Genomic DNA, 237,331 nt, shown 5'->3' with positions numbered 1-237,331 from the left:
TTTGGACCTGGGAGCCCCAGGATGAAAGGGAGACGGCGGTGCCCTGCAGGACAAGCGGGCACTGAACGCTGCCCAGGGGAAAGCCGGGCGCGCATTGCGTTGCAGCGCGGCGAACGCTGCTAGGAGCCCGCGGGCAGGGCGTGGGGAGGACACAGCGCCCCCTCCCGGCCGGCCGAGCCCTCTGGGCAGCGGTGGGCCTCCCCGCCAGACCCCGGGGCCGTCTTCTGAATTGGCTTCGGAGCTCCCCATCCCAGGAAGCAACTCCCAGCCCTTCCAGATGAACAGAACTTTTGACTTCCTCTTCACTCTTCCTCTCTCCTACCAGAGCTGAAAAGGGAGAAACTGGGAGGTAGAGAAATCTTCACTCCACCCGCAGAGCCTAGGCCGCCTGGCCAATGCAGCCCCTATTGGGTACACCAGAGCACCTGGGGCGGCGGGCAGTCGGCTTTGAAATTAAACTGAACCCACCTGCCCTGCACCCTGTGCCCTGCCGTGCCCACCCTACTCCTCCCTCCTGCCCTCTTCTCAGCACACTGGGCAAGAGCCAGCGTGTTCATGGGTCCACTGGCCTTCATTTGGAGCTGGAGTTATTTTAGAAGATCGTAAGATCCAACACACACAGTTTACTGGTGAGAAAATGGAGGCACACAGAGGGTAAGCCTAGTCCTCCTTCACCTCATTCCCAGCTCACAGTGCCTGGAGGGCTGGGCCCTAAAGAGGCCTGGGACACTGAAGTGGGGAGGGGCATTGCCCAGGAAGCCAGCTGCTCACATGGCTTATCCACACACCTGGCACTTTCCAGGTGAAGCACACAGTCCCGAGTCTTGCAAAACCCCCATTAGGTTAGTGCTCTGGAGCTGGCTGTGCCGAGTTGGGCCCTGACTTGCCCCAGCCAACCCCAGAAGGGATGGACATGCTAAGCAGATGGACAACTAACTGTTACCAACAACAGTTAAGTACGGGGCAGTCTGATGTGCAGGTTCTGGAGTCAGATGGCCTGAGTTTGAATCTTGGCTTTTCCACTTACAAGCTGTATAAACTTGGAGAGTTGTTTAACAATGCCTCAATTTTCTCATCTATAAAATCGGGGTAGAAACGCTACTTCTGAGGGTGGTTGGGGAGTTTGAAGGAGTTGGTATTTGTAAAGAGCTTGGAACAGAGCCTGGCACATAGTGAGAGCTTAATGAGGGTTAGCTGTAGTCACCAATACTATCATCATCATCATCATCACGATGGAGTGGATTGGATGCTCAAGTGTGAGGGGCGGCTTGGTCCCACCCTCTAGGCAGTTCTTTGTGGGGAGCAGAATTCTTGATCAGAAATTCACCAGCAGCAGTAGGCTGTGGAATCAGAGGAGAGGAAGCCGGTTGGTCCTCTGGTAGCTTTGCCCAGGCCCACCCAAGGCCTCGCTCCCTCCCTGGTCCCACCTTGGAGCACACTCTCTAAGGACTAGACGGCTCCAGCTTCTGTGTTTCTCTCTGCTTAATAAACACCATCAAATTTTGCCTCTCTGAGCCCCATTATCCTCCCCTTGACATGATCTTTAAATATGCTAATGCCATTGATTGGACTGCAATCAAGTCTTGCTCTTCCTGACTTTTTTGCCCAGGAGTCAGACCTTCTCGCTTTCTGAAGTAGCGTCTACAGATAGCTCATTTCATCCTGTCTGTGTTGATTTCACTGACTTAACCTCCACCCCACCACATCCCGCTGACGGACAGGTCGGGGGAGGAGGCTTCTGCCTAATTCCTCGACCTACTTATTTATAGTTTTGGCCTTGGCAGCCTCAGGGGGGTTATGAAAGTTTGGCGTTTAACATTCCTTCTGTAAAAAGGTTCAATATCCCCTTTCATTTGTCCTGAAACTACTTCCTTTCACCTTCAAGGGCCTGGCTCTCATCTGCTGGGCTTGGTGAAGATGTTAGTGTCTGCCCTGTCCCTCCCTCCTACACCCTTCCTTCCCTCAGCCCCAGCCAGAGCAGCCTCTGCACACCCTCCTCAGGATAGGCTCCTACTCCATTCCAGCATTCTTTTCCCAGCATGGCCTTTTCCAAACTCTCTTCTCATCCCATCCCTCCCTTGCCTTCTCACCCCTTCCTGTCCAGCCAGCAGCAGAATCAGCTTTCATTCATTTAATCTGCCAGATTTGGAAGACAGGAGAAATGTAAGGATTCCAAACAGGAATAAAAGACAATCACATGTCCTTCCCAACAGTAGGAGAGACAGATTTGATGTAATGATGGGTGAGACCCAGGGAGGCAGGGCTGAATAGCACCTCCTGCCTGTGGGGTTCCACTGGCTTAACCATCCCCGGGAGGTTGCTGGTCTGGAACCATACTTCTCAGACAACTGTGGCAAAGAACTGGTTCTGTATTTTAAAATTTCTAATCTGTCACAGGCCAATGCGATTGCAAAACACTGCGGGAATGAATTATTAGAAAAATGCAATAAAAGGCCAGATGTGGTGGCTCATTGCCTGTAATCCCAGTACTTTGGGAGGCCAAGGCAGGTGGATCACTTGAGGTCAGGAGTTTGAGACTAGCCTGGCCAACATGGTGAAACCCTATCCCTACTAAAAATACAAAAATTAGCCGCGCGTGGTGGCACGAGCCTGTAATCCCAGCTACTTGGGAGGCTGAGGCAGGAGAATCGCTGGAACCTGGGAGGAGGAGGTTGCAGTGAACCCAGATCCTGCCACAGCACTCCAGCCTGGGCAACAGAGTGAGACTCAGTCAAAAAAAAAAAAAGAAAAAAAGAAAGAAAGAAAGAAAAAAAGACAAAATGAAAGCCCTGTTTTAAACACTGGCACATCAAATGGACATAAAACTATTCTGTCTAATGGCTTAAAAATGTCAAAATGTAGCTAGGTGCAGTGGCTCACACCTGTAATCCCAGCACTTTGGGAGGCTGAGGCGGGTGGATCACCTGAAGTCAGGAGTTTGAAACCAGCCACCGCACCTGGCCCAACCTCACCAGACTCCCCTCACGCGGTTGCCTCTTGTGTGCCTCTGCCTTGGAATGCCCCTCCCCATTATGCCTTCTTCAAGGCTCAGGACAAACATCACCTCCTGCATAGAGCTTTCCAGAACCCGAGAAGTTAGCATGAATGTTTCTGTTGAGTCCCTTGACTCTCTGCAAGTGATGTGGCTGAGGCATGAGCTGTGGATCAAAGTGCTTGGGTCACCACCTCTGCCCTACCACTGCTCTCTAGGACCTTGGGGAGTTGCTTAACTTCAATAAGCCTTAGTTCCCCCTGAAAAATAGGATGATAGCAATAGTTGTGGAGATTAAATATGAGCCTTGGGTCGGGTGCCATGGCTCACGCCTATAATCCCAGCACTTTGGGAGGCCCAGGCAGGCAGATCACCTGATGTTGGGAGTTCGAGACCAGCCTGACCAACATGGAGAAACCCCATCTTTACTAAAAATATAAAATTAGCCGGGCATGGTGGCGCATGCCTGTAATCCCAGCTACTTGGGAGGCTGAGGCAGGAGAATCGCTTGAACCCAGGAGGCGTAGGTTGCAGTGCGCTGAGATCACGCCATTGCACACCAGCCTGGGTGACAAGAGCAAAACTCTCACTCCAAAAAAAAAAAAAAGTCTAAATGCTTATGCTCAATTTCTGCACTTACCAGGTCATAAACTGGCAACACAGTTTGCAGACAGGTGCCAGTCTGTAGATCATGCTTGGAGTAGCACTGGTCTGGAATGTTTGTGAAGCATGAGGCTAGGAAAGTGGCCTCTTTAAAATCCCATGAACATTGGGGGATATTGTATTAATTACTCCATTCATCTGTGCATTCATTCAACAAACATTTAATGAGGAGCAACTAGGTACCAGTCACTGTTGGACACTGAAGCTAATAAAGATAAATATAACAGGGTCCTGGCCCTCAAGATGTTCACAGGCTGGAATGGGAAGCAGCCACTTTGATAAATAATTAAGAGCTAGTGAAATTAGGTCAACAATAGACCAGGCACTGCGGGTGTGGAGGCAGGAATATTAATTCTGCCTGAGACCAGTGGGGAAGACTCTACCAAGGAGGTGATGCTTGTGCTGGGGTTTGGAGGCAGAGGCAGGTGTTTAATCCCATGTGGCCAACCGGCATTTGATAGAGGAATTAAAATACGTAAAGTGCTTAGCGCAGTGCCTAGCACATAGTAAATGCTTCAAATGTTTGCTATTCTTATTATTCAATATTATGAATGATCGTCATTGTCATTGTTACTATTCACCTAGATCTGCCTGGCACTGTGCTTAGTTTGGCATGGGGTTGTGGAGGTCACAATAGGTAATTCAGTTGGGGAAAGAGGTGATATGGCTTTGAGCTCACCCCCTTTGTCAGAGGAAAGATTTTTCTGGAAGAGGTGGGTTGGGAGCTGGGTATTGAAGGAAGTGGGTATGGACATGTGAGAGAGGGAGGGTCTCACATGTCCTCAAGAGGGAGGGTCTCCTCAAGGCGGGAGGGTCGCTTAGAGACAGAGCCCAAGGAACAAGTATAGGGCAGGGGAGGGGGCTGGTCGGCTGGGAACAGGAGATGGGATGAGGCTGGGGGGTTGCAGGGGAGGGGCTGTGGGTTTTCCAGGCCTTTGGATAAGGGGTGTGATGTTCTTCATTCTCTCACTTAGAACAACAGATAATAATAATAATTAAGATTTGTCTTGCAATTTGCACTATGTAGCTCCTTCACAAACATTTTCCCATTTAATTCTTTTAATAACTCCATGAAGGAGGTATTAACAGCCTCAGTTTACCGATGAGAAGGCTGAGTTCAGAGGTCAGTACCTCTGAGCCCAAGGTCACACAGCTGGCTTCTGCACAGACAGGATCGGATCCTCACGTCCCCAACTCCCACTCCAGATATTTTCCAGTGTACCATGGAGAGGTGACCTGAGCCTAGCCCTCTGGCGAGCTGGGGTATCACCTATAGGAGGCTCCAGCTCCAGGAAAATGATGCTCTGGGGTTAGTCTTCCCTTTTTGCTTTCCCCAGTGGATGGGCTAAAGGGGGGAGTGGAGACAAGCCATGGGACAGAGGTTGGCAGTGACAACAGGTGAGGGCCACAGAGGGCTCCTCCTCCTCCCTCCAAGTCTGACTCTGTACCACTCAAGGGCAAGAGAACTTACCCTGGGCACAATTACCATATTTTGCATTTATTAAGTGTGGCCAAGAGGGCCATTGAAGTTTGTTGCTTTTTTTTTTTTTTAAGAACACTTTTTGGCTGGGTGTAGTGGCTTATACCTGTAATCCCAGCACTTTGGGCGGCCAAGGCAGGCGGATCATGAGGTCCAGAGATTGAGACCATCCTGGCTAACATGGTGAAACCCCGTCTCTACTAAAAATACAAAAAATTAGCTGGGTGTGGTGGCGGGCGCCTGTAGTCCCAGCTACTTGGGAGGCTGAGGCAGGAGAATGGCGTGAACCCGGGAGGCGGAGGCTGCAGTGAGCTGAGATTGTGCCACTGCACTCCAGCCTGGGTGACAGAGCAAGACACTGTCTCAAAAAACAAACAAACGAGAAAACAAAAAAACACTTTTTAAAGGTGAATTTGAAATAAGAAGAGTTGGGCGAATGAGAAGGCGTCTTGGAAGTGAAAACACATCATAGATGTCAGCCAGAAGATCAGCGTGGAAAGGACCTGCACACATCCACTTATCTTTACAGAGAAGTTGCATCCCTCCAGCCCAGACCAGTGGCTCTCTCCAGGGGGGACGTTTCACAATATCCAAAGACATTTTGGGTTGTCATAACTGAAGGAGTGCTACTGGCATTTGGTGGGTAGAGGCTGTGGTCCAGCTAAACATCCTGCAGTGCACAAGACAGCCCTCACGACACAGAATTATCTGGCCCAAAATATCCACGTGCTGAGGTTGAGGAATCCTGGCCTTGTCAACAGTGTGGCACCACGGACAGCAGAAATGCGGCTCCTCCGTGAGGTTGTGATCCAGACCCATCCTGTCTGAAGAGGCTAGGGTCCACCACTCTGCATTTCCTGAACTCCATCATTTCTGGAGCACTGGGGCCATGGGAAGGCACTGGGGTGATAGCCATGGTGGAGCATCAGCTGGTAGACAGGCAAGCCAGGACTTGAGACTCTGGGCTTTCAGTGTGGATGTTCCTCACCCTCCCCTCCCCTCATCTCTACTATAGGTATAGGTTGTCCCTTTTTTCCCTCTTCATAAAATCCCACTTTAGAGCTAGAAACGGCTTTGGTAGAAACCAGCTGCTCTAATAGATGAGGTACTATTTTTCCATTTTACAGATAGGTATATTGAAATCTAGAGGTTAAATACACAAGGTATGTGCTTAGCTGATTCCAAGTGCTTCAAGCTCCCAGAGGGCAGAGACTGCTTTCCAGTCGTCACTGCAGTCCCAGCCTCTGGCAAAGTCATATCTCAGCAGATGCCAAACGAAATGTTTTTGGTTAATGGTCATTTTTACCAGCGGCTTAGGCCCCAGGCTCCTGCCTCCAGGGCAGCGCACTCTCTGAGCACCATCCTCTTCTGAGTCCTGCTCACTACAGTGAGGCACCCCCCTTTTCTGGGGTTCAAGGCCACCCAGTGCTGGATGGGAACAGCCCCACACCCAACCCCGGTCAGGCAGCTGCAGCCTCCTGGTGGGAAGACGCAGCGGCAGCCTCACCCAGCCCTTCACTCCTTCCCTCCTCTCCTTTTCCCTCTGGCCTTACAAAGGGCTCAGGGCAGGACAAATCTCCCCTCCAGGCTCTTGGGAGTGTCTTCACTGCCCCCGAGGAAGCCCATGCAAATGGCCACCCTGACCTTCAGTGGCCACTTCTAACTCCCAGAGCAAGACAAAGAGAGACCAAAGAGACATATCAACCAGCCGCAATATGTTATGTGGACATTTGGACTCTGACTCTTTTAACAGATTTTAAAAACAACCAAAAACCTATAAACAGACAATTGGAAATATGAACTCTGCTTAGATATTTGATGATTTCAGGAATGGTTGTTAATTTTTAAAGGTGTAATGATGACATTGTGGTTATATATTTAAAATAAGTCATTATCTTTTAGAGATACAGACTGAAATATTTATAGATGAAATGACATGATGTCCAGAATTCGCTGAATACTATGGGAAAGGAGGAAGCAGGTGAGGATATTGATGAAATAAGATTGGCTGTGAGTTGTTAATTGTGGAATCCAAGTGATGGGTACATGGGGAGTTTATAACATTTTGCCTATTTTTATATGCATTTAAAAATCTTACAGCCTGTGGGAGCTGCCTGGGACCACTCAGGGAGCACGCAGACCATGGTGTCCAAACCGTTTTCTGTGGAACCCAAGATTCCAAAAAGATGCCTTAGGACTGGTGCTGAAGGTTGGGTGCAGGGAGGGGGTGGTGAAGGGGAGCCCAGGGAGGGGGCTGTGGGGTGCACTTCTGTTTCAACCAGTTTTATATAGTGGGGTTCTGTAGGAGATCTCAATTTGGGAGAAAGGTTCTGCTCAGAAGAGGAAGCAATTTTCCAAAGACCATGTGTGTGGGGGCAGCGCAGAGCCGAGCCCAGGCTCCCAGCTCTCAGCCTCCCTGGCTCTGTACCACATTGCCTTCCCAGGGCATGGCTGCTGCCCCAGGGCCCCTGTCAGACTCAGTGGACCTGCAGTCTAAGTCTGGTGAGCCACAGCAGGATGGGGCTGGGCCACCTGGGGCTCTGCCCTAGGTGGCTGAGGGCATCTGCCTCCCTTGGGCCACCCGTTGCTCAATTTTCACAGCCAGGCCTGTGGCTCAGAGCCAGCTTTGGCATTGCTGCCTGCCATCTGGCCAGGCCCCAGTGGCTCAGCTGGATGGGGGCCAGCACCTTCCAGGCATGCCTGAGCCAGGGAAGTGCTGACCAGGGATCAGCCCACTGGCTACACAGCAGCAGCTCATTCCAGAAGAGGAAGGCCTCATGCCCACCCCTTCCCGAGTCCCTCCTTCATGAGAGGACTGGTCTGAGCCTGGCTAGATGGTTCTGTTCCCCTGGGGTTGGGGCAAGGGGGTGATAATGGCTCAGGTTATGGTTCCCACCTGCAGACCAGCTGCAAGAGGAGCACAGAGGGCTCCTAAGTCATGTGGCGAGGAGGGGAGGGAAAGGAGGTGTTACCTGGGAGACGGGGATTCATTAGCTGCATACAGCCTGGTAGAACTCATGAGGACACAGAGGGAGGATGGGCATCAGTCCATGGTGAAGGAAGTAGGTGGCTATGCTGAGGATCTCCCATTCCCCTCCACATCCACCCTTCACCCTCCCCATCTGCTCTGTGCTCAGGGCTGTCTAAGGTCTCCGTCACCTTCCCACTCTGGCTGGGCTCAGCCAATAGGAAGCCCAGGCTGGAGCAAGGAGGGTGAGGTTGGGTACTTATCCCTCCAACTCTCTCCCTGTGGGTTGGCCATGGGCTGGCTGTGTCCCTTGACTGAGGTCCTTGCGGCTCCCGTGGCAGCCTCTCTCCATGGCTCTTCTACCGGGTGTGGTAACCCCTCCCTCCCCTTTTTCTTTTGGACCTAACAATGGTCACAGCTGAGTTCCCACTGGCCTCAAGATGTTGCATGTCCCCTTGAGGTCTCCCCACCTTGTGCACATATTTGTAAATAGTCCCTGTAACAAGACCTTCTCAAATTATCCAGATACTAGTGGGCTTGGGCCATCGCTTCCCGCTAAGACCTTGGCGACTGCAGGCTGCTTGGGAGCTGAGTTTGCAAATGCTAGTGCATGATGAGGCTTTCCTTGCCTGTGATTCCAGCAAACTGGAGGGATGGGGAGGCCACCCCAGGGGGCCTGATGGGACAGTCCCAAGGCAAGGGGGTGAAGGTAGGATGGGAGTCACCCCAAATAAATTAGCATAGATCCCCGTGGAGGAAATGCAGGTGGAGGACTTATTGATAGGGGTGTCACAGAGGAGACCTGGGAGTCTCCCCTCACGGGAAGGATGCTGTTATGGGGTGAAAGAGGCAGGAGGCAGAGAGGCTCAAGGAAGAAAAGCAGCAAAGGTGAAGCTCTGGCCATGCCTCTCCAGCCGTGCCAACTATACAGAGGGGGAGTGGTGTGGTGCAGACTCCAGAGGTGCGTCCACGCAGGCTGCAGAAGGAACATGTTCTCTGGAGCTTAACAGCACTGGGGGCCCTGAGCCTCTGGCTGCTGTATTCCTACGGTGACTCTCCCTGGCTGGAACAGAACCTCTGTCCACCCCTCCTTCCCAGCCTTGCTCCGGGTCCTCCTGCTGGGAGTCAGAGTGAATCCTGTGCACTCCCAAGCCCCCTGCTCTGGGGCTTTTCCTCAAGCTCTGCCTGGAGTACCCTTCCTTCCTTCTCTTCTGGATTGTCACACACTCCAGGCCCCCCACTCTCATGCATCAGCTCCCACCTTTTTTAGGGTTGTATCCCCAAATCTGCCTGCCAGACCTGACCCAGCCATCCCCTTGCTGTGTGGCCTTGGGCACATCATGTCTTCTGGATCTCGGTTTCCTGGTCTGTGAAATAGCAGTGGTGCTGAGAGGTAATTAGGGGACCTCTCCTGTCCCTTTCAGACTTGGATGAATCCACAGACCTAAGTCCTTTGTCCTACTAATAAAAGATGAAAGACGCATGCTTCTCTCATTCATCTTTGTGTTCTCCACAGCACCCTGTAGAGGGCCCCACCAGAAGGACTGGATGGATGGTAAATCTTTCTAGAGTGACCAGGGGCCATTCATTCCTTGGCCCTAATGTGTCCAGAGCTTTTTCCTTCCAGTGGGTTTGTGGTGTCGCTGACTTCAAGAATGAAGCTGTGGACCTTCGCGGTGAGTGTTACAGCTCTTAATGGTGGCACAGACCCAAAAATAGTGAGCAGCAGCAAGATTTATCGTGAAGAGCGGAAGAGTGAAAGAAGGAAGCTTCCACAGCGTGGAAGGAGACCCGAGCTGGTTGCCACTACTGGCTGGTGGGGGGGAGGGATTGGGGGCAGGGGGGAGGTGACCAGCTTTTATTCCCTTATTTGTCCCCACCCATGTCCTGCTGATTGGTCCATTTTACAGAATGCCGATTGGTCCATTTTACAAACCTCTAGCTAGCTACATAGCACTGATTGGTGCATTTTTACAGAGCATGGATTGGTACATTTTACAAACCTCTAGCTAGCTACAGAGCACCGATTGGTGCATTTTTACAGAGCACTGATTGGTGCATTTTACAAACCTCTTATAAGACAGAAAAGTTCTCCAAGTCCCCATTAGAATTAGGAAGTCCAGCTGGCTTCACCTCTCACTAAGTTGATAAAAATATCCCCTGGGAACCTGACATCATTTCTTCCTATTTCCTGGCATGTTCTCATTTATAACCTGGTCTCCTGAGTGGACTGCCCCTGAGAGGTACATCCAGGACTAGCAATAATAGTTACCCTTTAAACGAGAGACTGCCCCACAGTTACCTCTGGGGTGGGAGCCTGGAAGGAATAAAAGGTGTTCATTTTATTCCCTTTGGATTTTTTTTATACCACACGTTATTATTGTAATATGAAAGAGTCTCTTTAGAAAAAAAGTTATACACAAAGACTGATAATTTGGGTTGCTTCCAAAGAGGGGAACTGGGTAGCTAATGATTGAGGCAGGGTGAGGACCAGGGAGGAGACTCACTGGTCAACTTATGTCCTTTGGTACCTCTGGAATTTGTACCATGCACATTCATCATCTACCAAGAAAATAAATGTGGGCTGGGCGTGGTGGCTCATGCCTGTAGTCCCAGCACTTTGGGAAGCTGAGGCGGGCAGATCACTTGAACACAGGAGTTTCAGACCAGCCTGGGCAATATGGTAAGCCTCTGTCTTAAAAAAAAAAAAAAAATAGTATCCAGTCATGGGGGTGCACATCTGTGGTCCCAGCTACTTGGGAGGCTGAGGTCAGAGGATTGCTTGAGCCTGAGAGATCAAGGCTGCAGTGAGCCAAGATCATGCCACTGCACTCCAGCCTGGGTGACAGAGTGAGACCCTGTCTCAAAATGGTAAATAAATAAAAATAAATAAATAAATGCAAATTTATGAACTCACCAGCTTGTGTATAGTCCTTCTATAGAGATGAAGCACTTTGACACATAATAGCTCACTTTATCCTCCTCATGCCCCTAGGTAAGTGCTATGATTAATCCTATTTTCAGATGAGGAAACTGAAGCTCATAGAAGATGAAAGGTTTGCCCAGAGTTTCCTAGTTGGTGTGATGTGGCATTGAGGCTCACACTCTGGATTTCTGATCCTGAAGCAGGCTGCTGATAAGGTTTAGCTTGTCAAATATATTTCCATTAAAAAAAATGAATTGACATTTTGATGTACGACTCAGTCTTTGGAAGGTTTGTTTATTGTGAGTCGAATTCCCATTAAAGGCAACTGAAACAACAGAGCTCCCCATGCTGCAAAGCTGAGGCCCAGACACGGGGCTGAGGAGGCCCCACCAAACCACATATATGAGGGGCCTCCTCAGCCACCCGTCCCATCTCAACTCCTCACCTGGACTCGAGGCTCCTCAACTTCTTTGGAAATTTTGCCTTAAACCTCACTCCCTCTAGGAAGCCTTCACCAGTGCCTCCTGTGGGCCTCTCCCTTGCTCAAAGCAAGGTCTAAAGCCCGTTTTCTCTGCTACATTCTCAACAGTCTTGTTCACAGCTACACTCCTGCACACCTCACACTGGGCCCGGCACACAGCAGGAGCTTAATGGATACTCACCAAATGAATGAGTAAACCAATGGCCAGGACTCTGCTCCTGCCAGGCTACCCTGCTTGTCTCCTTTCTCTGTGATCTGTGCCAATCACACCCCTTATTGGGAAGCAGAGGGGCGGCCACAGGGGATGGCTTAGCACCCCCAGCCCCTGAGGAGTCCGTGCCTGCCAGCTCCATCCGAGGATGGGTGTGGGGAACCAGCTGCCAGTCTCATTAACAGATGAGTGTCCTGAGCTCTGATGGGTGGAAGGGGGGAGTGTCGCAGGAAGGAGGGGGCTGTAGAGGCCTCAAGTGGCTCCTTGGCCATCTCTGAGCAGCGCAGACTCTGATATTAAGCAGAGCTGTGTGGAAATTACTCATTTCTGCATCTCCGCCGCCCCTCATTTCTCTGTGCTCATCAGCACATTGCCTCGCCGACCTCCCCTGCCACTTCTCAGAGGAAGACAGGAGGAGCTGGGGGGAGACTGAGTTCCATCCTCTTTGGAGCTTGTTCAGATTTTCAATGAGCTGCAGACCCCCTCATATCCCGTCATATCCTGCCACCCGCTGTCACCATCACAGCCACCCTGACCACCTTCCTTCCCCAAAACGTCCCCTCCCTGCTGATCGATCTCCACCTCTCTTCCAGCCTCCCTTCCTCCCTGTCTCTGCCCCTCCCCCTCAGCTCAGCAGCAGGATTTCTGCTCCACTGTGAATTGCAGAATTCCTAAGCCCTGGGAAAGCCCAGCCCCACTAATGAGCTAAAGCTGACCTTGTCTCCAGGCCGCAGCAGCTGAATGTATTAACCCCTCACTCCAGCAGAGACCTCATTGACTTCCAACCACTTTTGCATCATTGTGCAGTCAGTCCAATTGAGCCGTTTATTGGGCACCTACTATAGACAAGGCCCTTGGGGCAGGGTTGGGGGTGCTGGGGACAAGGTCCTTTCACTTGTGGAGCTGCAACCTTGCAGGAATAGCTATAGCATCAGCGGCTCTGTGACAGAGGAAAGGTTGCTGCTGTGAATCAAGGACACTGGACTCTGGTCCGAGTCTGGCCACCAACTGGCTGCATGACCTTGATCCAGTCCCTTCCTCCCTCTGGACCTTGGTACTTCTATCTGCAAATAAGGGGTGGAACTTGTTCAGTATTTTCCAAACTGCAGTTTGCAACCCATTACAGGATGGGGAGATAAATTTAGTGTCAGAACCAAAATTCAAAGAAAGAAAAAAACTTTAAGCAACTGCATCAGAGCACGGCACACAATAGAGGTAAGTATTACACAAAGAAACTTACTGGGCTGACACGGTGGCTCATGCCCGCAACCCCAGAGCAGTTTGGGAGGTCGAGGTGGGCAGATCGCTTGAGCTCAGGAGTTCAAGACCAGCCTGGGTAATGTTGTGAAATCCCATCTCTGAAAAAATATAAAAATTAGCCAGTTGTGGTGGTGCATGCCTGTAGTCCAAGCTACTTGAGAGGCTGAGGCAGGAGGATCGCTTGAGTTCAGGAGATTGAGGCTGCAGTGAGTTGAGATTGTGCCACTGCACTCCAGCCTGGGTGACAGAGTGAGGCCCTGTCTCAAAAACAAACAAACAAACAAACAAAAAAAAAAAAAAAACTTCTTTTGGCTGCACATCTCTGTGTACATGTTTCCACAGGTACCTGCATATATGTGTACGTGTGTCTATTTGTGTCTATGGTTGAGTGTGGACTATATGTATATGCACATGTGTTTTATGCACTTGTGTGTCTCTGTGTGTGTGTGTGTGTGTGCTGGGTCACAACAGAGTGGATTTCTTACGATGAGTCACAGTCAAAATATCTTGGGAAACGCTGTTGTACCTGGTCCCTAAGATTCTTCTAGTTCCAAAACTACATCGTTTCAAATGCTGTTAGAAGAGGGACACTGAGGGGCTCATTCTAGCCACGAGATAGGGAAAACTTCATTAAAGAGTTGGTGGCACTTGTACTTTCTTTTTTTTCTTTTTTCTTTCTTTTTTTTTTTTTGAGACGGAGTCTTGCTCTGTCGCCCAGGCTGGAGGACAGTGGCGCCATCTCGGCTCACTGCAAGCTCCACCTACTGGGTTCACGCCATTCTCCTGCCTCAGCCTCCGGAGTAGCTGGGACTACAGGCACCCGCCACCACACCTGGCTAATTTTTTGTATTTTTAGTAGAGATGGGGTTTCACCGTGTTAGCCAGGATGGTCTCAATCTCCTGACCTTGCGATCCGCCTGCCTCGGCCTCCCAGAGTGCTGAGATTACAGGTGTGAGCCACTGCACCCGGTCCATTTGTACTTTAAAAGATGAGCAGGATTTCTACCAACATAGAAATGTAGGGGACAGAGGGGAGAGAGACAGAGGGGAGAAGGGGCAACAGCATTCCAGGTGGAGGCACCATTGTGAGCAAAGGCCGGGAGGTGGGACTGTGCTCCATCTGTTTGGGGAACAGTGAGGAGTCCTAGGACCCCAGGACAGGGGATGACGTTCTGAGATTGGAAAGCTGGGCTGGGGCCACGTCCTGTGGCGGCCCATGGCTTCCACTTGGGGGATTTCCACAGGGATGGTGGGAAGCCAGGTAAGGCTTTTGATATCCCAACAGCCCCAGGAGGAACCCCAGACTCCATGCTTCCCCCTGTCTTCCAGGAAAGGACTTCTAGACTAAGGAATGACTGATGGACAAGACTTCATGAACCACCTGTTTCATAGGGGTGGTGGGTGATTTATTACTGGCAAGTGGTTCTAAGGCAGAGGGTCTGACATAGGGCTGGGCTGCTTCTCTGTACGTGCTGACCACGCTCTGCGAGGGGGGTTGCACACCCACGTGTCAGCATTTCAGAGACTTTGACGCATGTGAGCATACTTGGGACAGAGTACTTGCCATTGTGAGGCTCACCATGCCTGAGGATCTAGACGGAAACAGATCAACTTATTGAATCCTTCGTTTGCAGATGAGGAAGCCGAAATCCAGAGATGTGACTGGCCCAAGGAGTCATGGGTGAGAACTTATTCCTCAGGCCATTAGATTCCCTAATGCTGCACCTTCGGGCCCCTTTGTGCTGCTGCTGGACGGGTGGGGATGCGAGAGGGTGCTGAAGAGGTGGTATTGGGAGGCCTCAGGAGGTGGCTGCCTACTCAAAAAGCCTTACTTGCTTTAAAACAGCTCAGGCCGGCTCCCGTCCCCCACAGAAGACCCCCACTCCCTACCCTGTGGGCAATTCCTTGACAGTCACATTAGTGAAGGCTGGGTTAACCCTTGATGCTCTGCCCTCCAGCACCAGGGCAGGACCTGGACACCAGGGTCATTCCCTCCCTGGCACCTATGGAGACTGGATGCTGAGGAGAGAAAGGTGAAGCCACAGCCAACTATTTTTAGTTCAAGAATTGGTTGCCAGGAACACTGAGCCAACTCCCTGCTGTATATTAGGGATGCAACAGCAGTGGTGTTGTTTGCAGGGTCTAATTGTGGGGATTTATTGTAACATGCAACTTGTCAGCCACTGCTCTGCCTAGGGCCCAGTCTCCTTGTCATCGGAATCTGAGCTATTTCCCAACTCCCTGGGTGCAGGGGAAGGAAATGGGGCAGAGAAGGAGCAGGAGTGTGCCCAGGGATCCTGGACAGCTCACAGCTGACCTTGCACCAAGAGTCGCTCTGCCCAGGAGGGGGCAGAGAGGAGAAAAGTGATGAGACTGGATTGGAAGCAAAGAGAGAGGGCCTGGGGCTGCCCATTGTTGGGCCCACAGGACTCAACCTTGACTTTCCTTGGGGCTTCAGATCTGGAAGAGGCTCAGTGGGAACAAGCTGAGAGCTTTTTCTCTTGTGCATGACAGTAGCATAGGAGGGCACCGGCCTGGGTAACAGCGGAGAGTTTTCAGTTAGATGGAAGGAGGACCTCCTTGACTTGAGGGTGGTCCTCCTTCCACCCTCAAGTCAAGGGTGGCAAGGAGGGGACAGTGTCTGGTCTCAGCAGTGGCAGTGGTCATCCTTCTGCCAAGGGAGGGGGAGAGATATGCAGACACCTAGCAAAGCCTACTATGTGCTGGGCACACCGTGCAGCACCCCGATGCAACCTTATTTAATCCTTTGCAAAGGGGGCCTCTGTCCCCATTGCATAGATGAGGAAACTGAGGCTTGGGTAGGTATTCACCTAAGGTCTCACAGCAGTAAGGAGGCTACAGCTGGGATTTTAACCCGAATGTGTCCAACTTCAGAGCTCTGCTCACCAACCATTATTGACTAGGACCCCAGGAACTGGAAGGAGGGGTCATCTTTCCCCTTGTTCCTGCATGCCTGGAATTCTGGGACAAAAAGACATTCAGCCAGCCAGCCAACAAACGCGCCAGGTACTGCGCCAGGCCCCTGGAATATAGGTACCCACCCAGGAAGAGCTGATGTGAAAAGGTCATTTCTTCCAGCCTCCTGCCTCATCTCCTCCTCTCCAAAAACCGTGGTCTGCATTTCAAATCACTCGAGAAAGGAAGGGCTGCAACTGTCCTTCTTCCCTTAAATAGTCAGGACTATTTAAGAAGCTTCTGATGTCTCAGGTAGGGGATAGGGGAAGGACGGCTTGGACTCTCAGCATCTTGGGGGAAGGCTGGACTCAGGCCTACTTTCCTTATTTAGAAACCCTGGAGTAATGATGCAGAACCACCTTATGGGAGTGGTAAATGAGAAAGAGAAGGTTGAATGCCGCCAGCCATGGGTTCAACTTTCCCAAGACAAGCTAAAATTGGACTGATCATTATAGCAGGCACCCAGGTATATGATTATTCTTCATAATTTTTTTGAGTTGTATAGACTACATTTTAAATAGATAATGCAAACTTGCACATGATGCAAAAATCAAAAGGTGCATAGGAAATATCCTGAAAATCTCCCTCCCTTCCCTACTCCCAGCCACCTAATTCCTCTCTCCACAGGCTCCAAGGTTATCAGTTTCTTGGTAGATTTGCAGAGATCGTCGATCCAATAAATAAGCAATTACGGCTATATATTCTTTTTGTTTTATACAAACGTGCTCTTCTATACCTTGCTTTTTTACCCACTTAGCAATTTATCTTGGAGATTGTTCCAAATCAGTCCATAAAGAGTAGCCCCCTCCATTCCTTTTTAATGATTGCATAATATTCTGCCAGTTGAATGAACCCTGATCTGCCGAACTCATCCCCAGCAATGGGCATTTAGGTGTTTTCAATCTTTGGCTCTTAAAAGTAGTGCTGCCATAAATAACCTCATTCATAGATCATATGGCATATGAAAGGTTATATTTATGGCATAAATTCCCAGAAGTGGAGCTGCTGGCCCGTGAACACGTACATTTATAATTTTGATACTTATTGCTGAATCTTTCTCCAAATAGATTGCACCAATTTATACTGTCTTGAGTTTCCCCAGAAGCAGGACCTGTGAAAAAGATTCAAGGGCAGGTTGTTTATTTGGGAGGTAATCCCAGGAGGTCCCAGTAGGGAGGTGGGGAAGGGGGGCAGGGGAGGGAGGAAAGCCTGATGACTGGACCTTAATCCCATTGAGGAGCTCAGGGAGGCATGTGGGACCCCCAGCTCAGAGTCATCTCAGTGGAGGGCACGAGGGTAGGGCACTGGTGACATCTGCCATCCCCTCCTCTAGAAACATAGGGATCCCTGTTGCCCCACACCTTCACATTGGGAAAATCTGATCATCCTTCCCCTCACACCCCTCCCTGGGCCCCATCTCACCCCAGTGCATGGACAGCCTGTGAAGGGGGCTGCCCACCCCACGGCCCCGCCCCAGGCTGGCACCGATCACTCTGCCCCTGCAGGGTCCCTCCTAGCTGCTAAGCCCTGGGGAAGGTAGAGAGGCACATCTAGGGTCACAAGACCCTAAACGCCCTAAAAGGAAACTACCTGTGGCACAACCTTTGTGCCCGTCACCACCCACCCTCCAGGCATCACACAAAACATGCCCCCTCCAGAATTGTTTAACTGATCGAATATAAGATTCCGCCCTTGTCCCCCAGAAGCCACACCCTGCATGTGAACTCCATGTAGAGACAAGGCCACACTCACTGGGGGCACAGACATAGATGCTAGGAACCAACCCAGGCTGGGGCGAAGGCTCTGCAGGTGGGCAGAAGCAGGTCTAGGGGTGGTGTTGGCCCTCGGGGCCCCAGGACCCTCTTCCAGCTCCCTACATCTGCTTTCCCCACCCTGTCCCCACCAGGTTGGTTCAGAGCTCCAGGCTCCCCCTCCCCCAAGGCCCATGAGGAAGACTTGGGAGAAGTGGGTCCTTTAGGGGTCAGCCCTGGCCTCCTTGCTGACTAGGTTCTCTGTGGCCTCCTCTCATCTTTAAGATGCTATCCCTCCACCTACCTTATTTAACTGAGGGCTACTGTCCTCACTAGGGAACTAGCAGTCAGCTTATTTAACTGAGGGCTACTGCCCTCACTAGGGCACTAGCAGTCCGCTTACTGTCCTCACTAGGGCACTAGCAGTCAGAGACACAGAAGAATAAGAGAAAGCACAATCCTCTATGCAACTAGGCTCAGGGCAGGACCCTAGTTAGGGCCTATTAGCCCTTAAAGCAAACCTGCAGCTGCCAGTAACATAAATGTGGTGTTAATGTAGGAACAGAAATGGCCACCCTGACATCTGCTTAACCAAGGTGAGGTATTAGCTACAGTTTATCCCCACCTGAGTCCTTTCTTTACTTGACTGTTAACAGAAATGCTGAGAGAAAACCCAGCAATTGTGGCAGCCAGCTCAGGGTCAGGGAGCTGGAACCTAGGCTGGCACACACCACTGCCAAGCTTCGCTGGTGAACCCTGGGGCCAGGCCTGGTGGCTGCCTAGGTCTTAGTTTACTTCTTTATAAAATAAAGATCTTGGACTAATTCAGCTGATAAATGTGTTTTGAGGACCTATTACATGCCAGATGCTAGGGAAACAGTTGAGCAGCACATAATTCCTGCCCTCAAAGAGTTTTCTGTCTGGCGGGGATGGGCACAACCAGCCAACTCCATGTGAAGGAAACAGAATAAAGTGGTGTATAAGGGTCATGGAGGCACAGATAAAGATACTGGTTAATTTTCCCTGGGGGAAAAGTAGGGAAACACCACTCAGTGCCAAGGGCATTTGAAGTGGGCTTCAAAGGGTGAGTAGGAGTTTTCAAGAGAGACCTCAATGACCCTTTCAATCTTCCAGTGTGAATATTCTATTCTCTAGTCCACAGCAACATTTTTAAACTGCACTGTACAAAACTTTAGTATCTTCAAGATGCAAAGTAAGTGCTCTTAATTAAAAAAAGAAAAAGTTACATGATGGTAGAGGTTTGGGAAGCAGTGAGTCAAAATCAAATAGGTGTCCTTGCTGCAGGACTCCTCAGAGCGGCTCTTACCTGGAAGCCCCATCTCCCCTCAAGGGAGAGCAGAGCTGGACAGGAAGAGGAGCCCAGACCGGGAGAACACAGACTACCTCCACCTTTTCTCCCTCCCTCCCCCTTCCCTCTTCCTTCCTTTCCTCCCTGTCTTCTTTCCCTCCATTTAGCCATATACCCATCCATCCATCCATCCATCCATCCATCCATCTATCCATCCATCCATCATCTGTTACTACAAAGGGCCTTGAGTCCCTCCTCTGTACCAGTCACTGTATAATTAACAAGATGTCTGTTGCTAATGAAAGATTCCTCTCGGCCAGGCGTGGTGGCTCACGCCTGTAATCCTAACACTTTGGGAGGCCAAGGTGGGAGGATCACTTGAGCCCAGGAGTTGGAGACCAGCCTGGGCAACATAGTGAGAACTTGTCTCTTGAAAGAAAAAAAAAAAAAGATTTTTTCCTTTCCTTCCTGCCCCCATGATTTCTTTCTTTCTTCTCCCTTTATTCATTCCTTCTCCCCCTCACCTTCTCTAACTTTCTGGTCCCTGTCTCTCATTGGCATGCTCTGAGTGCTCATTACATCCAAATTCCAGCTCTGTCCCTCCTAAGGGGACTCGGCACAAGGAATTTCATGGGGAGCTTGATGCCCACTGCACTTGGTACACCAAGGAGAGCAGACAGGGGTAGGCTGCTCTGTTCTGAGGATAAGCCTTCTGGCAATTCAGTGCTCAGAAAGATGGAATGAAGGAGCAGGGACACAGGTGGACCCCGAGAAGGAAGTTAAACACCACCATGTGCTTACTATGTGCCAAGCACAGATTAGGCCTGCTGCGTATACCAGGTAATTTCCTTGGTCCCAAAATGCAGGGAAAGGAGTGTTATTGTCTAGATTATTACCTATGAGGAATCTGAGGCTCAGAGAGGTTACGCAATGGGTCCAAGGTCACACAGGAATGAATGGAGACCAGAGGCTATTGACCCCAAGTGCCTGCTTCTTGGAGGAGTGACACTGATGTAGTGATGGAGGGAGGCGGCAATGGGCTGGCCTGCTGGGGAGGCCCTTGACCTGAGGCCAAAGACAAGAGTGAGTCTATAGGCGGCTGGTCTGGCTGGGTCTGGGGCTAGCCGCCAGGATGGAGCACAGAGCCGAGACGGGAGGTGGGAAGGGGCTGCTGAACAAAGCTGCTGGCAAGAGGAGCAGGGAGGCTGGCTTCCCAGAAGTGGCTCATCAGATGCCCACGGACAAACGCTTCTGGCTAAGGGAGTGGAAGGAACACCTGGGAAAAGGCACCGAGACTGTGCATTGAAAGCTTATCTGCTTTATCTGCTGCAGGTTATGTTGTGTGTATTGATTTTCTCTTAATAAAATCCATTCCGATTTTTTTAAAAAAAGAATAATGACAATGGATGCCTGTGGAGACAGGAACCTGGGCAGAAATTGTTTAGTATTGGGCACAGCCCCTGGGAGGAAGGGGCGGCCCCTCCCCCCGGGGGGAGGAGGGCACTGTGGGTGGGTGAGCAGGCATGAAAAAGACACAGGGGCCAGAAAGGCAGAGCGGAGGTCTTCAGACTTCAGTCTCTGCCACTCCTTCGCTCCCATGAGCCCCCCTGAGTGGGAGCAGAGGCTTCTTCCCTCGGCCATGCCTCTGCTGGGATGTCTGCATGGACTCCAGGCTTCCCTTGGGTTACCCACCTTCCCCTGCCTGGTGCTGGGGCCTTTCCTTCACTGCCTGGCAGCTATTAGACCTGGGGAAGCCACATCACCTGTCTGATGCTTACCTTTCTAGCAAACCGGGATAATACCACTTTGTGGATGCCTTTGCCTACTCCATAGGAAGTTGTGATAACAGTTTAATTTAAAAAAAAAGAAAAAAGCATTTTGCAGAATCTAAGTCTCCCCCAGAGGCAAGGGAGGAGGACGAAAGGCCGTTGATACCCACCACTTTGCAGAACAGGCCTTCTCCCCAGTCAGATGCCCCCTCACTCACACGTGCCTCCTCCCTCTCCTTCGCACTGGTCCTCATCCTACCCACGTTCTGTTCTGGAAACAGGGTTGGAATTGGCAAGGTGGGACAGTGCCCTAGAGGGGCTGGCTAGTTTCTCTCTGGCCACCTGTCTGTAAATCAAGTAGCTACCACCACAGAGCCTGAGCCAGGGGAGAGTCGATTCTTCAGGAACAGGTAACTGAACTGTGACAATTTACCCATTGCTATTCTTAAACAGATTTTTTTTTTCTCATAAAGCAGAGACTTGTTAAAATAATGATACAAACACTGATCTAACTCCTCTCTTTTGCCCATTAAATTTAAGACAAGGTCTCATTGGAAGTGAGATTTAATGTAACCCAGATCTCTGAGTACAGATGGGGACCTTCCATCCAATAAAAACTGTTATAAATCGCTGCTTAACTCAATTCTGGCTTTTCCCTCAGCCTCTCTGGAAATCCTTTAGTTGTCAAAATTCATGGTTCTGGACCTATCCATAAACATTTGCAAACCATTTGCAATTTTTCTTTTTTAAAGGCCTTTTTGCAGACCTCTCCCCTGCCATGCCGACGGAGCCATTGACTTCTAATGATGTAGGCAGGACCTCACCTGCCTCCTCTGCACCTTGCTGATTCTTTCTTCCCAGGAAGAATTTGGCCTTTTAAAAAAAAATAAATAAATAATCATGTATCTGAAAGATCCATCATCCCAGGTATAGTCTCCTTTTAATCAAGAACACTCTCAGGTCCGTGTGATGGCTTCCTGTAAACAAGGCCCAAACCGCTTGTGCGGGGATGGACTGTTCTGCTTTGCCAGGTCTCTCGCACCACACTTTTTCTTTTTGAGACAGAGTCTCACTCTGTCACCGAGGCTGAAGTGCAGTGGTGTAATCTCGGCTCACTGCAACGTCCGCCTCCTGGGTTCAAGTGATTCTCCTGCCTCAGCCTCCTGAGTAGGTGGGACTACAAGTGCGTGCTACCATGCCTGGCTAATTTTTGTATTTTTAGTAGAGATGGGGTTTTGCCATGTTGTCCAGGCTGGTCTCGAACTCCCGGCCTCAGGTGATCCACCCGCCTTGGCCTCCCAAAGTGCTGAGATTATAGGCGTGAGCCACCGCCGGCCCAGCCTCACCAGACTACCCTCACGCCGTTGCCTCTTGTGTGCCTCTGCCCTGGAATGCCCCTCCCCATCATGCCTTCTTCAAGGCTCAGAAAAACATCACTTCCTGCACAGAGCTTTCCAGAACTTGACAACTTAGCATGAATTTCCTGTTGCGTCCCTTGACACTCTGCCAGTGATGTGGCCGAGGCATGAGCTGGTGCGGTGGCTCACACTTGTAATCCCAGCACTTTGGGAGGCCCAGGCAGACGGATCACCCGAGGTTGGGAGTTCGAGACCAGCCTGACCAACATGGGGAAACCCCATCTCTACTAAAAATACAAAATTAGCTGGGTGTGGTGGCACATGCCTGAAATCCCAGCTACTTGGGAGGCTGAGGCAGGAGAATTGCTTGAATCCAGGAGACGGAGGTTGTAGTGAGCCAAGATTGCGCCATTGCACTCCAGCCTGGGCAACAAGAGTGAAACTCCGTCACAAAAAAATAAAAATAAAGGCTGGGCACAGTGGCTCACACCTGTAATCCCAGCACTTTGGGAGGCTGAGGTGGGCAGATCACAAGGTCAGGAGATTGAGACCATCTGGCTAACATGGTGAAGTCCCGTCTCTACTAAAAATATAAAGAAAATTAGCTGGGTGTGGTAGCGGGCTCCTGTAGTCCCAGCTACTCACGAGGCTGAGGCAGGAGAACTGCTTGAACCTCGGAGGCGGAGCTTGCAGTGAGCAGAGATCGCGCCACTGTACTCCAGCCTGGGTGACAGAGTGAGACTCCATCTCAAAAAATAACATAACGTAACGTAACGTAACGTAACGTAACGTAACATAACATAACATAACATAACATAAAAATAAATATGAGCCATGTAATCAGCCTGATGGATGCCAAGGGCTGCCCATATGTCAGCTAATTGCAATGGCCCTGGCTATAGATATTTGTCTACCTGTGTTTCTCCCACTAGACCCTGAGCCCCTCAAAGACATGGGCCATGCCTCATTCATCTTGCAGCACAGCATCCATCAGGACAGCTCAGGGCCAACCTTAGCCATACAGCCTTCTTTGAATGTTCCAACCCTCCTGGTCCTTTCTGTTTCTCGAAACCCCAGTAGCATTCATTCTACCCCTCTGTATTCATTAGGATTATGTTTAGGTACACATAATAGAAAATCAAAATAGTGTGGCTTGAAGGAGATCACAGTTTGTTTCTCTTTCATGCGTCCCAGCAGGTAATTAAGAGATAATAGGGTGTGTCAACTTTAGGATCTCACATCTTATTGCTCTGCCAAGTGTGACTCCAACTTCATGATCCAAAAAGGCAGCACCCATGCTCCTGGCAGCCAATGGAGGAATAGACAGACACTGTCGCTTAAGGAAGGTTCTGGAGGCTTTCACAGGACCTTACCACTTACAGCCATTGGTCAGAACTTAGCCATATGGCCATACCTACCTGCAAAGGATGTTGGGAAATGTAGTGTCTAATCTGGGCAGCCATGTACTCAGCTAAAAGGGGAAAGCTGGGTACAGTGGCTCATGCCTGCAATCCCAGCTACTTCGGGGCTGAGGCAGGAGGATTGCTTGAGGCCAGGAGTTTGAGATCAGCCTGGGTAACATAGCAATCTCTAAAAATAAGTAAGTAAAAAGGGGGGAGAATGAATACTGGGGAACTACCAATGTCTACCATCCCCACACAATTTAACACTTAGTTTTCCTCTTCCTTTTTAAACAATTTTTAAAAATTTATTAGGATAACACACAATTTACCATCTTAACCATTTTCAAGCGTATAGTTCAGTAGCATCAAGTACATTCACATTGTTGTGCAACCACCTCCAGAACGCTTTGTATTTTTTTGAAATAGGGTCTTACTCCACTGCCCAGGCTGCAGCCTTGACCTCCTAGGCTCAAGCAATCCTTCCACCTCAGCCTCCCAAGTAGCTGGGACTATAGGCACAAGCCACCACGCCCAACCAATTTTTGTTGTTTTTGTTTGTTTGTTTTTTGAGACAGAGTCTTGCTCTGTCACCCAGGCTGGAGTGCAGTGGCGTGGTCTTGGCTCACTGTAACCTCCTCCTCCTGGGTTCAAGCGATTCTCCTGCCTCAGCCTCCCTAGTAGCTGGGATTACAGGCGGGTGCCACCACACCCAGCTATTTTTTTGTATTTTTAGTAGAAATGGGGTTTCACCATGTTGTCCAGGCTGGTCTCGAACTCCTGACCGTAGGTGATCCGCCCACCTCGGCCTCCCAAAGTGCTGGGATTACAGGCTTTTTTTGTATTTTTTGTAGACGCAGGGTTTTACCATGTTGCCCAGGCTGGTCTCAAACTCCTGAACTCAAGCAATCCTCTCACCTTGGTCTCCCAAAGTGCTAGGATTACATGAATGAGCCACCTCGCCCAGCCTCCAGAAAGCATTTTATCTTGCAAGACTGAAACTCTACACCCTATGCAAATAACTCCCCGTTCCCCCCTCCCCCAACCTCTGGCACCCACCATTCTACTTCTTTCTTTATGAATATGAGTACTCTAGGTACCTCATCTAAGTGGAATCATACAGTATTTGTCTTTTGTATTTGTCTTTAGCATAACGTCCTCAAGGTTCACCCAGGTTGTTGCGGGTGTTAAGAATTAATTTCACATAGTCCCGGGAGTGATTTCTGCTGTTCCCTGACATTGGAATTGCCTTCCTACTAGAATTAAAGATCTTCACTCATTTGACAAAATTGCGTTGAAGGATTAATATGTACCAACTGGAATGCCAGGTGCTGGGATGGAGGCTTGGGGCAAAGGCAACGTGTCATGCTCCTCTCTCCCCTATAACACCTTTCCAGGGTGGTATCGGTTCATATTGTTGCTTCATAAATATTTATTCAATGATTGGAAAGTCATGCTAGTCTACGATCTCGGTGGTTCTTCAGTGTTTTACATTGGGGACACTCAACCAGGGACCCCACAGATGATCTAACTCACTTTTTCTCATGCCTTCTACCTGGCTGGCTTTCAACTTTAGACCTCCTGTCTCTAGTCCCCTCCCATGTTGCCTGAAAGCCCTTTCACTCGTCTGTTCTCCACTGCAAGGAGAGAGGCCAGACTTCGCGTCTGCTGTCCACTGGGGCAGAGGAAGGGTCAGAGAGGCAGACGTGCCCTTTGGGGAGACCTCCCTCCCCCAGCCCATCTCCTCTCTCTGCCTTCTACTCTCAAAAGATGAGTGTATACTTCCAGGAGGTAGATTCTACTCTCAAAAGATGAGTGTAGACTTCCAGGAGGTAAATGTACCTGGCCTTGTACCCAAAAACATCTGGCCCTGTATCTGAATCCCATGAGGGAAGCTGTTAAAATAGAAACAAAGAAACAAAAACAGGGAAAACAAGATTCCTGGCCTTACTTCAAACCTATGGAATCAAAATTTCTGAGATGAGGGACCAGAAATCTGTTTTTTTTTTTTTTTTTTTTTTTTTGAGATGGGGTCTCGCTCTGTCACCCAGGCTGGAGTGCAGCGGTGCGATCTCAGCTCACTACAAGCTCTGCCTCCCGGGTTCACGCCATTCTCCTGCCTCAGCCTCCCAAGTAGCTGGGACTACAGGCACCCGCCACCACGCCCGGCTAATTTTTTTGTATTTTTAGTAGAGACGGGGTTTCACCGTGTTAGCCAGGATGGAAATCTTACTTTCCAAACAGTTCCCCTGCTGATTCCACTGCAGTCAGCCCGACACCGGGAACCACTAGAATACGGAGGAAGGAGTCTGTGGACCTGAACAGCCCTAGCTCTAACGTCAATTCCAGCACTTGTTTGCTGTGAAACCTTGGCCAAGTTACTTAACCTCTCCGAGCCTCATACCAATACCTGCCTTATAATGTGGTAGTGAGAATTACATAAAATGATGCATAGAAACTTTTTAGCACAGTGTCTGGCATGCCCAGACCCTAATAAATAGGGAGCTGATGTTGCAGTTATTATATCAATAATAATTATTATTACATCAATATTAATATCAGTAATTACATCAATAATTATTATTACATCAAAAATATCAATAATTGTTACATCAATAATTATCATATCAATAATAATTTATGTAAATATATATAGATATAATTTTATATATTATTATAGCAATAATAATAATTATTATTATTACTCAAACGCCTGAAACAGCCCACTCTGAGGACTGTAGTTCTGATGGTTCTGGTGCTGCTATCAGGCAAGGCCCTTAGAGTGTCTCAAGTTGGAAGCCAGCTAGATAAAAGACAGCAATGAGGCTATTTGCTAGATGCTGGGCTCAGTGATAGTTAAAGGTCCAGGGAGACCAGGGAGATGAAAGAAAGGGACTCGCCATGTTAGTGCCATTACCCCACCGCAGCAACATCTGCCACAAGCGCTTACCCTGAGTACTCCAGCCACCGCCAACCAGTAGCTGTCTGCAGCAGCAGCAGAGGTTGACAGAAACTTCAGCGCAGGGAAGTCGTATGGAGGAGTCCCTCTGGGCTGGAGCAGGGTCCAGCTGGCACTGCCCCAGAGCCCTGCTCCTGGCTGGGAGGGAGAGGAAGTCAGTCCCTGGAGCAATGTCCAAAGTGATGGCAAGAAGGAAAGCCATGCTGGGCTTAAGAGATATTCCACGCGGTCTTAGGTCTCAGCGCCAATGTTGCCTCCTCTGGGCTGAGTTCCGGGCTTCCCTGCACATTCCACTTCCACGGCAGCACTGGCCTTTCTGCTCTGATAGTTCCCTGGTCTGCCATCACCACTGGAGGACAGTGACTTAACCAACCTCCGCTAGCACCACTTCACGCTCGATCTTATACACCTGCTTCACTGGCCTCCTTTCAGTTCCTCAAACCTACGGAGCTGTTGCCGGCCCTGGGGCCTTTGCACTTGCTGTGCTCTCTCCTGGTTCCTGGCTCTTTCTCTTTACTCTTCAGGTCCTAGAGAGCCCTGCCTGCATTGCCCCTGTCCAAAGGAAGCCGCCCAACTGCTCTTCATCACAGCATCCTGTGTATTTCCTTCATAGCGCCTTCACAATCCAGAACCATCTTGCTTATTTATCTATTTACCTGCTTATTGTCTGTCTCCCATGGAGAGGAACGTGTGAGCTCTATAGAGGTAGGAATATCTGTCCTGTTCATCTCAGTGCCTGGTGTGGAGCAGGAGCTCGATGCCTCCTGTTGAACAATTTGATTTTCTAGTCATCTCAGTCCTTGGCCTGGCATGGTGCCAGGAACCTAAGAGCTGCCTAAAAATGTTTATTAAATGAAGAAATGATACCATCAGCCATTCCTGCTTGGATCACTACCAGGAATCTTCTTTTTCTTTTCTTTTCTTTCTTTTTTTTGAGACTGAGTCTTGCTCTGTTGCCCAGGCTGGAGTACAGTGGCACAATCTCGGCTCACTGCAAGCTCCACCTCCTGGGTTCACACCATTCTCCTGCCTCAGCCTCCCAAGTAGCTGGGAGTACAGGCACCTGCCACCATGCCTGGCTAATTTTTTGTATTTTTAGTAGAGACAGGGTTTTACCGTTTTAGCCAGGATGGTCTCAATCTCCTGACCTCGTGATCTGCCTGCCTTGGCCTCCCAAAGTGCTGGGATTACAGGTGTGAGCCACCGCGCCTGGCCCAGGAATCTTCTTAGAGTGATCCTAGAGCTAGAAATCCATCTGTTCAACAATATGTATGGAACTACTCTATGCCAGGCCCTGAGCTAGGCTCAGAGGATGCAGCAGATATCAGGACTGAAACAGAGTCCATTCATGGTCTACATTACAGAGGCGAGGAGGTCAGGTGGAGAGAGGGATTTTTGGGGAGGTGAGTGTAGACACTCTCAACACCTTCTTTTCCTCCCATCCTTTCCCTGAATTCAGAGATGGTCCCCATGCCATCATCCTCCCGGGTTGTGTTTGTGGGTTTGCTGGCAGGGGGTTGAATGTTGGACGAGAAGTCGGAGGAAATTGCTCTTTGCTGGCAGATCAAAGCCGTGAAGCTCAGAAACAAAGCCTCTCCCCTCTCCCCATCCCTGTCCCTCTGCTTCCACCCACCGACAGCCCAGACAGCCTGCAATCAGGCACCTTCATTATGAAGACTGATGTTACCAGACAGGGATCTGAGCAAGCTTTTGCTGTGTCTGATTTTGACGGTAGTAATTTAGAGCTCTTGGTAACCAGATCAACACAGCTCCGTTACTCCCCACCAATCACCAGGTTGCAGCAAAAGGTTTCTGAGAGGGCCTGGAATTCATTGGTCCTGGGGACCTGGGATTGCCAGCTGAATGAGATGGCCAGAGCCCAGGAGTGGGCTCCCCAGCCAATATGGGCACATGGAGAAGCAGACCCAGAAATGAGGCCAGGTCCAGGGTGGCAGGGAGGCTGGGGAGGCAGTGTGGGACAAGTCCACAAGTGGTGAATGCTTATTGGTATAAGAAGGCAGGGAGCCTGGGAACTGCCCAAACACGGATGCTGGCCATGGAGATGGCGAGGAACCAGAAAGAGCTTCCAGAGACCCTCCGGCCCTGGAGGGTGGGGGACTCTAAGACACAGCCTCCAAAATACGAATTTCAGAGTCTGCTGATTGGCCTGATCCCCCAGATCTCTGAGACATAACCAATCCCACAAACGCCCACTTGAGGCAACTCAAATCTGCTCTCAAATTGGGGTTCTGGAAAGGAGGCACGAGGGAGCTTTTCCTCTAAATTCCAGGGCCACCCCATTCCTGTCAGTCGGGACCTCAGCCGTGGGAGTTAGTGATGCCCATGGTCCTGGGGTCCTCTTCGGTTCCCTTCTTGACCCCAAGCAGCCCCTGGAGTCTGGGAGGGGGCCTCTCTCTCTGCCTGGAAAATCAGCCCCAGGCCCTGAAGTGCCAGAGCTAGGAGGGGCCTTGAGCTCTGTGGTCCAACTCCCTCATTAACAGAGAGAAACTGAGGTCTGGAGAAGCCAGAGACCTGCCCAGGGGTGGGTGCTGGAATCTAATCTCATCCCATGGTTCTTTCTATTTGACATGCTGCCCAGCATGGAGGAGGCACTCTGTATATACAGGTTGAAAAACTGTATGACCCAATGGATGAATGGATACATGGCTGGGTGGCTGGGTGGCTGGGCAGATGGTGGATGGATAGGCTGCCTCCTATCTTTAGAAGAGGAGCAAGTACCTCCTCCTGATTTCCTGTGGTGTGGTTAGCTCTGCAGACCATACCTTGGAAATTTATGAATAAACAAAATGATTAGATGCCACCCAGAAGTGTATAACACACTACACAGCGGCGACCAAACTGGCTTTAGGAACAGGAAACTCTGCCAGACCAATTTAATTTTCTCTCCCGTGATAGAATGATGGGCCTTATCAGTGAGGGATGGGAAGGCAGCTGTCATCGATCTTGATTTCAGGGCGGCTGTGGTTTCTGTCCTACATGACATTCTCATCAACTTGCCAAGGAAACACTGTCTGTTCCAGCCTCCCTTGGGGATGAATGACTGGCCCCAAGGCTTTATGCCCGAGGCCCTGTCCCCATGTCAACTCCCCATTGGCACCCGGCTCCCATTCAGATGCTGCCTGTGCACACCTGGTCCAGCAAGGGCTGGCCCGAGTGTGCTCACACGCAGAGAACAGGATAATGTCTGGATGCAGATGTGTACACATGAGCATGTGGATAGAGACAGGCGTGCACATGACACACAAATACACACATGTATTTGCAAATACGTGTGTGTTATACCAAGGTCAGCACCCAGGTATCAGCCATACATGAGCCCAAGGCAGCTGCGATTGAGCCTGAGGAAGTGGCGGAGGTGGGAAAGGGTTAGCCAGGGACGGCGCAGGGCTGAATTGTTGATCGAGTGCAGATCCACGCTCTAAAGAAGTGCCGTCCGATAGAAACAGAACTCCAGCCGTGTATATAATTTTAAATTTTCTAGTAGCCACATTGAAAAGTAAACAGAAAACAGATGAAATTAATTTTAAGATATATTTTTGCTCATTGTATTAGCTCAATAGATCCTAAATATGATCGTTTCAACATGTAATCAATAAAAATTATTAATGAGAATGTTATTCTTTTTTTTTTTTGCTTTCTTTTATACATATGGCAACCATGGGGGCGCTAATTCACACACAAGGATTTCACTGGATAAGCTAGATCTGCAGTTAGATTTTGTTAAATTTACAGTCGAAAAGGTAGGTTCACATACCCAAGTTGTTCCAAACATATTTAAAAGGGTTTTTGTTTTTGTTGTTTGAGACAGGTTCTTGCTCTATCACCCAGGCTAGAGTGCAGTGGCAAAATCATGGCTCACTGCAGACTCAAACTCCTGGTCTCAAGCGATCCTCCCACCTCAGCCTCCCAAGTAGCTGGGACTACATGCGTGCACCACCATGCCTGGCTCATTTTTTTATTTTTTGTAGGAATGAGATCATGCTATGTTGTCCAGGCTGGTCTCAAACTCCTGGCCTCAAGCAATCCTCCCACCTTTTAGGCTACCACACCCAGCCTAAAAGTTTTTCAATAACCGAATTGATTATCAGTTTTAAAATCTAGGTTAATGCAAATCAAATTAAAAGTGTAGTTCCCCAGTGGCACCAGCCCCATTCCCAGTGTCCCCAGCCACAGGCGGCAGCTGGCTCCCACAGTGGGCAGCGGGTCGGCAGCCTTGAGGGGAAGGGGGGAAGAGAAAGGGTCAAATGGGTGTGGGGGTGGTAGGAGGCTGGGCTTAGGGGAGGTGGGGGCGGGCGATGGGTGGAGTGGAAGGGGAAGGAGGGGAATGAGGGCCCTGCAGAGCTGGAAGCTGCAGGGTTTCCCGATGGCTGCTCCAGGAGCAAAAGGGGGTGGCAAAGAGGCAGAGAGGATGCTGAGGCTGGATGAGCTATTGTTAGCCTCCTGTGGGTATCTCCAGCCCCCAGGACACAGCCCAAAGCCCCTTACCTCTCCAGGAGGAATTCTAGGGCTGCCTATGAGCTTGGCCAGGCTCTGCCCACCTCCTTCGCCACAACTCTTCCCACCTCAGTCCCTACCCACAGGTCCCCCTATCTCCACCTGCCATGTGGGCAAGGTATTGCTGCCCCAGCTCCACTAGAGGGTTGGCTGCCCACACCTGGATGGGCCCTGGTGACTTCAGCACCCTCGGCAGAAATAGGGAATGACAGGGAATTGCCTTGGGGGTGGGTTTAGAGCAGGTTCTGGTTTGAGATGTGCTGGATTTGGGGGGCCTGTGGGAGGTTCTGAGGAGAGTCCAGCAGGTGGCTGGAAACGCTGGACCTGAGTTCTGGAAGAGAGGCATGAGGGAGCTCTTCCATGGAGGAAGGCACACAGCCATGAGCACACACGGCTCACTCCTTCCCCCATCCATGCGCACACGGCTCACTCCTTCCCCTGTGCAGCCACTTCCTTGCCCCGGCCAGTCTCCCCACACCTGCCCCAGAGGTGGTTACCCAGAATCTTTGTCCCGTCCCGGGGTTCCCCTAGTTCCCCCCAAACCTCAGCAGCAAATCTGCTCTCAAATTGGGGTTCAAAGGGGAAGTGCCCAGGCATTGGGATTGGTCCCAGGGATGGGAGTGTCAGCACTTAGGGAGGCCATGGTGGAGGAGTCTGGGGCCAGAGAGGGCAGGTGTGGTCTCAAGGAGAAAGGGTTGGGTCAACAGAGTCCCTGGCCCTGATATGTCCCCTCACCCAGTTCTGGTTATCTGTGGATGTATGTATGGCACACATAACCCCAATCTCAGTGCCTTAAAACAATACTTTGCTTTTATCATGTCTCACGATTCTGTGGATCAGGAACCTGGACAAGGCACAGAGGGAATGGCTCCTCTCTGCCCCTGGATATTTATGGCTGAAGCTCAGATGGCTCAAATGGCTGGGAACAGGAATGGGGGGCCAGACAGGTCTCCACCCTCTTCCCCCTACAGTCTCTCCTCGTGGCCACCTTGGGCTTCCTCACTGCATGGAGGTCTCTGGGTGCCAAGAGTCTCTAGAGTTCCAGGCAGAAGCTGCAAGGTTCTTAGGACGTTGCCTTAGAAATCCTGAACATCGCTTCCGCCACATTTTATAGGTTGAGCAAATCACTAGGGAGAAGCCCTGATTCAAGCAGAGGGGAGGCACAGATTCCACCCCTCAACAGGAGGAGTGACAAGTGACACTGAAAAGGAGAGAACGGAAGGCAGCCATGCTGGGATCACGCCACCCCCCGCCAGCTGCCACTCACCTGAGGGCAGCAGCTGTGTGTTTTACCCCCTCTCCCATGTTAGTCAACCTGACAACCTTCCTGTCACTGTCACTGCCTTCTGCATGGAGGCCGCAGCCTCAGTAACACGTCAGAATGCTTGTCTCACCTACTTAGCTGGAAATGTAAACCCTTCAAGGTCGAGACGGTCTCTTTCACACCTTGCTGTCCTGGCTTTGACATTTTGGGTGTTTTGTTTCCTGAATCAGCGCTCCTCGACTGGTCTCATTGGTCTTCTGCACCAGATACCCCCAGCTCCTCAACACATCCTTATTGAGTATCCTGGTCCCTGGCCCTCTGGAGTGGAAAGAGGTCTTAGCACCTCACCACCAGAGCCCAGGTGCTGGCCCAGATGGAGGTGGAGGATGGAGAGGAGCATACCCCAGGGGCTGTGGCCATGGCAGGCCTTGGAGCCCTCGGTGCTGGTGGCCACCTGGATTTATGCCTCTCTTGGGGATATGTGCCCTATTTGTCTACCCGGCCCCCACCGCTGCATTTCAGTGTTGTCCTGGCCTTACAATGCAAACTGTGTTAGAGGATTACACTGTTTCTGGGAGAAAATTTAAAAGAAAAGATAAACAGCAAAAAACAGGGAGGGGACTCATAGTACCTTTAAATAAACTACTTTGTCAAAATATTTCTAAATAATGATGACTAGGATAAATCTACATTCAAGTCCTTGCACAGAAATCCAGGCAGTGGTGTGCTGAGAAGGCGAGGCATCCCAATGTATTCTTGCCCCCGGCGGAATGCCACAGAACAATGAGGCTGGGCGGTGCAGAGCACAAACTGTTGATGGAAAAGACGATTTCTGCTCAGGAGGGCAGGGGCTTGCCTCTATCTGGGTCCTTTTCATTGCTCTACAAAGAATCCTTTCTTCCTCCCAGGCCGCACTAAGTAATAACAACTGGGGACTTTTCTCACGCCAACTTCTGAGCCGCTTCAAGTGTCATCTGGTTACCCATAAAATTCATACCTGGAATAGTGTCTTTGACCTTGGGCAAGTGTGCGTGTTGCCTGGCTCTTTCGCGGGATTCTGGGAGAGATCTCTTGGAGAGACGATGTTGAAATGTTGGCGGGTCATGTGTATACTGTGGATTTTGTAGAGTACATAGTTTTTCCTTTTGGCCACTATTAGACTGGGGAAACCATGTGTTTCTTAGAAGGAGGAGCACAGGCCCTCTCCCTCCGCATTCCCGGGCACGCTGGCCCGGCTTCTCCAGCGTTTCCCTGCACTACAGGGAGTGCCGTGTCCTGTGGGTGCTACTGTACCTGGGTCTCCACCCACCAGTCTTCCATCCCTGCAGGTCTTGGGTCCCTGGAATAATTTGCCTTGTTCCCCTCTGGGTTTCTGTGTTCATCTGAGCATGTTTTGCTGCCCTAGCTTTGATAATTTGAGGACTTTGCCTCCAGAATAGGTGCTCTTCACCTGGTACCGGTGGCCTTTGGCCACCCAGTCCCTGAATGTCACTGTGTCTTACTGAGTGGGACAGTGGCAAGGGCCCAGCCGGCTTGGGAATGGGGGCTTGATCTGAATTCAGTCTCCACCACTCACTAGCTATGGGATCCAGGCAGGGTATTCAAGAAGCCTGGGCTTCTGTCTGCTCATCTCTAAAAAGGGGCTCATAAAACCCTCCTTACAGGGTTGGTGTGAGGATGATGATGCTTGCATGCCAATGGTCTGGCCCTCTGAAAGTGTCCAATAAATGACAGCTCTTGTTCCTCCCCTCACCTTTACTGCTGAAGGCGGCAGTGGGCAGTCACTCCACACACCCTAACTATTAACTGTCTGGCCCAGGCCTCTGGAAACAAGCGCAACCCAAAGAGGCTAATTGAGAGGGGTGAGGGAGAAGTGATCTAGCCATCATGGAACCCCTATGTCTGGGTATTTTGCTGGGAGCTCCAGTTATCTCATTTAATCCTCAAAGATCCCTAAGAGAGAGGCACTACTACTATGATCATTTCAAAAAAAGAGGGACTTGGGGCTCACGGCAGAAGGTAGGTGTAGACGTAGACGGCTGTAGAGCTGGGATCCAAACCCAAGACTGGAACTGGGACCAAGGTGAAGGTTGGGTTTCAAAGAACTAAGAAGATAACAGGTGACTGGATACAGAATCTACCAACCCCCAGAAATACCCTCCATCTGGAAACAGGATTGAGGTAGGCGGATCCTACAGATGTAAGCAGATTGGCCCCCACTGTAGGGTGGGGCAGGGAGGCAGGCAGGCCTCTGGAGGCCTGTGGGGTCTATGGCACTGTGGCCGGCACAAGTTCTACACATAAGGACTTGTTTACCCACCTGCTCTCTCTGCACAGTCTCTCAGAGCAGGGGCATCTGTGCCAGGAGGCAGGAGCAGGAAGCAGTATGGGGCCAATGGAGAGAGGTCCTTCAGCCTCCGGGACAGCACACCATGGCCCGTTCAGTCCTTGCCTGCTAGCTGCTTCCCAGTTCCCTGTCCTTCTCCCTTCCATCCTGCAGATATCTCCCCAGCTTCTCTTCTCTCACCAACTCTCTGTACTTCTGACATTATTCCCTCCCTCCTCCCACTGGGATCTGAGGCCCAGAGAAGTGCCTCACTGGTCCGGGCACACAGCGAGTCTACTGCCTGGACCTGCTTTCGGACATGCTGAGATTCCGTCCCCTGCCCCGTGTCCTAGCTGGGCTGCTGCCTCATCCTCCCCCAGAGGCAAGATGGCACAGCCCCTTCAATGACAATGTCTGTCCTCCCATTACCAGGAACAGCCTCACTGACTGGCTGTCATAGAACTTTTGCAGCCTCAGGGGAACATGAGCTATCTCCCATCTCCCCAAGCTGTGAAACTGAAATACAGAAATAAAAGCCTTTCCTCAGGGGCCCTTCATCTCTTGGCAAATCGTGGTTAAGGAGCGCTCTTCCCTTGTCACAACTGCCCGGCTCAGGTTTAAAGCTGAGGGCACAGCAGACAAAGAGGGTAGGACGGGCACAGACCAAGCCACCATGGTGCCTGCTGAGTCCTGCAGTTCCGGCCTGACCCATGATAGGGGTAGGGAGGCAGGCAGGCCTTCAGAGGCCTGCGGGGTCTACGGCACTGTGGTTGGCACAAGTTCTATACATTAAGACTTGTTAACCCACCTGCCAGCTCAGCATAGGGCTCCTGGGCTAGGGGCACCCATGCTAAGAGGCTGGATTGAGAGATGGTGGCAGAGAGAATGAAACGTAACAGAGGGATAAACACTGGGCTTTAACATCAGGTGATACTCTCCCCGTCAATTATCCCGGTGGAGCTAGGGGATGGAGAGGACAGCTGCTGCAGCCTCGGCTCCCTTAGAGAGCAGACCCCAAGCCCTGGCTGTCCCACCCCACCATCCCATGACTGGGCCAGCTGCTCTCAGGAGTCCCCTGGGAGTTCCCAAGCGAGCACCCAGGCCTCTTGCTTTGAGATTAGGCATTCCACTGTTTGCATTTGCTCTTAAGAAGGAAGTCACATCCAGAGACCCGTCTCTGGTGCTGAGTAACTCCCAGACTTGATGAGAGTCATTCGTCGCTCTCATTAACAGGGAGAGGCTGCCCAGTCTTATGCAGCTGCATGTGATGAACAGGGCTGGGCACAACCACCCCAAACCGTGGACCGGGAGCTTCTCACAGGGCTGGAGGAGAAGCTCCAGGAGAAGTCTTGGAGTTTGAAGAGGCAAGACTTTCAGCTGGACGAGTCCCATCCAGTCCTGCTCTTAGCTAGCACCTGCTCTTAGAGGATATGTAAGGAGCCAATGTAACTGAAGAGTTAACACTGAGCTTTGGTATCAAGTGACTTTGGGTTCAAATCCTGGCTCTGCTACTTCCTATAGGTAACCTGACTTTTCTGAGCTGCTTCATCCTTATCGGTATGGAGGTAAGAGTAAGAGCAGTTTCACAGTTTCCATGCAGATCAAGTGAGGTCAAGCTGTAAAGCCTCCGGTGCACAGGCCATCAGTGCACAAAACTGGGCATTTATTACTGAGATGTTGCACAGGGCAGAGCACAGCGTGTGTTGGACAAATTTGCCTCATGAGGGTGAGAAAATTCTGGGCTGAGGCTTCTCAACAACCAGGGTAGCTTCTCCCTCCTTCATCGTCCTAGGGAAGACCCCCAGGGCATCTTTGGAATTCGGAGACACCTCATCTCCCAGCAGATAAAACACAGGACTTGCACTTGGGAACTCAGGCCCCCAACAGACTCCCCCAGCAGTAGCAGAGGCAGGCCCCTCACATGCCCAGGGCAGGACCCAGAGACACGGACAGACGCTCCTTGGAGGAGCTGGAAACTGTCGGGTTCCTCTCACACAGACTCTGCAATGACGTCTGGAGCAGATGGCAGGGGCGGATGTTCCTGGCTGGGTTGACAGAGCCTCATTTGCCTGGAAATTCCCCCAGTTCCGGGGGATCCCTTCCAGATGTTCCCACCCACAGCCTGGCTGAGGAGGAACAGTGGGGAGCTAAGAAGCCAGGGCTGGAAAGCTGAGCCAGCCTTCTCCATAGAAAGGCAGGCAGCCACCCAGGAGACCAGTCCAGAGTCCCCAGTGTCCTCAATACCCAGCCACCTCCACCAACACCTCCCTAGGGTTCCATATTAGAGAGCCATTCCTTCGAACATGTCATTGCTATCTCAAGAGGGATAACACATAAAACCCCTTGCCACTCAAACTATGGCCTAGCAACATTAGGCATCATTTGTTGGAATCTCAGGCCCATCCCTGATCTCCTGGATGAGAATGTGCATTTTAACAAGATGCCCAAGTGATCCCATATGCACCTCTAGGTTGGAGAAGTGCTGCATTAAGCTGCTATTGTCCACTCACTTTCTGAAATGCAAGCTCCACAAGGATATGGATTCTTTGTTTTGTTTACTATATCACACCCAAAGAGTCCCTTAAACAGAACTCATTAAATGCTTTTTGAGGCCAGGTGTGGTGGCTCATGCCTATAATCCCAGCACTTTGGAAAACCAAGGTGGGAGGAGTGGTTGAGGCCAAAAGTTTGAGACCAGCCTGGTGAACAGTTCCTACAAAAAATTTTTAAAAATTAGCTGGGCGTGGCAACACTTGCCTCTAGTTTCAGCTACTTGGGAGGCCGAGGCAGGAGGATTGGTTGAGCTTAGGAGTTGGAGGCTGCAGTGACCTATGATCATGCCACTTCACTCCAGCCTGGGTGACTAAGACCCTGTCTCTAAGGAAAAAAAAAAAAAAGCTTTTTGAATAAAATGAATTATTTAGATTATTTAGGGCTTAGTTTCCCACAGCACAGACAGGCAGGTACACAGCATAGGTAAGTTTTTTTTTTTGTTTTTTTTGTTGTTGTTGTTGTTTCGGTTTTGGATTTTTTTGGAGACGGAGTCTCTGTCACCCAGGCTGGAGTGCAGCGGCACAATCTTGGCTCAGTGCAACCTCCACCTCCCAGGTTTAAGCAGTTCTCCTGCCTCAGCCTCCCAAGTAGCTGAGATTACAGGTGCCTGCCACCACGCCAGGCTAATTTTTGTATTTTTAGTAGTGACGGGGTTTTGCCATGTTGGCCAGGCTGGTCTTGAACTCCTGATCTCAGGTGATCTGCCCACCTCAGCCTCCCAAAGTGCTGGGATTACACGTGTGAGCCACCATACCCGGCCAGCATAGGTAAGTGGAAGGAGAAGAAATTAGAATGGGTCATCCCAGGGTCCAAGGCACTCCCAGGATGAGAGGTAGGAAAGGAGGAGAAGGGCAAGGAAAGAAGAAGTGTGGTGGCCCCAAATCAGCTGTATAATGAATGACTCCCAGCACTAGAAGTGCAAGGGGCACGTGGGAGGAAATAGGACAAACCCCTTCTCCTAGATATCCTCTTCCTCTGTCTCCACCTTCATCAGGACTCTCTGGAGCCCTGTCCCTAGTGGCCCCTCTTACGACCCCTCAGAACCCCGATGCCTGCCAAGATCCTGAGTACACTTCAAGCTTCTCCTGGGAAGGCACGTTCAGCGGCTGTACCCTCTGCCTCCCCATGAGGAGCTCTGGTTGATGTGGGAGGGTCCTTGGAGGCGACAGGCCCCAGCACTGACCCTGGCCCATTTCCGAGCACATGGGCTTCTTCCCACCCCACTCCCAGCAGAGCTTTCGGGCCAGGCAGGCTAGCTTTCTCTGAGGCTCAGGTCACCTGGGGCTACAGATGATCCCTCCACAGTTGTGCCCCAGCCTCAGCCCAGGAGCTCAGCAGGAGAATCACCCAGTGATTGGCAAGCTGAGCCCTCTATTTGCAGTGGGGAAAGCTGAGGCCCAGGGCGATGAAACCACATGGCCAAGTTCACACAGCTGGAATGGCAGGAATGCATGCCCAGGTCCCTGCTTCTTGGATGGGTGCACTCTCTGGCTCACCTTTGGATAGCTTAGGTGTTCCTCCTCTGGGTACCCTAGCATCTAGAGCCTGACAATGAGTAGGTGCTCAGTTATTGTGGAATGAATGAAAGAGAAGCAAAGAACCCCACTGGGAGCCAAGAGAATGACAATGGCAGTAAAGGCCACTGTTTGTCTGTGCTCAGCACTTTACACAGGCTGTTTCTTTGAAGACTTACAACAACCCTCTGGGAGAGGCACTGTTATCATTCCCGACTACATATAAAGAAACCAAAGCTCTCAGCGATTAAGACATGAACCTCAATCATGCCTGAGCTGGGATTTCAACACGTTTCTGCCTAGAACTCTAAAGCCCCAGTCCTCATCAGGATGCCGTGCCGCTTTCTTGTTGGCGAACTCTTTTCTTTGAAAGAGGCCACTGCAGCCCAGATGGCTCTGGCAGAGGCTCTGAGCTGGATGAGTTTGTAATTCACTTTGATGACAAGCAGAATGTGTCCCCACTGGCTCACCAAGGAGCCTGGGATATCAAGGAATTCTTCTTTCTGAATCCCACTCCTCACCTGGGATGCCCCAAATCCTCCCTATTCGTTCTCAGTGGTGGCTTCCATTTAAATCGAAGCTCTTCTGCAGGACCTCGCTGACCCTTCGATCTGAAATAGCACCCCACCCACCCCACTCTCTCCATCCCCCCTGCCGCTTCATCCTTCTCAGCACAAAGCATCACCTGACAATATCGTGCAGCTGTGTTTGCATTTTAACTGTCTCCTCACTTGGATGGGACCTCCATGCAGGCAAGTACATCGGCTCCTTTACTGCTCTGTCCTCAGGGCCTGGCATGTAGCGAGTGCTCATTACACACTGCCTGCATGAATGAACCCTCAGAGCCTAACACATAAAATTGCACTTTTCTAAATCAGCACCCCTGTGTAGTAATCCCGTGAAAGATGGGCCTCTAGGAATTTGCTAATAAAGTAAAGGGCCAGTATCTGCCAGATGCTGACTTTCTTCTTCTTCCTCTTTTTTTTTTTGAGACAGAGTCTCACTTTGTTGCCCAGGCTGGAGTGCAATGATGCAATCTCAGCTCACTGCAACCTCCGCCTCCGGGCTCAAGTGATTCTCCAGCTTCAGCCTCCCTAGTAGCTTAGATTCCAGGTGTGCACCACCACACCCAGCTAATTTTTGTATTTTTTGTGGTGACAGGGTTTCACCATGTTGGCCAGGCTGGTTTCAAACTCCTGACCTCAGGTTATCCACCCACCTCGGCCTCCCAAAGTGCTAGGATTACAGTCATGAGCTACCATGCCTGGGCCAGAGGTTGACTTTCAATAAATCACAGTGGGGCCAGGCATGGTGGCTCACACCTGTAATCCCAACACTTTGGGAGGCCAAGGCAGAAGGAGCACTTGAGCCCAAGAGTTCAAGACCAGCCTAGGCTCCGTCTCTACAAAAAGTCAAAAATTAGCTGGGCGTGGTGGCACACACCTGTGGTCTCAGCTACCTGGGAGGCTGAGGTGGGAGGATCTCTTGAGCCCAGGAGGTTGAGGCTGCAGTGAGCCATGACTGTGCCACTGCACTTCTGCCTGGGTGGCAGAGTGAGAACCTGTCTCAAAATACAAATAAATAAAGTTTAAAAAATAAATAAATCACAGCAGATCCATGTGCTCACACATTGAATGTGTACTGAGCACCTCCTTGTGCCAGGAAGTGTGTTAGACTCTGGGCATATTTCCGTGAACAAGTCATGCCCCCGCCCCAACACACCACCCAAAGAGTTTATTTTAGTGGAGGAGATGGACATTCAATAATCCCCCCAAATAGATATTGTTTCTGCATTGTGCTAGTGCTGGAGCTGATCAGGGGCCTGGTAGGAAGGGGACAGGTTTGAGGCTTGCCCCCTGACAAGGACACTGGCACTGAATGGCACTCACGTGTGTCTTCCTGAGTGGCAGTAAAGGGGCCAGGGCAGCAGCTGGCATGCCCAGAGCTGTGTTCACCCCAGAGTGTGGGTTTGGCAGAGGAGCAACATCCCTCATGCCAGCTGCAGAGAGAGAGGCTTGGTAAGTGCTGGGAGAAAGCTTTTCTCCAGGAAAGGCTGACCCCCACAGGGTTGCAGGGTCTGGGGCTCTGCCTCACAGCATTAGGGGGTCTCACAAGTTACCTACAGGAACCTCACTCCACCCTCAGTCTGGGCTCCAGGAGCCCGCTTCTCTAGCTGGAAAACAAGATATGTAACAAGATCTGCTTCCCTACAGGCACTGAGAGTATTAGACAGATCTGAGGGGCCGAGCTCTGTGCCTGGCTGCCAGGAGTGACCTGTGTGGGTCTCTAAATGCAGGAGTGGTGGAGATTCCTGGGATGTGCAGTGGGCAGAGGTCACAGTGCAGTGAAGGGCCAATGCAAGGGCATATTAAAGGGACTGGGGTTGTTCCACCTGGAGAGCAGATGGTTCTCAATGTGCCTCAGTTTCTGAGTCTGTAAAATGGGTCACCAACCAGCTGTTTTCACACAAAGGGCAGGAGAAGAAGTGGACTTTAACTAATGAGAAAGATTTGCAGTCAGATAAGAGGAGAAATTTCTTAAACCTCAGAGAAAATAAATGCCGGGTGATATGGGTTGGCTGTGTCCCCACCCAAATCTCATCTTGAATTGTAACTCCCACAATTCCCACGTGTCATGGGAGGAACCCGGTGGGAGGTGATTGAATTATGGGGGCGGGTCTTTCCTGTGCTGTTCTCATGATAGTGAATGACTCTCATGAGATCTGATGGTTTTAAAACATGGGAGTTTGCCTGCATAAGCTCACTCTGTTTGTCTGCCACCATCCACGTAAGATGTGACTTGCTCCTCCTTGCCTTCCACAATGATTGTGAGGCTTCCCCAGCCACATAGAACTGTAAGTCCAATTAAACCTCTTTCTTTTGTAAATTGCCCAGTCTCGGGTATTTCTTTATCAGCAGCATGAAAGCAGACTAATACACTGGGTACACTGGGATAAACCAATGAGAGGAACAGGTGGAATTCCTTGGAAACAGAATTATAAAGCTGGAAGGAAAGTCATACCTCACCCCCTCCCTTAAATTTTAGAAGTGAGACTCTTAAGGGGACAGTGACCTGCCTTGGTAAGCAGGTGGTTAGTAGCAGAGAACCCAGAACTCCTGACTCTAGATCCATCTTTACCCTCTACCTTTCCCCATTATATTATCCTAGGAAAGAAACCAAAGCTCACAGAAAGGATATCTAACATCAGCCAAGATTATCGAACATTATATGCCAGGAAATGTCCTCAGCTTCTCCATAGTTTTAGGGTTAATCTTCCAAGCAATCCTATGAAGAGGGCACCTTATCTTAATAAGGAAACTGAGGCACAGAGAAGCTAAGCAACAAACTCATGGTCATTCAGCTCCTCAGGGACAGAGGGAGGATTTGCACCCTGGCCTTCTGAGTTATCTGCTGGCTCTGCAGCCTCTCCAGTCCTTAGTTCCCACCCTAGAGGGGACAAATCAGAGCTTTTCAACCTGTCTGGAACTGTTAGTCATCATGACCTCCATGGTTCAGCTTGACTGCACTAAAAGATCCTGATGGCTTCCAAAATGACAGCTATTTCCCTTTGCAGAGCTTTGCGCACTTTCTCCCACACCTTAACAGGACTCCCCTAGAGGATAGTTTCAGGCAGGACCAGCCTCATGGGAATGCCACCTGTGCAGTCAGGCAGAGCCACATGCTTAGAAGGAGTCTGCCTTTGGCCTAATGCATTCTTAATATTTCTTGAACAAGTGCCCTGCATTTTTATGTGCACTGGGCTCTGCAAATTATGTAGCCCATCCTGATTTCAAAGTTAGCAACCTTCACCTGAAGGGGGTGGCGGTGGTGGTGCTACTGCACTAGAAGAATGGACACCCAAGGTCTTCTTGGCAGCAGGGCACCTTGGGATGATGGGGATGCCACCTGCTTCTTCCCATTCCACTTTCCCCAGACAGAGGTGCGAGGTGAGCTTGGAGCAGGGCAGCGTTCTCATATTCACTTTCTCTCTCTCTCTCTCTCCCTCCTTCTCCCATCTCCCCGTCTCCCCGTCTCTCCTTCCTGCAGGCTGTAGATGAACCAGACAAGGCCAGGTGGAGGTGACGCTCCTTCTGGGCCCAGAGTTGAAGACCTACCCTTAGGTTTCCTTGACAGCCTTAGTTTCTTTCTGACTCTGCTGGGCTTGCAACCAAAGGCAGCCCATCTGGCTGTGCCAGGGGTAAGAAAAGACATGATTTAGCGCCATAACAATTTTAACATCAGGCAAAACAGATGCCATGTGAGAGAGACTCAAGGTAGAACAGTACATGGCAGATTAAAGAAAGGACCTAATTAGATCTCAAACATACAACCTTGAGTTTAAAAAAGGCGTTTTGCTGTGTGATATGTAACTGTGCCACCTTCTGTGTAAAACAAGCCACACATACACACACACGTGCTGACACACAATATATATTTCCCATGAGCCCACGCATATATGTGAAAAAAAATTTTTAAGTGTGAAAGGATCACACCAAATTCATATAGTACCTGTTGCCTCTGAAACTGAGGTGGGTTGTCAGAGGGAAGATTATCTGTGACCATCTAACAATTTATAAAAGATAATCACTCGAGTGGTTTTCAAAGTGCTCCAACTGTGGGGCAAGGGAGGGTTGTCCATCCATCCCTTCCTCCCTGGGGTTCTGGTAGCGCCTAGCCCCAATGGATTGCACAGCATGCTGCAGTTGATGGAGTACCATCGCCTCCCTTGTCTTAGGTGATGCCCAGAGCAATGCCTTGTGGGGGTAGGGCAGGTATAATTATTATTCCCATTTTACAGAGGAGGCAACAGAGTCAGAAAGGTTGAGTGACTTGCTCACACACGCAAAGCCAGTAAGCAGCAGATGGGGACTCTTTTGTCCTCCAAGCTGAGTCAGACACAGAGGGGGTGGAATGGCCGGGGCCCAAGTGCTATTTATTCCCCATGGCTATTTAGGGTTTGCAGGATATGTTTTCCCTCTAGGCAGATATAGTTTCTCCTAGACCCACTTTGAGCCTCCAAACAGACAAGGGATGTGCTAACCCTTCTCCTGAACCACAAAGGTGATGCCCTCTCTACCTGCCTTATGGTGCTGGGAGACACACTCAAACAGCAGCAGCCAAAGTAGAGACTTCTTTTCCTCTGATACCAGTCCAGCTCGCTGCCTGCCCAGACTAAAGCTTCAGTTTCCCTTGCAAGAAGAATCCCAGCCTGCCGCATCCTCTTTTCCTGATTGGTTCTCCCTCTCTGGCTCCTCTTCCTCCTTTCAGGCCACTGAGTGGCTCCTCCTCTCACCTTCCTGGCCACTGATTGGCTCCCTTTCTCAGGTTCCTCCCCCCATCTTTCTGACCACTGATTGGCTCCCCTTCTCTGGCTCCTCCCACCTTCCTGGACCTGCCTTTCTGTCTTCCACCAGAGGTTGCCCTAGGCTGCTGGACTTGGTGAACTTTTAGGTAAGTGGGTCTGGAGATATCAGTGACACACTGGCCATATAAAAACCGGCTGGAGCCCGTTACACAGCCAGAAGCCAGGACCCCAGGCCCACAGATGCTGATTCAATAGGTTTGTGGTGGAGCCCAGGGATCTGTAGTTTATAAAAACAAGTCCCAGGTAATGCTGACATTCAATGCAATTGAGAAATCACCCATCTAGTCCAAACCTTTAAGTCAAAAACAGGCAAACCCAGGCCTTAATTACTTGTCCAAGGCCACATAGCTAATCAACTGAAACTGAATATTGGGCAGCTCCTGGTCCCCACATGACACCTCTCCCCACCCCGCAGATACACACACACACCTCACGCACCTCCTCCAGATTTGACTGGCTCAGCTTCTGTCCTGAGGCCTGACTAAGATCTGGTCTCTTTACTTCTAGGCCACAGGACCCAAAGTCCAGGCCAGAGCAGTTCCTGTGGAACAGGAGCAGGACAGCAATTTCTTGGTGAAAGGTGTTACACCGCAGGGGCTAAGGCCTGGCATTATTCTGCTGCCTGGGTGGAGCCCAGGTCACACACCAAGCAGTGATGAAACCTGAGCTGCCCCTCCCTGTTCCCAGCTGTCCCAGGAGGCCCCAGGGGCCTGGTCCCACAGCCACTCTCCCCAAGATTCAGGTGTCACATAACTGGGCCCCAAGCCAGGCCTCTGGTTCTCAGGCAACTCTCCCCCTCCCTGGGGCCTGCAGGAATCTCAAGAGATTGCAGTTTCCTCTGTTAGAAATGGCTGGAAACCTTAGGAGGGCAGAGGGAGGGTGCTGAGGCAGCAGGACCCCCTCCTGGGCCCCAAGTGATCCTTTCCCACTACCAACGAGCCCTGAGCAGACGAAGTGTTCCAGGTCCTGCCACTGTGGACTGCTGCCACTTGGACCCTTCACTGCCAACCCTGTGCCCCCACTACTCCTTCTGCCTTGGCCCTTGTCCTGATTCTGCTCAACACACTTGTCACACCTTCCCAAAAACTGCAGTTCTGAAGTTCGTAGTGTGCAGGGGAATTATGAGAGCCAGCCCTTCCACTTCTGGAAAATTGCTACTGTGACTATACCCACTCTTCTCTGGCACTCAGGAAGGGGAGACAGCAGAGATAGAAAGAAGGGCTCTGAAAGTCTGAGGTACAATATCAAGTACCAGCTGAACAAAGCTGGAACTCGCACACATTGCTTGGTAATGCAAAATGACACACAGTTTTGAAAACAATTTGGCAGTTTCTTATAAAGTTAAACATGTACTCACCATACAAATTAGCAATGCTACTCATAGGTATTTGAGTAGCATTTCGTTTCCCAAGGGAAACGAAAACCATGTACATGCAAAGACCTGTTTGTGAATGTTTATACAGACTTCGTTTATAATCACCAAAAACAGGGAACTCCCCAAATGTCCTTCAGCTGGTAAATGGATAAATAAACTGGTACATCCATACAATGTATAAATGGCTGCTCAGTTTGTTTATCCATTTACCAGTTGTCCACCACATTAACATGATTATATCAATTGATGCTGAAAAGTCAACACCCATTAAACAACGATTCAATACTCATCCATTATAAAATTCAAAGAAAAATTGGAATAGAACTTTCTAAACTTGATAAAAAGCATCAACAAGAACCCTACAGCTAACATTATACTTAATGGTGAAAGACTGAATGCTTTCGCCTTAGATGAAAACAAAGCAAAAATGTCTGCTGTCACCACTTTTATATGACATAGTGCTGTGAAAGTTTTAGCCAGTGCAATAAGGCAAGAAATTAAAAGGCATACAGATTAAAAAGGAAGAAATAAAAACTGTTCCTATTTGAAAATAACCTGATTGCTTTTGTAGAAGTTCCCAAGGGATATACAAAATATTAGTACTAGTAAGTGAATTCAGCAAGGTCACAGAATACGAGATAAACATACAAAAATCTGTTGTATTCCTATGTACTAGAAATGAACACCTGGATATCAAAATTAAAAATACAATACCATGTGCAACTACAAAAAGAAAAAGAAGAGATACTTAAGTGTAAATCTACAGGATTTGTATGCTGAAAACTACAAAAAGAAGATGAAACAAGTCAAAGAACAGCTAAATAAATGGAGAGATGTACTATGTTCATGGATTGAAATATTCAACATAGTAAAGATGTTGACTTACTCCGCAAAAGGATATATGAGTTTAATGCAATCCCTTTTAAAATCTTGCAAAAATTTTTGTAGCTATACACAATATTACTCTAAAATTTATGTGGAAAGACAAAGGAACTAGAATAGCTATCTTAGTCTGTTTTGTGTTGCTATAAAGAAATACTAGAGGCTGGGTAATTTTTAAAGAAAAATGGTTTATTTGGCTCATGATTCTCATGGCTACAAGTTCAAGATTAGGCATCTGCATCTGACGAGGGCCTCAGGCTACTTCTGCTCATAGCAGAAGGCAAAAGGGAGCCAGAGTGTGCAGAGATGGCATTGTGAGAGAGAGGAGGAAAAGGAGGGTGTGCTAGGCTCTTTTAACAACCAGCTCTCACAGGAATTAATTGAATGAGAACTCACTCGCTCCAGAGAAGGCCATTAATCTATTCATGAGAGATCCACCCCTATGACCAAAACACCCATTAGGCCCCACCTCCAACATTGAGAATTAAATTTCAACATGAGATTTAGATGAGACAAACATCCAAACCATAGGAATAGCAATTTTGGGAAAAAAAAAGAATAAATTGGGAGGAATCAGTCCATCTCATATCAAGCTACAGTAATCACTGTATAGCTACAGTAAGACTGAATGTTATTGGCATACAAGATACAAGATAACTTACAAGACTGTATGTTATTGGCAGAGAGATATACATCAATGGAACAGAATGGAGAAACCAGAAATAGACCCACACAAATATGCCCAACTAATTTTTGACAAACGTACAAAACTAATTCAATGGAGGAAAATAGCCTTTTCAACAAATGGTGCTAAAAAAAAAAAAGCCTCTAAGTCTTACACCTTATACTAAAATTAACTCAAAATGGATCATTAACTTAAATGTAGAACATAAAACTATAAAACTTCTGAAAAAACAGGAGGAAGTCTTCAGGATGTAGGTCTATGCAAAGAGTTCTTAGGTTCAACACCCAAAGCATCACCCATAAAAGGAAAAATTAATAAATTGGACTTCATCACAAAAGCTTCTGTTTTGTGAAAGGCCCATTAAAAAGCATTAAAAAGATGAAAAAAAGCTACATACTGGGAAAAATATTTGCAAACCATATATCCAACAAAGAACTAGTATGTAGAATATATAAAGAACACTCAAAACTCAGCAGTCAGAAAACGAACAATCCAATTAGAAAATAGGTAAGAGACATAAAGACATATTTCACCAAAGAAGACATCATATGGCAAATAGCACATAAAAAGATGCTCATTGTTCATCATTAAGGGAATGCAAGTTACAATCACAATGAGAATCACTATGTACCTATCAGGATGGCTAACATAAAACAGTGATAATACTAAATGCTGACAAGGATTCAGAGAAACTGAGTCATTCATACATTGCTGGTGGGAATGTAAAATGGTACAGGCACCGTGGAAAACAGTTTGGCAGTTTCTTTCAAAAACTAAACATACAACTACTGTACAACCCAGCAATTGTACTTCTGGGCATTTATCCCAGAGAAATGAAGACTTGTATATAAATGTTTATAGATGCTTTATTTATTTGTATTAGCCCCAGACTGAAAATGATCCACTTGTCCTTCAACACAGAAATGATTAAATAAACTGGGGTATATCCTACCATGATCTAATACTCAGTGACACTGTTAGGCTTTGTGTCCCCATCCAAATTTCATCTTAAATTGTAATCCCGAGGTATTGAGGAAGAGAACTGGTAGGAGGTGATTGGATCACAGGGACAGTTTCCCTTATGCTTCTCTCACGATAGTGAGTTCTCACGAGATCTAATGGTTTTATAAGACAGTTTTCCCTGCACTTGCTCACTGTCTCTCACCTGCTGCCGTGTAATATGTGCCTGCTTCCCCTTCTGCCACAATTGTAAGTTTCCTGAGGCCTCCCCAGCCATGTGGAACTGTGAGTCAATTAAACCTCATTTGTTTATAAATTACCCAGTCTCAGGTAGTAGCTTTATAGCAGTGTGAGAATGGATTAATACACTCAGAAAGAACTACTGATACACAAAACGACCTGGATGAATCTCCAGAGAATTATGCTGAGTGAGAAAAGCCAATCCCCCAAAGTTACATATGATTCCATTTATATAACATTCTGGAAATGACAACATTATGGAAATGGATAACAGATCAGTGGTTGCGATCAGTTAAGGAGAAGATAGGGATGGGAGGGAAGTAGATATGGCTATAAAAGGGCAACATGAAGATCCTCATGGTGATAGAAACGTTCTGTATCCTGACTGTGTTAACATCAATATCTTGGTTGTAATATTATAGTTTGCAAGTTGCTACCATGGGAAACTGAGTAGAGGATTCCCCAATTATCTCAAAATTTAAAATTTTAGGTAAGAAAATTTAAACTTTGAAGAGAGAAAAAAGATAAAACGCTGCTGCTTCTCCAAGATAAAATAAGAATGGCCATGGCTTCCCGACAATCACCTGGACTTACCTGAAACAGACTCATTGAATCAGGAGAATTGGCTTCCATGTTCTACAGCCTCTCTTCCTCCCTCCAACACGAGTAAGCCCTCTGTAGTCTCTCCTCCTTTCCCCTACCAAAATGTAAAAAAGCTGATAAAGCACTAATACTAATCATAAATAATTGTTCAGACAGTGAGTGTATACTCACAAAGGGATGTGCATTTTAATGGGAACAAGTCATAGTAAGCTAAAAAATGAACCACCAATACTGAAATTGCTGATACAGCAGGCAGAGGTAGGAAGACACTTAAGATGGCTGGAAAAGGAAGAACTTCCTTGAACTCTGAAAACCCATCAGGCCTGCAGGCTGGGTTGATTCATCAGGCCAGCTGTGCCCAATAGGTAGAGTGGAGAGATTTAAGCACCAGGGTAGGGGACAGGAAATGGCAGAATGAAGATATCAGTAGTGTAGTGCTCCAGGATTGGATGGGAATGATTAGAAAGAAAGAGAATTGAGATTTGAAAGGTAAAAGATATTTATTCATTTGCCTAGGACGTGTCACCGCTTTAAAAATTAATTAAATTTGTTAGAGATGACATCTCACTATGTTGCTGTATTAGTCTGTTTTCATACTGCTATAAAGAACTGCCCAAGACTGGGTAATTTATAAAGGAAAGAGGTTTAATTGACTCACGGTTCTGCACAGCTGGGGAAGCCTTGGCAAACTTACAATCATGGTGGAAGGTGAAGGAGAAGCAAGGCACCTTCTTCACAAGGCAGCAGGAAGGAGAAGTGCCAAAGCGAAGTGGGAAGAGGCCCTTATAAAACCATCAGATCTTGTGAGAGCTCACTCACTATCACGAGAACAGCATGGGGGAATTGCCCCCACGATTCAATTATCTCCACCTGGTCTCTCTCTCGACATGTGGGGATTATGGAGATTATAATTCAAGATGAGATTTGGGTGGGGACACAAAGCCTAACCATATCAGTTGCCCGGGCCAGTCATGAAATTTCACCACTGTTTTCTGCAAAGCACTGTACATTCCTATTCTAGTTAGGTGATCTGAATGTAAAGTGGCCATTTTGGAACAATTATTGGCCTGGGTGTGATCACCTGATCCAGCCCTGACCAATCATAGTACCTTTCTACCTCTGAGTTTCAGTAATTGGTTGAGAAGGTGATGGGTAATTCAAGCCTAGCCAATTGGAGTCTTCTCCTATTGGTTGGTTGGTTGGTTGTAACTGGAATTGGAGTTTTGTCTACTGTGATGAGACTGAGAGTATTAGGCCTTGGACCAGCAGCACGGGAGAAGCTATCTAAGCAGGGAGCTGACACCTAGAGAACCAGGCAGTAGGAGGGAGGCCTGGTGGCCCCAGAGTCTCTGGTTTAAGTCATTCCTGAGGCTGGCTGCATTCTTGTCCAGCCAGTGGTTTGGATACTGGAGTCAATAAGTAATCCCCATACTCCCCTTTCCCAGAAGCCCGAGCAAAGCTGGCTCTGTACGCAGGATGAGGGGAGGCTTGTGTGTGTGTGTGCGCTGTGGGTTCCTGAACAGAAAGTTCTACCCCATCTGATGAGCCCTGGCAAAAAAGTCATCAGAGATGGTACTGAGGCTCTGAAAGCCTACGTGCTGGGGAAGAAGATCCCAAGGAAGCAATAAAGTAGGAACCATCTTTTCACTTATGGAGCACCTGAGCTGCACTGGATAGCACACTCCAGTGTAAATGTTATTAGTCCATTTTTCAGAGGAGAAAACTGAGGCTCACACAAGTAAAGTCAGTTGTTCGAGGTAACATGGTAGTAAGAGGCAGGCTTGGTATGGGACCCAGTCATTTCTTACTTCCAAGCTAGTTTCTTTCTAGTTGGCCACCCTATTCTCCAGGAGCCTCCCATTCTCTTAGCAAGGCACAGCTGCTTATTTAAAGATTACTCAAAGCTTTTGACCAGCTCAGACATCGCAGGACTCTGAATCTCATAACCACAGGGGTCCTGGGAGGCAAGTGCCAATCCAATGAGCCTTAGAGGCTACTATTTAGAGCCAGATATGAGACGGTGTCCATGCTGAATATGAGACCCTGGGAAATTACTTAACCTCCCTGAACCTCAGTTTCCCTATTTCCATCTGAGTTAATAATAGTAACTGCCTCCTATGGTTGTTGGTGAGACAATGAATGAAAGGTGCTTAGCATATATGAGCAGCCTCTGGTCCTTATGAAAGAGAAACCCAGAGTCCCCTGTCTCCAAGTCAGCCCTCAGATGTCCCTAATCCCCCAGCCTCTGACCTTCTCCCTCCTCCCAATTTCAGCCCCGGCCAGGCCATTCCTGTCTAAACTTTTCCAAATGTCACTCTTTTTTTTTCTTTTTTCTTTTTTATGCTTTTTGTCTTTATCTAGGTGACATTTTTCTTTCCTTCCACAGGGATTGTTATAAGAACAGGAGTGAAAATAACAACAGAGTCTCTGGCCAGGCCCCTCCTGAACAGTGGGAGGATATTTCGGCCTAGAGACAGCCACAGAGAGTCCCAAGGGGGTGGGGGTCAGGGGAGGGATTGAGCTAAGGGAATGCTGGGGCAATTCTACAGCTAGGTCAAAGGGCAGGCCTCCCTCTCCAGAAAGGACTCCACTGACATAATCTCAAGTATGATGAGTCAATAAAATCCAGCTCTGGAATTCTTGGCAAAGCTGAAGCCTTCCCTGTCCACATGAGACTGTGTTGGGTGGCTCAGTTTGGTCAGTCCTGATCATCTCCCATCTGGGTGGAGAGACCAAGAGGCAGAGCTGGCAGCGACAGACCCCCCCCCCACAGCCAGGCTCTCCCAGGGCTCCAGGCCCCTCAACCTTGCGTGGCTGTGCTTGGTGAACTCACTCGTCTTCACAGGGGTGTGAGGACTGTCTTCATCTCAGAATCCTCCACAGAGGCCGGTACCTGTGAGACATCAATTAGAGCCTCAGTAAGGATTGAATCAAGTGACAGAAAACCCTGCTGTCTGGAAAAAGGAAGAGGAGGACCTTCTGAGAGGAGATATGAGTCACTGGCAGAAGACTCCATTCACAAACATGACTCCCCATTGTCTGCCTCACACACAGTGCCCTCTCCCATTCTCCAGGAACTGGCCATCCTCAACCATGGGTCCCAGCTAAAACCCCGGGGCTTAGCTCACTGGACCAAAGAGCATCTGACTGAAGCTTGCCAGTCAGATTCTTTTCTCCTAGGAATGTGAACTTTTAACCTGAGACACATAGCAGGTGAGAGGCATAAATGGTGACCCCTGGAAGGAAGGTCCATGGGCACAGGGTGAAACCACCTTTACAAAAAGTGCATCAGCGAGAGAAATCTAAGCTAACTGACTCCAACTTCACAAGCTAACTGCCTTTGTTAACTTTAAAACAGAGATGATAACAATCCCTTCCCAAAACTAACCCCCTTCTTGCTTGATGACCAAAACTGCCTTTGTAAGGCTGCGTATGGCGGCTCACGCCTGTAATCCCAGCACTTTGGGAGGCCGAGGCAGATGGATTACTTGAGGTCAGGAGTTCCAGACTAGCCTGGCCAACATGGTGAAACCTTGTCTCTGCTAAAAATACAAAAATTAGCTGGACATGGTGGTGCATGCCTGTAATTCTAGCTACTCCAGAGGCTGAGGCAGAAGAATCACTTGAACCCAGGAGGCAGAAGTTGTAGTGAGCCGAGATAGTGCCACTGCACTCTAGCCTGGGCAACAGAGCAAAACGTCATCTCAAAAAACAAAACAAAACAAAACTGCCTTTGTAAGACTAATGAAAGTCCACAAGATTAGGATCATAGGAGAGGCCTGAATTCTGCTAAGATGCAGGTGTAGCTAAATGATAACCAGCCATTGTTCCCTAGCTTGAATTTCTGTGATCATTTACTGCTCCAGAGATCACAATATTTGTAAATTCCCCAATTGCTCTGATAGATGACATCACTATTGTAAAAATGAAAGATTGGTCTTTGAGATATTTTTCGGACTTTTGCATTCTAGTAACAGACTGACTTCACCTGGGCCCATAACTCATACCAAGGAACTAATCCAACTGCTTCTGTGACTTCCACCCAGGAACTGACTCAACACAAGAAGACAGTTTCAACCCTCTGTAATTTCATCCCTGGCCCAACCAATCAGCATCCCCCATTCCCTAGCCCCTTGACTGCCAAACTATCTTTGAAAAACCCTAACCTTTGAGCTTTTGGGGAGGCTGATTTGAGTAATAAACTCCCATCCTTCCACTTAACTAGCCCTGTGATTATTAAACTCTTTCTCTACTGTGGTACTGCTGTCTCAGTGGATTGGTTTTATCTGTACAGTGAGCAAACAAGAGCACCATGGTTTCCAGAGATGCTTCTGTTGCTCTTCCTCCCAAGGCCTATGTTGTTAGCTAAAAGCCATAGTCTCTCCCTGATATAGTTTGAATATATGTCCCTGCCAAATCTCATGTTGAATTGTAATTTCCAATGTTGAAGGTGGGGTCTGGTGAGAGGTATTTGGGTCACAGGGGCAGATTGCTCATGGCCTGGTATTGTCCTTGTGATAGTGAGTGAGTGCTCATTAGATCTGGTTGTTTGAATGTGTGGCACACCCTACAATCCACTCTCTCTCTCTTGCTCCTGCTTTTCCCCTATGATGTGCCTACTTCTGCTTTGCTTTCTGCCATGAATGAAAGTTCCCTGAGGCCTCCCCAGAAGCTGAACAGATGCTGGGGCTATGTTTGTACAGCCAGAAGAACCACAAGTCAACCAAACCTCTTTTCTTTATAAATTACTCAGCCTCAGGTATTTATTTATAGCAACACAAAGAATGGCCTAATACACTCTCCAGTTCATCCCCTCTTGTGGCTTGAGCTGGCTAAAGTTTATCTGTGTTGCTTTCAAGCAAAAGAACCTTAACTTTCATTCCCATGGACCCTTCAGAGGCCAGCCTGTAGCCCAGTGTGATACAGATGTGCCTCTGTCATCCAGATGTGAGAACAGGGTGGTAGCTAGAGGTAATTAGGGTCCCATGAACCATGGGCTGTGTGCTTCTTTCTACAATCCCAGGGAGCTTGAAAGAAGGGACATTCCAGCCATGGGCCTTCTGGAGGAAGTGAGCTCAGAGGAAAGAGCGCTAGATTGGAAGTTGGGAAGCCCAAGTCCTAGGCTTAATTCAACCCCTGACTTGCTGTGTGACCTGGGATTCTTCTCACTGTCTATCTGGGCCTCTTGTTCTTTTATCCTTTCTAAGTCTCCTCTCCAGTGGGTTCTTGGGCACCTCTTTTCCTGTCCCAGTCTTCCCTTCAAACTTGTCCCTCTCTTCCCTTCCATTCTGCCCCAGTGTGCACACACACATGCACACACACATGCACACTCACAAATGTGCTCTGTCTCTTCTGTCTCCTTCCTTCCTTCCTTCCTTTCCCTCCTTCCTTCCTTCCTTCCTTCTCATAAGATGCCTTAAATTAGATGCATCATTTTGGTGTTTGGTGAGAAGCCAGGGGCTGTATCAGTCAGGGTGGGTGAGGTTGGGCTGCAGTAACAAGCAGCCCCCAAATTTCAATGGGTTTCTGACTCATGCCACCTGCCCATGATAAGTCCACCAGCTTTTACTCATCCTTACCCCAAGGCCTGGAATGACAGAGTAGCCACCCCCAGGCAAATTGCCAGTTGGTTGGCCAACGGACTGTCATGACAGCAGGAAAGAGGAACATGGCTGATCCAGAAACAACAGTGTGAGCGCAATCATTTATTTGGGAGGTGCAGGAAACACTGGTATCAAGTAGAAAAGTGCAACTGGGAAGGGAAAGCAGCTAATACAAGATGCATATGAAGCCAGCTACCTCTGTGGGTGAATGAACTTAATCCCGTGGGATACCCCAGGGAAAGAGTGAGGAGCACATACTGCAGAGTGATCCCACCTGCAGCATGGAGTGAGGGAGCCTGGGTATTTGTGTCTCAACTCCCCAGAGTCACTGACTGAGAGCTGATGAAGGTGATAATGTGTAATTCCCCTGCACTTCTGGCTGGTAGTGCATGTAGGCTGAGCTGTCTTTTTTGGGCCTGGAGAAATCCCTCAGGCACAGAGATGCAGACACTGGCAGGTAGAATTCAGCAGGGAGGGTCCAAGGGACACTGACAGAATCAGCCTCAAAGGTGAATCAGGCACTGGCTTTTCAACCTTCCACCCAGAAGTGACATGTACCACTTCCACTCACATCATTTGTTAAAGCAAGTCACATGGGCAGGCAGAACTTCAAAAGCATGGAGGATGCAATCCTACCGTGTACCTAGATGGAGATGCAACCAGAATGCTTGTGCTTGGTCCACGGACAAGCACAAGGACCCAATCCACTTGCACACTGCAGACATAGAAAGCAACTGGACTGCACCTGCCAGGAAACATCAACACTCCTGCCACTGCCCACATTTGGTCTCCTGCTGGAACTGCTTCCAGCTCCTCCCTTCCCCCACCTCTCCACATTGGCTTTCCTCCTGCTGTTTTCTCCCACTCTCTTCTCAGCAACAGTCACTTCCAATTGGCCCTTGGCCCTCCCAACACACAAGTCCTAGGGGAATTCCTCAGCTCCTCCTGGCCACCTCTCAGTCATAATAACTGAAAACATTGTGAGGAGAAAATTGCATAGGCATCCACTCTTTATTCTTCTTCTCCTCACCCCCATGTGAGGGGAACTATCATCAGTTTGACAGATGAGGTAACTGAGGCACAGAGAAAGTGACTATGCAACTGTGTATCACTTTCTCTGTGCCTCAGTTTCCTCATCTGTGTGTCATGCAGTGAAACACCTGAGCAGGATCATGGATACACTTGAGCTCAAGGATACATGGATCATAGTAGACCTGGGAGTGGAAAGTCAGGTCTCCTGGCTCCTAGCCCAGCGCTCACCCTTTCCCCACATGTGGCTTTTCTGGGGTCAAGTCCTGATTCCACCTACATCCTAGGGCCACCAGCACTACCTCACTTCACCATTCTAACTGCCAAGCACTAATTTCACAACTCCATGCCTTCGCATGTGCCGTCCCCTCCTCCTTCAATGCCCTCCATCTCCAACAACCAGAGGGCACCCCAGAAGCTGTCCATCTCCCTCCAGGCCACAGGTGCAGGCGCCCCTGGGTCCTCTCCCTGCAGGCTGGATGTGCCAGCAGATGAATTCCCTCCACTTGTGACTACAGCCACTCCAATGCCAATTCCATGGCTCATCACCCCAATGCTGGGAACGCTCCCCTCCTCTTGGTCGGCCCACTCCACTAGTTCAATTACCTGCCCCGGTGAAGTTCCACGTGGCTGTCAACCTCAGCAGCTGGCAGCCAGCCCCAAGCTCCACAGCTGGCTCAGCCCCACTCCCTCTCTTGGGAGGGCAGCAACAAGAACCTTCCTGCTTAAACCACCCTCCTGGGCTCTGGTGCAGGCAGCCCATGGACACTAGCCTGGGCTTTCTTGTGGAGCTATCCCTACATAGGACAGAATCTGCAGTTCCCAGACATCTGTTGTGCCAGGATGTTCCACACTAACCTGCATTATCCCCTTTTGTCTTCAGCATACAACACTCAACTTACAGAGGAGAAAAAGGAGAGAGAAATGGATAAAGATGCAGAGAAAACAGTGATCATTGATCCACTCAGAGAATATTTATTGAGGACTTACTATGTGCCAGTCACTCTTCTAGACACCAGGATAGACAGACACAGGGAGGAGCTATATAATAAATATTTTAACAAAGACATATTTCTGATAGACTGGTAAGTCATTGATAACTGCTCTGGAGAAAAATAGCACAGGGAAGGTGATGCCTGGTGAGGGTGGGCCTGCCTAAAAGGGGAGTCGGGGCTTCTCCCTCTGAGGAGATAAAATTTGACCAGAAATCTGGCAAAACTGAGAAAAAACATCATGTAAAGCTTTGTGGAAGAGCATTCCAGGAGGAGGGAACACGGCCTGGCCAAGGCACTAGATGGGAATGAGCTTGGAGTCTGAGGAGCTACGAGAAGGTGGTGTGGTGGAGCACAGTGAGGGAGAGGGTGAGCAGGCACGGGTTTGGACTGAGGTTGACTGATGTAGGGCCTCGTGTTAGGATAAGCCAGCTGCTGTAATAAAAAAAAAAAAAACCCCAAGTTTCAGTGACGTGACACAATAAAGAATCAATTTTTGCTTGTGTAGTAGTTCAGTTAGTGTTGTCACAAGACAGGTACAGGAGTTCTGTTTCGCATACTTGGGGATCCAGGCATCTTCCCACTGTGTGACTCTGCCATTTCCTCACGGTCCTCACTGGATGTCCATCCAGCTGGCATGTGGGGAAAGTGTGGAGAAGGCACACTGCTCTCAACCACTTCGACCCGGGTTAACACATGTCACCTCCACTCACACTCCATTGACAAGAATAAGGCATAAGTCTCCGCATCCACCATCACCCCACCCATGCAAAGAAGCAGAGAAATGTGGCACAGCAGGGAGCCTGGGACAAAGAGGAGAATGTAGAGTTTGGTGAGCACTGGCTGCCTCTGCTGTAGGCCTGGAAGGCTTTGAGGAGGCACTTGGATTTTATTCTAGAAGTGATGAGAAGCTGTTGGAAAGTTGAGACCAGAGGAGTGAAATGATTTGGTTGGTGTTTTAGAGTCTCCACGGGCTGCCGGGGAGGAAAGGCTAGGAGTGGTGGTTGGAGTAAAGCATCGCCCAATGTTTCTCAGCTAGTTCAGTGGTACAGTTGGAATTTGAACTTGGCCTGTCTGGCTCTAGAGCCCTTGGGCTTCACCCCTGTGTCTGCTGCCTCTTGGAGTGTGATGTACAGATGTCAGCTCTTTCCTGGACAATTGCAGTAATCGGCCTTCCAACCCATCTTGTGGCATCCTGGAGAGGACTGGGCATGGTAGGTAGAGGACAGATGTATTAGTCCATTTTCACACGGCTATAAAGAAATATCCAAGACGAGGTAATTTACAAAGGAAAGAGGTTTAATTGACTCACAGTTCCACACGGCTGGGGAGGCCTCAGGAAACTTACAATCATGGCGAAAGGGGAAGGGGAAGCAAAGACCTTCACACGGTGGCAAGAGAGAGAAGAAAGCACATGTAGGAGTGACTGTCAAACACTTATAAAACCATATGATCTCCTGAGAACTCACCTTTTTTAAGGAATTAATGCCCTTATAAAAGAGGCCCAAGGGAGCTTGTTCCCTTCTTCCACCATTCCACCATGCAAAACCAGCAAGAAGGTGCCATCTATGAGGCGGAGAGTGAGACCTTACCAGGCACCGAATCTGCTGCCACCTTGATCTTGAACTTCCCAGCTTCTAGAACTGTGAGCAATAAATTTCTGTTGTTTATAAGCTACCCAGTCTAAGGTATTTTTGTACAGCAGCATGAATGGACTAAGATAAGCCCTAAGACAGCGGGTATGCCTCCATGGACACCTAAACTAGGGGTCAACAGAGCCACACCACAGAAGGAATCTGGATCCCTGTTCTTCTGTGTGAGTGAAGTCACCCACTGACTTGAAATATCCACCTGATTAGAGGAAAGAGAATTCAACTTCTATCTTCTGAGTTTTTGTTAGGTGGTTTGTGACAACAGCCTGGCTTATACTAACTAATACACCAAGGAAAATCCCCAGCTGATTACTGAGAGGGAGTCAGATGCGAAACTCTACAACACACTGGCATGAACCAAAATCCATGCAGGATAAGGGGTCTGTCACAGGTGATGTAATAGAAGTGTCATTGTCACCTGTGTTACGCTGCTGCAGGGTTACAGTTTTTCCTAATTTGGTTTTTTCCTTTTTATTTTTTCATGAGGCAGTTTTCACTCTGTCACCCAGGCTGGAGTGCAGTGGCACAATCATGGCTTACTGCAGCCTGGAACTCCCAGGCTCAAGCAATTCTCCCACTTCAACCTCCTGAACAGCTGGGACCACATGTGCACGCCACCACGCCTGGCTGATTTTTAAATTTTGTTGTAGAGGTGGGGTCTCACATGCTGCCCAGGCTGGTCTTGAACTCCTGGGTTCAAGCGATCCTCCTGCCTCCGCCTCCCAAAGGGCTGGGATTACAGGTGTGAGCCACCACGCCTGGCTGGCTTTTTCTTTTTTAAATACTATTTCAACACATATAGAACTTGGACTTTTATTTCATGACTTACATCACGGCTTTCATGTACTTGTGACCATTCTCACGTTTCTAATGTCGTGAAGTGTTGTATTTTTCCCTCTGAGGCACTTTGAAAGCAAGTGCTTTTACTGGGGGCTCCACCGCTACACGGACGATGGAGGGCAGCGCTGGGCCAGGAAGAGCCCAGCTGGGCCAGCCTGGTGGTGAGGAGTGTTTTGCTCGCCTGGCTGCTTCCATCTCTGGGCTGTCTCCCCCTGCTGGACAGTGGCCTCAGGCTGGGTCCCAGGGAGACTGTCTAAAGCCACTTTCCTTCTAAAGATGAGCTGTGTGTGAAGTGCCAGGAGAGTAGACTGTCAGCCCCACCCCATGAAGACCTGCTGAGCAGAAGGCACAGGAGTGGCCCCCCTGGGGAGGCCTGAGAGTGCTTCATACAAATCATGCCAACTCCATCTGTGGGAAAAGACTTTGGAGGGTCTCACCCCGTCTCCACTGTGGTGCTGGGGACGGTGACAAGGGCCTTATAGCCCTTTCACAAAAGCAAAGCAAGTCAGAGCCAGAAGGGCCTTCAGACACTCCTCAATCCAACCTTCTCCATCTACAGAATGGAAATTGAGGCCAAGAGCAGGGAAGGAACTTCCAGATAGAGCTTAAGTCTCGGGTCCCCGGCAAGAACATTTTCTGCTAAAGCTGGCCAGCTCCCTACAGAGTTGTATAGGCAGCTTCATTTCCACAGCCCATTTTGTATTAAAAAAGCAAACCACAAACAACATTCCATCCGCTCTAACTGAAAATAAACACAGGCCCTCAAGATGCTGGCCCCTGAGCTCATTAAAAGCAAGGTTTCCTGACTCTCTGGAAGGAAGACGACTTCCACACCCTGGTGGGATACTGAATGTGCCCTGTGGTACACAGGAGGAGACCCAGACTAGGTGACAGACCAATGGCTAGAAGCCAATGACCTGGATTCTGGTGTTAAATAAAATGTATGGGAGGGCACTGATTTGGACTAAGCTCCTGCACTAGGCTCTAATAGCTCAACCCAAAATGGAGTCACTCATGCTAAGGTTACATGACCAAACCGAAACCTAAGTTGTTTACTTATGAGATCTGACCTTCCAAGAAATCAGGAGAGAGATGGTAGCCAAATCCCCAAACAGGCCAGTTTTAGTTGGCTGAAGAAGAAAGTCTCCTCTGCATTAACCCTTACGAGGAAAGCAACCTGAAGTAACCTAATGTTAACCAATCTTCTTTTTTGTACTATGCTGTTTTCTTGTTCCTGCTCAAGTTACCATACAAAAACCAACTGTCCTTGGCCAGGTGCAGTGGCTCATGCCTGTAATCCCGGCACGTTGAGAAGCCAAGGCAGGAAGATTGCTTGAAGCCAGGAGTTTGAGACTAGCCTAGGTAATGTAGTGAGACCCTGGCTCTACAAAAGAAAAAAAGTTAAAATTGGCTGGGCATGGTGATGTGCGCCTATAGTCTCAGCTACTCAGGAGGCTGAGGTGGGAGGATCACCTGAGCCCAGGAGTTCGAGGCTGCTGTAGTGAGGCATAATTGTGCCACTGCACTTCATCCTGGGTGACAGAGTGAGGCCCTGTCTCAAAACAAAGCAAAACAACAACAACAACAAATCTCAAACAACTGTTCTGCCAATGGGGTGGAGCACCTTTCTAGACATTTCCTAGACGGAATACTGCCTGATTCATAAATCCCTAATAAAAGTCAATTAGATGACAGTGTCATTGGGCCTTATTATTAAACTTACTAAACTCAGCTTGTTGAAATTTGGTTCTTTGACGCAGGTCACACCTATAACTTCGTGTGGCTGTGGGACCCTCGGGTGCCCTTTCTGAGCTTTGAAATTTCAGGGAGAAATTTCAGAGGGAATTGGATTTGGTGATATTCCATGATTCTAATTGCAGAGGAAGGAAACGTTTTTAGGCCAATAGGGCAGGCAAAGCAGGATCCTGTTTCCCGGTCAGCCCAGCCCAGAAGACAGCAGAGAGAAGGAGCCAGCTTGAGCGGGGGCACAGGGAAGAGGTCATCCCAGCCACCCTGTACGGGGGCTCTGAAGCCGGGCACTGCAGCAGAGAAAACCTGTGGCACAGGGTCCGTTTGCGGAGCACGTGGGCCTGCTGGGTCTGGGAGTGTCTTCCCACAGGGGTGTCTTCCTGGTGTGAGAAGTCATTTGCCAGGGGCTCTAGCTGGAAGCGAGTGAAGCTCTTGACAGAGAACCCGCAGGCCCATTTTTGCCCTTGCACTCATCATCCACCCTTTCTTGCAACCCTGACAAGGCTGAATGTGGCCCAAACTCGGGCTCCTGCAGGCCTAGCTTCCTTCTGCAGTGCCAGCATCGCCCCCATCCTGGGCATCCCCTGACTCTGTGCCCACTGTTCCCAGGGCTGAGCTCCCTGCCACTTTCTTTGGTCTGGAGAATTACAGCTCCTAATGAAACACAGCCACAACACCCCTGTGCCAGGATATGCTTCTGTTGTAGCCCAGGATGTAAAACTACTTCATACACTCTCAAAATTAGCTTCCGACTCCTCTCCATGAGTAAATGCACAGCAGTCTATTCAAAACCCCACACTGTGGTTTCCTGGGAGGTAGGGACCATTTGTAACCAGAAGGAACAGGAGACTGCACCTCTGGTGGCCAGCCTGAGAAGACAGTTGGAGTTTCTGGCTTTCATTCCATTTCTGTCTGTCTTCCACTCAGCCAGGGCAGCTTGCTGACTGAAGTCCTATGCGCATGACTCAGAGGCAGACTGACTCCCTCTAACCACAGCTTCCATCAGTTCCAGGCCACCCCCAACCTGCCTAGGCTCAAGCCTTCCAGCTGGCCTCCACCTCCTCTCCCACCCACCATTTTCCAATCTCCGCAAGGAACCCTCCCTGCAGCCTTGATTTCTGATGCTTCATCTCTCTCTGTCTCTTCTCCCCCAGAGTGTCTTCAGTCCTTTCTGCCAGGAAGCCTCTTCTTCCTTGCTTCAAAATTCTCTTCCACCTCTCCTTTTTCTCTTGCTTCTTCTTCCCCTCTCTGCCTTTTCCACCGAAGCCCTCCTTGATTAAGCAGGAGAGAAAGGAGAACATTCCTGAGCCACCTGTAACTGTGCAGCATGACATCATTCTTTCTGCTAGACTCTGCATACCAGGACCAGAGGAGGCAGGTGGCATCCCCTGCTCACCCACACCAGCTGTACCGGTTCTTCCTTTTTGGAATTAGTAAAGCCCATTCTAAAGTTTATAGAGAAAAATAACCAAGCAAGAATAGGCATATTCTAAAAAAGAATAGTGAGGGGGCCCAGACCTACCAGATATTTAAAACAGTATAAAGAAATGGCAATTAAAACAACACGAGTAGATAGATCAATGGAACAGAAAAAAAAAGTATAGAATGAAACCAGAAAGAAACACCAATCTGGCATGTGGTAGAGATTGTGTTTCAAATCACTGGGGATGCGATGGATTACGTATTTTAAAAACTGAACAACTCAGTAGTTATCTGGAAAACAAAGTTGCTCTAAAAAAAGCCTCTCTTTACCCAAAAACTAGAGCAAATGCAATCTCATTTGCATGCCCCAAAGAATTTTTATGGGGCTGAATTTCGTAACTAATTGGCATTAAAGAAAAAATACTTGAAAACATACGAAGCACTTGCCCAAACATTGTACCTTATCTAAATCTCAGATGCTTTAAAGTCTTAAATATATAAATGAGTCATAAAAATACTACCGAGAGATTTTAAAAATTAAATGGAGATGGAAAGACCTTTAAAAAATAGGGTACAAAACCTAGAAGGCACAAAGAAAAAGTTGACAAATTTGACTACATAAAAGTCATATTTCCTCCAGGGGAAAAATATCATAAGCAAACAACAAACTGGCATCTCTTTGAACAGGGAAAGGGTTTAGTTTTATATATATATATATATATATATATATATATATATAAAGATTGCTCCAGAGCCATAAGAACAGTTCACAGTGTGGTATGGTGGCTCATGCCTATAATCCTAGCACTTTGGGAGGCCAAGGTGGGTGGATTGCTTGAGCCTAGGAGTCTGAGACCAGCCTGGGCAACATGGCAAAACCCTGTCTCTACAAAAAATACAAAAATTAGCCAGGTTTGGTGGCACTGCCTGTAGTCCCAGCTACTCAGGAGGCTGAGGTGGGAGGATTGCTTGAGCCTGGGAGGCAGAGGTTGCAGTGTGCTGAGATCATGCCACTGCACTCCAGCCTGGGCAATAGAGTGAGACCCTGTCTTAAAAAAAAAAAAAAGGAAAAACCTCACAAGAAGCAAAGAAGAAGAAGAAGAAGGATGCAGAGGAGGAGGAGAAGGAAGAGGAGAATGAGGAGGAGGAGAAGGAGAAGAAGAAGAGTTCACAAAGAAGAACTAGTGGTTTTTAAACAGATGAAAAAACGTTCAACCTCACTCACAAAAGAAATGCAAATTATGCTACAAGGGGATAGTGTTTTTTCACCTGTCAAATCAGCAAAGTAACATATCCTCATACATTGCTGGTGAGAGTGTAAATTAGTACAATCTCTGAAGAAGGTAAGTTGGCTCTATCAGAATTAAACATGTATATGCCCTCTGACCCAGAAATTCTCCTCCTAGTTATTTATCCCACAGATTAAATGTAAAAGGGTGTATATGCAGGGCTGTTGTATTGAAGCATCTCTTGAAAAACAAGATAAATGGCTAAGGGAGGAATTGACTAAATGAATTATCTGTAAAATAGAATACAAGCAACTGTTTAAAAACTGTGGCTACTAGGCTAGGTGCAATGGCTTACGCCTGTAATTCCAGCACTTTGGGAGGCCGAGGTGGACAGATCGCTTGAGCTCAGGAGTTTGAAACCAACCTGAGCAACATGGCAAAACCCCATCTCTACCAAAAAAAAAAATATATATATATATATATATATACACATATATATATATATATATACACATATATATATATATATACATACATATATATATATATATACACATATATATATATATATATATACATATATATATATATACAAAAATTAGCTGGGTGTGGTGGCTCATGCCTGTAGTCCCAGCTACTCAGGAAACTGAAGCAGGAGGATCGTGTGAGCCCAGGAGGCGGAGATTGCAGTGAGCCGATATCGCGCCATTGCACTCCAGCCTGGGCAACAGGGTGAGACCCTGTCTCTAAATAAATAAATAAATAAAAACTGTTGCAACTCTCTCTGTGTGCTGAAAGATCTTCAGGATAAGTGAAAAAATCAAGGAGCCAAAAAAAAAAAAAAACAAACAAAAACCCACAGAGTATATGCATGGTGTGTAACTGTGTTACCTGTTCCAGGAAAATAAAAGTAATTTTCACACATATGCATTTATCGACACAGGCTGTCTCTGAAAGGATCTGTGAGAAAGTGGAACGGTGGCTAATGTGGGGTGGGGCTGTGTGTCTGGAAAGAAAAGGACACTTTCCACAGGATACCCTTTTGTAGGTTTTAGATTTTGTTCTAACAAATGAAATCATTTAAAAGCAACAAAACCCAGTTCTTCCTGCAGTCTCCCTGAGCTTTCCTGGCACGGTGGATCCTCATTTCTTGTTGATTCTTTGCTGCTGGCCTCATTTCAAAGCCCACTCTGATGATCCATCCCCACCAATCTCGAAAAAAAACCGGCCAGGCGCAGTGGCCTATAATTTCAGCACTTCGGGAGGCCGAGGCGGGCAGATCACTTGAGGTCAGGAGTTCGAGACCAGCCTGGCCAACATGGTAAAACCCCATCTCTACTAAAAATACAAAAATTAGCCAGGTGTGGTGGCTCTTGCCTGTAGTCTCAGCTACTTGGGAGGCTGAGGCAGGAGAATCGCTTGAACCTGGGAAGCTGAGGTTGCAGTGAGCTGAGATCACGCTACTGCTCTCCAGCCTGGGCGACAGAGTGAGACTCCTTCTAAAAACAAACAAACAAAACAAACAAACAAACAAAGCATGCATTTCCCATGGAGGGAGTTCCTGGAACCCTCCTGGGCTTCACCACTACCCTCTGGAAGAGACCCCCTCCAACATCCCCTGGCGGGTAGATGAAGCCACAGCCACTGAAACAAATGAGACAGTTAAGCTGCCCCCTCCTCCCACCCCACCCCCCAGCAACTTCCATACATCCGGCTGTTTCAAAGAGCAGACAAGGCCAAGGCCAGGACAATCCCTCAGATCAGATTCCTTGGTGTGTGTGTGAATGTTAGTGTGTGTGTGTATGCTCACACCCGTGTGTGTGGAGGCAGGTCTGGGGGCAAAAGGAGAAGGAAATCCACCCACATCAGCATGCATTTTCCCAGCTGACAAGAGCCACATCACTAGTAGAAAATGGGAACAGGTCCCATGGAGCTTATGATTGTCCCGAGGCATCTGGCAAGATTCCTGTTTGGCTTGGAAAGTCATTCCTCCTTCCCATCGGCATTCCCTAATCCCTTGCTGGGACCACCTAGCTCAGGCTGGGGTGCAGCGTGCCACTCAAGGGAGGGGAGCACACAAAGGCAAGCCGCATGGTCCTCACTTGGAAGAGCAGCCTACAGGAACTGCGGGGGAGCTGAGAGACCAGGCTGATGGTTCCCAAACATTAAAAATACAGGTTCCCAGGGCCCATCCCATCCACTGAAGCAGAGCCTCCAGAAAGTGGGGTCAAGGATTCAGCATTTTAAATATTTTTCCAGATGATGCTGATGTAGCCTATCCAAGAGGTGCTGTCTGGGGTCTTGAACCAGGGAAAGCCACTTATGGGCAGGTAGGGAAACTGAGTCCCATAGAAAAGAAGTGATTCACCAAGGTCACCCAGAGAACTAGAAAAGAGCTGGCAGAGTGTCACCCACAGTCAAGCCTGTGCTGCAGGATGGCCGAACACAGACCAAAAGCCCCACAGAAGTGCCCAGGATTGATGGGCTGGTGTTTCAGCAGAGTAGGAGGCAGCCTGGGTGGTGTTGGGGTGACTGAGGGACCCCCAACTCCAAAACCTTAAGGGGAGAAGAAAGAGGAGTTCACATTTCTTGAGCATCTACTATGTGCCACATATACATTGCTACACAATGGTGCTGTGTTGCTTTGCACCCAGCGTTCACATAATCCTTACCACAGGTAGGCATCATTCATACCCACTGTGCAGACAAGGGAACTCAGGCTGCAAAGGCCTAAAGTCAGTGAAGCTCAGAGCAGGTCGCCAACCCTGAGGTGTGTGGCTCTGATCCCAGTCTTTTCACAGCTTCACTGCTTTCCCCAAGGCCTCAGTCCACTCTCTGCCACTCACTTAAGGCAGCAGGCACGAGACGGTGCTATAGGCTGAATGTTTGTTCTCTCCAAATCTCATATTGAAATGCAATCCCCAGTGTTGGAGGTGGGGCCTGCTGAGAGGTGTTTGGGTCATGGGAGTGGATCCCTCATGAATGTCTTGGTGCTGTCCTTGTGATGGTGACTGAGTTCTCTCAAGATCTGGTTGTTTAAAAGTGTGTGGCATCTCCCCTGCCCCTTGCCCCTGCTCTGGCTATGTAATATGCCAGCTGCCCCTTTGCCTTCTGCCATGATTGGAAGCTTCCTGAGGCCTCCCAGAAGCTGAGCAGATGCCGGCACCATCCTTCCTGTACAGCCCGTGGAACCATGAGCCAATTAAGCCTCTTTTCTCTATAGATTAACCAGCCCCAGGTATTTCGTTTTTTACTTTTTTCCCTATTTCTTTTTCTTTTTTTAAACTTTGTTGTTTGGGGTTTTTTGTTTGTTTTTTTTTCAGGTATTTCTTTATGGAAATGCAAGAATGTCCTAACACAGATAGGGCTCCGTGGTGGACATCCAGGCAGGCATTTATCTCTTCATTTGCAGAGTGTCTTCCTATGGTCGTGAGCACACAAAGCTGGGCTCGGTGCCTCTTATTTGCCGTGTGACCTTGGGCAAGTTACTTAACTTCCCCAGTCTGTGTTTCCTCACTTGTAACAGGGGATAAGATCAGCTATTCCACAGGGTCACTGGGAGAAGTCATCTTATCAAAATATAATGATGTCTAATATTTACTGGGTTCTTCATATGCGCCAGTCACTGCACCGATCACTCTACAAGCATTTCTTCCTTTAGTCCCCATGACAGCCCTGCCAGCTGGTGCTGTGAGAGCCCTGGTTTACTGATGAGTTTCCTAACTGAGACTTAGAGAGATTAGGTCACGTGTTCAGGGTCACACAGCCAGAGACCAGACCCAAAATCAGAACTGGTATGCTTTTTCTTTTTTTTTTCTTAATTTATATTTCTAATAGATAAATAAAGAGTGTACGCATTTACTTCATAAAATATGTTGTTTGAAATATGTATACAATGTGGAATGGCTAAATTAAGCTAATCAACATATGCATTACTTTACATACTTATCCTTTTTTGTGGTAAGAACACTCAAAATCTACTTTCAGCAATTTTCAAGAATGCAATACATGGTTATTAACTATAATCACCGAGTGGTACAATACATCTCTTGAATTTATTCCTCGTATCTACAGAAATTTTGTATTCTTTGACGAATATCTCCCCAACCTCTCTGCACCTGGCCCCCGCCCCTGGCCAGTCCCTGGTAACAACTATTCGACTCTCTACTTCTATGAGTTTAGCTTTTTTTGATTCCACATATAAGTGTGATCATGCAGTATTTTCTTTCTGTGCCTGGTTTATTTCACTTAACATAACGTTTATCCATGTTGTTGCCAATGACACGATTTCCTTCTTTTAAAAGGCTGTACAATGTTCCAGTGTGTCTATAAGGCACATTTTCTTTATCCATTCATTCACGGATAGATGTTTGGGTTGATTCCATATCTTGGCTATTGTGAACAGTGCTTCAATAAATATGGTAGTGTAAATACCTCTGCAATACTAATTTGATTTCCTTTGGATATACCCAGTAGTGGGGTTGCTGGGTAATATGAGAGTTCTATTTTTAATTTTTTGAGGAACTTCCATACTGTTTTACATAATGGCTGTACTAATTTACATTCCCACCAACAGTTTACCTGAGTTCACTTTTCTCCACACCCTCTCCAGCACTTGTTATCTTTCATCTTTTTGATAATAGCCATTCTAACAGGTGTGAGGTGATATCTCACAGCAGTTTTCATTTGCATTTCCCTGATGATTAGTGATGTTGAGAGCATTTTTGCATGTACTTTTTGGCCATTTGTACATCTTCTCTCTCTCTCTTTTTTTTTTTTAACTGGGTCTCTCTCTGTCACCCAGGCTGGAGTACGGTGTTGCTAACAGAGCTCACTGCAGCCTTGATCTCCCAGGTTCAAGCAATCTTCCCACCTCAGACTTCCAAGTAGCTGGGACCACAGTCGAATACCACCATGCCTGGCTACTTTTTTTTTTTTTTTCAGAGATGGGGGTCTCATCATGTTGCCCAGACTGGTCTCAAACTCCTGAGCTCAAGCAATCCTCCAGCCTTGGCCTCCCAAAATGCTGGGATTACAAGCACGAGCTGCCACGCCTTGCCCGTCTTCTTTTCAGAACTGGTGCTCTTCACCACCACATGTAGAACTGCCATTAAGTGCCTCACTGAGTGCTCAGCCGGTCCTAACTATTACTCATATTACTATCCTGCCACTGTCCTCAGAGCAGAGAGCAAAGTCTGAGGCAAGAGGATATAGTCAAGGGCTCAGAGGTGAGGAGTACATGTCCTGGCCCCAGGAGACTGAAGCAGGAGGTCACTGTGGCCTAGTTATTGGCAAGAAAAATACAAGATTGGTGCTTGGAAAAAAAATTTTAAAAAAGGTGTGGTCCCTGCTTTCACCAAATACTCTTCCTGCCTTGTTTTGCCCTGATTTGGTGGGATTCTATTTCTAATTCCACTGTGAAGACTAATCAAGTGGCTTAGGTGAGAGCCTGGCCACATTTTAACCACCAGGTGTGGACAGGCTGGCTCGGCCTGTCTCGGGTAATGCAAGCAAGTGTGAAACTGGCAGAAGTCTGAGAAATCCAGGCTGTCCCTAACTGCTGCACACTCTTCAATTAAGGTGCAGGGCTGTAGGTTGAAGGAGCACATGACACGGTGGAGGCAGGCGAGTAAACAGGATCTTTAATTAATTTGCGATTTGGTCCTCTGTTACTGATATCAGCTGTTGGGTGTTTAGCTTGTGACGAATGCACTTCTGGAGAGGAGCTTTGTCCTAAAGGAGACTCCTGAGTGGAGTGGGGGCCTTGGGAAGGCTGTTTGGAGAAGCTGTGCCTTGCATGTGGCCATGGAAGACAGGAGGGGCTGGCAGAGAAGAAAGGACGGAGAAAATTATTACAGCACTGACTGTGCTCCAGGTGCATTCTCGTTCAGGACTCTGGGTCTCCCCTGAGATAGGTATGATGCTCCTCATTTTGCAGAGGAAGGAACTAAGGCTGAGAGTCATCTCCAAATCTGGCCCAAGGTCACAGGGTGGAATAAACAGCAGAGACAAAATTAAAAAGATGTGATTGTTGAGTATATCCCATGTCTGCCATGTATATTACCATTCCTGTGCTCGCCTTAATACTTCGGAAAACCCTGCAGCAGAGATGTGCTTATTTTACAGAAGAAGAAACTGAGATCCAGGCAGTTGAAGTGGCTGGGAAGTAATTGATCTCACAACAAAATTCACTCTCTTTCCGCAGTCCCTATGAGTCTCAGATTGCAAGGAGTCCATGAATCTGAGGGGTAAGCAGCAGTGAGGGAATAAACACTACCCCTTTTATGTTCATATACTGCTTTTCAAATATTTGTAAACTGTTGTTCTGTTGGATAAAATATACATTAAAGCATAATCAATTTTAAAGGGTAACTGATTCATAGTTGCTTATTCTCACTGTGCTCCTCCCCACACCTAGTCCCAATCAATGGCTACAAAAATATAGCCACTGAACCTTAGGGGGCAGAGACAACATTTGATGCTATAAATGGGCTTTCACAATGGAAGAAGTTGGAGAGCTTGTTCTGCTCTCCTTGCGGGGAGCATGTCTGGCAGGGAAGCAGGTACCCTTCAAAGGGCATGAATTTGACAACAAAGTGCCTGGATAAGCGGCCAGGAGGTGCTTTTCCAACAGGGCATGGAGGTGGTGGGGAGGGGAGGGTGTGCTGACTTTTCTGTGACGATGCCTTATGACAAACAACTCTACATCTCAGTGTCTTACACCAATGAGCTCATGAGCCTGCAGGTTGGCTGTGGTGACTGCTCCTGGCTTGGCCCCATGGGTGTCTCATCCCAGATCCAGGTGTGAGGAACAGTGACTTCCTTGGGGCACAGCCTCTTCTCAGAGTGCAGGACTGGAGCCCAAGAACCCCAGCTTTCCACGTGAACTCACTCAAGGCCTCTGCTTGGAGGAGCCCTTAGTCATATGCCTGCCCTCCACATTCCATCAGCCCAAGCCAAGGTCTGTAGGATCATCAGGCAGTCCACTCAAGCTGCCCAGTGAGGAGGGGACAGTAAATATTTGCTGAACAATAACACAGTTGAGCACAGAGGGTGATCCTGCCTACAGCCCCCTGGGCAGAAAGGCCTGGAGGACCAGCTGCTCTAAAGGGGCAGGTCCCAATAGGCAGAATTTAAAGACCACAGTAGTCTTAGACTTCAACACCCCTGGCCATTGCCCAGCAGGCATCTAGCATAAACGCCCTTTGGGACCCTTTGCGGAATGCGATTCTGCACCCACTCTGCCCAGGGCACATCCCTTTTGAGTTATGGTGGCTTCTGGCTTAAAGCCTCAGGACAGTTGACCCAGCCCCAGTCCAATGCTCTCCCACCTCCCCGGCCATCCCCCTGCCCATCTCAGGGGATGGCTCCCCTGCTGGCTTGTAAAACATTCATTTCCCCTAATTCAAATATTTTCACCCTTTAGAAAACTTGTTAATATTGGATTTTAAGAAGCATTATAATATATCACTCTCTGCTCTGGCTAAAGCAGTATTTCATAAATTATTGATTTCTGCTGGTGGGAGATAAGGGTTCTCTTTCTTGAACAGTAGGCATTGCCCTGGCTGGGATCTTAGAAGGGATGACAAGTTGTGCAGTGGTGCAGAAAGAGCATCGTCACCCACCCCAGGCAAAGGAAGGAAGAAACAGGGCCACCAACCAATGGGGTTCCAATTCCTGGCTTTCTTTACTGTGGTTTAGGCCCCTGATATGGTGAAGTGGGAAGAGCAATAGGCCTGGCAGAATCCCTGCTCTGCCTCTGGCCGGCTGTGTGACCCTGGGCCAACTGCTTGGCCTCCCCAAGTTGCAGTCTCTGTGCCTGTAAATAGAAGAGTACTGCCTGCAGCACAGTGCCGTTGGGAGGTAAGGAATGAATGAGATGATCCCTGAAGAGGTCACTGTCCTCCTCAGGTACTAATCAGTGGTCATTTTCTTCCTTCTTCCTCTGGCTTTAGGTTCCATCAGAACAGTGGGCCCTGCACTGCAGCCACCACATTCAGACTGAAATCAGTGCTGGTCTGGGCCTAGGGCAAGAAGAATTCCCAGCCTGAGCTCAGCAGGGAGGCCCTCTGTGCTGCCTAGAGGCCCCCACAGGGCAATCCAGCAGTGCCCCTGAGCCTGGCTTGTCCACCTAGAGGTAGAAATGACCTTGATCAGGGGTCTCAGTGGTGCCAGAGCTGCAGTGCTCAGTGCTCTGGTGGGAGCTGGCGCAGTCTGTCTTCCCCGTGCCAGGTTCCACTCCAGCCTGCCATTCCCAGGGGATCTATTAGCATCTCAAGACCCAAGTAAGGCTTGGTAAAGCAGGCTCCCTGTGTGGCAGTATTCACTGGAGACGCAGAGAAAGGGAGGTGGAGATTTGGAGAAAGCCAGCTCAGAGATCCAGGGAAAAGGGCTGGGGAGCGCTCAGAGCATGATCTGCCCAAGTCCACTGGAGGAAACAGGCATTTGACTTGCTTTCCCAGCTACCATCTGCTGGGAAAGGTGCGGCAGGTAGAGTGAGGGGCCACAGTGACCCCTGATCAGTGAGGGGCATGGAGGCTGGACACCCAGGCTTGCCCAGCTCTGCCTCCTGCCTCAGTGGATGAGACCAGACCTCAGGGTACACTCAGATGCCCAGGATCCTGGCATCTTAGCACCTCAGTGAGGAACCCAGGAAAGCTAAAGATTCTCAAGACAGTGACCCAGGTGCCCTGTAGGTCATTCATTCCCAAACACTGAGTGCAAAGGCTTTGGAATTTGTTATATAAATTAGAACAGAGGCAAGGGTATCCCTGCAAGGCAATTCTCAGGGTTCTCTGTTCTGATGATCTTTCTGGAAAAGGAATAAGGGTTTGCATTACAAACCCTTATTTGCAGGACCTATAGGGGTCCTGGAAGTGGCCCGGGCCCATGGAAAGGGCTAACATGTACCCACTGTGGTTAGGAAAAGCGATCTGGAAGTCACTGATCTGTTCCAAAGTTCACACTCGAGTGAAGAAACCCAGAAAAGATAAAAGGTTTGGACAAAATCACACAGCAGGTTAGGGTGGAGCCTGGACCAGAAGCCCAGACCCCAATCCAATTCCTTTTCTGCTTCCTCATTCTCTCTGTACTCACTTAGTCACTGTGGGTCTCACTCTTCCCTTCTGTACAATGGGGATGATCACACATTCCTTCCCACTCTCAAGGTGGGAGCTCTCCACAGGAAGCAGACAAAGCAGGGTGAGATCAAGCAGGATCGCAGCTGTGCCCTTGCCTTGAGGCTGGGATGATCACCAGGCCCTGCAGCTCAATCCTGAGTCCTCCCTGGAGACTGGGAAAAGCCCAGCCGCACTCAGCCTGCTATTTGTCCAGCTTAACCTGCACATCTTCCTTGTAGAGCAGCAGAACCCTGATAAAAAAACATTTCATTGAGATTTATTCTCCCCAGATCCCTGGGCTGGCTTTTATTTGGTCCACCTGCCAATCAGGAAATGCACACTTTGGCAGTGGCCACGGTGAAGTTGTAAGGCTCCTCTGCCACCACGCCCCCTCTCCTTCCAAGGGGAACCCAGCCAGAGTTCCCTGCCAGCCTGTGCCCTTGAGCCCATCTCTTAGGAGTTTGCATTTTAAAAGAGGAAACTGAGTGGGGGAAATGGCTGTTTCCAAAGGAACAGATGGCTCCTGGCAGAATATGAGGCTCTGGGACCCTGCAAGGAGGCAGGGGGTGCATCCACCCAGGTGGGCAGCCACTCACTCTCTGATGCATGAGACCTCCCCGACTGCCACTGGCCACCTTGGCTCTGGTGTACTTTGCAACACTATGGTACCAACTTCACAGCCAAAGCTGCTTCTCATAGTTCTTGCCTGGGTAAAGAGCCAAGAGACCTGAATTCCACGCTGACCTTGACTATGTGATTTGGGGCAAAATACTCCTCTTCTCTACACTTCTGTTTCCTCATCTCTCAGATTTGACCTGATGGTGGTTAAAGACTTCTTGCCCCAAAGGCAAATGGCTGTGCATGTCTACAAGGATCTTTATGTGCCCAGGAAAGACCTGACGGGGTGTGTGATGTTTGTCCTGTTGACCAACTGGAAAGCAAGGCATGAAAAATTACCAGAAATAAGTGGCAATACAAGACGACCCTACAAAGGCCATCTATCACCAGACAGTTTACACGAAGGGTCAGGGAAGCTGAAAATAACCAGGAAGAGACATAAGAATGACAGGAAGAGAGGAGGGGAGATGGAAGGGCTGGAGTGATCAAGGCAGTACCCCGGCAGGAGATGGGGCAGAGCTGAGCTTGGAAGGATGGATAGGATTTGAATCAATGGAAATGAGTTGGCCAGGGAGAGGACATGGGCAGAAGTAGGCACTGGTGAGTGGGTGAGTCGGGCTGGAGTGAAGAGACCACAAAGATAAAGCTTATAAGATGACAGCAAGAATGAGGGGGGAAAAGAGAAAAAGAAATTTAAAAAAATAATAAGATACAGCTTAAAGTTCAGGCAGGGTCACTGTGGAAACAGCCCTTTTATTTTTCTCCCTGAATCCACCCTGGGAGCCCTGGTCTGCAGGATGGTCTTAGGACTTGTGCCTAAGTCCTAGCCATTTGGCCTTCCCTGCCCAACTGCCTTCCTAGATCAATACTCCTTTCTCCTGGCACTGAAGAGGGAAGCCCTCCTGTCATGTACCATGTGACTTTGTCCCCTCTAGGCTACAGGAGATGGATGAGAGGTGAGCAAGTGACTCTCCCATCCATAGGCTGATTCAAGGGCATTAGAAATGCTTTCTCTTTTGAGAACATTGAGACACATAGAAATCCATAGTCAGGAATGAAGACTGAAACCAAACAGGGGGAAAAGACAGTGGCCGCTAAGTTGGACCTTACGAAAAGTGAGTAGGCTGACGGGGCCCAGGAGAAGGGCTCCCTGCTCATCCAGCTCCAGCCTCCAAAAGCCCATTCCACGGCCTTGAGGCTGCCTGTTTGTCACCTTTGCCAATCAGCAACACTCCTTCACTCAAGGCAGCGCAGTGGGTCGCAGTTCCCTGTAACAAGCACGGCTTGAGCAGACTATAGCTCACACCCGGGCAACTAGCCTGAGAATTGTGGCCACGAAAGGCAGAAGCTTCCCTAGTCCCTGGTGCCTCTGAATTAGCATCAGAACAATCTCCACAGAAGCCCTGCCTGTCTCCCACCCCAAACTCCTTGTTCCTCTGGGCCTTTGCCAGTGCGGTTCCCTGCATATCTAGAGCCCATCCCAAGACGCACTTCCTCCACAAAACCTTCTCTACTAACCCCAACCCCATCTGATCACACTGCAACTCAGGGTCAGCCCATACACCACAGTGGAGTCAGGATGAAGGCCATGCAGGCAACTCTTTATAATTTACAAAGTGATGATACTTCCATTACCCAGAGGATGCAGAGTGGGCTGGCTTATCTCCACTTTGCTGCTGGAGAGGGCCAGGGCTGGGGCTTGCACCCAGCTCCCCTGAATCCCAGTCTGAGCCTTTCTTTGTCCACTCCATCCTCTGCAGTGGGTAACCCCTGCCTGGGCATATAATCTTTCCTACTAGCACTCAGAATATTCTTGGTCAATTCACTAAATCTTCAACTAAGATTAATGGGAACCTTCTTTGTGCCAGGCACTGTTCTAGGGATTGAAGATACTGCAATGAACAAAACAGACTGAATGCCTATCCTCATGAAGCCTGCATTCTAATAGGAGGAGGTATAAAATAAACATAGTAAATGAGTAACAGTATATTAGTTGGTGAGAAGGCATATGGGGAAAAAACAAGGCAGGAAAGGAAGACGGGAAATGCTGTGGGTAGGGTGGCATTTTAAATACTGTGGTCAGGGAAGCCTCATCAAAAATGTGACATCTGAACAAAGATCTAAAGGAAGTGAGGACACTGGCCATGCAGGTGTATGGGGAGGAGCCTTCCACGTGAAGGGAAGGGGGAGAGCATGTGCAAAGGCCCTGAGGCAGGTGGCTGCCAGTGTCATGAGGCTTGTGGCAGCGTTCCCCTGCTCTTCTTTCTTGTGTAGCCTGGACCACTTTACTCTCCTGCTCCTAACAAGCTGCTGGCCAAAGAAGGAAGGCAGCAGCCCTTAGCATCTAGGATACTGTCCCTCTTCCCATATTCCAAAAAGAGAGACCTATGCAGAGCATCACAATGTTCAGTGACTAAGTCAGATGCTTAAGAGCCCTTCCCTATGGCAGACTCTGTTCTGAAACTCAGATCAGGACACTGGTCCCAGCTCCATGCTCCTCTGATGGATGTGGACCCAGTAGCTGGGACACTGGCTGAGGATTCCTTGAGGCCTCTGTTCACCACCCTCCCTGGCAAAGAAGGACTAAAGGGGTCAAGATACAAGGAGGCACCAAAGAATGCAGAAGAGACAAGTTCAGGAAGACTACCCCATACGTATTGGTTACCCAGAGAGAACCTGAAAACAGCAGCACCATTGGGCCAACATGGCATCAGTAAGCACCAGCTGGGCCTGCTCCAAGTCCCCTGAGTTTCCACATTCCCTTGGGCAGGTAAAAATTTGCAAACCCCTTGTGTTCACCCACATTGTATTCCCTTCACTGAGTCATACTCTCCCTGTCATCTGCTCCCACTCACAGTGACTCACTTATGTCAACAGGCCCAACATACTTTCCCCACCCTTCCTGCAGGTCCCAAGACTGGCCCCTGATGCAGATGGGGCAGCAGCGGTAAATCCCAGGTTTGGCTCCTGTGTTGCTGCAGGTGGAGGGGGAGCCAGTGGGAGACTGGAAGGGGAGCTCTTGGAGGCCCTGAAGGCAAATGCTTGTGGATTTCTACTAAAAGCAACTATCACATTTGGAAAGTAGGGCAGAAAATGGGACTGGAGGCAAGAGTGAGAGATGACTGGCCCTGAGTGGCTGGGGCAGTCCTGCTGCACATTCAAAGGTGGCTGAACCTCCAAGAAGCATTCCAGACTCTTCTCCAGATACCCCTCCCAGCATTTCCGCTCCTGTCCCAAGTCGTGCCAGATGTGAGAGAATATTCAGGGATGTGTGGAGCATGTGGGTCCACTGGGACAGCAATTGAGAATAACAAAATCGATGGACTGAAAAGAAAAACATCCATTTCTCTTCCCCAACCCAATATTTACCAAGCATGTAAGCTTCATTCTCCTTTGTCCTCACAGGGAAGCAATCACGCAGCCTGACAGTCACTGGAGCCTCGGCTTGAGTTACCAATGATTAGTAATGTGGATTTCATACTCTTGACCAAATTAAAATAAATTTGGACCAAGCCAGAATGGCTCAAATGAAACTCCGTATCCATTGCATTTCCCACGCATGTTCACACACTTACACAAACTTATGTCTGAGTCCTACATTCTCCCCAAGTTTGGGAGTCCCAGGACAAACACCCAGCCCACAGAGACCCGGCATCAGGATCAACGTCCTTCTTGTTCCTATTGCAGAAAATAGACTCCAGCATGCAAGGCCCTCATCATTTGCCCACCCCACAATCCTGCATCTCGCCAAATGCATCTCACTCTCTTCCCGCAGCCCGCTGGAGCCCACTGGAACTCTCCCGCTCCCCAAATACAAGTGACTTGCCAATTACTGCTTCTGTCTTTAGAAGGTATGCCTCTGTCTTCTCCCTATATCTCTACAGATCCTCATTCAATGCCTGTTCTGATAGCTTCTCTGAGAAACCTTCTTGGGTAATCTTTACCACCCACTGAATTGAGGTTTATGTCTTTTTCCCACACCCTTCCCTGTGTGCCAGCCTCCTCCTGGGATCACCCAGTTTTTTCCTGAAGGCTTTGAAATGAGGGATTTGTCTGGAAGAGTGAAAATTGACTCTTTCTTCTCTCTCTTTTTTTATCTTCCCAAGGTGGTGAGGCTGTGGAGCAGGACATGCCCTCTGCCCTTCCTCTTGGTAGTTAGAAGAAATTAAAGCAGAGCTCAAAAGAGAGGCTGGCTCTAGTGAAGGTCTCAGGAGAGATAAGTGAAGGGTTCCTATAGGATCCATGTTTTCTACCCCAGTTCCATAGGTAGGAAATCAAATGGAATAGAGAGCAACAGTCCCAGAGGAGAGGAAAAAAAGAAGTGTTCTCATGGACACAGAATTCCCTGAGTATTGGCTCTCAGGGAGGTAAGACTTCAGGAAGTGGGGTGGATGGATAGGGTACATATTTATCTAAGGTAAAGAAGGACTCATCCCACTCCTTCTGATTCAGAGACTGTTAGGATGAATCAGCAGAAACCCTGTTTGATCATCCAGTCAGCTCCTCTTGTTTTAAAGGAGAAACTGAGGTCAATAGATGTGTGATCTGCCCCTCAGACATCAGGTTGGTCAGGGATCAGGGTATTTGTCTTATGAATATTAATTTTTCCAATTCCAAAGATAGACCTAAAGCAGTTCCTTTTGTCTGTGAATGAGAAGACCTCCACAAAGATACGGAGGCTGGATGAAGATGCACGTAAGCTCTTTCCTCCTGAGACCCAGTGGGGGAGGCAAGGGAAGCTCCCTAGCTAAAGAGGGAGCTCAAAGTTGCAGCCTTTCCTCATGCAAGGCAAGGGAGGGCACCTGCTGGGAGCAGAGCAGGGAGGCCATGCGTTGTCTCTGCATACTAAGATCCTCACAATGCTGAGGGCAGAGCAGCGCCTGGGGAGGGAGCGCACTCCCATCAGCAGTGGGTGTGGCAGACACGCTGCTGTGTACATGTCCCAGGGCCTCAGGCTGCCCTGGAAAGTGAGGCTCTGGAGACTCTTGCTTATAGGGTCAGCACTGTGTGACTATGACAAGCAAGGGTTGAGAGACCGTGGCCATATGGCCTGGAGCTGGGGCACCCAGACAAAAATGACTCACCAATCCTTTTTTAAAGACATAACTAAAAGCCAATGGTATGCTTACATTTCAAACATAGCATTAGCACCTAAATTTAAACTGCTGCACTGCTGCATTTAGATAAACTAGTTTTATATCCAAGACCTTTAGGTTTTAAATACTGCAGGGAATGGTATGGTGACTAAAGAAAGAGCATTTCATTACAAAGTGGTTTTTTCTTCAAAGGGCCTAGAGCCTAAAATGGGGTTTGCCTCAAGGTCCCCTTTATCAAGGCAGCCAGAACTCTCCTATGTGCAGTTTTCTGAGACCCATCATTATTTGGACTGCTCAGAATTATTCCTGTGTGTTCTCATGTAGGTGTTTTATTGTGTCCAACTTGCCTAAAGGACCTTTTATGGCAGGAACTGGGATCCCATGTCCTTTGGGCTCCTCACAATGTACAGCTGAGCGCTGAGCCTCAGGTGGAAGGTCAGCAAGTAATCACAGTATTCCTGGGATTGTTTTTTCAGAACCATGGACAGAACCCCTTCTTCCCAGGCTGTTTTCTATTTTGTGTCTCTCCTTCCTGATTTCCTTTAAGACAAAGTCTCCAGTGCCTCACTGAGGATTCAGCTCTGCTCAAGTCTGCCTGTTTCCTGGGGATACTGGACTGGAAGCCAGAAGCCAAACTATGCCAGGTGGGAGTAAAGATGCAGAACCCTGGAAAGGAGGTGACCTAACAGCATTTCCTGCTGTTATTAGAATAAGAGGACCATCTCAGTCATGTGCCCCAGTCATAGTCACAATCCCCAACTCCTTTTAGAGCTCCAGATCCCCCTCTAAACACTACACAGTCAGTCTGAGGTCACAGGGCTTATAGGCCAGCAGAGCACCTGACCATCTGGGGCAGTGCTGAGGTAAAGCCTGGGACAGGCTGGGCTGGGGAGACCCCTGGCATGGCAGAAGACAGATGTGATGAAGAATGTGTCTGGATTATAAATGAGTGGGGAGTCAAAGGCTGAGGGTTGGGAGGGAAACATCAGTCATCAGGGTCAAGGAGAGCCTGCAAGGCCCTGGTCAGGGGGTAGGGCAAGAGGCTGGCAGCTGAGGCCTCAGGGACAATTCAGAGAAGATTCAAAGAGGGTGAAGTGATTGATAGGTTCAGAACAAAGGCTGCAAATAATACCATGGAGGTAGGAGCTTTCCCTTGTTGATGTTGGCTGTGAGATGGAGACAGATCACCTCTTTAAAGGTAGGGTGTGAGGACAGGTTGCCATTGGGACATAACACATGGCAGAAGCAAGACAGAATTTTCCACAGGCAATAATCCTGCACCCACTAAAGGTCAGATAGGGTCACTCCAGAGCTGGAATTAGTAATTCGGCACTCCAGGATAATTTCAGACATCTAGTTGGTCACTCCATGTGTGCACTCCAAAACACACAATGATTCCACTAAATTCATTGCCTCTCCTCCTCCTTCCACACTCTGCCCACTCTTTGAGGCCCACTTGGAATCTTTCATCACCCAGGACGTCTTCTAGGGCTAGAGTTAACATAGGTGCCAAACACTCGTTTGCTGAATGGATGAACGGCTCCTGCCGATCATTGGATCTGGTGAGTCTCAATTTTTTGTGTGTGCTGCCTTGGGTTGGGTTTCCTGGGAAACAGACTCTGAAATGGATATTTTCATGCAGGAAATTTATTGAGGTTGCTTTTGGCATCAACAACTTGGGGTGGGGAGTGGGGAGGAGAGGGAAGGGGGTGTGGAGGAGAGGGAAGGAAATGGGATTAGGCAGAGAGAGAAGCTGAGCTGGGATGAAGGGTCCCAGCCAAGCCTACAGGGAGTTCTGGAGCTAGGATGGCCTTCTAAGTTGTCCTGTCCTGAAGCAAAAGGAATGGGTATTTACACCCCCACATCCACAGTTTGATGCAGGCTGCCCCAAGGAAGTGACCTTGGCTCTCCTTGGCTGAGGCAATTCCTAGAGAGGGACCTAGCTGAGAGACATCATCTATCAATACTCCTAGCTGCAACTGGAGAAGTGAGGACCTCAATCCTGAAGGAGGGACCAGGTTGACATTCTACAGCATCCACTACATGTACCAAGAGACTTGGATGAAATTGGGAGAAGGGCAACTATCAGAATTCCTGTAGGGAGTATATTTTTAAAAGTTGTCCAAAATGGTTCTATTGCATCTCCTTTTCCCCAATCCGCAGATTATTATGACTAGGAATTGCAGATCTACTCTAACCTCCTCCAAGATAGAGAGTTATTTGCCCAAGGGACACACAGTAGGCAAGTAGCTAGTTTGACTGGAGCCCCCACATTTGTGGGCTGATCTCCATTGCAGAGGGAGCCATATATCCCAAGCAAGCACCCATACCTCACCGGCTATCATATCCCCTGTAACAAACAAAGAGGCTAGCACACACCTAACCCCGAGAGGTTGTAAGTGTGTTGGGGGGTGGGGGGAGGTGAGTGTGTCAACAAATGCATGCTGAATTGAATTGGTTTCTTTAAAAGCAGTTATCATGTATAGACATGCCCTTTGTGCTGTGTATACATGACTTAACCTGATGAGCAAATCCTCTGATTCTTAATTAACCTTTTCATTTGAACCTCTTGACCAAACAGCAAATGGAGGCTGGTGAATTGGAAATGACAGCTTCACCTCCCCCCATGTCCCGACCTGGCCCAGCCACCTAGGCTGGTAATTACCTTTGCCAAAGCTGGGAACTTTTTACAGGCTGATGAACAAATAATCTCCCACTAATAGCTGTGATAACCACAGAGCCCAGTTCTCTTCTCGTCTCTTTCCTGATTACCTTCTGTGAAGCCGGGGAGCAGGTTGTGACAATATTTCTAATATTTCCCTCCCTCTCTCTCAGCCTCTCTCTCCCTCTCCTTTAATAAAAAAGAGACCATGAAGACTGGGAAGCAGGATAAGGGGCAGTGAGGAGGGAGAGGCGTTTGCCTGCAGAAGCCTCTCCCCACAGGAAAAGCCAGGTGCTCTGACCATGCCCTTTAGCAGACCTGCTGAACAGCTGATATTCCTGGAACATGCTCCTCGGTGGATGTCAAAGCAATTTGGAAGGCTGGTTCTTGGCCCATAGTCACATGGGGGTGGTGGGGAAGTGTTAGCACAGTCTTCAGCCTCCAGGGCTCAACAGAACTGAGCAAGGATCAGCAGGGAAGAAAGGGAAAATGGATGGAACAAAGAAAGGGAGAGGAAGAGGACGATGGGCAAGGATACAGGAGAGGAAGCAAAAGACTAGGTCCAGGGCATCTAGGGGGTCTGGGCCCAGAAAGGAGGTCCTGACAATGGCCTGGGTCCCTGCACTTCCCCTTGAGATGGCTCATTGCTTCTGCCTGGACCACCTCCCTGTACCCACCCACCTCAAAATGTAATGGTAATGGCAGAATCCCTTTCAGAGTGCTTACTTTGGGCCAGGCCTGAACTATAGCTCATGTGAGCCTCATGCAACCCGAGGAGGTGGGCACCATTCTTCACATGTTATAGGTGAAGGGGCTAAAGCATAGAGAGTTAAGAAACTCATCTACGGTTCACACACAGCGAGATGGAGACAGGCTTTGGAGCCAGACAGTCGGACTCCGGAATCCAGCCCTTAATCACTCTGCCAAATTCTACCTTCCCCTTGAGCTCTGAGTACCTTTCCTGTGTGTACTTGATGTAGCAGAAACAGCACTGGATTTGAATCCCAGCTCCGCCTTCTCCCAGCTGTAGAACCCTGAGTAAGTTAACCAGTGCTGAGTTCTCTCATTTATGAAATGAGCATAAGCATGTCTGTCCTGCTTATTTTACAGAACAGGTGCGGGGATGGAGGGAGATAGTATTTGTCAAGGCCATTTGTCAGCTCCAGAGGACCCTGTACACATCAATTGGCATCCTCTTCCCTCTTCCCTTCCACATTATGAGCTCTCACAAGGACCATGATGGTCCACCTTGTTTGTCCAAGCCCCTCTCACATGTGGTGGGTGCTCACAAATTGTATGTTTCTGTTGAGCAAATGAAATAGAGGGACCAGGCTGGGCGCAGTGGCTTATGCCTGTAATCTTAGCACTTTGGGAGGCCAAGGTGGGCGGATCACCTGAGGTCAGGATTTCAAGACCAGCCTGGCCAAAATGGTGAAACCCTGTCTCTATGAAAAATAAAAAAAAAATAAAAAAAAAAAAGCTGGGTATGGTAGTGCATGCCTGTAGTCTCAGCTACTCAGGAGGCTGAGGCAGGAGAATTGCTTGAACCCAGGAGGCAGAGGTTGCAGTGAGCTGAGATCACACCATTGCTTTCCAGCCTGGGCTATAGAGTGAAACTCTGTCTCAAAAAAAAAAAAAGAAAAGAAAAAAAGAGGAGAGGAGAGGAGAGGAAAGAGAGGAAGAGAGGAATCAAATCTCCTCGCTTTCTTCCTCCCCCTTCTTCTTCCCCTTTCCTTCTCTTGTCCCCTCTCCTTCCTCTCTTCCCCTATATCTTCCTTCCTCTTCCTCCTCATTCTTTTCCCCATACCCAGTCCCCCTCCACTGCTTCCCAGGACTCACGCTCTAATGGAAAGACATCTGGCCCTCTCTTTCCAATCCTTCCCACACTCTACTTGGAGATAAAGTTTCCAAAACCACAACTGAGACCATGTCACATATGCTTAGAATCCTTCGATGGTTCCCTGCACTTACAGGAGAAGGTCAGAGCTTCTCAGTCCCGCACTAAAGCCTCTGCCATCTGCCTCCACCTCTCTTTCCTGGCCTCATTTCTCATGACTTCTTTCTGGAATCGTCCAGTCCTCACCTGCCTTTCCACCATCATCAGTCTCTTTACCTGTAAAGACTTCATTGGTAGTGGGTTAGTTGTGCCTGACACATAGTTAGAAGTCAATAAATGGAATATATTTAAGAGGACATTCACCAGGGGCTTGCCCTGTTGTTTTAGAATATCCTCTGAGGTCCCAAGGCTGAGAACTTCAGGTGTGAATTGCCCACACACTGTGAAGGGAGATGCCAGACCATCCAGTTGGGACTTGCTGAGAATGGTCCCTCACTGGTTCTGCATCCCCTGCCCCATTACACCTTAGCCCACGCCAAAGAGAAGGCTAGAGGTTCATCGAGGTGATTAGAGGGAGGTGGGGATTTTTAGACTTCTCAGCTAGTAGTGAGGCCTGGGATGACCCAGGGCCTCCCCATCTCCATCTCCCCAAGCTAACTGTGGGTGTTCCACTGGCCGGATGCCGTCATGGAGCTGGAATGAGAGATATAGGGAAGAACCTGACCTGCAACCCGCAGAGCTGGGAGAACACAGAAACTAGGGCCCAAACAGTCACCTCCCAAAGAGTCTCAAGTCAAGAGAACTGCAGCAGCCTGTGTCTGCAGCTGAGAGAAAGAGAGTACTGAGCAGGAAACAATCCTCACTTGTAGAGTTTAGTGCAGCAAAGATACAAGTCTCTCCAAGGACTGGGAGATGCAGGGGAAGGTGGATGGGCTTGAGCTGCATTGAGGGACCCACTCAGGAAGACCTGAGGACCACCTCCTGGGAAGTGGCAGCCCTGGCAGAAGAAGGCTGTGTGGGTGACATATTGAAGGAAGGGGAAGAGGAGGGGGAGGAGGGGAGGAGCTTCTGAGGAGTCACAAAGTCATCAAGGGGTGGTGCATCACCCAAGGTGGTAGGGTACCCAACTGGTTATAGTATTATTTTAATTAGTATCTTTTCCAGCATTAAAACCTGAAACCTCCTCTACAAGAGTAGTCTAGACTAGACTAGTTTGCCCACTATCTCCCTCCAGACCTCCAACTCATTTCCTCAAGCCATGCTGTCTCACTCTCTTAATAAAGCCTTCCCTGACTTTGTCTTTCTATGAACTTGTTACCTATGATAGCCATAGCTAGTTGCTTATCCCAGGGTTGATTATCCTCCTCTTTAAAAACAGAACCTTGTAGTTTTACCTGGGCACATGGCCACCCACAATAAAGACTGGTTTTCACAGTCTCTTTTGTTGCTAAGTATAGCAAATTAGATATAAGGAGCAGTATTTGGAGCCAGCTTCCAGTACATTTTTGTGAAAGGCTCCTAGCATATGTCCTTTAGCCCTTTCTTCTTTGTTCCTTCCTCCTTTCACATGCCTGGAATGCAGGTGTAATGGCTGGAGGTCAAGCAGCCATTTTGGCCTATGAGATGTCTTTGTTGAATGGGAGTTACATGCAAGGATAATGGAGCAAAGGAGAAGGACCCTGGGTTCCTGACACTGTGGGGATGCTCTCCACCTTCTGGACTGCATACCTCCACTTCAAATGAGAGCATCCCTTTCCTTCCCCTCCCCTCCCCTCCCCCTCCCCTCCCTCCCTCTCTCTCTCCCTCTCCCTCTTTCTCGCTTTCTTTCTTTTTTGAGACAGAGTCTCACTCTGTCACCCAGGCTGGAGTGCAGTGGCACAATTATAAGCTCACTGTGGCCTTGAACTCCTGGATTCAGGCCATCTTCCTGCCTCAGCCTACTGAGTAGCTGGGACCACAGGTGTGCACTACCATGCCTGGCTATTTTTAAAATTTTTAAAAATAGTGACAAGGTCTCACTTTATTGCCCAGGCTAAGAGTTATACTTTTGTCTTGGTTAGACAATTTTTACTTTGGGCTTCCTGTAGGAAGCAGCCAAATCCAATTCTAAGGGGTACACGGCCTAAATCACTCACAGGCTAACACAGGTGAGAGTACCTGGCATAGGGAGTCCTATATGACAGTGTGTCAATCTCTTTTCTCTCTTAACACCTCTGACATCATAGCTTTATACAGTCTTTATATTGTGAGTCAACTATTCATAGGCATGTGTAACCTCAACTCTCTAAATATAGCTCCTATTATGTAGTGCTTTTCAAAATGACTTTACTCCTGAGCTTATTTAATCAGGCAAAGGATGCATTATTTTCCCCATTTACAGATGTGGCTCTGCAGGCTCTTCAGGGACTGAAGTAGGCTTGGTATCCAAGTCTTCTGGCTCTAGGTCTGCTGCTGTTTCCCCTACATTACACCCGCAGCAGCTACAGCAAAGCTTCTTCATTCATTTATCTTTGTGTCCTTTCTATTGCAACTGGTATGAAGCTATGCGTACAGTAGGTGTTCAATAGATACATTATATAATGCTCCAGAAAGCTAAGCAATTCATCCAAGTTAGTTTCCAAAAGATATCTAGACCAGGGGTTGGCCAATTATGGCCATCAGACAAATCTGACCCATAGTCTGTTTTCTGTATAGCCCTCCAGCTAAGAATTTTTTTAATTTTTTTTTTTTGCATTTTTAAATGGTTCTGGAAGAAGAGGAAAGAGAAGGAAATGAGGAAGGGGAAGGAGGAAGACACGAATGTGTGATGGGGACCATAGGTGTCCTGCAAAGCCTACAATTATCTGGCTCTTTATAGAAAAATGTGCTGCCCTGGTCTAGACCATCATCATGCAGCTGAATGTTTGATGTACCAGCAGAATCTTGACCAGCTGCTATCCCCTGAGAGACGCAATGCCCTAGAGAGCTTGGTGATCCTGCTGCAGACAGCCTGTGGGATTAATTTCCACTCCTTTTGTCCCAGAACCCCCAGGAGGGGCCTCCCTCACTCTACCTTCTTGAAGAGAGATGGGTATACATTTTCCATCTTCACTTCCACCTCCTTCCTAAGACTTGGAAGACTTTCTGATTCACTGGTCAAATAGTCAAGCTCAATTTGATTAAAAATTCATTGGGGTTTTTTTTTCCTGTAAAAAGGAATAAATGAGTACACACCAGTGGCTCAGACTGTAAACTGAAGCGTGAAAACCCCAAACAGGCTGAAACCATTACAGGAAAAACCATTAGCTCCAAAGCATTTCTATTTCCAAAAATACCAGCCTTCCAGAGGGAAAGCTGAGCCTGGTTCCTATTTCCAGCACCCCTGACGGCACGTTCCATCATAAGCATCCCTTGGTTACTCACTCAGTAGACATTCGAGTGGTTAAGAGAATAGGATTTAAAGTCTGATTGAATGTTACCAACTGTATTCCTTGGCGAAAGCACTTAATATCTCTGAGCCTCAGTTTCCTGTCTATAAAATAAGAATATTAACGATGTACCTTGCAGGGTATGCAAAGCGCTCAGCACAGATCCTGCCCCTCAGAGAGGCCTGCTAAATGGAAGCTGTATATTTGTATAATTACACAGATTAGCCCTTGTTCTTTCTCCCCTCCTCCTTCTGACTCCTTTATTTTTCCCTCTTAATTGCTCCTCAGTTTCTTGCTAAACCCCATCCCTGAAAGCAGTTCCAACCTACCTCTCTAACGTGGTCCTCTTCTTCCTGGCCATGGCCCTCAGCATTGGCACCATATCTTTCTGAAACTGGCTCAGGCCATCGCCCTTCAACTCTCCAGCTGGGGGTCCCTTGCCATTCTTCTTTTTCACTTCTCCTCCCAGGTCAGCTTTCTGCACTTTTCTGGCACCGTGTAAATCTAGAGTCTAAAATTTCATCTTTCATTTGATGAGACACATTAAAAGCAATCAGTCCATTTCTGAGAGTGGGCTCTGTGCCTTCCTTAATCTACTTACAGCTCCTGAGCTCGGCACACAGTAGGCGTTCAATGGACTTTGGCCGGCAGACTGGCTGGGAGAGTGAACAGTGACCAGGTGGTCAGCTTCAGGTGGGCAGACCATGGCCCGGTCCTGTAACCGATGTGAATCCTAAGAACCACTTTGGACTCAGGGACTGGGCCAGGCACAGACAAAAATCATTCAGCTGGAGGGCTGCCTGATGTAAGAGGAAAAAAAGAAAATGGATGTTGAAGTGAGATGTGTCTGGTTTGAATTCTGACTTTGCCCCTGGCTATCTGAGCGTACTTGGCCAAGTTGCTTTGCCTCTTGAGCCTTAATTTCCTCATCTATAAGGAGTGAACCTACAATGACATACCAATTCACACCCAATAGGATGGCTGTAATCAAAAGGACAGATACAGGTTGAGTACCCCTTACATGAAATGTTGGGACCAAAAATTTTCAGATTTTGGAAAATTTGCATATATATAAAGAGATATCTTGGGGATGGGACCCAAGTTTAAACATGAAATTTATTTATGTTTCAGACACACCTAATACAAATAGTCTGAAGGTGATTTTCCACAGTATTTTAAATAATCTTGTGCATAAAACAAGGTTTTGACGGTGTTTTGACTGCAGGCGGTCACATGGGAGTTTCCCACTGACGGCATCATGTCAACACTCAAAAAGTTTCAGATTTTAGAGCATTTGGGATTTGGGATTTTTGGATTAGGGGTGCTCAACCTGTAATAAGTATTGGCAAGAACATGGAAAAACAGGAATGCTTATGCCCTTTTTTTGAGATTATAAATGGTGCAGCCACCATGGAAATCAATCTGGTGATTCCTCAAAAGTTTAAACATAGAGTTACCTTATGACTCAGCAATTCCACTCCTAGGTTTATACCCAAGACAAATGAAAATGTACATCCATATAAAAACTTGTATGTGAATGTTCATAGCAGCATTATCCATAATAGCCAAAAAGTTTAAACAACCCAAATGTCCATCAACAGATGCATGGATAAACAAAATGTCATATGTCCATACAACAGAATATTACTTAACCATAAAAAGGAATAAAGTACTAAAAAGAAAAGGAACAAAAATACCGACACATGGTACGACATGTATGAACCTTGAAAACACTGTGCTGAGTGAAGGAATCCAGACACAAATGTCCACATATTGCATGAATCCATTTGTATATGAAATGTCCAGAGTGGGCAAATCCATAGAGACAGAGAAGACATTCGTGGTTGTCAAGGGCTGGAAGGAGGGGGAAATGGGAGTGATTAAAATGTTCTTTTTAGGGGGTGATGAAATGTTCTAAAATTGGCTAGAGGAGACGGCTGCACAACTCCGTGAATATACTATAAGCCATTGAATTGTATACTTCAAAAGGATGAATTTTATGGTATGTAAATTTTATCTCCAAAAAGCTGTTATTTTTGTAAATGGGTGGGCAAGGCCTCCCCACCCACTTCCTGGGGTCATTGTAAGACTCTAAGGAAGGCATGTGTGCCAGGTTTTGAACACCACATTATACTCTTAGAAGGCTGGGATATGGGCCGGGTGCGGTGGCTCATGCCTGTACTCCCAGCACTTTGGGAGGCCGAGGCGGGTGGGTCACTTGAGGTCAGGAGTTTGAGACCAGCCTGGACAACATGGTGAAACCCTATCTGTACTAAAAACACAAAAATTAGCCAGGCATGGTGGTGCACGTCTGTAGTCCCAGCTACTCAAGAGGCTGAGGTGAGAGAATCACTTGAACCTGGGAGGCAGAAGTTGCAGTGAGCCGAGTTCGTGCCACTGCACTCCAGCCTGGGAGACACAGTGAGTCCCTGTCTCAAAAAAATAAATAAATATATAAAAACAAAACAAAAAACCAGAAGACTGGGGTATGGCATCTGCCACAGACGGAGCTGTTTTCTGCTCTTCCCTCTTTTCTGCCCTGGCTCAGGCCTCCCTCTGGGAGAGACTTGCTGAGGAGTGGCACGGCCATCTGGTAGTGGCAAAAGGATGTTCTGGGCCTCCAATATGTCCATCCCAGGGCTGGGGAGGCAAGAAGTGTTTCCTCTCCGAGTCAAAGACTGGGAGGGGCCTGACGCTGCCAGGGACACTCCCTTGTTCGTCCCAACACTGCTCCTCCACTCAGAGCACCTCAGGGTCCATCTTCCTCCTGGAGAAGGGCTCAGGCAATTAAACTTCAGGTTTTGGAGGAACTAGAGGCAAGCTGAGGGGAGCAGAGGAGGGCCATGGATGACAGACCACATTTTTAATAAAGGAGACTTCAGCTTTGTCAAACTCTTAGCAAGCCTCAAATGCTAAAATAATGATGATGGTGATGACTTATATTTATGAGTGAGTGTTTACTATCTGCCAGGCTCCATGCTAAGCATTTATATGTTTGACTTAATTTAATTTTCCCAAATATCTTGTGAGGTAGGGACTTGTTAACCCCATATTATGGATGAAAAGTTTGAGGCACAGAGATTTCAAGTGACTGGCCCAAGGTTGCACAGCTAGAAATGACAGGACAAGATTTGCACCCTGGCAGCCTGGCACTACAACCTGTGTACTTAACTGCTCTGCTGGACCAAGTAAACCCTACAGGCTACACACAATGGAAGGCCAAGTTTATTACCAGGACTGTTCAATCACTCCCCACCAACCACAAGGAAATGGGTCGCAAACTTCACAGAGCATCAGAATCAGCTGCGTGGCGGGGCATGTGAAAAATACAGAATAGGGTCCTGGGCCCACCCCAGGGATAGCAAGTCACTAAGCCTGGGGGGTTCAGGAATCTGCATTTATGACCAGCAACCCCAGGCGACCCTGCTGCAGACTGTTCAGGACATATTTGAAGAGACTTGGCCTCCTAGCATCAAGACCCAACTTATGGGCCTGGCTGGATCTGCCCCTTGGAGTAAACACTTTCTGCTGTAAGCCACACCACACGTGAGTCCATCACACGTGAGGCTGAGTCCCCCAACCTCAAGTCCATCCCATCTTTAAAGGCCCTGGTCAAGTTCCATGGAGCCCCCTAGGCGGCCCTCCACAGGAAAAGTAGCCCACCCTGGCTTCCCCTTTTCTAAATACCTAAACCCATGTAGAGGAACCTGCACTGCTTCAGAACTCATTACAAACTGCCCGTTATTCTTACATCAGCGTCCCGTGGCTGCAGGCCTTTTCTGATGAACTAGATCACAAAAGCCTTAAACAGAGATGCTTTCTTTCTTATTCCTTGTGTCTCCCACACATCATTCAATAGACTGGTGGATTTGCTTTTGGACCTAATGCACCAACACTCCTGTTTCAATGATCAACATGGCTCGTGTGCAACTGGCCAGTTCATTATCTACCCTCCCATGGGCAGAGTCCAAGCATCTGGATTCTTCTTCTACAGAATCCAGGTGCTTCCTCTATGCCATCCACTGTTCTAACACTGAGACTCCAGAGGCCACACTGTCTCTGAGGCTGACACCCCCAACAACTGCTCTCACTTGGTGTCTTTGGGTGTGATTTGAGGGATATTTGGCAACGGCTGGAGATTGTTTTGGTAGTTATGACCAGGAGAGTGGGGCTGCTGGCATCCAGTGGGTAGAGGAAAGGGATGCTGCTAAAGCTACAATGCATAGGACAGCCCCTCCCTGCCCTCCAACAAAGCAGTATCTGGCCCAAAATAATAGTGCAAGGTTGAGAAATCTTGCTCTAATGAAATATGCTAAGACCTACGGCAGAGGTAGCAAGACAGGAAGCCAAATGAAGGAATGATTAACCCCCAGGGAGGAGGAGGGTTGGAAAAGAATTCCCAGAGGAGATGCTTAATACAATGAATTGATTGATGAATGATGGGTGGGAAGGATTTCCCACAGCAGAGGCAGGGGAGGAAAGAGGAGTTTCTGGCAGCGAGGTGCGAGAGCGCTTGGCAGGTTTGGGAAGCTTTTACTGGGTATGATGCGGCTGGAGGGCCTGGCACTCCTTCTTTTCATTCACTCTACACATCCGCTGTCATCTTATTTTCATTACTTATTTGCTCAGCAAACCTTGTCACCAAGCAGCATGGAATGGTCAGCTCTGGCCCTGGCTGGATCATCCTCGATTCTGAATCTGTGGTCTCTGCAAAGGCGGGATGGGGTTGAGCAAAAGGCACCCATAGAGCTGCACAGAGAGGTGTGCCACGTGAAAACACAACAGCGCTGTGAAAACACAACAGTACTTTAAGGTTTTCAGCGGCATCATCTGAAAAGGTTACAGCACGAGGTGTGAGATCTCCTTGCCGGGAACTGTTAACGAGGAGTTCTCTGGGTGGCAAATGAGGAGAATGGATTTTTAAGAATGCCTGAGCTTCTCAAAGTTGGACAGGAATGCAAACACATTAAAAAGTAATGCTGGGAAAACATAATTCTGATAATGTTTGCTTCTTTAAAAACAAAAACAAGCCTCGATTGTGGTGTTGGTTATTTTTAAATAGCTGTATTGTTTGCTGAGCCCGTCTTCGCCTGTCTCCCTCTCATGTCCCTCTTTGTGTCTGTTTCTCTTCCTCTAGCCTCCCCATCTCCGTCTCTCTTCCTATCAAGTGGCTGGGCTGTGATGTGTGCATGCTTCTCTTTGTCTGTATTTTTGTGTTGCTTTGCATGCGACTGTCATTCATGCCCTCTCTTTTATGGAGTTTTGATTTTTTTTTCCTTCTTTCTAGTCACCTGTTTCTGGCTGCTTCTCTCCCCCTGCCCTACTTCTTGAGCCCCTTCCTCCTCCTTCCCCTTCAGCCTCTCTCCAAGAACCAGCCACAGCATGCAACTAAAGAGCATTTTTATTACTAGTTGTATTTACTGGAGAGAGTTACATGCTCCCCATTCTTGATTTTTAAAAGCAAATGACAGAGGCATTTTCTATTTTTCTCTCCCAAAAGCTCCCTGAATGAAGCTGCATTTTACTTTCATCTTCCTCCATTGAATTATTTTTTCATTCTGTAGGTCATTCTCTTGATAGGAAAAAAGATAAGTTCTCTACTAGAATTTTACAGTAATTTACAGAATAGGTGGCCCAGGTGATGTGCGATGTGCCACGGAGCGGGGATGAGGGGGAGGCTGCAGCGTGGCTCTGGGCTGGGGGTGCCCCAGGGCTCCATATTGAGGGCTTTTCATGTTGAATTTGATTTCAGTGGAGCCAAGACCTGCTTTGGGTTTAACAGATGCAGCTCTGGAGAAATATCTACAGATGCCTAATTCATCACCGTGGATTCCCTCGCCTTCAATGCAGGCTGTAGTGGCTGAAGAGAGACAGAAAATGATTGAAGATGAGTGTCAGGGAGCAAATCTTTTATATCTTAAAAGGAGAGAGATTTTCAGCCTGGCAGGAACATTAAAGTGGCTCCAGGAAACCTGGTACTTTACTGTCTTTTCTATGCAGGATACATTTTAGCTTGGTTAGCAGCTCCAGCTTTCTGACTTCTGGCTGGAGTTGACTCTCCGTCTTTTTGCCCTGGTCCCTATCAGAGGTCCTGAAGTGGGAACTCACAGAGGAAAGGTCCAATGGAACATTAGTCCAGTTATTTCTAAGATCTCCTCTTCCAGAAAGCTTTCCTGGACTAACCCCCAAAACTGATTTGGGAGGGAGGATTGGTTCTCTGCCACTCCTGGCCCCTGCCTGGGGACATTATAAATAAAGTCATAGGACATGGATCATCAGGGCTGGAAGGGTCCAATCAAATTGCCTTCATCTGATAGAGGAGCAAATGAGTCTCAGAGGGTGGGCATGATTTACTAAAAGCACGGGGTGGCAGATGTCCCCAGTCCCCTGCCAGGCCTGGCCACACATCTATTAAAGGTGATGCTACCTGGCCGGGGTCTGTGAGCTAGATCTCCAGCCCTTCTGACAGCTCCAGGATCCGGGGCACATGGCCAGCCTGGCACATAGATGGGTCCATATGGCAGCCCTTGGGGACCATCCCAAAGCACATGTGACATCCACCCCGAGAGAGCTCTCAGATGACCTCCTGAGGGAAGGAAAAGTGAGGCGCTGAAGCAATTACACCGGCGCCCACATTTGATCTCATTCAATTCAATACCACTTACTGATCAACTAGTATAAGCCAGACCCTTTGCTAGAACCTGGAGTATAGCATGAAGTATTGCGCCCTAGGGTATAATGCTGCGGTGTGTGTGGGTTGATAAAAGGTCGGAGATCCAGCCCTCCCTCCCAACTCAGCCTGGGGCAATAGCCCAGGAAAGGTTCCTGGAGGAGGTGATGTCACTAGAAATAACTGGACTAATGTTCCTTCAGGCCTTTCCACTATGAGTTCCCAGTCCAGGGCCTCTGACGAATACTGTGAGAACAAAAGCCATTCTGCTACATTGGGAATTCAGACCAAAGCACTTCTCGTTTCCATCGCAGCCTCAACACTCACCAGCTGTGTGACTATATGCATGTCACGTGACCCCGGAGTCTCTGGAGCCTGGGTTGAGTATTCATCGAGATGTGATCTGCGAACGCGTTTTGCACATTTCAAAGTGCTCCAACATTGTGGGCTGTTACAGCCCCCAGAACTCCGTTTAAATCCCCTGACCTTGGAGTGCAGTGAAATCAAAGCCGTTCCCAATCCTTTGAGGCTACAACAAAGAAGCGAACAAGGGGCCTGAAAATCTCTGTGCTCAGGCTTGACCTGGAGCCTGTCTGGGCCTCAGTTTCCTCACCTGTGGAATGAGAGTGTTGGCTTCTTTCTCTGAGCTCTGCCCATCTCTGCAGCCCTGTAAGTTTAGGACAGCAGCCAAGAGTCTGAGGCTAGGTCCTTGAAGGTCCACACTGTAGTGCATGGGTGCCACCTTTGCCTGGCTGAGCTCACCCCAGGCAGGGACTTGGCCTTAGAGGCCAAGCCCAGGCCCTTGTGCAACCTCTCACCCAGCCTCCCACCTCAAGCTAACCCCTGACTCTGACACTCTGGAGTGGCCATCAGCAGGGGAGAGGACCCAGCTCTATACAAGAACCAAGATGCTGGAAATGAGCTCCATCCCCAAAAAGAGGGAGTTAAGGAAAAAAAAAAAAATCTGCCATTTTCCTCAAAATAAAAACAGAGGCAGATGGCTGGGAGGGTTTCCATGGTTAATTAAATATGCTTTAGTCTCTAAGTTAATTATGAAATGAGTCCTGCAGGGGGATGCTCTGCTTTGTACGGAGCAGGTTCAGGTGAGTAGTCGGGATCTGACTGGGGAGGCTCAGCGGCCCCTTTTCCATCTCTCCCCAACAGGAATAAAAATTGTGTGGTCTAGGCCTTTAGGAGGCCTTAGCGGCAGGAAATGCTACCCACTCAGGGTAATAGGAGCCACTCCGCCTTTCTGAGCATCCATAGGAGCCAGGTAACACCCAGCAGAATTGAGACTCCACAATTTCCCTTCTTGGAATCTCTTCTAAGGAAATTATCAGAAACCCAGATAAAGATTTCCTGGACAAGAATATTCACTGCAGCATCATTTATAATCATGAAAAATAAGAAACCGCCTAGACGCCTGCAAATAGAGAACTGGCTAAATAAATCCTGGTACAACCAGACAATGAAATATTATGTAGTCATTAAAACGGTGTTTTTGAAGAGTAGACGATGACATGGAAGAATGTTCTGGTTGTTTAAGGTGAAAAAAGCAAGATGAAAAATTGTAGATAAAGTACCATGTAATTTTATAAATTGCTGTGCACAGAAAAAGGAGTGGCACATTAAATGCTAATAATGGTTATTTCTGAGAGGTAACATCTTGGGAGATTTTATTTCTATGTACCTTTTTGTATTTTCTTAATTATTTGCAATGAGCATGTATTACTCTCGCAATCAGCAAAATGATTTTTCAAAATGCCAGCACCTCTTACAATGGATTTCCAAGTGGGCTTGAACAATTTTATTGCACCTTCTTTGAAATAAATAAATTTTACTGAACAATTTTATTGCACCTTCTTTGAAATAAATAAATTTTACTAAGGTCTGAGCTTCCAAGATTGATGAAAGTGGGCAAGTTTTCTTTTTTTTCTCTTTTTTTTTTTTTTTTTTTTTGAGATGGAGTCTTGCTGTCACCCAGACTGGAGTGCAGTGGTATGATCTCAGCTCACTGCAACTTTCGCCTCCCGGGTTCTAGCAATTCTCCAGCCTCAGCCTCCTGAGTAGCTGGGATTTCAGGTGTGTGCCACCATGCCCAGCTAATTTTTGTATTCTTAGTAGAGACAGGGTTTCACCATGTTGGTCAGGCTGGTCTCAAACTCCTGACCTCATGAGCCTCCCACCTCGGCCTCCCAAAGTGCTGGGATTATAGGCATGAGCCATCGTGCCCAGCCTGGTTTATTTTCTAGAATTCTCCACTTAAGGTGCTTTCAAAGGGAAGCGTTGCATATGTTAACTGGCCATTCCCACTGTGGAACATGATCTGCTGTCATCTCTGACAATGGCACAGGAGAAAGGAGATAGGTGTGAGTTCCTGGAACCACCTAATCTGAAAACTGCATGAGAACTTGAGGCTCACGAGAGCTGCAAGGATAGAGCTGAGGCCCCCGGAAGCAGGAGGAACCCTTGTGGTTTGGAGAAGCACACAGCACGATGACAAAGTCAATGGTGAAATTTCATTTCTGGCTAGGACCACAAGACTGGACTCTCCTTGGTCTCTGGGACTTCCTTAGAGTCGCCAAAATCATGCAGGGACAGTGGCAGCCAGGCTGACTGTAGAAGCTTAGAAGGCCATGTTGGCCTCACATGCCTAGCGGCATGGAAAGATTAGGGGATAGAAATAGAAGAAACATTCAGAAATGTTTCTATGGTTCAATGCCACTCGGACATAACCACTGGCACCATTCCCTATCAATTCAGCAAACCCCCATCACCAAAAGAACTCACATCCCAGGATTAAATAGGGAGGACCATTACTAAGAGAGGGGAAGGAAGGAATTTGATGTTTTGTCTTATGAAGTTCTATCTGGTGATGGCATCCCCCACTCCGCCCGCCGCAGGAGCCCTTGTGTATACATAGCCATCTCGTCAACATGTGAAGGCCTCAGGTGGCATCAGGGCTCTCTTGATGTTTCGGTGCCAGACATACTGCTCAGGCTTACACGCGTCTTCCCCAGCTTCCAGAATGTAGCCATCAAAGAAGGGAGCATACCAAGACTGCATAAACCCTAACTGTCAGGAAAGTAAAGAACTCCACCTCTAGCTATCTAAACCCCAATCGCAAAAGGACACAACGAAATGTGGTGAAAAAGAACTGAAGGCCGGGTGCAGGGGCTCAAGCCTGTAATCCTAACACTTTGGGAGGCCAAGGCAGGAGGACTGCTTGATCCCAGGAGATGGAGACCAACCTGGACAACATAGAGGGACCCTGTCTCCACAAAAATGAAAATAAAAATAAATTAGCTGGGCCTGGTGGCTCATGCCTGCAGTCCCAAGTACTTGGGAAACTGAGGCTAGAGGATCATTTGAGCCTGTGAGATTACAGCTGCAATAAGCCATGACTGCACCATTGCACTCCAGCCTAGGCAACAAAACAAACCTGTCTTCAAAAAAAGAAAAGAAAAGAAAAAAGAAATGGAGACATTAGTGAGTGTTATCAGCTATAATGTGAGACACTCTCTAGGAGAATAAAAGGGGGAGGGATCAGGCCACACTGAGGAGGTAGCCTGGAGTATCTGTTGCTCCTTGTAAACTTAGGCAGTCTGCCGTAAATTCCACCGTAATTCCAGAAGCTGGAAACCATCATTCTCGGCAAACTATCGCAAGGACAAAAAACCAAACACCGCATGTTCTCACTCACAGGTGGGAATTGAACAATGAGAACACACGGACGCAGGAAGGGGAACATCACACACCGGGGACTGTTGTGGGGTAGGGGGAGTGGGGAGGGATAGCATTAGGAGATATACCTAATGCTAAATGACGAGTTAATGGGTGCAGCACACCAACATGGCACATGTATACATGTGTAACAAACCTGCACGTTGTGCACATGTACCCTAAAACTTAAAGTATAATAATAATAAAATTAAAAAAAAAAGAAAGAAAAGAAAACACATACGTTAGCTAAATTCTGAGGCCCAAGACGAACCTTGGTGCATCATTATATAAAACTAATAAAAGTGGAAACTTGTGTTTAAAAAAAAAGAAAAAAGAAAAGAAGCTCCCCTTGAAGCTTCAGCTACAGGAAGGAACAGCAATTACTAAAAGTGCTTTCAAATCTCTCTCACCATAATCCCAGCATGACAAAGACCCGGCCCTATCCACCAAAACTTTTCAAAGCTCTCCATTTTCCTTTAGAAGACCGTCTTAGTTTTATAATGGAATTTTTAAAAAAAATGTGACTCACACTATGAATAGTTTCTTTATAGCCAGCTCTCTTGGAATGGGTCTGTTATCAAAGTGAAGACTATCTGTCTCCTACTTCATGGTAACAAATTGCTCTTCCAACAAGATCATTGACATGAACCCAGACATACGTCCCAGCCTCAAGGATTTTTGGGTTTTGAACCATCACCACTGTTATAGGTTTGGACTTTGACATTCCTAAATTGATTTTTCTTCACCAAATCTGGACTTTTTCACATCCACTGGCAAATATGTTGGGATGTCATGAGGTGACATAAACTACCAGCCAGCAGCCCCATTTTTGAAGTATCTCTATTCCACTTGGCTCATATTGTATAGCCTGTTGATGCAATTGTTTGAATATGTTGTTGTGTTTATTGATAGTAAAAATGAGCAAAAATGGGAAATTAAAAGTGTAGGTACTAGGTAATAAACAAGAAAGGGTCTCACAAAGTTAATATAATTAAAATTAAAATGAGGCCAGGCGCAGTGGCTCATGCCTGTAATCCCAGCACTTTGGGATGCTGAGGCGGGAGGATCACCTCAGGTCAGGAGTTTTGAGACCAGCCGGGCCAACATGGCAAAATCTGGCTTTTACTAAAAAATGCAAAAATTAACTGGGCATGGTGGCACACACCTGTGGCCTCAGTTACTTGGGAGGCTGAGGCAGGAGATTCTCTTGAACCTGAGAGACAGAGGCTGCAGTGAGCTGAGATCGTGCCACTGCACTCCAGCCCGGCCAATACAGCAAGACTGTCTCAAAAAATTAATTAATTAATTAATTAAAAATAAAAATAAAATGAAAGTTGTTTTCATTTTAGCCCAGTGTTCATTTAACTCAAGTTGGTTGACTGGATTCATGTGTGAGGGGTAAAATAGTTGTTCTTTTTTAGGGTCTCACTGTCACCCAGGCTGGAGTGATGTGACATGATCATGGCCTACACAGCCTTGACCTCCTGGGTTCCAGTGATCTTCTACCTCAGCCTCCCAAGTAGCGGGGACTTACAGGCTTGTGCCACCACACCTGGCTAACTTTTTACTTTTTTTTTTTGTAGAGATGGCGGTCTCACTATTTTGCCCAGGCTGGTCTCAAACTTCTGGGCTCAAGCAATCCTCCCACCTCAGCCTCCCAAAGTGCTGAGATTACAGGCTTGAGCTACTGCACTCAGCCAGAAAATAAGGCCTTAGAAATAAATTATAAGTGATCATGTTCTTAGAAGCAAAATATAATTAGGGAGTTGTCATTATTTTTAGCTGAGTATAGAATCCACCTTAAAACATAGAATAATTATTAACATATTCCGTGCATATGACCCTGTTCTGAGCGCTTTATATATATTACTTAATTTGCACAAGAACCCTATAAGGTGGTTTCTATAATCATTCCGTCTTTCAGAAAACTGAGGCACAGAGAGGTCTCAGCCACACACCTAGGAAGTGGCAGATTTATGCCCGTGCAGGTAGGTCACTATCCACATTCTTAACCGCCAGGCTCTCCTCCTTCTTGCATAGTGTAAGATTATTATCTAACTTTGATACATTTATATTCTTAGACATTTTCAGGAACTTATTACACGTGAAAAAAAAAAGGCTGGGTGCAGTGGCTCATGCCTGTAATCCCAGCATTTTGGGAGGCCGAGGCGGGCAGATCGCAAGGTCAGGAGTTCGAGACCAGTGTGGCCAACATGGTGAAACCCCATCTCTACTAAAAATACAAAAAATTAGCAGGGCGTGGTGGTGGGTACCTGTAATCCCAGCTACTCGGGAGGCTGAGACAGGAGAATTACTTGAACCCGGGAGGAGGAGGTTGCAATGAGCTGAGATTGCGCCACTGCACTCCAGCCTGGGTGACAGAGCGAGACTCCATCTAAAATAATAATAATAATAAGACAAAGTTGTACTGGGATAGGACAGTCTTTGGGGAAGCCATTTCTCTTTGCTGCTTAGCTTTTGTGAACATGCTGTGGTCAGCTTTCAGACCTCAGGTTAAAGACGGATTGAGGAGGAATTTAGGTGAGATCAAGATAGAAGTCATCTTGCCATGATCAGAGTCATTAGCTTGTGAACAACCCTATTTATACTTAAGGTTAGGAGGCTGAGTTCTGTTCTGGGAAACACACTAAAACTCCTGCACAAGGCAGAAGCCCTCGTGTTTGAAACAAAAGAAAACGTCTTTGGAAAGGGGCTGCTCAGATGCAAGATGTTTGCATGGGATGGAGATTTACCTGTCACTGGGAACATTGCCAGTAGCCTGGAGTGTAGCTGTAACCCGACACTGATCCATTTGGATGCAGGGAAACTGAGGTCAGCCTAGGAGGAGAAGGATAGAGGATGTACCCACTGTGCCGATCTGATCTCAGATCTCCCTGAAGCAGGTTAGGTGTTAGAATTTCAAAGTGAAGAGGCGAGTGCTTCATCAGGATGGATGCTGACAGCCCTTAAGCTTGGAAACCAGATTTGCTGGGAGTAAACATCCAGGTGGGCCTAGACTGGAAAGCTGGTACCAAGTTAGTTAGACCATTTTATGGTTCACAAAACCTTTGAAAAGCGGCAAACACTCCAGAAAAAAATAAAAAAGTATTTGTGCATACAGCTGTAGATTTAACACAGGCAATGCATCTCCTACCCTCAAACAGATCCATGCCCCTCCCCAGGTTAAGAGCGCCTGCAGAGCGTGAGGGTATTTGGGATGTGAGCCATGAGCCGGGAAGGCTAAAAGGGCCGAGCAACATGGGTCACATGATCCGTCCTCTGGTTCAATGCCAGGTCCGGAAGGTTACAAAAGGTCTCCGCACCAGGCTATGCCTGTCAGAACCCCTCACAAGCTGTTCTCATTCACACTCACAGCATCTCTGTGAGAGGCATGGGGTGGCAACCTCATTCCTCCCATGGCCATTCAGGAAAAGGGAGAGCCGGATGCCTTGTCCATCTGTCCATCCTGGGGCCTGCCCTCCCTGCCTGTCCCCACACCTTGCTCCTCAGGCTGGGCAGACACCCCATCCATCCGCCTTTCCTCTACTTCTAGTGTGGGAGGTGGGTGGAGGGGAGTCAGGGTGTCTACAGATGGGGTTTCAGCTCGAGGAGGCCTGGGGACCCAAAATTCAAACTACTTAGGAAGAGGCTGCTGTGAAAAGGGATGGTGCGGTGTAGGGCCCAGGAAAGAGCTTGGAGGGCCTTGAATAGCAGGATGAGGGGCCAGGTTCCTCACAAACAGGACCAAGGAGCCTGTGGAGGTTCTTCAGGGAGAGGGTGGAGCAGGATGAGGGTGGAGTTGCCCGAGGCTCCAGGCAGCCCCTCGACTGTCCTGCAAGCACAGGCTAATGGAGGCTGTTGGCCGTGGCTATGGTAGAAGCTGTGGTTGGGAGAGAGGTGGCAGGGGAGTGTCCCATCAAAGCATGGAGCTGTGGAGAGGGAGGCATCCCAGAGTGGGCTCTGCCCCCACCTGCAGAAGGGGGTGAGGAGGAAGGGCTTCAGATGCCAAGTGCAATGCCCCAGGCCCTGGGAGAGGGGCAGGATCTTCTGATGCCACTGAGCAGTAGCTTCCCGAGGCTGCCCCAGGTGCTTGTGTCCAGCCCTGTGCGCTCCTGATCTGACTCTCCCAGGAAGGTACCTCCTGCTGAGCTCTGGGTGACAAGATGGAGTCAACATGCATTACCCCAAGCACGTTTCTTTTTCTGTTTTTTTTTTGGTTTTTTTTTTTTTTCTTTTTTGAGACAGGGTCTCGCTCTGTTACCCAGGCTGAAGTGTAGTGGCATGATTATGGTTCATAGCAGCCTCAATCTCTTTAAGTCAAGCAATCCTCCTGCCTCAGCCTCCCAAGTAGCCGGGACTATAGGCATGGCACTATGCGCAGCTTTTTTTTTTTTTTTTTTTTTTTTTAGTAGAGACAAGGACCCCCATGTTGCCCAGGCTGGTCTTGAACTCCTGGCCTCAAGCAATCCTCCCTCCTCAGCTTCCCAAAAAGCTAGGATTACAGGCATGAGCCACTGCACCTGACCTTGAGCACATGTTTCTTGGACAAGTGCCAGCTGTTGGCATCTGTGTGGCTACAGAGCAGGAATCAGGATGGAGGTGAAGAGAGGGGCAAGGTCAAGGGCAGGGGTGATGTTGGTGTCATTGCAAACAGACCTGGGCACACATGTCTGTGAGGGAGAATCAGGAGATGGTATTGCTGAAGGAAGCTACACGTTTGCACAGGGGCTCTCAAAGCCAAGCTGTCACATCCTCATCCTTGGCTCACTAGATCTTTAGCAGACAGAGCTGACCTACCCTGGGGCACCCTACAGGGCAAAGGCTATGACAGCAGGGTTCACACACCTTACTTAGAGAATCCAGGGCCAGAGAGCACCAGGTTCAACCTTTTCATCAATATGCATGCAGTCGGCTCAAGTTCTATGCAAGCCCCAAAAGCGGTGGGTCTTGCCCAAAAATCACTGAGATCATCAAGACAGCATCAAGAGTGGGAAAGTATGGACCAGAGCAGACAGACTGGGCTCAAATCCTGGCTGTGCCACCGATGAGCTCGGCAACCTTGGTCACATGACCTGACCTATCTGAGCCCCAGTTTCCTGACATGGACAACAGGGGTAATAGCACTAACAGTAAATGGAAGGACACACATCCAAGCACTGCACTCCATCCTGACAAATGCTGATTCTCTGTCCAGGTCTTTGGGTACCACGCCTGCCTCAGTCCTCTCACCTACCCACTCAGCTTGTCGACGAAGCCTGTGGCTCCTGACTTGTGTATTAGTTTCCCATCATTGCATTTAAAAAATGACCCACAACTTAGTAGCTTAAGACAACAAATGTTTAGTATCTCACAGCTTCTGTGAATCAGAGATTCAGAAGCAGCTTGGCTGGGTGGTTCTGGCTTAGGGTCTCTAATGAGGTTGCAGACAAAACATTGGCCTGGGCTGCAGTTCTCCGAAGGCTTGACTGGGGATGGTGGTTCGGCTTCCAAGATGGCTTATTCCCACAGCTCTTGGCAAAAGGCCTCGTTTCTTTGCTAGCTATTGGCAGGAGGCTTCAGTTTCTCACCATCTCTCCACTGGGTTGCTTGAGTGTCCTCACAACATGGCAGCTGGCTTTCCCTTGCAGTGAGTAATCCAGGAAAGAGAAGGAAGCCATGGTGCCTTTCATGACCTAGTCTCAGAAGTCACATATTCTTGTTTCTACTTTCCGCATTAGAAGGAAGTCACTGAGTCCACCCACACTCAAGGAGAGGAAAATTAGGCTCTGCCACTTCAGGAAGGAGGCTCAACGAATTTTTAGACATATTATGAAACCACCACAACTTGAAACAAATGTCCTCTCCAGTGACTTTTGGCTTTTCTTACATAGAACAGAAACAAATGGGCTAGGGACCCTTGGCAAATGGGGAGCCCTGAGTGTTGGCGTGTCTGGCTGAAGTGAGGCTAAGATAGCCATAGATCTGAGGACACTGCCAAGGTCTCCATGATCCTCAGCGAACAGCCCCTGGAGGATAAGGCAGGACTGGCCAGGGGCAGGGGTGGGCAGGGTGGGGGATGCAGGCACACCACACCATCCTGCAGCCCCATTCTAATGGCCTGAGTTGGGCTTGGAGGGGAATGAGCCGCCAAACCCACAAGACTCATCCAAGAGGCGGGGGGCAATTGTAACAATTTGGGGCACAGCTAAGACAGTCAGTCGGGGTTTGTACCTTAAGTGGGGGAGAATCCTGGCACCCACTGGGAGGTCTGTGTGTGCCAGTATTTCCCATTATCCCAGATGATGAGAGTCACCTGCAGTGCTTGTTAAAGGGCCCCAGCTCTTTTTTGTTTGTTTGTTTTTTTTAGATGGAGTGTCACTCTGTCACCCAGGCTGGAGGGCAATGGTGCAATCTCGGCTCACTGCAACCTCTGCCTCCCAGGTTCAACCTCCCGAGTAGCTGGGATTACAGGCGCCCACCACCACGCCCAGCTAATTTTTGTATTTTTAGTAGAGATGGGGTTTCACCATGTTGGCCATGCTGGTCTTCAACTCCTGATCTCAGGTGATCCGCCTGCCTCAGCCTCCCAAAGTGCTGAGATTACAGGCATTAGCCACTGCATCTGGTAAAGGGCCCCAGCTCTAACCGACTGCTTCCTAATTTTTTACAGCAGTGGACAGGTGATCCAGAAAGTTAGCAAGTGCCCTGGGATTCTTATGCTCATTTGATAGGAGAAATGATCTGATAGGAAAAAGGACATTTGGGAAGTATCATAGGGCTAATGGGAAGGAGGACAAGCCAGTGAGAACGACAGCTGGCTTCTGTGATCTGTAAAATGGGAACAACCAGGACTACCTTGATTGCCTAAAAGCAAAAGCCTTGAACAAATGGCTTCTTGGGGTTCCTTTCAGCTTTGGACCAGAGCAGAGAAATGAGGAAGATTTTAGCAACTGGAATTTTAGCCCCAGGAAACTCCCTTAGGGAAAGAGATGGCAGTTAAGGCAGAGGAAGCAGGTATCCCCATCTTTCCCCTAGGTGCTGAGACACATCTGAGGAATTGGTGTCTTGGGGCCCTCTAGAGCCCCCCGGGGCTGCCCACCCATTCAGTAGCCTTGGCAGAAGAAAATGTGTCAGCTGGGCTTGGCAGCTCTCCCAGCACCAGCCCAAGATGCTCTGAACAGAAATAAAATCTGCCTTCTCACTCCAGAGGATGGGCTCTCCTGCTCCCTATGAGTCAGCCCCACACGTGCAAACCCAGAATAAGCTGGGTGGACAGATGGAGGGAAGAAGGGAGGGGAACCTGATGCAGGCTGTGGGGCAAGCTGGCAAATCCAAGGGCTTTGCTGGCAGGGAGATCTGGGTTTGAGTCCTGCCTCCACCACCTCCTGGCTCTGTGATCTTGAGCAAGTTGCATGGCCCCAGTTTCTTCATCTGTAAAATGGGAATAAAAATACTACCACGGGCCCAGGCGCATTGGCTCATGCCTGTAATTCCTGCACTTTGGGAGGCCAAGGAGGGTGGATCACCTGAGGTCGGGAGTTCGAGACCAGCCTGACCAACACAGAGAAACCTCGTCTCTGCTAAAAAAAAAAAAAAAAAAAAAAAAAAAAAAAAAAAATTAGCCAGGCGTGGTGGCGCATGCCTGTAATCTCAGCTATTTGGAAGGCTGAGGCAAGAGAATCGCTTGAACCCGGGAGGCAGAGGTAGTGGTGAGCCAAGATTGCACCATTGCACTCCAGCCTGGGCAACAAGAGCAAAACTCCGTCTCAAAAAAAAAAAAAAAAAAAAAAAAAAAGGCCACCGTTGCAGTTATGAAGAGAAGACAGCAGAGCTTAGCTCTGGAGCCAAACTTCCTGAATTGACTCCTGGCTCAACCACTTACCACCTGTGTAACCATGTGCAGGTCACCTAACTTCTTAAAGCCTCAGCTCCCCATCTGTAAAATGTAGGTAATTACAGTGCCTACCCTCCGGGTTGCCGTGAGGATTTAATGCATTAATTCATATAAAGCATTTAGAATATTAAAGGATCTGAGCACCTGAGAATCTTGGTATTCATGGGGGTCCTGGAACAAATCTCCCACAGATACTGGGGGACAACTGTACTACCAGGCACACTGTCAACGCTAAGTGCTCACTGTATAAAGGAAGGCTTGGCAGCACCCAGGGACTGCTCTTTGTCACCCTATAGCATTCCCTTCCCTCCAGAAGGCTGTGCACCTACCAGGTGCTGGATGGAGCTGGGGAGGAAAAGGCGGGGAAGGGAACTGACCTTCACTGAATCTTGGTGACATGCCACTGTGCCAGGTGCTTCTACATCCAAGTCCTCCTCCTGCTCTGTCCCCTCCCTCCTTCCTCTCCTGGTTTGTTTCCATTCCACACTCCTTCACCCGCACAGGTCATCCCCCCAACCCCGTATTGCAACACTCCTAACCAGAGATCGGTTAGTTGACAAACTTGAACTGAGGTCCTCCCTAATCACAAAGCCCCATAGAGAGTTTCTAGGAAGGAGCCAGGGTGCCAGGGGGTTGGGGGATAAGACAAAGGAAAAAACCAAAACCCAGATCTCAGGGAGCACTGGGTGCCCCACCTTGGAGAAGCAGGTGTGGTTGGAAGCCAGGTGGCAAGCCAGCTTTGACCACACCAGTGATAACGCCGCTCTAGGCCAGTGCTTTGCAATACTCTGGAATCAGCAGGCAGCTTTAAAAGTTCTGGTTCCACCCCTAGAGAGTCCAAGGTAATGGCCCTGAGATATGGCCCAGGCATTAGGAGTTTTTAAAACTCTCCAGGTGATGCTCAGCTGCAGCCAGGGCTGAGAGGTAGGACCCCATAACAGTGATGATGCTTAAACCGCAGCATGCGTACGAATCACCTGGAGGACTTGTTAAAACACACATCACTGGGTCCCAAGCCCAGAGTTTCTAATTCAGTAGGGCCTTGGGACTCACCGCAAAAGCTGTACTTCTGTTTCCAAATGACGCTGATACTGCTAGTTCCCTGGGAGTATACTTTGAGAACCACCCTCCTAGGATGGTGATCAACAAACTACAGCCCTTGAACCAAAAATCCAGCCTGTTTTGTAAATAAAGTTTTATTAAAACACAGCCATGCCCACTGATTTACATATTGTCTATGTCTACTGTCACAATACAAGAGTTGAGTAGTCAGGACAGAGACCACGTGCCTTGCATGGTCTAAAATACAATCGAGCTCTTTACAGAAAAAGATTGCTGACCCCAATTCCAGAAACCTGTGAAGCCACAGATAGCAGGATCCTGAGTCCCTGAGTGACTGCCTGGAGCAGAGCTTTCCTACTGACCTGGAGATGTTTTATGAGGAAGAAATAACTGTCAACATTCTTTAAAGCAGTGTATTTTGAGGCCTCTTTATTACATGGCTCAGCCTCTGCTACATTCCTATTCCTGGCTCCAGCATATCCTGGCTATCCTTATAACCTCTTGAGCCTCAGTTTGCCCATGTGAAAAATGTGAATAATATTGACCCTATGGGTTATTGGAAGGATTAAATAAAATATAAAACCCTGGCAATAGATCTTAGTTTTCTTATTGCTGCTCCCTTTGAGGGTGGGGGAAGGAAGTCATTTCTGTTCCCCAAGAAGTCCCAGTTGGCTGGGAGAAAGCAGGTGACCATCTTTGTCACCCTACAGCATTCACTTCTGGCCCTATGACATGTCACAATCTGACATGCCAGAGAAAGTTGCTAAACCTCTAGATGCTTGTTTTGCTCCTAAGCCAAAACACACTTCGTTTCCCCACTCCCATCCCCTGTTCCAAATTAATCCAGTTTTCTTTTATTTGGAGGCTGCCATAGCTGTTCACTTACACAAGTGTCCTTTTCAACTCCGTGAGCCAATCTTGGAGCTACTTTAAAATAACAGTTTCTCTAGGTGCAGAAGCCTCTGGCTGGGCTAGAGGGTGAGGCAACCAGCTTAAGTGGCCGCCCACGGCTGGGGAGGGAAGGAGCTAAAGGAGAGCACTCTAAACCAGGGTCAGTAATTATATGGTTTCTACTTGGCTCGCTTAGTGCCAGCTGTGGAGTGAGGTTGCCACTCCCCTCTACTGGTAGAGAGTGGGTCGCTTGGTTTAAAAGCATGTCTTCATCATCTGCTGAATGTCAAATACTGTGTTAAGGAGCTGGGGAGGAAGGCAGGGGAAGGGACACATAAGAAACAGACCTAGAAATGTCACCATCACCAGCACTTTACAGGAGGCAGCTAGAAAGAGGCCAAGAAGGCCAGGTGCGGTGGCTCATGCCTGTAATCCCAGCACTTTGGGAGGCCGAGGCGGGTTGATCACCTGAGGTCAGGAGTTCGAGACCAGCCTGGCCAACATGGTGAAACCCTGTCTCTACTAAAAATACAAAAATTAGCCAGGCTTGGTGGCGCGCACCTATAATCCCAGCTACTCGGGAGGCTGAGGCAGGAGAATCATTTGAACCCAGGAGGTGGAGGTTGTAGTGAGCCAAGATTGTGCCACTGCACTCCAGCCTAGGTGACAGCGTAAGACTCCACCAAAAAAAAAAAAAGAGAGAGAGAGAAAAAGAAGAGGAGAGGAGAGGAGAAAAGAGGCCAAGAAGCCACCAGGTCTAAAGGCTCAGGGGTGCCAGGGTCCCTGCATTAGAGCCCCTTCCACACCTGGCTGATCACCCAGTCACCTGGAGAGTTTATAAAATATGCAGGTTCCCAGGTCTACCCAGGCCCACAGAAGCAGATTCTCCACAGTTGTAAGCAAGCTCCTTGGGTGACTCTCATGGTGCCTGGCACTGGCCTTAGAATAGACTTTGAGGCAACACTACGTGAGATGTAATAAGAAGAAGGACTTTGACATTCACAGATCTGGGTTTAGATTCCAGGTCCAGGGCACAAAAAGGACCAAGCATAAAAGTAAAAATGGATAAGCTGTACTATATCAAGATAAAAAAAACTCTGCTCTTCAAGACATACCATTAAGAAAACGAAGACAGGCTATAGACTGATAGAAACTATCTGCAAAAACTAGAGATACCATTTGACCCAGCAATCCCATTACTGGGTATATACACAAAGATTATAAATCATGCTACTATAAAGACACATGCACACGTATGTTTATTGTGGCACTATTCACAATAGCAAATACTTGGAACCAACCCAAATGTCCATCAATGATAGACTGGATTAAGAAAATGTGGCACATATACACCATGGAATACTATGCAGCCATAAAAAAGGATGAGTTCATGTCCTTTGTAGGGACATGGATGAAGTTGGAAACCATCATTCTCAGCAAACTATCGCGAGGACAGAAAACCAAACACAGCATGTTCTCACTCATAGGTGGGAACTGAACAATGAGAACACTTGGACACAGGGTGGGGAACATCACACACCAGGGCCTGTCATGGGGTCAGGGGAGGGGGGATGGATAGCATTAGGAGATATACCTAATGTAAATGACGAGTTAATGGGTGCAGCACACCAACATGGCACATGTATACGTACATAACAAACCTGCACATTGTGCACATGTACCCTAGAACTTAAAGTATAATAAAAAAAGAATAAAAAAAAAGAAACTATCTGCAAAACGTATATCTGATAAAGGACTAGTATCCAGAAAATTAAAAAAAAAAACTCTCAAAACTCAATAGCAAGCCAATAAACAACCAGTAAACAACCAATTTTTTTAATGGACAAAAAATTTGAACAAGTATGAACTAAACAAGATGGCAAATAAGGACATAGAAGATGCCCAACAATATTAGACATTAGGAAAATACAAATTAAAGCTACAAGATACCACCTAACACCTATGAGAACGGCTTAAATCAAACCCCGGGTCTACTGATTACTATCTGTAAAACCTCAGGCAAAGTACTTGACCACCCTGTGCCTCAGTTTACACAGTTGTAAGACAGGGATAATGCCTACTCCGTGGGGTTGTCAAAAATTTTTAAAGTAACGTATCAGGAGTGTGCATCACTAGGTGCCTTCGGTTTCCATCTTTCCTTTGCCCCACCTTTTCTCGTATACAAGGGACCTGAATCATTTACTCAAGTTTTTTTACTCTGCAATACTTCACAATCTAAAGCCTAATAATCTTGTTTCTATTTCATAGGAAAAGAGACTGTTGAAGGTAGGCCCAGTGATGGCAGGGAGTAAGAACAGCAAAAGATATCCACAATGTACCCACTCTCTCGTTCGCTCCTTTCTTCATTCATTCATTCACTCACTCATTCACTCATTCATTCACTCGTTCATTCATCATGACGTACCTGATGCCTTCAGACACTGCACTAGGATCATAGAGATGAAGGAGCCCCAGTCCCTTCCCTCAGGGAGCCCTCGTTCCTGAGGGAAGACAGAAACATCCTCTTAGCCTGGTCTCTCTCAGTTGAGTAACAGACCCAGTTCACCCCAGCTCCGGGAAAGTTAGACCTCATGTGGCTGGGAAAGCTGGGACTCATAGACCCAAGGAAGCAACCAGAGCCTCACGTGCTCAAAACCCCAAGACGCTCCCCCAGACTCTCACGTCTGCTTGTCTCTTCTTTCGCAGGGGTCTCGCCCTCTCTCTCACATCCCAGATCCGGCCGCCTCCACGTGCTGGGCACCACCTGCAGCCTATGCAGTGCCTACACGTGAGCAGCTCGTGTTTGCCCAGGGGAGGATTCTGATTGGCCCTGCTTGGGGACACACTCTATCTTTTGGCCAATCACCTTCACGGGGATGGCAGTCACGTGCGATCTGAGCGTGCAGCTCCCAGGAAGCTGGGCCAGAGACAACTTGGATGCAGGTGGTTAACCGGGGAGGCAACCATGTGAAGCAATCAGGGGGTGAGGAGGGTTAATGAGGTGGTTCTTAAGTGGGCCTGAAGCGGTGTGGAGTACACATCAGAATCGACTCCCTGAAGGCCAGGAGGCTGAAGCACCTATCCCCCTCCTCTTGCCTCCCACTTCCTCCTCCCACCATTGCCATTCCAGGTTGCACCTGTGCAAGGACTGAGCCGAAAAGGCACAGTGAGGGGCAGCCGCTGGAGCTGGGGTTGGAAGAAGGCCAAGGGGTGAGATGCCAGGCACAAAAGCCTCTGCTCCTGTGGCCAGGAAAGCAAAATGATGAAGAAGAGGGTGGGAAAGCTGGGCGTGGTGGCGCGTGCTTGTGGTCCCAGCTACTCGAGAGGCTGAGGCAGGAGGATTGCTTGAACTCAGGAGTTCAAGACCAGCCTGGTCAACATAAGAAAACCCAGTCTCAAAAAAACAAGGGCAGGGGCGGGAACACTTTCTGGGCACAACCCGGTTGTGGGGATGCTCCCGCAATCTTGCAGCCCCTCTACCAACAGTTATAATACAATGCCCTTAGGGAGCTGCCTGGCCCAGGCCAGGGTCAGCAGGGCCAAGATCAGTTTTCTTCAAACCACCCTATTCATTCCCTCCCCTCCCCTCCAAAGGCTGCCTATGGTATTCTCACCTTCACGAGTTCGGCAGGGCAAGGGGGCTATTCCACCCTGGCTCTTAGGCCCTGAGCAGTGATGGCAGAAAACCCATCCCAGTGCCACTCTTCCCATTCTCGCACAGAGAAATGTTAAAGAAACACATTCCTGCCAGATACTGAACTTTTCTCCTTTCCACTTTGCCACTGCCCCACAGCAGGGGAGATAAACTTCTCTGCCATTGCCAACAGAAGCAGACACTCAGAAAGGTGAAGCAGGGTCCCCATGGCCGAGTCTAGTTGGAGGTGAGGCCAGCTGGACTTCCTGGGTAGAGTGGGGACTTGGGGAACTTTCCTGTCTGACAAGAGGATTGTAAAATGCACCAATCGGCTGGGCGCGGTGGCTCACGCCTGTAATCCCAGCACTTTGGGAGGCGGAGGCGGGCGGATCACGAGGTCAGGAGATCGAGACCATCCTGGCTAACATGGTGAAACCCCGTCTCTACTAAAAATACAAAAAATTAGCCGGGCGTGGTGGCGGGCGCCTGTAGTCCCAGCTACTTGGGAAGCTGAGGCAGGAGAATGGCCTGAACCCGGTGGGCGGAGCTTGCAGTGAGCCGAGATTGCGCCACTGCACTGCAGCTTGGGCGACAGAGCAAGACTCCATCTCAAAAAAGAAAAACGCACCAATCAGCGCTCTGTAAAACGAGCCAATCAACGCTCTGTAAGATGCACCAATCAGCAGGATTCTAAAAGTAGCCAATTGCGGGGAGGATTGAAAAAGGGGCACTCTGATAGGACAGAAACAGAACATGGGAGGGGACAATCAGGGAATAAAGCTAGCCACCCCCTAAGGCCACCCAACCTCAGCCAGCAGGCAACCTCCTGGGTCCCTGTTCCATGCTGTGGAAGCTTTGTTGAAGGTTTGTTCTTTCACTTTTCACAATAAATCTTGCTGCTGCTGGCTCTTTGGGTCCGTGCCATCTTTAAGAGCTGTAACACTCATGCGAAGGTCCGCGGCTCCATTCTTGAAGTTGGTGAGACCACGAACCCACCGGAAGGAACCAACTCCGTACACACTAGGGCTGCCTTCAGCCTGGTCGAAAAAGCCAAGGTGGGCTGTGTCTGTGTGACTTGAAGCCAACCTGGCAGGGATGGACCTTAAAAGAATAGGATCCAGGAAGGAGGGGATGCTGCTTACCTAGTTCTGCCCTCCTGGGCGTCAGAATCTTGGCTCTCAGAAGTCAGGTTCGGCCCCCTGGCTCAGGTAGCTGTAATACCTACACATGTTCTTGAACTTGGACTTTATGAAAAGTACAAATGATTGATATTTTAATGACTTAGCCCTCACAGACTCAAAATGAGAGCTCAATGTAATTAAACTATATGGAAAATATTTTGATTATCCTTATCAGGCAATACTTAATAGTATCCACGATGTGCCAGACTTTCTAAGGACTTATTGAATCATTAGACCTTTTGAGGGTAGATAGAATTGTCTCCGTTTTACAGATGGAGAAACTAAGGTCCAGCAAGGCTAGATAACTTGCCTGAGGGAACAGAGCTAGTAAATGGCAGAGCTCATTACCAATGCCTTAAACTTCCTCGCAACTCAGGCATAATTAACAAGCACACAGCTAGTAAAAAACCTATTATCAGGAATGGCTAAGAGGATGCCCGGCTCTTTCCCTGATTGAATTGGAGTTTGTTCCTTATTTGGAGGAGCTTGGACCTCCTCAGGGGGCCCCAAGGTCTTTGTGCTGCGCAGGAGGTTTGGGGTTTGGCACTGTCTCTAAGCCCTTTGTTGCTCATTCTCTGTCTGCAGTTGCTTCAAGTTCACCTGAGCACTGGTTCTTTAGCAACAGCATTCCCAAGGAGGTTTTTGCCCTCTGAGATGTAGTATGCAGGATGCCAGGTTCTGATGGATGCCAGGGCATGGCCTCCTTCTTGATGTACAGGCTCAGCGCCCTGACCTGGGCACTCTGTAATTATGCTACCCTCGTGATGCCCTGTGCCTGTCCTCCCTGTTCTCACGAGGTGAGCATGGGAGGGGACTGACCCACTTTTCTGGACAGCAAGAGTAGCTTCCTGATTGAAACAGATTCTCTACTGGACAAAAAAATGTGAATGTCTTGACCCCTTCTGGGGAACATCATTGATTATCCGCGGAGTTTCTGCAGCCCAGGAGTGGTCGTGTTTAACCTCGTTTTTTTAGCCAAGACCCCATGGGTTTCATACCTGATGAGGAGTGCCATCCAGAGGATGGGGGGTGTGGGCAAATCAGAAGACCTCTGGAGCCTTCCAGACTGCATGAGCATCAGCCGGCTGGGAGCCATCCAAAGTGGGGAATCAGGAACTCGAACTGAGCAAATGCGTTGTATCTATGGAGGGGCAGTTTGGAGCAACCACCTCCAGGAGCCTTCTCTGAGTCTAGCCCCATGAAGAAGAGGGAAGGAAGTGGAGGGAGGGAAACCAAAACTCACAGCAGCAGCAGCAGCAGCAGTGGCTGATATTTCCCACCCAAGGGCCTGGGATACATTCGATGATACCCAGATGTTACAGGGCACCTGCCGTGTCTATGTCCTTTTCCAGACAGAAGAACACCACCCAGCTGGGAAATAGGACATGTATACGACATAAGAGCTGAGGACTCAGGACAGCATTGCCTGGAGGGGCTGCAGGGAAGAGGTAAGCTGAAAAAAAAAAAAAGACACACCTTGACTGGCCAAGAGGAAGGTAAACATGTTCCAGACAGAGAGAACAACATTTGTTCATTCATTTGTTCATTAATTCTATAAGCATTTCTTGCTCTTCTACTCTGGTTGGGCACTGTTTCAGGCCCCAAGCTCAAAGATGAATAGAAAGTGACCTCCCTCCTAAGCAGGGCTGTGTGTAGGGTGACCTACGAAGGGGACCTAGGATGCAAAATAAGGAGGCAGTCATTATCAGGTGCCAGCGTGCACTGGTGCGGCTGAGAGTGAGTGTCTCCGTAAATTTTGCACCTTGCTTGTCCTGCTCCTGAGGGGGCACAGTCTGATGAGCAAAGGCCTGGAGGTGAAAAGCCATGACCTCTCAGTGTGACATTCAAGGCCTTCAGGGTTTGGCTCCACCCAGCATTTGAGGACATCTCCTGCCCTTTTACCCTCAAGCCCTTGCCAGGTCAAACCATGTATATTCTTCTGAATATGATGCCCACCTCCATCTCCTACCTGGAACTCCCTGCACTCCATCCCCTCACCTGCCTGGCAAACCCCTGCCCACCCGTCAAGACTCAGGCAAAGCATCACCTGCTCCCTGGTGCACCCTGAGCCACCAGAACTATAACTGGCAACCTTGATGCCCAGGACAAGGATGATAAAGGTGTCCTCACATCAGCTTGGGAGTGCCTGGTTGTGGCTGTGGAGACAGTGAGGAACAGGATAGTATTATGTGCACTGCCTGGGAGCTTCCTATTGTAAATAACCATTCCTGCCAAGTACTTGCTGCATGGGAGAGCATGTCCTATCCTGTAAGTGTAACATTCCCCATCACACATCTAATCATTTCCCCCAAATGTCATAGCCTGTGTATTTGGCTGGCCTGGGGCAAAACTCCAATTGTCTGACCTCCAGCTCTGCCAATCACTGTGCTTCCAAGAGATGAGGGTTTCCCTCTTTGAGCTCCCAAACTCCACTGTGCATTGTACCATGAGCACAGGCATCTCATGTTAGTGTCTTGCCTTCCCTCCCACCCACACACTCAGCTACCTGAGGGTGAGTGGGTGGAGAGGGGGCTCCCTGTTCATCCCTGGAGCTCCAGGACATGGTATGGGTGAAAGTATCAGCTGAGCTTGTGGATGTGCTGGAGCTCAGAGGTCACCATTGAGGGGACCATCAGGCTCGGACAGTGCAAGAAACAAGAGGTGACCGAGGCACAGGCAGGTGCCACCCATGGCAGAGACAGCTGGAGGCCACACGTGAGTCAGCCAGAGAGGGAGGCAGAGAAGGTGGTAGAGGAGGAGGACAGAGGTAGAGAAGGAGGACAGGCCCCAGATTCAGAGCTCCTCTGATTCAGAGCAAAGCCCAGGACCTCTGGGAGGCAGAAACAGTGATGAGGCCTTGTCACACCCATGCAAGTGGCTCCATAGACGTGCCCTGTCTGCTCCAATGAGAATTTCCTCACAGCATGCCAACAGATGCCTCATCAAGGAGGGAAATTGCAGAGAAATTACAGCCCCTTGTTGTGAGTTCTCCCACGGAACTAAAAACAGCACATCAATCCCACGCTCTCTGTCTCCAGATGGATTCTGCAGCCTCCCCACCCTGGTGGGACTAAGGAGGAAGGGACACTGGCCCAGGGAGAGGGTCCTTGGAGGAGAAGGACAATCCTTGAAGCTAAGATAATGGGGTTCCTCCTCAGGCTGGGTTTGCAAGCCTGGAGAAAAAACACCTAGTGTGCTCTCTGTGCCATTCCCCATGACACCCCAATCTCCAGGCAAGTCTTGGGGAGCCAGGAGACAGGGGGTCTTCTGTCCCCTTTATCTCAATGGGGTCAGTCAGGCATGGTAGGCTAGGGCACATCAGCACCAGCTGAAAAATCAACCTTTTCCCCCACGTGACCCACCTGAAAAAGAGCTCTGAACCCTGAGAAAGGAATCAGAGGTTAAGAGCATGGCTTGAGAAGCTGGAGTGAGGCAAGTCATAGTAAAGCACCTGTGAACATGAAGCTGCTATGTTAGTACAGCTGGGTGGGGTGGCATCAGGATTCTGAATGCAGTTACAGTCACCTGGAGCCTAATTGGGTGGACCCCAAATCAACTATCCAGTCCCCTTCCAGGCCCACTGGTCTGTTCCCTCCTCCCCCGCTCCCTGGTCTATGGGAAGGCTGCCCAGGTGTCAGGTAGGGTGGCTGCGGTGGGCTCAGACACCTTGGGCCCGGCCTTAGTAGTGAGGAGGGGGTGGATTGCAAGTTCTGGAGGAGGGGCTGCCACAGCCAGAGCACATGGAAGGATGTGACAGTGATGGTCAGGGAAGACTTCCTGTCCCAGCCCAGGACCAAGGCACTCTCTTCCCAGAGCAAATGGCCCTGGGTCAGAGCAGCACGGGATCCCTTAGGGGTATGTGGGGAGCTCCAGCCAAGTACAGCTTCTTGCTTCCCATCCATGGCATCAAACAGAAGCTCCTTGGCCATCCTGCCACGGCTTTTCCCTGCTGTGCCTCTCTTATTTTAATGTTTATTAGAAGCTGCTTCCTTTTCAGCCTGACTGGCTATGCCTATTGTGTGCCACACAAGGTACAAGGCCCCTTGGAGGCTACCAACACACAGGGCACACCTGCCCTCACCAGGGGCAGTTTCCCCAATCCAGCAGGGTGCAGTAAAGACCCTGACCACAGCGGAACAGAAGCTCAGGAGCTGCGGGAGAGGAGGAGCAGGTTCCAGGTGGCAGTCTGGACACAGGCAGGTTTGGTGACATTTGAATGGGTCCCCAGAGCTGGGTCTCATCACAGCTTGCTCACCCCCACCTCATGGCCTTTCTTTGGCCATTGCCCATGCCTGGACTGCCCTCTACCTTCCAGCTGGATTCCTGCTTCTGACTTTGCTAAGTGCACCCACAGCAATGGATCTAATACCAAGATAAAATAAAAATAATTGTAAATGCTGCTGTTTATTAGCACTGGTTGTGTGCCAGGAACAATGCTAAACATTTTACATGGATAATCCCTTCTAATCCTTACAACACCCTCACAAGGCAGGCATTATGATCAGCCCTATTCTATAAATGGAGAAACAAAGTCTTGGATTAGGTAACCTGCCCATGTCACACAAAGCTAGTAAATTGAGTTGTTTCTCTCTAAAACCTACCTTTACAAAAAACTGCCCTCCATGTTCCCTCCCAAACTCTGTTCCCCAGTGGGCCGTCAGGGTGCCCCATTTTCATTTTAGTTCCTAGATCAGCCGATCTAAAGTTTACATGGGAAAATCCACCTGTCAGGAGGGGAGAAAGATGACAGCCCCGAGAGGCAGCTCAGGTCAGAGATCTGACCCAAATGGCACTTTGCCGCTTTGGAGGAGTCTCTTAAATCAGACTGACTGTGAGAACGTAGACCTGCTGGCTGTCTCCGGGCTTGGGTTTCCTGATGTATAAAATGATGCAATTGGATTGGGGCAGTGGCTCTTAACCCCAGACTGCATGTCAGAACCACCTGGGGAACTTGAATAAATGCCCATGCTCAGGTCTGGCCCCCAGAAAGTTGACGAAATTGACTTTCTACATGGGGCCCAGATATGAGTAGGGTTTGAAAGTTTCTCAGGTGACTTTACTATGTGGGCAGGACTAGAAATCACTGGTCTCTGAGGCCCTCCCAGTTCTGTCCTTCTCCAGGAGTCTACACTCACTGGGCCTGTTTTTATAAATAGTTATTAGAACACAGCCATGCCCATTCATTTACATGCTGTCTGTGGCTGCTTTTCAGTGGGGGTGGGAATGTTCCACAGGAAGGGGAAACTCATGTCCACATGGACCAGGGACCTATGCACTTGCTCAGATGCTGCAGGCAGTTGCCAGTTTCCTGTGAAAGCAACTTTGCTTCCTACGGACTCAAGTTCAAAGAGACTGGAGAGCAGCCTGTCATGGCCCCCTTGCAGGGGTTAATACAGGGGTTAATAACCCAACTGTTTCCTGACGATAGTTGTGAAGCTGCCCCTCATGCTGCTCTTCTCTAGCTCATAACCCCGGTTCATTTCATCCTTCCCCGTAGGTCCCATGCTCCAGCCCCTTCGTCGCTGTTACACGCTAACGTTTTCTCCCTTTCCCACATGCCTCTGCCTCTCCAAATACACAGCAGGACAGAAGCCCTTAATGCCACCTTCTGGCCAAGGAGGCAGCCCTGGGATGATGCTCCCACCTCTCATCTGGTGCCTCTACTTCCTTCTATGCACTGAGATCCCAGCTCCTGTCTGGGCCTATGGGATAGGGGGCTTGTGCTCCAGCAAAGTCAGCCACAGAGTGAATTGCTGTCAGCAGAATCTTTCCTCACAGCGTCCGTTATGCAACCAGTGATTATTTTCAAGGATGGCAGAGAAAACCTTAACAAGCAGGGTTGTGAATGGTCCTGCATGGTGGGGCCCCAGCAGCCTTATAGGAAATGGATGGTATCACCACCACCTAGTAATTCTTCCCTCCTCTCCCTACTCTGCAATCATCTTCCTTTTTTCTTTTTAGCTGCTTTGTTGAGATGTAATTCACATACCATAAAATTCACCCATTTAATTCAATGGCTTTTAGTAGATTCACAGGCCTGTGCATCCACCCCTTTGTTACCTAAGTTAACAGTGTCTCCCGTTTGTGGGCTAAAGAAATGTTTATTGTGGTATGCCACTCAGGTTTTGTGGCTATTTGTTATACAGCATTATTGTGGCAATAAATAACAATGATCTCATTTGTTTTTTAGCACAATCTTGTGAGATTGGTAGAGTAGAAAAAAATCTAAAGTTAAGAGATTAAAATAGAGGAGAGGGAAGAAATTAGCATGTATTGAACACCTACACTAAACCAAGTTCTAGGCTTGGAATTTTTGCATATTTGTTATCTTATTTAATGCTCACAACAACCCTGTGAGATTGCTGTACTACAGGGAGGAATGCTTTAGGTGCAGGTAATGGAATACTCAATTGCCAATGTCATATGGAATAAAGATTCTTCACTCTCAGATAAGAAGTCTGGAGACACACACAATCCCAGAGTCCATGCAGCAACTGACACTGCCCCCAGAGGGTTGACAAGGGTTGCATGCCAGGTTCTGGACAGAAATATAGTTAGAATTCAGCACTAATCAGGCTGCACTTTGGCCCATTTCCTTGTTGCTAGAGGTCGGGTAGTGCTAGATCCTGACTGTTTGCATCCCCATTGCTCCTATAGACAGAGTCTCTGACATCAGAATCCTAAAGCTTTTTTTTTTTTTTTTTTTTTGAGACAGAGTTTCACTCTTGTCGCCAGGCTGGAGTGCAGTGGCACAATCTCGGTTCACTGCAACCTCCACCTCCTGAGTTCAAGCAATTCTTCTGACTCAGTGTCCCAAGTAGCTGTGATTACAGGCGCCCCCCACCACACCTGGCTAATTTTTGTATTTTTAGTAGAGACGGGGTTTCACCATGTTGGCCAGGCTGGTCTCACACTCCTGACATCAAATGAGCCACCCCCCTCAGCTTCCCAAAGTGCTGTGATTACAGGTGTGAGCCACCACACCTGGCCAAATCCTAAAATTTTATGTAGCGTATCCATATAATGAAATAATATTCAGCCATAAAAATGAATAAAGTAGTGATACACGCTATAACATGGATAAACCTTGAAAACACTATGCTAAGTTAAAAAAGCCAGTCATAAATACTATATATTAGATTCCTTATGTGAAATGCCCAAAATAGGTATATCCATAGAGAGAAAAAGTGGATTAATAGTTGCTTAAAGCTGGGGGATGTAGGGGGTTGGGGAGTGATAGCAAAAGCATAGAGAGTTTCTTTTTGAGGTGAAGAAAATATTCTAAAATTGGTTGTAGTGAAGTTTGCACAACTCTGTGAAGATACTAGGAATACTTTAAGTGGGTGAATTGTATGGTATGTGTAGTATATGTCTCAATAAAGCTGTTAACAGCCCCTCCAAAAAAAATCATAAGGCTTTTGTTTAAGGATCACTTCGGATGTTTTTCACAGAGGAATGGGCTCAGTAAGAGAATTCAGCTTCTTCATCTCCCTGTCCCATGACTTCACCCTGTACTCTTCAGCCAATCAACCATCTCCACAGTTTGGCCCACTCCAAAATCTTTTAAAAACCCTAGCCCCAAACTCCTCAGGGAGATAAATTTGAAGTTCCTTCCCTTCTCTTCATCCAGCGACCCTATGATTAAACTTCTTTCTCTGCTGCAACCTAGTGTCTCAGCATATTGACTTGCCTCGCACATTGAGCAATGAACCTATTACAGTTCCACAGATCAGCAAAATGCTCAAGGACCCAGCTTCTTTCTATTTTTCTGCATCACCATCCTTGCTGTGTTTTCTTTTCTTTCTTAGGCTTATCACCTCATGGTTGCAGAATGGCTGCCACAGCTCCAAGCATCACATCCTCACCCAACCACATTATGGTAGGAAGATGACAGTAGGACTCTTTGACATAATCAGAAAGAAAAATCTCATTGGTTAAAATTAGGTCACATGCCCTCTCCTAAACCAATCAATAGCTAAAAGAAAATGACATGATTATGCTTAGATCCGACCAATTGCAGTTTATCTTGCTGAAGCTGCAGGAGAGGCCCTTCTTCCCTAATGTTTCATCTAAACAAAATCAAAGGAGAAAGGGAGATTGGCTTGTGGATGAAAAACAAACAGTGACATCCTTGGGTATTATTCCTACTTTACAGCTAAGGAAACAGATTTAGGAGTTTTCAAATAAGTTGCTCAAGGTCATCTAGCTGCCAATCGGTAGAGCTAGGATTCAAGCCCAAATTCGTCTGACTGCAAAGCCCTTTCTACTCCATTGTCAGGGTCTTTGGGCAGATTTACAGAGCTAAGTGCCAGAGCACAGCTAAAACTATGGGAACTCCAGTGGGAGCTTCACCCTCACCCCAGGCGCCTGGGCACTCCCTTTACACATACAATGCCGTTGCACAGTTCCCATCTTCCTTCCTCCCTTTTAATATTTCCAGTGCCTCTGGAGTAGCCACGGTGCCACAATTGATGGTGCATCACTGGAGGAGCTCCCACCACATAATGTATTCCAGCCTGAGAAGCCTCCAGTCAGGGCTTCAGGGTCTGCAAAATGATTTAGAGTCCTGCCTCTCCCTCACCATAAATCCAGAAGCCTGTACATCACATTTCCTGCAATAAGGATACGTGTACCTGAGCCTGATAAATAGATAGTCCCCCATCTACCCACCCTAGCCTTCTGCCTGCTCTTCTCCAGAAGAAACAGCCTCAGCTCTTTCAACTCAGCATATTTTACCCTCTTCCTACCACCCTTCTGGCTCCCAGAGAAGCATCCCAGGGACGCTTGCTTCTGTCCTGATGATCAGGTATTACAGGCTCATTCATCGTGCTGATGCGTGTCAACTTCAGGCCCATGAGGCCAATTTGATAGCCAGAAAACATCCTTGTGGGTGGCTCCCACTTGACCTCCCTTCTCACCCTCCACTGGGCCTGGGAGTTCACTGGTGTTTCACACAGGACTGTCACGGGAACTGTGAAACGAGTTCCTACTCCTTCGCGGGTGGCGTCTTCCAAGTGGAAAACACACACACAAACACACCCGGGAAGGCTCGTAGTGACCACTGCAACCTCCTTCCCCTACTCAGCCCCACTCCACCCTGCTTGAGGTGCCATGCCCTCCTAGACTGGCCAGAGGGCTGCAGCAGTCACCACCCAGCCAGCCGGCCACTGCCCTATCCCTGTCATGGAAGAAACACGTGTTCCTGAGCATTGAGTTCCAGAAGCTCAAGGAAAATTCAAGACTGGTGTCACATGCAGGCTGGGACTTGGAAAAGATGTAATGGTCAAAGAACTATAGAATATAGAAGATGAAACCAGAGGGGAAAATGTTCAAGATCATCTCGGCTGTTGATTTTCAAACTACTTTTTCGCAGCAGAACTTTGTCTTCCAAATGAGATGTTTACATAGAACTTTCAGATATCAAATACAAACGAGGCCACTCTAATAAAGCAGAGGTGGCGAACTCGGGGTATACCTTGGCCTTCAGCAAATCCTCGAGCTCTGTGGAACATGGTTACAAAATCATTGCTCTCATCGTTTCTTTAATTTGAACAATGGGGAAACTGAGGCCCACAGAAGGGAAGTGATTTGTATGCAAAATGGGGAAATCTGAGATGTTGGAAACTGTTTGCCAAAACCAGAGGCTAACAGTAGGCAAAGGTCTCCAAAGCTAGAGTTTGGGAGAAAGAGAAAGGGGCGGGTCAGAGGGAGCCAGAGTTGGGAGCTCTGAAGCAGAGGACCCTGTGACTGGCTACCTTGGACAGAGCTTCAGTGGACGGCTCTGGGGCCTGGATGAAAGGCTCTCTGCTCCAGAGGAGAGGCCAGGCTTTCATTGTTTTTTTCCCACAGGCCTTGGGGGAGGTATTTCAAGGCAATCTTTCACCAGACTCAACGCCTGTCAGCCATTTAACACACTGAATAAAATGCCAATGCCTCACCTAGAACAGCTCCAGAGTGAAAAGTCGATTGAAGCTGATCCAAAGCTAACTTGGAACTTTAATTCTTGTGCCGCTGTTGGCCCCAGCAAAGGCCCTGACTTGTTTGCAGAGACAGAACAGGGGACACTCATATTCCAGATGGAGCAGGACAGAGAGTCTGGGAACTGAGGAAGGGAAGGAATCCCTTCCCTGTCTTCCTCCCCAGAGCCTAACAAGATCTTGAGTTGCGGGGCTTCTGTTTTATGCAAATGTGGAAGGGAAAGAACTAAGCAGAAACCTCCTAGAGCAAAATATAAAATGTGATGCCTTCAAGCCTTGGTTCTCCAGTGATCCCCAGACCAGCAGCATCAGCACCTGCTGGAAAGTTGTTAGAAATGCCAGTTCCGGGGCCCCACCCTAGACCTGCTGATGTGGACCTTCATCTCAGCACCCCACTTCCTGGGTTACTGCAGCAGCAGTTGGGCTAAGGAGACTTGGGATGTGATGGGACCATTTGAGGTCGAGTTCTAAAGAGAACAGAAACCTCCTGAAGATGACCCAGAGGGGGCTGTTGCTAGAAAGAATAAGAAACCTGTTTCGGCTGGGTGCCGTGGCTCATGCCTGTAATCCCAGCACTTTGGGAGGCTGAGACAGGCAAATTACCTGAGGTCGGGAGTTCAAGACCAACCTGACCAACATGGAGAAACCCCGTCTCTACTAAAAATACAAAATTAGCCGGGCATGGTGGCGCATGCCTGTATTCCCAGCTCCTCGGGAGGCTGAGGCAGGAGAATGACTTAAACCCAGGAGGCAGAGGTTGCAGTGAGCCAAAATTGTGCCACTGCACTGCAGCCCGGGCAGCAGAGTGAGACTCAGTCTCAAAAACAAAACAAAAAACAAAAACAAAAACAAACAAAAAAATGATTAAAAAGGTAAATGGTAAATTTTATGTTATATCTATTTTACCACACAAATTCTGCTGGTGGAAGATTAAGGCAGGGTCGACTTACAGGTGGCTGTGAAGTGAGAACAGGCGTCAGGGAGGAGACCCCTGTGAAGCCAGGCAAGAGCTGAGGCTCAACTGGGAAGGGCAAGGGACCGTGATGGGGCCAGGCAGGCATGAGGGACAGAGAAGGGGAGAAGGTATAAGTTCAGGGGCATCAGTAAGTCTATCTCAGGGTTGAAGACATTGGAATACAGTCAAGGGATTAGACAGAGGAAGACAGCTCAGGCTACTATGATTATGCTACTGCACTCCAGCCTGGGATGGCTCTGGGTTTGAAGGATTTGGGGAAACCAGACTGCAATCCTAACTAAGCTAGTCTTGAAGATTTAGCTTCCCAGGCTGGCCACGGTACTGGCCTGGGCAGGGCCATAGCACTGCTCAGTGGCTATTTCTGGCCACCTGCACACATCTAAAGTTACTGTGCCTCTCTGAACCTCCCAGGTGTCTCCTGCACCTCCTGAGGCCTGAGCTACAGCCCTGGAGAGGCCTGAACCCCCACCTCAGCTGCTTGACCTGAGGGAAAACGAGGTGGCCTGGGTCATCTAGGGACTTGAGAGCCAGAAGAAGAGTGGAGTGCATGTGAGTACCAGGGAGGTGTGGACACACCCAGCTGAGCACTGGCTTGACTGTTACTCTGAACCTCACCCAAGATCACATGGATAGTCAATGAAGGATAATCAGGCCTCCTGGCTGGATTCACCAAGCACCTACACAGGTGCTCAGAGGCCCTTTCTCTGTACTCTAGAAAAGCAAGTCCCTTCCTTTTGTGGGCTTAATTTCCTCCTGTATAAAATGAGGAGCTGAGGCCAGGTGTGGTGGCTCATGCCTGTAATCCCAGCACTTTGGGAGGCCGTGGCGGGAGGATTGCTTGAGCCCAGGAATTTGAGACCAGCCTGGGAAACATAGTGAGATCCTGTCTCTATAAAAATAAAAAAAAATAGCTGGGTGTGGTGGCATGCAACTGTAGTCCCAGCTACTTGGAAGGCTGAGGTGGGAGGATCACTTGGGCCCAGGAGGTCAAGGCTTCATTGAGCTGTGATCACCCCATCACTGCACTCCAGCCTGGACAAGAGAGTGAGACCTGTCTCAAAAAAAAAAAAAGGAACTGGACTAGGGATCTCCCAAGTCCCTTCTGGCTCTGAACTTCTAGGACTTTTAGGAGAGGGTCATGACTTATGGGGAGGTAAGGGTGGGGAGGCCTGAGTAAGAATGGGAGGGGGAGGAATAAACTGAAACTAAAGGTGACAGGTGGCTCCTTGGCAAAGGGATTACCCAAGTCCCTTCCATTAGCGTGACCTAATGATTCCGTGAGTTAATCCGTAAATGCTATGTGCAGCCTGGCACATAGTAAGCTCTCAATCATTTTTAGCAGCGATTATTATTATGATTATCAGCAGCCTAGATTTATAAACACTCTGCTTACTTAATCGCCGGTACCCACAAATCTTCAAATGACCACATCATTGAATCAAGAATTGCTGAGTCATTGAACCTGAACGCTGCTGGACCATCAAAAGTGAGTCTCTCCAAGTCACAGCATGGACCCATCGCTGAGTCGGCACAAAGTGCCCTGCCGAGCCATGCCTCTTATCCATGTTGCCCTTGCTGCTTTTGGTGTCCTTCTAGATCTTTCCACAAGGCAAATTCCGCTTGAAGGTCCAATCCATGGATGCACTGTGTGGACATGACTTCATGTGACTCTCCCAACTCCATAAATAGTTACTGCCATATGGTACTAATAAGGAAACTGAGGTCCTCAGAAGTCACACAGCCTGGTGTTTCATGCTAAGGCCCATGGGTGGCTGGTGTTTCACTCTAAGGTCCATGGGTGGCTTCCAGCTTCCCGAATGAGCTGAGCTAACTTTTCCCTCCGTGCTGCCCGGTTATTTTACCTTCATGTGTAGCACACTCCACAGCACCCTGTAATTTCTCTGGGTGCCTGTTTCCCCAGCCCCCTAGACTAGGAGCGCCCATACAGGCTGACAAGGGTCATGTCTGACCTTCCTTATGTTCCCCACAAGTGCCAGGTTCATCAGGGGTGCCAAACAGGTGCTTTGAATGGGATCATCCATAGAAGGGTCTTGACTACTGTCCAGGTAGCATGGGGACAGACCTTGTGAGGGAAACGACATCCTGGGGCTTGAGTCTCCATCTTCCTTTGGGTACCCAGCCCACCCCGAAACTGGAGGTGGTCTGCATTCCCCACTCTTGCAGTGGCCCTGCTGGAATCATGTGCTGGCCCACCTTTTCCTGCCTTAGCATGGTCTACCATGATGGTTTCCATGGTGGGTGCTGAACCCACTGGAGAGCAGGTAAAAGCTCAGGCCCCCTTCCCAGAAAAGAATTCTAAACCCGGCCACATGAGATTTTTTTCACACCCATAAAGTTTTGCATATAATATCAATGGATTTTCTTTTCTAGAGACAGGGTCTCGCTCTGTTGCCCAGGCTGGAGTGCAGTAGCATAATCTTGGCTCACTGTAGCCTCAAATTCCTGGGCTCAATCGATCCTCCTGCCTCAGCCTCTCAAGTAGCTGGGACTACAGGCTCAGGCCACTATGCCTGGCTAATTTATTTTAAAAATTTTTGTAGAGATGGGGGTCTCACTATGTTGCCCAGGCTGGTCTTGAACTCTTAGCCTCAAGCAATCCTCCCACCTTTGCCTGCCAAAGTGCTGAGGTTACAGGTGTGAGCTACCACACCTGGCCCAATATCAATGGATTTTAAAGTTCATCAGTGGGGCCCCTAAATTGCACCCCGAATTAGAGAAAAGCCCAGGAAGCTTGGGAAGCAACTAGTATAAATAACAGAGATAGGGCACTGAGCTCTCTGGGTGGACATAGGGGTCACAGTGAACTTCAGAGGGGAGCCTAAACCATCCCTCCCTAAACCTTCTTGGGCCATCCTCACATCTCCCCCACCTCTTCCTTGGCCCACCTTCTCTGAGAAAGCCTCTGCTCTCCCCAGTATGGCTGTACCACAGAGGTTTGTCTAATGTGTGAGTTGTTTTGTATTCGCTTCATTAGAAAGCCTTTTAAAATGCATTTTCAGGTCTGTGTTCAGTACAGTGTGTATCCAAATAAAAATTCTCTGGCAAATCACCTTAAGAAGTTTGGCTGTTTTTATTCCTTCCCATCCAGCATTGTCAGTACAAACCAAGGGAGAATGTCATAAACCATAAAGCAAATTTGGGGCATCCGAGGGCCCTGACCTGCCTGATTATCTCCAACACTACATCTAACTGGTGGGGACCGGTGGCTATCACCTGTGCAGCTAGACCAGAAGATAGACTGTGAGATATCAGTAACCCCTTCCCACACCCAGACCCAGGTTGACCTTGACCACAGTCATAAAACTAGCCCTTCATAGGGGTTCTCGTCTCAGTTTTACAGATGAGGAAAAAAGCTCGGGGAGATGACAGAGACCCAGTGGGTCCCTGGCAAGGCCTGGTCATCTGGCAAGGTGAAGAGGGCCTCAGAAACCACTGCTGGCGTGTGCTTTTCTGCTGGTTAAACATTCCAAGAGAAAAGAAAACACTCAGAGATTGTAGACAGAACCTAGAATTGGCCTGGAGTTTTCTAGACGCTGTAGTTCAATCAGCTCAAAAAGGCCCAGACAGGGCCGGGGACAACTGTGGGGACAGGGCTGGCAGCTGGGCTCCAGACCAAGTGCAGGGCTGCTGACTCTGAGTGATGACATTTGACTCCAGTCCCACAAGAGGGGTGATGTGTCTGACAGAGGGGCAGCAGGAAAACAGCTGAGCCTTCCACTCCAACTCAGGTTTCTGAGGTCTCTGTGCAGTTTCTGCGGCAACAATTCCTTTTAGAAGTGAGACAGAGGGCAGCATGGATTTCTCCTCTGAGCACAGGGGCCTGATGTCCTCAGGAGACCACCTGTGTCCTTAGATCAGATGTGGCCCTGCTTCCCATCTGGTTTTCTGTGCCCATCCTACTCTTCCTCTGCCTTGATGGTACCTGCACAGACTCAGGGGCATCTTGAGTCAGATGTGCTTCTCCCTGGGCGGGTGATAATCTCAGTCCTGCCACAGAGGCAGGTAATGAAGTGGCCCAACCCAATGCCTTGCACACAGTGGGCATTCAATAAGCTTTTGCTGAGTTAGAAATTTGGGGGGTGGGGGAAATCATGAGGGAGATGTAGAATCTGGAAGACCAAGTCTGTTGGGGGAAAACACATTGACATCTACTGGCTCCAAAGGAATATGGTTCTGTCCTAGACAGAGGAGGCTTTACTGGGAGGCTAATAAGCTTATGCTCAAGGCCCACTACTGCAGAGTTCACGAGCCCCTTCCTAGGCCCTGTATCTAATTTGACATCCATAATTTTGCATTATTTTTCTTATACAAAGCACCGAAAATTGTATAAGCTTCAGGTTTCACAATACCTGGGTCTGTCCCTGGTCCTGATGCTCTCTAGCTTTGCAAACTCTGGGCCCCTCGACCCACTTGAGGGTAGAATCCCAGAATTAGATGGGCTCTCAAAAGAGTATCTGGTTTGTCCCTCAAGCAGGTATTAAAGATCCATCAACTCCCAGGAACTCTTTTTTTAGGGATCTGCAAGGATAGATATCACCTTGTCTTGGTCCATTTTTTGCTGTTATAACAGAATGCCAGGGGTTGGGTAATTTATAAACAATAGAAGTTTATTTGGTTCACAGTTCCAGAGGCTGGGAAGTCTGAAATTAGGGGACAGCATTTAGTGAGGGCCTTTTGGCTGCATTGTAACAGGTGGAGGATGGCCGGGCACAGTGGCTCATGCCTATAATCCCAGCACTTTGGGAGGCTGAGGTGGGTGGATCACTTGAGGTCAGGAGTTCGAGACCAGCCTGGCCAACATGGTGAAACCTCATCTCTACTAAAATACAAAAAATTAGTCGAGCGTGGTCGCGGGCACCTGTAATCCCAGCTACTTGGGAGGCTGAGGCAGGAGAAGTGCTTGAACCTGGGAGGTGGAGGTTGCAGTGAGCCAAGGTTGCGCCACTGCACTCCAGCCTGGGCAACAGAGTGAGACTCCGTCTCACACATACATACACACACACACACACACACACACACACAAAGATAAGAGGAGACATTTCACCCATGATACCAAAACAAACAACTATACACAAAAGAATAATTTAAACTGGATTGTGGTGATGGTTACAGACCTCTGTAAATTTACTAAAAATCATTGAATTAGACACTTAAAATGAGTGAATTTTAGAGTATGTAAAGTGTACCTCCAATAAAACTCTTTTTTTAAAAAAAAGAATAATCAGAAAAACAGTGCAAAGTACTGAAAATTTGATCCCATAAATAAAATAGTCAGTAGAGGATTTGGAAGATAAGGTCAAGGAAATCTACCTGGAAGAGGAAAAAAAATAAAGGTATGGAAAATCAGAGAGAAAATAGAAAAGCAGAAGATCCATCTAGGAGGCCCAGCAAAAGGAATAGGGAGTAGAAGAAATGGAGGAGAGTCCATTATCAAAGAAATAATACAAAATCACTTCCTAGGACTGAATGACCTGCATCTGCAGAGTTTACGAGCCCATTGTGCACCCAATACAATAAATGAAAAAAGGCCCACGCTAATTTCATAGTGATGTATATGAAGGTAAAATCTTAAAATTTAGGCCAGGCATAGTGGCTTATGCCTGTAATCCTAGCAGTTTGGGAGGCCAAGGCAAGCGGAACACTTGAGGTCAGGAGTTCAAAACCAGCCTGGCCAACATGGTGAAACCCCATCTCTGTTAAAAATACAAAAATTAGCTGGCCATGGTGGCACATGCCTGTAATCCCAGCTACTTGGGAGGCTGAGGCACAAGAATTGCTTGAACCTGAGAGGCGGAAGTTGCAGTCAGCAGAGATCGCACCACTGGACTCCAGCCTGGGTGACAGAGTGAGACTCCATCTCAAAAAAAAAAAAAAAAAAAAAAACTTAAAATTTTCCACAGGTGTTGCCTCCCTCTCCCTCTCCCTCTCCCTCTCCCTGTCCCTCTCCCCTTTCCACGGGCTCCCTCTCCCTCTCCCCTTTCCACGGTCTCCCTCTCATGCCGAGCCAAAGCTGGACTGCGCTGCTGCCATCTCGGCTCACTGCAGCCTCCCTGCCTGATTCTCCTGCCTCAGCCTGCCCAGTGCCTGCGATTGCAGGCGCGCGCTGCCACGCCTGACTGGTTTTCGATTTTTTTTGGTGGAGACGGGGTTTCGCTGTGTTGGCCGGGCTGGTCTCCAGCTCCTAACCGTGAGTGATCCGCCAGCCTCGGCCTCCCAAGGTGCCGGGATTGCAGACGGAGTCTCGTTAACTCAGTGCTCAATGGCGCCCAGGCTGGAGTGCAGTGGCGTGATCTCGGCTCGCTACAACCTCCACCTCCCAGCCGCCTGCCTTGGCCCCCCAAAGTGCGGAGATTGCAGCCTCTGCCCGGCTGCCACCCCGTCTGGGAAGTGAGGAGCATCTCTGCCTGGCCGCCCGTCGTCTGGGATGTGAGGAGCCCCTCTGCCTGGCTGCCCAGTCTGGAAAGTGAGGAGCGTCTCTGCCCGGCCGCCATCCCACCTGGGAAGTGAGGAGTGCCTCTTCCCGGCCGCCATCCCATCTAGGAAGTGAGGAGCGTCTCTGCCCGGCCGCCCATCGTCTGAGATGTGGGGAGCACCTCTGCCCGGCCACGACCCCGTCTGGGAGGTGAAGAGCGTCTCTGCCCGGCCGCCCCGTCTGAGAAATGAGGAGCGCCTCGGACCCGCAGCGACCCCGTCTGGGAGGTGAAGAGCGTCTCTGCCCGGCCGCCCCGTCTGAGAAGTGAGGAGCCCCTCCACCCGGCTGCCACTCCATCTGGGAAGTGAGGAGCATCTCCGCCCGGCAGCCACCCCGTCTGGGAGGGAGGTGGGGGTCAGCCCCCGCCAGGCCAGCTGCCCCGTCCGGGAGGGAGGTGGGGGGGTCAGCCCCCCGCCTGGCCAGCCACGCCGTCCGGGAGGTGAGGGGCGCCTCTGCCCGGCCGCCCCTACTGGGAAGTGAGGAGCCCCTCTGCCCGGCCAGCCGCCCCATCCGGGAGGGAGGTGGGGGGAGTCAGCCCCCCCGCCCGGCCAGCCACCCCGTCCGGGAGGAAGGTGGGGGTCAGCCCCCCGCCTGGCCAGCCGCCCCGTCCGGGAGGGAGGTGGGGGGCTCAGCCCCCCGCCCGGCCAGCCGCCCCGTCCGGGAGGTGAGGGGCGCCTCTGCCCGGCCGCCCCTACTGGGAAGTGAGGAGCCCCTCTGCCCGGCCAGCCGCCCCATCCGGGAGGGAGGTGGGGGGGTCAGCCCCCCACCCGGCCAGCTGCCCCGTCCGGGAGGTGAGGGGCACCTCTGCCCGGCCACCCCTACTGGGAAGTGAGGAGCCCCTCTGCCCGGCCAGCCACCCCGTCCGGGAGGGAGGTGGGGGGTCAGCCCCCCGCCCGGCCAGCCGCCCCATCCGGGAGGGAGGTGGGGGGTCAGCCCCCCGCCCGGCCAGCTGCCCCGTCCGGGAGGGAGGTGGGGTGTCAGCCCCCCGCCCAGCTAGCCGCTCTGTCCGGGAGGTGAGGGGCGCCTCTGCCCGGCCACCCCTACTGGGAAGTGAGGAGCCCCTCTGCCCGGCCAGCCACCCCGTCTGGGAGGGAGGTGGGGGGTCAGCCCCCCGCCCGGCCAGCCGCCCCGTCCAGGAGGGAGGTGGGGGGGTCAGCACCCCGCCCGGCCAGCCGCCCCGTCCGGGAGGGAGGTGGGGGGTCAGCCCCCCACCCGGCCAGCCGCCCTGACCAGGAGGGAGGTGGGGGACTCAGCACCCCCGCCCGGCCAGCTGCCCCATCTGGGAGGGAGGTGGGGGGTCAGTCCCCCGCCTGGCCAGCCGCCCCGTCCGGGAGGGAGGTGGGGGGGTCAGCCCCCTGCCCGGCCAGCCGCCCCGTCCGGGAGGTGAGGGGCGCCTCTGCCCGGCCGCCCCCACTGGGAAGTGAGGAGCCCCTCTGCCCGGCCACCACCCCGTCTAGGAGGTGTACACAACAGCTCATTGAGAACGGGCCATGATGACAATGGCGGTTTTGTGGAATAGAAAAGGGGGCAAGGTGGGGAAAAGATTGAGAAATCGGAAGGTTGCTGTGTCTGTGTAGAAAGAAGTAGATATGGGAGACTTTTCATTTTGTTCTGTACTAAGAAAAATTCTTCTGCCTTGGGATCCTGTTGATCTATGACCTTACCCCCAACCCTGTGCTCTCTGAAACATGTGCTGTGTCTACTCAGGGTTAAATGGATTAAGGGCGGTGCAAGATGTGCTTTGTTAAACAGATGCTTGAAGGCAGCATGCTCGTTAAGAGTCATCACCACTCCCTAATCTCAAGTACCCAGGGACACAAACACTCTGCCTAGGAAAACCAGAGACCTTTGTTCACTTGTTTGTCTGCTGACCTTCCCTCCACTACTGTCCTATGACCCTGCCAAATCCCCCTCTGCGAGAAACACCCAAGAATGATCAATAAAAAAATAAAATAAAATAAAATAAAATAAATTTTAAATAAAATAAAATAAAATAAAATGCTTTAAAAAAAATTTTTTTTTTTCCACAGAGAAAAATAAAAGATTATAAAAAAAGATCAAGACTAAGAATGGCATTGGACTTCTCCCTGGCAACTTCTTATTCTAGAAGTCAGAAAACAATAAATGTATTCAAATCGCTCTCTTATAGTATAAAAACAACAAAAGACAAACTTTAATTTTACAAAGCAAGTTTTCCATAAGATCAAAATGTGTGTGTGTGGAGGGATGGTTCCATGTTCATCTCTTCTCCACTCTCTCTCTTTGCGTCATCATCTCTGTGTCGTACTCTCCTTCCTTCCCATCTGCCCTTCCCGTTCTATCTTTTCTGTGCTCTCTCTTCCTTTACTGGCCATCACATAGAACTGGAGTAATTTTTTCTAATTACTTCCTTCATTTGTGAAGTCATTTTATGTTCTCTGTTCTCCATTTTAAAAGCAAACAAGTAGAACACTTCATTTCTGCATTAAAAAATCTAAATTAAATTGCTTGTTTGTTTGTTCCCTCTGTAGCCTTTGAGGCATCTCCCTGGGTTCTCACTGGGAAGCCCCATCTCACTTTCCTCCAAGTGGGTGCAGTTCAGGTTTCGTGAGTGCCTTCAGTTGGGAACAAGAGGCTCCGCTACCTCTAAACTCAAACTCATCCTGTACATTTAGAGACAATTCCAAACTGGTCTCTCCTAGTTTATTAGGAAAAAAGAGTTGAGAGCTTTGGTCCTCAATAGGAAAAGACCTCCTCATTCTAGATCCTTGTATCCAGTGGGCCTTCCAAACCCCAACCCTTCACTAAAGCAGGTTGGTCACTTTAAGCCAGGCTTCCAGCAGGGGTGGGAGGCTGCTCCGTGTCAAGACTTGTGCAGGGGTGGATGGTGACATCAGTAATGACAATCCATTCTTCAGCACGCATTTGCAGAGTGCCACTGTGTGCTCGGTCCTGCAGAGAAAGCTGAGACTTGGCTGTTCTTGGCCTCAAGAACTCAAGGTCTAGGGTAAGGAGAACAGACACCTAAACAAATAATGACCACCCAATGTGACAGTGTGGTAGTAAAAGCATGTCCAAGGCATCAGGGCCACTGGGGGGAGGTAGGGACTCCCGTGATCCTGGAGCACTGCAGGCTACCAGAGCTTCCTGGGGACTGAGGCTTGGGGACATGTGGGACGCTCAGATGGAGAAGGCCCGATCCAGGGGAGGGCAGGCTGGGCAGAGGGAGCAGCCATGCCAAGGCACATAGGTGTGTAAGAACATTTCTGTGTGACTCTGGGGATGCGTGGCATGATTGAGGGGTGGGCAGATAGCCTAACTTTCCCCCCGAAGCTTCCCAAGCCCTCATGACATCTATTACCCTGCCTAGGCAAAGGCAGCAATGTCTGGTTCAGCACAATCCAGGGGAGACCTGTGAGTGGCATCCCTGTCATTAGCAGGGCAGAGGGGCACTGTCCACGGATAAGCTTTCGAATGTGACAGCCAAGCTGTCAGCCAGCAGACCCATTCACTCCCAGCCAGAATCTCACCTCTGCTGCCCCCATCTTGTCTTGGGAAGGAGGATCTCCATCCCACTGAATCACCCGGCTCTTCCTGGACGCTGAGGCCAATAGCAGCTCTCTTTTCGGTGGGGGCTGGGCAGGCTCCGTCTTCAGGGCCTGGGTGTCTCCAGATTCTGGCTCCCCCGTGACGATGATGAATCCTGCATCAGCATGGACTAACTGCTGTTCTGTCTAGCTGTGGGCACTCGGAGGGTCCTGTGCAGGGCTCACTGTTTATTCCATCTCTGTAGCCCCCCATCCTCCCTGTCCCCAGCGCCTGGCACAGGGCAGGCACTTCATCCGTGTTTGTTGAATAAATAATGTGCTAAGAAAGGGAAGATGAAAGGGAGAAAGATAGGGAGACAGAGAAGTGAGATTGATTTTTTAATGGGAGAAAAAGAGACTAGATATTGGGGCGCCTAGGGCACCAGGCACACAGACATGACCCCAAGACCTGGAACCGATGCACAATTGGCCACAGAGATGACAACAGCCCCAGATAACACCTGTGGGGCACTTTTTAAATGCCAGGCACTGCTGCCATCTCCTTATAAGCATGAACTTGGTGAACTCTCACAACTCCATTTTGTAGTCCAGAAAACTGAGGCAAAATGTGGCTAAGTAACTTGCCCAAGGTCACACAGCTAATGCATGAACCCAGGCAGCCTGGCCTCAGAACCTGCCCTTCTAACTGTGCATTGTGACAGGTAATCATGGCCATGGCAGGGAGCAGTCTTCATAGGATCCAGAGGAGACAGTAGCCCCACGGGACAAGAGCACTGACCAGGAAGGAAGGGCTGTCACTACTCCCTGGCGATTTGCTCAGTGCAGGCTCTGGGCCTCTGGCCTTGGCACTGGCTTCCTGGAGACAATCCTGCACTCCCTGGCCGCTGCAGTGTGCAGGCTGGAAGATTGCTGATGAGGAGGTGACGGTCTCCAGGAGGACTTCTTTGGCCTCCGGTGCCAACTGTGGGTCAAAGGAGCCCAGCTCCCAAAACCTTTGACACCATCTCTTTTTGTTGCAGAAACAGCCGGCCAGATGGTCAGCTCGCTTTGCCAGGTGCCCAGATCCCTGCCAGCACGGCTGCCTGAAAATGTCAGCAGAGTAAAGGTGTGTTCCCACAGCAGCTTTCGAGAGGTACCAAGAAGCCTTCCTCTGCAGAGCCCACCGTCTCTTCCCTGGCATGTCCTTCCCTCCCTAACTCTCCTTGTCGTCTCCTCCCCGGGCTGATACCTCCTACCCCAATGTCTGCTCCTGATCTAATAGTCACCACTATTTGAATATCCCCATGTGCCAGGCACTATACCAAGCCTATTGCACGCCTCTTCTCATTGAACCCTCACCACTGCATCCTATAAAGCAGGTACCATCTCTTCTTTTTATACGCAGGGAAGGGAGCCTTGGGGCCTTCCTTAACAAGCCCCTGGTCACACAAATGCTAAACGGTGGAGCTTGGATTCCAAACAGGATGTGGCGGCGCCAAAGCCTAGCTCTTTAGCTGGGTCTGTGAAGACAGGCCTTTGCCTTCTAAGCTTCACAGAGGGGTCTTGGGGTCTTCTTTCTTTTAGCATTGGCTTTTTCAGTCTGCCTACCTTCATCTTGGATGGGAAACTAAGTCAGAACAAGGGTGTTTCCAAGAGTGGAGCTGGCAGCCTCTGTCACAGGCGGATGGGAGCCCAAGGCGTCATCTTCATCTAATGCTAAAATGCTTCACAGGGATTAAACACACTGCCTGCTGCAGTGGTTCCCAGGGGGCCAGGTGGGGGCTGGGTGGCTTAATTTGGTGAGGTGCGAATGTGATGGCGGGGGGGACCTTTTGTGAGGGATACACACCCAGGACATGCAGGTAAAGGAAATCCAGACTGGATCCACCTATAGTGCCAAACACACCCACATCTAGTCTGGCTTGACTAGACTTGGACATGTTTAATCAAGCTGCCCTGATTTACTGCTGGCTGCATTCTCCAGGCCACAGCGCCATCTGCAGGGAAGCCCTGCACCAGCAGGGGTGGGGGGGCTGGTCCTAGGGCCTGTCCCAAGACCCTGTGATGGTCAGCATTAAGGTAAAGGTTGTGAACTACAAAGCCGGCACCGGTTGCTGTCCTTTCAAGCTTAGGGCAGTCGTACAGGCACCACCCCTTCTCAACAACCAACCTCCTGAAATGATCTGGGCAGATATTATCATGCCCATTTTACAGATGACGAAACTGGGCCTCAGAAAGCCACAGTCACCCCCCAGCGATGGTGCCAGGCAGGATTCCAACTCAGGCTCTTTGACAAAAAACTCTGGGCTCTACATCTGCCTCTCCTGATGCAGAAGAAAGAGAAGAAGTGTGGAGGGTGAAGGATGAAGCGAAAAGCTGCTGGCTGGATGGACTGAGAGCCAGGATTCGTGGCTTGGTTCTGTTCGCACTGTCTCTGCTGCCAAGCCCTACTCACCCCAGCCAGGAAGAGCAAACATTCCCAGACACAACATCCTCCTGGGTCTGTCATCAGGTTGACACAGAGAAAATCGAGCTCCTTACAGGAGACTGTCAGGGTGGGCTGGGGTGGAGTTTTTAGGTGTCTCAATAACTGGGAAGATAATTGAAGACATTATATTTTTTACTCTTTTCAGTGCCTGTCTCCGCAGCAAGCACTTGTCAGCCAGATCTTGGAGGCCAAAGCCTGTCTACCCTAACACAAAGAAGACACTCAAGTTGTCTAAATTCATCGACTTTTCTGAAATTTGAAATCTGCAATTTCCCGAGCTGTGTTCTGTTGTTAAGTGGCTGTCCAAATTCCTGAGCTCATGTTTAAGTGTCGCTGATAAAGAAGGAAACAATCCAATCAGGTTTACATTGGCGGTTCAATTAGGCACATATGAAGTAGTCACTCCAAAGCGGTTCACAGCAAATTTATTCCTGGGACAACCTTCTTTTACCACCCAACTTAAATCTCCCAGGAATTTGTTCCAAGAATAGAAGCTAACTGCTATAATACCCCGAGCTAATTGCAATATTATCCTGATTGGAGCCTAATTAGAAGGCAGATCTGCCTCACTAGCCAACACCACCTCTCCTCCTACACAGAACCCTCAGGGATAGATTCTCTTGTCCTAGACAACTTTGTTATTTGATTATCTACACTGCAGCTCTTTCTTGCTAATTTACCACTTTTACATATTTATGCCCCCTAATTAGTCAACAAGTATTAAACACCTACTGCATGCTCATCCCATGCATCCCAAGCAAACAGAAGGATGTTTGCTTCTGGTTCCAAAGAGAAATACATGCTTCTTTGGGGTGCTGGTCTCTTTTGGGGTCTTCAGTGAGATGAACAAGTAACGTATATGAGCAGAAGCTCATGCCTGTAATCCCAGCACTTTAGGAGGTCAAGGTGGGCAGATTGCTAGAGCCCAGGAGTTCAAGACCAGCCTGGACAACATAGTGAAACCCCACCTCTACTAAAAATACAAAAAATTAGCTGGGCATGGTGGTGTGCACCTGTCATCCCAGCTACTTGGGAGGCTGAGGTGGGAGGACCACCTGAGCTCGGAAAGTCAAGCCTGCAGTGAGCCGAGATGGCATCAATGCACTGGTGCATTAGACAATGCCTGAACAATGAACCTTGTCTCAAAAAGTAAAATAAAATCATACATATGCAGGAGTATTTGCACATAAAACACACGCCTGGAAAAATACATGTCTGGGGTATTTGCATATGCCTTGTGGAGAATTTCTAGGGTCGGTTAAAAGGAGAAAGAAACTAAATTATATTGTTCTGGAACTCTTCTCCACATCACCCAGCCAAGGAGCATAAGGAGAGTGCTTTCATTTCATTCATTAACTCACCAAATATTTGCTGAACATTGACCCTGTGCTTGGCCTTGGAAGAGAATTTTGCAGAAACACAGTCCCTTATTTCAGATTTGACAACACAGTGGGGAGACTGTATCTTTTTTTTAAATGCAAATCATAGAACAGAGGCAACATTCAGGACTGATGAGGAAATTTGGCTCTTGGGAAATGGTCAGAACACCTCATTCTGCTAAGAGCAGAGCATCTTGAAAAGTTTCACCCTGCTCGTTGCCCCACTTAGCCCTCTGCAGGTCGAGGAAGCAGAGGAGGGAGCCACTCCTGTGGACTCAATTCTCACCCTCGCTGGTGAAAACAGAAATGATGGGTTCACATTGCTCACAGCTCCCCCTGGAACGACTTCCTTCTCTCCACTTCCAGACCCAAGCCCAGGCTTCCCAGGTTTCACCTTTGGACCTTTTCCCACTCCCCGCACCCGGGGCCCAGTGCTCAACCCACCTCTCCGCCCTTCACATCCTTCCGTGGTTAAATGTTGGCTTCTCTCTTCCCGTCTGTGGCTGTCTGTTACCCCAAGTCAAGGCCTTACATCATCTTGCTCGCCTCAGGGGACCCACCCCTCCTGCAGCCTCGGAAGGCTGAACTCCTCCGGTGCCCAGTTTGTCCTGACCTCAGAAGTACAACCCACTCCACTTGGAGGAAGCAAAGAGGGTTTTTAAAGAAATACAAGCAGCTTCACTGAGAGCTCATGGCTAAGCTCAGATTTTAAGAGGACAAGAACAAGAAAAACTAAAGGACAAATTGTAAGAATAGTTTCAGAAATGTTTACTAATGAGATGAATACATGGAAGGCGTTTAGCACAGTGCCTAAAACACAGTAAGTAACCAACAAATGGTAGGTGGTATTAATACTATTATTATTAAATCCCAGAATGACGGGATTACAAGAAAATGCATACGTAACAAAAGCAGCCTTAAAAAGCTAATTTTTTTCTCAGGGCCAGAGCAACAGGAAAGAGATAGACCCATTATTCAAGACAGATGATGTAATGTGAATAGAAGAGTGAACATTTTAAAGTGTCTTTTCTCCTAATATTCTTCTATTTTCTTTAGAAGAGAGAATAATCTTCAACCTGGAAAGGATAATAAACATGATTATGGGGAAATCGGGATCTAAGACAGATGATGCAGCACTTAAGGAGAGCCCTTCTGCTTTATGGGAGCCCAACACTCTTAACTCCAACTAAATATATATAAACTAAACTCAAGGAGAGCCCTACTGCTTTATGGGAGCCCAGCGCTCTTAACTCCAACTAAATATATCCAAGACCTTTACTGTGTGATTGCAAACTCCTACTGTAAATATTGAGAAGTCAGGAAGCTGAGAAGGGTGGAGAAAAATTAGAGATGAGCAAATGTCGCCCAGGTTTGTGAGAGAGAGAAGGTGGATTCCAGAAACTACAGATGGGTATGTCTGAGGTTGATCTGCAATCAGATAGGCTTATAAAAGATGGCAGATGTTACCAGTGGTCAAAGCGGCTTACTAAGAGTAATTAGTCAAATTAACCTTATTTCCATTGCTGAGGGATTGGTACATGAAGGCATTGCTACGCATATTGTATACTTAATTTTAGCGAAGCATTTGATAGAATCTTTCAGGATTCCTGGTGGATAAGATGGAGAAATAAGGGCTAGATTTAAAGTATGATTAGCCAAGTTACATAGATGGCTGAACATCCACATCTAATGAATGGAACAGTGTCCACTACAGAGCACATTATAGGTGCTTAGTAAATATCTGTTACTGTTACACAAATGAATCAAGCTGGAGGGAAGTTTCTGATGGTATGTCCCCATCTAATTTTATATATATACATGGAGAGAGAGAGAGAGACAGACAGAGACTTCCTCTGTCACCCAGGCTGGAGTGCAGTGGTGCCATCTTAGCTCAGTATAACCTCCACCTTCCAAAGTCAAGCAATTTGCATGCCTCAGCCTCCCAGGCAGCTGGGACTACAGGTGGGTGCCACCACACCCGGCTAATTTTTGTATTTTGGGTAGAGATGGGGTTTCACCATGTTGGCCAGGCTGGTCTCCAACTCCTGACCTCAAGTGATCACCTGCCTTGGCCTCCCAAAGTGCTGGGATTACAGGTGTAAGCCACCGTGCCCAGCCTTATTCAGTATTTTTTATCATGATTCAGATGATGACTTATGAGTCATGGGTATCAAATTTATAGGAAGCAAAGCTTGGAGGGAGATCTGATGCATTCAATAACAAAATCCAAAATTCAAAATGAAGCCAACAGGTTAGGATGATGGGGCAAAGCCTAGATGAAATGAAAAGAGACAAATGCAAATCATTCATTATGTTCTTAAAAGCAGCTGCACAAATGCAGAAGAGGGAGCCCCGGCCCCATTGCATTTCATGCAAAAGAGATCTGCAGGTCTGAAATGATCCCAAGCCCAGTGTGCTTCATTAGTATGAGGCGGCTGCCAAACACAGCTGCAAACTTAGGCTACACAAGAGGATGGAGAAAAAGAGCCCCAATATGCATTGCCTCAGCAATAATAGCTCGTATTTATTGAGTGCTTATTATACTAGATGCTGCTACTGCGCTGTGTTTACAGAAATGATCTCATTTATGTAAGTACCCGGGGGTGTAGTTTGCTTTCTTTTCCTTTTTCTTTTTTTTTTTTGAGACAAGGTCTTCCTCTGTTGCCCAGGCTGGAGTGCAGTGGTGAAATCTTGGCTCACTGTAGCCTCCACCTCCTGGGTTCGAGTGATTCTCATTTCTCAGCCTCCCAAGTAGCTGGGACTACAGGCGCGCGCCACCATGCCTGGCTAAGTTTGTATTTTTAGTAGCGATGGGGTTTCACCATGTTGGCCAGGCTGGTCTCAAACTCCTGACCTCAAGTAATCTGCCTGCCTCGGCCTCCCAAAGTGCTGGGATTACAGGCATGAGCCACCACACCCAGCCTTGGGTGTAGTATCGATCCAAAATGATATCTGATGTACAGAAAGAAGGAAAGACCTGTTTTGTATGTAAGAGTTAAGTTAGTAGAAATACAGTGAGGAGAGTCATGAATGGAGGGGAACATTGAAGAGACAATGCTGGTGGAAGGCTGCAGGATGTTTACACCCCTGGGACCCCGAAGAGGTCAGTGAGAAGAGAGTCAAGTTAGATTTCAATCAGATGGCACCATAGACCCGACTAAGATTGAACCGGGTAGGCCTACCCTAGGCTGATCTAGTTCGGGAGCCCCCCTCCTTGGGGATCGTTTTGGGGAGGGGTTTGTGCAGTGGACAAAGGATGAGATCAAGAGGAGACTATGTTGAAAAAAAAAATGCCAGCCAGGCGCGGTGGCTCATGCCTGTAATCCCAACCCTTTGGGAGGCCGAGGCGGGTGGATCCCCTGAGGTCAGTTCGAGACCAGCCTGGCCAACATGACAAAACCCCATCTCTACTAAATATACAACAATTAGCCGGGTGAGGTGGCGCACGCCTGTAGTCCCAAATACTCAGGAGGCTGAGGCAGGAGAATCACTTGAACTCAGGAGGCGGAGGTTGCAGTGAGCCAAGATCATGCCATTGCACTCAGCCAAGATCATGCCTTTGCACTCCAGGCTGGGTGACAGAGCGAGACTCTGCCTCAAACAAACAAATAAAAATGTTGGGGAAAGGAAGAGAAAGCCAGCAACTTCCTGGGTATCCAAGTCAGGCACATCAGCAGGTGTTTGTGTGCTCCCCCCAGCAAGTTCCTCACCTCCTTTGCCAGGGGTTACAGCTCCATGAGAGAAAAGCCTGACAGAGATGGAAGAGCCCCTTCTCCTAATGGTGGCTGTGTCTCTGCTTGGCTTATCAGCAGTGTGACAGTTTGCTGTTTGGATTGCTCTCCCTTGCCCAACCATTGCCAACCCAGGTTGAGCCCACCTCAAGGGATTGGGCAGATAGAAAGTGTGGGTCAGTACAATCCTCACAATAACTTAGATGATGACATTAGAGCTCAGAAAGGTAGATGTTTTTAACCATGGTCACACAGCTGGCCTACAGCGGAGCAAGGATTTGAACCCGGGGTCTTAATGCTAGGATCCAAATTGTTAACCACACAGCACTGGGCTGGCATCTGCAGAATCTCAGGTTCCCCATGGGTCCCCACATTTTAAGAAGGATGTGGACAGATCAAAGGGGTAGCTCCTGGAGAGCTACCAGGAGAATGGGAGAATGGGAGAGGCTGGAAATCTTGTCCTGTAAAAAACACAAGGAGAGCCAAGTACAATGGCTCACACCTGTAATTTCAGCACTTTGGGAGGCCGAGGAGGGTGGATCACCTGAAACCAGGAGTTCGAGACTAGCCTGGCCAATGTGGTGAAACTCCATCTCTACTAAAAATACAAAAATTAGCCAGGTGTGGTGGCTCACACCTGTAATCCCAGCTATTTGGGAGGCTGAGGCAGGAGAATTGCTTGAACTCGGAATGTGGAGGCTGCAGTGAGCCAAGATCATGCCACTGCACTCCAGCCTGGGCGACAGAGACTCCATCTCCAAAACACACACACACGCGCGCACACACACACACGCGCGCGCACACACACACACACACACACACACACACACACACACACACACACACACACACAAAACAAGACAAAAAAACAAAAAACCTACAGGTCATCAGGGAATTCTGTCTGAGATAAAAATGACTTGGGAAAATGCAATAACTGTCCTCAAGCTCTCAGAGAAATGTTATGTGGCAAAACAAAGACATTTATTTTTCACAGCAGTACTAGAATAATAATGATGTATTTCAACATTCTAAGGTTTAGAGTTCTCTTAAACCGGAGTGGGCTGCTTTGAGATACTGAGCTCCCGGGCACTGAAAGTATTCAAGCAGAAGCTGGACGCCATGGGCCAGGCTTTCTTTTATTAAAACCGAGATGCTACTCTTCCTCTTCTCAAAGTGCCTACAGAACAGCTGAGACCTACTTACCCAGCTCCTTTGTCACTATTGGTTTCATGACTATAAATTTCATACAGCTTTACTGAGGGATAACCTATGTACTGTACAATTTACCCATTGTAAGTGAACAATTTGATGGTTCCTAGTAAATCTATACAGTTCTGCAACCATGACTACAGTCCAGTTGCAGAAACTTTGTGATTATAGATTTTTTCCCCAAAGAACATTGTTAGCATCAAGGGTAGATCCAGGTCCCATGGGCCGTGGTTTCCGCTGACCTAACAGCAGGCCTCTGTGCTGTGGCTCTTTCCTCACATCCTCTCCTCATTCCTTCTTGGGAGTCACCTGATGCTGCCCTGCCACATGCTGCTTGGCCTTCCTGGGCCCTGGGCATCTCGCCGCTCCCCGAGTTGTCCCCACTGGGCACCTTTGCTTCCTTCCCTCCTTCTTTGCCATGGCTTGGGGGCAGGGGCTTGGTCTTCAGCAGATTCCAAGGCAGTAGGGTGTACTTAGAAGTATGTGAGCCCTGATAACCCAGACCTGTATTTGGCTCACAGCCATGTGGCCTCCAGCAAGTCGCCTTATTTTTTGTTATTTCTGTTTTGTTTTGAGACAGGGTCTCACTCTGTTGCCTAGGCTGAGTGCAATGGCTCAGTCTCATCTCACTGCAGCCTCTATCCCCCGGGCTCAAGTGATCCTTCCACATCAGCCTCCCGAGGAGCTGTGACTACAGGCACACACCACCACACCCAGCTACTTTTATTTTTTTGTAGAGATGAGGTCTCACTATGTTGCCCAGGCTGGTCTTGAACTCCTGGATTCAACCAATCCGCCTGTCTCAGCCTCTTAAAGTCCTGCGATCACAGGCATGCGCCACCATGCCTGGTGACTTTATCTTCTTGAACCTTAATTTTTCCCCTTTTGTAATGCAGACATAATACACATGCCTCGCTCAGTGCAAAGATCAGAGATGATGTGTATCAAGTGACTAGCACAGTATCTACTTTTTTTTTTTTTGAGACAGTCTTGCTCTGTCGTCCAGGCTGGAATGCAGTGACGCGATCTCAGCTCACTACAGCCTCCACCTCCCAGGTTCAAGTGATTCTCCTTCCTCAGCCTCCCGAGTAGCTGGGACTACAGGCGTGCACCACCACACCTGGCTAATTTTTGTATTTTTAGTAGATAGTTTCACCATGTTGGCCGGGCTGGTCTCGAACTGCTGACCTCAAGTGATCCACCCACCTTGGTCTCCCAAAATGCTGGGATTACAGGTGTGAGCCACCATGTCTGGCCAATATCCACTATTTTTAGTAAATGATAGCCATGATTACTGCTGCCACCTTCATTATTGACACTCAAATGTCCTCTGCTCTGAGTGCTTATTTTGCCTTTCTCTTCTAGGAATATCCCTGTTTTCTGGGTCTCTCCTGGTGTCCAGCCATTACCACAGGCACAGAGATGAATTCCTCTACACTTGGGAAACCCCAAGGCTGACCCCAGCCAGGGATGCATGTGGGTTAGTTGGGATGGAGCAGCAGCACCACCTAGTGGCAATGTGCAGCAGCACGCTAATTACTGGCCAAATGCAGGAGTTTGTCTAATAGCTACTACATCAGGACACCTTTGAAGTCACCTACTCCAGTGGTTCGTCCAGTGCTTGTGTGGCCACAGCATCCTCCTAGAGAGGGCTTCCCATGCCATGCACTAGAACAAAAGAGGATGCGGAGAATGAAAGACAAAATAGGAGAAAATTTCTCAGTGTAATGCTCCTCAGGGACCATAGGGTAGTAAAAAAAAGTTTAAAAAGCATCTCCACCAGATCTAGAGACAGGAAGTAGGTCAGTGGTTAGTGGTTGCCCAGTGCTGCGGAGGACGGGGGAAATGAGGAGTGACTGCTAAAGGGTGCAGGGTTTCTTTTCAGGGTGATAGAAATGTTTTAAAAGTGGCCAGGTGCGGTGATTCACGCCTGTAATCTCAGCACTTTGGGAGGCCGAGGCGGGCAGATCGCTTGAGGTCAGGAGTTCAAGGCCAGCCTGGCCAACATAGTGCATCCCCGTCTCTACTACTCATACAAAAATTAGCCAGATGTGGTGGTGCACACCTGTAATCCCAGCTACTCGGGCAGCTGAAGCACGAGAATCGCTTGAACACAGGAGGCAGAGGTTGCAGTGAGCTGAGATTGTGCCACTGCACTCCAGCCTGGGTGACAGAGTGAGACTCTGTCTCAATAATGATAATAATAAAAATAATAATAATAATGCTGATGAGTTTGTGGCCAGCACTGCTGTTCATACTTGGACAAGATATCTCCAGGGAAACACCAGAGCAAGACATTCAAAGGTAGGAGACAATCCTCCTAACTCTATGAGGCAGGTATCAGTATCCCCATTTAACAGTTAAGCAAACTGAGGCTCCGAGATACAGAGGCTAAGAGTCAGTGGCCTGAGGCTAGCAGCCAGTGAGGGACATGGCAGGGATGCAAACATGGCTTTCAGAGACCCAAGTCTTTCCTCAAAACTACTGTACTGAAAAGTGCTCCCCACTTATACTTACTCTGACTCACCAGCTCCAGTGTCACAGTGTGGGAAAGGCTGTAGTGGGTGTGCCGTGAAAAGGCAAGGCGTACTGCCAGGGCCTAAGGCTGGGACAGCACATCTCAGTTTGTCTTCCATAAACACACCCTAGGAGTTTCAATAGAAACTCTGCTAAAATTGATGGGGAAAGAGATTTCAAGAAGTTCAATACATTCAGAAGCACATGACTATCCTCTCCTCCTTCCAAAGCAAGTTCTTTATTGTCTGAGCAATCAATAAGTGTTTAACGAGGCCTGGCACTGTATTAGGTAAGCTGTAGCATAAATACAAAAGTGTAAGACACAGTCCCTGCCCATTTGAGGCGTACAATCTAAATATTTCTCAGAGGCCGGGTGCGGTGGCTCACACCTGTAATCCCAACACTTTGGGAGGCTGAGGCAGGCAGATCATGAGGTCAGGAGTTCAAGACCAACCTGGCCAACGTGGTGAAACCCTGTCTCTACTAAAGATACAAAAATTCGCTGGGCGTGGTGGAGGGCGCCTGTAATCCCAGCTACTCAGGAGGTTGAGGCAGGAGAATCGCTTGCACCCAGGAGGCAGAGATCACACCATTGCACTCCAGCCTGGGCAACAAGAGCAAGACTCTGTTTCAAAAAAATAAAATAAAATAAAATAAAATAAAACAAGTATTTCTCAGAAATTACTCCATGGTTAAAAAGCAAATCTGGACTTAGTTGCCAGTATTGCAATGAACATTCTTTAAATTCAATATTTTAAAGAAAAACATGATACCACACATTTATCATGGAATGAAATTTTTTCCTAGTAATATCAACTTCATTGTTATGAATAAATAAGGTTTGCTTCAGTTAAAATTCACCTGACATGGCCCTCCTGTATAATTTTTTATTTAATTTTATTTTTAAAATTTTATTTTATTTAAAATTTATTATATTAAATTTGGGACAGGTTCTCGCCATGTTGCCCAGGCTGATCTCAAACTCTGGGCTCAAGCGACTCTCCCACCTCGGCCTCCCAAAGCGCTGGGATTACAGGCATGAGCCACTGTGCCTGGCCAATCTTCTATAATTCGAATAAATATTTCTTGAAAAAGTAGTTTTAGAAGGTTAAATAGGCCAGGCGTGGTGGCTCACGCCTATAATCCCAGCACTTTGGGAGGCCGAGGCAGGTGGATCACTTGAGGTCAGGAATTCAAGACCAGCCTGGCCAACATGATGAAACCCTGTCTCTACTAAAAATACAAAATTTAGCTGGGTGTGGTGGCGGGCGCCTGTAGTCCCAGCTACTCAGGAGGCAGAGGCAGGAGAATCGCTTGAACCCGGGAGGCAGAGGTTGCTGTGAGCCGAGATCACGCCACTGTACTCTAGCCAGGGTGATAGAGCAAGACTCCGTCTCAAAAAGAAAAAAAAAAAGAAGTTTAAATAGAAGTGCTTAGGTACTAATATGGCCAACAATTGTCTGGACAAACGAGCTCTAGGCTACTTAGTGAACCTCCTCTCCGGGATATTTTTATTAATATTTGGAGAACAACATAAAACACATTTCCAAGTGGTTCATGAGATGTCATGGCCATCCAAAAGAGGGAGGCAATGCGCCGGAGCTTGGTCTTGACAAGAGATATTTTCCATAGCAAAATTTACCACTAACTCGAGGGCAATACCAGGTGGGCTGGGAATCTCACATCTCCCAAATTAGCCTCTTGATTCTGTCACAAACTTTCAGAACTCAAAGGCTTGTGGTTCTGGGAATGGAAACTAACCAAACATCATCTGGACTGAGACAGCCAAACCTGGGGACAGCGCCATCCCAAAAGTGAACCGTCTGCTTCATGGGAAGAACATTTATCTCAGAGCAGGGATGTAGCAACTGCAGTCGCAGGGGACCGAGACCCAAGACGGTGATGCCCAGAGCACAAACACGACCCTCCACTGGCCTGTGGGGCTCTGGGAAAGAGCTTCGGCCTCACACTGGGTCACCTCCCCACAGGGTCCCCATCTGGCAAATAAAGGAAGGAACTAGCATAAGGAAAAGGCTGGATACCTTCCTAGTGTTATGAAGTATTGATATGCCAGTGAAAAAGCTCACGGATGTCTTTAAATAAAGCATCTTACATCAGGAACTCTGGGCTACAATACAGCTTCAGGGAAAAGTTCCAATCTGAGCCTCTTTGCACCTGCAATAAGCAAATACCTTTTCTTTCCTGAGGATCATTTGCTTAAAGCACTGAAGAGTGAGCTGCTAGCTGCAGCAGTGGTGGTAAAGAATGACGATTTCTCAGTAGCGCAGTGGCTCATGCCTGTAATCCCAGCATTTTGGAAGGCTGAGGTGGGTGGATCCCTTGAGCTCAGGAGTTACAGACCAGCCTGGGCAACATGGCAAGACCCTGTCTCCACAAAAAATACAAAAATTAGCCAGGTGTGGTGGTGCACACCCGTAGTCTCAGCTACTCAGGGGGCTGAGGTGGGAGGATTGCTTGAGCCCGAGAGACGGAGGTTGCAGTGAGCTGAGATCGCACCACTGCACTCCAGCTTGGGCGACAGAGTGGGAGGCTGTTTCAAAAAAAATTTTTTTAATAAAAAATAAATAAACATGAAAAGGTACAGTAAAAATATGGTTTAAAAAAAAAAGAATGACAATTCCTTCCTTTTTACGAAAGGATGCCAAAGACTAACAGGACTCCAGACGCCAGACCAGGATTGCAACAGCTGAACTCAGTCCCCGCTCCAACTCGCCTCCATGAAGCCCGCTCTGGCCTTCGAGCACCAGCAAGCCCTCTGGACTTCTCCATCAATTGCAAAAATGATCATCAAAGCTACTGAAATGGAAGGTGGTGTTTAAAACTTAACACTGGGTTTCTTAAAATGTAACACTGCTTTTCTTATGGCATGGATAAGGCACCGTGAGAAAGCTGCCTCCACTCCCAGCACACACGTACACATGCACACAGCAGAGGCTAGCTGATGTGGCCACAAGGCACAAAGAATAGATCCTTCTGATCAGTTCTGGTTCTGGAACTGGTTGGCGAGCCAGTTCAGGCCTTCGTAAAGCCCATGTCCAGTAGTGGCACAAGTAGCCTGAATGTGCCAGTTTCTGTAGCGGAGGGAATGGAGGCCGAGCTCGTCCGTTATCTCTGCCACGTTCATAGTATTAGGGAGATCCTTGAAAAAGAACATTCAAAAGTCAATGTATACTGTTGTATCCATATAGCGAAATATGCTCTTCCCTGTTAAACGTGCCCAAACCCACAGTCTTCTCTGTTGATGGCCAACTCCAACCTTCCAGTTGCTCAGGCCAAAAAGCTTGAAATTATCCTTACTTTTTTTCTCTCAATGTCACAGCCAATCTGTCAGGAACTCCTAATGGCTCTACTATCAAAATTTATCCAGAATCTGACCACTTACTAACTCCACAGCTGTCGCCGCGATCTGACACCACATCGCTTCTCACCTGGATGACTGAAATAACTTCCTAACTGTCCTCCCTACTTCTCTGCTCTTGCTCCCGTGAAGCCTATTCTCAACCCAGCCATCGGTGAATCAGATTGAATCATTCTTCTATCAAAACTGCAACAGCTCCCCCTCTCTCAGGATACGAGTCCGAGTCCTTATGGTCTACAAAGCCTCCTGGACTGGAGACCTCAACGAAGTGGTCTGTTCCATCTTTTCAATATGGCACTCACCATACATTACTACATCACGACATTTACTTATTTAAGTATATTTATTATTGACTATCTATCTGTCTCCCCTAACTAGAATGCAAGCTTTACAAGGGCAGGAATCTTGGTCTATCTCGTCCTCTGATGTATCCCAAGTGCCTTGAAATGTGCTTGGCACAGAATAAGCTCAAACTAAATTTGAATAAATCAGCATTAAAGAACAAAGTAAGGCTGGACACAGTGGCTCACACCTGTAATCCCAGCACTTTGAGAGGCCGAGGTGGTCGGATCACCTGAGGTTGGGAGTTCTATACCAGCCTGATCAACATGGAGAAACCCCGTCTCTATTAAAAATACAAAATTAGCCAGGAGTGGTGGCGCATGCCTGTAATCCCAGCTACTCGGGAGGCTGAGGCAGGAGAATTGCTTGAGCCCAGGAGGCGGAAGTTGCGGTGAGCCGAGGTAGCGCCATTGCACTCCAGCCTGGACAATAAGAGTGAAACTCCATCTCAATAAATTAATTAATTAATTAATTAATTAATTAATTAAATAAAGTAGCTGTAGATGTACTGATATGGAAGGACTTCCAAGATATACTAAGTGAAAGAACATAATCATACAGTTGCTTACACAGGCAGAGAAAGTTGGATCTCTGGAAAGAGAAAGAATAAATTTAACAATGAATAGTAGCACTAGAATATTTCACTTGAATATTCTGAACTGTATGCGTATTTATACCATGAGAACATTCTGTTTTCATCATTGAAAACAACAGAGGCACCAAGCACGGTAGCTTATACCTATAATCCCAGCACTTTGCGGGGCTGAGGTGGGAGGACAGCTTGAGCACAGGTGTTTGAGACCAGCCTGGGCAACATAGCAAGATCTCAGCTCTACAAAAAAATTAAAAAATTAGCTGGGCATGGTGGCACGTGCCTGCAGTCCCAGCTACTTGGGAGGCCGAGGAAGAAGGATCACTTGAGCCCAGGAGTTCGAGGCTGCAGTGAACTGTGATCGCACCACTCCACTCCAGCCTGGGCGACAGAGTAAGACCCTGTCTCAAAACAAAACAAAACAAAAAAATCACACACACATACACACACACACCCTCCAGAGTCATTTTCTTTCTTTAATAGTCATATGTTCACTGTGCAAACTCTGGACTGACATTGAACCTGAACAGTGAGAGTAAAGGTTGTACAAATGATGATCCATCCACCGTTTAAAATCAGGTCTACAAAGAGTTGGATAACAAGAGACAATGATTTTGATAAATCTAAAGTGATAAAACAGGATGCAACATTGTCACAACAGTATGATCACAATTACATAATGAATGCACTCATGGAAGAGAAAGTGGAAGGATGTCAGAATGTGACGGTGGTCATCTCAGACTGGTACAATTCCACGTGGTTCTTTCTACCTTCTTTTTCATGCTTAGTTTAGCTCAGAGTCCTGAGGCTGGATAGTTCTATGCTTGGTCTTCCTCCCATATTTCTTTTACTCTTTTACATTTATGTACAAGCCCTTTTCCTCCTCCAAAACAGGCCCTATATGATTCAATCTCATCTCCTCTCTCTCTCCCCTGCTCATTCTGTTCCAGCTGCACTGGCTGCCATGCTGTTCCTAGAATTGTGTGGCTCCCTTCCTCCCGGCCTTCTGGTCTCCGCTCAGATGTCATCTCATCAGAGAGGCATTCCCAGTCTTTCCCACACCCGCCCTGCCCCTTTACTATGCTTTTGCTTCTTCCACAACACTTAAAAACCATTTGACACGTATTATTATTTATTTTACTCTGTAGCCCAGGATGGAGCATAATGGAATAATCTCATCTCACTGCAGCCCCAAACTTCCAGGCTTAAGTGATCCTCCCACCTCAGCCTCCTGAATAGCTGGGACCACAGGTGCATGCTACCACATCCAGCTAATGTTTGTACTTTTTTGTAGAGATGGGGTTTCACTATGTTGCCCAGGCTGGTCTTGAACTCCTGGGCTCAAGTGATTCCCCCCGCTTCAGCCTCCCAAAGTGTTGGGAGTACAGGCATGAGCCACCACACCTGGCACATTTCATGTTATTTATTGGTTGACTCTCTTCCCCCTAGCAACGTAAACTCCAAGAACACAAGGACTTTATCTGTCTTGGTTTAAGCCTAAAACCAAGTCTGGAATTTAGTAGATGCTCGGTGGCTCACACCTGTAATCCTAGCAATTTGGGAGGTCGAGGTGGGCAGATCACTTGAAGTCAGGAGTTTGAGACCAGCCTGGCCAACATGGTGAAACCCAGTCTCTATTAAAAATACAAAAATTAGGTGGGCATGGCGGCGCATGCCTGTAATCCCAGTTACTTGGGAGGCTGGGGCAGGAGAATCACTTGAACCCGGGAGATGGAGGTCACAGTGAGCTGAGATCACACCACTGTACTCCAGCCTGGGCAACAGAGTGAGACTCTGTCTCAATAAAAAAAAAGACATTCTAGCAAGGAGATGGTGGGAGATATTATGGTTGGTACTGGGACAGGGAGGCAGACATCTCATTTAAATGTCTGTATTTACAAGTGAGACATTTGGCAGTAAATTTCAGTTCCAGCATTCAGAAAGCCAATAACAACATACTTGTTTATTGGCAAATACCAATAAAACTGCATTTCTGAGCTCATCGTCCTCTAACAAGTAAGTTAGCACTTCCCAGGCCTCATCAATCCGCTCTCTGTCATTACTGTCAACCATAAAAATCAGACCTAGAAAGAAATCACGAGCATGTTAGTGATCTGAGCCTGGAAAACGCAGCTGTTTATGTATCTTCACGACTTCTCCCTGCTTATGTGTGTGACTTCACAAAGGCAATCGATACGGAAGGATACATCATCTCTAGAGTTAGGAGGCCTGCTATACACTCAACTCACATTTTGCAGAAGCATCACAGCCCTGCGCCATATTAACAACAAGAATATATCCTGAAAAAGTTAGTCTCATTTTTTAATCACTTAATTTCCACGTCAGGGAAAAAAACATTTTTTAAATTAATTTATTTATTTATTTTGAGATGGAGTCTCGCTGCAGCCCAGGCTGGAATGCAGTGGCGTGACCTCGGCTCACTGCAACCTCCACCTCCTGGGTTCAAGCAATTCTCCTGTCTCAGCCTCCCGATTAGCTGGGAATATAGGCACACCATCACACCCTGCTTATTTTTGTATTTTTAGTAGAGACAAGGTTTCACCATATTGGACAGGCTGGTCTCGAACTCCTGACCTCAGGTGATCCGCCTGCCTTAGCCTCCCAAAGTGCTAGGATTATAGGCGTGAGACACTGCTCCTGGCCAAAATATTGTTTTTTAAAACATGTAAAGTTTAGTATAATAAAAGCATTCTAGGGCTAGCCCTCTAAAGCAAAACTTGAGACAAAAGCTTAAGTGCAGGTACTTTCTTTGGGAAGTGATCCCAGAGAGCAGGAATGAGGGGCTGAGGGAGTAAAACAGGGCAGGAGGGACAGACAATAGAAGGACGAGTTATCAAGCTGGGCCCCCACTATGGGACCACTGCTCACCGTTGTTGGACATTCTAAGAAGCCATATCAAATGCTTGTCAGAACTGTTCACCCAGAGGACAAAAGAGGAAACAAGTATCCTTCAGTACCCATTCCCTGTTGCTCAAGAACAACTCAACAGGTGTTAGGCCACCCATACTTCTGGGTCACATTGGTATGAACACCAAGAGATTCCTGTGGGCATCTGTATAGTAATGAATTTGGCTGGTCTTTGTCCCCAGTTTCTAGAAGGTAGCCTCTAAACCCTTGGACTTTTCAGAGTGATAGCAGTATCTTTTTTTTTTTTTTTTTTTTTTTTTTTTTTGAGACGGAGTCTGGCTCTGTCCGCCAGGCTGGAGTGCAGTGGCGCGATCTTGACTCACTGCAAGCTCCGCCTCTCGGGTTCGCGCCATTCTCCTGCCTCAGCCTCCCAAGCAGCTGGGACTACAGGCGCCCGCTACCGCGCCCGGCTAATTTTTTGTATTTTCAGTAGAGACAAGGTTTCACCATGTTAGCCAGGATGGTTTCGATCTCCTGACCTTGTGACCCGCCCGCCTCGGCCTCCCAAAGTGCTGGGATTACAGGCGTGAGCCACCGCACCCGGTCAGCAGTATCTTTGTTATCATGGTGGGCCCACACCTCTAAGTTGATGCTAACAAGGTGACTCAGAGTGGGCCCCTAGATAGTGTATGCTAACAAGATCACCTCTGGGGAAATGAGGGTGCTAAAGTTTGAGTCACATGGCCAATGATTCAATCAATCGTGCCTATGCAAGGAAGCCCCAATAAAAATGACAAATACTGAAGCTCAGGAGCACGTCCCTGGTTGGCAATACTCTATACATTGTCACGCATCGATGTGCTGGAAAGGTTAACAGCCCCTGACTCCATGGGGAGAGAACAATGAAAGCTTTGCGTTTGGTGTCCTCCCAGATCTATGTGTCTTTCCCTTTGACTGGTTCATTTATATCCTTTTGCTTTATTGATCAATTAATAAAACTGTAGTTGTAAGCATAGCATGTCCCTGAATTCTGTGAATCATTCTAATAAGTGATCAAACCTGAGGGGGTAGTGGAAATTGCCAAATTTGTAGCCATCTGGCCAGAAGTGAGGGTGGGCTGAGGACCCCCAAACCTGTTGCCAGCTGGTGGCTGAAGTTGGGGATTCTTGTGGAGGATGGTGCCCTCAACCTGTGAAATAAAGTCCAACTCCAGGGGGTTGGTGCCGGAAGTCTCTGCAGCATTCCATACTATAGCATCAAATACATCCCAAGAAGTAAAAAGATACCTGGGGCGGGCCAAAGAAAGGCACCACCCCATCACACCTGAGTGAAGGTGACCAAAACCTGCACAGACCCAGTCACTGCTACATTGGCTGGAGGAAGCTGTGGGGCCAAAAGCATCTCCAGGGAGGGGCACAGGTGGCATCCAACACACCCTCCAAGCACAAGAAGGGGAGACGCCTTTGGCAGTAGTTCATGTGACATTAATGATAACAACAATCTGTCAGCCAGGTGTGGTGGCTCAGGCCTGTAATCCCAGCACTTCAGGAAGCCAAGGTGGGCAGATGACTTGAGGTCAGGGGTTCGAAACCAGCCAGGCCAACTTGGGAAAACCCCATCTCTACTAAAAATACAAAAATTAGCCAGGCATGGTGACGCATACCTGTGATCCCAGCTACTTGGGAGGCTGAGGTAAAAGAATTGCTTGAACCCGGGAGGCAGCAGTTGGAGTGAGCTGAGATCGTGCCACTGCACTCCAGCTTAGGTGAGAGTGAGAACCTGTCTCAGAAAAAACAAAAAACAAAACAAAACAAAATTTGTGTTTGGCTAAGAGTAAGCCCTTAACACAAAAATGTGAAGTGGCTGCCAAAAGAACAGTTTGATCCTAGGCTGCATCACCAGTAGTGACGGGGTCTCAGTTCCTAGGACATGGGTGATACCAGGCTTACTCTACATCAGTCAGAACATCCTGGGAACGTTATATGGGCAGTGCTGGATCCCACACTCTGAGACATGGGCAAACTGAAGAAATTCAAAAAATGACCAGGAGAGCAAACGCATTAGACACTAGGCCATATGAAGAACAGCTGCTATAACTGGAGATTTTACCTGGAGAAAAGAGTCACGTAGCGGCTGATGGCTATCTTCAAGTAGCTGAAAGTCTATGATGTAAAGAGGATTCAAGCGTTTTATAGAGCTCTGTGAGGTGGACTGAAGATCAGTGGTGAAAACTACAGAAGTCAGCCCAGCAGAGTGTCAGCAGATGAAAATGCAATGGGCTGCCTCAGAAGGCACTCCTGTCACTGGAGATACTTGTTTGTGCACAACTTCAGCCACAATTCATGGGGACCCTGCAGAAGAGACCCTGGAAGGAAAATAGTAGCAGGATGAGATGACTTCTTGGTTTCCTTTGACCATGAGATTTCACGACTATGTCTAGGAGAGTAAACCAGTGCCGGCCCTCTTCCCTTTCCCTCCGTGCCTCCCAGGCCCACTCAACAGCTGCCTGAACCAACGGCTCCAGAGCAGCCTACTATGGCCGATAGAGAGCTCCCGCGGCTTCGGCATGTTTGGGGCTTGCATGTGAGTCAATGTCATGTCTGCTACATCATATCAGATTAAAAAATGAAAAACATTCAAAACTCCCCCGAAGATTTCATATGCTATCAGCAAGTTCTGGTCTCTCGTTGTAACTAAGCAAGCCAGATTATCCAGAAATTTGAGATCCTTAGTCACCAATGCAGAACTGACAGGGAGGAAGCTGCCATATTATCCCTTTGCCATTCCTAAAAAAGCTTTGTAATATTAGGTACCATTTTATACTATCTTTATATAGGTCCTTACCTAAGAACCTAACATCAGACTGGTCCTACATCTGAACTAAGAGAACCTACAAAAAGCATATTTACAGCCGGGCGCAGTGGCTCATGCCTGTAATCCCAGCACTTTGGGAGGCCGAGGCGGGTGGATCACCTGAGGTCGGGAGTTCAAGACCAGCCTGACCAACATGGAGAAACCCATCTCTACTAAAAATACAAAATTAGCCGGGCATGGTGGCACATGCCTGTAATCCCAGCTACTCGGGAGGCTGAAGCAGGAGAATTGCTTGAACCTGGGAGGCAGAGGTTGCAGTGAGCCGAGATCGCACCATTGCACTCCAGCCTGGGCAACAAGAGTGAAACTCCGTCTCAAAAAAAAAAAAAGTATATTTACACATGAATAGTATACTACTAATGTGTTTTTTAATGGGAATATATGTATATAGAGCTGCCAGTATATACAAAAAATATGTCTGGACAGATATACAAGAAATAAAAATGTTTGTCAGCCAGGCACGGTGGCTCATGCCTATAATCCCAGAACTTTGGGAGGCCGAAGTGGGCAAATCACCTGAGGTCAGGAGTTTGAGACCAACCTGGCCAACATGGTGAAACCCCATCTCTACTAAAAATACAAAAATGAGCTGGGCATGGTAGCACACACCTGTAGTCCCAGCTACTCGGGAGGCTGAGGCAGGAGAATCGCTTGAACCCAGGAGGCAGGGGTCACAGTGAGCCGAGATCGAGCCATTGCACTCCAGCCTGGGCAACAAGAGCAAAACTCTGTCTCAAAAAAAAAAAAAAAAAAAAAAAGGTTGTCTATGGGAGGGGAACCGAATGGTTAAGGGACAGGAATGAGACAGTGACTTGTTACTATAGAATTGGCCCTCCACATCCATGGGTTCCATATCCATGGATTCAACCAACCACAGATAGAAATTATTCAGAAAAAAAAAAAAAAAAAAAACTACATCTGTGCTGAACATGTACAGACTTTTTTCTTGTCATTATTCCATGAACAATAGCGTTTCACAACTATTTATACAGCATTTATGTTGTATTCAGCATTATAAGTAATCTAGAGGTGATTTAAAGCAGGGGTCCCCATCCCCAACCCGTGGGGCAGACCAGTACTGTTAAGAACTGGGCCTGTTAGGAATGGGGCTGCACAGCAGGAGGTGAGCAGCAGGTGAGTGAGAGAAGCCTCATCAGTATTTACAGCCGCGTCCCATCCCCATGGCTCACATTACCAACTGAGCTCCATCTCCTGTCAGATCAGCTGCAGCACTAGATTCTCATAGGAGCGTGAACCCTATTGTGAACTGCACATGTGAGGGATCTACGCTGCGTGCTCCTATGAGAATCTAATGCCTGATGATCTGTCACTGTCTCCCATCACCCCCAGATGGAACCATCTAGTTGCAGCAAAACAAGCTCAGGCTCCCACTGATTCTACATTACAGTGAGTTTGTATAATTATTTCATTATATATTACAATGTAATAATAATAGAAATAAAGTGCACAGTAAATGCAATGTGCTGAATCATCCCAAAACTATCCCTGATCCCCCTCTCCGGCCCCCGGCTCTGTGGAAAAATTATATTTCACGAAACTAGTCCCTGGCGCCAAAAAGGTTGGGGACCACTGATTTAGAGTATACAGGAGGATGGGGGGCTGGAGGTTGCAGTGATCCAAGTGCCACTGCACTCCAGCCTGAATGACAAAGGGAGACCCTGTCTCAAAAAAAAAAAAAAAGACATATGTAGTACTCCTAACATTCAGTACCTCAGAATGTGATCTTAGAGACGGGATCTTCAGACCAGGTGCGGTGGCTCACGCCTGCAATCTCAGCACTTTAAGAGGCCGAGGTGGGTGGACCACTTGAGGTCAGGAGTTCGAGACCAGCCTGGCCAATGTGGTGAAACCCCATCTCTACCAAAAATGTAAAAATTAGCTAGGCACAGTGGCGAGCACCTGTAACTCCAGCTACTTGGAAGGCTAAGGCAGAAGAATCACTTGAACCTAGGAGGAGGAGGTTGCAGTGAGCTGAGATCACCCCACTGTACTCCAGCCTGGGCAACAAAGAGAGACTCTGAAAAAAAAAAAGAGATAGGATCTTCAAAGAGGTCATAAAGTTAAAATGAGGTCATCAGGGAGGACTCTAATCCCAATATGACGTGTCCTTATAAAAAAGGGGAAATTGTGGACACAAAGAAATACACACAGGGAGGCTGGGCGCAGTGGCTCACACCTGTAATCCCAGCACTTTGGGAGGCTGAGCTGGGCAGATCACTTAAGGTCAGGAGTTTGAGACCAGCCTGGGCAACAAGGTGCAGCCCTGTCTCTACAAAAAATACAAAATTTAGGCTGGGTGCTGTGGCTCATGCCTGTAATCCCAGCACTTTGGGAGGCCGAGGCAGGCAGATCACCTGAGGTCAGGAGTTCAAGACCGGCCTGGGCAACATGGTGAAACCCTGTTTCTACAAAAAATACAAAAAATTACCTGGGCATGGTGACACGTGCCTGTAATCCCAGCTACTTAGGAGGCTAAGGAAGGAGAATCACCTGAACCTGAGAGGCAGAGGTTGCAGTGAACCGATATTATGCCACTGCACTCCAGCCTGGGCAACAGAGCAAGACTCTGTCTAAAAAAACAAAAGAAATGCACACAGGGAGAACTCTACATAAGGACTGGAGTTATGCTGCCACCAGAAGCTAGAAGAGAGGCTTGAAACAGATCCTGTCCCAGTTGCTTCAGAGAAAGCATGCCTCTGCCCTTAGATTTCTAGCCTCCAGAACAGTGAGACAATAAATTTCTGTTATTTAAGCCACTCAGCATATGTCACTCTGTGGCAGCAGCCTTAGCAAACAGATGTCATAAGAAAATTCGCAGCTCAGGTTTACTAAATACCTACCAGGTGCTGTTCTAAACACTCTGCGTGAATAAACTCATTTAATCCTTATAAAGTCCACTCTAGGATCTAGGTACTATCATTACACCCTTTTTACGGTGTGGACGCCGAGGTTCTAAGAGGTTAATGAGCTTACCCAGTATCACACAGCCAGAGCCCTCTCTCTCACCACTAGTGTATGAGGAGCTATTATTAACAGTAATTACAATAAGAGCTGGCGTGGTGGCTCACGCCTGTAATCCCAGCACTTTGGGAGGCCAAGGCGGGTGGATCACTTGAGGCCAGGAGTTTGAGGCCAGGGGTTTGAGACCAGCCTGGCCAACATAGTGAAACCCCGTCTCTACTAAAAATAGAAAAATAAGCCGGGCATGCTGGCATGCGCCTGTAATCCCAGCTACTTGAGAGGCTGAGGCAGGAGAATTGCTTGAACTCAGGAGACGCAGGTTGCAGTGAGCCGAGATCATGCCACTGAACTCCAGCCTGGGCGACACAGCAAGACTCCATCTCAAAAAAAAAAAAAAATTAGTAATTACAATAAGAACAGTAGTAGTACACTGAGCCAAACACTGACCTATGTCCTTTACAGATATAATACAAAATTCCTCTGAAGTAAGTGTTATTATTTCCAGTATGAAGGAGGAACCTGAATCTCAGAGAGATTAAGAAAATCGCCCAAAGTCACACGGTTAAGAGTGCTGAGATTAGGCCAGGCACGGTGGCTCATGCCTGTAATCCCAGCACTTTGGGAGGCCGAGGCGGGTGGCTCACCTGAGGTCAGGAGTTTAAGACCAGCCTGGCCAAGCTGGTGAAACCCCATCTCTACTAAAAATAAAAAAAAAATTAGCTGGCCATGGTGACAGGCGCCTGTAATCCCAGCTACTCGGCAGGCTGAGGCAGGAGAATCACTTGAACCCAGGAAGTGGAGGTTGCAGTGAGCCAAGATCACCTGGACAACAAAGCGAGACTCTGTCTCATAAAAAAAAAAAGAAGAAGAAGAAGAATGCTGAGATTATATCTAATTGCTAACTTAAGGGGATATACAATGAAAACCTGTTTTTACTAAAACTTTAAGAACAAGTTAATTTTTTTTTTTCTTTAATGAGACAAGAGACAAGGTCTGGCTCTATGACCCAGGCTGGACTGCAGGGGCGCAATCACAGTTCACTGCAACCTCCACCTCCCAGGCTCGAGCCATCCTCCCACCTCAGCCTCTCAAGTAGCTGCAACTACAGGTGCACACCACCATGCCTGGCTAATTTTCTTTTGTATTTTTAGTAGAGATGGGGTTTTGCCACGTTGCCCAGGCTGTTCTCAAACTCGTGTGCTCCAGCGATCTGCCTGTTCAGCCTCCTAAAGTGCTAGGATTACAGGCGTGAGCCATCGCTTCTGGCCAAGTTAAATTTTTTAATGCCTGACTTTGCAGTTCAATACTAGAAATATACATCTATAAATTCAAAATTCTTGAAGATCCCAAGAGAACACATGTCCTAGATTATGGGCCCTTTTGCATGTGTATCCCCTCAACCACTGTTCAAGAACTATTCTCTCGGCTGGGCACGGTGGCCCACGCCTGTAATCCCAGCACTTTGGGAGGCCCAGTTGGGCGGATCATGAGGTCAGGAGATCGAGACCATCCTGGCTAACACGGTGAAACTCCGTCTCTACTAAAAATACAAAAACTTAGCCGGGCGTGGTGGCGGGCGCCTGTGGTCCCAGCTACTCGGGAGGCTGAGGCAGGAGGATGACATGAACCCAGGAGGCACAGTTTGCAGTGAGCCGAGATTGCGCCACTGCACTCTAGCCTGGGTGACAGAGTGAGACTCCGTCTCAAAAAAACAAAAACAAAAACAAAAAAACTATTCTCTCAGTTAGAACCCTTGCCATTTCTCTGACTTCCAGACACAGAAAGAGAAGAAAAGGAAGGATTGAGATGCTGTTCTTTAAAATTTTTTTTTTTTTTTTTTTTTGAGACAGAGTCTCCCTCTGTCGCCCAGACTGGAGTGCAGTGGCACGATCTCGGCTCACTGTAAACTCCGCCTCCCGGGTTCACGCCATTCTCCTGCTTCAGCCTCCCGAGTAGCTGCGACTACAGGCGCCTGCCACCACGCCCAGCTATTTTTTTGTATTTTTAGTAGAGACGGGGTTTCACCGTGTTAGCCAGGATGGTCTTGATCTCCTGACCTCATGATCCGCCCTCCTCCGCCTCCCAAAGTGCTGGGATTACAGGCGTGAGCCACTGCGCCCAGCTAAAATTTTCGATTTTCTATTTAATTTTTAAAATCTGATACAAACATCAGAAAGTGTAAAAAGATATAATGCAATGAGAAGTCTCCTTCCTACTCTGTCCTCTACCTGAACAATTCCTAGACCTAACAGGTAACCAGTGCCACCATTTTCTTATTTATTCTTCTAAAGGTTTGTGTTGTTGCTGTTGTTTGAGACAGAGTCTCGCTTGGTCAGCCAGGCTGGAGGACAGTGGCGTGATCTCAGCTCACTGCAAGCTCCGTCTCCCGGGCTCAAGCAATTCTCCTGCCTCAGCCTCCCGAGTAGCTGGGATTACAGGTGTGTGCCACCACGCCCCAGCTAGTTTTTATATTTTCAGTAGAGACGCGGTTTCACCATATTGGCCAGGCTGGTCTCAGACTCCTGACCTCAGGTAATCCACCCACCTTGGACTCCCAAAGTGCTGGGATTACACGTGTGAGCCACCATGCCCAGCCCTAAAGATCTTTTTTTTTTTTTTTTTGCATACATACACCAATGCAAATTATCTTTTTCTCCTGTTTTTTTTTTCCAAAAAACACAAAGGGTATCAAATCATACATACTGTTCTGCATCTTGCTTTCATCACTTAACTGTCTGCCTTGCAGATCTTTCTATATCATATTAAATTATGTTTTAATTCTCTCGTTTTGCTTGTCAAGAACAGTTTTTACTTCATTTCACCATAGTTCAGTCTAGCACACAAGGCATCCAGCAGCCCTAAGAACTACCTGAGACAACTGATGATGGCTCCATGCTACACACTAAAGATCCTGTATCTTTTCTATCCTCCTCATCTTCATTTCACTCTTTTCTCCAACTCACTCAATTCTCCTTCCTTTCCCTATTCCTCTCCCATCTCACCCACTCCTTAGCCCTAACCCTGACAACTAGACCCTAGTAACATCACTGACATTGCTTAGTCGTGGCTAGAAATATTCAGGCTTTAAAAAGGTACAGACCCCTAACACAGAGAAAAAGGGATAAATAATAATTTCCATGAGAACTTCTAATTAACGAGAGTGCCTTAAATTGAGGAGTTTTGGTCTGGAGTTATTCTTCCTTGTTACTTGCCTCCTCTGGCATTTTCATTTGTGAAGACTGAGTGAGTGTGACGCTATTTTCTATACGCATGGAAACAAGCACATACTCAGTCTAACATTTACGCAATGCCTGACAGAACGACAGAGTTCATTCTACAATAAGATAATTGGAAACAAAATATAAGATCTATATAAAATAAACATTTGGGCTCCAAAATATGCACTTTAATTAACCTATCATTTCTTTTTACTGAAATTAAGTAGCTCCAATCTGAAACTACATCTTAGAAATGTTTTAAGGATATTCACCAATGAAAAAGAGAATAAAGTTCCCTCTCCCCACTTTTATTTTCCAGCCCACAAACTCAATGCTATCCTCCCCGCAAAAAGGACCTTTTCTTCTGACCAGACGAACACTGTAATTTTTAAGGTTTCTAAGTAATAAAAATAGGAAGAAAACATTACCCCCAAAAATTGGTTTACACTTAGAAGATGTTTCCCACTGAGCAAAGGATTGGTAAGGAACATAATATTAAGGCAACCACCTAACTGCATTCTTAAGTAGTAACAGGTGGTAACTCACGATATGGAGCTGATTTCCTTTCTCTATTCCTGCCATGCCAGAGACCTCTAGTAGAACTTCTGAGGTTACTGTATTACAACCCAGGTTCAGAGAGATTTAGAGGTAAAACCTTAAACACTGGAAATATCTTTAAAAGTAGGGCTTTGTGTACCAAATACATTCGTTAAAACCTAGGAAACTATAAAATGAAATCCAATGTATTGATCTCAATCCCCTTGCCTGCTTCCTAAAGAGGACAGAGGCCACCAACACTGGTGCTCAACACTTGCTAAGTCGAAACACTCTTACACAGGTCCTCTGATTCTTAACGGGTTCAGAACTTCTGGTTGCATTCCCCATGCAACCCCTCCAACTCTACAGGGAGAATGCTGGAAAAACTGTGTGTGTCACTTTGGCTTCCTGTATATTAATATAAGCACTCTTATCCAGCAATAGCAGCTGAAACATAAATGAAGATAAGAATTCAGTCTACATGACCTAAGATTTCCCACAAGTCCAGATATTTAGGTTACACACACTGCACTATTGTCTGATTTCTCCTCTGCATCAATCTGGAAGTCCACAGAGCAGATTAGCACCCAACAATCTTAACTAAGCTAGTATCCTACTCTGAAGAAAGGCGAAGCTGGTGGAGGGTTTCCAAGACTCCTTATCCTTCTCTGTCCTTCCTCCCATCCCCTCCTTACGTCTTTTCTGTTTGTTTTTATTTAATTTTATTTTTTTAATGTATTTTTAGTCACAAGAAAATCAAAGAAGCCACCTACTTAAGTCTTAAGCTCTGCCCTTTGCTTAGTCCTAATGGAGAGTTCTTTGGCCATCTATGTACAAGAGATTAGAGGAGCCAAAGAGACTGGAGAACCACATCAATGGGAGCTTTTTCATCTAAAGGTCATCTGTCTACACTGTCCCAATGAGGTTTACCCTGTGAAATAAAACTTGGTGTAAGTGCTACCTGCTGAGAAAAATAGTATGAAATGTCACACAAAGGACTGGGGTGCAGCAGGAGGACTCTGAAAGAGTCATACGTGTAAACCAGCAGGTCTTAGAATGCCCTAATATACTATATGAAGTTTCAGAGTAAACAAATGGTTAATGACACATCTTTTGTAACACATGAATCAGCTACTGATTTGCAAGAGTGGGGCACACCCTAGTACCTATGACTCTAAAGTACCTGTTTGAAAAGTGGACCTAGATGTTTGAATTGCCAACCCATCCTAAGACCGGAACATAATTTTACAACTATGTAAGTTGCCATAATTTAAAGTTAAAAAGATCACTGCCTTTCATTATAATGGAAGTTAATTTGAGAACTTCATTAAAACATTCACACCGATAATCAAAGAACAGTAGAGATACAAAGTAAGATATAGCCAATCAATCCTAGGAAGCAAACACAAGAGGCAAGAGAAATGGCAGGTAAAGGAAGTGAAGAATAGCAAATTCAAAAACTACAATATTCCCAATTCTAACGAAAAATGAATAAAATGAGGCTGGTAATGAAAAAATAACACATCTTACCTTCAGAGGCATCCAAGTAGCATTCATAGTGTCAGGATATAAAGACAATACTCAGAAATGAGCAAGAAGTCTTAGTAATTCCCTCGGTTACCAAGTATAAGCAGGTAGGAAAATCTTTTGTTTCGAGAAGGTATCTGAAAGAGAGGATTTTCATTTAGACTAAAAAATAATCAAGACAATGCAAATAGTTTAAGCTACCTGGGCAGGGATTTTGAAGTACTATTTGCCTCATCGCACTAAAAAAGTATAGAAAATACAGTCCCCTTTAGAAAAGGGCAAATGTGTGTCTCCATATATATGTGTGTAGAAACATACTTTACATAAAAAGAGAAATAAATATGTAACACGTATTTTAGATAATGTAAAATTGCTTATCAAACAATTAGCCAAAATCCCAGAGAGAATAAAGTAATTTTCCAGGGTACTTCATAAACACTAAACGTGATTTGTTAACTAACCGTCTAAAAAAAGACCCTTGCCACATTTAATTATATTTAGTAAAGTAAAACCTCTCTAATCATCCCGACTGTCCCAAGATTATGCTTAAGTTTCAGAGTCAATTCCACATGAAAAGTAAAACCTATTCTTGACTGAAGTACTAGGAACAAATAAAAGACCCTTCTTCCCCAGAGATCGTTAAAAGCAGACCGAGCAACTTAATTTTGAGGGTGGGAGGAAGGTAAATTTGCCTGGAGGCAGGAGGATGGACTAAATGACCTCTGGCAGGATCCTCGTTCCAGTCCTGGGCCTGTATACAATTCCAGCTTAACCAGTTACTGCTTCGCTTAAAATGGAGGCTTGCCCGCGTAGGGACAAAAATAACAGCACCCACTTCTTAAAAATAAATGTCGAAAAGTACCCCTTTTTAAATAAAAATAAAAAATAAACACCTCTGGAGTGGATGTGTTCTTGCTATGCGTTTGTCACTGAGGCTTCGAAGACTTGGCATCACTTTCCTTACCGCTCACCGGATTTTGGGGGAGGAGCGGGGGGCGACAGTTTGACTCTTGACCCAAGTCTCAGGCGGACTTCAGAGCCCCACAGGGGCCCCCAACTCCAGAGCCAGAGGGAGCGGAGAGGCGAGAGCCCGAGATCGCACCTCCCCCCACCGCGGACCCCAGTCCCAAACCTACCCCTCACCTCCCCGCAGTGGGGCGCCTCCTTCTGCCCCATTCCCATTGTTAGGGAGGGCAGAGCGCGGGGTGGGCTCAGGGCAGGGGCGCCCGCGGCCGTTGCCCGGCTCGCTTCAGGAGGGGCGCCCCGCGGGATGCGGCTTCCCCTCCTCTCCGCGTCGGTCCGTCCCACCTCGGCTCGGCCTGGCGCCCCGAGCTCCGCTCCGCGCCCCCGGCCGCGGCCCCGGCCCGCCCCCCGGGCAGCCAGGCCCTCAGGCCACTCGGCCGGCAGCCCGCGGCCCAGGCCTACGAGTGGGCGCTGGGCGGGGGTCCCCGTGCCCCACACACGCGTCCCCTCTCCCCCAGCCCCGCCGCTTCCAGGGCCCTCGGCGGCGCCCGCTCCCCGGGCCCCGCGGCCCCCCGCCTCCCCGCCTCCCAGCCGGGCCGCTCCCTCGAGCTCGTCGGGTCGGGGACACCTCCTCTACCTCACCATCACCCTGGCCCACTCGTGCCCCCACCCCCAGGGGCACCAGTGCCAAAGGCAGCTCCCCCAGCCCCGGACCTACCTGCACGGTTCAACCAAGCCTAGAAGTGGGGGCGGGGAAATCTTCCGCCCTCCTCTGGCGCTCATTGGCCCTTCAGGGGCACATCGTGAGCGACATTGGCTGAGCAATGGTGTCCGTCAGAGCGATGGGGCGGGACAGAAGGGGGAGAGGGATGCTGGTGCCTTGGCGTCTCTGTCTCTGTGTATCTCGTTGTCTCTGTCTCTGTCTCGGCCCTTGGAAACGAGAGGCTTTTGGCTGAGAGGACTAGAAGGGGGCCTGAGGTGGGAGGAATAGGAATAGGAATCCTGACAGAGCGTCACGCCAGTTGGCCACTCTGAACCCCCTACCTAAGTCCCCTTTAGGTTCTCTTCTCCATCACCCCCAACCCCTGCCCCTCACCCCTCGAGGTTCCTTCATCCAGGAAGCGACGTGATGAAAACTCCAGGCCGGAAGGCCATAGGGAGAGATGTTATATATGTATATAAAATATACACATAAAAATGTTTATATATAAACTCAACCAGATATCAGTTCACTAGGGCCTGGAAAGGAAAGGGCACACATCTCACAGACAGGGAAGGACTTGAGATAGAGCCGGTAGCAGAAGGAATCAAAAATCACTCTAAGAGCTGGCAACAGTGGTTACCTCCTGGGAGAGGAACTGAGTGCCTAGGGAACCAGTGGGCGGAAGACTTCCACATCTCGGCATATCATTTGTATCCATTGATTTTTGCACCATTCATCAAGATTCCAATTTAAAGAAAAGGATTTAAATGTTTAAATAAGGTCGCAAAACCAGGGGACAGACAAGATAATTGGGCAGGAAAATTGGCGCAACATGCAGATTTGGGGAGGAATCTTAGCTTTTAATATGTTCAGTTCCCGGTAACAGGGTTTTGTAAAACCCAGTGAAGGTGTCCCAGAGGCAACTGAAGTTATGGAACTTGAGAGAGGGTAGACAATCAGGACTAGAGAAGATGCAGGGTCCTCTGCCTAAAGATAGTGATCTATGACATGCTAAAGGATAAACTCCCAAAGAAGGGTAATAAGACACCCACCGTAAAAGGTAGGAGGACGAAAAAGAAGGTCAGTGAGGTAAAAGAAACAATATTAAAGAGGCATGAAAATTAAGGGAGGAAGGGTCTGTGGAAAATAGAATAATAAAACTATGAGAGAGGCCAGGCACGGTGGCTCACACCTGTAATCCCAGCACTTTGGGAGGCCAAGGCGGGTGGATCACCTGAGGTCAGGAGTTCGAGACCAGCCTGCGCAGCATGGTGAAACCCGATCTCTAATAGAAATGCAAAAAAAAAAATTAGCCAAGCGTGGTGGCGCGCCTCTGTAATCCCAGCTACTGGAAAGGCTGAGGTGGGAGAATTGCTTGAACCGGGAGGCGGAGGCTGCAGTGAGCCAAGATCGCGCCACTGCACTCCAGCCTGGGCGACAGAGTGAGACCCTGTTTCAAAAAAAAAAAAAAACAAAAACTGTGAGAGCCTCATAGGTCTTACCTCTTTACCTCTTTAGGCTCTGGTAACCATGGGACAATAAGAATGAAAGCCAAGGCCGGGCACGGTGGCTCACGCATGTAATCCCAGCATTTTGGGAGGCCAAGGTGAGCGGATCACAAGGTCAGGAGATCAAGACCATCCTGGCCAACATGGTGAAACCACGGGCATGGTGGCGCATGCCTGTAATCCCAGCTACTCGGGAGGCTGAGGCAGGAGAATTGCTTGAACCAGGGAGTCAGAGGTTCCAGTGAGCCGATATCACGCCACTGCACTCCAGCCTGGACGACAGAGTGAGACTCCGACTCAAAAAAAAAAAACAAAAAAAACCCACCTTTATCGATTAAGAATCTTTTTTCTGAGTTTATTAATTCTATTTAAATCAACCCCAGAAAACACCTCGAACACAGCCTCTCATTTCATATCTAAAATGGGGCAAAAAAAAATAGTTCCTACCCTTTAGAGTTGTTGTGAAGATTAAATTAGTGAATACATATGATGGATTTTTTTTTTTCTTTTTTCTTTTTTTTGAGACATAGTCTCGCTCTGTCTCCCAGGCTGGAGTGCAGTGGCACTATCTCAGCTCACTGCAAGCTCCGCCTTCCGGGTTCACGCCACTCTCCTGCCTCAGCCTCCTGAGTAGCTGGGACTACAGGCGTCCGCCAGCATGCCCGGCTAATTTTTTGTTATTTTTAGTAGACACGGGGTTTCACCGTGTTAGCCAGGATGGTCTCAATCTCCTGACCTCGTGATCCGCCCGACTTGGCCTCCCAAGTGCTGGGATTACAGGCATGAGCCATGGCGCCCGGCCTGTATGATGGATTTTTTAAGAGCCTGACTGGCGGGGTGAGGTGGCTCATGACTGTAATCGCAGCACTTTGAGAGGCTGAGGCAGGTGAATCACTTGAAGCCAGGAGTTCGAGACCAGCCTGGGCAACATGGCGAGACCTCGTCTCTACAAAAACACACACACAAAAATTAGCTGGGCATGATGGTGCATGCCTGTAGTCCCAGCTACTCAGGAGACTGAGGTGAGGGTCACTTGAGCCTGGGAGGCAGAGGTTGCAGTCAGCCGAGATCTCACCACTGCATTTCAGCCTGGGTGACAGTGTAAGAACCTGTCAAAACAACAACAACAACAAAAACAAAACAACAACAACAAAAAAACGCACGAAAAAAACCACATAAGCTCCTTGAGGGCAGAAACTGTCCCCTAGTCTTCTATATTTTATTTCATACAATGTACAGAAGACTAAATGAATAATTGTTAGCTGGTTTTTTTTTTAAAAGGGGATAAGATCAGTTACAATGTCTTTTTCCTCAGTCAATCACATAAGTATCTAAAATGACATTCCAAAGTAAGGACAGGAGTTTAAATCCTGAACTATGGTATCTAAAGTAAACTTGAACTTTCCTTATTTTTAAGAAATTTTGGCCGGGCGCGGTGGCTCACGCCTGTAATCCCAGCACTTTGGGAGGCTGAGGCGGGCAGATCACAAGGTCAAGAGTTCTAGACCATCCTTGCCAACATGGTGAAACCCCATCTCCACTAAAAATACAAAAATTAGCTGGGCGTGGTGGCACGGACCTGTAGTCCTAGCTACTCGGGAGGGTGAGGCAGGAGAACCGCTTGAACCCGGGAGGAGGAGACTGCAGTGAGCCAAGATCACGCCACTGCACTCCAGACTGGCGACAGACTGTCTCAAAAAAAGAAAAGAAAAAGAAAGAAAGAAAAAAGAAAAGAAAAAAATTCCATACATAGAATTCTGTGTGGCATTTTAGAGAAAATCATGGTGACTAGAGACACCAGGTGAAATTTTTTTTTTTTTTGGTGACACAACCCCAGGAGATCCTGTGAACATGTGTCCCTTGACCAGGTGAATTTCAGGAGCTTGCACTAGTCCCAGGTTAGCTGGCACCAGGTTGGCCCTAGTTTGAGTGCCTTCCACATACCAGGTACTGTGCTGGAGAAGTAACATCAAAAAGGAAAATCAAATTTCATCTTCAATAAGCAATCACAATACACTGTGATGAGAGTTAGGGTGAAGGAGGTTCAGGTTACCATGGGCTTATATTAGGAGGGCAAATTCTGTCTTCAAGTCTTTTTGCTTCAACAGTAGCGTTTAGATCTTGTGGGCTGGGCATGGTGGCTCTAGCCTGAAATCCCAGCACTTTGGGAGGGTGAAGTGGGCAGAATGCTTGAGCCCAGGAGTTGCAGATTAGCCTGGCAACACGGCGAAACCCCGTCTCTACAAAAAATACAAAAGTCAGCCAGGCATAGTGGTGCCTGCCTGTAGTTTCAGCTACTTGGGAGGCTGAGGTAGGAGGATCGCTTGACCCCAGGAGTTCAAGGCTGCAGTGAGCTACCATCGAGCCACTTCACTTCAGCCTGGGCCACAGAATAAGACCCTGTCTGAAAAAAAAAATCTTGTGATATAATAACAGCTTGTGCACTCTTCGATAGCTCAGCTGGTAGAGCAGAGGGCTGTAGACTGCATAGATAATAATAACAGTTTGCGTTTTTGAGTCAAAGATGATACCCCAGAATCATTATCGAAAATAATGGTTGATCCATTCACCTGTGCCTGTGACGGTGAGCCACATTGTGACCAATCTGTGAGCAACATGGGTGGGAATGCAGTTTGGGGCCATAGAACTCACTTAACAGGAAGTTCCAATAGCAGTGGATTTACCATGTTGCGGCTGTAGGATCTTGGACAAATATTTAATGACCTCTGTCTCTCAGTTCTCTCAATAATAAAACATCCCTCCGAGAGTTGCTGTAAAGGTTAACATAGGGGGAGTCTTGCAAATAGTAGGTGCTAAGATCCTGTCTTGAAAAAAAAAATATATATATATATATATGTATATATATATGAAGAGATGAGATCTTCAATTGTACAGACTGTCTCCACCCATTCATTTGCATTTCTTTTCCTTTACAATAATACATATCTATGATTTCCTTTCATTCCCACTGTCATCAATTTAGTTAGATTACTGGGCAGAGATCACCAGTGGGGCTAGAGTAAAATGAAAATAAATGTACATTGACTCTAGGTATTCCTAAGTAATAGCACAGTTTACTGTGTTCTCCCTCATAAATCCTGGTAGCTGAATGTTGCCTGCTTTTAGCAGTTACGTTTCTGCTCATCTCACCCTCAATGTTCATTAAGAAAATAGTTATTGAATGGCCAGGCTCACTGGCTCACGCCTGTAATAGATTACAGGCGTGAGCCACCGTACCCAGCCTTGGTTATCATATTTCTAATTTATAATAGTTTTTCTTGTTTTCTTATTGTTCATTTTTTATAGCATCCTGTTCTTATATTATGGATATATATCTTCAGGTCTCGCTGAAGAAATAAAGAGGTGTATGTGTATATATGTGTGTGTGTATTATCTTTATTTTTATTTTTTGAGATGGAATCTTACTCTGTCGCCCAGGCTGTAGTGCAGTGGCGCTTTTGGGAGGCTGAGGTGGAAGGATCACTTAAGGCCAATATTTGGAGACCAGCCAGGGCAACATAACAAGACCCCCATCTCTACAAAAAAAAATAAAAATTAGCTGGCCATGGTGGTGAGTGCCTGTAGTCTCAGCTACTTGGGAGGCTGAGGCAGGAGGATTGCTTGAGCCCAGGAGGTTGAGGGGGAGGTGAGCCATGACTGAGCCACTGCACTCCAGCCTAGGTGACAGAGTGAGACCCCATCTCTAAAAAAAAAAAAACAGAGAGAGACAAATAAAATAGTTATTGAGCACCTACTGTATGTCAGGTCCAAGACCCTAAAGATGTAAAGATGAATAAGGTGGTGACCCTGCCTTCCAGTTTCCACAGAGGTGGGGAATATGGATAAAAGCAGACAAAGCCATTGCCATGGGATAAGGGCAGAGAATAGCATGTGCAAATTATAGAAGGTGAGGGATAATATACCACTTTCCAGAAACTGATGGTTCAATGAGGCTAAAGCATGGAGTTCAAGAAAGGAAACCAGATGAGATTAACTGCAATGTGGTTCTCAAACTTAAATGTGCATAAAAACTGGCCTTGTTGACTGGGCACAGTGACTCACACCGGTAATCCAAGCACTTTGGGAGGTAGAGGCGGGCGGATCGCTTGAGGTCAGGAGTTCGAAACTAGCCTGGCCAATGTGGTGAAACCCCGTTTCTTTTTCTTTTTTTTTTTTTTTTGAGACAGAGTCTTGCTGTCGTCCAGGCTGGAGTGCAGTGGCGTGATTTCGGCTCACTGCAAGCTCCGCCTCCTGGGTTCACGCCATTCTCCTGCCTCAGCCTCCCGAGTAGCTGGGACTACAGGCACCCGCTACCATGCCCGGCTAATTTTTTTGTATTTTTAGTAGAGACGGGGTTTCACCATGTTAGCCAGGATGGTCTCGATCTCCTGACTTCGTGATCCGTCCGCCTTGGCCTCCCAAAGTGTTGGGATTACAGGCGTGAGCCACCGCGCCCGGCCTGAAACCCCATTTCTACTAAAAATGCAAAAATTAGCTGGGTGTGGTGGTGCACACCTATAGTCCCAGCTGCTCAGGAGGTTGAGGCGGGAGAATCACTTCAACCTGGGAGGTGGAGATGGAGTAAGCCAAGATCAAGCCACTGCACTCCAGCCTGGGTGACACAGCGAGACTCTGTCTCCAAAAAACAAACAAACGAACAAAAAACTGGCCTTGTTTACATAGTCTCGCAAGCTCCAAGCCTAGAGATCTTGATGGAGCGGGTCAGAGTGCTGCTGCTCGGAGGGCTACACTCTGAGAACCACCGATGGAGAAGAAGGGCGGGGTCAACTTGCAGAGCTGTGCTGGGAGGTGTGTGCTGCAGCCTTGAGGGGGTGAAGAACCTTTGAGAGGTTTTAAGCCTGCAAGAGATGTGGTCACATTTACATTGTAGAAAAATCACCCTGTGTGCAATATGAAAAATGAAACAGAGAGGGCAAGACTGGAGTCAGGGAGAGCAGTTAGGAGGCTGCTGCAGAAACCCAGGCAAGAAATCATAAAGACCTGAAATAAAACAATGCCAGTGGGGAACGGGGAGGAGAGGCCAAATCCAAGGGGTATTTAGGAGCCAGAATTGAGAGGGTGTGATGAGTGTTGATGGGATACAGGACAGGATCCTGAGATGGCTTGCAGGTCTTCAGCTTTGAGTGACCCATGGAAGCGAAGGAAGATGGGAAGGAGGGTGCCTATCACACAGAGAGAATGAAGGTTTGAGAGGCAAGTGTAGCTTTTGACATTTTGCTTTTGAAATGTCTATGGGACATCAGAAATAATCTCAAAAGACCACAAGTCAGGCAGGGCGTGGTGGCTCACGCTTGTAATTCCAGCACTTTGGGAGGCCGAGGTGGGCAGATCACGAAGTCAGGAGCTCGAGACCAGCCTGGCCAACATGGTGAAACCCCGTCTCTACTAAAAATTCAAAAATTAGCTGGGCATGGTGGCGGGCACCTCTAATCCCAGCTACTTGGGAGGCTGAGGCAGGAGAATCACTTGAACCTGGGAGGCGGAGGTTGCAATGAGCTGGGATCGAGCCATTGCACTCCAGCCTGGGCAACAAGAGTAAAACTCTGCCTAAAAAAAAAAAAAAAACCATGAGTCACTGGTTAACAGCCTGAGCAGCAGAAATCTCACAGATCTGAGTCTGAATCCTATCTAGCCTGGCTCTGAAACTCACAATCTGGAGCTGGGGCTTGGTGCAGTGGCTCAGGCCTGTAATCCCAGCACTGTGGGAGGCTGAGGCAGGTGGATTGCTTGAGGCCAGGAGTTTGAGAGCAGCCTGGCCAACATGGTGAAACCCCATCTCTACTAAAAATACAGTTAGCCAGGCATGATGGTGTGCACCTGTAATCCCAGCTACTTGGGGGGCTGAGGCACGACAATCGCTGGAGCCCAGGAGGCAGACGTTGCAGTGAGCCAAGATTGTGCCACTGCACTCCAGCCTGGGCAACACAGCAACACTGTCTAAAAAAAAAAAAAAAAAAAAAAAAATGCTGGGCGCGGTGGTTTACGTCTGTAATCCCACTTTTAGAGGCTGAGGTGGGAGGATCACCTGAAGCCAGGAGCTCAAGACCAGCCTGGCCAACATGGTAAAACCCGCCATCCCCTCCCTGCCATGCCCCATCTCCCCCAACACTCCCCCACCCTGTCTCTACTAAAAATACAAAAATTAGCTGGGTGTGGTGGCACACACCTATAATCTCAGCTACATGGGAGGCTGAGGCATAAGAATTGCTTGAGCCCGGAAGGTGGAGGTTGCAGTGAGCCAAGATCGCACCACTGCACTCCAGCCTGGGTGACAGAGCAAGACTCTCTCTTAAAAAAAAAAAAAAAAAAAGAATTTTTTTTTTTAAATATAGAGATGGGCTTTCTGTGTTTCCCAGGCTATACTCAAGCTCCTGGGCTCAAGCTATTCTCCTGCCTCTGCCTTCAACCAGCCTCAATCCTCCAATTTTCTTATCTTTTATATTTTTCAACACCTTTTAAATTCTACATTCTGGCCAGCTGCAGTGGCTCATGCCTATAATCCAGCACTTTGAGAGGCTGAGATATGAGACTTGCTTGAGGCCAGGAGTTTGAGGCTTGCAGTAAGCTAGAATGGCGCCACGGCACAGCAGCTTGGGAGACAGAGCAAGACCTTGTCTCAAAAGAAAAAGAATTTAAATACTACATTCTAGGAGATTTCTTCAACCTTCAAATTTTGTATTGAATTTTTAATTTTGGCTTTTATTTATTTTTTTTTTTTTGAGACAGGTTCTCACTCTGTCACCCAGGTTGGGATGCGGTGGCTTGATCTCAGCTCACTGCAACCTCCGCCTCCTGGGTTCAAGTGATTCTCCTGCCTCAGCCTCCTGAGTAGCTGGGATTGCAGGCATGGGCCACCATGCCCAGCTTATTTTTGTATTTTCAGTAGAGATGGGGTTTCACCATATTGGCCAGGCTGGTCTCAAACTCCTGGCCTCAAGTGATCCACACGCCTCAGCCTCCCAAGGTGCTGAGATTACAGGTGTGAGCCACTGCACCCAGCCTTGGCTATCATATTTCTAATTTATGATAGTTTTTCTTGCTTTCTTATTGTTCATTTTTTATAGCATCCTGTTCTTATGTTATGGATATATATCTTCAGGTCTCGCTGAAGAAATAAAGAGGTGTATGTGTATATGTGTGTGTGTATTATTTTTATTTTTATTTTTTGAGACGGAGTCTCACTCTGTTGCCCAGGCTGGAGTGCAGTGGCACAATCCCGGCTGGCGCAACCTCTGCTTCCCAGGTTCAGCTGATCCTCCCACCTCAATCTCCCAAGTAGCTGGGATTACAGGCACCTGTCACCATGCCTGGCTAATTTTTTTTTCTTTTTTTTTTTTTTTTTTTTTTTTTTTGAGATAGAGTCTCTGTTGCCCAGGATGGAGTGCAGTGGTGTGATCTCGGCTCACTGCAAGCTCCACCTCCTGGGTTCAAGAGATTCTCCTGCCTCAGCCTCCCAAGTAGCTGGGATTACAAGCGTGTGCCACCACACCCAGCTAATTTTTGTATTTTTAGTAGAGATGGGATTTCACCATGTTGTCCAGGCTGATCTCAAACTCCTGACCTCAAATGATCCACCTTCTTCAGCCTGCCAAAGTGCTGGGATTACATGCATGAGCCACCACACCAGCAAAATTTTTGTATTTTTAGTAGAGATAGGGTTTCGCCATATGTGTGTGTGTTTTAAGTTTTTCTGTTTTCGTTTCTCTTGGCATATATACCTAGGAATGGAATTACTGGGTCATATGGGAGCTCTGTGTTAAACACTTGTGTCATATCTAAGAAAACTTGCTAATCCAAAGGCCATAAAGATGTATGTCTATGTTTTCCTCTAAGGCCAACATGGTGAAACACCGTCTCTATTAAAAAAATAAAAAAAACTGGGCTGGGCACGGTGGCTCATGCCTGTAATCCCAGCACTTTGGGAGGCCAAGGTGGGTGGATCACCTGTGGTCAGGAGTTCGAGACCAGCCTGATCAACATGCAGAAACCCTGTCTCTACTAAAAATACAAAAAAATTAGCGGGGCATGGTGGCGCATGCCTGTAATCTCAGCTACTTGGGAGCTGAGGCAGGAGAATCGCTTGAACCCAGGAGGCAGAGGTTGCGGTGAGCCAAGATCGTGCCATTGCACTCCAGCCTGGGCAACAAGAGCAAAACTCGGTCTCAAAAAAAAAAAAAAAAAAAAAAAATTAGTTGGGCGTGGTGGCACGCACCTGTAGTCCCAGCTACTCCAGAGGCTGAGGCAGGAGAATGGCTTGAACCCAGGAGGTGGAGGTTGCAGTGAGCTGAGATCATGCCACTGCACTCCAGCCTGGCAAGAGAGCAACAGAGCAAGACTCCATCTAAAAACAAAAAAAAGAGTTTTCTACTTTTCAGTCTAACAAATGTTTTATAAACAAAGGCTTTGTTATATTTTGAGTTAATTTTTATAGATAATATGAGGTGAGGGTTCAACTTCATTCTGTTGTGTGTGGGTATCCAGTTGTCCCAGGACCATTGTTTGAAAAGACTTTTTTTCTACACTTTCTCTCACTGAATTGTCTTGGCATATTTGTTAAAAATCAGTTGACCTTGGCTGGGCGCCATGGTTCACACCTGTAATCCCAGTATTTTGGGAGGCCAAGGCAAGAAGACCATTTGAGCCCAGAAGTTCAAAACCCACCTGGGCAATATAGGCACACTCCATTTCTAAAAATAATAATTAAAAAGATTAGCTGGGCAGGCCAGACATGGTGGCTCACGCCTGTAATCCCAGCACTTTGGGAGGCCAATGCAGGTGGATCACCTGAGGTCGGAAGTTCAAGACCAGCCTGACCAACATGGAGAAACCCCATTTCTGCTAAAAATACAAAATTAGTCTGGCGTGGTGACTCATGCCTGTAATCCCAGCTACTAGGGAGGCTGAGGCAGAAGAATCGCTTGAACCCAGAAGGCGGAGGTTGTGGTGAGCCGAGATTGCGCCATTGCACTCCAGCCTGGGCAACAAGAACGAAACTCTGTCTCAAAAAAAAAAAAAAAAAGATTAGCTGGGTGTGGTGGCACATGCCTGTGGTCCCAGTGACTTAGGAGGCTGAGGCAGGGGGGTCGGGAGATGGAGGCTGCAGTGAGCCTTGATCACTGCACTCCAGCCTGGGTGACAGAGTGAGACCCTGTCTCAAAAAAGAAAAAAAATCAGTTGACCGTAATGTGAGCACTCATTTCTGGACTTTCAATTCTATTCCATTGATCTATATGTCAGTCCTTATGCCAGTGCCCAGGGGCTCAACTACTGGTACTTTGAATTAGATTTTGAATCAAGAAGCATGAGTCTTCCAATTTTGTTCTTATTTTTCAAGATTGTTTTGTCTATTTGAAGTTCCTTACAATTTAATGTGAATTTTAGAATCAGCTTGTCCATTTTTGCAAAAAAGGTAGTTGGGATTTTGATAGAGATTGTGTTGAGTCTGTAGATCAATTTGGGAAGCATTGCTATGTGAAGAGTAGTAAGTCTTTCAATCCATGAACACACAATGTCTTTTCATGTATTTAAGTTTAATTTCTTTCAATAATGTTTTGTAGTTTGCACTTCCTTGGTTAAATTCATTCCTAAGTTTTTTTATGGTGCCATTACAAATGGAATTGTTTTATTAATTTCATTTTTGGATTGTTCATTTCTAGTGTATAGAAATTCAACTGAGCCAGGTGTAGTGGTGCACCACCTGTAGTACCAGCTACTTGGGAGGCTGAGTCAGGAGGATTGCTTGTGGCCATGTTTGAGGCTATAGTGCATTATAATTGTGCCTGTAAATGATCACTGCATTCTAGCCTCGGCAACATAGTGCGGTCTTGTCTCTTAAAAAATAAATAAATAAACAACTGATTTTTGTACATTGATCTTGTATCCTCCAACTTTGCAAAATTAATTTATTACCATTAAGATTTTGTGGCCGGGCACGGTGGCTCATGCCTGTAATCCCAGCACTTTGGGAGGCCAAGGCAGGCAGATCACGAGGTCAGGAGATCGAGACCATCCTGGCTAACACGGTGAAACCCCGTCTCTACTAAAAATACAAAAAATTAGCCAGGCGCGGTGGCAGGCGCCTGTAGTCCCAGCTACTCGGGAGGCTGAGGCAAGAGAATGGTGCGAACCCAGGTGGCGGAGCTTGCAGTGAGCCAAGATAGCGCCACTGCAGTCCGGCCTGGGCAAAAGAGTGAGACTCCGTCTCAAAAAAAAAAAAAAAAAAAGATTTTGCTTTATTTTGTGTTTGGTGTGGATACTTTAGGAACCAAAAGACAAATAAATAAGAAAAAGGTCTAGCACTTTGGTCAAATTTATTCCCAAGTGTGTGTTTGTAAACGATATTGTAAATGAATTTTCTTAGTTTCATTTTCAGCTTGCTAATTGTTACTGTATAGAAATACAATTTATTTATTTATTTATTTACTTTTTTTTTTTTTTTTTTTTGAGACAGTCTCGCTCTGTTACCCAGGCTGGAGTGCAGTGGTGTGATCTCGGCTCACTGCAACCTCTGCCTCCTGGGTTCAAGCGATTCTCTTGCCTCAGTCTCCCGAATAGCTGTGATTACAGGTGCGTGCCACAACCCCCAGCTAATTTTTGTATTTTTAGTAGAGATGGGTTTTCACCATGTTGGTCAGGTTAGTCTCGAACTCCTGACCTCATGATCTGCCCACCTAGGCCTCCCAAAGTGCTGGGATTATAGGCATGAGCCACTGCGCCAAGCCAATTTTTTTTTTTATATATCACTCTTACACCTGCAACTTTGCTGAATTTGTTTACTTGTTCTGACGGTTTTGTGGATTCCTTAGAATTTCCTACATACAAGATCATGTCATATGCAAATACATATGGTTTTATTTCTTCCTTTCTAATTTGTGTGGCTTTTATTTCTTTTTCTTGCTAATTTCCTGGCTAGAAATTTAAGTATAATGTTGAATAGAGGTGGCAAGAGTGAATATCCTTGTCTTCTTCCTGATCTTAGGAGAAAAACTTATAGTCTTTCATCATTAAGTATTACCTGTGGGGCTGGATGCGATGGCTCAAGCCTGTAATCACAGCACTTTGGGAGGCCAAGGCGGGTGGATCATTTGAGGTCAGGTGTTCAAGACCAGCCTGGCCAATATGGTGAAACCCCCATCTATACTAAAAACATCTCTACTAAAAATATAAAAACTTGGCGGGGTGCAGTGGCTCACACCTGTAATCTCACCACTTTGGGAGGCCGAGGCGGGCAGATCACGAGGTCAGGAGATCAAGACCATCCCGGCTAACACAGTGAAACCCATCTCTACTAAAAATACAAAAAAAAAAAAAAAGAAAGAAAATTAGCCAGGTGTCGTGGCACACGCCTGTAGTCCCAGCTACTTGGGAGGCTGAGGCAGGAGAATCCCTTGGACCCGGGAGACAGAGGTTGCAGTGAGCTGAGATCACACCACTGCACTCCAGCCTGGGCGACAGAGCAAGACTCCATCTCAAAAAAAAAAAATAAACGAAAATTAGCCAGGCATGGTGGTGCGCACCTGTAGTCCTAGCTACTCAGGAGGCTGAGGAAGGAGAATTGCTTGAACCTGGGAGGCAGAGGTTGCAGTGAGTCGAGAGCATGCCACTGCACTCCAGCCAGGGTGACAGAGTAAGACTCTGTCTCAAAAAAAAAAAAAAAAAGGGATTTATGGGAAGTAATTAAGGTCAAATGAGGTCATAAAGCTGGGCACTGATCTAATAGAATTAGTGTCTTTATGAGACGAGAACCCAGAGAGCTCCCTAGCTTTCTCTCTGCCACATGAGGCCACTTCAAGAAGGCAAGCCAGGTAATAAAGCCCACGCTGAGGTAGGAGGTGGAACTGAACTCCAGAGATGGGGCTTGGACACCAGACCAAATTGATGACTAGCTGAAACAGGGACAGGGTGAAAGCAGCTTTCCATAAGACACGCTCACCAGTGCGCCATGTCAGCTTACCATTTCCATGGCAGAACCCAGAGTTACCACCCCACCGCCTTTTTTTTGAGACGGAGTCTCACTCTGTCGCCCAGGCTGGAGTGCAGTGGCACAGTCTTGGCTCACTGCAAGCTCCACCTCCCGGGTTCAAGCGATTCTCCTGCCTCAGCCTCCCGAGTAGCTGGGATTACAGGTGCCTGCCACCGCGCCAAACTGATTTTCATATTTTTAGTAGAGACAGTGTTTCACCATCTTGGCCAGGCTGGTCTTGAACTTTTGACCTCATGATCCACCTGCCTTGGCCTCCCAAGGTGCTGGAATTACAGGCATGAGCCACTGTGCTCAGCCTACCACCCCTTTCAATGGCAACAACTTGACAACCCAGAAGTTATCAGCCTTTTTCTAGAAACGTCTGTATAGTCTGCCCCTTAATTTGCATGTAATTAAAGGTCAATGTAAATATGACTGCAGAACTGCCCTGAGCTGCTACTCTGGTCACACTACCTACAGGGTAGCCCTGCTCTGCAAGGAGCAGTCCCTCTGCTGTTGCTGTAGGCCACTGCTTCAATAAAAGTTGGCATCTAGGCCAGGTGCAGTGGGTAATGCCTGTAATCCCAGCACTCTAGGAGGCTGAGGCGGGTGGATCATTTGAGGCCAGGAGTTTGAGACCAGCCTGGTCAAAATGGTGAAACCCCATCTCTACTAAAAATACAAAAAAATTAGTTGGGTGTTTTGGCGCACACCTGCACTCCCAGCTACTCAGGAGGTTGAGGTGGGAGAATCACTTGAACCCAGGAGGCAGAGTCTGCAGTGAGCCACTGCACTCCAGCCTGGGTGACAGAGTGAGACCCTGCCCCGAAAAAAAAAAAAAAGTTGGCCTCTAACACCTTCGGTTTGCCCTTGAATTATTTCCTGGGTGAAGCCAAGAACCCTCTCAGTCTAAGCCCCAGTTTTGTGGCTTACCTGCCCTGCATCAACACCAGAAACTTAACCCTTTGGGAATCTCGATCTTGGACTTTCTAGCCTCTAGAACCATGAGAAAATGATCTGTATTATTAGGCTACCCAGTCTATGATATTCTGTTGTAGCCTGGGGTGACTAAGACATTGAGCCTGTATGACTTGAATTTTGTTACCTGCTTGGCCCCTTGATGGCATTTCAGTTTGTGACTCTTGGTTTACGTGATCACGAAGCCAAAACTGTTTAGGAAGGAAGCAAAATCAAGACAGATTAAAAATAAAAATAAAAAATAAAAGGCTGGGCACCACGGCTCACGCCCTCCCAGCACGTTGGGAGGCAAAGGTGGGCAGATCACTTGAGGTCAGCAGTTCAAGACCAGCCTGGCCAACATGATGAAACCACATCTCTACTAAAACTACAAAAATTAGCCAGGCGTGGTGGTGGGCACCTGTAATCCCAGGTATTTGAGAGGGAGGCAGGAGAATCACTTGAACCTGGGAGGTGGAGGTTGCAGTGAGCCGAGATCACACCACTGCACTCCAGCCTGGGTGACAGAGCAAGACTCTCTCTCAAAAAATAAAATAAAATAAAATAAATAAAATAAAATAAAATAAAGAGCCAAGCACGCTGGCTCACACCTGTAATCCCACACTTCGGGAGAAAGAGGTGGCAGGATTGCTTGAGCCCAGGAGTTTGATACCAGCCTAGGTAACATGGCAAAATCCCATCTCAATTTTAAAAAAAATTTAAAAAAGAATAGTAGGGCTGGGCACGATGGCTCATGCCTGTAATCCCAGCACTTTGGGAGGCCAAGATGGATGGATCACCTGAGGTTGGGAGTTTGCGACCAGCCTGACCAACATGGAGAAACCCCATCTCCACTAAAAATACAATATTAGCAGGTCGTGGTGGCACACACCTGTAATCCCAGCTACTCGGGAGGCTGAGGCAGGAGAATCCCTTGAACCTGGGAGGTGGAGGTTGTGGTGAGCCAAGATCGTGCCATTGCACTCCAGCCTGGGCAACAAGAGTGAAATTCCATCTAAAAAAAAAAGAAAAAAAGAAAAAAAAAAAAGAAAGAAAGAAGGTATTTTACATAAGGATTAAAAAGAAATTAAAACCATTATTTGAAGATAATGGCTTAAACAGAAACTCTGCAAATCCTTAGAATAAGAAAGTTCAGGCCAGGTGTAGTGGCTTGTGCCTGTAATCCCAGTGCATTGGGAGGCTAAGGTCGGAGGATTGCTTGAGCCCAGGAGTTTGAGACAAGCCGGGTCAACATAATGAGATCGCATCTCTACAAAAAATTAAAAAATGAGCCAGGTGTGGCAGTGCATGCCTGTAGTCCTGGCTACTCAGGAGGCTGAGGTGGGAAGGTCACTTGAGCCTGAAGAGTTCAAGGCTACAGTGTTATGATCATGCCACTGCACTGCACTCCAGCCTGGGAGACAGAGCAAGACCCTGAGACCCTGTCTCAAAAAAACAAAATAAAAAACCCTCACTATATTGAACACAACATCAATGTTCAATAGCCATTCCCCTTCTCCTTTTCTAATAAAATTCCACTTTTTTGTGTTCCATCCCAGGACCACGATTTATCTAAACTGGTCATTCTGGGTCAATAAGTTTGGCTAAAAATAAATAATATCGAAATTGGTCACAGGAAATCTATTCTTTTTTTTTTTTTCAGACAAAGTCTCACTCTGTCGCCCAGGCTGGAGTGCAGCAGCATGATCTTGGCTCACTGCAACCTCTGCCTCCCGGGTTCAAGCAATTCTCTGCCTCAGCCTCCCAAGTAGCTGGGATTACAGGCGCCTGCCACCACGCCTGGCTAGTTTTTGTATTTTTAGTAGAGATGGGGTTTCACCATCTTGGCCAGGCTGGTCTTGAACTCCTGACCTTGCGTTCTACCCGCCTTGGCCTCCCAAAGTGCTGGGTCTGTCACCCAGGCTGGAGTGCAATGGTGCAATTATGGCTCACTGCAGCCTCAACCTCCCTGGGCTCAGATGATTCTCCCACCTTAGCCTCTCAAGTAGCTGGGATTAAAGGCATATGCCACCATGCCCAGCTAATTTTTCTATTTTTTTTTGTAGAGACAGGGCATCCCTACCTTGCCCAGGCTGGTCTTGAACTCCTGGTTTCAAAGGTTCCTCCTGCTTCAGCCTCCCAAAGCGCTGGGTCTATTATTCCCTTTCGTATTCAAACTTAATTCTGCATTTTCAAGGCCTTGAATTTTCAAGGACAGCTTTTTCTGTCCCTGAACTTAATCTTCAGCTCCTCTCACCTCCTGGGAGGTTGGGGGGTGGGGAAGAAAAGTCCCAACCCTCTAATCCTGCTTTGGTCTTTTGCTGCCAGCCCCCATCCTGAAGCTACCAGTCAATTTGTTTGCATACAAGAAGATATCACTTTGGAGATTCTAAGTGTATACGAGGAAATGAGGTCAAAGACCAAATATATATATTTCACTATATCACACTTCAAACTTTTATTTACTGTTTCCCTTCTCCTACTCTATTATAAACCTTTGAGGGTGGGGACTGTGAATTATTTATCTTTATATTCCCAGTGTCAAGAGTGTTTAGCTATAATGGGAATGAATCTCAAAGTTTCTTGAATAAATGACAAGAAGAATCATAGTTGCATGAACTAAATTCATTATTCTCAGTCCTTGAGGTAAATGAATATATTGATATTATGTCTGCTTACTCTTTTTTTGCGAGAGAGAGAAAGAGGAGGGAGGGAGGGAAGGAAGGAAAAAAGGAAGGAAGGCGAAAAGAGAGAAAGACAGAAAAGAGAGAGAAAAAGAGAGAGAAAGAAGGAAGGGGAGGGAAGGAAGGAAAAGAAGGAGGGAAGAAGGGAAAGGGAGGGAGAGGAAGAAAAGAAAGAAGAAGGAAGGAAAGAAAGAAAGAAGAAAAGGAGGGAGGAAGGAACGAAGAAAGGGAAAGAAGGAGGGAGGAAGGGAAATGAAGGAAAGAAAGAGAAAAGAAAGAAGAAAAGGAGGGAGGAAGGAAGGAGGGAGGGAAGGATGGAAGAAAGGGAAAGAAGGAGGGAGGAAGGGACATGAAGAGAATAAAGAAAGAAGAAAAGAAAAAAGAAAAGAAAAGGGAGGGCTCTGCGGGCGGCGGCGGCGCGGGGAGCCGGTTGCAGGCCGAGATGCTGCAGATGGACCTGATCGACGCGACGGGGGACACTCCCGGGGCCGAGGACGACGAGGAGGACGACGACGAGGAGCGCGCGGCCCGGCGGCCGGCAGCGGGGCCGCCCAAGGCCGAGTCCGGCCGGGAGCCGGCGTCCCGCGGCCAGGGCCAGAGCCAAGGCCAGAGCCAGGGCCCGGGCAGCGGGGACACGTACCTGCCCAAGCGGCCCACCACGCTCAACCTCTTTCCGCAGGTGCAGTTGTCTCAGGACACACTGAATAATAATTCTCTGGGCAAAAAGTACAGTTGGCAGGATCGGGTGTCTCGATCATCCTCACCCCCGAAGACAGGGGAGCAGACACCACCGCATGAACACTTTTGCCTGAGCGATGAGCTGCCCCCCCAGAGCAGCCCCGCCCCCACCACAGATCGAGGCACCTCCACCAACAGCCCACGCTGCCGGTAGATGAGCACGTGCAGCTGGAGCTGGTGAGCCTGCGGCCGTGCTTCGGAGACTACAGTGACGAGAGGGACTCGGCCATCGTCTACGACAACTGTGCCTCCGTCTCCTCGCCCTATGAGTCAGCCATCGGAGAGGAATATGAAGAGGCCTCCCGGCCCCAGCCTCCTGCCTGCCTCTCCAAGGACTCCACGCCTGACGAACCCGACGTCCATTTCTCCAAGAAGTTCCTGAACATCTTCATGAGTGGCCGCTCCGGCTCCTCCAGTGCCGAGTCCTTCGGGCTGTTCTCCTGCATCACCAACGGGGAGGAGCAGGAGCAGACCCACCGTACCGGAGCAGGAGCAGACCCACCGGACCATATTCAGGTTTGTGCCTCGACACGAAGACGAACTTGAGCTGGAAGTGGATGACCCTCTGCTAGTGGAGCTCCAGGCTGAAGACTACTGGTACGAGGCCTACAACATGCGCACTGGTGCCCGGGGCATCTTTACTGCCTATTACGCCATCGAGGTCACCAAGGAGCCCGAGCACATGGCAGCCCTGGCTAAAAACAGTGACTGGGTGGACCAATTCCGGGGGAAGTTCCTGGGCTCAGTCCAGGTTCCCTATCACAAGGGCAATGTCGTCCTCTCTGCCGCTGTGCAAAAGATTGCCACCACCCGCCGGCTAACCGTGCACTTTAACCCGCCCTCCAGCTGTGTCCTGGAGATCAGCGTGCGGGGTGTGAAGATAGGTGTCAAGGCCGACGACTCCCAGGAGGCCAAGGGGAATAAATGTAGCCACTTTTTCCAGTTAAAAAACATCTCTTTCCGCGGATATCATCCAAAGAACAACAAGTACTTTGGGTTCATCACCAAGCACCTCGCCGACCACCGGTTTGCCTGCCACGTCTTTGTGTCTGAAGACTCCACCAAAGCCCTGGCAGAGTCCGTGGGGAGAGCATTCCAGCAGTTTCACAAGCAGTTTGTGGAGTACACCTGCCCCACAGAAGATATCTACCTGGAGTAGCCGCGCAGCCCCGCCCTCTGCGTCCCCCGGCCCTCAGGCCAGTGCCAGGACAGCTGGCTGCTGACAGGATGTGGCACTGCTTGAGGAGGGGCACCTGCCACCGCCAGGGGATGAGGAAGTGGGGGCCGCTGGCTCAGGGTAGGGGAGGGTGGGGCAATGGGGAGAGGCAAATGCAGTTTATTGTAATATATGGGATTAGATTCATCTATGGGGGGCAGAGTGGGCTGCCTGGGGATTGGGAGGGACAGGGCTTGGGGAGCAGGTCTCTGGCAGAGAAGGATGTCCGTTCCAGGAGCACACGGCCCTGCCCCATCCTGGGCCATACCTCCCCTGCCAGGGCTCGGGTGCTCTGGCTCCTGCCTTGATGAAGCCCATGTCCTGCCTTGATGAAGCCTGTGCCACCTGCAAGTGCCCACCCTGCCCCTGTCCCAACACCCACCGAAGAGCCCTGAGCTCAGGCTGAGCCCAGCCACCTCCCAAGGACTTTCCAGTGAGGAAATGGCAACACGTGGAAGTGAAGTCCCTGTTCTCAGCTCTGTCATCTGCGGGGCTTCTGGGTGGCTCCTGCCACCGACCTCACTGGCATGCTAGCCTGTGGCAGGCCTAGGACCTCAGCGGGGAGGAGGAGCTGCCGCAAGGCCCTATCCCAGCAGGAGAGGGAGGCTTCCTGACTGACACAGGCTAGCCCCATCTTGGTCCTGTCACCCTGGCCCCAACTATTAAAGTGCCATTTCCTGTCAAAAAAAAAAAAAAAGAAAAGAAAAGAAAAGGGAGGGAGGGAGGGAGGCAGGAAGGAAGGAAGACAGGGAGGGAGGGAAGGGAGGAAGAAGGGAAAGAAGGAGGGAGGGAGGGAAATAGAAAGAAAGAAGGAAAGAAAAAGAAAGAAAGAAAGAGAAATAAAATAAAAATTAAAAAACCATAAGGTTAAAGTAAACCCTTTTTCTTCATACGGATTAAAACACATGACTTCAAATTACAGCTTTGCTTCTTAATAGCTTGGTGATGTAGGACAAGTTATGTAACCTCTCTGTGCCTCAGTTTCCTCATTTATAAAATAGGGCAATAATAATATCTAGCCCATAAGGCATTGTGAGGATTAAATGTGAAATGCTGATCACAAATACCTAGCAGCCCAATAGATACTCACTGTAATAATTATTATTTTTATAATTTCTGCAAAAGTATGGTGATGATTCTTGGGTTAACCTAAAGGCAGATTTTCTTTTATTTCTTCCTGTTTCTTTTCTTTTCCTTGTTCACTTTAAAGAATTAAAAAGAAAATCGATTCCAGCATTTTGGAATAAAAATTTGCATCAAAAAGAATTTATTCATTTTATTGACATACAAATAAAATGTCATTTGTTTATTCAATAAACGTTTATTAAATGTCTAGTAAATTTCAGACGTCATGCCAGGCACAGGGATGACAATGACAATAAGATGTGGTCTCTGCCCTCAGGGAGCTGATAGTCCAGGAGACTGATAAGTAGACAGGTGATTACATGCAATGTAACAAAGGCTATGATGTCATACAAGAAGACAAGTGGGAGTATGTGATGGGAGTATGGTTTTGACCAGTTCCTCCTCTTAGATTTATCCCTTTTTCTTTGGCTATAAAGCAAAAGAATTGGTCCTATTTTTTTTTAACTTTGCAAATTAAATCATAAATTTTAATAACTTTATAAAGATAAAAGGCAAGCGGTCAGATTCAGTGGCTCACACCTATAATCCCAACACTTTGGGAGGCCGAGGCAGGTGGATAACCTGAGGTCAGGAGTTCAAGACCAGCCTGGCCAACATCGCGAAACCGTGTCTCTACTAAAAATACAAAAATTAGCTAGGTGTGGTGGCAGGCACCTGTAATCCCAGCTACTCAGGAGGCTGAGGCAGGAGAATCGCTTGAACCTGGGAGGCGGAGTTTGCAGTGAGACGAGATGTCGCCATTGCTCTCCAGCCTGGGCTACAGAGCAAGACTCTGTCTCAAAACAAAACAAAACAAAACAAAACAAAAAGATGAGCAACTTGAATTATGGAGGACACTAGAAATAGTGTTTCCTACAGAATCAGGGCTTCCTACCAACATAGTCACTTCTAGGGTTTTTGACCTGAAAAGTTCTGTGGCATATTTTTTCTTTGCTATCCACTTTTTTGTCCCTATTTTTTTCCCCTCTTTCTCTCCTCTACTTTATCTCCTAGAGATCTAGGTAGTTCCCAAAGGAATAATGCTTTACGGAGTCTAATGCTGATTTATTAGGTAAAAACAGAAAATGATTTTTTTTTACCCACAAGTTCCATACCAAAAAATGAATGTAAACTTCTTATGCAGTTTCACACATTGAAAATGCAGGTTATTTTAATTCCATTGCATTTTTCAGAATTCTCAATCGCAATCCTCTGACAACTGTTGAAGATCCGTATCTCTTTAAATTACTGGCATTAAAATATCTGTAAGTACTATAGTACTCTTGTGAGTCATGAGATGATTTATACTCTTTTTAAATTTTTCATCAAAGATTAAGTATTTTGCATTTAGGCTAAAATGTCATAATTTAAATTTTAACTGAGTTATTGAAAAACATTATTGGCAAAGGAAAAGATGTGTAATGGTCAAGATAGCCAGCAGGGGAAAGAGAACAGTGTTGAAGAACCCATATAGATTTGGAACATGTAGACACATGGAGGAATATTACTTAACCAAGAAAGCAAAGGGGAAAAGGTGTTCATTATTCTAAAAAGGAAGAAAAGAGTAAATAATCAAGATGGGTGAATGCAATATGAAAATGAGAAGTAAGATAATGGTAAAAAAAAAAAACAGTATAAGACCTACTCTTAAATATCATTAATTTGATGATGCAAATCAACTTTAATTTCTTTAATAAGAGCTCTCTGGAATTTTGTGGCAAATAAACTGTTGAACTGGCTTGTTTTATAGGGAAGCCAAAATTGAAGTAATCACATGTCCTTGAATTACCTTTTTAAGTACAGAATTTTTTATTGGGGTTCATATCATGACTGTTTCGGCTTTCTTCTTCAGAGACGTGGGAACAACGCAAGTCCCACTTACAACACTTAAGAACATTCTCATGATGACCGTTGAACTGGAAAAACTGTAAGTTATTTTTTTCTTAGACTTATTTTCACCTTGTTGCATTTTTAGGTTTGTTTTATTATTTTCTTAAGTCAGGTTTATTGAGATATAATTTTCATATACTAACATTCACCCTTTTTAAGTGTACAATTTGATGAGTTTTGACAAATGTATAGTTACATAACCACCACCACATTCCCAATATAAAGCATTTCTGTCGCCTCAAAAAGGTCCCTCGTGTCCCTTTGTAGTCAATCACCTCCTCCCACCGTCACCCCCTGTTAGCTACTAATCTGATTTCCTATAGTTTTGCCTTTTCCAGAATATCTTATAAATGAAATCATATAGCATGTAGCCTCTTGTATTTGACTTCTTTCACTTAGCATAATTTTTTCTTTTTTGAGATGGAGTCTCACTGTTGCCCAGGCTGCAGTGCAGCGGCATGACCTAGACTCACTGCAACCTCCACCTCCCAGGTTCAAGTGATTCTCCTGCCTCAGCCTCCTGAGTAGCTGGGATTACAGGCACATGCCACCACGCCTGGCTAATTTTTGTATTTTTAGTAGAGACGAGGTTTCACCATGTTGGCCAGGCTGGTTTCGAAGTCCCGACCTCAAGTGATCCATCTGCCTTGGCTTCCCAAAGTGCTAGGATTACAGGTGTGAGCCACCTCACCTGGCCTCACTTATCATATTATTTTTTGAAATTATGCTGCCATCCATGTTGCTGCACCCATCACTACAGCTGGCCCTCCATATCTGCAGGTTCCTCATCCATGGATTCAACTAAACATGGATGGAGAATACTTGAAAAAAATGAAATATATAAAATAACTGTAAGACAATAAAAACAGTAGAAAATTTAAAATACAGTATAATTATTTACATACCATTTACACTGTATTAGGTATTTAAAGCATACCTAAGGCTATATACAAACACTATGTCATTTCATAGAAAAGACTTCAGCATCTGTGGACTTTGGTGTTGGCAGGGGCTCCTGGAGCCAATCCCCTGCAGACGCCGAGGGACAACTGTTCACTCCTTTTTATTGCTCAGTAGTATTCCAGTTGTGTGGAAACCCCATCTCTACTAAAAATACACAAATTAGCCAGGTGTGGTGGCACACGCCTGTAATCTCAGCTACTCAGGAGGCTGAGGCACGAGAAGTGCTTGAAGCTGGGAGGTGGAGGTTGCAGAGTCTCCTTTACACTTGCTGTCCTCCCTCCACTGCCGCCTGACACACTCCTCCCCAGCAGTGGCCTCTTCATAGGCAAATTTGAGGAGCACCTTTCAGTTCTTGTCCTGCTTGACTTGGCCCTGATGTTTGAAATTCTTGATGAATCTTTCTTCCGGAAACGCACTCTTTCTATGCTTCCAGGAAATCTTTTTCTTGGTTCTCCAGACAACTTCTTAGACTCCTTGACCAATTCCTTCTTGCTGCCAACAATGGAAACAAACCAGCCCTACCTAAGCAAAGCACATTAAAACTCACTAGAAAGATACAGGGGAGGGGGTGCCCACTAAACCTCTAAAGAGACAGGAGGTGGGGAGCTGTAGGACCAGGTTTGGGAACCTGCAAGAATCAAGACCAGAGCCCCTGAAATAGCAAGAAGCTGGAAGCACAGGAACTGTCAGAGCCGGATGGCTGTCACTGCAGTCAGCGCCTCTGATTGTTTGTTTTTGAGATGGAGTCTCGCTCTGTTGCCCAGGCTGGAGTGCAGTGGCATGATCTCGGCTCACTGCAACCTCCACCTCCCGGGTTCAAGCAATTCTCCTGCCTCAGCCTCCCGAGTAACTGGGACTACAGGAGCCTGCCACCATGCCCGACTAGTTCTTTATATTTTTAATAGAGATGGGGTTTCAACATGTTCGTCTCAAACTCCTGACCCCAGGCGATCCACTTGCCTCGGCCTCCCAAAGTGCTGGGATTACAGGCGTGAGCCACCATGCCTGGCCAGTTTTTGTATATTTAGTAGAGACTGGTTTTGCCATGTTGGCCAGGTTGGTCTCAAACTCCTGACCTCAAGTGATCCATCCACTTCTGCCTCCCAAAGTGCTGGGATTACAGGCATGAACCACTGTGCCCAGCCACCTCTGATAGTTTTCATCGTCCTTGGGCCACTTGCTCCCAAATCACGGTTCCAGACAAAAGCTTACAAGTAGTCCAGCTTTGGCCGGGCTCAGTGTGATGGTTAATACTGAGTGTCAACTTGATTGGATTGAAGGATACAAAGTATTGATCTTGGGTGTGTCCGTGAGGGTGTTCCCAAAGGAGATTAACATTTCAGTCAGCGGGCTGAGAAAGGCAGACCCACCCTTAATCTGGGTGGGCACAAGCTAATCAGCTGCCAGCAAGGCTAGAATATAAGCAGGCAGAAAAATGTGAGAGACTGGCTTAGCCTCCCAGCCAACATCTTTCTCCCATGCTCGATGCTTCCTACCCTCCAACATCGGACTCCAAGTTCTTCAGTTTTGGAACTCAGACTGGCTCTCCTTGCTCCTCAGCCTGCAGACGGCCTATTGTGGGACCTTGTGATCCTGTGAGTTAATACTTAATAAACTCCTGTATATATTCCATTAATTCTGTCCCTCTAGAGAACCCTGACTAATACGCTCAGTGACTCACACCTGTAATCCCAGTACTTTGGGAGGCTCAGGCAGGAGGATGGCTTGAGCCCCAGAGTCTTCTTCTTCTCCTTCTCCTTGTCCTTCTCTTCCCTTCCCCTTTCTCCTCTTCCTCTTCCTCCTCTTCCTCTCCTTCCTCTTCCTCTTCTTCCTCTTGTTTGTTTGAGAAAGGTTCTCCCTCTGTTGCCAAGGCTGGATTGTAGTGGCACAATTGTGACTCACTGCTTCTCAGCCTCCTGAGAGCCCAGGAGTTTGAGGCTGCAGTGAGCTATGATCACACTACCTACCACACTCCTGCCTGGGTGACAGAGCAAGACCCTGTCTCGAAAAACAAACAAAAAACTCTGGTATGATAGAGGTGAATTGTCTGTTTTATCCTGATAATTCTGCTTACTTTAGTCCCGTGGTTCTCAACTGGGCCAATTTTGCTCCCCAAGTGACATTTGGCAATATCTGGGCAGAGGTCAAGGACGCTGCTTAACATCTTTTTTTTTTTTTTTTTTGAGACACAGTTTTGCTCTCGTTGCCCAGGCTGGAGTGAAATGGCACGCTCTCGCCTCACTGCAACCTCTGTCTGCCGGGTTCAAGTGATTCTCCTGCCTCAGCCTCCCGAGTAGCTGGGATTATGGGCATGCACCATCACGCCTGGCTAATTTTGTATTTTTAGTAGAGATGGGGTTTCTCCATGTTGGTCAGGCTGGTCTCAAACTCCCAACCTTAGGTGATCAGTCCGCCTCAGCCTCCCAAAGTGCTGGGATTACAGGTGTGAGCCACCTCACTCGGCCTGCTTAACGTCTTAAAACACACAGGACAGTTCCCCCATAAAAAAAATGATGACCAGCCGAAAATGTCAACAGTATCAAGGTGAAGAAATTGCCATAAAGGCTTGGTAAACAGGGATGGTATGACAACACTATTGATAGGCCACATTAAAATACTTAGGGCCATATCCATTATCCCTGTTTTTATGATTTCTTCTTTGTCCCCATGCAGTTTCAGGGGCAAAATAAGGGAGTAAGTCAAAGGTGGTTCCAAATAGACATCTGGGAATCTTAGGGTGTAATATGGCCCTCATGGAGGCCCTTGCTGAGCTTAGGGCCTGATTCTGGAATCCTAGCATTGCCAAGAGAGGCAGGCTGGCAGGTGAGAAGACAAATAATGGGAGAGCCCACATATGTTGGAATTCATTTGATGGTATCTAAGCTGGGGTGATTGTCCCCACTAGCATTACATGACTATGGATCCAGTTATTTGGAGAAATCCATTTCCTCCACAGGGAATATATACTACATTAGAACCAAAGATGGAATCCTTAGTAAATGGAATCATTTGGCAAAATTCAGTTGTCTGAAATTTTTGCATAAAATTCTCTTTTTTATTTTCATTGAGCCAAATAAATAAAGTATCAGGTATTTACTAGGGTCACCATTCTTTGATTCATTGATTTTTTTTTTTCAGACAGGATCTTGCTCTGTCACCCACATTGGAGTGCAGTGGCATAATCTCAGTTCACTGCAACCTCCACTTCCTGGGCTTAAGTGATTCTCCCGCCTCAGCCTCCCAAGTAGCTGGAAATACAGGCGTGTGCCACCATGCCCGGCTCATTTTTGTATTTTTTGTAGAGATGGGTTTTCATCATGTTTCCCAGGCTGAGTTTTTTTTTTTTTCAAATGTCTTAGGGTTTTCGCTTTATTATTTCCTTGATATCCACAGCAGAAGTTCAGAGGTATAACTTCAACATTAACAGGTGAAAAGTTCTACAATGACTTGTTGCACTCCATCACATTAGAATAATTGAACTATAATTTCCATACAACACAAGAAAACTACAGTATTTAGTGACAACTGAAAGATACCTGATAAATAAATATATCAACTTACTACTCATGAAAAGAATGGAGCTGGTTATTTCAGCTATAAAAGGGCAAAGCAAAAAGACCATTTTCTAGCCATTTGAAAGTTACTCAAAAAATTGATACAATGGAATGGAAAGGAAAACAAAAAAGATTGTAAGCAACTTTAACAATGTTCTTGCATTCTACTGATACACAAACCTCTAGGGTTTCAGTTGACACAATCAAGTTCAACTTGTACTGACAGAAAATATTAAAAACCTTCCTATTGAGTTTTTAATATCAAACAGGGAGGTTAGTAAATTGTTTTCTGATTCTTCTACAAAAAAAAAGTCTAGAAGAGGGACAGGGAATGTAGTATGCACCACTTATTATTATTCTAAGTAATAATTTTTACTTACGAAGTCAACACGAGTGCAAAGGGCTTAGTGATGCATCTTATTCTTTACTTTTGGACAGTAACACCCTCAGATGGTATTTTTATTGGTTTGTTTTATATCCCCCTTTTCCATTTGCCCTTCTGTTTTGAAGTGCTTTTTCTTAAAACTTAAGTTCTTTGCCTCCATTTTCTTATAAACCCAATTTCCTCTTTAGTGCAACTCTACCATTTGAAAGGAACCTTTCTATTGTAATTTACAAGCTGTGAATAACCGCTATGTAATTCTTTCCAAGGATTAATAAACTGAGAGATGATTTGAACCAACAGAGGTAGGGGAAGATTAGAAGGGGGATGCAAGTGGCCACAGATCTTACAGGCGGCCAGCAGAGGGCGCTGCTCCAAGGTGAAGGTCGCACCCTGAGAGGCCATCCTTTTTTGTAGGACCAGACTGGGGTGTAAGGACAGTGCCTCATCCTCACAACGACAGACCCGTGTTCTGGGTGTGGATTTGCCTCCCTTGCCTGCGGGACTTCTGCTAGCACTGCCGTTCCTAGACTTAGACCATGCTAGAATGAGTCCAGGAACCGAGGAGAGGAGATGGGAGTGGCTCTTCCCACTGTGGCCCCTAATAATTCACATGAAGAATTTTTGCTTTCCTTGCCAGGGACCCGGGACTCAGTGGGTCCAGAGGTCCTAGTGCCAAAGGAAGAAATGTGTAGATCAGGAAATACTATTATGGTTTTATTCAACTGGAAGCCGAGGCTGGCCATTTATTGTATTTATTTATTTATTTATTTATCTATCTATCTATCTATCTATCTATTTATTTATTTATTTAGAGACAGAATCTCACTCTTGTTTCCCAGGCTCCCAGGCTCAAGAGATCCTCCTACCTTAGCCTCCTGAGTAGCTGGTACTACAGTCGCATGCCACCTTGCCCAGCTAATTTTTTTTTCTTTTTTTTTTTGAGACGCAGTCTCATTTTGTTGCCCAGGCTAGAGTGCAGTGGCGCGGTCTTGGCTCACTGCAACCTCCACCTCCTGGGTTGAAGCGATTCTCCTGTCTCAGCCTCCGGAGTAGCTGGGATTACAGGCATGTGCCACCGCGCCTGGCAATTTTTTTTTTTTAGTAGAGGCGGGGTTTCACCATGTTGGCCAGGCTGGTCTCAACTCCTGACCTTGTGATCTGCCTGCCTCAGCCTCCCAAAGCGCTGGGATTGCAGACATAAGCCACCGCGCCTGTTTGTTTTGTTTTGTTTTGTTTTGTTTTGTTTTGTTTTCTGACAGAATCTCTGTCACCCAGGCTGGAGTGCAGTGGTGCGATCTCAGCTCACTGCAACCTCTGCCTCCTGGGTTCAAGCGATTCTCCTGCCTTAGCCTCCCAAGTAGCTGGGATTATAGGCGCACACCACTATGCCCAGCTAATTTTTGTATTTTTAGTACAGGTGGGGTTTCACCATGTTGGCCAGGCTGGTCTCAAACTCCTGACTTCAGGTGATCCACCCACCTCGGCCTCCCAAAGTGCTGGGATTATAGGTGTGAGCCATCAAGCCCAGCCCTGCCCAGCTAATTTTTACACTATGGGCAAGTATGCTGCCCAAGAGTGCTCTGGAACTCCTGGGCTCAAGTGATCTTCCTTCCTCGGCCTCCCAATGTGCTTGGATTACAAGCATGAGCCACCTTGCCCAGCCGAAGCTGGCCATTTAAAGTTCCTCATGCTGCTGAATCAATAAGGATGGAAGGCGGCTACTATTATGGGCTAAGTGTTTGTATCCTCCCCAAATTCTTTTTTTTTTTTTTGAGACTGAGTTTTGCTCTTGTTGCCCAGGCTAGAGTGCAGTGGCGCGATCTCTGCTCACTGCAACCTCCACCTCCCAGGTTCAAGTGATTCTCCTGCCTCAGCCTCCTGAGTTAGCTGGGATTACAGGCATACGCCACCACACCCGGCTAATTTTGTATTTTTAGTAGAGATGGGGTTTCTCCACGTTGGTCAGGCTGGTCTCAAACTCCCGACCTCAGGTGATCTGCTGACCTCAGCCTCCCAAAGTGCTGGGATTACAGGCATGAGCCACCGCGCCCGGCCCCCAAATTGTTTTTTTGTTTGTTTGTTTGTTTGAGACGGAGTCTCGCTCTGTCACCCAGGCTGGAGTGCAGTGGCATGATCTTGGCTCACTGCAAGCTCTGCTTCCCGGGTTCACGCCATTCTCCCGCCTCAGCCTCCCAAGTAGCTGGGACTACAGGCGCCCTCCACCACGCCTGGCTAATTTTTTGTATTTTTAGTGGACACAGGGTTTCACCGTGTTAGCCACGATGGTCTCGATCTCCTGACCTCGTGATCTGCCCGCCTCAGCCTCCCAAAGTGCTGGGATTACAGGCGTGAGCCACCGCGCCCGGCCTCGGCCCCCAAATTCTTATGTTGAAGCCCTCACCTCCATGTGATGGTATTAGAAGGTGGGGCCTTTGGGATGTAATTAGGCTTACAGTGCCCCACGATGGGATGAGTGTCTTAAAAGAAAAGACCAGGTGGTCTGCCTAGTGACTCACCCCTGAAATCTCAGCACTTTGGGAGGCCAAGGTGGGTGGATCACTTGAGATCAGGTGTTTGAGACCAGCCTGGGCAATATGGTGAAAAGCCATCTCTACTAAAAATACAAAAATTAGCTGGGCGTGGTGGCACAAGTCTGTAATCCCAGCTACTTGGGAGGCTGAGGTGGGAGAATCGCTTGAACCCAGGAGGTGGAGGTTGCAGTGAGCCCAGATCATGTCATTGCACTCCAGCCTCCAGCCTGGACAGAGAGAGCATCTGAGAGTCTCTGTCTCAAAACAAAAAGAGAGAAAAAAAAGAAGAGACCAGAGAGCCTTTCTTCTCTTTGTCCACCAAGTGAAGATATGGCAAGAAGGCAGCCATCTGCAAGCCAGGAAAAGAGCCCTTGCCAGCACCCAATCGTGCTATCACCCTGATATGGGACTTCCCAGCCTCCAGAACTGTGAGAAATCAATGTCTGTTGTTTAAGCCACCCAGTATGTAATAGCAGCCTGAGCTAACTAAAACCATCACCTAACTAGCCTCTTTACCTATGATTAGCAAGAGGAAAATGGCTCTGTTACTTAGTAGAGGAAGGAGGCTATGTCTGAAAGCCAAGAATTCACTGGGGACACATCTTAGCAGGCTCTTGACCCTAAGACCTGGTTAATGGAAAAGTAGAGCAACCCAATAAAAACAAGACCACCAAGAAGTCAGGTCTTATGGAATAAAGTATTGAGTGTCCCTATGAGGCACAGAACCCTTCGAAAGGGGATTGGAAGAAGTGGTGGAAGAAGGCGGCTATGATTATCAACTTAGACTTCATGGCCATTTGTAGAAGGAGGCTTCTAACAGCTATGTTTTATGTTAATTGGCTCTTTTCTCTTCTTTTTTCTTTCAACCTTATATTAAGAGCACTGGCAGAAGCTAGCGGTTTTGGTATCCTGTAATTATTAGTTGTATAACCTTGGCCAAGTAACTCAACCTTTCTGTGCCTCAGTTACTCATCTGTAAAACAGGGTAATAAGTCTCAACCTCGTACTTATGTTGTTATAAAGATTTAACACTAGGCTGGGCATGGTGGCTCACACCTGTAATCCCAGCACTTTGGGAGGCCGAGGAGGGTGGATCACCTGAGGTCAGGAGTTCAAGACCAGACTGGCCAACATGGCAAAACCCTGTCTCTACTAAAAATACAAAAAATTAGCTGGGTGTGGTGGCACGTGATTGTAATCCCAGTTACTCGGGAGGCTGAGGCAGGAGAATTGCTTGAACTAAACCTGGGAGGCGGAGGTTGCAGTGAGCCGAGATCATGCCACTGCACTCTAGCCCAGGCAACAGAGTTAGACTCTGTCTCAAAAAAAAAAAAAAAAAAACAAACAAACAAACAAAAAAAACACTTGGAACAAAAAAGAAAAAAATAATAAAATTAAAAAAAGATTTAACAATTGGGCCAGGCATGGTGGCTCATGCCTGTAATACCAGCACTTTGGGAGCCTGAAGAGGGAGGATTACTTGAACCCAGGAGTTCCAGACCAGCCTGGACAACAAAGCAAGACTTTGTTTCTACTTAAAAAAAAAAAAACACACCAAAGTCAGGTGTGGTGGTACACGCCTGTGATCCCAGCTACTTGGGAGGCTGAGATGGGAGGATCCCTTGAGCCTTGGAGGTTGAGGCTGCAATGAGCCATGATCATACCACTGCACTCCAGCCTAGGCGACAGAGTGAGGCCCATGTCAAAAAAAAAAAAAAAAAAATTATCCCCAACATTTAGCAGCTTAAAACAAAAAACATTTATTATATCACACTTTCTGTGGGTCAGGAATCTGGGAGGGACTTAGCTAGGTGGTTCTGCTCAGTTCTCTTGGGATGTTTCAGTCAAGCAGTGGCCTGGGGCTGCACTCTTATCTGAAGACTCAATTGGGAGAAAATATGCATTCAAGGTCACTCACTGGTTGTTGGCAGGCTGTAGTTCCTCACTGAATATTGGTTGAAGACTTCATTGGCTTACTACCTGGACTTCTCCATAGACTGCCTGAATGTCCTCCCCACATAGCTAGAGTGAATGAACTAAAAGAGAGAGAGAACACACACAGCCCAGGTAAGAGTTCAGTCTTTCTAAGTCATTATATGAAAAAGATTCTTTTTTTTTTTTTTGAGATGGAGTCTTGCTCTGTCGCCAGGCTGGAGTGCAGTGGCACAATCCCAGCTCACTGCAACCTCTGCCTCCCGGGTTCAAGTGATTCTCCTGCCTCAGCCTCCCAAGTAGCTGGGATTACAGGCATGTGCCACTATGCCCAGCTAATTTCTGTACTTTTAATAGAGACGGGGTTTCACCATGTTGGCCAGGATGGTCTTGATCTCTTGACCTTGTGATCTTCCCGCCTTGGCCTCCCAAAGTGCTGGGATTACAGGCGTGAGCCACCGCGCCTGGCCGAACAAGATTCTTGCACACACGTTTATAGTAGCACTATTCACAATTGTAAAAATGTGGAACCAGCCCAAATGCCCATCAATCAATGAGTGGCTAAAGAAACTGTGGTATAGATATACAGTGGAATACTACTCAGTCATGAAAAGGAATGAATTAGTGGCATTTGCAGCAACCTGGACGGGATTGGAGACTATTATTCTTGTTTTTTTTTTTTTTTTTTGAGATAGAGTCTCACTCGGTCACCCAGGCTGGAGTGCAGTTGCGCAATCTTGGCTCACTGCAAGCTCTGCCTCCTGGGTTCACATCATTCTCCTGCCTCAGCCTCCCAAGTAGCTGAGACTACAGGCGCCTGCCACCATGCCCGGGTAATTTTTTTTTTTTTTTTATTGTATTTTTGGTAGAGACTGGGTTTCACCATGTTAGCCAGGATGGTCTTGATCTCCTGACCTCGTGATCCACCCACCTCAGCCTACCTACCCATCCACCTACCTACCTGCCCATCCACCTAGCCACCTGCTCATTCACCTACCTACCTACCCATCCACCTAACCATCCACCTAGCCACCTGCTCAGCCACCTACCTACCTGCCCATCCACCTAGCCACCTGCTCATTCACCTACCTACCTATCCATCCACCTAACCATCCACCTAGCCACCTATTCATCCACCTACCTACCTGCCCATCCACCCATCCACCTAACCATCCACCCATCCATCTAGCCACCACCTGCTCATTCACCTACCTACCCATCCACCTAACCATCTGCTCATCCACCTACCTACCTACCCATCCACCTAACCATCTGCTCATCCACCTAACCATCCACCTAGCCACCTGCTCATTCACTTACCTACCTATCCATCCACCTAACCATCCACCTAGCCACCACCTGCTCATTCACCTACCTACCTACCCATCCACCTAACCATCCACCTAGCCGCCTGCTCATCCACCTAACCATCCACCTAGCCACCTGCTCATTCACCTACCTACCTATCCATCCACCTAACCATCCACCTAGCCACCACCTGCTCATCCACCTACCTACCTGCCCAGCCCCCTAACCATCCACCTAGCCACCTGCTCATTCACCTACCTACCTATCCATCCACCTAACCATCCACCTAGCCACCTGCTCATCCACCTACCTACCTGCCCAGCCCCCTAACCATCCACCTAGCCACCTGCTCATCCACCTACCTACCTGACCATCCACCATCCATCTATCTATCTAATCTATCAAATCTATTTTATCTATCTATCTATCATTTATCTGCTGGTGCCTTAAGCAGTTATGTTTGTAGCTGCAGGAAACCATCCTCAAACTCTTTCCTCCTGGGGACCAAGACAGCCACCGATAGAGCCCTGCCCAGGTCTGTGGACAGGCACCAAGCTTTTCTCTTGGTTAGCTCCCCAACGTCACAGTGCCTGAACCAGTGACCCTGGCTTCCCTTGTTTAGAGGAGCCAAACTCCTCTAAACAGATGAACAGCAGCAGCAAAGAGGAGTGAACACCCCTCTGTCCCTCAGCAGCTGGGCTGCTGGGCTCAAGACTTACCGGGCGCTTGGTGAGGTCCCAGTTGTGGATGATCCTGGCCGGAATCACTGAGGCATCGTCTTGGTGGCAGATGTCACAGTAATAGAGGCCAGAGAAGGCACAGAGCTTGGGTCGTACAAAGGAGAAGCCGATCTGCCGGGAGCAGCCTGGGGAGATGGGTGGAGAGTGAGTGGTGTGGCCAGAGTCAGCTCCTAGTAACTTGGGAGCTGCTGTGGTGGAAAGGATCTGCTGGTTGATTTTTTTTTAAGGTAGGCACAAACACAAGAATAACCACCACTCGTATTTCCACCACTCAGAACTCCCCTACTAATTAATCTTTACAACAACACACTGTAAGAACTATCATTATTTTACAGCTGAAGAAACGGATGCTCAGAGAGGTTAGGAAATCTGTCTGGTCACATAGTGATGAAGTGGCATGGCTGGCATTCAGATCTGGGTTTGGCTGGTTCCAGAGCCTGAGTTCTGCTCCACTACCCCTTGCTGCCTGTGTCCGGTGTCCCCACTGCTGGCTTGGCAATGCCAGCCTCCTCTAGGTCCACCCCTCCACTCGGGCCCCAGAATGGAAGCAGCAGAGTAGGGGCTGTGGCAAGCAGTGAAGTAGCTGGGGGACAGGGACCAGGGTCGGGGCTGGCAACAGGGAGCGGATGGGCAGCCAGCAGGGGGCAGGGGAGTGTGCACAGTGTCTGATGCCTCGGGACTGTGGGGCAGGGCTGGCTTCAGCCCCCTTGGTTGGAGGTGTCTCCACAGCCGGGGCCAGTGGGAATGGGAGTGGGATGTGCCCTGGGCAAAAAGCAGAGGCCCTGACTCAAACCCTGAACATGTGCCCTAACTCCTCCAGGGGCAGGCAGAAGGTTCCCCGGGCCTTGGGACCAGAGGGCGGGCTCTGCTCCTCACCAGCTGCCTCACCCTGACCTTCACCTGATTTCTTCAAGGTTCCATTTCAGTGACTGTAAAATTCAGCTACTACCAGCCATTTCGTGGGGTTATTACAAAGCTTAAACGAGACAAGGTTCTGCAAGTACCCTGCAAATGATGAAATACAACCCAGATGCCAGTGGTTGGTGTCTGCCACTGAGCCATGCCTGCTGGGTAGAAAGGAAACCCAAACTCCCCGGTGGCACAGTCCCACCCGCTGGTGGGTGGCAGCCATGGTGAGAGTTGCCCCCGCAGCATTCACACCCACAGGCGAGGAACCCTTTCTTGCAAGCCCTGGAGTCCTGGCCCCCTCAGAGCCTGGCCTTCACAGGCTGAAGAGCAAAGTGTGAGTGCTGGGGCAGGCGGGGGAGAGGTCAAGCGAGGCTTGCAGGTGTTTTCTGCAGGAAGCTCTGTTCTGCCTAGCTTCTCCCATCCTCGCGGGGCCAACCGCAGACCGCTTCCTTTCAGACGCTTGAAACAGGCTTCCCTCCAGTCTGTGCCAACAGGACAGCTCCCAAACCAAGGCTCAGCTTCTTGCTCTGGCCTTCTGCAGCAGGACAACCCCCTCACAGGTCACCTAAGGGTCCCATGGTGATGGGATGCCACCTGCCCCTGGATGGTGGGGGGAGTGGGAGGAGCTAACAATGGAACATGGGCAGGTGGATGTCACTCAACCTTGAATAAGACCCTAGAGGGATGCCTTCTAGGGTCCTGCCTATGAGCAAAGGCTCTGGGGCCTGACCGTCAGGGTCCCATTTCTGCCTCTGGCCAGGCATGGTTGCTGATATCTGTAATCCCAGCACTTTGGGAGGCTGAAGCAGGAGGATCACTTGAGCCTAGGAGTTCAAGACTAGCTTGAGCAACAGGGGGAGACCCCATCTCTACTAAAACAAACAAACAAACAAAAAAGGAAAATTCTGCCTCTGCCACTTACTAGCTGTGTGAGCTCAGTAGCAGACACCAACCAGGTACTTACCAGCTCTGTGCTTCAGTTTCCTCCCCTATCAACAGAGATGATAATAGTAGCGCCTATCTCTACAGGGTTGTTATGAGACTTAAATGAGATAATCCAAATAAAGCAGCTGGCCCAGTGCCCAGCACAGAGGTATTAGATTTGATGATGAGGAAGACATAGCAGATGTACTGACTTGGAATAACATTCGCAGTGTAGGAAAAAACCAAGTTGTGGAACAATATATCCAGCATTCAACACAGCAGCCAAGAGCCCCGTGTGTCCCCTTTAAATGTAAATGAATTTAAATGGAAAATTCAGTTGCTTAACCACACTAGCCACACTTTAAGCACCTGGTAGCACTACATGGCTCGCAGCTATGGCACTGGACACACAGATCTAGGACATTTTCATCATCACAGAAAGTTCTATTGGACAGCACTGAATAGCACGAGCCCATTTTTGTAATTAAAAAAAGGGTGTACACTTATAAAAGCAGCAGAAATATTTGGAAGGAAACCATGCCCCTGCTCTGAAAGAACAGGACAGTAGAGCAAGAAGAAAATGAAGCAGGCTGGGACTCCCTGAGCAGCGCAGTGAGTAGCCAGCCTGCCGCCCATCAGTGGGAGGTGGCAGGAGAGGGACGGGTGAGCAGGGCCCACTGCCTATGAGCAGGGCACTGGCCCCAGCCGGGGCTGGGGAGGAGCAGAAGCTGTAGGGCAAGCCTGATCTGTGGCCTCATCCCTAGGGGAAGGATGGGGGCATTTGCGGGGAGGCAGAAGGGTGGGGAGCCTAAATCAGGAACCAGCAGGAGGCGGAGTGAGGCTGGCAGGCTGGGGGTGGCAGCAGAGCAAGTCGGCACCTGCGCAGAAGCAGCCTTGGGAGTCAAGGCCTTTCTCCATGGGGATAGCCACCAGGTACTGCAGCAGGAAGCCATTCTCCCGGGTGGCAAATTTCAGCACCTCCTGACAGTTTTCATCCAGGCTCCCGCCCAGGGTCACCGCCTCCTCGGCTGTCTCCAAGTAGGATGCCAGGACTTTGCGGACCAGATCCCTCCACAGGGCGGCTTCCTCGGCGTTTCCGGCCTGCAGCTTCAGGACAGCCTTGGCCGTGATGATTTTGAAGAAGGATGGGCCCCCAAGGCTGGTGTCTGGCAGGATGTCCCGGATGGTCTCCACACCGTGGCTGTCACTCAGCATCTTCTCATTGTTCCTGATGCGGAAACATTTCAGAGCCTCCAAGGACAGAGAAAATATATAGGGCATCCAGGTCCTGTCCATGTACAAGTACAGCAGGGACTCCTTGATGGCATCTGGCTCTGGAACCTGGGCGGACGACCAGTCAAACTGTGTGCCCTGGAGAGCCGCGGGCTCCGAGAGCAGGTCTGAGGGAGAGAGGCAGCCCTGGGGCGCCTCCGGGGGTTCCTCAGGCTGGTCTGGGTACTGCACGTTCACCCACTCATCCTCCTGCTGAGGCCGGACCTTCTGCAGGGCCTCCCGCACCCGGTCCAGCCAGTCCTCAGCTTCGTCCTGGGAGGAGGCGCGCAGGGCCAGCTTCTTGCCAGAGAAGACCAGCTCAAAGCGCCCGTCACTATGGGCTGGCCCCACAGACTCACAGCGAAGCAGGGAGCAGTTCTCCACACAGGTGTGCTCCTCGTTGCTCAGGTAGAGGCGGAACTCCAGCGGGGAGAGCTCGCAGAAGAGCTCCTTCCAGATGCCCATTGCCCCCCGCTGCTCCACGGTGCCCAGCTTCATGAGACCCCGGAATGGGTTGGACAGTCCTGGAGGCAGAGGCAAAAAGGGGCACATTAGTTGGCAGGCCTGTCTCTGTCCTGCCCAAGGCAGCCTCTGCTGCCTGATGCCCTGCAGTGCTTGTGGCCAGTGACCGTCCCCAGAACACAGGCCAGCCACGGGGCACTATCACATGGGACCCTGAAAGCTGGATGGGAACATCCCCATTCTCACCGTCCACTGCTGCTCTTGCGTCCTGTATTTCACTGAGAAAATAAGAGCACCCAAAAGATCCCCTCCACACACCCTGTTCCCTACACCCACGCCTTCCCTCCTGTTGCCAGGGATGAACCAAGTGTGCTTCTTTCTGCGTGAGGCCAAACCCTCCATTTGTGCAGGAGGTCTCTCCCTTGGCCAGCTACTCAAGGACAAGGAGCAGTCCTTCTCTCCTTTGTCGCCGCTTTCTTCCTTCTCTATGGGGTGACTCCCATCGGCACACATGCACGCTGTCATTTCTCCCATCTTTAGAAACACCTCTCGTCTCCACGCACTTCCCTAATGACCACCATGTTTCTCAGGCCCCTTTACAGAAAACCTGTTTGAAGAGGCATCAAAACTGTTCATCTTGGCCGGAAGCGGTGGCTCACACCTGTAATCCCAGCACTTCGGGAGGCTGAGGTGGGTGGATCACTTGAGGTCAGGAGTTTGAGACCAGCTTGGTCAACACAGTGAAACCCCGTCTCTACTAAAAATACAAAAATTAGCCAGGTGTGGTGAGCACCTGTAATCCCAGCTACTAGGGAGGCTGAGGCAGGAGAATGGCTTGAACTGGGGAGGCAGGGGATTGCAGTGAGCTGAGGTCACTCCACTGCACTTCAGCCTGGGTGACAGAGGAGTGAGACTCCGTCTCAAACAAAACAAAAAACCTCTTGGTCTCTAGTTTCCCTGCTCCCATTCCTTCTCGAACCTGCTCCAAGTAGGCTTCTCTCCCCTCATTCTACTGACACTGCTTCTGAGATGGTCAATGCCCTCCTCGTTGCCAACCCCCAAGGCCACTCCTCAGCCCTTGCCCCCACCCTTCTATCTCTCTGGCTCGGTCCTCCCTGTGGCTTCTCACGTTAGAGTGCCCAGATGTCAGTCCTGGGTCCTTGTCTCCTCTCTGTAGATGCCACTTTCTCACCACTCTACCTGCTCTCAGGCTTTAGCTCCCAATTTTTATCACCAGCCTGGACCTTGTTCTTGAAATCCACATTCATATATCCACCTGTGCCATACATGTCCACTAGGATCTCAGCTGACATGTCCAGGATGAATTCCTGCTGCCAGCCTGCTTCCTCCTGAATGGTCCTCATCTCACCAAATAGCAAAATTCATCCTTCCAGATGCCTGGGCTAAAAATCTTGGTGTTACCCCAGGTTTTCTTTCTTTCGCAGCCTACATCAGCAAATCCCATTGGCTCTGCCTTCCACACATCCGGAATCCCCGCCTCTCCCCAGCTGCACCCCACCCACTGTCATCTCTGGCCTGGCTTGTGATGACAACCTCCTAACTGGTCTTTCTCCCCTTCTCCCCTGTAGTCCCTCAGCGTAGGAGCCATGATGACCCATTTAAAGGGAAGTCAGAGCATGTTCCTCTGCCCCAAAACTCCACAGTGGCTGCCATCTCCCTTAGCTGAAGCCAAAGTGCTTCCAGTGGCCCACAGGCCTCGTCAGATTGACCTCATCGCTCACTGCCACGCCCCCATCTCCTCTCTCCTGCCACTCTGGTCTCCACTGTCCCTGGATGTGTCAAGCGCAGCCCCAGCGCAGGGTCTTTGCATTTGTTCTCCTTGCTTGAAACACGTACATTGCCTCATGACTCCTTCCCTCTCTCCCCTCGCATCTCCTCAAACATCCCCTTATTGGTGAGGGCTTTTCTGGCCATCCTATATGCAGTGGTCCACTCTCTACCTCTGTAGACAGGTAGAGATTTACTGTCCTCCATAGCACTTATTACCACCTGACCACACACTATGCTTACTTGTTAATTTTATTTCCCGTCTCCTCTACTAGAATCTAAATCCCATGAAGACAGGGACACTGCTTTGCTGCCTGCTATGTCCCCAGCACTTAGAACAGTGCCTGGCACATCACAGAGCCTCAATAATATTTGCTGAATGAATGAGCAGGTGAGTGCCTATGTATCACATGTTGCCTAAAGCCCCCTGCTGCCTGGGGTGTGACAACAACCAGGGTGTCCAAAGGACACACAATTCTCTCTCCGCCAGCCTGGAATAGCCTTGGAGATTTCACACTATTCTATGGGGGTTCCCTGCCCCTCAAGAAACCTGACGGCCTAGACCTGAAGCACAGCTTCGCTGGCAGGTTAGAGACCACAGCCATCACACGGGCCGACAGACAAACCTAACAGAAGCCAGCCCAGAGACCGGGCTCTACCCACACAACCCATGCCAGGGCTACCCACAGCAAGGCCCCCTGAGCTGGGCAGGATTCTCTGCTGGGTCACTGCAAACAGAAAATGAGGAGAGAAAGAGACCAATTCTAGAGAGTACTTTTTTTGTTTTGAAGAGGAAACCCATCATGAGGGTTACTGAAAAATTTGGTTATGGTTATTTAAGGCTTTCTGGAATTTCAGTGTGTGGAGATCAAGCTGACCTTGCTGTAAAAAGCACTGGGGAGGTCGGGCATGGTGGCTCACACCTGTAATCCCAGCACTTTGGGAGGCCAAGGTGGGTGGATCACATGAGGCCAAGAGTTCAGACCAGCGTGGCCAACATGGCAAAATCCTATGTCCACTGGAAATACAAGAATCACCTGGGTGTGGCAGTGCATGTCTGTAATCCCAGCTCCCGGGGAGACTGAGGCACTTGAGCTGGGAGGCAAAGGCTGCAGTGAGCTGAGATTATACCACTGTACTCCAGCCTGGGTGACAGAGCAAGACTCTGCCTCAGGAAAAAAAAAAAAAAAAAGAAGCACTGGAGGACATTAAACAAATAGCAGATCCTCCAGCCTGGCCAACATAGCAAAACACCATCTTTATTAAAAATGCAAAAATTGGCCGGGCGCAGTGGCTCATGCCTGTAATCCCAGCACTTTAGGAGGCCAAGGCGGGTGGATCACCGGAGGTCGGGAGTTGGAGACCAGCCTAACCAATTTCGAGAAACCCCGTCTCTACTAAAAATACAAAATGAGCCAGGCATGGTGGCTCATGCCTGTAATCCCAACTACTCGGGTGGCTAAAACAGAATAATTGCTTGAACATGGGAGGCGGAGGTTGTGGTGAGCTGAGATCACATGATTGCACTCCAGCCTGGGCAACAAAAGGGAAACTCCACCTCAAAAAAAAAAAAAAAAAATTAGCCAGGTGTGGTGGCAGGTACCTGTAATCCCAGCTATTTGGGAGGCTGAGACAGGAGAATTGCTTGAACCCAGGAGGCTGAGGTTGCAGTGAGCAGAGATCATGCCACTGCACTCCAGCCTGGGCAACAAAGGGAGACTCCATCTCAAAACAAACAAACAAACAAAACAAATAGCAGATTTGATCAAGCCACCCAGAGCTGTTACATAAACCAACTACTGAGGGTAAACACGTTTGGAAGGACCATTTAAAACACCTGGGGCTTCATGGGGCCGGATGTGCTCTGAGCTACAGGTGGAATCAAGAGTTTTCTATAATCATAAATTACATAGTTTTGAGGGAAAATATTTTCCTATTTGACTGGTGAAACAGTATTTTTGTCCTCTGTAGGCAGTTTTGAGACAATATACTACTTTTCCTGAAATGCTTCCCTGAATGAACATGATTATGATGGCATTCTGGAATGAGGTTTTATAACACTTGTGGGAACACACTACCCCTTTAGCAATGGAAAACAGAACTTCACAGCTGCCTTCTGAAAGGCCTGGTCCCTGCAGATGGGACCTACCCGGGACCCTCCTGGTCACCTACCCATCTGCCTCCGGTGTACCACCCGGAAGCTCTTATGCCCCTGGGATGGGGCTGCCTGGGCTTGCCTTCTTCCTGGGGAAGGTACACACGCTTGGTCTAACGCCCCCAGGGAGCAGTTTTTTCTTGGTTCTTGAGAAAAATGCCTGTGGAGACCAGGCCTTGACTCTGGAGTCCCCCTGTAAGAAGCTATTGGGTGGTCTGAAGCACTCTCCAGGGGTTGCTCCCGGGAAGGCCGGTAGAAGTCATCCTCTGAGATCCAGCTCTTGTTTTTCTGTTGGGAAAGAAGACAACAGTTGTTTGTTTTAAAGTTTTTTTGTTTTGAGACGGAGTCTCGCTCTGTTGCCCAGGCTGGAGTGCAATCGCGCAACCTCGGCTCACTGCAACCTCTGACTCCTGGGTTCAAGCGATTCTCCTGCCTCAGTCTCCCGAGTAGCTGGGATTACAGGTGCCCACCACCATGCCCAGCTAATTTTTGTATTTTTAGTAGAGGCGGGGTTTCACCATGTTGGCCAGGCTGGTCTAGAACTCCTGACTTCAGGTGAGCCACCCACCTCGGCCTCCCAAAGTGTTGGGATTACAGGTGTGAGTCACTGTGCCCAGCCTGAAGTTTTTTTTTTTTTTAAGTCTTTATCTAGATATGGCTCTTATATCATAAAATTAACCCACTTAAAGTATGTAATTCGGCCAGCCATGGTGGCTCACACCTGTAATCCCAGCACTTTGGGAGGCTGAGGTGAGAGGATCACCTGAGCCCAGGAGTTTGAGACCAACCTGGGCAACACAGTGAGAACCCATTTCTACAAAAAATAACTAGCTGGGTGTGATGGCACACACCTGTAGTCTCAGCTACTGAGGAGGCTGAAGCGGGAGAATCGCTTGAGCCAGGGAGGTCAAGGCTGCAGTGAGCCGTGATCACGCCACTGCCCTCCAGCCTGGTTGCAGCCTAGGCAACAGAATGAGACCCCATCTCTAAAAAAATAAATAAATAAAGTGTCCAATTCAAACATTTTGGCTTAGTCAGAGTTGGGCAATCATCACCACCATCTAAGTTTAGCAAATTTTCCTCACCCAAAAAGGAAACCCTGTACCCATAGCCGTCATCCCCATTTCCCCTGGCCACTCTCAGCTCTAGGCACCTACTTATCTACTTTCAGTCCCTACACACCTGCCTGTTCTGGACATCTCATATAGATGGAACCATACGACACGTGACCTTTTGTGCCTGGCTTCTTTCTCTTAGTGGAAGGTTTTCCAGGTGCATCCATGTTATATAAGCATGTTTAAGTGTTCATTCCTTTTTATTGCCAAATAATATTCCATTGTCTCGATCCACCACATTTGGCTTATCCACTCCTCGGCTGATGGACATTTGGGTTGTTTCTACTTTTTGTCAATTATGAATAGTGCTGCTATGATCACTTATACACAAGTTTTTGTGTAGACATGTTTCATTGTCTTGGGTATATACTTAGGAGTAGACTTGCTGGGTCACGTGTAACTCTGTTTCCCTTCTTGAGGAACTACCAAGCTGTTTTCCAAAGTGGCCGCACCATTTTATATTCCCACCAGCAATGTACGAGGGTTCCAATTTCTCTCCTTGGGAAATCTATCCAAATCCATTGGAATCTACTCAAATCCATTGTCTGTCTTAAAATGGGGCTGTCTTTTTGTTGCTGAGTTGTGTTGTGGGTTGAATTGTGATCCCCCCACAAAAGGACATGTTGAAACCCTACCCCCCAGTACCTCAGAATGTGACCTTTTTTGGAAATAGAGTCTTTGCAGAAGTAATTAGTTAAGATGAGGTCATGTTGGAGTAGAATGGGCTGTTCATCCAGTATGACTGATGTCCTTATAAGAGGAGGAGAAAAGATACACAAAGAGAGGAGAACACCAAGTGAAGACAGAGATACAGAGGAAGAACTTGTATGACAGCAGAACATGTGTGACAGCAGAGGGGAGACCGGAGTGACATGTCTACAAGCCAAGGAATGCAAACGAGCACCTGCAACGCCAAAACCCAGGAGAAAGGCGGGAACAGATTCTTCCTTAGATTCTCCAGAAGGAGCCTCCAGAACGATCAGAGAATAAATACCAGTTTTGTTTTGTTTTTGAGACAGAACCTCACTCTGTCACCCAGGCTGGAGTGCAATGATGCAATCTCAGCTCACTGCAACCCCCGCCTCCCAGGTTCAAGCAATTCTGCTGCCTCGGCCTCCCGAGTAGCTGGGGTTACAGATGCTTGCCACCATGCCCGGCTAATTTTTGTATTTCTAGTAGAGACAAAACCTTGTCGGCCAGGCTGGTCTTGAACTCCTGACCTCAGGTGACCCACTTGCCTCAGCCTTCCAAAGTGCTGGGATTACAGGCGTGAGCCACTGTGCCTGGCCTATTTTGTTTTGTTTTGTTTTGTGGCAGGGTCTCGCTCTTTGCCCAGACTGGAGTACAGTGGCGCAATCAGGGCTCATTGCAGCCTTGACTGCCCAGGCTCAAGCAATCCTCCTGCTTTAGCCCCACTGAATAGCTGAGACTACAGGCATGCACCAGCATGCCCAGCAAATTTTTTATATTTTTAGTAGAGATGGGGTTTCACCATGTTGGCCAGGCTGGTCTTGAACTCCTGGACTCAAGTGATCCGCCCACCCTTGCCTCCCAAAGTGCTGAGGTCACAGGCATGAGCCACCTGCCCAGCAATGTCTGTTTTGTTTTTTGTTTTGTTGTTGTTGTTATTGTTGTTGAGACAGAGTCTTGCTCTGTCGCCCAGGCTGGAGTGCAGTGGCACAATCCTGGCTCACTGCAAGCTCTGCTTCCCAGGTTCACGCCATTCTCCTGCCTCAGCCTCCTGAGTAGCTGGGACTACAGGTGCCTGCCACCACGCCCGGCTAATTTTGTTTTGTATTTTAGTAGAGACGGTGTTTCACCATGTTAGCCAGGATGGTCTCGATCTCCTGACCTCATGATCCGCCCGCCTCGGCCTCCCAAAGTGCTGGGATTGCAGGCATGAGCGACCGTGCCCAGCCAATGTCTGTTGTTTTAAACCACCCTGTGTATGGTACTTTGTTATGGTGGCCCTAGGGACTAATTCAAGTTGTAAGGTGCTTTATATATTCTGAATACGAGACCCTTATCAGATTTATGATTTGCAAATAATTTCTCCCATTCTGTGAGGTGTCTTTTCATTTTCCGGATGGTGTGCCCTCTGGAGCACATAAGTTGTTAGTTTTGATAAAGTCTAGTTTATCTATTTTTGTTGTTGTTTTTGTGCTTCTGGTGTTGCATCTTAAAAAACCATTGCCTAAGTCAGTATCACAAAGATTTACTTCTGTGTTTTCTGCCAAGAGCTGTATAGTTTTAGCTCTTACATTTAGGTTTCTGGTCCATTTTGAGTTAGTTTTTGTGTAAGGTGTAAGGAAGGGGTGTTATTATTTTGCATGTGGGTATTCAGCTGTCCCAGCATGTAGGGTTTCTCAGTCCTGCTTTTGGGTTTGAGATGAGGGAGTCCTGGCGAGCAGGCCTCAGGGTCCTCATTGGCCGCCTCTGTCTCTGCCGCCCACTTCTGTGCAGGCCCCTGCGACCCCAGGCAGCCAGGCCCTGCCCCTTCCCTTCGTTGTTCTCTTTTGAATCTGAAGCTGCTCACTGGCTGGGGAAGTTGGGGTTGCGGGGAGCATCTGGGGTGAGTGGGCTTGTGGGAGTGGATTCTGGTTCCTTTTCTCCAGTATTTCAAGTCCTCCCTGGCATTCTGTGCCTCAACATGGAAGGGCAGAGGCAAGGAAGCTGGCTGGGCCACTCTAAGTGGCTGTGTACACAGAGGAAATGAGTCACACAAGCAGTGGGACCAACCCCACTGTTTTGTTCAGTGCCACTAACCTCACCCTGACATTGCTATTTCCAGTCCCTGAATCAAGACTGCACTCCCTGCTTTGTAAACAGGGAAGGGTTGGTTTGGACAGTTGGATCCATTCAGATGCTACACGACTCCTCAAGCCAAGGGTGGCAAGTTCTGACTCAGGCAACTTGAGGGGTGGCTCACAGAACTAGGTCCCCAGAGACTCCTCCACGGGGCCTTCAGAATTGGCAGGTGCTTCCCCCCTGCCAGTGACAGATGATGTGTCAGTCAGGGCAGCCACTGGGGACCATCCACAACACTAGATTCTGAGCAAAGCCTGCCTAGGTCATCAAGAACTGGGGGACCTCCCTGAGGAAAATGGGTGGGAGAAACAGCTCCCTGGCAACCATGTGGCTGTCCTGGCAGCCTCACATATACCTGGGAAGTTGTGTGATCTCCAGCGCCTGGTGGGAGAGGGCACTGTCCCTGAACACTCAGCTCAGGAGACATCCATTGCCTCTGCCTGGAAGCTTCTCTCACCCTTCCCCAGCCTCCACCCCTTCCCACCCCCTAGCTGGGTTAGGGCCCCTACTGGGATCCCACAATATTCTGTGCTTACCCTCATTCTAGCATCTATAAGGCTGTTTGGAATGGTTTTCTTGATATCTCCAGCAAGTGCCTGCCCGAGTCATACAAGATGAGGGAATAAATCATGACCATCCCAATGTCTTTAACATAAAATAACAAAGGTGGGTCAAGTGGACTGGAAGGAAGGAGACAAATGTAAATTTTAAGATTATGGACATTCAGAATGGGCGTGATGGATCATGCCTGTAATCCCAGCACTTTGGGAGGCCGAGGCAGGAAAATTGCTTGAGGCCAGAAGTTTGAGACCAGCCTGGCCAACATGGAGAAACCCCATCTCTACTAAAAGTACAAAAATTAGCTGGGCATGGTGGTGCATGCCTGTAATCTCAGCTACTCGGGAGGCTGAGGCACAAGAATTGCTTGAGCCTTGGAGGCAGAGGTTGCAGTGAGCCGAGATGGATGGAGCTATTGCACTCCCACCTGGGCAACAGCGCAAGAGTCTGTCTCAAAAAAAAAAAAAAAAGTTTATGGACGTTCACTGGGGAGGACTTCTCTCTCCTTTGAGGAAAAAGACTACTAGGAAATGTTCAGACACAGTCCATTGAGCACAGCTGCCAGGAAATGAAACTAGGGAACATCTTTTACTCTCTTAAGCAACAGGGAAAAAACAGTGGAAATGCAGGTTCCTCGGAGCTTCTGCACATGGGCCTGGACAGAGCTCTGAGGCTGTGTGCCCCTGGCCCCAGGCAGGTGGGGAGCAGAGAGAGGGTGTGAGAGAGAGTGCACGCATGAACACCACTGTTTCTCTCTTCTCTCCTTTTTTTCTTTTAGAGATGGAGTCTTACCCTGTTGCCCAGGCTGGATCACAGTGGTGTGATCTCGGCTCACTGCAACATTTGCCTCCCAGTTTCAGGTGATTCTCCTACCTCAGCCTCCTGAGTAGCTGGGATAACAGGCTCACGCCATCATGCCCGGCTAATTTTTGTATTTTTAGTACAGACGGGGTTTCACCATATTGGTCAGGCTGGTCTCAAACTCCCGACTTCAGGTGATCCACCTGCCTCAGCCTCCCAAAGTGCTGGGATTACAGGCGTGAGCCACTGCACCCGGCCCCCTTCTCTCCTTTTTTCCCACCACCTTCCGACAACCTGCTCACTCAGGGTCCATGTCTGGCCAGCACCCTGCCCTTTAACAGTGGAGAGAAACCATCACCGACGAAGGATCTATACCAGAGCTGCAACTGCCACCAGCGACCCAAGACAGAGAAATGCCACCTTGCGTTACTAAAGAGCTCATGACACCATATACAACAGCTGAATCCCCAAGAGGAGTGTGGCTGAGGAGTGAGACGAAGGTCTCTGGGACACTTTCAGAAGGATGAGACTTTGTCCAGCCAGTCCTCATTATGCCAGGCAAAGGAACTGCCTGTACTCATAACTGTGGAAGGGGAACCACATACCATGGGCAGGTGGTCCATGGGGGCAGTGATTAAGAGCAAGTCCTAGAACTCACACTGCCTTTTGGGAGTTAAACTGAAACGAACTCACAACCCCCAGATCCCAGACATGCGTCACCCTTGAGAGGCCCCTACTCCCTGCAGCTCTCCTTCCCAGTGCTTAGCACAAGTGTAATTATGATGCGGATAATCATTTGTCTAATTTAATGTCTGTCCCCAAAGGGCCTTTGTCTGTCCTGTTGTATCACTCTACCCCTAGGACCTAACATGGTGCTTGGCTTATAGTAGGTGCTTTGGGTTCAATGAATTAAAAATAAATGTTTTTAAAAGAAAGACTGAATGGGTCTCTACACTATAAAACTTGACAGTGACCCCAACATCTCCCCCAAAATAACATCAAATAAAAAGCACGTGGCTAACTGATAGAAGTATAGAAAGATGAGGACCACAGGGGCAGACATGCAGGGCACAGCCTGGCACTGTCCACAGGCCAGGAGCCCAGCAGGCCCACATGAGCTGGCAGGCTATTCAGTGGCACCTGGTGACTACCTACTGAATAAGCAGTGAATGAATCCACAACTTCCCTGTGAGACAGACACAGGACGGGGGCAGGATCCGAGATTCTCACATCGGACTCAGCACCAAGCGCTTAGATGTCACATTCCCTAAGCAACCTTCCAGCAATCAGAGTCCCCTGTAGCTGGCACAGAGGCAGAGCCTGCCATGATCACACCAACCTGACCACCCTGTCCACTCGATGGTACACTTCAATGACCCACTTTGGCCTCCCAAATTGCTAGGATTAGAGGCGTGAGCTATCAAGCCTCGCCTGAACGTCCATAATCTTAAGTTTCACATTTGTCTCCTTCCTTCCAGTCCCCTTGACTTATCTTTGTTATTTTATATTAAAGACATTGGGATGGTCATGGTTTATTCACACATCTTGTATGATTCTGGGCCAGGTACTTGCTGGAGATACCAAGAAAAAGAGCCATTCCAAACAGCCTTATAGCTAGGATGGGGGAACAAAATAAACTTAGGAATTGGCATCTCAAGAGTCTCTTGGGAGTTCAAGAACTATTCATCGATGCCTACTTTCTCCCAGGTACAGTGCTTGGTGCTGACAATACAGAAGTGAACAGGCCTGGTGCTCTGTATCATAGAGCTAATATTCTAGTAAGGAAGACAGAAAATAAACAAGGAGACAAAGAGATAATATACTGTAATTGCACATAGTGATGAGTGTTATAAGCGAAGTCAACCAGATGAATGGGACAGAGAGTCACTGGGGATGGTGCTTTTGAGCTACGGGGGTCCAGTCAGGGAAGGCTGAGACAACAATGAAGTGAGTCGGGAAAGAAGGAACAGCAAATGTAAAACCCTGAGGCTGGGCCGGGCACGGTGGCTCATGCCTGTAATCCCAGCACTTTGGGAGGCCAAAGTGGGCAGATCACTTGAGGCTAGGAGTTTGAGACCAGCCTGGTCAACATGGTGAAACCCCATAATTTTGTAAAAATACAAAAATTAGCTGGGCATGGTGGTAGGCATCTGTAATCCCAGCTACTTGGGAGGCTGAGGCATGAGAATCAGTTGAACTTAGGAGACGGAGGTTTCAGTGAGCTGAGATTGCACCACTGGACTTCAGCCTGGGTGACAGAGTGAGACTCTGCCTCAAAAAAAAATTTTTTTTTAAAAGAAGCCTGATGTTGGAAGGAGTTCGCTTGGACTACAGAGCTGCAAGGAGGCCGGTGGGTCAGAGCTTACTGAACAAAGATGCTATTCTGTCCCACCAGCTTTGAGGCCCTGGCAAGATAAGATGCCTGAGCCTGCAAAGCAGAAGCTAGACCATGGGCAGGAGTGAACTCAACATGCTTAGTGCCACTCTGGAGTCCTGTGGGGCGCACAGCCTGCATCCCCAGCAGACGTCACTCTGCCTCCAGCTTGAGGAAGGGGCTGCAGAGCTTTCCTCTTCAGCCTTCAGCTTGAGTTGGCAGGTGCACAGTCACAACCTTCAGGGTCCTAGAGCATTCATTTTCAGGAAGTAAATCTTCAGGATGTACTGAAGCATCTTCAGGATAGCAAATTCGAAGACTCTGACCCACACTGACAGTTTTGTGATTTACATGGTCATATTCAAGAAACAGAGTGAGGCCAATCAGATATCCATATGGAAAAATACGAGGTTTGACTTCTAACACCACACACAAAAATTAATCCCAGAAAGATCATAAACCTAATTGTGAAAGATAAATCACTAAAGCTTCTAGAAGATAATATAGGCAAATACCTTCAGATCCTTGGGGGAGATGAATATCTCTTAAATGGGACAAAAACCAAGCAAACCATAAACAAAAAGACTGATAAACTGCACATCATTAAAAGAACCTCTGTTCAATAAAAATACCATTAGGAGGTTTAAAAGTCAAGCCCTATAGACTAGAAAAAGATACTTGATAAATATACTACTTTTGTCCAATAAAAGACTTATATCTGTAATATATAAAGAGTTCCTACAAATCAACACATACACATACAACTCAATTTAAGACCGGAATGACAACTTGGACAGACATTCTATAAAAGAGGATTGACTGGCCAATAAGCAAATGAAAAGGTATCATCATTTAGTCATCAAGGATATGAAAATTAAAACCACTACACATCTACCAGAGTGGCTAAAATTAAAAAGATTGGTAACACCATTGGCCAGGATAAAGAGCAACTAGAATGCTCATTTGTTGCCAATATGAGGATAAATTAGCACAAACACTTTAGAAAACTGTTTGGTGGTGGTATCTATTAAAGCTAAACATAAGCCACCCAAGGACCTAGCAATTCCATTCCCAGGTATATATACCCACAGAAATAAGCACCGAGGTTCTCCAAAAGCATGTATGAGAATGTTCACTACAGCTTTCTTCATAATAGTCAAAACCTGGAAACAACCCAAATGTCCATTAACAGGAGAATGGATAATAGGTTGCGATATATTTTTACAATGGAATACTGCAGAACAATGGAAAAGAATTAACTACAGCCTCATGCTATATGTACAGCCACACACCACCATGCCCAGCTAATTTTTTTATTTTTTGTACAGATGGGGTCTCACTTTGTTACCCAGGTTGGTCTCCAACTCCTGGGCTCAAGCAATCCTCCCTCTTGGTCTCCCAAAGCGCTGGGGTTACAGGTGTGAGCCACCATGCCCAGCCCCCAAATATTTTCATTTTAACTTGTAATCCATAAAAATGAGATTTTCTATTCTTTTATCATGCTAAGTTATTGAAATCCAGCACTTATTTCACATGGCACATCTCCATTTGGACTTGCCACATTTTAAGTGTTCAACAGCCACACGTGGCTTGTAGCTGCCATATTGGACAGCACGGCTCTAAAACCTGGGTCATGTTGCAAAGTGAGTATGTTCAAGGCCTAGTATTTTCTAAAAATATTAATTTAATAGGCTGAGTGCACCGGCTCATGCCTGTAATCCCAGCACTTCAGGAGGCCCAGGCAAGAAGATCGAGACCAGCCTGGCCAACATGATGAAACCCCATCTCTACTAAAAATACAAAACTTAGCCAGACATGGAGGTGGGCACCTGTAATCCCAGCTACTCAGGAGGCTGAGGCAGGAGAATTGCTTGAACCCAGGAGGCGAAGGTGGCAGTGAGCAGTGATTGTGCCACTGCACTCCAGCCTGGGCAACAGAGCAAGACTCCATCTGAAAAAAATACCAAAAACCAAAAATCAAAAAATATTAATTTAATAATAACAAGTACTAAGGAGGAAATGAAGGTTCAGAGAGCTGAAGTGACTTGCCCAAGGCCTTATGCTGGTGAGTGGTAGTGGTTAAAGAGCTGAGACTGCGGTCGGACGAGAACAACCTTCACAAAGTGACATGAAAATGACAGGAGATACACACGGGAAGTGATCAGCACAGTGCCGGGCTTATATCTACAGCTCACATGCCAAGAAACAGCCGGGCTTATATCTACAGCTCACATGCCAAGAAACATGAGCCCCATCATCATGATGCTATTAACACTATCACTATGCAGGGAGAGGAAGGCTAACAGGGAAAAGGCAGAGACCACTCAGGGTCACTAGCTGGGGAAACCCTGCGTCAGCTGACATTTCCCAAGGCTGCCCCCTGAACGGCTTGCACCACTCACCGGACTGGTGGGTGAGGAAACTACCAGCTTCAGACCAGCTCCGTCATGAGCCTGGGCCTTCTGCAGGCCATTCCCTTGGCCCACTTCTCTGGCTGTCTCGCTGACAGTACTAGAAGGCTGCTGGCCTGACGTGCTCTCTACAGGCTGCTGTAAGTCCAGGGGGCTGGGCGCCTGGGGACGCGGCGCCTGGGGACGCGGCTCCTGCACGTGGACACCATCTTGAGTTCCAGAGGCTGCCTGGGCAGGAAGGGGCTCTGCAGGTGCCTCACAGTGCAGGTGTGTGCTGGTGTTGAGGCCATGGAGGGAGAGCGAGGCCTGTGGTGTGGGGATCTCCGTTTCTTGGCTCAGTCCGTTGGTTGGCACAGAGTTTACCTGGGCTTTGCTGAATTCCAACAATACCCTAGAAGTTTTAAACAAAGAAACCTGTGTGACAGGTTGTCTGCGATAATGCCCAAGGCAACTGGGGCAGAGGGAAGAATGCAAAACTGCTGTTTTATGATTTAAAACAACCCACACCCTCTAAATGATCCACTGCACTCCTCCTCACACAGTCCTCCTCTGACACTCCCACCACGTTTTTCCTGGCCAGGATTTAGGCAGACTGCATGGACAGGTGATTTGTGGAGCCTGGGATCTCAGGCGAAAAAGCTCCCCAGCAGAGGAAGAGGACTTGGTATGAATGAGGATTTACTGGCATTCTGAGCAGGCTAGCTGTGGGCCTGGAGAGCTTGCTCAGCCAAACGCATGGTTGTGTGGGCAATCGTTTCCCCAAACATGGTATGCAGCAGAGCCTCCTCCTCCACAGCACAGGGAGTAGAGATGCCAGGACTCTGTGCACTGGGGCAGGGACTAGGAGAAGCGAGGGCTAGGCAGGTTTCCTAAGCGAGGTCATACTTTGTTCCTGTGCAGGCACTGGGACAGCAAGGGGAGGTGCAAGGGCTGGTCCCCTCAGAGCTGGACTGGATGTGGAGACAGAGAAGCTTCACATCCCCAGAAACTGCTGCTGGAGCTCACTGTATACCAGGTGTGTGAGGGTGGATATGAGTACACACGAGATGTGCCCCTGCTCACTCTCCATGGTGGGACTGCCACTCCCTGTCTCCCCCATGCTGCTTCCTGGGGCCACAGGGAGCAAATGTTACTGCCTTGGTACACGTGCGTGCACACCACACTCACACATACACGCTGCACAGAAACATGCCCTGGGCCCTCTGGAATGTGCACTGACTAGCAACTGCTCCTCCCTCTCCTGAGGCTTCTTCTGAGGATCCAAGCTCCATTTTGAAAATAAACCCGTTTGCTATCTCTTCTGCTTATAAAACCAGTGGAGCATGTCATGGGCAAAGCCTGGTTCAGGTGGCCACAAGCTGTCTAAGGCCCCAAAGCCTCCCTGCATCTGCCCTGATGGCTTGGACTGGGTCCAGAAGATACATGAAGCTCTGCTTAATTTGGGCTTATGGAAATGAGGATTTTAGAATTCAAGTTGCTTACCTGATTGTCTTTCCAGTGAGCTCTGCACCATCTTAACCCCAAACAACATTTCAAGACATTATCGTCAAGAATAGGTGGCCAATCCATACATGTATAAGTAACTGATTTTGGCCGGGTGTGGTGGCTCACATCTGCAATCCCAGCACTTTGGGAGGCTGAGGTGGGTAGAACCACAAGATCACGAGTTCAAGACTAGCATGGTCAAGATGGTAAAACCCCGTCTCTACTAAAAATACAAAAATTAGCCAGGCTTGGTGGCAGGCGCCTGTAATCCCAGCTACTCGGGAGGCTAAGGCAGAGAATTGCTTGAACCTGGAAGGTGGAGGTTGCAGTGAGCCGAGATTGTGCCACTGCAATCCAGCCTGGGTGAAACAGCGAGACTCCATCTCAAAAAAAAAAAAAGTAACTGATTTTCAACATAGACACCAACACATTTTAATGGGGAGGGAATAGTCTTTTCAACAATTGTGCTGAGATAAGTGGATAATCACATGCAAAAGAAAAAAGCTGGACTGCTATCTCACATTGTATACAAAAATTAACTCAAAGTGGATTAAAGACCTAAAGGTAAGAGCTAAAACTGTAAAACTCTTAGAAGGAAAGAGAGGTATAAACTTCATGTCTTTGGATTAGGCAATGGTTTCTTAGATGTGAGATCTACAGCATAAGAAAGCAATAAAAAATAAATTGTAATCCCAGCACTTTGGAGCCAAGGCGGGTGGATCACCTGAGGCCAGGAGTTCGAGATCAGCCTGGCCAACATAGTGAAACCCTGTTTCTAATAAAAATACAAAAATTAGTTGGGCGTCGTGGTGCGCACCTGTAATCCCAGCTACTTGGGGGACTAAGACAGGAGAATCACTTGAACCCGGGAAGGGGAGGCTGCAGTGAGCCGATATCACACCACTGCACTCCAGCCTGGGCAACAAAGTGAAACTCTGTTTCAAAAAACAAACATAAAAAACGTTTGTGTGGTTTTTTTTTTTTTTTATTTGAGACTGAGTCTCACTCTGTCGCCCAGGCTGGAGTGCAGTGGCGCCATCTTGGCTCACTGCAAGCTCCGCCTCCCGGGTTCATGCCATTCTCCTGCCTCAGACTCCCGATTAGCTAGGACTACAGACGCCCGCCACAACGCCCAGCTAATTTTTTGTATTGTTTTTTTTTTAGTAGAGATGGAGTTTCACCGTATTAACCAGGATGGTCTCGATCTCCTGACCTCGTGATCCGCCTGCTTTGGCCTCACAAAGTGATGGGATTACAGGAGTGAGCCACCGTGCCTGGCCAAAACGTTTGTGTTTTAAAGGATACTATCAAGACAGTAAAAAGACAATTCAAAGAATGGGGGGAAATATTTTTAAATTATACAGAAGGGCCTATTATCCAGAATATATACAGAACACTTACAAATCAACAATAAAAAGACAAATAACTAAATGTTTAAATGGGCAAACGATCTGAACAGACATTTCTCCAAAGAAGATATCCAAATGTTTGATAAGCACATGAAAAGACACTCAACAGCATCAGTCATCAGAGAAATGCAAATCAAAACTACAATGAAATACCACTTTATACCCACTGGGTTGATTGTAATAAAAAAGACAGAAAATAATAAGGGTGGGCAAAGATGTAGAGAAATTAAAGCTTGTATATATTAGCGGTGGGGATGTAAAATGATGCAACTACTGCAGAAAACAATTTGGTAGTTCCTCAAGAAGTTAAACATAGAGTTACATATGACCCAGCAATTCCACCCCTAGGTATGTAACTAAGAGAATTAAAAACATGTCTACCCAGGCTGGGCGTGGTGGCTCATGCCTGTAATCCCAGCACTTTGAGAGGCTGAGCCAGGCGGATCACCTGAGGTCAGGAGTTCACCTGGCCAACATAGTGAAACCCTTTCTCTACAACAAGTACAAAAATTAGCTGGGTGTGGTGGCAGGCCCCTATAATCCCAGCTACTCGGGAGGCTGAGGCAGGAGAATCGCTTGAACCCAGGAGGCGGAGGTTGCAGTGAGCCGAGATCATGCCACTGCACTCCAGCCTGGGGGACAGAGCGAGAGTCCGTTTCAAAAAATAAATAAAATATTGAATAAAATAAAATACAACAATACCATCAATTGAGCACTATTGATGCCTCTGTGCCAGGGACCATTCTAAGTACTTAAATCTAAGTACTTAAACCCTCCAGACTATACCTATGCCACTCAGTGATGATTATAATACAGATCCAATCTACACAGAAGAAGCTATTTAGGACAGTCAATTCACTAGGCCAACTGCAATTTGGTTTCTGCCAAACAGAACCGCTTTATATTAATAAATTTCATTTTGAATGTTGTGTCTTTTATGCTTTTCTTTATGTTTGATTTGTGGATGTTTTGATTTTATATGTGTAATGATAAGCACAAGGAATTTATGTCTAATTTAAAGTTACAAATATTTAAATAATGTAATAACTTTGATGAACTCTAAGTGTCGGTGAGAACATTTTATCCTTGAAATATACACTTCAAGAAATGCTGGTCTCTGTGGATGCTCAAGGACTAACTTCAAGGCCCAGCTCTACGAATGCTGGTGCTGGCTGTGTGTTTGTGCATCTGTATGTCTTACATTTGCCAGTTACTCACACCACTGTCCGGCATTTGTCTATACATCCTGACCCTTGCCCCTCCAGTTTCCCCATAATAGCCGGGACAACACTTCCTGCACAGAGAGGATGGTCACTGATTCAGTGACCTTAAGCTGGAATTTTCCATCACAAGACACATGAGATAAAGGCGAGACATATGACAAGGGGATGGCTGGCTGGTCTGCAGAGGAGGCAGACACACAGGAAGGGCTAAGACAGGTGAGTGAACCTAGGTCATGCCCTGTGCCCGGGTCACACTGCAGGCCTGTCATGCCATGGTCCCAGTGGTCACAGGAGGCAGAGACTGTTCCTCCCCAATGTATTCTATCTAAATTCCTCCATTTAACATTTGAAAACTCCACCTAATGTGCTCAGAAGCCATTTCTGGGCCTACGAGACAATCTCCTATATTGTTTGACTAACAAGCAATGTGCCTGACCTTCCTGGGCTTGTAAGTGGTGGAACAGGACTCGAAACTAGGTCTGCTCCAAGCCCAGTCCATAACACCACCCAATGCTGGTGCTCTTTCCATGCTGGGTGAGAACCCTGGAGGGACCTGAACCAAGGCGAGGGCACAGGGTGAGTGGAAAGAAGGTCCCAAACACGTGGGACCTTCTTTTCCACTGATGCAACATGGATCCAGCTGAAGGAGGCTTTTAATAAGAAGTTCCCATTTTCCACCTATCAGATGAGCAAATATCCAAAAGTTCACTAATACCATCAGTTGGCAAGGCTAAGAAACAAGGACATTCCTGGTGGAGTGTAAATGGGCAATAATCTGTGAACATTCCATATTAGTCTATCCTTTTGCTCGGCAATTTTGCTTCTGGGAGTTTATGGAACAGAGATAGCTATGCAGAACTAAAAGACCACATACACAAGGTTATTTATGAAAACACAGGCCCCAGCACCCATTAAATACTGAGCTGATTAAGTAAACTAAGGTACATTCATACACTAGAACAATATGCAATAGAAAAAAAAAGAATGAGGCTGGGCGCAGTGGCTCACGCCTGTAATCCCCAGCAATTTGGGAGCCTGAGGCAGGAAGATCTCTTGAGCCCAGGAGTTCAAGACCAGCCTGGGCAACACAGTGAGACCCCCGTCTCTATAAAAAATAAAAATAAAAGAATGAAGAAGCTCTGAAATGAAAAGATCTTCTCCAAAACAAGATATAGAACAGTGTATATACTGCCTTTGTAGGAGAGAAAGTAATAAATAAGGAAGAAATTTTAAAAATCTTTTATTTTTTTTTTTGGGACAGAGTCTCACTCTGTCACCCAGGCTGGAGTGCAGTGGCACGATCTTGGCTCACTGCAAGCTCCGCCTCCCGGGTCCACACCATTCTCCTGCCTCAGCCTCCTGAGTAGCTGGGACTTCAGGCGCCCGCCACCACGCCCGGCTAATTTTTTGTATTTTTAGTAGAGATGGGGTTTCACCTGTTAGCCAGAAAGGTCTCGATCTCTTGACTTTGTGATCCACCCGCCTCGGCCTCCCAAAGTGCTGGGATTACAGGCGTGAGCCACTGCGCCCAGCTGAAAATCTTTATACTGGTATTTGTTGTAGATGCATTTAGAAATTTGGAAGAATATACAGGAAATTGATTATTATGGTTTTAGGGGTGGGAGGAAAGAACAGGGTAGAGGGAGAACAGGAATGGGAAAGGCTTTCACTGTATATGTTTTAGATTTTTTTTAACCATAAAAAGATTATCTATGCAAATTTTTTATTTTATTTATTTATTTATTTATTTTTTGAGACAGAGTCTTACTCTATCACCCAGGCTGGAGTGCAGTGGTGCGGTCTCAGCTCACTGCAAACTCCACCTCCCGGGTTCACGCCATTCTCCTGCCTCAGCCGCCCATGTAGCTGGGACTACAGGTGCCCGCCACCATGCCCAACTAATTTTTTGTATTTTTAGTAGAGACAGGGTTTCACCATGTTAGTCAGGATGGTCTCAATCTCCCGACCTCGTGATCCACCTGCCTTGGCCTCCCAAGGTGCTGGGATTACAGGCGTGAGCCACCGTGCCCAGCTGCAAAAAAATGTTTAAAAGGCTGTGTGAAGAAGGCTCTGCCCAGTTCTCTCTTCAGCCTAGTTCATCTGCCCCACATACTCTTCCACACATCTGTCTGTCCCCACCTGTCCACCACCTCCTGCATGCAGCACTCAGGTCCTGTGTGCCCCAGGAGGTATTCTGTGAAGTCATACTCTTATGCGTTATGTTTCATCTATTTGTTGGAAGTTTTAAATGTACTCTGACCTATTAGTTTCCTTCCTTCTAGATGAAGACAACAATATTTTACACTGTACCTTGTAGAGACTAAGTATCTTGTTTTTTTGTTGTTATTGTTTGTTTTCAGTTTTTGTTTTATTTATTTATTTTTTTTTAATTTAGAGGCAGGATCTTGCTACATTGCCCAGGCTGGCCTCGAACTGCTGGGCTCAAGCAATCCTCCTGTATCAGCCTCCCAAGTGCTGGGATTTCAGGCATGAGCCACCGCACCCGGCCAAGTAACTTGCTAAAAGTCACCGGGGCAGAGCTGGAGCCCAAACCAGCTCTAAGCTGTTCTAAGTCCACTTTCTCCACTATGCCTGTATTGCCTGCTACAGTTCCCAGCTACTCCAGTCCCTGGAGAAGTTGATGACTCCCTTGGCTTTCTTTAATTACTAATGGAGTTCAGTAACAGACAATCACATGCTATGGGAAGAAAGGGAGGAGGAGAGGAAAGAAAGGAGGGAAGAGAGAAGATGGGAAGGAGTGGGGGCAGCGTACTCACTCTTGCAGAGACCGGTCTGAGTCCTCAGCATTTGCTGTGCCCAGGTCTGAGTCACAGGACATGGGCTCCTCGCAATGGTCTGGACTCTTGGAGCCATTCTCTTGGAGTAAGCAGCTATCAGAGTTTAGGCTGCAGGACAGCTGGGATGAACTGGCCGTGTCCAGGCTGAGGGAGGAGGCAGTCAGCCTCTGGTTCCTCCGTATCTTATGGCCCGAGTGATGGACTTCGATGTCTTCAGAGCCTGAAGAATGGGAAATGGAATCCAGAGATTCCTTCCGCTGTAGTTCTGCACCAGAGGTAGAGAGAGGGTCCAGCTCAGAAAGCGGGCAAAGCCCAGACAGGGCCAGTGGGGTGAGCGTCCACTCATTTAAGATGGCAGACTTGTAGGAGAGTTCGAAGGACAAGGACGTGAGGCCCTGCAGGAAGCTAAGGAGGAACTCGCCCTCCTCAGCATCCCGGAGCAGGGCGGTGGGCTGGTAGTACTCATGCAAGCGGGCCTGCTCCTGCAGCAGCAGCTTCAGGTAGCACTCCATCAGGCCATCGTTCAGGGCCAGCCGCAGCCATGCCCGGCAGCGGCCCACATCCGTGTTGACAAACGTCAGGTGCTCCAACTCGGAGATGATGTGTCTGGGAAGGGAGAACAGACGTGTTTCAAGAAACTACCCCAAATCACAGAGATGTGCTTTTATCCACTGGTTAGCAGGAACCACGAATAACTACTGCAAATAGATACAGGCATGAAAAAATATTGGGTAATAGTGTTTTAGGCCAGATGTGGTGGCTCACACCTGTAATCCCAGCACTTTGGGAGGCCAAAGCAGGTGGATCACTTGAGCTCAGGAATTCGTGACCAGCCTGGGCAACAGGACGAAACTCTGTCTCTACAACAACAACATAGCCAGATGTGGTGGCTTGCACATGTAGTCCCAGCTACCCAGCTACTCGGGAGGTTGAGGTGGAAGGATAGCTTGAGCCTGGGAAGCAAAGGTCACAGTGAGCGGAGATTGGACCACTGCACTCCAGCCTAGGCAATATATATATATATTTATATATAATAAATATATAAATATAAATTATATATATTTATACATTATATATATATTTTTTGAGATTGGAATTGTGAAAGATAATTTCCATGTTCATTCCAACTACCACGGGGCCCCTGACACATCTGCTCATCCAAGGCAGGCTGTCAGAGCTCCTTAAGTGCAAAGTCCTTGGAGCAATGAAGATGCAGGGTAAAGACATGGTCCCTGCCCTCAGGCACAAGGGACTGATGAAAAAAGGCATAAAGGGTAGGAAATCAACAACCCTGTAAGAGGATTGGGGAGCGCTCTAATTACAGCATGTGGCGGAAAAGTGGGTGGTTTGGTTGCAAGGCCAGGAAAGAGAGGGTCTTAAATATCAAATCAATAAGGCAACACGGGGTAATGGCCCCACACCCAGCTGTGCACCAGAATCCCCTGGGGAACTTGAGCAGGATACAAGTTCTGGGACCCCAACCTAGTGAATCAGTCTCCAGGCTAGCATCTGGGAGCCTGTAGGCTACAGATTTTTGTTTAGAAAAGTGACTTGACCACAGTCATGCAGACTGCAGGGTAGATGTTCTGCATAAGGAGATCAGACCCCAGGTGTACCAAACTCAGTCCCAGAATGCCTCCGTCTGATGTACATGCCCCTCTGAGCTACCACAGTCCCTAGCGCAGGTTTATCTCCTCCATGGGAATGTAGACCGCACTCTACTAGGCTCAGTGAGTAAGCTCCAGGGAGCTTCAGCTCAGTAAATGTTGACCAGATGATGGACTCAAGGAAAGACAGAGTGAGATAAGGGGGACAAATAGAAAGCCAGTGTCACCCAGGAAAGAAGAACGTGAGACAAGGCAGTGGCAATCTGCATGGAAAGGAAGATTAGAGACTGACAAGGCTTCTTTTGGGCTGAAGGTGCCATTTAGTAGTCCTCAGAGGCACAGTGCCAGCTACTTGCTCAAAAGCCCAGACGTTAGGGGCCAAAGAGATAAGTGTCTCAGGGTGAATATTCATATGCTTTTCCTGATTCCACTCTTTAATAAAAATAACCCCATACCTCCTTAAGAGATAACATTAATGGCTGGGCGCGGTGGCTCATGCCTATAATCCCAGCACTTTGGGAGGCGGAGGTAGGCAGATCACAAGGTCAGGAGTTTGAGAGCAGCCTGACCAACATAGCAAAACCCCTCTCTACTAAAAATACAAAAATTAGCTGGGCGTGATGGTGCGCGCCTGTTGTCCCAGTTACTCAGGAGGCTGAGGCAGGAGAATTGCTTGAACCTCGGAGGCAGAGGTGCCAGTGAACTGAGATCGCGCCATTGCACTCCAGCCTGGGTGACAGAGCGAAACTCCGTCCCAGAAAAAAAAAAAAAAAGATTTACAATTCAGATGTTTGAATAATCTAAGGCAGGGTCAGCAAATCTAAGGCAGGGTCAGCCCTTCTGTAAAGGGCCAGATAGTAAATTCTTCAGGCTTTGCAGGCCACACAACCTCTGTTGTAACTATGTAACTCTGCCCCAGTGTGGCAAAAAAGGCTGTTCCTGCTAAAGGTGGCTCACCTGCTTTTTGTGACCAGTCTCAAAGCAGCCACAGGCTCTGGCCTGAGTGCTGAGGGTCTCAAGATCTGCTGGCACACTGGCTGGGAAGCTTGGTCTAGAGATAAGCCTTTCTAGAAGACACTTTCAACCCCTACCTCACCCTCTCTCTATGCTAGAACACAGGGCACCTCTGTTGGCTTCCTGAACAGCTGGGGAGGAAAAGCCAAGTGTCCCATACTCTGCTGCTCCTCCGCAAAGCAAAACCTCTCCAGCTAAATCTCACTTGTGGGTGACAGCTTTCAGGAGGGGCCAGAAGACAGGCTGGGGCAGAGGCTTCTGGTGGGCACTTTTCTTCCTTTTTCCTCCGGCCTCAGCTCGGATGTGCTTGGCGTGCAGGCCATGGATAAATACGGCCTCCAGGGCGCTGCACATGGTGTTGGCATCTCTGTCTTCACTAGTGACCACCGTGTCCAGGGACACGTACTGCTTCTGCAAGGCCTTCACGGATCCCACCAGCTTCTTCTTGATGACCTAGGCAGCACCACACAGAACACAGGCCTTTAGCGGAAAATCCTACGGAGAGTCCCTAGAGTGTAATCCTTTAGCTGGTGCCAAATACATGTGCAACCACATGCACACACATCTATGTGTGTGTCTGTAGATTCCTTCTGCAAAATTAAGCACATTGTTAACTACAGCAAAGAAAGATAAAGCATAGAGAAGAAAAGGAAAATCACACACACTACCCAGAGATAATTACTGTTATTGTTGTTTCATATGTCCTTTAGTGTAGATACTTTTTGTTTTTTAGATCAAACTTAAGTGAACTTAGAGCCATATAATCTTGTGTTTAAATATTGGCCCCATCATAGCTGCAGTGATGGGAGCTTGGGTAAATCCATCTAGGACAAGGGTGGGGCTTCCCACCTTTTTTACATGGACAAGCTTCTGTAGAGAATCAATAAGCCAAGAGGCAAAAACAAACAAACAATAAACACCCACACTGCTTTAGAACAATAAAAACATGAGGAGAACAGGAGCATGGTTTACTTTAAGAAAGATCCTAGGCTGGGCGTGGTGGCTCAAACCTGTAATCCCAGAACTTTGGGAGGTCAGAGGCAGGAGGGCTGCTTGAGTCCAGGAGTTCAAGGCTGCAGTGAGCTGTGATCACACCACTGTACTCCAGCCTGGGCAACATAGCAAGACCTTGTCTCAAAAAAAGAAAGATCCTAGGCCTGGAAGCCAGAGGACTAGGCTCAGTCCTAGCTGTCAGTAACCAGATGGGCCTCCTCAGACATTCCACTTAACCGCTTTGAGCCTCAATTTCCTTATCTGTTAAAGCGGAAATAATACTTTCTGATTTAGAGTACTATGAGGATTCTCCTGAGGACAGGACTACCTTTTTTTTTTCTTTTCTTTTTGGGAAGTGGTTTCTGGTGAAAACCAGAAAACCTACTAGATAAATTCTAAAAAGAGGCTGGGTGTGGTGGCTCACGCCTGTAATCCCAACACTTTGGGAGGCCAAGGCAGGTGGATCACTTGAGGTCAGGAGTTTGAGATCAGCCTGGCAAACATGATGAAACCCTGTCTCTACTAAAAATGCAAAAATTAGCCAGGTGTGGGCCGGGCATGGTGGCTCACGCCTGTAACCCCAGCACTTTGGGAGGCCGAGGTGGGTGGATCACGAGGTCAGAAGATCGAGACCATCCTGGATAACAGGCTGAAACCCCATCTCTACTAAAAATGCAAAAAAATAGCTGAGCGTGGTGGCAGCGCCTGTAGTCCCAGCTACTCGGGAGGCTGAGGCAGGAGAATGGCGTGAACCCGGGACGCGGAGTTTCCAGTGAGCCGAGATCGCACCACTGCACTCCAGCCTGGGCAACAGAGCGAGACTCCGCCTCAAAAAAAAAAAAAAAAAAAAAAGCCAGGTGTGGTGGTGAGTGCCTGTAATCCCAGCTACGTAGGAGGCTGAGGCAGGAGAATCACTTAAACCCGGGAGGCAGAGGTTGTACTGAGCCAAAATCGTGCCACTGCATTCCAGCCTGGGTGGCAGAGTGAGACTCCATCTCAGAAAAACAAAACAAAACAAAACAAAAAACATATATATAAAAGAGCTGAGTGTGGCACTAAGACTAGTGTTTTATTCATCCTTGTGTCAACACTTGGCACTGTGCCTGGCACATAGAAATACTCAATAAATGTTTGTTAAATGAATACACCACAAAATGTACATAGAGTCTTTTGGAAATATAGAGTAAAAATTGAGCATAATTACAAGTATGTGAAAATCACATAAGTGATTGGAAAAGGACTGGAAGGGATTACAGAAAAACTGGTTTGAATTGTTGGGTGATAGGATTATGGCTACATATTTTAATCTTTTATTTTGATTTCAGCCAAAACACTAAATGTTAACATTCTTTGAAAAGTTAAATTTGAAAAAATATAACGGTTTTAATGAGATATAATTCATATACCATAAAATACACCCATTTAAAGTATACACTTCAATTGTTTCTAGTATATTCACACAATTGTGCAACCATCACCACTACCTAATTTTAGAAGATTTTCTGGCCGGGCATGGTGGCTCACGCCTGTAATCCCAGCACTTCGGGAGGCCAAGACGAGTGGATCACCTGAGGTCAGGAGTTCGAGACCAGCCTGGCCAACATGGTGAAACCCCCATCTCTACTAAAAATACAAAAATTAGCCGGGCATGGTGGTGCACGCCCATAATCCCAGCTACTTGGGAGGCAGAGGCATGAGAATCACTTGAACCTGGGAGGTGGAGTTTGTGGTGAGTCAAGATCGTGCCACTGCACTCCAGCCTGGGCAGCAGAGTGAGACTCTGTCTCAAAAAAAAACAAAACAAAAAAACAAAACAAAACAAAAAACAAAAACGATTTTCATCACCCCAAAAAGAAATACTGTATATTAGTGATTGCCAGGGGCTGGGAGAAAGGGGAATATGAAGTGAATGCAGTCACTAATCTATTTTCTGTTTCTGTGGCTTTGCATATTTTGTACATCTCACATGAATAGATATCAATATAGCATATGACCCTTTGAATCTGACTTATTTCACTTAGCATATTTTCCATCATGTTGTAGCATGTATCAGGACTTCATCCCTTTTTATTGCCAGAAAATATTCCGCTGCCTAGATATACCACATTTTATTCATCTATTCATCAGTTAATAGACATTTGGGTTGTTTCTACTCTTTTGCTATTATCAATAATGCTGCTATGAACATCCATGTACAAGTTTTTGAGTGGACTGATATTTCTAGTTCTCTTGGGTATATATCTAAGAGTGGAATTGTACACATAACCCTATGTTTAACTTATCAAGGAACTGCCAAACTGTGTGCCAAAGTGGCTGCACTATTTTACATTCCCACCAGCAATATATGAGTTCCAATCTCTCCACATTTTTGCCAGCACTAGTTATTGCCTTTTTTATTACAGCCATCCTAGGGGGTGTGAAGTAGTATCTCACTGTGGTTTCGATGTGCATTTTCCTGATGTCTAATGATAATGAGCATCTTTATTGGCCATGTGTGTATCTTCTTTGGAGAAGGGTCTATTTAAATCCTTTACCCATTTTATAACTGGATTATTTGTCTTTTTATTGTTGAGTTATAAGTGTTCTTTATACATTCTGGATACTAGACCCTTATCAGATATTTGATTTGCAAATATTTTCTCCCATTCTGTGGGTTGTCTTTTCATTTTCTTGATAGTATCCTTTGAAGCTCAAAAGTTTTTAATCTTGAAATAGTCTAATTTTAAATGTTCTTTTAAAAGCAAGATGTTATTTGTATATTATATTTAAAAAGTACATACATACTTCGTTCAATTGAGCACCTACTAGGTGTTGGGTTAGGGTATACAGGGAGAAATAAGGCATACCCTCAAGAAAGGCATACCCTCATGGAGTCAGTTTGTGCAGCTGTTGTTAGAAGGCTGGGTTGGCCAGGCTTCTGCCCTAGCTCTGGAGGGTCCTGGGGTGGGATTCGGCAGGCACTGGGGGTGGGAGAGTGGGGGTGCAGAGGGGAGGGAAGAGCCTCTGCATGAAACCCAGCTGGGAAACAGGTGGAGCTGGACTCTCCTGTGGCCAGGACGGGGAAAGGCACGTCTCTGAGAGCTACAGTTTCTTTCCAGCAGAGAGTTCTCTGAGCTGGGAAGCAGCAGTGGGGAGGAAAGGAAATCCTGGCTTTTCCCCGAAAGCCATCTCAGGATGCTGCTAAGGGACCAGCCCCAAAGCTACCTGACTTCCTGCCTCTCCAAGAGAACAGAGAGCTCTATCTGGAGTACCCAAGATAGCCCAGGAGGGTGCAAAGGGCTGTCCAAGAAAAGGTCCTAGGGGGCTCCAGTGAACTGCTCACAAATAATTACGTTTAGAATATCCTAGAAAATGGTAAGTGTTCAGATACATGTAAGTTACCAATTTACCTCCATTACTGAAACAACAAACCAGTGCCTGGGAATATCTGTTTCCCACCCATTCAGTGCTTTGAGACTGTGACCAAATCATGGCCTAAGGGCAGAGGGCTGAAGGGCTGAATGGAAATCCTTGGTCTTCAGGTTACTGATCTTAAATTCCCACTGCTTTTCATAAATCTCCATCTTATCACCAATAAGGTGATCTAGAAAAGACAGGGTCTCCTCAGAGCCTGCTTGTGCTGTAACTTTTTCTCAACCTGGTCTCTCTTGCAGGACAGTGCCCATTCATTTCGAAGTGAGCCAAGCCGATGATACAACTGTCCCCTGCAGCCCTTCCCCGCCCTTGATCTTCCCTCACCCACCTACCGGGATGGCAGCCTGGGGGTCCAGTCCATTCTCCACTGAAAGCATCTCCACTCATGCAGCTGCTCCCTCAGAGAATCACATGACACCTGAAGAGACAGATGGCAGCCAGATGAATGGGCAGGGAACTTCCCCCCAGCCAGAGTCCATTCCCAGCAAGCAGCAGGAGGTCAGCCTCTCTTACTCAAACTGCAACCAAAAAGGCCTTTGAAGAACACAAAAGTAAAAACTGATAATAGATTTGAAGGAAAGAAACAAGGAAGGAAAGCCCAGGGGGCTTAGTCGTTGGGAGGCAAGGAGTCCTGGGTGCCAGGGGTGGGTCCACCCCAAGGAGTAGGTGGTAAGGGCGCTTCACATCAAATGCTGCCCAGAAAGCCAAGGCCCTGTAGGATCGAAACCTGTAGGCAGGGAATGACAGGCTGATTCAGATACGGAGCTGCAGGTTCGAGGGGGAGGCTGCAGCTGAAGGTGGCAGGAACCCACTGGGACCAGGAAGCAGGGGCTCACAGGCTCACACATCACATTCAGGGGCTGGGTCCTGCAACACCCTGCCCCCATCCCTCACTCCTGTCCCAGTCCAACATCTGCCAGCTCAGCAGTAAAAAGTACCACTGGAACGGCTTCAAAAGGGGAGGGCTCCCTTGCTACACTTCTGCTCTTCATTTGGGCTTCGAGGGTCTGGCCTGAGCAGCACAGACAGGGACGTGTCTAACTGGGATGACCATGACGTCTCATCGCAGTTTGCCACTAATCAGGTAGGCATGCTCAGACCTCTCAGATGGAGAATGTGTAAAATGCCTGTCACGGGGCCTGATATGTACCTGTACCTGATATGTTGTACCTGGCATCTGTCATCCCAGTGGATGTGGCCACCTAAACCTACAGACCAAGAATGTCATCACCTAAATGAGTATGCAGGAAGAGCTGAAGTCAGTGAGTGGTTAAATCCCTCAGGGCTGCCAGCTTCCTCCTGGGAGTGGGTGGAGTGGGGTGGGGTGGGGTGGGGTGGGTGGGGTGGGGACTTTAGCCTGAGCCTGAGGGGGCTGCTGACTGGCTTGGCCCCACCACAGCAACTTGGACAGACCTGGGCCAGGCAGGCACATTCACACGTAAACAAATCTCTAGCCAACTCCTGGCTGAGCATCAGGGGAACACCGGGAAAGGTGATGTCTGTCTCAGCTCTCAAACAATCACCGCACAAAGAAGTTAACAAAACCAAGAAAAGTTAAATGGGCTCAGTTCTCTTCACATATATTGCCTAATTTATGTTCCTCCTAAGGACCCTAGGAGTGCTGTTTTATTGTCTCCACCTGACAGATAAGGATATGGCAGCTGACCCAGGTCAAGGAAGTTCCTGAGGTCCCAGGGCTGATAAGCGGCCTGACTCCACCACCAGCCCCCAGGAGGAAGCCAACCCCAGCCGTAGGAAAACCCAATTCCTGAGTGAGTGCTGTAAACCAAAAATAAAATTCTAAGCTCCCCAACTGCCTGAATGGGCCCCCTTTGGCCAAAGGGATTTCAAAAAAACTGAAAACTGAGTTCAGGCCATGACAGGAAGTGGGGCGTGGGCCATGCCTCGTCCTAGCCTCTCCCTTTCGGAGCTTAGACACAACTGACCAGCATTAACATTAAAACAGAATCCTAAGACTGACAGAACAGACTCTCAGCAATTAAGATACCAACTCCAACCTGACTGGTCTAACATCACATGGGAGATAATAGGCCCTAAGGAAATCAAAGTATCTTACCCCCAAGTATATTTTTGACATAGTTTGGAATGGCCCTGCAAAGCCATCTCTTGTTGGGAAAATTTATGTCCTGCAGAGATTCCCTTCCCTTTCTAGGCCTTTTCCTGATTTAGAGGAGATTTAACTAAGAGTCTGACACCTTAGAGACATTTACCATCTATTCTCTTGAAGGCTTCATCTATGTTACATGAACCTTGGCTTTCACAACCCACCTTATCTTAACCCCAAGCTTTTCTTCTGCTGACTTTTAACTCTTTAGGCAAAGTTTAACTTTTTCAGCCAATTGCCAATCAGGAAAATCTTTTAATCCACCTTACCCTGTCCCCACCAATGTATACCTTACATATATTAATTTATGTCTTTGCCTGTAACTTCTGCCTGTAACTTGGATAAAAATCAAGCTGTACCCCAATCACCTTGGGCACATGTTCTCAGGACCTCCCAGGACTATGTCACAGGTCATGGCCCTCACATTTGGCTCAGAATAAACCTCTTCGAATATTTAACAGATTTTGGCTTTTTCATCAACAGTGCCATCACCTCAGAGCTAGGATTCCAGGGGTGGTCTGGGAAGACCCTTTTGCTGGGGGCCGGGAACAGGGGGTGCAGGGGAACATTAAGGCCAGTGTGGCAGGAAAGGTTTCCTGGACAGCCCTGGAGCAGCATGAGGTTTGGAAAGCAGACAGGCAGGCTGGCCCTAAATGGTGGAAGGTGCTCTGATTGGATCTCTGGCTTCTGGGGATAGCAGAGGGCAAACAGGACACAGGGAGTCAGGACCCAGAGCCAACCTCCCTAAGTCAGGTCCCTTAGGAGGAAGCAGGCATGTATGGAGGATGGTTCCTGCAGACCCAGTAACAGGCCGGGTGCTGCAGATGGCCAGAAGAGCCCTCAGTCCTGACTACAGCCCCATCTGACTGCCTCACCCTTCACCATAGTCTGCTCCCAGCTACCCAGGGATTCTCAGAGCCCTCCTCCGGAGACCAGTTCCACATTCTGGCCACGGGGTGACAGGAAAAGGGGGTTGTATGCTGCAGTGACTCTGCATCTAGGGTCACTTCCAGAAACAGGCCTCGTCTTGAGGTCAGGCTCCATCAAGGCTACCCTTTTGCAGCTCAGCAGGCCACGTCCAGCTTCTCTGGCTCCGAAACCCTGGGCTCCAATCCCAGTCCACAATTTCCAGTGGCCTGAGGCCCTCAGGCCCACCCTTCTAGAGAGAGCCCGAAGCCCCAAAGTTGCCCTTCCCTTAACCAGCTACAGGGCCGGGACCCTAAGGACTTAGACCCAATAATTTGAATTATAGCCCAGGCCCATTAAGACCTCATTAACTAATTAGCTGAGAGTGATAGAGTATTCACAGAGTATTCACTGGGAGGAGCAGGCCATTGGTAAGTGAGTGCTCTGGCCAAAGTAACAGTATGCTAAGAAAACAAAATAGGCCAGGTGCCGTGGCCCACACCTGTAATCCTAGCACTTTGGGAGGCCGAGGCAGGAGGATCACTTGAGGTCAGGAGTTTGAGACCAGCCTGGCCAACATGGTGAAACCCTGTCTCTAATTAAAAAAAAACAAAAGTTAGCCAGGCATGGTGGCCCATGCCTGTAATACCAGCTACTGGTATTACCAGCTACATACCGGCTGAGGCAGGAGAACCACTTGAACCCAGGAGGCGGAGGTTGCAGTGAGTCGAGATCGTGCCACTGCACTCCAGCTGGGGCAGCAAAGCAAGAATAAATAAATAAATAAATAATTTATGTCTCAAATAAATAAATAAATAATAAACTGAAGCTGGCTGGGCGCGGTGGCTCACGCCTGTAATCCCAGCACTTTGGGAGGCCGAGGCGGGTGGATCACGAGGTCAGGAGATCGAGACCATCCTGGCTAACACGGTGAAACCCCATCTCTACTAAAAATACAAAAAATTAGCCGGGCGGGCACCTGTAATCCCAGCTACTTGGGAGGCTGAGGCAGGAGAATGGCGTGGACCCAGGAGGTGGAGCTTGCAGTGAGCCAAGATCGTGCCACTGCACCCCAGCTTGGGCAACAGAGCGAGACTCCATCTCAAAAAAAAAAAAAATTAATAATAATAAACTGAAGCTAAGAGAGACAGGGCCAGACAAGAGAAGGGTCACTTGGCCTAAAACAGAGTCAGAAATGCCACAAAATGACTGACAAGAGCTCAGAGAAATCCAGCAGAAGAGCCACTTGAAAATTCACAAGACAGGACTGAGTCTCTGGGGTTCCAGCCACAATGCAGGACACCTCTGTTTGTAGGCAGCCATAGCACCCCACCTATCTGTATCTGTTCCATCATGCTCAGGGAGGCAGGGCTCAGATGGTCAGTGACATAAGAACTCATGGCGGGAATCAGAAGGAGGCTTTGTGTCTCTTGACTGTGGGGACAGTACTGCGTCACCCACCCTGGTGGCCCAGATTCTGAATCTACCATCCTATGGAACTGGTTCCACTTTCTGTCCTCAAAACGCTCTTCATTGACACAAAGAACCAAAGTGAAGAGAGGTGTGGCTTCAAGGAGACCTACCTGAAGGGAGTGAGGCAAAGCTGGGCAACAGTACCAAAGGGCTCTTGAACATGACGGGTGAAAGCTTAGCAGGGGAAAGGTGACTGGTGCCATTTAGGAAGCCCCAAACCACACCAAGTCTACTGCCACCCTATGTATTCATTCGCCTTCACATAGCTCTCCAGAGTGCAGAAAGCAAGCTTCTCTGATGTCCCTCTCTAACCTCATTTAATTCTCACAGCAATCCCGTGAGAGAGTGATTATCCCTGTTTTACAGAGGACAAAACTGAGGCTCAGTAGCAATGGGTCTCGGGTAAGGGACAGAACTCTCTGGTTTCTTCATCCCAACTCCTGCATCTTTCCCTGGACCAAAAGGCCTCAGGTCTTTGGCTCAAATTCAGACAAACTATTACTTCTTCTTTAGAGGTACTCGGAAGCTCCATTTCATCACAGAAGGTCTGAAACCAACAAGAAACAGTTCTGCCAATCAGGTTTATAGCCCCAACCAGCTGAGACCAGGTCCTACCAATGCTCCTAAAGTCTCAGAGCTATACTTTCTTAAATGTTCCAACATAGTTAGGAAGGAACAGTTCCGGTTGGTTTCCTGCATTATACTGCCTGGCCTTCTCTATATGTCCAATTTCACTTCCTCCAGAGATCAAGGAAGCAAAAAAAGAGAATGACTTGGATGAGACTTACGTTAAAAGAAGAAAGGGATAACCTGGTTTCACCACTCTCAAAACACTCCACCATCAGTGAACAGCAACCTCTTCTCTTGAGGGACTCCTCAGCCACTCCCCACGGCCTTCTCTCCACTGCCCGAATTGTGTAACTGGCTGTTCAGAGCCACAGCCTGGCTTTAAGCCATCCAACTGCTGTACCAATTGATGAGTCATGTTTTTTCAATTGGAAAAGAATGACAAAGTTACCCTCTGATTCAGAAAGGCAGCTGATCTTTCAGGCATGTGAGTGCTGACTGAGGAAACCGCACCTCTGTCCACCTGAGGAAAGCTGGATTTCTGTGATGGGTGGGGTGGTGGGGGTTGGAGCTTTGAAGCAATTAAATACCAGATGAAGGGTGAGAAACTTCTAGATTGTGATTCCCAGACTCAGGGCTAGTGGATGAGGGCAGAATTGTGGAGTCAGTGAACACTAGCTATCTTTCTTTCCTCCCTCCTTCCTTCCATCCAGTATCACCCAGCTTCCCTGTATTCTTGTCCCATATCCCAGAGGATTCTAACAAGGACTAAACTCTGAATGAATGAAAACAGGACCGTTGCCTGACCCATTCACCATTGTATTTCTAGTACCTGGAACAGCGTTTGGCACACACTGGTGCTCAAAAAATAAGCTGTTGAATGAATTGATTAATAAAATAAAAACAAGGCACGGGGCAAGTACCTCCACTTCACACACTGTGGGAAGTTGGGGTATACAACTCTTAAGTGCTGGGGTAACTGTGGAGCTCCTGTCATTAAGCCAAGCTGCCAGTAAGGCTGAAAACAACTTAAATATACTGCATATTAATGGGAGGACATTGAAGGTAAACAGCATTCACTTTTCAAAGGAATACGACTATAAGTGGCAAGCAGAGACAATGTTCTTTGGGGCCCTTTAAAACTGCAATCAGCCGGGCGTGGCGGCTCACGCCTGTAATCCCAGCACTTTGGGAGGCCGAGGTGGGTGGATCATCTGAGGTGGGGAGTTGGAGACCAGCCTGATCAACACAGAGAAAACCCCATCTCTACTAAAAATACAAAACTAGCTGGGCATGGTGGTGTATGCCTGTAATCCCAGCTACTCGGGAGGCTGAGGCAGGAGAATCGCTTGAACCTGGGAGGCAGAGGTTGCGGTGAGCCGAGATCATGCCACTGCACTCCAGGCTGGGGAACAAGAGTAAACTCCGTCGAAAAAAAGAAAGAAAGAAAGAAAAAAGCTGCAATCAAATGGCCCACCCATCTGATGCTGGGTCCTCAGGATTCAGAGAAAATGTGTACCAAAAAGCCCCCAGGAAACTATAAATGCTGAGCATGGGACTTGGGTGCCTCTGGAATGTCCTTCTGCCTCAGCTACTCTGAGATAACATGGTTCCCTGTGTTCATGAAACCCAGATGGCCAAAAGTCAATGATCCAGCACTTATAAGAAAAGAAAGCGATTCAAGAGTCTCTGTACCCACCTAGGCCTCAGCCTCCCCAGGACCTACTCACCTATACTCTTCACAACAGGTAACGTTGCCTCTGGCACCCATCATATCCCCTGAATTCAGCATCAGGACTGATCTGCCATCAGCTCTGGCAGGGAGAGGCCCTTACAAGTGCCAAGAAAAGGAACACGAACAATATTCTGTGACCACAGCCAACACCACACAGAACTTCCCAGAAGCTCTCCAGGGCGAGAACACCAACCAGAAGGAAGTGACAGCTTCCATCATTCTGTGCTAAGTGAGCTGAGTGAGTGGCCATCTTTCACCTTCCAGATATTTGAATGGTACCTACCATTCCAGCAGCCAGCACAAGTCATTTAATATGAATGCCAGAAACACAATCCCTGAGGACAGGTGCAGGAGACCAGATGCCAGGAAAAACCCCGGCCCCACCCAAGAGTTGGGGAGAGCCCACTGCTCCTCCACCCTTATTTACCACCTGAGCCCCTGCACCAGCCAATCATGCTGCTCAGTCTGTAACTGCGGGTCTGAGTGAGCACCTACATTTGGCTGTTGAGGGGCAGCTGGTGGAGTTGGCAGGCGACTCTGCACTAAGTTCTCAGGTTGAATGGGAGTTGGGTCGAGGGAAGCAACGGACGCAGAGTCGGGGTGAAGAGTTGCGGTGGGTCAGCGGGGGTGAAAGGACACGGAGATGTCATTTTTAACAAGATTGGGTGAGGGTGGTAGGAAAGGAGGCAGCAAGAGTTCGGGACAGTTTGGCAAAGACTTAGGGATGGGCTGTCCTCAGTACGGCAGGAGACGCAAAGGAAGGTATACAGTGGGCTAGGAGACTAAGGACGAGAAGACACAGTTAAGACTTGGAATAAGGCTGAGATCGGAGTTATCCAGAAGAAAGCGGTGAGCTCAACAGGGCACCTACTTTGGGGGTGGGTCTTAGGTGAGAAGGCGGAGGTAGAACGTTTGGGATGAGCAGATCTTGGGGAGCGGGACAGGGGATGCGGGTGACTGGGATAAGAAAGCTGAGCCAGAAAAGGGGAAACCTGAATGGTGGGTCTCGGGGAGGTGAGCGCGGAGCATCGGGATTACCAGAGGGGTGGGGAGAGAGGATGAGGTGTGTCAGGGCGGGGCGAAGGGACGTGGCCGAGATCGGGGTTGGAACTGGGGTAAAGTGGGGTCACGAGTGAAGCTGCATTTAAGCAAGACCGCTGGTGAGGGGATGCGGCCGCGGGCTGGGGGCTGGACAGATGGAGGGGACGGGGCCACAGCGGCGGTGCAGGGGGAAGGCTGGGTCGGAGCGGGGCGGGCGCGGGCTGGACAGGGCTGAGGGCTCTGAAGCCGGGCAGTCTCAGGGTAACCAGGGGCTGGGAATCGCGGAGGGAGCGGGAGGCCCACCGCCCGTTCGCGCCTCGGCCCTCCCACCCCTCCGCCGCCCTCCTCGCATCTTGACCCCCTCCTAACTCACCAAGCTGAGCGAGGAGCGAGGCGAGTGGCGATCCCGGCCGCGGCAGCCCCTCAGCCTCCGAGCCGACGATGCGGTCTCTCGGCCACTGACAACAGGAAGCGGCGCCCCGGCCCCTGACGCCATCACGTTGGCTCGGCGCTCCGGCCCTGCCCCCGGCCCGCGGTGCCAATCGCGCAGCCCGAAGGAGCCTTGGGGCGGGGCCAGCTGCTCCCGGAAGTCCCTGGGAGCTGAGCCCCGGGGCAGATGCGAGGTCTGGGAGGCTGGGGAACTGGGGGCGCCTGCAGGGCGCAGAGAGGCGAAGGCACCGGTGTCAGGGAGAACGCATCCCTTACCGCCCGCCTCCCGCAGGTCTGCGTCAAACTAGATCCTGGCTTCTGGGTTCCTGACCTCGTTTGGCCTCAGAACCATCTGTGCAACATTGGGGCTGTCACTTCGCCTCCCTCAGCTGAAGAGTTCCCCCTTGTGAGTGGGACTAATAACGCCTGCCCTATCTTTGCCTCTCCGAGGGCAGCAGTGCAGCCCGTGGGGCGGAGCCCGGGCCCAAATTGGAGCCTCCGCGTTGCGCTTTCAGGATAAACACAGCTGTTTTGACCACACTTTATCCCAAGGGAACGCCTTGAGGTCCCCTTGGGCACTCTCCCGTGTGTAACTCGCCCATTAGCACCGCCTGGCTTGAAGCTTAGGGGTCTGGTTATTCTCTTCTAGCCCGTGTAGAGGATTTCTTTCTTCCTTTCTGTTTTTT

At 48.2% G+C, this 237,331-nt stretch overlaps 3 protein-coding genes, 2 long non-coding RNA genes and 1 pseudogene across 12 annotated transcripts; 2 read left to right on the top strand and 4 right to left on the bottom strand.

The window, feature by feature from the left end:
* Positions 1-16,964: 16,964 nt before the first annotated feature.
* Positions 16,965-110,339, bottom strand: LOC134758429 (uncharacterized). 4 transcript variants are annotated; one of them, XR_010133603.1, is made up of 6 exons: positions 108,942-110,339; positions 108,685-108,760; positions 99,187-99,271; positions 51,619-51,678; positions 48,777-48,879; positions 16,965-17,068 (listed from the first exon to the last, which is right to left on the bottom strand). It is a non-coding gene; the product is annotated as an uncharacterized lncRNA (long non-coding RNA). The 4 variants fall into 4 exon arrangements; XR_010133601.1 differs by lacking the exons at positions 16,965-17,068; positions 99,187-99,271 and having other exon boundaries at positions 48,865-48,879; XR_010133602.1 differs by lacking the exons at positions 16,965-17,068; positions 48,777-48,879; positions 51,619-51,678 and adding an exon at positions 90,918-91,900 and having other exon boundaries at positions 108,905-110,339.
* A 2,103-nt stretch (positions 110,340-112,442) lies between these two features.
* Positions 112,443-133,144, top strand: LOC129533733 (uncharacterized). Of its 2 annotated transcripts, none has more exons than XR_008680090.2 (3): positions 112,443-112,522; positions 122,439-122,576; positions 133,067-133,144. It is a non-coding gene; the product is annotated as an uncharacterized lncRNA (long non-coding RNA). The 2 variants fall into 2 exon arrangements; XR_010133606.1 differs by lacking the exon at positions 133,067-133,144 and adding an exon at positions 123,392-123,664.
* Positions 133,145-138,492: 5,348 nt separating this feature from the next.
* LOC129533728 (putative uncharacterized protein encoded by CRHR1-IT1) lies at positions 138,493-181,338 on the bottom strand. 2 transcript variants are annotated; one of them, XM_063705795.1, is made up of 6 exons: positions 181,108-181,338; positions 163,351-163,605; positions 161,673-161,806; positions 152,641-152,896; positions 142,225-146,510; positions 138,493-141,421 (listed from the first exon to the last, which is right to left on the bottom strand). In XM_063705795.1, exons 5-6 carry the CDS (start codon positions 142,307-142,309, stop codon positions 141,033-141,035), a joined length of 474 nt encoding a protein of 157 aa, XP_063561865.1. In that variant the 5' UTR covers positions 142,310-146,510; positions 152,641-152,896; positions 161,673-161,806; positions 163,351-163,605; positions 181,108-181,338; the 3' UTR covers positions 138,493-141,032. The 2 variants fall into 2 exon arrangements, 1 of the variants encoding a protein (XP_063561865.1); XR_008680081.2 differs by lacking the exons at positions 138,493-141,421; positions 163,351-163,605; positions 181,108-181,338 and adding an exon at positions 162,563-163,344 and having other exon boundaries at positions 143,567-146,510.
* On the bottom strand, positions 165,660-236,739 carry LOC101151290 (pleckstrin homology domain-containing family M member 1). Of its 3 annotated transcripts, XR_010133598.1 has the most exons (10): positions 228,702-228,786; positions 224,168-224,415; positions 221,321-221,947; positions 214,418-214,817; positions 204,377-204,647; positions 199,561-200,478; positions 196,829-196,974; positions 178,676-178,798; positions 177,932-177,995; positions 165,660-168,546 (listed from the first exon to the last, which is right to left on the bottom strand). XR_010133598.1 is itself a non-coding variant. In XM_063705775.1 (8 exons), exons 1-8 carry the CDS (start codon positions 236,710-236,712, stop codon positions 194,846-194,848), a joined length of 2,631 nt encoding a protein of 876 aa, XP_063561845.1. In that variant the 5' UTR covers positions 236,713-236,739; the 3' UTR covers positions 194,605-194,845. The 3 variants fall into 3 exon arrangements, 2 of the variants coding, with proteins under 2 accessions (XP_063561845.1, XP_055243785.2); XM_063705775.1 differs by lacking the exons at positions 165,660-168,546; positions 177,932-177,995; positions 178,676-178,798; positions 224,168-224,415 and adding exons at positions 194,605-194,905; positions 236,590-236,739 and having other exon boundaries at positions 228,702-228,787; XM_055387810.2 differs by lacking the exons at positions 165,660-168,546; positions 177,932-177,995; positions 178,676-178,798 and adding an exon at positions 194,605-194,905.
* Positions 180,910-182,502, top strand: LOC101141121 (C-Jun-amino-terminal kinase-interacting protein 1-like). The gene is given in 3 exon segments (XM_063705719.1): positions 180,910-181,198; positions 181,300-181,688; positions 181,690-182,502. Coding segments are annotated over 3 exon segments (1,353 nt in total). The 3' UTR covers positions 182,365-182,502.
* On the bottom strand, positions 225,310-225,356 carry LOC115933030 (uncharacterized; annotated as a pseudogene).
* Positions 236,740-237,331: the final 592 nt, after the last annotated feature.

The sequence above is a fragment of the Gorilla gorilla genome, chromosome 4 (genome assembly GCF_029281585.2).
Source record: "Gorilla gorilla gorilla isolate KB3781 chromosome 4, NHGRI_mGorGor1-v2.1_pri, whole genome shotgun sequence".
NCBI classification, from domain to species: domain Eukaryota; kingdom Metazoa; phylum Chordata; class Mammalia; order Primates; family Hominidae; genus Gorilla; species Gorilla gorilla.
This window is presented reverse-complemented; position numbering and strand designations above follow the sequence as displayed.

Coding starts and splice junctions, on each gene's coding strand:
- LOC129533728 (XM_063705795.1), bottom strand. CDS start 142,309: ATGCATCCCTGGCTGGGGTCAGCCTTGGGGTTTCCCAAGTGTAGAGGA. Junction 141,422..142,224: donor TGGTAATGGCTGGACACCAG/GAGAGACCCAGA, acceptor CTAGGCAACAGA/GTGAGACCCTGTCTCAAAAC.
- LOC101151290 (XM_055387810.2), bottom strand. CDS start 228,746: ATGCTTTCAGTGGAGAATGGACTGGACCCCCAGGCTGCCATCCCG. Junction 214,818..221,320: donor TCAGACCGGTCTCTGCAAGA/GTGAGTACGCTG, acceptor TAAAACTTCTAG/GGTATTGTTGGAATTCAGCA. Junction 204,648..214,417: donor TTTCCTCACCCACCAGTCCG/GTGAGTGGTGCA, acceptor CTTTCCCAACAG/AAAAACAAGAGCTGGATCTC.